The sequence below is a fragment of the Peromyscus leucopus genome, chromosome 6 (genome assembly GCF_004664715.2).
Source record: "Peromyscus leucopus breed LL Stock chromosome 6, UCI_PerLeu_2.1, whole genome shotgun sequence".
Lineage (NCBI taxonomy): Eukaryota > Metazoa > Chordata > Mammalia > Rodentia > Cricetidae > Peromyscus > Peromyscus leucopus.
Window position 1 is genome coordinate 60,732,612 of NC_051068.1, and position 288,358 is coordinate 61,020,969.

Genomic DNA, 288,358 nt, shown 5'->3' on the forward strand with positions numbered 1-288,358 from the left:
AGGTGTTTAGCTTTCATGAATTCTGCATCCGAGGCTGGTGTGTTGTCAGGAAGAAGCAGATCCTGACTGCAAAGAGAAGGTTGATCTGAAGAGGATGAAACCCGTATCCTTCTAGAAATGAACAAAATATTAGCTGAAATACATCTAGGGATGCACTGTGCCCTCTGAACTGCCATCATCTTTGTTTGGCTGTGGTAGAAAATGTTCGTTGTCTCTAACAACCTATTTCAACATGACTTTATGGATTTCCCATGCCCATGTTCCTATTCTGGCTAGGAAATTAAATATTCAAGACTATTCCACCTTTTATGGCTCATACTCTCCGTGTTAAGAGACTTAGTGGAAATGTGTTGGGCCAGTTCAAAAAATGGGCATAATATGAGGAAGAATAATGGAAATAATGAGTGGATGGGTAGGTAAGTAGTTGAGTTATAAGGGTTTGTGGGTAAATCATATATAAATTAAAATTGAAACTTTAAAAGCTCAAACTGTGAACTAGTGTGGAGAGAGATGTTTGGGGGCAAAACGAACTTTTATTTTTACCAGATATGATTAGATTTCTTCTTGTCTTGCATCTTAGCTTTTTTAAATTTTCTTGTTATGCCTAGTCTCTTTTTAGACTAAATTCTGGCAATAATGATATTGAAATGAAACAATGACCCACAGACCCAGGGAGCTCATGACAGCAACTAGGACTTTCAAAAGAAATGTATGTGTTTCAGTATTTGGCCTGCATGTATGTCTATGCAACAATTATATGCCTGGTGATTTCAGAGGCCATTGGATACCTTGGAAGTGGAGTTACAAGTAGTTGTAATTGCCAAGCGGGTGTTAGGACTTGAACTGGAATCCTCAGGAAGAGCAACCAGTGTCCTTAACCACTGAGCCATCTCTCCAGCCCCAGCAGCTAAGACTTTTATAGACACCAAGATGCCCAACAGAATAAGCACAAGTCCCATTAGGATCACAAGAGGGTAACAGCCCTCAACCAGAACTAACTAGAAAGACTTAGTCCTCCATATCTCTGTCCCAAGACCATAGTATGTTTCTTCTGAGGATTAAAGGGATTTGAGCACATTGCCTCTTACACAGAAGGGCACTGAAAAGGTGGCGTCGGCCTGCTAGACATCTTCTCGTGGGAGGCTGCCCTTCAGGACCTGCTGACAGTCGGTGACTTCATGATGCTGAGGAAGCAGCTTCCTCCCTCTCCACTCCTCTGTTCCTCACCAACCCAAAGCATGTGGCTTTGTGGTTGCTGTTGACAATGTCTCATCTCTGACTCCTCCAGACAGGGACTCTTTCATCTAGAACATCAGAAGAGGCTGCATCAGTGGGTCTCTGGATCTCAGGGCCAGGCTGTGGGTGAGACCACCTGCCCTGCCCAGAGGCTTGGCCCAGCTCAAGTCTGGAAATGTGCTGTGTGCATGGTGTCCCCTCTCCTTCTTATCTGAAGTCCCTGCAGTTCCTGAAGTCCCCTTCTAAGGTGAGATGATTGGGTTCGACAACTTTCAGTTAATAACTTACAAAACTGTGTTAAGTCCATCTGTTAGAAAACCAGTTATCAAGTTAAATAATAAATAACAAAGAGCGATCTGTTTCCTTGTATTGCCTAGAAAGAACAAACCACTGGGTGCAACATACGCTTTTAATGAGATTTATACAAGGGGGGGGGGCTGGAGAGATGGCTCAGCGATTAGGAGACTTATACAAGGAAAAGCTGTGTGAGAAATTCTGCTGGCCTTTGTAATATTGCAATCAGTGATACTGGGCATCAGTTAAGCTCCCTTGACACAATTTATTAGTGAAACTAGAAAAACAAACCCCGAAAGATGTGTCCTATGGAATAAACTGATGCCACTCTTCCTAGTGTGTCCGCTGTTGGGGAATCCAGAGCTCAGGTTCTGCTCCCATAAAGCACCTCCTGTGTCCCTGGGTTTTCCATAGATGGATTCCTCTTTTCCTTTGTTCGGCACAGACCCTTGCCTTTCTCACTGTTCGAACTTACCATGAGTGATCCTAATTTGTTTTCAGAAAATGAGTGTGGTGTAAATAGCAATATCCATAATGCTACAAATTTCCGGGAGATGCTTTACTTATGTATTTACTTTTTTTTTTTTTTTTTAACTTTTCAAGAGGCAGGCTCTCAGTATGTTGCTCAGACTAGCTCCAATCTCTCTGGCTCAAATGTTCCTTCTGCCTCAGTCTCTCTAGCAGCTGGGACCACACACATCATGGAACTCACCTGGCAAAATTCTTTTAGGAAAGCACATAGAATTTGCCAGAGGAATTGCCCCTTTAAGACACTGTTTGTTATATTTACACGTGACGTTGATGGGTATTGCTTCTGCCTGGCTCTGTAGAGAACGAGCCCTTAACTAAGCCTCAGCTGGGAGTGCACACACATGCTGTATGCAAAGGTCTTGGATTGACTTCATTCTTTGGTGGCCTGGCAGCCTAATTGGAATAGTTCAAGGCATTAACTATTTCCTGAAGCTGGAATAGCATCACAGACTTCCGCAATGCATTGCATGGTGGGAATATTTTCAAATCATTGGTCCTGCCTTTAATATAGGTATGCTGTTTGGAATTTGGAGATGATCCAAAGAGGTCAGGAAACAAAGTTTGATGTCACACTTAACACAGCTTATCTCTATAGAAAGAATTAAAAGCTAAACAATGGGATAAACAAAGTGTGCGTTTTCCTCTTTCCTGAAACACTTACTATTTCGCCCATGCTTGGAACACACTTGTTAGATCTCTTCCTGCCATGGGCATTGCGCCCCTGTTTGGCTGATTAATGATTAGATCTTCAAAGTGTTTGAGAGGCTTGTGACACACGTCACATACACAATGGTGACTGTCAATCCAAGATCATCCAAATGTCAGCAGAGGTGCTAAGTAATCAACAACTTAAGGAGCACATCTTCTCTGCTCTTTGTGTTTGCCAGCACATGCAGTTCTGATAATGTGAAGCCCCTGTGTACACAATTAGCTACCATTCTCAAAGGTCTATCAGCAAGGCCATGGCTTTTTTGGGGACCCTGGGTACTGCCAAATTCAACCTGCCCGAGGGCTGAACTAAAGGGTAAAGAATCACTTCTAGGTTCACACACACCAGCACACATGTACACACATGGATAGGCAACACAGTTCTGTTTTGGTACCTGATGGTACCTTCTCCAGAGAACTCATCAGTATCTAAAATCAAAGTCATAGCCTTGTGTTTGTCTCCCACTCCATGAAGCCGAATTTCATCTGTTTCATTCCCCACTACCTCCACAGCATCTCAAGCAGTGCCCAGCATGTAGAACCCTTCAGAAATAGTTGTTGAGAGAGTAAGTCCATGTGGCAAAAGACACTAAGTTAACAGAATACATAAGACCAGTTGGAAAGAATTGACGCAAGATATGCTGCATTCCTCTGGTTGTCTGAATGAGGATGCTCTCTCTGGGCTCAGGGTTTAAATGTTTGTTCCCCAGTTGATGGCACTGGTTGGGAGACTTAGGAAATGGGGTTTTCTTGGAGGAAGTCTGTCACTGGAAGCAGCTTTAAGAGTTTCAACACGCCGGGCGTGGTGGCGCACGCCTTTAATCCCAGCACTTGGGAGGCAGAGACAGGTGGATCTTTGTGAGTTCGAGGCCAGCCTGGGCTACCAAGTGAGCTCCAGGAAAAAGGCGCAAAGCTACACAGAGAAACCCTGTCTTGAAAAAACCAAAAAAAAAAAAAAAGAGTTTCAACACTTGCACCGTTTCGTGTTTGCCCTCTCCGCTTCATGCCTGTGGTTTAAGATATGAGCCCTCAGCTTGCTGCTCTAGTACCCATTCCTACCTGCTGCCATTCTGCCCCATCTTAACGATGATGGACTCTTAACCTCTGGAACCACAAGCCCAAATATACCCTTACTTCTATAAATTGCCTTAGTTGTGGTGATTTATCACAGCAATGGAAAAGGAACCAACACTTGCACAGTTAATGGATCTGACATTAGTGATCACATGTTAAACAGCCCACACTTTCTGCGCAGTGGTAGACAGCCAGTCTGCAGTTCCTGAGGCTGTGGCACTTTCATGAAGTTGAGGGAACTACACCCATTGCTTTTCTTGCCTTTTATATACCGGCAGTGTGCCATTCAGAGTTTCATCATCAGAGTAACTCACTTTGCTTCCTGTTCAAACTACACAACACCTCATATTATAATTGGTTCACTGCTCGAACTACTAGATTTAATTCTGGTGTTTCTTTACTTGGAAAAATATCATAATAATTAGACACTGGTAGTGTGCATTGTCTACTAGGCCTATGCAAGGACTAAGAAAAGAAAACGTTCTTCGTATTGTTTGAGCATGTCACACATATGTTTCGATCACATCTTCTCCCCACTCTCTCCCCTCCCTCTTCTCCCACCGTTTCTCCACGACTTTCCCCCTCCAACTTCATGTACTCCTCTTTTTTCTTTTTAACCCACTGAGTCCACTCAGTGCTTGACCGTATGTGCATGGGTGTGGGGCCATCTCCTAGAACATGGCCAACCTATCAGGGACTGAATCCAAAGTAAATGGATCTAGGGGTGGGACTTTGTGGTCCATTCCCATTCCATGCTGGGATCTCGGCTGGCTTGATTGTGTACAGGTCTTGTGTTTGCACTCATAGCCACTATGAGCTCATGTGTGCAACATCCTGGTGTGACTGGGAAGCACTCTTTCACAACAGTCTTCTTATCACCTCTGTAATAATGGTGGCTCCTCTTCCATGATGATCCCTGAGCCTTGGGGGGAAAGGGTGTAATACAGATGGTCCAGTTGACACATGAGCACTCTGCAGTACTTTGACCAGTTTTGAATCTTTGTATCCATCACTATCTACTGCAAAAAGAAGGTTCTCTGACAAAGGTTGAGAGCTGCACTAGTCTATGGGCATAAAGTTAAGTATTTAGAGTGCAGTCTAATACCACGTCCAGTCAGTTCAATAATAGTAGTTAGTTCTCCCCTAGAACCTAGAACCTATCGAGCCACAGATTCTTGGCCTAGTTAACAGTGCCAGGCATGGGCGTTCTTGTGGGACAGGCCTTAAATACCATCAGAGAGCAGCTTAAAAACATTCAGGCCATTCTTTCACCGATCAGCGCATGCTGTCAGGCTGGTTGTTACTGAGTTGGTTAGGTTCCCAGTCATGTAAGACTGCTGATAACTTTTCTCACCCAATAAAATGCACTGCCCCCTCTGGTACTGTGAAAGCTAGCCAGTGAAAAGGAGCCTTCAAGGTCAGTCCTAGCTTGAATTCTCCATGTCCTGTGATTTAGGTATACAGTGTCTTCAGCGACAGGATTCTACTCTATAAAGTTCTGGAGGGCAACCCAAAACAAAGGCAATTGCCTATGTTGTAAAAGAAGATTCCTAGGCTTATATCACAATTACAAAAGCTTTCACATTTGGAGAAGTGCTAAAAATTAGTTTTATTTTTGAAAAAAATATAGAGAGCCTGTAGGGCCCTGACCCTCCCATTATGAGTAAACTGTTGCCTGCTTGCCAACCTTGACCAGATGTCCTCCCTATGCTGATTCCCTGTCAGTTTCCTTCCTCCTGAACGCTCAAGGGAGGTTCTTTGTTTGTGTATCCTGCATTTGGTGTAAACAGCTTAGACGCAAGAATGTAGAACATCAGTAGCGAACTTCTGCCCTCTGAGATTCCTCCATTGTGCTGTAAGCCTGTGTTTAAGGTTTCCTCCCTCCTTCAATAAATGGCATTCAGCATTCTGCTGTGGCGAATGACCCGCTGTCTCTTGTCTCTATTTTTTAATCCACAGCCCCTCGCTCGGACATGGTGAACAGGTGGTGGTCGCGCGGGCGTTACCGCTACAAGAGCCCTGTTTACACTGATCTCTGGTGCGAATATGTCACTCAGCTTTTGTGGACAGTCACATGAAAAGTAGCTTCAGAAATGCTCTGGAACTCTGAGTGGGTAAAGCGATATTTATTTGGATGGAATCCAAAATTACCCTCACAGTGAAGAAATGTCATATAGTCAGAATATTAGCTTTCTGTCACTGTATTGAGAACTTGAGATAACCAACTTAAAAGGATGAAGAATGTTTTGGGCTCATAGTTGTTGTTTTGGTTTTGTTTGTTTTGTTTTTTTGTTTTTGGTTGTTTGGTTTGGTTTTTGAGACAGGGTTTCTTTGCATAGCTTTTGGAGCCTGTCCTGGAACTCACTTTGTAGACCAGGCTGGCCTCAGACTTATAGAGATTCACCTGACTCTGCCTCCCGAGTGCTGGGATTAAAGGCGTGTGCCACCGCCATCATCCAGCCAGGCTCACAGTTTTAAAGGTTTTAGTTTGTGGTTAGTGATCTCTGTTGTTTTGAAGTCTCTGGGAAAGCAGTAAACCATGGCAGGCAGTGCATAGGAAGGAAGAGGCTTTCTTCATGGTGACCAATAAGCAAAAAGCAAGAGAGGAAGGACGGGATCTAGCTACCAATACCCTTCCAAGGGTACACCCAGTGTGAATTAGCTTCCTTCCGCTAGGTCCTACCCACGTCCTAAGGATCCCACATCTCACTTTGTCTGGAGAGACCTTGTCCAAGATCTCTCCAGAGATTCAAGGCAAACTCATAATTATGAGCTCCTGAAAAATCTAAACACAAGCTACATACTTCTAATTTAAAGCCATTACCCATTCCCATTCCCAAAGAGGAAGCGTGGGGACATAGGAAGACAACACTGGACCAAATCCCAGCAGGGTCAGCACCAAACCATGCAGCTTCGTGGTATCTGAGGCACACTGTAGCATCCTCTGAGCTCCAACGGGCTTGGCAGCTCCGCCCTGTGGGCTCCCATTTTTCTTCGGGGCCACCAGCCTGCAAGGACAAAGGGGCAGAAGAGCCTTGGATGGTCCTTGAACATGACAGAAATAGCCTTCCAGGAGACTGCTTCAGTGAGACAGCTCAGTTTTATTCCAGAGTATAGGATATATATATATATATAGGATTGGGAATGGTAGCTGGGGAGTCACCAATTTGCATTAAACAGCACGCTCCTATTATAAAGCTCCTAGTACAATGCCTAATTACCATATAGGGAGAGGGGGAAAACTTCAGTCAGGTACTGTATGTCAAGGGTTACACTAGAAATAAGTCAGGCATCAGGCCTAGAAACTGTCCCCAAATAAGGTCAGGTAGAGAACAGAGCACCTTCTGTCGTGGGAGGGAGTCCTCCACGTTGCCGAGCTCAGGGAGAGCTGCCAGGCCATGGTCGACGAACCGAAACCTCTGACCAGCAGGGCCTCCCAGCACTGCCCCCCTGCCCCTGCCCCTTGAAGTACTTATGAATTCTGAGAGCAGCTCCACTTGATGCCTGCAAATTTTTCTGCCATTAATCTTAGGTTTTTATTGCAACTTATATCTAACCCTCAGGGCTTCACACATAGGCCTCTCGGGACTTTCCCTGCAAGGAATCCAACCCAGCTACACACTGCTTCCGCTCCTCTGTTTGTTTGGGTTTTTATTGTTTGGTTTCTTTGTGTTTGTTTCTGGAAACCTGGTGAAAGCTTTGATCACCAACTACTCTTGTATCCCACATGCCTACAAAACAAGCACCGTACAGATGATCCCAAGTCCTGCCGCCAGCTTAGCATAATCCAACCCCCCTTGGACTATGACTACTGCAGCCTCCATGGCTGAACCTCCTTAGGCTGCTGTTTCTCAGTAGCCCTCCAGATGAGCTCTCAGTACAAGTCCTTCATTTCTACATCAATGGATGCCTTCAATGGATGGAATCTTGCCCTCGAGTTACATTTCTTATTTGACCAGTTCAGGGTGTATGGTTTCCTCTTTATTGTACTAATCCCGTTAGCAGCTGCCATTTTCTTTCCTATAGCACTTGCTTTGTTCACAGCTGGAAACATGTTCACATTCTTTCCCTCGCCACATTACAGAGTTTTCAAATCTGCTCTACTTTTTCCTTCTCTTCCTCCCTATAAATGTGGCGCTAACACCAGCAAGCAAAAACCATTTCCCAGCCTCTAGGTTACACTGTCTTGGTATTTCTCCCACCAAATAAATTAACCCATTCCTTCTGAATTCAGCTACTCAAACTTTCGTAACAGAGGCAGACTCTAGACCAATTCTTTGCTGGACTGTAACATGAGTGGTACCTCTCCCCATTCCTGGTGAATCCTTCTTCCCATGAAACCTCACGGGCTGCTCTTTCCTGTCTGCATTTCTATTGCATTCTGGTCTTCCAAACTCCTAGTGGACGGCCAGTAATCTCTGAGTGTAGCATTCAAGGACTTGTCACACCTGCAGTTACCAATGCTTCAGCATTTCTCCTATAAACCAGTTTCCATGGCCTAAACAGTGCATGGTAGAAAAACCATTGCAAAGAACCCACTTCCTGGTACCTTTTCCTCTATCAGTTTCATAGTTTCTCATATTGAGGTCCTTGGTCCATTTGGAGTTGATTTTTGTGCAGAGTGAACAATAAAGTGTAGTTATATTCTTCTATGTGTAGATTCCCAGTTTTCCTAGCATCTTCTGCTGAAGATTTAGTCTTTTCTTCAGTGTGTATTATATCTGGAACCTCTACTTTATTCCATTGCTTGGCATATCTGTCTTGATGCTGGTATCATGCTATTATATGACTATGGTTCTCTAATATAATTCGAAATCAAGTGTAGTGATTCTTCTAGCAGTATTCTTTTTACTTAGGGTTGCTTTGGCCAAGTGGGGTCTTTTGTGCTTTCCTATGAATTTCAAGGGGGTTTTTTTTTTCTGTTTTTGTGAAGAATGTCATATAAACTTTCATTGATGTCACACTGAATCTGTGGACCACTTTTGGTAGGATGGCCATTTTCAGAATAGAAATTCTTTGGACTGCCCATTTTGAAGACAGGAAAATATCTTGAGTTAGGTCAAGTGACTTGCCCAAGATTGCATAGTTAACCCAAATGTCTCTGACTCCAAAACCCAATTAACAACACAAACCTAGCTCTGGCCAGGAATTTAACACAGGTCAAAGGAAGTTCAATCCCTTTTTGAAAGTGGTTCCCAACACAAGATAAATATTGCTGAGAATCAGTGAAGAACTCTTAACAAATAGCCCATTAAAATTGATGCACTCTCAAATTTTACTTAAAAGCATTAACAGCAGTGTTATTTGTCTTCAGATTACTGCATCTTGTAATAATCGTAAGAAACCTCTAGGTATATAATTATTTTAAAAATATTATGTTCACATGTATTTTTTTTTTCAGACAAAAAAAAAAAGAAAAGCTTTATAGAATTAGAAACAAGACTTTTCACCGGAGAAAAAGCAACAGATTGTCCGGAGGTGGGGGAGGGCAGGAGCCAGAGTAAGCAGACACTGGGAATGGACAGCTGAAATCCAGTTCTGCACCAGAACATGGGAGACTTTCTTCAGCTCCTTCCAAATCAATATTTTATTTATACTCACTAGTTATGCTCTCATGGCAAAAGAGGATTTACTGTATCTTGTGCTGCATACATTATTTCAAAGAATTATGTCTAGAGAAACTGATCAAATACTCAGAAAGACAAACCCAGTTTACATGAAAATGCAGCCCGTGTCATGTATACTGAGAGGTCCGATGAGGGGACAGAACCCTCTCTCTAGGAATAGAAACAAAATTGCTTGCTCTTGAGATGTTACACAGAGGGATGGCATGTGAATAGATTGGAAAATCCTCCCTACCCACCCCCTGTGCTTCTGTACAAAAAGCACACTGACCCAATGCAAATATTAAATCTCCAGTCTACGTGTGCCATTTCCAGATGTGCTAAGGGAACGGGTTATTCAGATATTAGTACTGGAGAGAGATCTTGGCTATCTATAAAATAACGAAAACAAAAAAAAATTATCCTAATATAAAATATTTATATAACAGCGTTCAAGATAAAGCTCACAGTTATTAGTCATACTTAAATCCTCAAGGGTACAATTCTATGGTACTTAAATAATTATGTCAGAATAAACTTCGTTACAGTTCATGTCACAAAGACCCATGGTTAGTGCAGGACAGGAACTGGGTGGAGAATCTAGGACTTGATTGCAGTTCTCAGATTTACCCAAAACACATCCTGCTGGGCTTCATCCCGGGGCCACTCCAGGTAGGTCTTGGTGTTCATTATCTTTCGAAGCTTGCAGAAGCGCTGGGGAATGGCTTTCTTCTCAATGGGCTCCAGCAGAACAAGGATGCCCGAGTCGTTGTTCTCGTCAAAGAGCCTGAAGTGGGAGAAGTCCAGTTCGTACTTGCACCACTCGCTACGCACGAAGTTCTCGGAAAGCACAAACACGGTCTTGCGGCTCCTTTCAATGGAGTCGATGATGTTGTCAATGATCCACTTGCCAGGCACGAAGTCCCGCTTATGGAGGCAGAGCTTGAAGCGCGGGTCGGCGTTCTCCAGCTGCCGGACCATGAGGTTCTCCACCCAGTGGGAATCCTGTTGGCTGTAGGAAACGAAGGCATCATAGCAAATGTCCCTGCATGGAGCTTTCTTGGGCTTCCTCTTGGCCTGGAGCCACGCCCACATCATTCTCAGGTACCACAGCCCGTGGAAATGGTGGCACAGGCCGACTATGAGCAGGATCAACAGGAGAAGGGCACAGCAGACGCCAGACACTAGTAGAGCCTGGTGGCACTCCAAGACTGAGGGCCGGGCGTCGCGGACCCTCTGGCCACGCAGGCGGGGCGGAGAGTCACACAGGTAACTGTCTGGCCAGTCAGCCAGGACCTGGAGCGGGGCCGACTGCTCCATTGTGAAGGACAAGAGTTCACAGGAGCAGATGAAGTGGTTGCCACCTGCTTCCAGAGTCTCCAGTTTGGGGAAAGAACCAAGCTGGTCTTTTGAGAAAGCACTTATGGCATTCTCTCTGATCTTCATGACCAGTAACACGGGGAACAAGGAGGCGTCCGGGAGAGTCTTCAGCTTGTTTCTGGAAATATAGAGCTCTTGAAGCCGAGGCAAAGACAAAGAAAACGAATTGAGGTTGTTGTTACTAACATCCAACACCTCCAGCGTCCGAGGGATGCACGTTTTTACAGCCTGTATCCCTGTACTGGACAAGTTCAGGAAGCGCATCTTTTCTGGCCACTGACAGGTGTCAGGCATAGGATGAAGGCTGTTCCTGCTGATGTCAAGGGCAGTCAGGTTTTTCAGAGTCAGTAAAATCTTTCCAGTCTTTTCTATTGACCTCAAATGATTCTGTCTCAAAATTAAAGTTTGTAGAGAAGGCCAGGCGCTCTCACAGGCTGAGTTTCTCAAATATTCTTCAACCATCAAATTTTCACTGAGGTCCAAGAATTCTAATGATTTTAAGTGCCGTGAAAACAGGCAAGGGACCAGAAAGACCTTGCTGTTCTCTACTGTGATTCGCTTAACTTTCTCCAGGAGGGGATATACGCTACTCAGATCATAAAATGAATAGAATTTGGGGATGTGCAACCTCCGTATCGTTAGTGTTTCTACTTTGCCTAGCTCTCTCACGATGTCTGACTCAGATGGCTTAAAATCGCCCACTCCATTGAGGGTGCAGTCATCAAATTCAACCTCCGACAGTTCCGGGACATACTGCAACAGCTTCAGAAGTTCATTAAAACTTGCGTCAGTGATATCTGCACTTCGGAATGCTAGCTTTTTCATCGGTGAATTTATTTCATCCGTGGACAGCTCTGAAAAGTGGAAGCTGGCCAAGCTAGCATCCCTCACTTCTAAATATCGTACAGAACTCAGAATATCTGCAAAAATCCTCAGCAGGAAAGCAGGCTGGCTCAGGTGAAGGGTCAGGTGGCGGATGTTTTGAATCGACTTCAGACTTTGGGGCTCATAATTCTGGAGACTTGGCACTTGGATTTCAAGTTCGTCCAGAGAATTCAGTCCAGCAAAATCTATTCTGCTAATCCCGCTAAAGGTGGCAACATTTCCTACCCTGAGGGTTTGTAAATTTGTGAGGCTGGAAAAGAGTGACGTTTCCCCCAGTATCCTGTAAGGATTTCCCAGTAAGTTTAAGTATCTCAAAGAGGACAGGGGCCTGAACCAGGAGGAAGATAAGCTGGATAAGTGGTTATCAGACAAGTCCAAATGTTCAAGACGACTCAGGGAAGAAAAGGCACCTTCCGCTATTGTGTTGATTCCACTGGACTGCAGCATCAGAACCTGGAGGTTCACACACCCCCGCAGGTCATCATGGCCAATGGAAGTGATCTTGTTGTGAGACAGGTCAAGGCTCCTCATGGCTGCTGTGAGTCCTGAGGGAATGGAGGTGAAAGACTTGGAGTGGCCATCACACACACCAGCAGCATCACATGACAGAGGTGCCTGAGCAGAACAGCCCTCCCTGGAGAGGCCTGTCACGGCCACCAAGATCCAGAAGGTCCACAGAGCACGTAGCATCCTCCAAGATTTGACCTTAAAATGAAGGACGCATATATGAGTGATCAGTTGTATGGTGATTCTCACTCTCGTGTGCATCTCCCCGCTCTCAAGTGCATGTGTACAAGCAATGCGTTAGAGGCAAATGCATGAATGAGGACTAAAACTTAATTTCCTGATATATACAATAGCACTCACAGATATTCGTCTGCCAGTGAAGGAACTTAAAAACACAGTCATCTGAGGAAAAAAAAAAAAAAAAGCAGGACTCAGTAAGCACGGGTCGAACAATAAACCAACGAATACATGGAGGAATGAACAAGCAAATAGTTAAAGACATGAACTAGACTTGGCCATATGGGCTTTTAGGTTTCTTTAATACCCCTGGCATGCCTCATCAAGCATGTCTCTTCCTTGATTCGTTGCGCCCTTGGCTCATGATCCCACAGGACTAAACCACCTCTCTTATTAGGCACGTGCACCAAATGAAGGTCCGGAAATAGCCCATTCTCTGACCAAAAGCAAAGTTTCAGGCCCGCTAAGTCTGCCTTGCATCTACTACTATCGGACAGGAGGATGGTTTGGAGCCCTAGGCAGAGGGAGTTTGCTGAGATGAGGGGCATTTAGATCTTCTCTTTCTGCAGAGGCAAGTCCAAAAGGCTATGTCCAAACCCACAGGGACTGCTTAGATGAATGTGAATGAAACATGGCAGTTTGTCTCGCTTCGCCAATACGCTTCCATGGGAGAATCCAACACTTTTCTCCCAGTGTACCTTCTGGGCCCGATACCCTGTAGCTATTCCGTGCGCCCATGTACCATAGCCATATCTGCTCAGTTAAATAACACCACGATTTTCCAAAATACTTTCTGCACTTATTTATTTTGAGGAGGAGGGGCATACATGTGCCACAACACATGTGTGGAGGTCAGAGGACAATCTGACAAAGCCTGTTCTTTCTTTCTACCTTGTGGATTCTGGAAATTGAACTCAGGTCATCAGGCCTGGTGGCAAGCACTTACTTTATTATATATATATGAATGTTTTACTTGAATATGTATACATGTGCACCGTGTGGACAGTGCCCTAGGAAGCCAAAAAAAAAGGCAGCAGATTGCCCATAACCATGTGGGCATTAGGAACCGAACCCAGGTCCTCTGGAAGAACAGCAAGTGTGTTTTATGGCTAATCTATTTCTCTAGCCCTTATAGCTTTCTCTTGATAACTAGTGGTGCATTTGCCCTTTTGATTTTTAGTGTCCTTAAGAAATGTGTCTCTTGGAATCAGCAGGTAACAGGCCTGGGATAGAGCTCATCAGCAGAGTGCTTTGCTAGTGCACACAGATGCCTTTATTTGATCCCCAGCACTGAATGACAGGGCACAGTGGTGCACACTGTGATCCCAGTACTCCGGAGGGGGAGGCAGGAGGAGCAGAAGTTCAAAGTCATCCACAGCCAAGTTCAAGGCCAGCCCATGATGGATCAGACCATCTCAAAAAGATAAACTAGCAGATGATTTCTAGGTTGTGCATGTTAAGTTGACATTTCTAGGTTGTAGATGTTAAGATGTTAAATGAACTCCCTCTTATTCAGTATAATTAATATTTTGAGGTTTCCAATCATTGCCTATGTACTTTTTATTCTCCCCCTACTTTGTGTGTTCTCTCTTAACTTGACTTCCTTAAACATGGGGGAGTGATTTTTACATTGGGCATTTACCCAGTTTAAATGTTAATTCACTTACAAATTTAGAAGTACAAAAAGGTTAACTGATAGCTTAGATACTTCCAAAACATACTGTCAACATCTGGCAATTTTCGTAAAAATTAAAAGTTTAAGGTGCAAATGTTCTTTTCTGTTCTTGGAACAGAAAGAAACTTGGAATATGGCGAAATAAGACACTTCCCAATAGTCATGATGTTCGCTATTTCCCGTTAGGGGAGAAAGAGGGTCACTCTGTCTAAGCCAAGCCTCCCCACCCATCTTTTGTTCTTTGCTAAAGATTCGGCAATACTCGGGAGGCAGAGCCAGGCGGATCTTTGTGAGTTCGAGGCCAGCCTGGTCTACAGAGCAAGATCCAGGAAAGGCGCAAAGCTACACAGAGAAACCCTGTCTCAAAAAACCAAAAAAAAAAAAAAAGATTCGGCAACACAGGCAAGACCTTCTGTCAGATCAGCAAGCTGAGCGTTTTACATCCGAAGTAATTTCTCTTTTTTGAAAACAGAAAAAAAAAAAAAAAAAAAAAAAAAAAAAAAAAACTTTTCCCAGCGTCTAAGATACAAGGTTCTCGTTTATGGAACCGAAGAAGCCTTAAGGTCCCCTTCAGAGAGTCCTTATGTGAAGAACTCCACACACTGTGTTTGCACGCGGTTTCGTTAAGCTGTTTTCTGACTAGAGATGCAAGGATGCTTCAGAGGTAAGGAACACAGAGAAGAGAAGCCCCGACACACAGAAGCAAGATCACAGTTAGAAAGGAGTAGTCTGTGCACCGCCTCGTGCGACATCTTTTTTCCACTTCTAGGTCGCAGTTACAACCTTCACTGCTTCCTAGTTCGAAAGGGTGATTGCAGACACACCTCCAGCAAAAGAATGTCCTTACCGACTCTGCACCAGGCTCCGAGCCAGGGGCCAAGAGAGGGCTGGGCTGGAGGACAGCCCTTTCCGGTAATGCTGGGACAGTGCCTCGGTCACCAGGGTTCAGGGGCACTGCAGAGGCTCCCCTCGGCGACCCTGGAGCTAGACAGAGGACAGGACACCTGTCACACTGCCCCGGGCTCCGGGCTCCGCAGGCGCCGCAGCTCTATCCTACTCCTCCCCTCTCTGGGTGTCCCTCTTCCCGCAGGGTTCACCACTAGAAACACGCCAGTCTCCAAAGCTGAACCGCCCGGCTGGGGGCGCATGTGCATCAACGTGGGAACCGGGTGCCCGCACCACGGAGCTCCCAGCGGCCGCCCCTTCGTCCCTGGCCCTGCCCCCGAAAGGGGTACGGAGCGACCGACCTACCTGGAGGACACCTGCCGCCTCTCGCCCGCGCCCTCTGGCTGTCTGGGCCTCGGTCCTCGAGGAAGTGAGGGAAGGGGGATGTCCCGAGCTTAGGGCCCGAACTTCCCGGTTGCCAGCACCGCCCTGTGCGGCTGGCGCCGCCTACAGGGGTCTGCACAGGGAGCTAAGTGTGGCACCAGAACTTGGCAAGAGCTGCAGGGCAGGAAACCCAGAACTGAGAGGCCAGTGGCTCCGTGTGGGATTTCCCCTAGGCTACCAAAAAGAAAGCTGCGTCCCAGCTGGCTTTTTAGCTGAGTCGAGCACCCTACTGCAAGGGTTCTGGCAGGAAGGAGATATTCCAAAGGGACACTTACACTCTCCTTTTGGTTAATAGATTATTTTAATAATGAGCCTCAAGAAATTGGAATTCCCCCCCCCCACCAGGTGTCTCCCGCTGCGAGAAGTTAAAGGTTGCAACCTCGTGCCAATCACAGGAAGTTTTTGTCAGCACACCATGGGGGAGAGACTGGAAGCCTGGACAACCATGGCTGAATGACTAGAGGTACCACGCCTTAATCAAGACTGTCTGCTTATGGATAGATACTTCTTGCCATACCTAAACTTAAATCTGTGACAGGCTGATGGACTTAGGATGGGGGTGTCGTGTGCCTCTTTATTTAGTCGTCTCACCGATGTGGCTACATTGAATAGATATTTCTCTGCTCTCAACGCTTATTCACTGAAGTAGCTTGTTGATGCCCAATACGAAAGGCTAGCTAGCCAGGGCTGCCAAGACCCAGGTTCTAACCCTAACTACTCCAGTCACAAAACCTCACCTTGCCCTCGAACACACCTCTTGAACTCTTTTTCTGATTTCTCTCCATTCTCAAAAGCTGCAACTTGGGCTCCCTCTTTTCAACACTGTCTCCCTGCCAGTATATCTCTAGTATTCATTTCTGCTCAGCATCTGTTAAAAGAGTCTACTATCCAGTCTACCATCCAGACCTGCACCGCAGCAGCATTTTGTCCAGGACACGACTGGATAAGGACAGCACAGATTTCTTTCTTTCCTCCACCCAGACCAGTCCCTGCTGGTGTGCTGAACGGCCACCCATCCTCCCTCCTAGCAGGAAGATTCCAGGCTCTCACTTCTACCTGTGTCTTTGAAGCTAAGTACTTCCCTTTCCCTGGCCCATGTTTGCATCTCAGGTGATTCTAAAAACTGCCTAGGTAGAAGACATGGCTCTATCTTCCTCAGCAAGGAATAATTGTAAGCGAAAAACCTCCTACATTTAAACAAGTTAATAAACCCCCTTTGTGCCTATGATTCCATTTGACCTTTGCAAAGGGAGATCAGACACAGAGCAGGTATCCTTATTCCTGTTTACCTAAAGAAATGTCCTGTAAATCTAAGCGAGATTTGAAGCCAGACGTTTTTCTTAAACCGAGGGTTTTCTTCTGTCCTCAGTTTCACATCTCATCCTTAAGGCTCTATAGAGAGTTACACACGCCTTCTCTCTGTATCTCTCTGTGTGTCTCTGTCTATCGTCTCTGTCTCTGCCTCTGTCTGTCTGTCTCTCTCTCTGAAAGCTACATCCTTGAACCTGCTGGAACAAACTGAAAGACCTCTTCACATACACACATGCCTAGGGGCCGTACAAGACAAGGAGACTCAAAGAAGGGCCAATGTGTTGGTGCCTTAAAACCTTTTCATGCTGAGCATGGTGGCACACACCTTTGATCCCAGCCCTAAAGGAGGCAGAGACAGGAGGATATCTGTGAGTTCGAGGCCAACCTGGTCTACAAAGCAAGTTCCAGGACAGCTAGGGCAGTTACACAGAGAAATCCTGTCTCAAAAAAAAAACAAAAACAAAAAGTCACTTCATGGGAGAGAGGATGTGTTTGAAAGGGATTTGCTTCTAGGACAAAGAATGCACCCAGAGAAGGTACCACTGGGCTCTAGTATGATTTGGTTTTCCAATCTCTTTCCCTATGGGTTTAGTCTTTGAAAGAGTCGGTGACAATCACGTTCCTCCTTGGCAGATCCAGACGCTGTGAAGATAAGAAGACTCAGAGAAGCCCCTCCTGCACTTGCTGCCATCCAAGCTGTGAGTTTGGTTTCAAAGTGACTTCTTACGGATTTCTAACTGACCCTTCCAAAATCAGTGAAACTCGATCAGTAAGCAGCAGTGCGAACTCGAGACAAAGCGAACTGTGTTCTGCAAAGTCGGGTTCTACAGGCATTCCGGCTCTGCAGCAGCTGCCTGCCTTCCTCAGGTTTCTGGGACACTTGAGCAAACGTCTTTCAGCCCCCTTCCCCTAACGCTGCGAACTGCTCTTCTTTGTGCTTCTCTCGTTGATCTTCCCAGGTCCGCTGAGTTTGCTCATTTGTAATCCTAAAAGCAAAGCTGAGGAAATGCCATTGATTTCTGCCTGGTGAGGTGGCTCACACCTATAATCTCAAGATTTGGGAGGCCAGGGAAGGAGGAGTGCAGGAGTATTGGGCCAGCCTGGGCTACATGAGATGCCATCTCAAAACAAACAAAACCATTCATTTATCCACAGATTCTTAGCAGCAACATCTACACACAGTGTAGGAGACCCTACAGTGATGGTTAGCCTTGACTATTAACTGCACTGGTAGGTGCCAGTCACCAACAAAACACACCTCAGGTATATCTCTAAGGCTGCTCCAGAAAGGATTGACATGTGGGAGAACTATTTGATGTAGCCATATCGGGAAGACGACCAAATAAAGAGGGGCATGGCACCCCCATCCTGTTGGGATTCTACCACCACTCCAACTCCAGCTGCATGACCGTACATGCACAGTTCAGGAACTAAGCAAAGGGTCTTGTGTCTTACATCATCAGTGTGCACTGGTGATTACATGCATGCAGTGTGGTCACGCAATCAGCGCATGCGTGGCGTAGCTCCATAAGCCCACATGTGCCTTAAAAGGCCGGACACAGACTCCTCCTCTCTCTCTGTTCTGTTCTCTTTCCCCATTATCTCTATCTTTCTCTCTCTCTGCACGTGCGTCTTCCCCACTCCTGGTTCTTTTGTCCCCCCACCCCCCAATAAAGCTCTGATCCTGGGTTTTTTCATGGCTCATGCCTTGTGACCTTTCTGCATGGAAACAAGCGCCGCTTATCATTTTTAACACATTCTAAGCCCACCAGCCTGTCACAGGTTTAAGTTTAGGTATGGCAAGAAGTACCCAAAAGTAGGCAATCTTGGTCAAGGTGTGGTACCCCTAGTCATTCAGTCATCATTGTCCAGGCTTCCAGTCTCTCCCCCATGGTGTGCTGACAAAAGCTTCCCGTGATTGGCACGAGGTTGCAACCTTTAACTTCTCCCAGCGGGGGGAATTCCAATTTCTTGGGACTTCATTGTGGCAATAACCCAATAACCAAAGGGAGAGTGTAAGTGTCTCTTTAGAGTATCTCCTTCCTGCCAGAACCCTTGCAGGAGGGTGCTCGACTCAGCTAAAATGCCAGCTGGGACTCAGCATAAACTTCCTTACCCAGATCTCTGCTGGACTTCCTCTTGGCCTGGAGCCAGACCTTCATCATTCTCTTGTGCCATCTGTAGAAATGGTGTCACAGCCCCACCCCACCCTTAGCCAGCTCCTTAGAGGATGTTTATTTTTTCAAAGCCTCTGAGAGACTCTTAAGCATGCATCTAAAAATGTATTGTTCAAGTCGTGACTGAAGGAAAGGTTATGGTGTGGCATCCGGAAGATCCTGAGTTAAATTTGGCTGCCTGATGCTCCACTTTGTACTAATGACCTTTCCCACTGCTATGACAAAGGGGACCTAATGAAGGGAAGCGTTCCTTTGGCTCACAGTTTGAGACTGTGCTCTAAAGGGTGAGGAAAGTATGGCAGCAGGCGTGTGAGGCTGCTGGTCATGCTGTGTCCATCGGCAGGAGGCAGAGAGGTGAATGCTGGTGCTCCACTCACTTCTCCTCGGTATTCAGTCTGGGATCCCATCACCTGGAACAGTGCTGCCCATGTTCAGGGTGGGTCTGCTCTCTTCAGTCAAGCCTCTCTGGAAATGTCCTCGGGGTGTGCCCAGAAGTGAGTTTCCTATATGCTTCTAAGTCAGTAGAGTTGACGATGAAGATTAACCAGCACACACTCCTTCTGGCCACTGGTATGGAGATGGAGGTGAGCCAGTGTTTCTAGACCAAGACGCATCTTCAGAGTGTAGCAATATTTTGCACTAAGTTCAAGGCATCTAGTGAGTGCCAGGCATCCCTTTGGTGTGAATGCTTCAGTTTTCAACCATCCAAGTTGCACCAAGACCCCAAGCCTAACTTTAAATATGTGTCAGAGATGAAGTCTCCAGTAGGTCTTGACGCTTTCAACTGTGAGGCTCCATAGTTCCCATAAGAGCAACTGCAATCCTCAGTTCAGCCACCTTGAAAAATCCTCCACGGCTAACCTCTGCTGCTGCTATGGCAGCCTCGGCAGCTTCTGTTAAGCCTGGGCTGGGCCTGCTGTCCTGTGTTCCACCACCCTGGTCTTCCTCCAGCAGCTGATTTACAGGTCCTGCTGTTCTACTGCTTCAGGCTCTCTCACTGTTGGCGTTCACTGAACCGATGATAAGGCTTTCTTCTGTTTCCTTTCATCTTGTGGGAGAATGGCCCTTTTCACTCTTGGAAGTTTGGAAGACTCAAAACTTCAGTGATTAAAACTGACTGTTTCCGGAAGCTAGCCCAAATGACAGGTCTACTTGCACTTCAGGCTTCAGGGTTCATCTCTGGTGTTCAGAAATATCTGTCTCGACCCAGACGCAGGGTGTGTAAAGAAATCCCATTGGGTTTTGGTTGTTGTTGTTGGCTTTGATTTGAATTCTGGTGCTGGGTTTGAATCAAGGACCTCACATGTGCTAAACACATGCTCTACCACTGAGTTCAAACCCCAGCATCAATATTTTTTATTTTACTTTTTTAGAGAACTTATATTTCAGGAATATAAAGTTTAGGAGAGTAGAGAAATACAGAGAAAGAGGGAAGGAATGAGAAGGGGAAGAGATGGGAGAGAGGGTGATGGAGAAAGATAGAGTAGAAGAGGGAGGGAATGGGGGGAGGAAAAGGGAGAGGGAGAGATAGAGAGACCTTGAGTTTCTTATACTAGAAGGGCCAGTCTGTAGGTGATAAATGAGGTGAGCTACTTTAAATCTAAATATAGAAGACTTCTAAAGACAAGGCAAACGGTTTTCATTCATTGCATGAGTTCTTTTAAACAATAAAAAGAAAGGAGCTTCCAGATCCACACCCTTCTGCTGAGTGTGACTAGATGGAAATACCCAAGGTGTGGGTTTTGCTCTTCTGAAAGGAAGTGTGCTAGCCTCTAGGATGCAACAGGTGCCCATTTAGCTCCCCTGAGTCATGCATCCCCCCACTTTTCAGAGTTTAAACTGGGCACTGAGGTGTGAAGTGGAGACACCTGAACCAGCTGCTGACAGACACAAGGACGACAAGGGAGAGAAGCTCAACAGCAATCTCTTGTCCTAACTGTCTCACTTGGTGACTCAGCATCTGTCCCCACTTCAAGAGGAAAATGAAAGAACACTGGGCACTGTTTTCACCCAGAGGACCAGGCAAAGCTGACCGACTGACATCATTTTGCACCTGTCATAATGCCAGGCAGAAAAGTATGAAAAGAAGGCAGAGGTTTACTGCATCCTAAGTTCTTTGGAACACCTTAGAATAAAGTATCTCAAGGGCCAATAACTGCTAAGCCCATGGTACCGTAATACAGCAAGGGTTGCCAATTTCCATGTAGATGGAAAAGATGAGTCATTAAAAAAACCAGACGCATGACCTGTGTGACTACTGTCTTGCTTAGATTTAGTTTCTAATTATTAAGTGTAACTGGAGTGCAGTGCATGACAGTCAGGGTCACAGACAGAGCATCACCAACTTCTTGACCAGCATTATTGAACAGCTAAAAAGGAATTCCCCAGTTATGTAAATGTAATAGTTTACTGCGTGTCTTTCTCAAAGCCTAGGAAGTGATTGTCCTCTTGACAATTTATACAGTTGTATGTGACCAAAAAATAAAAGTTTCCAGGTGACTTATAATTAGCATTTGCATTAATGTTTTATATAAAGGGATCCACGGATGCTTTTTCTTCCTTCTGTGCTAAGGATAGAATCCAGGGCTCATGCCCACTAGACAAAAGCTGTCGTACTTGCTCTAGATGTTTGTTTAATGTATTTCTTGTTTTATCATTTCATGCACACATATATAATATTTTTTTGAGACTTTTAAAAGTATTTGTCACATTTAAAGGAATTTTGGCTCATTGGAGTATAAAGTCAGACTTAAATTTCCAATTTGAAATATATATATATATATATCTGTAGAGTCTGCACCTATAGATATAACTAACTGCAGATCAAAAATGTATTTTTTACTTACAGAGGATTCCAAAAAGCAAAACTTGAATTGCCACACACCAACCACTGTGCCAGATGTCCATGAATGAAGGGGTATGTGGGCACACTCTGTGGTAGCCTACCACTGCTTCAGAAATTCTGAATCTCCTGCCTCTCCCCCGCCCCATTTGTTTCAGACCCCATTCATGTGTAGTCAACCCTCCATATCCTTGGATTCTACTTACACTAATTCAACCTACCTTGCATTTTAAAAAAATCAGAACAATGTATGGTGATATTTTATTTGTGCTGAAATGTGATTTTATTTGTATGTTAATAATAAAGTTGCCTGGAGATCAGAGGTAAAAGCAAGCCATTAAGCAGAAGTCCAGTGGTGATGGCACACACCCGTAATCCGATCACATGGCAGGCAGAGTCTCTGTGTGGTCAAGGACACAGCCAAACGTGATGACCCAAATCTTTAATCCCATTACCAACCACAGAGACCTGGAGGTCTGTATAGACAGGCAGTGATGAGGAAGTCATGTGGTTGGGTTTAGAGCCAATGAGAAGGCAGAACAGAAAGGCAATAAAAAGACAAGTCACACAGGAAGAAGGTCTCTCAGGGGAAGCGACAGCAGTGAGTGGTAAGCTAAAGGTAGTCTTGGCTCTTGGCTACTGCTCTGATCTCTTGGGCTTTTAACTCATTATTTGGCTCTGTGTTTTTTATTTAATAAGACCGTTTAGAATTTCATCCACAACAATGTGTCCACACTGAGCATGTATGGACTTTTCCCTTGTCATTAGTCCCTAAGTGGTGTACAAATCTTTACACAGTGTTTACACTGCATTGGGTATTGTATGTGACTAGAGGTGATCTGAAGCATTCCCAGGATATACATAGTTTATATGTGTGGGCCAGGTCATTTTAGAGAAGGAGTCCTGGAAACCATCCACTGTGGACTGTGAAGGACAACTGTATTTCATTATACTTTGTGATTTTTTTTTTCTGTTTGTAGAAGCATATGTTGAAATTTGTATTCTCTCGTAAAATGCTTACAAGAACTTAAATTTCACTGTATTTATAATTTTATTAATTAAATTTAAGAACTCAGAAAAAAATTTATTTCAAGTAACTGAAATATATTTAAAGTATGTCATACAGTATATATATAAATAAATTAAAAATACTTAAATGTTTAAACTCTTCGTGGTAGGACTGGCTGTAATCCAAGTACTCAGGAGGCAGGGGCAGGAAGATTTCAAATTTTGGGCTTACCTAGGCTACACAGCAAGATCTGTCTCAAAGAGAGGTAAGCAAACACTAGTCCATTCTGATAAGTTTATAAATAGAGATAAATGTATGTCACGGCCTCTTTTAAAATGTTACTTAAATTTTGGGATGTTTCTAAATACGTAATTAACACTGGAAAGCTTAAGGAAAACAAGTTCCTAACTGTATAACATTAACTCATAAATAAAGTCAAAGTCAAGTCCCGAGTTCTCTCTTCTACAGAGAACAATGTTCAAAGACTTTGGGAAAATAGGAAATAAACACAAGATTAAGTGTGGGTCCTTAAAGAAAACTGTTTCCGCCGAATCTTTCTTTCCTTTCTCCTCCTCACACTAGCCGATGTCCTTTCTCCTCTCTGGGAGCCCAATGCTGTTCTCTGGCCTGGATCAGTCAGGACCAGCTCCTCTTGTCTGCTCTGGCATGTTCCTTCCTGTCCTGGGCACCAGTACAGCAACCATGCATATGTTATCTGCTGTCCAGCAATCTGAGACTGCTTGGGTTACTGAGAGATAATTTGTACTAAACCAGCTTATATGGTGAGAGCAACTTTGTCTTTTCTATGAATTTCAGGCTATTCCGCACAAAGCAGTGTGAGTGGGAGAACTCACCTCCCTAGCCAGATGTTCCCACCTCGATTGGGTGCGAGAAAAACAGTTCCTCTGAGGCCTGGCCTCCTGTCACCTGCCCGCACTGTCCTGTGCCTCTTTGTCTTGGTCACCTCCTAGACATGAGTACCTGTTGGCAGTTCTCTTCCTGAGGCCTTCCAAGCGTGGGTAGCTTCTCTGCAAAGATCTTGGCCTCTGCACCCTGTCAGCTGCCCTGGACATGGCCAGTGCCTGCAGTTGAAAGTCCAACCTCCAAAACCACTCACTCAGCCCATTTGCTTCTTGGCCAGAACCCACTGATCCTGTCACCTGAATAGTAGAGTACCAGCCACCTGTCCCTCCAAATGCCAACGAGCAGCCCAAAGGCTGGAAACCCTAAGGGGAAACTCTCTCCCACTCACCTCCAGCCAACAGGTTTATAAGAAGGGAGCAAAGGCAGTCATTCACCCCAAAGCCCAGCCTCGTCCCTCTGCTTAGATGGCCAGCCACGTTCCTGAGGATTGTGACTTCTGTGCCTCTCTCATTATCTCTCCTTGTCCATCTTCATTGTCATGTCTGTGGACATTTGGGGTTAGGAGCCTCTTGGAATTCTTAGTTGACTTAGTTTCCCTGGGTATCAGCCCCACATTCCTCCCGGCACCTCCTGACCTAGAGAGCTGACTTGGAACAAGCAAGCTATTAACAGTGTGCACATGCTAAGCTACTGATAACACACACGCACACAGAGATTCCTTTCTACTGTGGAGTGCAGCGGTCCCCTATCCACATCCGTGCCCTCTATCACTCGCCACTGTCAGGAGCAACTCTTTGGAGATCTGTTTCACTCGGAGCGTGGCTCCGGCCACCATGCACAGTTGACTCTTGCACAACCTCTAGCAGTATGAGAATTCTCCAGTGCACACTTGTACACATTGGGGTATACACCACATGCAACAATGATAGCTGTGCAGAAAACAAGTAAAAAGTGAAAAGATCAGGAAGTCTTTCCTGACCCCGTTAGGCTCAGAAGCTAGAAGAGAAGAAAGGACATGCGGAAATGGAAGAGACCCTCCATCTTTTCACTGTCTTTAGTAGTTATTTTACTTGTGTTTATGTATATCTGTGTCTGTGTCTGGGTGCGCATATGTGCGGTAAGTGCAGTGTCTGTCGAGGCCACAAGAGGGCATCTTCCTGGCACTGGAGTTATCAGAAAGTTGTAAGCAGCCCAATCTGGGTACTAGGAACTGAACTCTGGCCCTCTGCAGCAACAAGAAATGGTCTTGATCACTGAGCCATCTCTCCAGCCCACACATCCATCTTTATGTTAGAGATAATTTCACAAGCTTATGCAACTTTCTGCTCAGTCAACTGGGCATTGTTTTCGTGTTCAGGCAACACATTCCTTCAGAATCTTACATCTGTGGCTATGGATTACTGAGAAGCAACCTATTGTAACACTAGTTTCTAGGAGCACTGCCCTGGCTTGCCCCAGCTCCTGTCCAGAAGCCCTGTGGGTGTGAGATGTTGTGTTTAAGGCTTTTCCATAGCACAGTCCAGATGCTCCAGATGGACATTTAAGAGTCCTATCACCACCGACATCACAGAGTTATAGTCACACATTCCACAGTGCTCCACGACACCCTTAGTCATCACAAGCTGATGGAGACACAAGCCCTTCTAGTGAATTTTGAGGTTGGGGGGAGCAAGCCCCAGTGCTGTTTGGAGGAACCCGCCCAGCAGTAGGTGGCCTATCAACATGACACAGAGACGGTATTGCTACATACAGGCTATGTTGTTTTGGTCTGCCAACTTGAAACAGTTTTTCATTTAAAACATCATATTGATTGATTGGTTGATTTTGTGTGTGTGCACATACGCATGCATGTGCATGCCACAGCACACTTGTGGAGATCAGAGAACAACTTGTGAGTATCAGTTGCTCCTTCTACCATGTGGATCTCAGGAATTGAACTCAGATCATCAGGCTTGGTGGCAAGCACCTGCTGGTGGAACCAACTCACCAGATCCAGACTGAAGCAGTTTTTAACACATGTGAACTACAACGCCTCCTTTAGCAGGAGAAACACTTGGGCACTGGAAGGTGAACATTCCCTTGCTTTTCCAGCCATAGCCCAGGTACAGGTATTGTAGGCATAGCTTTGTCAGGGTGCCCAAATCAAGTACAGTTTCACAGGCCTTGGAGGCATGTGAATGTCTGCTCAGCATGCACCTCACCCCCATAAGGCAAAAGTCAGAGATATTCAAAACATTTGTTTTTTTCCAAGTATACCCATATGTTTTCTTATCAGCTGAATGGCATGATGTCTCCCTGGAGGAACAGAAAGGCACCCCCATTAACAGACACACAAATGTTGTCTCAGCTGTAGTCTGCCAGCAAGGTGGCCCTTTAAGTTATAAGAAGTAAGGGGAATCTCTTCTGGGGAGACAATTGCCTCCTCTGGCTGGCACCAGGATTTCAGCCTTGCCTTCCCCACAGCCTGAGATTCCTGGGGAAATTTAATTATTTGGGGGTCTGTTGTTTCTGTAGTCTGATTGCTGTTGGGGGGTGGACAGGCTGATCACTGAGGCAGGAAGTGGACAGTCTGATCACTTGGGGCGGAGTGGACAGGCTGATCACTGAGTGGGGGTGGACAGGCTGATCATTACGGAGAGAAGGTGAACACAAGTGTATCTCTGTAGGGTACCCTGTCTCCTGCAAGGGTGATTACAGTCCCTGACTTTACTTTTAGACTTTACCCTTGAGAGGTTTGGGGGTGATCTTCTAGACTTGGTATGAAATTCCTGAAATATGCTCATGCCCGACACAAATACAATAGAGAACTCTGGTGAGAGTCAGTGTCAGGAAACAAGACTCGGCCAGTGTCAGGTGAGCACACAGGAGCGCACCTTCTCCACAGCCTCTCCCGTACCTGCTTTTGAGAAGTGACTCCCCTTGACGTTGGCTTAGAGACAGAGCTTCACCAAAAGGCCCAGGCTGGCCTCAAACTCACAGTCTGCTGCTAGCCTCCCAAGTGCAGGTATTACAGGTGCGTGCCACCATACCCAGAGCGATTTCATTTCCACTCTGACTTTTCCCTTTGCCCCTCAACAGTTTGCTCTGAAGACATTGCTAAGGAACCGCTGCTAAGAAATATTTGCTGCCAGTTCGGTCTTGACCGACCGTCGCTCATGAAAGGAATGAAATCAGTTCCAATTGATCTCATCTGTCCCCATGGTGGTGGTAAGTGGACAGACATAAGGAGCCAGGACCTACACCCTCCCTGCTTTTCCATCAAATTCAAGGAACAGGAGAGGCTCTTGGGCCACGCCCGCCTGGCACCCATTCCCATGTTTAGCTCTGTCTGTCCTGCTGTGGCTGATGTTCAAACATCTCAAAAAAGAAAAATGATTGTGTGGGTTCTTTGGTTAGATGCTGTATTTCTGTGTCAACAGGGAAGCGTCACAAAGCTTTGCAGAGGAAAGGCGTTCAGCAACCAGCGACAGCAGATATTCAGAGGAGGCTAGTTTGTAAAGCGGGTGCTTAGGGGGGTTTTTCAAGAGTTTCATAGTACACTCTTTAGAAAAGGACCAAAACTGTGCATGAAAAACAGCTTAGAACAACCAAGGTTAGGATTTTGTAGAAATCTTAGCAACTGGCCAAACCGTCTAGTTACCTTTGCCTCAGACAGTCAGGATACAATTAGCACAAGCCTGAAAAAGACTAGCATTGCTAACAGTTCTTGTTTGGAGAACCCAGCTTGGCAATATGTTCTAATCTTTTATATTCTTGGAGGGTTATATATTTGAGGAACATGAGCATATTAACATACAAAGACCCAGCAGCAAGCAGTTAGCACATAGTCAGCATGCATATTAATAAAGAGTTCACACACACACACACACACACACACACACCTGGTACTCTAAACCTGATCAAAAGCCCATGACTGGGGAGGACACCGTGCTTACTAGGAAAGCCACGTCTGTCGTATTACCGAATGGACTTTATGTGCCCACCAATTGCTTCCCAAACAGTTGTTTCTGCCCACAGATCAGTGGTGCTGTCGGACTTGCTCAGAGAAGCTTTTGTTTGCAGTAGGTAGAGGTAACTGCAAGACCTCCTGACTGGTCAAAATGCTGATAACGAGACATCTCTGTCACCCCCTCGAAGGCTCAGGGAACATTGTGGAAGAGGGGGCGGACAGAATGTAAGAGCTGAGGAAGGGGTGGAGGGGTGCGGAACAGATGTGGCCTGGTCATTACGCTTCTGAACTCTTAGTAGTTGTGATTACCTACATGAGACCTACAGAAGGTTGGACCCTTCAGCACTCCTTCACGGAAGGAGGCAGAGCCCACCCCCGGAGCCTCTATATGATTTATGTGTGGTAAAGGGATGCTGGGGTACGTGTGTCTCACTTCCCTGAAGACCCATAGGCGGTTCATGTTTGGAAACATTTTCTTCAGTGGTGTAGCTGCTGGAAAGTTGCCCATGTGTCTGTTAATAACCTCTGACCCATGCTGCTGTGAGAAAGCCTAGGGAGTTCTCTGGGTAGCAACAATAACAACACATCAAAGGCAGGAAAGCAGAGGGGGCCTAGTTGGGAAAAGGAAGAGATCAGTGAGAACAGAAGGAGACAAGAGAGGGTATTTGGGATGAATATGATCAAATGCATTATATACATTTGAAAATGCCACAATGAAATCCATTATTATATATTAGTATATAATCGTGTAAAGTATTTAAAAATCAGTTCCTTTTTCATAAACTAAAATCTAACAAAATCAGCAGAAAACAAGCAAATATGTTAATGAAATGCAAAATCATTTAATATTAGGTATTTTTAAATTTTACTAACAGTAGATTGATATTTAAGAACATCTAATTGCAGCTGGGCAGTAGTGGCACATGCCTTTAATCCCAGTACTTGGGAGGCAGAAGCAGGTGGACCTCTGAGCTCGAGGCCAGCCTGATCTACAGAGTGAGGATGTCCTGGGATGTCTTGAAAAATAAAACAAAAAAAAATTTAAATGCTTTAAAACAAGCATAAAACCTTTATAAACTTCATATAAATTTGTATTTGTTTTTCTGATAAATTACGAAAGTCATTTATAGCCACAAATAGAGTATATACATATGTGTGTATCTATATGTATGTATGTATGTATGTATGTATGTATGTATGTATGTTTGTATGTATCCCTGAAGCAGCCACACATTTGATAGTCTATTATTTTCAGAAGGTCCAGGAGCTTATCGAGTTTTGTTCCATGCTGTTTTAGACACAAAATGACACATAAAAACAGTGACATTAATTCAGAGTGAACTCTTAGTAGACATGAGGTAGGAAGTTTGCATCTCAGAACTTCCTTAAGTGGGAGCAGATCAAAGATGGGTTTGCCGTGCAGACTTAAAGTAATACCTGTCCTTATTCAGTCCTTGGCAAAACAACAACTTTGAGCTTCATCTAATGGCCATTTCCCTCAAGAAGCCAGTACGTAATCAAACTATATTATGATAGCACAACATTTTCTTCCTTTTCAATGGGTCATAACCACAGTCAGACCACATTTTCCACAACGCATTCCAAGAGGCTGTCACCAGGAATGGTCACCACCCTGAGTCAGACCACTGAAATAAACCAGACAGAACTCAATAGAAAGGCCCCTATAGACTAAACAGGCTTTATCCCAGGAAGGAAGTGGCGGGGGGAGTTTCCCAGATGGGGGAAGAAAAAACCGAAAGCACTTTCAGGCCAGAGGCCAGATGAGCTAAAACCCAGGAACAAACCCAGAAGGTGCATTGATTGAACTGACAAAGTGTTAGGAGCCGCAAAAGGGAGAGTGAAATTAGAGCGGCCGGACAGCTCAGCATCCTGGGACTCCTCATTAACTCAGTGACTGACAGGAGAGTTCTCCAGCCACTACAGTGGAGTCATCAAAACATCTGACCAGACTCGGGGGCTCACGCTGCCTGCCATTGCAAATGCCACCGAACAGAGACATGGCTGTTTGAGTTTGCTTCATTCAGCCAGCCAGCAGAAGGCAGCAGGTGAACACTTCAGGAAACAAAACACCTTAAACCCCACCTCCAGCCAGTAGGCTTTACAGGGAAGGGAAAGGTATCCAGCTGGAGCTCAGTCTTGCCCCTCTACTGGGGTGGTCAGCCATGTCCATGAGACTTGTGGTGTCAGTGCCGTGATCCTGACCACCCCCCTGCACTTTTCTATCTCTGGACACTTGGGCTCAGACATTCCTTTGGAATGTTAAGTCTGGTTAGTATCTGCCAGTATCAGCCATGCACTTCTCCAGTAGGCGCTGAGTTAGAACAAGCAAGCCATTTACAGTGTGTTCCTGATAAGCTATTAATAGCATGCAAATGCAGACTCCTTTCTACTGCATGGATACAAATGTGTACCAAGACTATGGTCTACTCCCCCTAGCACCTGTCAATCTTTCCTTCTTCCTCAACCCATTTGCTAACTCCTTTCTTCTCAGCAAGTCCTTGGTGTCAACTGAAGCTCCGAGGTGGATGGGTCTGCAGATTCTTTGGTTTCTGAGTCCCTCAGTGTTAGATGGAGAGCCATACCTACCCCCAACACTTCTGATTGGACTATAAGATGAATCCTGTCCACCTCTTAGAAGGGGAAAAAGCTCGGTTTGGTGTGGGGGACCTACCCGTTACTCTGTGGGAGGCCGGCTCCCACATTTTCCCCCGGGAACTCTTGAGGAGGTTGGAAGGAGAAATATTTAGATAGAAAAATCGAGAGGAGAGAAACAGATAGAAACACAGGATAGCCTCAGGAGGGTCTGGATCAATATCCACCGGCCCCTCCTGTATCTTCTAAAGGGCCTTTTATAGGAATGCCAAGGGGTGGAGCAAAGACCTCCCCCTAGCACAGCCAAGTACAGACCCTTCCAATCATCTGGTAACCACACACAAGGCCAAGCCATCCTCTAATGCAGCCCTGCTGGGTAAAGCAAGCTCAGATCTCACTAGGAAACCTGTGTGGGCCTCCGCAGCTTGGGTGCAGCTGTGAGCTATTCTGAACTCGAATGCCCAGTGAAGCTCGAACAGTGCACAGTCATCCTATTGCCACATCACTTCAAAAGCTGAACATTCCAGAGCCCTCACTCTCTTCCTTATGTCCCTGGAAGGACCCCGCTGTCTACCTTCTTTGAGTTGCCCAAGCGCTCCATTGTGTTTCTTAGACATCCCTGCCTTCTCCACAGTGGTATCTCAAGCTTGCTCCATGCCCCTTCGGCCACAGGCGGGCTCTACCTCCTGGTACCCTCTCTGGAATGTTTCCTTTGCATCTCAGAAAAGTGTTAAACCACTCAAAGAAATGATTTCAATTATCACTTCGGACCTGCCCACACCCATCCTTTCTTTCCTGGCTCAGTAAAAGACAGGGCCTCTACCGGGAGGATCAGCACACCCTATCCTGACCCGGGAGCTGTCTGCATCCTCTGCTCTTTACCCATGTGCACTTTCTCTCCCTGCCAGCCTCATATATTTTCTACCCCTCTGTCTCAGCCACGTCATCATTACATTGTATACCTTAAACCCCTCCCTACACACACATCCATACCACCGCCATCATCTCCACCCATTCTCCCCATCAGCAGCCATTCTACCATCCCCCACACCTCTAGGTGCCTCACTACTATCACCAATAAGTTCACCACCATAATTTCCATCAACTCCACTATTGCCATCACCTCTATCAACTCCACTACACTCTACTCCACCATCACCACCATCACCATTCCCTCCACTGCCCTCTCTCCACATCACATCCCAACCTTACCTCTACCACCATTAGTACCAGATCTACCATCATCAGCAACTCTCTGCTGTCATCACCACCACTGACACTACCCCCACCAGCTCCACTTGCCATAGACAGCTCTGGATCCTCCTATAGGTCCTCACTTTCCTTACTCTTCAACTTGGCATGTGGTTTTCTCCTCTATGACTAGCCTGATGCTTATGTAACTATGCACTATGCCACGAACAGCAATATATATATATCCTCAAGCTAACCCTAGTAACTTTGTGAACAACAGCTGTTCAGTAAATACATTGGGATATATATATATATATATATATATATATATATATATATATATATATATATCATGTAACACACACGTTATGTAAGTCAAGGCAAGTAGAAAAATAACAGTAAATGGCATCATACATAATGTGAGGGAAAGATGAGAAGGCAGCAGACACTTCAAGGTTTCATAAATAGACCCCAAAATGGGGATAGAGGAATAGAGAGTAAACTCGACTGACACCCTACCTTGAGCTAGAATCTATTTTTTTTCTTTTTCTCTTTATGCCATTCTTCAACAATTTCATAAAAGAGGTATTATCGCCGGGCGGTGGTGGTGCACGCCTTTTACCCCAGCACTTGGGAGGCAGAGCCAGGTGGATCTCTGTGAGTTCGAGGCCAGCCTGGGCTACCAAGTGAGTTCCAGGAAAGGCACAAAGCTACACAGAGAAACCCTGTCTCGAAAAACCAAAAAAAAAAAAAAGAGGTATTATCTTCTTTTCTGCCAAGGATGCTCAGAGAGTTTGGGAACTTGCCTGGGTTTGATTCTTCCATCTGATCACAAAGCCCACGCACTGTACCCTTCACGGGCTTCTCCCAAGGCCAGTGTCCCAGCCTTCATAACCTCCTCAGTCAGAGGAACATAGCCACACACTCAGGTAGTTCAAGAGGCTGAAGGTTTTTTGTTTTGTTTTGTTTTGTTTTTTATAGTGTGTGAGTATCTTCCCATTTTGCTATGAGTTCTCTTTACAGGAATGTTGCCCAATACATTTTTCACAATTCAACTTCGATTGCCACACAGGAACATTTTAAGTCATAAATCCTGCCTAAAACAATGTCATTTAGGTCTAAGATAGAAGTCAGTGATAATTGAATAATGGCTCAAGTATGAGTTATCACTTCAATAACAGGTGGGTTTCCTCCCTGCTTAAATCAAGTTATGCATACAATATGCTCAAAAATGCTGGGTATACAGAAGGAGCTCAATAATGGTAAACTATCATCATTATCCTCAGCCTGCAGATTGTAAGTCTTCATTGCAGATCTAAAATGCAAGCCCTCTACACTGGCTCTAAAGGATTTACAGCTGATCACTACTCTAAATCATATACTGGACTGACTCTAGGCGACCTTCAGCAGGAGCCATGTGCCTTTAATCCAGAGCTATATCAGCTGACTGCTGGGTACCAGAATAATGCCCGCTATGTTGTAGAATATTATTTTGAGGTGTGTTACTTTTGTTTATGTTGCATTTGTTTAACTCTGTGAAGCTGTGTTACACCTGATGGTCTAATAAAGAACTCAACAACTAATAGTGAGGCAGGAAAGAGAAATAGGCAGGGCTGTCAGGCAGAGAGGATAAATAGAAGAAATCATGGAAGGAGCAGAAGGAGTGAGAGAAGGAGGAGGACATCAAGGGCCAGCCACCCAGCTATACAACCAGCAACAGAGTAAGAAAGAAAAGTATACAAAAATAGAGAACAGGAAAAGCCTAGAGGCAAAAGATAGATGAAATAATTTAAAGTTAAGGAAAGCTGGTAAGAAACAAGGCAAGCTAAGGCCAGGCATTTATAATTAAGGAAAAGTCTCCATGTGTGATTTATTTGGGAGCTGGGTGGCAGGCCTCCCAAAAGAGTAAAAACAAACAAACAACAACACCCCTATAATCCAGCCTCCAAAGCATTGTGAGGGCCATGTACTGTGATTCATAAGGGTAAGTGCTTCTGTCGGGCAGACTTGAGTTTAAATCTTGATCATTCTACTTACTGGCTGTGTGACTGATAGATTACAAGACTCCGCTTGCACATCTGGAAAGTGGAAATATCCTTGTCCATAATAGGAGGCATGGAGAAGAACAATTGCTCAAGTTAGCCAGTGTTTTCAAGAAAGGCTTTATGATTTAAATTAGTTTCATCTCTAGGTTGCAGTTCATCCAGACTGGTCAAACTGTTGAAGGATTGGAATAAAAATGATGGGGACATTTGTCCTGGGAAAAGAAAGGTATCATGCAATCCCTTGCCTTGTTTACATTTAGCCTTCTGTTTTCAGATTCAACAGCTTCTGCTTTGAACAGATACCAGAATTTGCTAAATGTGGCAATCTCAACAATACCATTTCACCATTCCTGAGCATGTCCTGGGTGCAAAAGGGCTGAGTCCCACCCCCGGTTTGTTTGGTCCAGACTGGCTTTGTAAAGGTTAGAACACCATGACTCCGCTATAAAAGATAATAATCCAAAGGGGCTTGGAGATACATCTGGCCACTAAAAGGAAACTGAGAAGCAGTTCCTGATTATGAAAGGACTCTCTCGGCTATCCTGCTAGCTGTGAAATCTCAACCAAGTCCTCCTCACTGTGAAAAGTATGAAAGGAAGTATGTGCAGGGTACAAACGGTGCTTGGTGTTCGTAATTGCTGGGGATGAGTTGGATTGTTAAGAACAACCACATAACACATGTTTATTTTGTGGAAACAAAACTGCCCACCTATACTCATGCAAAAAACACCAGGCAGAAGAGTAACAATAATAATAATAATAATAATGATAATAATAATAATGCCAAAAGTATATAGTTATGGGAGGAATAGGCTAAGAAATGGAATTGTAAGTCAATTGGCAGAGGAACATTTAGACTCAGGAAACTGCAGTACTCCAAAGTTATGTTAGCAAAGGATAAAAAGTATAGACAAAATTATAACAGTGTAAATGGGTGGCAGCAGCTAGGTTAAATTTTGATCTACCTTTTCCTAAAAAGCATTTGTTTCTAAGAACATAAGCTAATGGTCAGGAAAATTACCACATCCACACCCCATGTCTATTCTACATGGCTCCTTCGCTGAGGGCATCTGTGGTGCAGACCAAACAGTGGGCCATGACTCTCCCACCCATCATTGGACTCTTAAGGAAACAGACTCATCAACAGCTATTACTTGAGAGACCTGGGAAGAACTAATGAGTCCAAAGGTCGCTTCTAGAATTACATCATTGAAAGTACTCACTTGACCATGTGTGGTGGCTCACACACGGAATCCCAGCACTTGGGAGAGGAAGGCAGGAAGAGCAGGCGTTTGAAACCAACCTAGGCTGCATGAGACTCTGTCTAAAAGAAAACAAAACAAAACCAACAAACCTCACACAAATTAACAACAAAAGGAATGTGATCGTCATCAGACTTTCAGTCTTTTATATTTAATTTGAATTAGATCAGGCTATTTTCTTCCATCAAGAACTGGCTCATTTCTCTCAGAAAAAGCCGGTGTTGGTGGCTTACATAGAACAGGGAGTGTCATTTCCCAGAGAAATGGCCAGAACAGCGCAGGAAAAATAACGTAGAAAGAGCAGAAATAGAGAGTCCAGGCAAATGGAGGGGGCCCCCAACAAGTGAGGCCTCCTGTTAATAGAAGCTTGTCTGTGGCAGTATTTTTGCCTCCCTTAAGGTAGGGCACCAGGCTGAAACTGCAAGCTCAACAGCAAATGAGACTTCCCTCTCAGAGAGGACCCAACACTTGGCTGGGGAGATGCAGGGGATTTCCACGGTTGTCCAAGGATAACAGACTGACCTGGACAAGTCAGCTAAGAATGCTCGCACCCCCTCAGAAACTTGCATAACTAAGAGAAGCCGGGCTGCATCTGGAGTTACCATAGGACCCGTAACCCCTGCTCAGGGAGCTCCAGTGAGTAACAGCTGAAATTCCCCTGTTGCATAAGTCGCTTCACACAGGTTGAATTTCTGGCCTGATTGAGCCCTCTCCCATGCCTGGCCTCAAGTCAGGCAGAGGAATGCTCGGAGAACCACAGCCCTCAGGCATCAGAGAGGTGCTGTTGTGAGTGCTTACTGCAGGGAAGGATGTGTATGTTACCCTCTCCGGAGCCAATGTCAGCAGGCCAGTGAGGGTGACAGTCGGGGACAGAGGGTGACAGGCAGGCTCTGCCCTGGCGAAGCTCACAGCATAGAGCATATATAGAGAGCTCATAACAGAGGGAGATTGAGAAATTTATACCAAAGAACACCCCACGTAATTGTGTGTGTGTGTGTGTGTGTGTGTGTGTGTGTGTGTGTGTGTGTGTTGTTTTAAAAGATTGAATTACATGGTAAAACATGGTGGGAGTGAAGTGGTCTATTCTAACGGTGAAGTGGTTTCTAAAGGAAAACCCATCATTCTTGGGCTTGTTACTCTGTTCGGCAGCTGGACACAGTCCAGAGTGCTGCAGAAACGGGGAAGCAGAGTGTCCATCCAATTGTCTGATGTCCAGTACCACCTTCCTTCCGCTGGATCCACTGAGTCCTGATGTCTTTGTTTCCTACCTAAGATCCCTTCAGTTTGCCCTGCAAAGCATTTTGAATGCGGTATGAAGGTGGATGCCTTAATCCCAGCAGAAAGTTGAAACCAGCCTGAGCTATGGAGAGATTTTCTCGCAAGCAAATAAAAAGGCATCGTGTTCTTCGCAGCAAAGAAAACAGTCAAACAGTGCAAGAATGAGTGGCAGATGGGAGAATATTTGCAAACCATATATCCAATAAAGGACAATGTGCAAAGATACCTCATATAATAAGTACAAAAAACTAGATTTTGAACATGAATGAAGGAGGGCTGGAAAATTGCTCAGAGGTCAAGGACACTTGCTGCTCTCTCAGAGATAATGGTTTGGTTCCCAGCACCTGTGCCAGACAGATTACAACTCCCCGCAACTCCAGCTGCAGGGGATCCAATGCCCTCTAACACCCCCTCTGGGCACCAACACTCACATGCACAAACCCACACATATGCACAGAATACAAAAAAAAAATCTAAAACAGAAAGATGAAGCAATTTGATTGACATTTCCCTAAAGAAGACAGAGACATCACACAGGTGTACAAAACCATGATTAGCATGACTAATCATGAAGGAAATGCAAATCAAACCACAAGGAGCATCAACTCCCCTCTGTTAGAGCGGCTGCTATCAAAAGGCCGGAAGATAGCACGTGTTGCCAGGGTGGAGAGAGAGGGAAGCCTTGCACGCTGTTCAGGAGAGAGTAAATCAGTGCAGAAAAATCATTACAGAAAACTCGGTGGGGATTTTCTCATAAAACTAAAAGTAGCTGCCAGCTGAGCCTCCAGTTCCACTATTGGGCACTTGGTCAAAGCAAATGAAAGCAGTGGATTGAAGAGACACACCTGCCCCCCTAGCGGATGGCAGCGTTGGCTCATAGTAGCCGAGATGTGGCATCAACCTGTCTCCAGTTGCTGCTGATGAAGAAAGAAAGAAAGTGGGTAGATATGCAAATTTATATTCCACAGCCTCAAAAAGAAATCCTGCCATTTGAAACAACATGGGTAAACCTAGAATATTTCACGTCCCATGAAATAAGCTGCCCTCGTAAGACATACTATAATATATGACCTCACTTATGAAACCTTAGGAAGAGACTCAGGGAAGGAATAGGGATGTCAGAGGCTGGGACATGTGGGGAGTGTGTGAGGAGGCTGAGAAGAGGGTACAGACTGACATTTACGAGGGACAAATTCTGGAGCATGTCATACTTCAGAGCAGCCTTAGTTAAAAGTGCCGTGTTAAACACTTAAGGCTTGATAAGAGAATAGATCATAAACATTCCCCACATGTATGATTCACTGTGGAGAGTAATAAATGTTCATTAGCTTAATTCTGGTCATCATTATACAAAATATATGAGTATCAAAGCTTCTCATTATACAATTAAATATACGTCATTTTCTCCAGCCATACTTTAGTGCGCTAAAAACAACAAAAAGAGGCCCTGGAGGCTGACTGACAGGTGAGTGGGCCAATCAGAGTTGACGGAATGCTGTTGAGAAGCTCTGTGAAGGCAGAGGTCTTGCTCTGGCACTCAGCTTTCCTTCTGTCCACATTAAAGCATTTGCATCTATTTGTAGTAGACTTTTTCTTTGGGCCACTAACTGGCACTCAAAACATGACAAGGAGACTTAGTATCAATTATGAATGCTCGGCCTTAGCTTAGGCTTGTCCCACTAGCTCTTATAACAACGTAACCTGTTTCTCTTCATCTAAGTTTTGCCTCAGGGCTTTTTACTTTTCTTTCATTCTGTATGCGCTACTTTGCTGCTTTCTCCGTCTGGCTGGCTGGCCTCTGGTGTTTCCCTCTCTTCCTGCCTCATTCTCTCTTCTCTCCTATTGAGCCTAGTTCATCCTTCTACTTATTCTTTCTGCCCACCAGCCCCACCCATCCCTCTACTGTCTGGCTATTGACCTTTCAACTTTTTATTAGACCAACCAGGTGCCTTAGGCAGGCAAAGCAACACATCTTTACATCATTAACCAAATACAACATACCTTTACATAGTTAAAGTAATATTCCACAACATCTATTCTGCATAACTGAGTCAGTTTCATATCTAAACACTATTCCACATAGGACTGTGTGTATGTGCATGTGTGTATATATATGAGTGTATGTGTGTATATGTGAGTGTGTGTGTACATGTCAGTGTGTATGTGTATCTCTATGTGTGTGTATGTGTATATGTAAGTGTATATGTATGTATATATGAGTGTGTGTGTGTATGTGTGTGTGTGTGTGTGTGTGTGTGTGAGAGAGAGAGTGAGAGTGTGTGTGTGAGAGAGAGAGAGAGAGAGAGAGAGAGAGAGAGAGAGAGAGCAGCCAATTCTTACATGGCTTCCAGTCATGGCCATGTTCGAGACTTTGCTGAGTTTGGTAGAAAGCACAATTGTGGCTATCATGACCTGGTTTAACTGTCTGTCTTACCATTTCTTTGAAGATACAGCCTAAATTCTCCCTTGAATGTGTGGATAAGCAAACTCTTTACACTATATACTGTTGGTTGGTTGGCTCCTAGGATTGCAGATGCTGAAAAATAAAACCTTGGCCAATGAGCCCAACTGAAAACAAAAATGGCATTCAACTCCCCTTGTGGTTAGATATTCCCATGTCCACACAATAATAGGCCCCATTTGTGACAGCTTCAGTGACACATTATTTGGGCTTCCTGCTTAACAGTGTTCATCTAGAATTGGCTTTGGGAGAGATGCCGTCTCCCGCCAGGGCAGAAGACAGACTCACAACAGTATTCCTTGATTGGCGACCAGGGTGTGCCCCAACATACCTGTCACAAGATGAAAATATCAAGTAAAAAATTCATCAATGCCCCTAACCTACTGAGTTCCGTGGCTCAGCCTGGTTAATCGTAACTGTGCTCAGAACACAAAACCATCCTCAAGTGTTGCCTGTCTCATGCAAACTATTGAAAATGGCACTGGAAAACGGGAATGTTTATGTTGGGACATTTCCACACCATCTAAAGTTGAAGGCTCATTAAGTCATTCAGTTAAACCACACAAGCCAGCTGTAGAATATCCCTTCAGGCATCCTTACTGTGCACTCTCAAAGATCTGCCTACCTCCGGATTCTTCTACTATGACATAATCTACTGTGAATGTAGATGTCACATGACTTATCCCCATTGCTCTGAGAGTGTCTGAGTTCAACGAACCTCTACAAAATGCTAATCCCTTGGCTTCTTCTATTGCTGTGGAGTAATACTTGCCCAGTGTCTTCTGCCAGCAACCAGGAAGCTGACAGGCAGACTGGTTAACGAGTGCGGAAGTTAGTAAGTCTCCAACATTGCTGTAGCCGCTTACCACAAACAAAGTGGCTTGAGACAGCACAGGTCATTATCTTACGGTTCTGGAGGGCAGACACCCAGAATCTGCCTCGTTGGCTAATATCAGGATACAGCAGGGCTGCTCTGCTATCTGGAGACTGTAGGCCTAAGCCCGTGTTGCCAACTTTCTGGACCATTAGAAGCTACCAGCATTCCTCCATTCTTGACTTGTTCCTTTGTTTTTAAAGCCAGCAGCACAATACATTCAAATTTTGCCCAACTCAGACCCTTTAGCCTCTTCCTTTTACCTGGGCCCACTCAGACGAACCAGAATAATCTCCCATCTCAAAGTCACCCGACGGCATCCTTCACCCCATCTGCAGCCTTCAGGCCTCTCCGCTACGTGCAATCTGTGTTAGTCTACAAAGGAGCAGAATTCTTAGGATGAATATATATTAAAAGGGAATTTATTACAATGGCATACATGATACGGTCTGGTCCAACCATGGCTGTCTTACACTGGAGCATCCAGGAATCCAGTAGTTGTCCAGTCCACCAGCCTACATGTCTCAGCAGTCCCAATCTAGTGCCGAAGGCCTAGAAGATTCCTGGAGCGTCTACATCGGAGGCTGGTCTAGCATCAGCGAAGTAACACAGCAACAGGGTAGATGATCTTGCCAGCAAGAGTGAAGGCAAACAGGCAGGAGTTCCCCCCAAATTCATATTCTGAAACTTAATTTCCAAGGTGATTTTAGTAAGACGGTAGTCTTTAGGAAGTGATTAAGGCATGAGGGTGGAGCCCCATGGGGATGGACTTCAAGGAATAGCTTCACTCTCTTCTGTAGTGTGAAGATACAGACTTATTCCCTCTGGAGCAGTGGTTCCCAACCTGTGGGTCATAATCCCTCTGGCAAACCTCTACCTCCAATAATATTTACGTTAAGATTCATAACGGCAGCAAAATTACAGTTACGAAGTAAGTAGCAATGAAAAAAATATTAGAGTTGGGGGTCCCCACAACATGAGGAACTGTATTAAAGGGGCACAGCTTTAGGAAGGTTGAGAGCCACTGGTCTAGAGAATGAATCATCAGGCACCATGGGAGACGCAGACAGCAGCCCTCGCTGGACACCAGGCTGCGGTACCTTGACCCCAAACTTCCCATCCTCCAGCGCTGCCGCATACCTTTCGATTTATAAGTCTCCCGGACTTTGCTGTTATGTTGTAGTGGCGCCAGAGGACTAAGACACCACTCAGTACAACTGGGATGAGTGCCAGGGACTGGGTGAGGATGTCTAAGGGAGACCATAATTGTGCCTACCCAAAAGTAGATGAAAGGTAACCAGCATGTAATAGCGGCCAGGAGGAAGCCACTCTGAAGTACAGCGTTCGCCATATGACACCCCAGATAGGAATCCAGCTCTGAGCTTCTGTGCTCAGAGGGAAGAATCCTAAGCATCAGTGTGCAGTGAGTCCCGATGGCATCTCTCTGACACTGCCCGGATCTTCCCTTGCTGCCATGGTTTCCACCTAGACTGTCCTCCAAGGCCCCCTGAGTCAAAGGCTTAAGCCCGAGTGTGGGGTTATCGGAGGTGAAAGAACAGGTAAGCGGTGGGGCCTGGTCGGAGGCCTTGGTTCACTGGGGGTGTGTTCTAGAAGGAATGGCCGGATCCCCGCCCCCTCCTCTTCTTTCTCCTTCACAGTCTGGCTTTTGCTGTTGCCCTTCAGCCACAGTGTGGGCTGTTCCTCTACAGCCAGAGGCTGTCACAGTGAAGGAAAACTCACCAACACTAATACACTAATGGCTTTCCCTTTGAGGCCATTTTACACACACACACACATACACACACACACACACACACACACACACACACACACACATACACACTCAATTGTTGTTTTTAGGGTTTTTTTTTTCTTTCATTTTTTTTTGAATCTCTTAACATAGTCTAGGCCTTAAGCTCATATCCTGTTATCTGAGGCCCCAAATACTTAGATTATAAGCATGCATCACTATACCCATTTGTAGTCTATATTGTAATTAAAAACTTCCAGACATACTCTACAAGTTTAGTGAAAAGACCAATAGTCTATTTCTTGTGATACATTAAGGCTAATGGAGTTTTTGTTTACTTATTTATATGGATTGAGAAATACCCATTTTATGTTAAAATTCTATTTCTTTCTTTAAATTTAGTTACTCTATGGATCAATACTTGTTTCTTAGATATGAGGAGAATGGGGACTCAGAAATAATCATGGTAGATTTTTATCTATTTTTACTTTAAATTTTTTATGGATATATATGTGTGTATGGTTGTGTGTATGCTGGAAAGTTTTGGGCTGGGATCCCAGGGCAACACTGTGGTGGATTGCTATTTAGGTTTGTGGTGGTTTGAATGATAATGGTCCCCACAGGTACATAGGTTTGAATGCTTGGTCCCAGTTAGTGGAACTATTTGGGAAGGATTAGGAGGTATGGCATTGATGGAGGAGGTGTGGCCTTGTTGAAGGAGGTGTGCCTCTGGGAGTGGGCTTTGAGGTCTCAGACCCACACCAAGCCCCTCACCTCTCTTTTTCTCTCCTTCCCCTGCTGCCTGTGGATCAGATTAAGCTCTTAGCTGCTGCTCCAGTGCCATGCCTGCCTGCTGCCAGGCTCCCCACCCTCAGAAACTCAGAAAGTGAGCTCCTAATTGAATGTTTTCTTTTGTAAGTTGTCTTGGTCATGGTGTCTCTTCACGGCAATAAAACAGTAACTAAGACAAGGTGGGAGATATATTAGAAGAGTTATTAACACCACAGACAGACAACAACACAGACAGACAGACAGACAGCATGAGGGGACGTCAGACACATGCAGTGGAGTGAAGGTCACTGATATGCTTTCACCAGAAGTAGGTGGGAAATAGATTGAAAGGTTTACAGTTAGCCATTGCTAGGCATCATCACTGAGTGCTCAGTTAAAGGATGTCAGGTAATCAGCAAACATCTTTCCTGGTCAGCCATTACCGGGGGTTGATGAAGCAGAGAAGACAAGAATCTAAAGAAATGAGTTACTTCATCTCTGAAAACCAAATTACTGTAGTTTGGGAATTGTTGTAGTTCAACCAAAAAGAGGAACTTTACAAAATGGTGTGGCCCTGGCTAAGATATGCATGTGTCTTAGTTTGGGTTTCTATTGCTGTGATGAAACACCATGATCAAAAACCAAGTTGGGGAGGAAACATCACTGTTTATTATCAAAGGAAGTCAGGACAGGAATCAAACAGGGCAGGAACCTGCAGACAGGAGCTGATGCAGAGGCCATGGAGGAGGGCTGCTTACCTGCTTGTTCATCATGGCTTGCTCAGCTTGCGTTCTTATAGAACCCAGGACCACCAGTCCAGGGATGGCACCACCCACAATGGCCTGGGCCCTCCTTCATCAACCACAAACTAAGGAAATGCCCTTCAGCTGGATTGTATGGGGGCATTTTCTCAGCTGAGGTTCCCTCCTTTCAGATAACTCTAGCTTGTGTCAAGTTGACATAGAACTAGCCAGGACAGCATTTTTCCACATTTGTGGGTACATGTGCACATGTGTGAACAGCATGTGGAAGGCCTAATGTTGATATGGAATCTCTTCCTTGATCACTCTCATCTTGTGTGTTGAGGCAGGGTCACATGCTGACTGAAGCTCACTATTTAGGTTTGTCTGGCAGCTCACCCTGGAAAGTCCCTGCCTCTGCCCCTTGCAGGACAGCGTGGTGAGTTGCCACTCCCACCTGACTTTTTGAGTTCTGGGGGTCCAAACTCTGGTCCTCATGCTTTTGCAGCAAGGGCTTTAAGCTGTCTCCCCAGTATCATTAAAAATGGTGTTTTTTTTTTTGAAGTTCTGGGAACCTAACACATAGCCTTTCATATGCTCACCATCCACTCTACCATTGTACCATACTCCCAGCCTCTGCATGACAGACTTTTCAATTACTATAGGCTTTTTTTTTTTTTTTTTTTTTTTTTTTTTTTTTTTTTTTTTCGAACAGGTTTCTCTGCGTAGCTTTGTGCCTTTCCTGAGCTCACTTGTAGCCCAGCTGCCTCGAACTCACAGAGATCCGCCTGCTCTGCCTCCGAGTGCTGGGATTAAAGGCGTGCGCCACCAACGCCGCACTATAGGCTTTTTAATAATTCCATAGTTATCCAGAGTATTATATGCATATATAATACAAATTATATTACACTAAATGAATTCATTAGGCACAATAATCCCACCCCTTCTCTTTCTCTGTTTCTCTCTGTCTGAGACAGAGTTTTACTATGTAGTCCTGGCTGTCTTGGAACTCACTATGTAGACCAGACTGGCCTCAAACTCACAGAGATCCGCCTGGCTCTGCCGGTCTCCCAAGTGTTGGGATTAAAGGAATGCACCATAATGCATGGCTACAGTAAACTACAATAATCTCTCTTAAGGAAAACAAAGCTTGCCCCCATTTGTCCATTCATCCAGTCAACATTTAGCAGGTATCAACATGTAAAGCACTGGGTGAGGTGCTGGGAATGCATGAGCAAGCAAAGTATTTTGTTCTTACTGGGCTCACTCTAGTCAGAGAAGTAGGAGGTTGCCATGGTGGCCATGACTCAGCTAGGTCCACTACTCAAGCCTCATCAGGCTGCTATCCCAGTACTGGCTGGGCTGTGTTCTCATCCAGGGCTGAAGAGAGACAGAGTACCCCCAGGAAGCCCTTAGTTCAGAGCATCACCCATTCCCTGAGGCCGTGGGCAAAGGGCTCAGTTCCTTGCTTGAGGTGATTTTAGCTCTCTGCAGTCTGCTTATCACTCAGATTCCTCCAAAATGACTGACTTGTTAGAGAGCTGCTTCTTCAAAGCCAGCAACAGAACCCGAGTCTGCTAATAAGGCAGCATCTTACATATCATAGGCGCGGGGATGACAGCCTACCACCTTGATGAAATTCCATTGGTTAAAGGCAGATTATAGTCACTTCCACTCTCAAGGGAAAGGGATTTTTACAAGGGACTACCCGCCAAGAGGCAGGGATCATGGAGACCACCGAAGTCACACTCAACACCCCATAATGATCCCCAGGGGCCAGCTGTACTGAGTGGAGACTCTAGGTTATGGACCCACCTAACCGCAGTCCTATGACATGTCCTTACCACAATCCGACTGTGTGTCCTGAGAGAGGAAATGTTTGGTAAGAGCAGTACTGGCCTCTACAAATAAACAAACACATACATGTTAGGTGATAGTAAGTACTAAGGAGTAAAGAGAGATGCTGGGGAAAGGAGGGACATCATGGGTGGTGGTGGCGGTGGTGGCGGCGGCGGCGGCGGCGGCGGTGACAGCCACAGAGCATATTGGGAATACAGCCAGGTCCCCAGTGGAATTTTCCTCCAGGTTTTCCCTCAGAATCCTGGCAGATGTCCTTGTACCTCCTACAGTTCAGCTACCTGAATCACATGACCTCAGGTGCGTGGGACAGGGCCATCCTAGTTCACTTTCCGTTACAGCCTTGCCGTGATAAAACACTGACCAAAACCAGCTTGGTGAGGACTGCGTTTATGACACCTTACAACCCAGATCACAGTCCACTGAGGGAAGTCAGGGCGGGAAAGAAACAGACGAGGCCATGGAGGAATGATACTTACTGGTTTGTTCCCCAGGGCTTCCTCAGCTTTTTTTCCTTATATCATCCAGGACTACCTGCCCAACACCACCCACAGTATGCTGAGCCTCCCCACATCAATCATTAATCAAGAAAATGTCTTACAGACTTGCTTGTAGACAATCTGATGGAAGAAAACTGTCAGTTAAGGGTTTCTCTTCCCAGATGACTCTAGCATGTATCAAGTTCACACACACACACACACACACACACACACACACACACACACACACACACACACTAACCAGCACACGGGCAATGATTGCTTTCATACATGCTTCAACCTAGAAGTGACAGATGCAAATTCTGTTCAAATTCATAGTCTAAAGCAATAATACTACACAGGGAAGTAGCATCTGCGCTGACCACGATCAGGAAAGTCCCCTGGTAAAGTAATAGGTAGCCGTCAGAGCATAGGATGTGTCGTGTGGATACACAGGAAATGAGTGCGTCAGAGAAAACAGAACTCACAAGGGCTGTGGGCAAGAGCATCCCTGGTGTATATAAGAGATGGCAAGGAGGCGGTATGGCCAACCGTGGGAAATAAGGATGTGGGAGGGGAAGCATGAGCCCCTCGGGGCTGCGGCACCTCAGCGTCACCGGAAAGCTGGGCGTTGAGGTGGAAGTAGGAAGTGCTTGCACATTTAGGAAAGGGCATTCGTGGTTGTTCGTTTGCTTTCGCCTCTTGGGGATACGTAGGCCGAGCTGCCCTGACACTTGCTGTGTAGACCATTCAATCCTCCTCGCTCTGTCTCCCAAGTTCTGGATTGCAGGTGGGAACCGATACGGCTACCAGAGCTTCTTTCAGGAATGGACTGTCCCGATAGCCTGTTTCTCACGCTAAATCTTCTTCACTCCATGGCTGAAACTTCGTTGGGTGTATCAGTTACTTTTTTCATTGTTGTGATCAAAATATTTGAGGGAAATAGAGAGGGCCGGTTTATTTTGGTTCACCATCCATCATGATGAAGAAAGCTTGGGCCATGGAGGCAGAAGGTCACAGTAGAAGCTTCTCTCAGGGCCACCCAGGAAGCAGAGGTCACTCCAGTAGAGACCAAATGTTCAAATACATGAGCCTATGGGAGACCATAACATTCCACCACTACCACCCCACATGGGCTCATGAGCATCTTGTAATACAAGACCCATTCATCCCACCCCTGCCCCATAGGCTCATAGGCATCCCATAATGCAAAACCCATTCATTCTAATTTTAAAAGTTACCATAGTCGTAACAATTTCAATGTTTTCAAAAGCCTTGTCCAAGACTCGAGATAAACTACAAGCCCCTGTAAAATGAAAATAAAAATAAAGTTGTCTCTTTCCATTATATAATGACCCGGAGTAATATTCTTATTCCAAAGAGGGCCAGGAATGGAGAAATGGAGGCATAGGACTAAATAGACTGGACCAAAGTGTGACAGACATCCAGCAGGGAAAGCTCCATATTTATCATCTAAGATATGTGGTGACATCATCTGAGCTCCCACAGACTTGGGTAGCCTGTTGTCCTCAGGACACATGGGCTCTCTCTCTGGCCAATTTCACTGGTGTCTACAGGTTCCCTTAGTAGATACCTCATGCTCCTGACCTCTCCAACATCCTGAATCCTCCATTACATCATGGACTTCATCCTCCCCACTCACACAGAAGCTCTTCAGGGTTTTTATTCAGGGAGTTTGCTCCAGTGGCACATTGTCTGGCCTCATCAGATGTAAGCCCCGAGACTCCATCTTTCTTACATTCCAAGTGCCTACAAAACTAGCTCTTGCAGGGACAATGAAATTCTGCTGTCATCTTGATATGGAGCCTGTCGACATTTGACTGTCCCAGGCGCAAACAGCAGCCTAGATCTGAACCTGCCACTCTGGGACAGACGGAAGGAGTCATAGATTAAAGGAGTTGGTTATACACGGCCCACTGAAGATGGGATTGGAAGCTGGTGTATTGTTACTCAGCCCCTCATTTCATGGTCAAAGCAAGAAACTGGGTTGGTCACTACACTGATATGCCAAGGACAAGAAGAGGGGTTCACCAGAAGCCACTTTAGAGGGTACCCACCATAGTCAACAAGAAAACACAGTGGATGGGAGTCTGTAGCCGAGTGACCCCTGGTGTCTGGGGTGTGTGTGTGTGTGTGTGTGTGTGTGTGTGTGTGTGTGTGTGTGTGTGTGTGTGTGTGCGTGCGCGCACATGTGTATTAATGATCTGGACACAGACAGGAATAAGAAGTTTTAGGTGTTGAAGCACAATACAGGCATGAGGGAACCCTTCCCAGTAACCTACTAAATATTTTATGGTAACTGGAAGGGGTGAGCCGGAAGACTCCAAGCACAAAGACAAGACAGAAATGCTATTATACTGATTTAATCAGAACACACTGAATTCATGCATGGAAACACCACGCTGTGCCCAATAAAAACTTATAATTATTAAATAGTAATCAAATGATTTTTAAATGTTGAAAGAGATGGAAACTACCCTGATTGGATCGTTGCATGCACCCAGTTGCTGTGCTCTGCTCCATAAGTTTGTACAATGAAGATGATAATTCATATTTTAAAGAGAAAAATAAACAAGTCCAGATTTTTTTTTTTCCAGAAATAAAATGGGAATGAGACAGAGCATGTGGGGGCATTGAGAGGACACTTTTCGAGGTATGCTGGGTAAGCAGAGAGGAGCGGTGAGGAAGGGCCCACCTGGGAAGGTCACCTCCACGGCAAGCCATGTGAGAGGTCTGGGAGGAAACAGATACTGAGGGCGCACGAGAAAGTGCGGAAGTGGGGGGCCTGGTGAGGGGAGGAGGTGCTGACAAGTGCATGTGGTGCGCACTGTGTTTTGAAATATTGAGCAACTTCCCTAAGACCACACAGCATGTCAGAGACAACGCGCACGAGGGTTTGAAACCTCAGTTTTCTCTCCTGCTCAATCCATGCAGACCACACTGGTGTCTGGAAAAGCTGATTGCAGAATCTACCAGAAAGGATGAGGCAACACTCGCTTGCAACCAGCCACTCACGTCTCAGGATATGACTTTCTGGCTAATACCAGGACAGGAGTGGGGATATGGGGACACTGAGTCGCCCTGCAGTGATAGTGTGACCGTGAGCTCTTCGCTGTGATGTCAAACCTGGCTGAGCGAGTGGCCTTCCATCAGCCTGACAGGAACGTAGCTGTGCCTTTTGTGGCCGGGAGAATAAACTGTGGCCAGCCACACGCTGTTCCAACACTTCTGTTTGGATGCTTCTTTTTTCTCTCGTTATGTTTCTCCTTGCACGGTGCCTGTGAGAAACACCAGTCCTGGGTGGGGAGGGATCTGGGCTAGTCCTTATGGATCTTAGTCACCAAAGGCTTAGGGGGGGGCACAAGGATAGGGTCCTCACTCACTTTTTTATAGGGCCCTGACTCAGCAGGAAGTCACCATTACCTCCCAGCATCTGTCCACACCGTGTTGACTGAGCTCCTTGAGTTCCTCCCCGACACGGAGCTGTGTACTCCCCACCTCACAAGGGCTGGCTGGTGGGAGGGTGTTCATAAAGTTCCAACAAGATGGCTCAGCAGGTAAAAGCCGGCGAGATGGGGGTGCGAGCGGGGGAGCACGTTTGCTGTGCAAATCTGCTGGCCCGATTTCAGTCCCCAGAACCCACCACGGAAGGAGAGAACCAGCTCTAGTACGCTGACCTCCATACAAACACTGTGGCGCGTGTGCACGCCCCACCCCCCGCCGAGATACATTCAAAACTGGTAATTTTAAGAACAAAGGTCGTGACAGGGCTGGACAGTTCTGTCCCCCAGTGACAGCACAAAATGGCTGTCCCATCCCAGCGCAGTGCGGCTGATCCCACAGTGGAGACCAATCCACTGCGGCACACGGTCGCGTGGGAGTCCAGCATGTGCATTTGCACACAGCACACGGCACTCGTGAGGATAAGAAACGACTTTGGAGCCGGGCGGTGGTGGCGCACGCCTTTAATCCCAGCACTCGGGAGGCAGAGGCAGGCGGATCTCTGTGAGTTCGAGGCCAGCCTGGACTACCAAGTGAGTTCCAGGAAAGGCGCAAAGCTACACAAGAGAAACCCTGTCTCGAAAAACCAAAAAAAAAAAAACGACTTTGCTGCAGTTAGTCAGAGTTCCTATCAACACAGTGTGCCGTGTCATCCGGGCAGCACCCTCAGGCATCTGGCGTTTACTGGGTCTCTTGATTGTGCCTCCGGATCTCTTGATTATTGCACACTCTCCCGCTGTGTGTAAGGGCCTCCCAGCAACAGCTTTCTCGGGTTACAACCCAGTTGTAGAGTGATTCATGGCTGTGCACCAAATGCTACGTCCTTTAGAGTGGTCGGCTGACAGAGGAGGTTAGCATTTTTCTGTTCCTTAACTGTATTTCCTACAACTAGTGGAACAAGCGATAACGATACTTGGACTTTTGCTTTCTTTTGGGGGGCAGTATGAGGACTGAACCTGGGGGGGCCATATAAACGCAAAGCAAGCACTTTACCACAGACACCCCAACCCCCATGTCTTAACTTATTCTTAAGAAGTAGATAAAGGTCCCCTGGTGGGCTTAGAAGTGAGTGTGACCGAGGAGTGAATGACGCAGTGTGGTGGGGGAGATAACCCTGAGGGAGAGGAGGCCAGAGGCCAGTGGTCACTGTAGGCAAGGCCTCAGCGTCATTTCTACGGCCGTGGACCTGGCTGAGAAGGAAAGATGGTGCCTTATCTTGACTACCAAAGGCATGGCTGCCTCAGAGGCTGCCGAGCTCACTAGGCCTCACCTTCAAAGTTTTCACCTAACTCTTACATTTTCCGGTCCCAACCTGTCTCTTTCACTCCTGTTGGTCACCCAGATTTTCCTACCCAGTGTGGTCTCCATATAAAAGTTACAGTGCTACACCACAGATGTTTCGAACATCCTCTCATCCAGCTGGGCATGAACTCACGAACTTCCCAGATGAGTCTGCCGTTACCGACTCTTCACTGAGATGGGGTTGAGACTGTCACTGTGCTACAGGGAGCCAGGGTTTTAGCTCCAAGACCACCACCAAGTTCTGCTCCGGAAGCAGCTCACCAGTGGCCACACAGCTGTCATACAGAGAGTCGCTTGGTGAGCTGTTAGTATGCTTGACTACTTGAACCCCGCTATCACATGAGATCGAAAACGCTCTTTTCCTGATTGAAAAGCCTACTGTATTTGTAGAGCCTGATTAGGTTCCCACTGAGGCTCTGAACCCCATTTGCAGTGGTGTGGCTTGGAAGAAGGCGCGGAGGGCTGGGCGCTCGGTGTCACAGGGGTTTAGTCCTTGGTTTAGGGAATGCCCAAAGCACAACCAAAAAGGCAGAGCTTCCGCTTCCGGGAATGTAGGGGCTCCTTCTGCAGGAGGCTGCCCCGAGGCTTAGAGGCCAAAACCTCTCCAGCTAAAGAAGGCGTAAAGAAATCATCTGCAAGACCATGCAAGCTAAACACTGCCGGTTCTTAAACAATGTCCGGTTCTCCTGTGTGGAGGACACTTGCATGCTTTCATCTTCCTGCCCATTTCTCCTTCGGGTAGAGCCATTTGGTCACTCCGACCTGTGGGCTGTGAACATAGGTGACAATGTGTCACTGCAAAGACAACACAGACGAGCAGGCCGAGCTTCAGGCCTTTCTCCTTCAGGGACAGACAGGAAGGCTCCTTGTGGAGATGCCAGTCCTAAGAGCCAAGTGCCCTGAAAGGCGGAGTCACGCCGGGCCCAGCTGATCTGGAGCATCGTCTAAGCTTCTTTGAGGATTTGTTTGTCATTGCACCATATGCTGGTGCTGTGACTTGAATGTGTCCTCAAGAGATTCACAAGATAATGGAATCCCCAGCGTAGAGGTGTGAGATACGACATGATAGGAGATGTTTAGAACCTGGAGTCTATCCTTGGAAATAGATCAATATGATTCTGAGGCAGGCAAGCACAGAAAATAATTTAGCCTGGGGTTATGGTTATGTTTGGCTTGGGGTTATGCACATCGCAACACCTCCCCTTGTGATAATGATGCACTTGGCAACCTAGTCCCTTCACCTGTACATACTAGGCTCACACACTCTTCTCCAAACGCCTCCGAACCCCTCTGAATGCCAACCTGGGTTGGACTACGTGTACATCCATCTCTGGACAATCGTGTAGGTTTCTCTGCCCCTAACAACAATCAGATTTAGATAATTTCTATCTAAATGTATTCCCCAATATATGGGATGAATGGGGGTAGGGAGTGACGTACAAAGAACAGAAGGGTCAATCCAGCCTGAACTGGTTTTAGGTACAGGCACAGCAAGGCAAACTATATGGTTCAAATGAATTTATAGGGAGAATCGCATCTCCTATGTATCATCTCATATGCATGCATAATTGGGTGTGCATATGGTTAAAGTCAGTTGTATTGTGGGAAGATACATATGTAACAGGAAAAAAGGATATGACGTAGTCTACCCATCAAAATAGAGAACCATCCCAATGGCAACCCCAGTAACCAATTCCTTCTTCCTGTAGACCTCATAGAGCCATCAGACTGCAACCTGGGGTGGCTGACTACTCCCACCCACGATGTCTGCAGTCAGTGTTGGCAATATATGCCTTCTAACCTTTACTCTTTGCTCTGAAAAGCTTTGCTCCGAAAGTAAGCAAAAGAAGATAAAGTCATCTTCCTTCCTTTGCAAACCCATGTGAGTCTTTCTTTTCAAGGCTTTGGATGTAGATGAGAGGCCAAGAACTGGAAACACCCACCCCAGACTCCAACAACAGGCAACAATGTACAGTGCTCCTCCAATGAGTTTCACTTCCCCAAAGTCATGTCCTTCCCCCCACCACCACGCGATGACCCAGCAGAAGACCCTCACCCAGCGCCAGCACCCTGATCCTGGACTTCCCGGCCTCCAGAAATGGGAAAATAAAATGCCAGTTATTACAAACAACACACTCTTTGGTATGTTTCATCAACAACACAAAGGCATGCTAACGACCTGGCTTATTCCAGCTACTGAAGAATCCATGTGCGGGCCTAATATTTGATTCAGTGGCTTTTTAAAATGTGAAATCAGAGAAGCAGAGGGGTGGCGGCTTCCATTCACCAGCCCCACGACTCTACGAGCTGGACTTGAACCTGGCTGGACCCAGCTCTGTGTGATGGTTTTGTGGAAGGAATTTGTTTCGATCCTGAGCTGTCAGCAGAAAGGTGCACTTCGCGCCACTGTTGTGGCCTGTTTAATCCCAGGATTGCAGTGGCGGGTCTGTTCCTTTTGTGAGGATTTTAAAATTGTCTTTAAAGCATTCGTGGGAGGAGTAATATGCGCGGCATGCATGCGGAGGTCAGAGGACAACTTGGTGGAGTCAGCTCTCTCTCCCACAATTCTGTGGGCTCTGAGGACAGAATTCCCTCCACCAGATGTGCATGTCAAGCATCTCTACCGACCGAGCCATCTGAGGAATGTGCCCAGATGAAGTGTCACAGGGCACAAAGATGTGTTTGCAGTTTTGTCATTTATTTATTTATTTATTTATTTATTTATTTATTTATTTATTTATTTATTTTTTAACTGCTAAAAGCAAAAGATTTCCTTTGTCGATAGTTGGTCCGTGGGGCTGGGGAAACAGCTCAGAGGGGAAACCGCTTGCTGCGCAAGTGTGAGGACCAGAACCCATGTCAATGCCAGGCAGGCGCGGCAGGCAGCCCACCTGTGATCTCAGGTCCCGGGAGGCAGGGATGAGGATCTCTACCAGCTGGCTAGACTAGCCAGATCAGTGAGCTCTGGGTTCAACTGAGAGACCTGCCTCAGCAAATAAACTGGAAAGCAGCTGACACTGAAGCAGTTACCCACTGCAACTTCTGATCTCCACACGCACGAGCTTGTACACTTGCATACACATGTAGCCACACTTAGGCGAATACGTATGCCTTTTATGTATATACGCAAGCACGCACACCATACCCATTTACACATGCAAGTTAGGTTAAGAAGTTAAAACACAAACACTTGGCTGAAATCCAAGTATATTTTATTAGCCTCTTATTCCAACAGGAACTTTGAACTGTTCCAGTGTCAGAAGCCTGGGGATAAAACTCACCAGGAGACCTTGCCCAGCATGCACAAGGCCTTGGGTTCAATTCCCAGCACTGCAAGGAAAATACTCAAATGTCTGGGTCACTCTGGATATAGAATTGGAGTTTGCACAAAAGTCACGGGAGATGCATTTGACAAAGCTGTATTATCCACGTGGCTTTTGGAATACTCGTCCGTCCTTTCGATTAGCTGTGATTAGATTGCACGGGTTCTGTATGCTGGCTGTACTCTGTTTAAGGACCTTGCTGTGTGCCTTTAATCCCAGCCAAGGCATTGCTCCATACCTAAGTTTATGGGACTTGGTTGGGTAACTGTGTACCAACGCTGCACCTTCCCTCGGCCTTTAAATCATGTGCTTTACAGCATGATGTAAACTTTAAGAGGACGTTAAAATTTGTTTTTAAGATGCTTTTCACCGTTGTTAAATAAAATTCCCCTAAGATTTAATTAAAACTTTCAGGGAACGGAGGGGGTAGTAGTCGTAAACATGCTTATAACAGAGATGCCTTTCCCATAAAAGGAAGGGGAAAAGTGGGAATCATTTGGAATCCTGTTCACAATGGCACTCCAACCTCCCCTGTACTGCGAGGAGCCCCTGTCCACCTCCAGCACTGCCTGTGACTTTCTCTCACAACTACTTGGCTGGTGGCGCTTTTTTGTTTTGTTTTTGTTTTCTGAGATACAGCTTTACTACTTAGTCCAGGCTGGCACTGAATTTGTAATTCTCCTACCTCAATCTCTTAAATGCTGGGATTACGTTACAGAGGAACACCAGCATGCCTAGCTTTCACAGTGAATTCTAGAGACTTCCTAATACGGTAGATTTCCACTTACTCTCATGAGGTATATTCTAAGAAAAAAACTCCTGTGTGCACGTGTGTGCGTGCGCACACATGCATGCACATGTGCGCACATACCATGACACACATGTGGAGGTCAGAGAACAACTTTGAGGACTCAGTTCTCTCCTTCTACACTGATGAGGCATCATCACCTTTGTTCTTTCTTTTGCTTCCCTGTTAGCTGGCCATGGTGAGCTTCCGGCTGATTGGTCCGTCTCCACCTTCCATCTTGCTGTAGGGATTACAGATGCACACCACTGCATCCCACTTAACATTTTTTATTTGTGTATGTGTGTGTGTGTTTGTGTGCTCATGGACATGTATACCATGGCACATGTGTGGAGGTCAGAAGAGAACCTTCAGGACTTGGTTCTCTTCCCAGAAATTGAACTCAAGGCATTGAGCTTGAAAGCATGTGGCCTTACTCACTGAGACATCTCAGTGGTCCATATCCTAATTTTTATGTGGCTTCTGGGGATCAAACGTGGGTCATCAGGCTTGCATGGCAAGTACTTTTACCCCTTCCCAGTCTCTCTCAAGAGATTCATAAATACCTGAAATGGCAGAGTACCAACACACACACACACACACACACACACACACACACACACACAACTTTCCTCTTTACCCTGCAGCAGCACCGCATCAGCACCAGAGCCACTGGCTCCTTCCACACTTCAGACCCTATGAACTCCTTTGCATCACAATGGCTCTGTGGTGGAATATTATTTTAAGGTGGGTTACTTTTGTTTACGTTGCATTTGTTTAACTCTGTGAAGCTGTGTTCCTGTGCCTGTCTAAAACACCTGATGGTCTAATAAAGAGCTGAACGGCCAATAGCAAGGCAGGAGAAAGAATAGGAGGGGCTGGCAGGCAGAGGGAACATATAGAGGGAGACATCTAGGAAGAGAAGTAGCCAGAGAAGGAGGAGGAGTCCAGGGGCCAGCCACCCAGTTACACAGCAAGCCACAGAGTACAAATAAGGTTTACAGAAGTAAGAGAACAGGAAAAGCCCAGAGGCAAAAGGTAGATGGGATAATTTAAAGTTAAGAAAAGCTAGCTAGAAACTAAGCCAGGCTAAGGCTGGGCATTCATAAGTAAGAATTTGTGATTTATTTGTGAGCTGAGTGGTACCCCCTCCCCCCCAAATAGAGCGAAACCAAACGCCACCACTCTTCTCGTGCTTTGTGGCCGCCATGAAGTAGAATCAGTGTTATCAGGGAGGATAGGCAAGTCCCACATGCGTACTGCCGAAGTAGCATGGCCTGGCTGAACATGGCCAGAGCTGGGGACTTTCTTGGTCACAGATGACCCAGCGTGATCTTGTTTTTCCATCTGCTGAACTGTTACGTCATGGGCGGAGTTGCACAATCGCCTGAAGGTTCCATTTTTGCCATTTAAAACAACAAAATAACCATGACCTTGTACTATAGACCTGCTGGTCTTTAACCCTTCTTCTGCCCAGAGTCAAACATCAGCTCATCAGAAGGACTGCCATGCTTCATCCGCTCATTTGCATAGCAAGAACCAAAAGGTGGGCAGATCCCGCCTAAAGCCAGCCGCACCCCACTGTCTAGAGGTAGGCGGTTCTTCTCCACCACCCTGCTCCTGTTCCTTTGCAGTGCAGCCAGCAGACTTGGCTTTTTCTACTGTTCTGACTGGAGGGAATCCATTCACCGCCCACTCGTGGACCTACCAGAGACTGACGTTGACGTAGTCAATCTGATAAGCAGGAATGGTGCTTGCTGACTAATGGTGGTGGCGGAGATGCCCTGAGCAACAGGATGATTCATCCTGTTGCCAGCAGGATGGAGGGGAAAGGCGTAAGAGTTCATTGTATTACTCAGAACAGTGTGCAGGATTCTGGAATTTTCCACCGGATATTTCCTGACCAGAGTTGACCACCAGTTTACAGAAAACACAAAAAGTGAGATTGTGAATAAGGGGAGACCAGTGTCCCTAGTATCTGTATGACTATCATTTAAAACAGTGTTTCTCAACCTGTGGGTCATGATCCCTCTGGGGGTCACATATCAGATATCCTGCATATCAGATATTTACATTATGATTCATAGCAGTAGCAAAATTACAGTGATGAAGTAACAACAAAATAATTTTATGGTTGGGGGTCCACACTACTATTTGTCATAGGCAGAATGATGACCCAGGGAGCCATCCCCTGTAGCTGGAGCCTATGACTTTGTAGAGAAAAGACAAGGTTAAACTAAGGACCTTGAGCTACGGATGACCCAGGAGACCCACTCCAGTACAGAGTCCTAAAGCAGGAGAACCCTGCCTGCCTGTGCTCAGAGTAAAAGATGCAGCCGTAGAAGCAGAGATAGACAGACGCTATCCCGAAGCTCTGAAGAAAGGTCCAGGGCAAGGGATTATGGTATCTTGGAAGCTGGAAGAGCCAGGCAAGGTAGCAGAGCCTCCCGAGTCCCCAGAGAGGGACACAGCCTGTGTGTTAGCTGCTCCACTCAAATGTCAGTGCTGGTAACACTGTCATATAAACAGGACTCTGAGTAAACAAAAGGATTGGTGTGGGGTGTCTCAGCCCCTGTTCTACTGCTGTGAAGTCACCGTGAGGTATCCAGCCCTGTGGACTGCAGTTCCCGGTTCTTAGCCTCTCCGGAGGGAGGCAGCCACTGTTGGACTGCTCAGCCTGTAATGTACAAGCAGCCAGCACAGCACTTTTGACTATATGTCCGTGCTATGAATCCTGTTCCTCCGGAGAACACTAAGGAATTCAAAGGTCAGGGTTTTTCTTACCCCTTTGGTGTTTCAGTTTGTTTCATGGGAAACTCTTATGAAAAAGGAAGCATTTAACTGGGAGCTGGCTTAAAGTTTCAGAGGTCTAGTCCATTATCATCATGGCAGGGAGTGTGGTGGCCTGCAGGCAGGTGCCCGAGCAGTAGCTGAGAGTTACATACTGATTCATAGGCAGAGAAAGAGTGCCTCGGCCTGGCATGGGCTTTTGAAACCTCAAATCCCGCCCCCAGTGACACACTTCCTCCTCCAAGGCCACAGCTACTCCAACAAGGTCACACGTCCTAATCCTTCTAATCCTTTCAAACAGTGCCATTCCCAGGTGACTGAGCCTTCAAATATGAGCCAATGGGGGCCATTCTTATTCAAGCCACCACATTGGATAAACACACGCCTAAATTCAACATTCCTTGGGAATCTCCTAAGGCCAGTTTCTGCTCACCAGGACCTCCGTTAATCAGACCCCAGAGTCAACAATCTCAGACAAGGGCATCCACCTCCTGTCAATCTGAACAGCCGGTATCAGCTCAAAGACTCCATCCTGCTGCCGGTCACATAAAATCCGCTGGCTTTTCTGCCATTTTGCTCCTCTCTGTCCCCCACCCTTGGCAATAGCTTTGGCAACTTCATCCCCAATAAGCCTGTCTCTCTGCCCATGGAGTGGTCCAGTTTGGTGGCTTCACAGCACCATCACTTTCACTGCCAAGGCTTTGATTTTAGTTCCTTTGCTGTAGTTCAGGTTTGAATTTGGGCCTGCAAAACTGCAAAGGAAACACAAAGTTTGTGAATTAGATGCCCAGCCCCTGCATCCACATAAAAAAGCCAGCTGCACTGGCACATGCCTGTCTGTAATCCTAGTGTCAAGGAGGCAGAGACAGAAGGGTCCCTGGGACTTGCCATCCATCCATCCATCCAGATCAGTGAGCTCCAGGTTCAATAGAGACCCTGCCTCAAAAAAGAGATGGAGGGTGACCGAAGACACCCAACATTGACCTCCACATGTACTTGAATATATCTGCACCTGCACCAACACATACCGGTGCACCAGTACACACATGTGCATCCCCCCCACACACACACACATACACACATAACCCACCTCTTACACAATCTCTCCTGAAGTCACAGAACCAATCAACCTCAAGACCTTCACTTGAAAGTGTTTAAATCAGGATTTACAAATTCACAAGTTCCTTCCCATGAAACAAACTGAAACACCAAAGGGGTAAGGAAAACCTTAACCTTCGCATTCCTTAGTGTTCTCCAGAGGAACAGAATTCCAGAATGGCCACGTAGTCAAAAGCGGTATGTTGGCTGCTTGTACAATACAGGCCGAGCAGTCCAACCATGGCTGCCTCCCTCGGAAGAGGCTAAGAACCTGTTCACAAGCTGGCTATCTCAGCAGTCCCAACCTGGAGCTGAAGGCCTGGAGGATATCTGGAGACCTGCTTGTCAGCATTCTATATTGGAAGTCCAAAGAACCAGCAAATAAGGAGCTAGACATGAAGGCAAACAGGAAGGTTGGTCTCTTAACCCTTCTTTCACCTAGCTGATACCAGAAGGTACCACCTACATTTTGGATTGGTTCCTCCTACTGCAAATAAACTTACTGTCTTACTTAGGATTTCTATTGCTGTGAAGAGGCACCATGACCACGGCAACTCTTATAAGGAAAACATTTAATTGAGGGGGATTGCTTCCAGTTTCAGAGGTTCAGCCCATTATTATCATGGTGAACAGCATGATGACATGCAGGCAGACATGGTGCTGGAGAAGCAGCTGAGAGTCCTACATCTTGCAGGCAATAGGAAATGGTCTGAAGGTCACACTGAGCAAAGCTTGAGCAAAGGAGACCTCAAACTTCGCCCCCACAGTGACAGACTTCCCCCTACAAGGCCACACCCATTCCAACAAGGCCACACTTCCTAATAGTGCCACTCCCTATGAGCTTATGGGGCCAATTACATTCAAACTACCACATTCCACTCCCTGGCCCCCATAAGCTTGTAACAATATCATAATGCAAAATGCATTTAGTCCAACTTCAAAAGTCCCCATAGTCTATAAGTCTCAAAGTTATTTAAAAATCTAAAGTTCAAAGACTCTTCTGAGATGCATGCAATCTCTTAACTGTAATCCCCTGTTAAAAAATAAAAAAGCAGATCACATACTTCCAACATATAATGGCACGGGTTATACATGACCATTCCAGAACGTAGGGAATGGAGCACAGTGAGGAAATACTGGATGAAAGCAAGACCGAAAACCAGCTGGGCAAACTCCAAACTCTGCATCTCCATGTCTGATGTCAAAGTGCTCTTCAGATCTCCAACTCCTTTCTGCTTTGTTGACTGCAACACACTTCTTTCTCTTGGGCTGGTTCCACTCCTGTTAGCAGCTCTCCTCGGCAGGTATCCCACGACTCTGGCATCTCCAACATTTTGGAGTCTCCAAGGCAATCCAGGCTTTAACTTCACAGCTTCAGGCAATGGCCTCTACTAGGCCTCCAATCAGGGACACCCCTGACACATGCCTGGCCTCAGCAGCTTTCCTTAGATGTGGAGGCAAATTCTATAACCCATTTTTTTCTATCTTTAACTCTAAAACCAGAAACACGTGGTTAAAGATGCCAAGTTCTGCTGCTTACTGGGGCTGGAACATGGCCCACTTGTTCAATTACATCTTTACCAGCCTTCTGTCCGTCACTAAGCTTGGATGTCCTGAAACTGGATCTCTAGACCAGGCTGCCCTCAAACTCAGAGATCTGCCAGCCTCTGCCTTCCAAGTACTGGGGTTAGAGGCCTGCACCACCCGACTCTAAGCTTTCCTTTAGTTCCTTTTCACAAGTTGGAAACTTAGCTGGGTGGGATCTTGCTCTGAGGTCACCTCTCCCTCTATTCCATTTCTTAATCCAATTATCTCCTTGCACACAGGACTTAGCTCCACTCCACTTCCTGGTGTTTTTTCTCCTCAAAATTTACGTTTTGTAGTTTATCCTGCTCAGCTTGCTCCTTTTCATTATAAATCTTCATTAGAGTTACCACTAATAACCACACGACAGAGTTTTGTTTTGAGATGTCCTCTGCCAACAGAATTAAACCAAAACACTTCACTTTTTACCTCAGGCAGACTCTTCAGACAAGGGCAAAATGCAGCCACGTTCACCAAAATATCACAAAAAATCTCTAGGCAACATACTAAAATTCTTCTCCTCTGAAACACCTTGAGTGAGCCTTCCCCCAGTTCAAATAACACTTAGGACCTCTGTCTTCCATGCTATCAGTATGGCCCATTAAGCAGTGCTTAAAGCATTCCACTGCTTTTCTAACCCAAAGTACCAGAGTCCAAATTCCTCAAACAAAAACAAGGTCTGGCCTATCACAGTAACACCCCACTCCTAGTACCAACTTCTGTCTCAGTTAGGGTTTCTATTGCTGTGAAGAGACACCATGGCCACAGCAACTCTTATAAGGAAAACATTTAATTGAGGGGGCTCGCTTACAGTTTCAGAGGTAAAGTCCTTTATCGTCATGGCAGGGAGCATGGCGGCATGCAGGCAGATGTGATGCTGGAGAAGCAGCTGAGAGTTCTACCTCTTACAGGCAACAGGAAATGATCTGAGGTTCACACTGAGCAAAAAAGACCTCAAAGCCCGCCCCCATAATGACACACTTCCTCCAAAAAGGCCATACCTCCTAATAGTGCCACTCCCTATGAGCATGTGGAGCCAATTACATTCAAACTACCATACTGATCAAGAAAATCGCTTACAGGTGTGCCTACCAGCTTATCCTTTAGTTAATTCCAGATTCCATCAGTTGATAACAAAGATTACCCCCTCCCTCACAGCCTTCTTGAAGGCCTGCCAACACTTAGAATTAACAAAATTCTGCTAGACACCATTGGTGTACATTACTTGGTATTTTTTCCCCCATCACATACTGGGTTTGTTGCTGTGGGATGGTGTGTATGTCAAATTGCTCTGATTGGTCAATAAATAAAACACTGATTGGCCAGTGGCCAGGCAGGAAGTAGGTGGGACAAGGAGAGAGAATTCTAGGAAGCGGAAGGCTGAGGCAGAGAGACACTGCCAGCCACCGCCATGACAAGCAGCATGTGAAGACGCCGGTAAGCCACAAGCCACGTGGCAAGGTATAGATTTATGGAAATGGATTAATTTAAGATATAAGAACAGTTAGCAAGAAGCCTGCCACGGCCATACAGTTTGTAAGCAGTATAAGTCTCTGTGCTTCCTTGGTTGGGTCTGAGCAGCTGTGGGACTGGCGGGTGAGAGAGATTTGTCCTGACTGTGGGCAAGGCAGGAAAACTCTAGCTACAGTTAGTCTTCATGTCTTACATTCAGGAAAACTAATTAGGAAAAGCCATTAGCGTTTAACAGATCATACTACTCTGGTTACATTAAAAAAAATACAGCTAGAAATAGCTGAAAAAAATTAGTTCTTTTTCATGTTTAAGAATATTTTTCATATAATATTTCCTTGATTGGTTTTTGCTTGCTCGCTTGCATCCTGTTTTTTTTTTTTTTTTTTTTGAACCAAGACTCTAGAACAGAGTTTGGCTTGGAAGTATTGACAGGCAGATGGACAATGAAAATGATGGAAATACCCAGAGGGACTCAGCAGGACACAGGCAGCCTCCATAACCAAGTTCTGAGCGGCTATTATCCCCATCCTACAGAGGAAGACATGGGTACAGAGAGGTCACAGGGAGCGGCAGGCAGGCCAGGCTTCCCCCTGGCAACCCTCCCACTGCTGTGGCTGGGTCTGCACCCACAGAGCCACCCAAGTGCGTCGGTACTGCCGGGTCTCAGTGACTTTTCCACGCCTTGGGCCTGTGTGGCTGTCGGCATGCCCTTCTCTTCGCGGCTCCACCACACGGACCCAGACCTCAAACCTACTCCACATCACCCCCTCCTGCCCATCCCACTAGTCCCCATCCCCCCATCACCCTTCACTTCGACCACAGCAGCCCACATCTGCATGATTTTCAAACACAGATTAACACTGGTTTCTTCTTGCACTTGGAGGGAAACCCGGCTTTCTTTTGGTTCCTAGGGCGTTTACGAAGGTGGCCGTCTCTGTCATTCTGCTGTGACCCTGAGACCAGTAAGCCCAGCTACATCAGTGGTTGGCCTCAGGGGTTCGGCTTCCATTCTGGCTCCACCGCAAACCTTCGCCCGCTGACTAGCATGCAGCAGCTCTCTTGTGGTGCAAGTTTTTACTCCAAAGGCACCCCAGAGACTTTCCGCGATCACGTCAAAGGACCCGCGGCCCAGTTCCCTCACCCCAGCACAACTCTTACCCCTCAGCGCAACGACTGTGTCAAATAATCTCTCAGGTTTTTGGCAGCAGTACACTAGGAAAGCATCTTATTCTTTGCTAGGTCTGCCTGTCTGTCCTGTCCACAGCCCCAGAGACAGCTCCCAGCCCTAAGAAGCTGCTTAGCGAATACTGAAGAAGTGAAAGCTAATTTCCAGTTTATTTTATAAGCCTATAGGACCTGTCCCCCCTCAGGGCTCCCCATAACCACAGTCAAGGGAATGAGCTCCAGGTGAAGGATGGCAGCGCTCCACCCAAAGGCCATCCCACCTGAATCTCCAACAAGGACGAAGTGGAATATAAAAATAAGGAACTTTTTATTCAAAGCTGGAAATGCTTCCAGAGTTTATATACTTAGCAACACATGCCGCCACCTCAGAGCTGGCTTCTACCACCAGTGACAAGCAGACACACCGATCTGCCACCAGCACTCAACTCCCTTAGGTACTAGTACTGAGGGGAGCCCACTTCCCAGCAGTCCAACACCGACTGGCTGAGCAGAGGGACAAGGACAACTGTCACCATAAGGACACAGAGAGCAGCACCTTTCCTGAAGCGTCTTCCCCCTAGGGGGGCTTTTTTCACCAGCCCTCATCTTACTGGCTTCAGGGACAGCCTACGAGGTCCTCTTCCAAGGCCCTGACTGCCAGAGACATGCTGGACTAAGTCACATTTTCTGCAGCATCCCCAGGGATCTGATGCTTGGGCAGAAGCTACATTCCCTTCCTGAATGGTGGAAGTTATGATCCTGGGATGCCGAATCTCCAACACTCATTTATGAAGGGCTCAAAAAACAGGCACCCAGATTTAAAAAAACAAAAACAAACAAACAAACATTTATTTTTATATAAAAGTGCCAAAATATCCACCAATGTTGTACTCTATCTCAACCACCAGTTTACGGGAGGAATCGACACACAAGGCCCTTTATTCACATTGCTCAAGACTCGAGCCCTCACACATTCCCGCAGTAGCTGGAGTCTCTGGCCAGGGGGAAGTTGGCGTTGCGGTTGGCTGTGCTAGTCCATATGTCCAGGTTCATGTAGGCACGAAACGGGTTGAAGCCCGGGTAGTACTCCTTGCACATGACCTGGTTTTCCATGTGGGTCGTTGTGGTCGTCGAATGTTCCGTGGTGGGACTGACAGGGCAGCAGTTTTCATACACGTCGCTTTGGGGGGCCCAGATGGAACCAAACAGTCCAGACATGGGAGACAAACTTCGGGTGCTGGTGAGGTAGGACTGGAGTGGAAATGAGGAAGAAAAAAGAGGAGAATGCTTAAAAACCGAGAAGGGGCTTTCAAGATGGGACACCGAGACTGACCAGACACCCCAGGGGATACAGCCATGTCGTGTCTACCCAGCTACCCGAGAGCTGGTAAACTGCCCTGGACACTCTGGGTTGTTTTAGGAGGTTATGGAATTTTCATGTAAGTCTACTTGCAAATCCAGAGGACTCGGCCAAATGTCCTTCATGTGACAAAAATGTGTGGCGTGGACATGAGAAGGAACCGTGTTGGGCAATCCCGACTGGCCAGCGGAACTTCCGCTTCACAGCCCAGCGGGAAGGCTGTGGAGGACACTTAAGGCCCGTGTCACAAACTTCCCACCCGTCTGCAGGTCCCCCCCATCTGTCCACACATGACATCCTTCAGGATGCTGCTGCCGCTGCTCTTGTGTAGCAAACCCCACTGGCCCGGCCTGATGGGAACTCACTGCTGCAGGGGGTAGCCAGCTGTTCCAGCTTTGGGAACAGGCGTTAGGAAGCGCTGAAGGAGAGAAGGGAGGGCAGCACTCACCGGAGAGCTGACGAAACCGGCATGCTCCCAGGCAGTGGGGGTGCTGGCTGGAGTGTTCCAGGTAGACTGAGCGCTGTGGCCAACCAAGTCGGTCTGAACTTTGGAGGGGCAGGGGAAGCCGTTGGTGTAGTTCACGTTTTCTATGAGGAATGGGAAGAGGAGCGTGTTCATGAAGGGCTGAGCTCTTGGATGAGACGCTTTCTGGGACCGACTGTACTGGGCAGTGGAGGTAGCCCTGCCATGAGAGTCCCTGCCAGTCTGCAGGTGAAGACACACCACCAGGCAGAGCGTGTGTGTCTGTACTTGTTCATCTCATGGGGATATTTCTAATGCACACAATTTACCGAGAGCATTGCTACAGAAGTGAAGAGTCCAAAATTCTTACCCACCCTGCACGCCCCCAACACACTCAGTGCTGGTGATGGAACCTAGCTATGTTTCTTTCCACTTTGTTAACTACCTGTCCCTCCAGCCTCGGTGACCTGCACACGTGCCGTATGGCCTGATAAAGTCATTGTAAACCAAGTACTTCTAGATATCACCAAGAAAATAAGAGACATAAAAACCTCACAATCCTGGGGAGAAAGTCGCCAACGCGCCCTCTTGTGGTAAGATGGCAGTAATGCACGTGTGAGAATCAAAAACACTGGACACAATTAAGCTAGTGGGAACTCATGAACTTCAGACCAGCAGCTGTGGAGCCTCCAGATTAGGCTCTCTGCATAAGCGAGACAGTTGTGTAGCTTGGTCTGTTTAAGGGGCCCTTGGCAGTGGGATCAGGATCTATCCCTGATGCAAGAGCAGGCTTTTTGGAGCCTGTTACCTATGATGGGACATCTTGCACAGCCTTGATGCAGCGAGGAAGGGCTTGGACCTGCCTCAACTGAATGTACCAGGCTCTGTTGACTCCCCATGGGAGGCCTCACCTTTTTGGAGGAGAGGCTAGGGTGTGGGCTGAGGTGGGATGCTGGTGAGGGGAGAAGAGGGATGAGAGGGGGATCTGTAGTTGGTAACATAAAATGAATAAAAAAACTTCTTTAAAAAACAAAAAGAACACTGGACACAGGACTTCCTTAGTCCTTGCTGGGCAAGGTAGCACCAGTATGAGAAATCCTGACCCAACTGTATCCTGCAGTTTCCAGGGGATCACGGACATTCATTGACTCTTAGGTTACTGAGTATGGCATATGACTTGAGGCTGAGCATCTGCTCCAGGCTCCTTTCCCTCCTCCTCCTGCAGGGCTCCCCACACCTCTGGGGTAGAGTCAGGGCATGCTGAAGAATGAGTCTGTATCCCATAGGAGACGCGCCTGCTGAAGATGAGTGCCCCACCTCCCAATAGAGAAGCTTCCCTGTCAAGGCTACAGAGACAGAAATGGCTCAGTTCTACCTGATCTACAGGACCAAGTGAGGGAAGGTTACACACAGAAGCCCCCAGATACCAGACTGAGGGCTGCCAAGGGGTCATTCAAAATTGCCCCTTTCAGCACGCACAGTGGATCCAAGCGGCAGCCTCCTGAAGGATCGCCTCGTCTGTCTGTTCACTATGAGTTGCTACATTAAGTGCACACATCCCTTGCTTTGGCTCTGAGAAGGAAAGAGTGCCACTGGCATTGGTCAAACGCTTTACCTTCTGGAAAGGCATTGTAATCATTCAGTTCCAGCGGGCAGTACACACTCGGAAACTGGCCTTCACAGGATGCACTCCAGTCAATGAAACTGCTACAAAACACAACCAAACAAAAACAAGGTCTGCTTTCAAAAACGGGATACCACGAGATCAAGTAAAGACAGAGGAAGTAGCTTTACTGCCCTACATTCTCATCTGTAAAGCCCCCAACTTAGGGAAAAAACAATGTGTTTTGTCAAGTCAGAGTCAAAGGCTTATTTCTTTTTGCCAATGACATTCCACCTGCAGGACAGTTGGCTGGATCAAGGGCAACCTGCCATCTAACCGCATATGTTAGCTAGACACAGAACCTGGCTGCAGCTTTATCAGCACCATGGAAAGACAAGGTCTCAGTGTCTCCGGATACACCCGAAGGGCTTCGCCATGTTAGGTGTTCTCAGAACACCAGCAGCATCCAACTTGGAAGTCAGCACTATAGCTGGGACCGGGACCCTGAGCACTACGGACCGGATGCTCATTACGGAAAGAAGGCAGGAATACCACTGAAAGGAGCTAAGCCACGTCTTCCAGTGCCTCCGGCGGCGGCGGCCACAGGTCCCCTGACTGAACAACGTAATAGTGTGTGGCAAAGGGAAGCCACGGCTGCTGTGCATCAATTCTCTGATGCCAGGCTCCTCCGGTCGATTTAATGTATAAATGTGTTCAGGAATGAGCCAGGGAAATGAAGCTCTGCCAGGGAGTAGGAAACAGGAGCATTCTCGAATGTGTTACATGGATGAAATCACCCTTTCGACCTACAGAGGAAAGTCTGATGGGGCTGCCAGCTTCCCTGCTTTGATTTCACGTTTCTCGCAGTGGCTGCTTTAACAGCACGGCGTAACCCCGGAAGGCAGAAAACACCCAGCTCCAAGGCACAGTGCTGGTACCCACGAAGAAGACACAACAGCTCCAGCTGCAGGGTCTTAGGCCAAGCCGAGCTATATCAGAGCAGTGGGGCCTACCTGTCAGGGATGGAGGCAGGCTCCTGGGACACATCCGGTGCACTGTTCTCCACGGGGCAGTTGAAGCTGCTGCTGCTGCTCAGACACACTGGCTGGGAAGGCCACAGGCCTCCGGGTGGATACAGACCTGAGGAGAACAGGGAGGTATGTTCAAGTGAGCAGAAACACAACATGGCAGATTCATGAGGCAATCTGAAGTCGGGTGGTCCAGGCCTCACTGAAGGAACATTCTGGTGAAGAGGTGACAGACGATGCGGGATGAGTCATCCATGTCTGGGAAGCTCCTGCTAGGAGCAGTCTGAGAAGGTCCCAGGGTGGGTGTGACTGGGTCTCCACCGAGGGAAGCCGGTGACTAAATGGTAAAAGGGATGGAGGGACTCGGGGCTGGCTGGGACTGGCCCTGTGCTTTGGCAGGAAAGCCCTGGATGGTGAGCATTGGGAGTGCTGGTCACAGGTGCCCACGGGCATGCCCGTTTATGCACATCTTGCCAGCAGAAGTCCTGGGGGTCAGTTCAGGACTATCTTTCCACAGACATGTGCTAAGCCAAGGCCATGGAGCACAGGGCCTCCAGCAGAGCAACAGGCAGACACGCCGGCCGCTGGAGAGAAAGAAGACTTGGGTCCCTTCTCCTGCCACGTCCACAGCCACCTTGTTCAGGTATCTCTCTGGAGCTGCTCAGGACACCTGGCACTAGGGGAAACAGATGCAATAAGGCTCCCGCTGGTGCAGCCGGCACTGCCCTACATCTAAGACACAATGGCAATCATCCCTCTGGGGAAGCGGGGCCCCAGTCTGTCACAAAGTCTTCACTGCCAGGCCATCCTGCACTGCACAGAACATGTCTAGCTTTCACGGCCAGCAGGAGGAAGGCATATACTCTGGGAGGGGGCCCCCACGCCTGCCGGAGAGTGTGCTGTGCCACACCACACGGGTCACGGCCGATGTCCACCTGTGGCTGCACCACTAACACAGGGCGGGCTCTGGAGGACAATGCTTCCACCCGTTATTAAGACTTGAGTTTCCTAAGACCAGGGGTCCATGGGGCTGTGCCTCCTCTGGGGCGACGGAGGAAGAACTGACAGAATGCTCCTGCCCCTGCTCTACTGAGTCCCGTCTCAGGGGCTTCCCAGCCCTGACAGTCATGTGATCCCATCTGGGACCATGGTGACAGGGGACAGCAGAGGCAGGATGCCTCTTAGGAAGTGACTGATACGCAAGTGTTACCTAAGGACCGGGACCGACGGCCGGGAGCAGGACAGTGAGGAAGGAGAGGAAGAAAGCTCCAGGCTACAGAGATTGAGAAGGTCAGGAGGGCTAGAGTAAGACTGTGGGTCACAGGTGAGACACAAGAAAGAAACGGTCCGGGATGACTCACGGGTCTGGGGCCTAGTTAGGAAGAGAGACTGGAAAACTGAGTACTTGGTGTTCAGAAGCTGCTAGAACTCCAGGAAAAGGGGTTAAAACAGAAGAAGGCTGTAAGATGTGTCCGAGGTTCAGGAGAGAGGCCCAGGCTGGAGACAGGAATCTGAGAGGTGTCAGAATCTAAGGCGAGACTGGAAGCTTTAAACGTGGAGGAGACTGGCAGAGGAGCCGGCAACAGGAGAGAGAGCTGAGCAGGCACCGAGGCTCAGGCTCGGAGAACCGGGTCACACTGGGTGATAACAACTGAATCAAGAACACAGAGTCTCTCAGGAGGCTTCTGGAACAGGAGTTGAGAAACCCAACAGTAGGCAGGAAGGGCGTCCAGAGGCGGCACACGGCTGCTGCTGGGGTCCAGAGATGGGAGGGGTCACCGCACACTTGTGTACTGATGGGAAGGACTCACTCTGACCGAAACTGCCGGTGGAGGAGGGTAGGGGATGAGCAAGAGCCTCCCTGGAGAAGAAGGTGGTAACAGGAGAGAGCGGAGGTCTTCCGTGATGGGCCGGTGTGGGTGGGGAACGTGTGAAGGTCTGGAATAGCTGTTCTCTTTTGTAGTGAGAAGGAAGCCAGATAACTAGGATGAGGCAGAAGGCAGCTGGGCCAGAAGGAAGAGCAGTGAGGAGAGAGTGGTCGGGGACGCCAGGCCTGGCCAGCAGGCGGTGTGTGCTGCTCCTCAGAGCCAGGGGCAGGCAGGACCAGCAACACCGCCATGAGCTTTGTAACGTGAAGGCAGCTCCATATGAAGTCCAGGACACTGTGCCCCAGGCCCAGGCATTTCTGCAGGGCAGGGACAAACGTGGAGGGGGAGACCAGCACAATGGGTCGGACGATGTCCACACACTAGACCAGGAGACAACGGATTTCTTTACCACTGTAGGACACGGCCAAGGCATGCAAGAGGAGATTTTTAAAAAAGTAACTGTATTCTTACTGTCTACCAGGTAAAGACAGCTGAAACCCACACACAGACCCAGCCTGGGACCCCAGGTTTCATGGAAACCCTAACAGACCAAACAAAAGCAGAGTCACACACACCCAGGGAGATCCAGCCTTTGGTGGTAGGGAGGGAACCCAGATCATCCTTGTGCATGCCAAGCTGTGCTCTTCTACTGAGCCATGACAGCCCTGGAGTTTGGAGTATTTGGAGTTTGTCGCTGTTTTTTAATTGTTCCCCAGCATTAATTAAATCCTTCCCTCTATTAGCTCACAGAAATAACAATAGAGCCAGCTTCCTCCCAATCTTGGCTTGGCAAAGTAGAAATGACGGGACTCTCTATTTTCTCCCACTGGAAACATCTGTGTTATATGGATTAATGACTAGGAACGATCTGTTGCCGTCAATTATCTGACCAGCGGAGAGCACATCTGTGAGACAGCAGCACCTTAAGTTTTCCTCCCAAGTCTCCAGTGGACAGAACAGCTTTTGCCTTGCTGTACAGCTCAGGCTGGCCTGGAACTCTCCACCTCCATCTGAACAGCGTTCTGGTTGTCAAGAATTTCTAGGCATAGCAACGACTATGCATGCCAGAGCTAATGCTGCCATGAAGAGTAAACACCAGGCATGTCCTGCCATGATTCTTGACCCTGATAGGAAGAAGTCCCGTAATAAACAGGTCACCAGAGAAAAGACATAGAGAGAGAAGACTAAGAAGAAGAGAATGGAAGAGTTGGGAACTGATAGTGAAGGGGTGTGGTGGTTTTAACAGGTATGGCCCCCTTGGACTCATGTGTTTGAATGCTGGGCCATAGGGAATGGCACTATTAGAAGGTGTGGCCTTGTTGAAGGAAGTGTGTCACTGTGGGGGTGGGCTTTGAGGTCGCATATATGCTCAAGCTATGCCCACTTGGCACACAGTCTCCTTGTGCTGCCCAAGGATCAAGATGAAGAACTCTCAGCTCCTCCAGCAACACGTCTGCCTGCCCTGCCACCATGAATAGGCTAAACCTCTGAACTGTAAGCCAGCCCTGATTAAATGTTTTCCTTTATAAGAGTCTCAGGGGTCAACTTGGTGTCTCCTCACAGCCATAGAAACCCTAACAAAACAAGAAGAGAGCGACTCCTCACGGGAGACCCCAGGCAGAAGCAGGGGCTCCTTCTGACCACCCAGTCTCCAGTCTGGGGCCAGTGTCTTCCCGCCTGGAGTGTGCTCAACGCTGCCTCAGTCCTGGTTCAGAAGCCAGGCTGCTGGGGCCAAGCTAATGGGCTCCCGCTTGGCGGCTTGGGGAGAAGAGGGCCAGGCGAGGACAGGAAGCCCACCGTCTGGGCTGGCTCCCCACCTCAGTTTGGCTTCTCTTGGGCCGCACCCCCGCCTGCTTTCTGTTATCTTATTGGGAAAGTGACCTCAGCTCAATGGAAGGCTCTGGCAAGTCTGTGTAACGTCTGTCTGAGTCTTGGCTAACCAGGGGGTTAACAAGGATGCAGAAGGGTTGGCTGGGGCAGCTGCTGGCTCTCCACAATGCAGGTGCCCTCCTAATGCCAGCGGATAAGGCTGGGGAGAGGCCCCCACCCAAGCTCCTTCTCCAGCTCCCAGTCAGGAAGCCATGCACAGCACTTGGCTGATGCCTGCCACAGAGAGCCTCACCTTTCTCTCCTCCAGCACCTGAGGGCACAGCAGGAAGACTGGGACAGGAAGACTCTGTGAACTGAGACAAGCCACTCACATCTCTGTGGGCAAAGGGAGGACAGGAAACCATGACTTTCCTGCACAAGGAAATCCAAAACCCGCGTAACTGGATCTCATGTGAGTCTCACAGAAGTCCCGCCGGAAACATCTAGATGCAGATTCACAAAGCCAGGCGAGAATTGAGGGTTACGCCTTTGGACTGCCGTAAGGTCGGCTGCAGCTTCCGATCTGCCTGTACAGACAGACAGCAGTGCTTTCTACCTCTGACAGACAGTTCAGACAGCTTTCTTCTGTGTCAGTCACTCTGCACACAAACACTGCCGTCTTCTGTCTCTGTGCTGACGCTGCATTCCTCTCACTGTGAAGGGTCCAGCGGGCCCTTGGTCATCCCAGGTTCCACAGGGGTGACCTGAAAATATCTGGAGGAAGGTCTGCATGGCAACTGCCATGGTACTGTGGAATCAGACCTATAAAGGCCAAGTCTGCACTGAAAACACACACGTTTTCCCTTGTCGTTATTCCCTAAACAAGGCCATCTGACCTCAATTTATAAGTCATTTCTATTGTATTACCCTACCAGTAATCTAGAGACGATGTAATCTAGTACATGGGAGGATCAACAGAAATAGTTCTACAAGAATATTGTCATTTTGAGACAGGGTTTCACCACGTAGTACTCGCTAGCCTTAGTCCTATGAAGCACAGGCAATCCTCCTGCCTCAGTCTTCCGAGTACCAGGATTACAGGCATATGCCATTATCCATGTTATATGAGAGACTTGAGTATTTGTAGAGTTGGGAGTATGTGTAAGTGCTGGATACCTAGGAGCAACTGTATCTTTTTTTTTTTTTTTTTTAATAAATCTAATGTTGTAGATTATACACAGAAGAACTGTAAATGTGTCTACCAGTTCCTTGGAGGCTTTCTGAGCCACTGGTGCTCAGAGTGAATTCAAGGCCTAGCCCTGGGGAGACGGTTCCTCTTTCTGCTTCACACAAGTCCCAGTGTGTCACAGCGCTGAGAAGACAGCAAAAGCAGAGGATCCCCACAGAAGCCCTGACCACGATCACAGTCAGATGTTGCTTTCCATTATCTTTAAAAAGGCTTCCATGGTTCAGCCTAGAGAGCAAAGCACCGAGATGCACCTCGCTAACAGAGAAAGCAGACTATCACCCCATGGCAGCGAGGATCCTCAGCACTTACGTGGGGCTGCAGATGTGGTGAGAGAGGTTCAAGGGGACGGAAGCTTCCTGTGGAAAGTCCTGAGGGGAAACCCCGTCTCCTGCATCAAAAGCAACACACCATCAATCCAACTGTGCAGACTCTGTGTTCAGATGCAGAAGGCGTTCCTATGGGCCCCTAACGAGGGACTTATTTCCACATCAAACTGACCGTCACGTTCACTGCCTCTTGATTGTGTATTTTGCATGTGTGTGTCATGTTCACATGCGTGTGGAGGCCAGAGGTCCATGTTGATTGTCTTCCCCTGTCATTTCTAGCTGGGTGTTTCAGGCTGGGCCTGGCCCTGAACACAGAACTAAGCCTAGGAGCTCCAAACGTCTCTCCTTGCCCTGCCCTCCAAGCCACCACCCCACCGGCCTTTATGTGGGTGCCGGGGCCCCAAGCTTAGGGATGGTGTCCTGCTGTGCTATGACCTCAGTCAGGACAGCAACAGGGGCCCGTGTCACTGGATAGTAACACCATTAGTAGTTTTATTAATGGTGTCTATTAACAGTTCTTCCAATGTCACCCCTTTTCCCGAGCAAAACTGCCTTCCTTGTCTTCTCAAAGTCAGGCTTTCGCTTCAAGCCCCCTGTGCGCGTTGCCTAACAAACTCTTGGTCCTTCGATAAACAGAGTACAAAACGAGTGTGTCAAAACCAAGCTGCCTCTAGCCATGAAGGAAGACCTTTCTACTCCAATAAAATGCCAAAAGGCTGTCCCTTATCTAGTCTGTTTCCTCGAGGCTGAAACTTCCTCCGAAGAAGGGGCTGGTCTGTTCATGGAGGCCGAGAAAACCCTACCTAAAGCACATTGCCAAATAGCCCCACAGCACTGATCTGTGGTGGTGAAACTTTGGGAGCACTGGAAAACACTGAAATGGGTGAGTGGGAACAAGAAGTCACAGATGGGCCTTCTCCAGGGCTGTCTCTCACAACCTCTTCTTCCTTCCTGGTGTTTGAAATTGGATTTGAACCCCAAGCCTCGCACATGCTAAGCCACTGAGCTGTACCACAGCCCTGCATGTTTTAGGTTCCTGAGGGTCTTGCCTTGTGTTCTCAAAGCCATGATCCCTGCTAACAGCTCCCTGAGTGCCAGTGTTGGGCTCCCAGGCCTGGCTCACCACACCTGTCTACCAGCTTCTGTTGTAGGCACCCCTAATGGGGAGGGCAGGAGACAGCAGACAGTGGCAAGTGCCCTGGGCTTCTGGGAAATCCCGAGCTCAAACACGAACGGCCACCGAGCATACTGCCTTGTGCGGGGCCGTCAAGGACGGCTTTGAGCCCTCATGCACACATCTAGACGGGGAGCAGGACTCGCCTGCATTTCTCAGGCCGCATGGGCCCAAGGTGAACGTTTCCACACACACAGGGCCACTCAGAGTGAGCTTCCCCGAGTCTCTGCGTGTCCCTTTCACCGTGTTGAGAACAACTCTAAAGCGAGCTGCCGACACAGGACCAGTAAAAACGTCAGCGAAAACCAGAATGCTGTATTGAGCTAGTGTTTCATTATACAAGCCAAGAACAAACAATTCCCCATCGTTCCGATGGAATTATGAGCATAAAACAACAACAACAAAAAATGGACTAAAAGCATGCAAAAAAGTTCATGATAGTCTCTTGGGGAGAGAAAAGTGGGTAGTTCGGAGTGAGCGAGAGAGAGAGAGAGTGTGTGTGTGTGTGTGTGTGTGTGTGTGTGTGTGTGTGTATGCACGAGTGTAACAAGGCACTTGATGTCACACCTGATGACCTCAGTCTAATCCTTAGAGCCCACAGGGTGGAAAGAGAGGGCCAACTTCCACAAGTTGTCCTCTGACCTCCACGTGTGACATGGTGGATGCTGAGTCTGGGGGTGTATGCATGCAAACACCCAAACACACATGTATGCAACAGCAAATAAATGTAACAACAACAAAACAGTTTACAACAGTAAACTCGGAAAAAAGTTATTAATTCCAGGAGACAGGAATACAATCATGACTCTGATCTCTCCTGTCACTAAATTCTCAAAAATACGGGAGGAGAAGTGCCAATAACAGCATTATTCTTATTCATAATAGTCAAAGGTAAAAGCAACCAACTACCCACTGATGATCATATCCAATAAACAAAGATATTATACATGCATAAAGGGATGTCATTAATCCTTGACAAGGAAGGGAACTGACATGTTCTGTAATATAGATGAGTCCCAAGGAGGTCAAGTGGGTGGAATAAACCATCCACCAAAAGATAATCATATCTGACCCACGTAAAATAATCATGCATGATCCAAAAATCATATCTGTTCCACATAAGGCAATCATACATGGGCCACAATCGTCCATGATCTCCACACAACAACCATACACAATCTACAATCACAGACTCCACAGAAGACAGCCAGGCATGTCTACAGTCATCCATGACTTACTCACTGGAGATAACCAAGCAGCCAAATGCTTAGGGTCAGAGAACAGAAGTTTCTTGGAGAGGAATTAGAGTTCCTATGTAACGGATACAGAGTCTCAGTACGGAGGATGGAAAGTTTTGGTGGTGGACGGCGGGGATGGCTGTGCAGCAATGGAAATGAACGGACTGTGCCACCCCTCTGTACATGTAAAAATGGTTTAAAAACAGTCAGTTCTGTGAAATATTTTAGCACAGTAAGAAGACATACAAATGTATAGGTCTTTGAAGTGTTTCAAAGATGGAAACGAAATAGAAATCAGTACCCGCGGTGACCAGGAGGAGAAAGGAAGAGAGTGAGGCCGACAGCCTGAGGCACACCAAGCCTCAAAGTCCCATCCCATCTGCTCTGCCCTCTGCAAGGGACCCCTGGCCCTTGTATGGGCTTCAGGCAGGAGGAGGGCCCCCGGACTCACCGGGCAGCAGGAAGTGCTGTGCATCCACCGCTGGCTTCCTGTCACAGTCGGAGCTGCTGCTGCTCCAGCTGCCCCAGCTGCCGCGGCTGGCCCGCACGCTGCCTGAGGAACTGCCACAGTCAGAGCTGGAGTCGGAGCAAAACTTGTCTGCACACTTCTTCTCCGACTTCTGGTAGTAACTGTCTGGAGAGGCAGAAGAGGGGCTGTGCTGCACCAGGGCAGTTCCCACCAGGGCCACTGGTAGCCAGGGGAGAAGGGGCACGGCAAGGGGAGGGCAGGTCCACGGCCGCCACCTCTGCTCAGCTAGGACTGGAGGAAACATCAGGGTACGGGGTAAGTGTGCTCCGCCTGCGGGCAGACAGTAGGACCGAGCAGAACCTTCATCTAAGAACTGGCTCCGGGGCTCTGTGGAACTCAGTAGAGGAGCCTTGCCTAGAATGCACGTGGGCCGTGAGCCTCACACTGCCAAACAATTGTATTACATGCAAATGGTTCTAGGAATAAGCGAAATGTCTATCACGCAAATCGAGACTACTGTACTGAATAGACTATTCTATTCTACACTGGTGCCCCTACAGAGCTCACTCATGTGGCATTGACCAACAGAGCCCTGGTGGACCAGCAGTCTGATCCAGAAACGACAGGGCTACATATGCAGAAACTACCAGTTTATAAGTGAGTCGGTTACACCCCGACTCACCTGGCTCGGCCCTTTCCCCCAGGGGCCCTGCCTAAGGACTTGTGCATACTGGCCCTGTTCCTTTAACTGTATGTACAATGATAGTTGGGACCTCAGGGGTCATCAGCCGTGCTCAGGTTCAAAAGAGCATGTGCTTTCTGAGGTAACCCTGACAACTTCCTGTTGGAGTTGCCAACAGCCACGTGGCCTGTAAAGACAGCTGACATAATATTTCTCGAAGCCTCAAGACTTTCAAAGAACAGATTACAAGGAAACCATTCACAGCTCTGTGCTACGTACCCTCCTCTCTCTGTGCAGGGGAGCTGCCCAAAATGTCCACTCCAGCTTTACACATCTCCCCAGGGCTGTCCCGGGCACACCAGCTTCTGGCGTCGCTGCTTGGCTCTGGCCTCTCAAAGTCACTGCACACAAGCTTCAGTTCACTCTGTTCAGAAGGCCTGGGAGAGCCATGAGAAAGATCACATCTCCAAGTCATGACATAATACAGTTTCTGCTTGAGATCTGTCACGTGAAAATTGCAATCTGGGACAAGTTGAGGCTTCCTCTCTGAGTGCCACAGGAGGATGATGAGCCACAAGGGCCCTTAAAAGATGTGGGAGATGGAAGTGTGGCTCAGTGGTAGAACTATTTTTAGCACACACAAGTCATAAGTTCAATTTACTGCACCCTTGCATCCCCAAGAGGTTGCTATTTTAAATTAGAATGCATTTAGGGATATTTAACCTATTTTCATGTTTTATAGTGAGAACAGATTCCAGTGTTGCTCTAGGCTGCCTGGCAGTTCAGGAGCAGAACCGGGACTCCTGGCCTGTTTTCCTGGATTTTCAGTAGGTGAGCTTGCCGCTGAGTGTCTGGTAGGAGGTCTGAGAGTTCATTTAAATATATTTTCTCATTTGCAAACATTGGCTTAACAATTACCATATTCTGCACACTGGAGTGAAAGCGCAGCAGCTACAATGAATAAGGTTCTTCTCCCAAAGTCTCTAACTTAAACCACACCTCTGCTACAGGGCCATGAAATCCTCAAGGAAACAATTACAGTACACTTTTCTAAGTAGAAATACAGAAATGCATGGGCGAGGAAGGTTGCTCACTTGCTAATGTGCCTGTGGAGCAGAGTTTGATCCCTAACACCCTTGCAAAAAGCCAGACAAAGCAGCCTGTAAATCCAGAGCTGGGGCAGCAGAGACAGGAGGATCCCTGGGGCTCACTGGCCAGGCAGATGAGCTAATCTACTATTCCAGGGTCAGTGAGAATGTTCTCAAAATATAAGGTGAAGTGATTGAGGAAGACACCCAACATAGGCCTCTGGACTCCACATGTGTGCTCACACCCCACATTAACACATACTTCCATGACCCCATATGTGCACACACACCAATAAATTTTTTCTTTAATTAAAGAAAGATGAATGATGAAATAGTTCTCTGCATGGGCCATGGCAGTGCTTTTGTGAGGTGTGTGGGGTGGCAAGAAAGCAGCCCAGACATGGGAGATGCAGAGCAGGAAGTCACTGGTTTCTGGTTGAGGCAGAAAGTATGTGGACAGAGAAGTAGGCACCCAGAAACAGTCCAGTGGCATCTGCCTCCCAGGTTCTCAATTATGGTGGCTACAGACTGCTTACAAGTTACTTGTAAGCAATTTAAACATTTGCTTGGATCTCAGAAATCTGCTTTAAGGAAAGTTTCCTAAGATGTAACTGGTGACATTGTACTCTTATCATATAATATATATATATATATATATACACACACACACACACTCATGAAAATACATAGAGAATGAAGAAAGCCCCGATGTTTCTGTACAGGACATTGCACTCCAACTCTCTATCAAATATCCATAAAGGATGTGGTATGTAACATGTTTATTTCCACTGTGCTGACTGCTTGTGTGAATTTGGTATAGATCAGAGCCAGAAAGCTACCCAGAGATTGCCACCTGACTGTCTTACAGGAATGCAGACTAGGAGCTGTGAGGAGCTATGACAATGATAAACCATGGGCTACGAGCTCGGTGGTAGCCTTCCTGGGTGCTCTGTGCCCTCAGAATGCATGACTGTAGCACAGTGGAACCTCATTCCCACGCAAATGTGCAAGAGCTGAAGGACCTCGACAACACCACACTGAAACATCTAACCAAGCTCACATGGTGGTGGTGTCTCTAGACGGCAGGATTCGAAAGAAAAGCCTGCCTGGGGAAGAGAGCCGGCCAGACATGGCTGTCACGCTATTCAGTGACTGCTGAGGACAGGTGCCGGGCTCTCGGAATGGAGTTTTCTACAGAAACTAGAGCACTGCAAGGGGACACGGTTCCGACGAGGGGGACTGGGGAACTGGAAAAGCCCGCTTGTAGCTAAGGAGAGGAAGGGACTATGTGTGTTAGAGGCTACAACACACGTGTGGTGTGCTGGGAGTCTGCGATGAAAACCCTGACCTCACAAGCCACCCCTGCTGGGTGTGGAGTCAGAACAAGCACACAGCGTGAAAGTAAGTTCAGGGCAATCAGGACTATACGATCTTACTACTTGGCTGGGTGGTGGGTGTGTGCGCATGCGTGTGCCTATGCCAGGGCTTTCTCCAGCCCCTGCTCCACAGAAGCGTAAGCAGAGTGAGGCCTTGTTAGGAGGGACAGCTCAGGTCTTTCCTCTAAAAATTTCCCATGGCTTTTAGCATTTTACAAGGGACAGATTAAAAATCAAAGTCTTAAAAGGTCACCTTACAGTATTTTTAAGGAGTAAAATAACAAGAAAATGTGTGTTAATTCCGCAAATACATTTCGGTCTGAATACAATGCACTATGCTATATCGCCTACCCAACCTCAGAGAAACGAAAGACTGAGCGAAATGGAAGTCTCGATTAAACTGGTTGGGAAGGGGCTACAGACATGACTTACCTGGAGGCCTGTGCAGTTCCCCTTTTCTTGTTTTTCCTACATGTTCGGTTTTTATTCCAGTTGAGAGCCTGCGTGCTTCCTTCTCTCTTCTCCTGAAGCTTCCTCCTCCTGTGAGGGTCTTCCTGCTGAAGAGGGAAAGGGAAACATTTGTGGCCTCAGGAGCCTCTGTCTGAAGACAAAACTCCTGACTGCCTGTCTCACTTTTGGGGACCAACTCTATCTGCATCCAGAACACCTCGGCGCTGGCGAGACCCGAGACCCGCCTTCCTCAGTCTCTGTTTTCATTTCCTTCCTTTCTCCACTCTCTCAGGCTCTGCAAACAGAGAGGAGAAAAAGAAGTGCTGCTCACGAAACTCCCAGGGGGCTGAGGGGACAGATCTGCCAGTGATATGGAGGTGGCCGCGGTAACCCCTCCAGCCCCCACCTGCTCACTGGTGCCTGTACCCCCAAGAATCAACTGCTGAAGCAAAATCAATTGCCCAGTAAGGCACCAGCTGTGTGGGACTGTTCTAATTTGTTTACAGATGAACTCTGTGTGAACAGCCAGACTGCCACAGGATGTTCCAAACTAGCTACAGCTTCTTGGGTAAATCAAGTCCGAGCACACTTCTTGTGTCAATGTGGTTATGAAGAACTTACTCCAGCGGGCGGCATACAGACAGTTATAGGTACACGTGCTGCACACACATACAGTTAAAACTCTGCCGGGCGCAGTCTATGCAGCCTGTGGCAATGGGGAGGCCCCTGGCCTTTTATACTGTAAAGCACCTTCCCGTCTTTTAGGGGTGTGCCTTCTCCCTTTCACTCTCTGCCCCTCGAAGCAGAGCTCAGACTTAACAACACTTCTGAAGCTTGGAGGACTTGCCTCCTCCACGGACTTCACAGGCACTTATTCCCAGAGAGTATCTGTAGCAAGTAAAAGTGTTCAAATAAGTAGGAAAGGGCAAACTAAGAAAATTTAATACATAATTATTTGAATGACATTAAAGTATATAGACATATAGAGTGTTCTTAAAAAATGAAGGAAAAAAATAACATCCAATACAAAAGTAGGCAAAGGATATAAAATACAAATTGAGAAACAAACAGAAAAGATGAAAAAAGATGAACTCATCCAGAATATTTCATAATAAAACAATGTGCTTGGGTAGATCAATGTAGGCAGGCTTATATCTTGTATCATTTGGTTTGTAAAAAAGCAAATGTGTTTATAAAGCATGTTGACATTCACAAATACCAGGCCATGGCTGGGTGGCAGGATATTGTAATAGTGCTTGCCTCTGGGTGAACACTGAATTTACAGAGCTTGTTTCCAGTGGTGGAGTTTTGGATGGGTGATTTAAAAAATTTTCCCTGAATTTTACATGCATATTAAATGGAGGAAAATGTTCATCTTTCCCTGGGTAAAATGAAAAGATAACTCAAAAGCAACTGTTTCGAGCTATAGGTAATCCTGGATTACCAAAACAACAACAACAACAAATACCCCTCCCAAACCAAACACTGCTGTTCATCCGTCACATGCCCAATATTCTGCTAACAATGCCTAGGGGTATAGCTCAGTGGTAGGGTACGAGCTTAGCATGTGGGGGGCCTTGAGGTGGTACAAATAAATGATGCTTTGGAGAGAGGAATGAAGCCGGCACACTCCACCACCACCCAAGTGAAAGTCGACTAGAAACAACTTCCTGGAAGGCAGTCTAACAGCAGTGAGAGGAACCGGAACTAACAGACTCCCGTCAGAACCATCAAGGGTGAATCAGGACTACAGTCAAGAGTTAGGAACAAAGTCATTCATCACAGAGTTATTGATGACATGAGGAGGAAATGCAGCCTTAATGTCCACCTGCAGGAGTATGCTGGAGTATCAGAGTTTCCACTCCATCTTCAATCACATCAGAAAAATCAGAATTATAACTGACGTATATAAGCAATGATAATAGTTACTCTCAGCTACATTACACTAAAGAGATCTTAAAATTTTATTTTAAAGACATTACATAAAAATATTAGTGGCTCATTTTGGATGGATCCCTTTCCCCCTTCTTTTCTATGTTTTTGTAATCATGAATTGCTTTTCTAAGAAAAAAAATGCTCTTAAGAGAAAATAAAAACCCAGAGCTAAGGTTAAAACTTAGTCTACGGCTTCCACACCTGGCCTTCATCCTTCCTTGCTGACAGAACTAGAAGAACATTCTCTGTGTACAACAGACAGGCTTATACCGTCTTCCAAGCTACAAAGTTGGGCCCCAAGAATGTGCTGGAAAAACAAACACTACAGACTGCACCCAGGAGTGTGTTCACTGAGAGTGATTTTCTCATAATCAGCAATGCAGTGGAGAGCGCTTTCCCAGACCTGAAGAAACAACTGCCGAAACATCAAGGAAATGACCAAGAACAGCCACATGGTGGCACCAGAATATCTACCTTCCACAAGCTGCCAGCCAGCACTGTGTGCCGATGGCTGGACAGCTACACAGACCTGCAGAGGGAGGGGAGGATATAACCACAGAAAGAGGAGTAGATATAACTGCAGAGGGAGGGGAGGACATAACCACAGAAAGAGGAGTAGATATAACTGCAGAGGAGGAGAGGATATAACCACAGAAAGAGGAGTAGATATAACTGCAGAGGGAGGGGAGGATATAACCACAGAAAGAGGAGTAGATATAACTGCAGAGGGAGGGGAGGATATAACCACAGAAAGAGGAGTAGATATAACTGCAGAGGGAGAGGTGGATATAACCAGTTGACCAGGGACTGGTGGAGCTCCAAGGACAGGGGCAATCAACCATTTGATGGTTAAGATGAATGGAAGAAAACAATAATAAGAACAAACCCCTCAGAATAAAGAACCCACATAGATAAGGCCCATCCCGCCCAAGGAGCAGGGAAGGCTTGGGGCTGGAGGCAGAACTAGGGGTTCTGGTACATGTGTGCGGCAGAGGGAGCCAGCAGCAGCACCTCTGCTTCTTAGGGCCACATGAGACCGAGGAGACCTTGGAGTCACTGGCTCCGCTACCTCCTAACATAATCTCAATGTGGACTCTTATGTCACTGCAGGCAACGGCCAAGTCTCCAAAGACCTGTCAAAACGACACCAGACTCAACTCCGATTTCACTACTTCCCTGTCCTCAATGTGGTGACTTGAATCTGCCCATGAGAGTGTCCCCTCCTGCATCTATGGGCCCAGCTCTCTGTTCCTCTGCTTCACATACACCCCGACACTGCCCAGCGTTCGGATTCCGGCCACATCTTCTCTTTGCTCATGCCGTAGAGAAAATGTGATGGCTAATCTCGACTGTCACCCTGACTATATCTGGAATCAACTTGAAACCCCAGGAGCTGGGCACACCTGTGAAGGATTTTCCTGATGGAATCATTTGAGGGAGGAAGACTCACCCTAAATCTGGACCATACCTTCTAGTGGCAGCCCACATAAGAGGACATTGAAAAAGGAAGCCTTTGCTTTTAACCTGCTTGCCCTCAATCTTGCTGGTGAGTTCATCTATCCTGTAGCTGCAGCCAGTATTAAATGCAACTCTTCAGGATTCTAACACAGACTGAAAACCAGCACCTCGCCAGGAATCCCCCAGGACTCCAGCCCCAGACTGGGACTGCAGAGACATCCAGTCTCATGGACGGAACCACTGCGTGGTTCTCAGCCTGTGCACTGTGAGACAGCCCTGCTGGACGGTCCAGACCACATTCGGCAAGTCAGCTTACCATACCCCCTTTTATTATAAATATTGACATAGATGACAGTGTGTGTGTGTGTGTGTGTGTGTGTGTGTGTGTGTGTGTGTGCGCGCGCGCGCGCGTGTGCGTGTGTTATTAGTTTAGTGACTTTAGAGAAGTGGTGCTCAACTTGTGAGTCGAGACCCCCACAGGGATTGCCTATCAGATGTTTGGTTACATTATGATTTATAATTGTAGCAAAGTCACAGTTATGGAATAGCAACAAAATAATTTTAAGGTTGGGGGTCACCACATCATGGAGAGCTGTATTAAAAGATTGCAGCATTCGGAGGGCTGAGAACCACTGCTTTAGAGAACCCTGAGAGTCAGGCTGCTTCAGGCCCAGCTCTACAGGGGTAACCTCCATCCCTAACTCCTGCGTGGCAGTCCCAATCTGGAGGGCCCAAGAGCCCTCTTCTCCTTGTTTCCCTGTGGGTGGCTGCCTTTCCGGCAGACAGGGTCCCAGCTGCTCCCAGGGGATGGCTCCTCTCTTTGCAGGTCCTGCAGTGCCTGGTGCCTGCCTGCTGCCAGCCTTGCGGCCACCTCCTCTGGGGCTTGCCAGCACCCTGGAGCCCAGCACGAGTCTTGATGCTTGACTGCATGCAAGCGCCCGTGCCTTTCTCAGCCCACTCTGGAATGTTTACGGCAAACCTACGTTGTAGCACTTCCATTTAATTTAAACAAGAGAGTCGTGCCTGTTATATCAAATTTAAAGAATGCAGAGCAACCACTCAGAAATAACTAGGTCACTCCCTATTTCACAAACCTTCCTTCTAAATATTCTCCATGAATCCACACATTCATAAGAGTAACAGAAAAGGCAATGGAAATAGATGTGACACTAAGACAAGAAATTACTTTTAAATTGAATGGTAAGGTCCAACTTTATAAGAATCTATTTTTTTTAAATATTTATTTATTTATTGCATATACAGTGTTCTGCCTGCATGTGTCCCTGCAGGCCAGAAGAGGGCATCAGACCTCATTACAGGTGGTTGTGAGACATCATGTGGCTTCTAGGAATTGAACTCAGGACCTTAGGAAGAGCAGCCAGTGCTTTTAACCGCTGAGCCATCTCTCTAGCCAAAAAATGTAATATTTTTTAAAGTAACCAAGGTAGAACCAAAGGAACTACCAACTTTTAAACATTTTTTTCTGTATAATATATATATATTTATTCATTAAATTATTATTAATTATATATATATTAATTCATTAAAGATCTCTTTAAAGGACAGATGTCATGGTACATGCCTTTAATCCCAGCACTTGAGACACAGAGGCAGGAGGAGGATCCCTTTTGAGTTCCAGGCCAGTCTGGTCTACATGGTGAGTTTCAGGACAGTTAGAGATATGCAGGAAGACCCTGTCTCCAAGAACTAAACAAAACAAAAGCAACAAACAAACAACAAAGATCTCTTTAAAGTTAAGAATAAGATGCCAGGTGGCAGTGGTGCACACCTTTAATCCCAGCACTCGGGAGGCAGAGGCAGGCAGATCTCTGTGAGTTAGAGGCCTGCCTGGTCTGAAGAACAAGATCTAGGATAGGCACCAAAACTACACAGAGAAACCCTGTCTCGAAAAAACAAAACAAAACAAAACAAACAAACAAACAAAAAAGACTATGAGCCGGCCAGTGGTGGCACATGCCATAGGCGGATCTCTGAGAGTTTTGAGGCCAGCCTAGTCTACCAAGAGAGTTGGACAGCCAAGGCTGCTATATAGAGAAACCTTGTCTCAAAAAAAAGCCAGGAAAAGAAGATTGTGGGGGTGGGAATGTGGCCAGTGGTACTTATCATCCATAGGTTCTGGGTTTGATCCCTGGTACCACAAGGACAGTCAGACAAGCAGACACCACACACAAGATTGCCCTCTACCAGAAATGATCACTGCTAAAATGTATTTCCCTGCCTCTCATCAACTCCACCTTCTATATATTTTTCTATATTAGTGTATTTTTAGGTTGTTAAGTTTTTAGTATTTGCAATCTGGCTTTGGTTTATTGTTGATGATTATTTAGTCTCAATTCTAGATATAATATAAGCTGATGTCACTAACAGACCTAATTTTTATGTAGCTTCTGCAACACTGAGTCTTTATTTTTACTTTTAGCTTGGTGGGTTTTTGTTACCTTGATTTTCATTTAAAAATTTCTGCTGTTACTTCTGTATTTGCAGCTCAACTTGACTGGATAAAATATTCTTTGTTCGTATTTTCATTCTCTCAATGACACTACACCAGTCATTTTCTGACATTACATGTCCCACTAACAAGTCCGAAGCAAGCTTTAGTTTGTGTTTCTCGTTTTCCTTGCTCTGGCCAATTCTTTATGCCTCAGGTTTCATGAATTAGGAAGAATGTGCCTATGTCTGTTATTAGGCACCACCTTTTCCAGACCTACATAGTGACCAATTCCATCTACAAAATGAACTCTTCTCTCACTGCAGACAATTGTCTTCTAGTACATTAATACTTTTCTCATCTTCTAGAGAAAAGATGGTAATAGATGCAGGACAGGGAAAGACAAGCAATTCATCAAGCCTGCTTTGAAAAGGAGATGTCAGTACTAACTAGATGGAACAGGTCTGGTCTGGTTCTACTCCACTGCTGCCGCTACGAATTAAGCCACGGCTGAAGATTAGGGTCTCCAGAGAACAAAAGCTCCCTGGGTTCACTAAAAGCCATTTTACTATCACCTATATAATCAGAAGATAAAACCTTCTGAACAAACATACTGATGTTTTACCACCATCCAAAGAGGAAGAAATATACCTATGGGAGATACCTGTACTCTTCGCCACTCTTTTCAATAGGAAAGAGAAAGGAATGCAAACCTCTGCTGAAAGTATGTCCTGCTTCTCAGAACACGCAGCCTCTGGAGATGCTCTCTGATTCTTCTTTATTGAAGACGGCTTTGTGTCAGACCCTTTCACAGTCTCACAGACGTCCACTTCATTCTTGATAGGCACTTGCTGGTTATTTCCTTGATAAGGAAAAAAAATTCAAATTCCAGAATTTTTCCATTCATATTCCTCTTAATTAAACGTTTTCCTTTGTCAATTTCATGTAATGAGATTTAGACACTTTTTTTTTTTATACTTTGTTCACTTTGTTTACAAGTGGGAATATAAAAGTCTACAGTCTTTAAAGAAGTCCAAGTAAGAGCAGGACACTAGCATCACTGTGTTGTCGTAATTCCCAGAGGCCCAGGGTGGAAACCACCTGCTGTCCACCAGTGGATGAGTGGACAACCGTATAAGGGGCTACATTTAACACTGCCAGAACCAACACGTCCTACACTAGTTAAGAGTTTTTTCAGTGGAATTAAAATCCTGGGTGAAAGACAGAGCCTGAGGAACCTTAAAGAGGGCATACTAAATGAAATGAGCCAGACAGAAAGGGACAAATGTTTTATGATTTCTGATTTCAGTTGGAAGGAGACCTAATGTAGTCACATTCAAACAGACAAGAGGATGTTTCCTGAGCTCTGGGGAAAGGAGTGGTAGTGTCTAGTTTACTACTTAGCAGACACTGTTTGGGTTGATGACAAAGTCCTGACCATAGACTGAGGTGATGCTAGCCCAACAACTCAAATTATAATAAACGTTCCTCTCAGAGAACCCAGCTATCTTCGACATCATAATATTCTTTAGGGAACAGTCAAATTTCCATTTGAGGATTGTGCCAAATGCATAAAGCCTCTTTAGAATTAATTCAGAGCTTTCCACACCTTCACTTCAGTATCAACAAGTGATCAGTAATGAGATTTCCATGGTTTGAATATGGGCCTTGGTTCCCAAGATGGAGCTATCAGGAGGTGCAGTGGACCTTTTAGGAGGCAGGCCTCTGGGAGCTTCTCAGGTTACTGGGAATGTGCCCTCAAAGTGAGTTGTGAGATCTTGGTCTCTTCCCCTTCACTTGCCCCCTTGTTTCCTAGCTCATGATATGGGTGTGTTCTTCTGATGCAGGCTTTTGACCTTGCCAGCCTAACTCCAATGTGAAGTTTAAGACAAGAGGCCTCCTGGCGTTGGACTAGAACCCCCGAACCTTCCCCACAGCACTGTTTAGGAGGCACTTTGTTGCAGTAATATGAAGCTGGCCAACAAGTGTTAGCAGCTGAATGTTAAGACCAAAGCTTGACTGGTATGGTGGCACACCTTTAATCCCAGCACTAAGAGGCTGAGCCAGGTGGACCTCTGTGAGTTTGTGGCCAGCCTGGTCTACAGAGCAAGATCCAGGCCAGCCAGTGCTCCTTCGTGAGATCCTCTTTTAAATAAATATACACATACATACTGCTGAGTTTTTCCAACAGTACAGGAGTGTGTTAACATATTGGTCAAGAGAGAAAGAGGAGCAGGGAAGGGAGGAGGTGGTGCAGGCCCTTCTGTGGAGGCTACAGGCTTCAGCTACCACACGCTACCCTTCTTCTGTCAATAGCATCTGTCACGAGAACAGTTGTCTTTCTTTAACCAAGAGATGCTATTAAAAAAGCAAGGCCAGGAAACAGGAGGTGCTGCAGCTATTAGAAAAGTTGGTGTAGCCAGGTGTGATGGCACATGCCTTTGATCCCAGCACTTGGGAGGCAGAGGCAGGTAGATCTCTGAGTTCAAGGCCAGCCTGATCTATAGAGTGAGTTCCAGGACAGCCAGAGCTACACAGAGAAACTGTCTTAAAAAAAACGAAAAAGAAAAGTTGGTACAGATCTGTTTAGTCAGAAACCCTGCAAGGGGTGACTACTTTTTTACAAAAAGCCTGAAGCTGAGAATAAATAATTAGCAATGCATCAATATCTTTCTATCAATGACATACAACATTAATACTCCCACCTTGTTCTAAAACTTGAAATTCTTAGTCATAGCATTCTAAAACAGGGTCCTTGTTGTTTTGAATATCAACATTTATGCCTTTGCTAAAACTGGGTACATAAAAGCACTCAGCTCCCACAATCAAAACCAAAGATCACAGCCGGGCATAGTAGCTTTCCCCTGTAATTCCCTGACTTGGGAGGCTGAGGGAAGAGTCAGATGAGACTGGACTGTACTCCAGTGTAAGAATCCAAAGGAGAGGGGCTGGGGGAAGCACAGTGCCTCTCTGAAGGCTACAGGCAAGACCAAATCTCACTGGGAACAGACAAGACACCAAAGGACAACAAAGAGGCGGCCAAGGTTACCATGTTTCCTGGAAACTTCTGGCAGGTCTGCCTGCTGGGACTGAGGCGGGCTTTTGGGCAAAGGACTTTCAGGTGGCTTCTTAGAAGTCTTCTGTAGGCAGGGCTCTTGTTCCTTGAGCTCAGCCATATTTTCTGAAGTTTTAATGTCAGTTTCCTTAGGAAACATACATGTCTGTATTCCCTCCTTCATACTACATTCTGAAGAAGTATTATTGACAACTGTGTTTTTCAGTGAGTTTTCCTCTTTGTTCAATACATTTTTGGGTAGGGTTAAATTCTTCTGCAGGTTGACATTCACACCACTGGCATACTTGAGGCTGACCCAGTTCTCACTAATGATATCAGCGCAGGCATCTTCCTTGGCAGCAGACAGGGAGCTTGCCAGGGTCAAAGTCTGCTTCTCTTCGGTGGTAATGTTGGCACTGCTGGCCACGGATGTACTTGGTTTCTGTTTGCTGTAGTAGAAGGAGCACTTATGCTTCTTCTGAGAATGACCATAGGTGGCTGGACTTCTCTTGGCAGCATTCTGGATCCTGCTCAGGGGTGGGCCCACTGGAAGGCAGCTCTTTCCTCTGCCTTTATCAGATGGGCTGTATGTGTCAAGAAAGTTTTTGCAATTGCTTCTGAATAGAAGAAGAAACGCATTTAGTATGAATGCAAAGCAAACCAAACTTCACTTCCCCACAAGTATGGGATCAATTGGCACAGTGCACTGAGGAGTTGCAGACTCCCCCTTCTTTCCAAGCCCCATATGTAGTAGAATATTATTTTAAGGTGTTACTTTTGTTTATGTTGCATTTATTTAACTCTGTGAAGCTGTGTTACTGTGCCTGTGTAAAACACCTGATGGTCTAGTAAAAATCTGAATGGCCAATAGAGAGGCAGGAGAAAGGATAGGAGGGGCTGACAGGCAGAGAGAACATATAGAGGGAGACATCTGGGGAGTGAAAAAGGACCTAGCAGCCAGAGAAGGAGGACACCTCCAGGGGCCAGCCACCCAGGTACACAGCAAGCCACAGAGCAAGAGTAAGATTTACAGAAGTAAGAGAACGGGAAAAGCCCAGAGGCAAAAGATAGATGGAATAATTTAAGTTAAGAAAAGCTGGCAAGAAACAAGCCAAGCTAAGGTCAAGCATTCATAAGTAAAAATAAGCCTCCATGTGTAAATTTACTTGGGAGCTGGATGGCAGGCCCCCCAAAAATAGTAAAAACCACTAAAAACAATTTGGCATTCCAATGTGGGCCCTTAAGTCCACACAGGGCTTAAGAAAGCTGAGTTAAAAAATATATACATATGGCTCCTTTAAGAGTTTCAGCCAGACAGTTTCTGCTGGTCACTGAACCCCTGGACAGCTAGTACGTTAAGTTGGAACAAAAAACTAAGTAAAAATGCCTGCCACAGTGCACGCATCAGCATTCCAGAGCTCTAGGAAGGTTGGATACAGTTCCTGTTCATGACACCAAGAGAGAATTGAAAAGAAGGAGCCAGAGAAGGAGGAGGGCATCGGGCCCAGCCACCCAGCTACACAACCAGCAAGCCCTAGAGTAAAAGTAAGATTTACAGAAGTAAGAGAACAGAAAAAGCCCAGAGGCAAAAGGTAGATGGGATAAGTTAAGAAAAGCTGGCTAGAAACTAAGCCAGGCTAAGGCCGGGCATTTACAAGTAAGAATAAGCCTCTGTATGTGATTTATTTGGGAGCTGGATGGCGGGCCCCCCAAAAAAGACCAAAACCCCACAACACCCATGAGTTTTCTACCGGGAGGCCATCAATGAGACAAGCCCTCACACAGAGCTTCTAAGAAAATAGTGCAGATGTTCACACAAGCTACCAAGAATTTGACAAAAATTAAATTTCTCTTACCTTGAAAGAAAATCAGAAATGAGCAGTATGAACCTCCCCCCAACCCCGCCCCGGGAGGGAGACATCTTACTTGTGAGAGTGGGAGCTGACCACGTCCACTGGACCACCGTTCGGCTGTGAAGACGAGCTGCCGTTCTGCCTCTGTCTCGTTTTCATGAATTCCATCAAAATGTACTGTGCTTGCTGGAAGGCTATTAAAATCACACCCAACAGGGACAGACTGGGGAGGAAACAGGGCCATCCGTTACTGTACGGCTCTGAACAGCATTAAGAAGACCCACTATGAGCCAGGCACAAGAGCTGCAGCTCCAGCTACTCAGAAGCTGAGGCAGGGGGGCGGCTTGAGTCCACTATGGGAAACGCAACGAAGACTACCTCAAAAAAAAAAAAAAAAAAAAAAAAAAAATTTCTCCCCTATTACAGTAGAGTGGTGAATGAACAACAGAAAACTGCTACAGAAATTGTATTACATTTCAGTGAACATATGAGATAATGTCTGATGTTTCTTAAAGGCTAAAAACACTCCATTTTTAAAAAATATGCATATTCATAAGGTTGACATGACAATTCAATTTGTAAACGTATGTTCTAAATGAAGTTACTGTTAAAGGATCACTGTGGTCTTGCTGAGTGGCGGTGTCCCACCCCTGTAACCCCAGCACTAGGGAGGCAGACAGGCACATCTCCCAGTTCAAGGCCAGCCTGGTCTACAGAATGAGTGCCAAGACAGTCAGGGCCAAAACAAAACCCCAAAACCCTGTCTCAAAAAACAAACAAATAAAACCAAACAAACAAACAAAACCAATAAACAAACAAAGGATCACTGTGGTCTTATACCAAACAGTCACTGCACTGAGCTAATACCAGTCCTCAGATCTGCTACTGTGACTGGCAATGAATGACCGTGGAGCAGAGCTGTGAGTTACACCTCTGGCCCCCCAGCCCTCTCAGGCAGTTTCCTCAAATCTTCCTGCAGTTCCCATTACCGCCTTGTCCCCTGATCACATGCCAGCAGACTCACTTGGGCAATCTGCATTTCCATGTAGATTCTGCAACATGACCTACTCCTCTGCCTGAGATGCGTGGGGAAGGGGGTAGTTTACCTGACAAAGAAGACAGTGAGCTTCCAAAAAGACTCCTCCCAGCTGGGACCCGGAACCACTTCTGCACACAAGGGCAGCATGTGATGAGGGAGAGTCACATTGAGTGTGAAATGGAATTCCAGGTCTGCTGCAGTTACCAGCATCAGTTCGCGGATGACCCAGGAAGAGGTAAAGTCCGGGGTAAACCTAGGGTAAGGGGATCCTCAGTATGATCGTTTGCTGGTTTTAATTCTCACCACAAAGCAAAAATAACAATAGAAGTAAAACTTAGGCCTACAAAACAATACTCAGGACTGGAGAGATGGCTCAGTGGTTAAGAGTACTGGCTACTCTTCCAGAGGACCTGAGTTCAATTCCCAGTATCCACATGGCAGCTTACAAATGTCTCTAACTCTAGTTCCAGGGGACCAGATACTTCTTCTAGCCTCCTTGGGTACCAAACATTCACATGGTGCATCACATACATGCAGCCAAAATACCCTTATAAATTTTTAAATTAAAACACAAATATTTATATAAAAGCAGCATAAGTTATCAGTTACCAATGGGCTGGGCACCTCCCGCAACACTACACCACGAACAGAAATGAACTTAAACCCCAGCACTTACACGATACTGATGTCCCGAGATGTGTTTGGGTTCAGTGAAAACGGATGGCAATCCAACACTTGGAATCCATAACCCTGGCAGTTATACCCATTGATTTTCAGGGATGTCACAGTTACAGGAAGAGGGCCGATATTCTCAACTTTGAAGTTCTTTGTTATAGATAAAATCTGCTTGCTGTCTTTCATTTCTAGAAAGGAACAAGTTGTTTTATTTAGTATACATAAACTTCAAAACTAACTTTAATATTTGACTGAATCAAAGCATTATTAAAATGTGAAGAAGTTGAACATAGCTCAAAGTCTGATTTCTACCTTGTTTGTAGAACAGTTTCTTATTCTAGCATCTTTAGATGTTGTTATATAATAAGGAAACAATAAAAATACTCAAGTCCACATTCTGCCTTACTCACTAGAGGCGAAACTTCAATGTTTTATTCTTCCTGCAGCCAAATAGTTTGGATTTACTACAGATATCATGTACCCCATATCCCTGGAATTTTCATTTACACTGAACCAGGGATAAGGTAAGAGACAGAATCTCATATATCCCAGGCTGGCCTCAAACTTGCTATGTAGTAGCCAGAGATGGCTTTAAACTAAATCCTGGTCCTCTTGCCTCTACCTCCCAAGTCCTGGGATTAGGGGTGTGTGCCACCATCCTAGGTTTTATTTACATTTTTGTTTTAACATCGTCACAGTTACTAGAAACAGTTCAGATACGATATCAAACCTTTGGACATAAATGAAAGCATATTTTACATTTCGAGTTTTTGGAAAGAGTCAATAACTTAAAATGTAATTATAAAGTTATTAATTTAGTCTAATCTATATAAGGAGTAATATTTAACCAGTTGTATTCTTTCTATATCAATCCTTAATTTAATAGCTCTAAGTTATAGAATGAAAGAAAAAGATGTTGCAGGGGTCAAGCCTGTGAACTCACGTCGACGACAGTCCATCAGAGTGGACTCAGGCACCTTAAACCGGAGTGAGCCTCCTGCACCAGGAAGTCTTCCACCCACTTTCAAGAGCTCTTGTGCTCCAAATCCTTCCACAACGACCGCGTCGATGACAGTCAAGTTATTCCTACAATGAAGGAAAGCATAGCAGCATCACCCAAGGCCTAAGTCAACACAGCCCTAACACACACATAATCCTGAGACACAGTGGAAAGCTCAGCTTAAATGTTACATGCTGCAAAGCTTGCCCGGCACTGTTCCTAGACAGCAAGAATACTGTGAGTTAAAAATACAGCAATCTCTTAAAAGTATGGCATCTCATGCATCTTATAGACTAAGGGGTCTCCAGGAAGTGAATACCAGTCCAGAGTGCTCAAGCTACCTGGCAGTAGAGGGAGGGATCATCATTCTCCAACCACCCTGTCACAAATGGAAGCTTTCTAACAACCAGGCATGGGTGGTGGCCACACCCCAAGACATCAGATAAAGTAGCAGACACAGATGCTAACAAAACTCGACAAAACAACAAAACTTATTTGTCAAGTGAATTAAGAGGTTTTCATAGTGATTACAATGAGAAGAAATACTGCCTTATGGATGGGATGACCCTAGAATGAGAACTATGTTTCTTTTTAATCAAACACTCAAAATATCATTCCACAAATTACATGTAACTAGTCAGATTCTTACTAATGCAGTGGTGCAGGCCAGTATTCATCCTTTTATTAACTGACATCATGCTTCCTAAGATAAAGATTTATGTGCAAAGTTGAAAGGATGCACACAAGACTGAATTCCCAGCACCATGATAACAATGCCACAGAAGTGCAGAAGGGATTTATCTATATTTCTAATTATGTTAAATGCACTGAAATATGCTTATATCTCTGAAGTTTAGTTAGCTATGTAAAAGTCTGTAAATGATAAATGAGGGATTTGTAGAAAACACTGTGTCAATCAATAAAGAAACCATCAAAAGTAGATGAACCATTATTAAAAACTTTATTTTTAAGTCTAGGGAAGCAAAGTTTATCTATATACTTTCCAAAACCTTTCTTCAAGAAGAATAGGTTTTAAATGAAGCACACAACTCAACAGAAAGTTGGGGAGTCTTGGGTCAAGGCCTATGAGGACAAATGCTCTGGATTTTTTTTTAGCACATTTTTTTTAGTCCCACTCAGCTGCAGAAGAACTAATGCTGGCATATTAAGGAAGCTTCCAATAAACTTTGTGCAATTGATCTGATAATAGAAAAGCTTTTGAAAAGTAACTAAAGTATTATGTATTCAAAGTTGCATTTGGGTTAGGCTCACTAATGCAAATAGCTTCGATTCATGTCTGTATTGTAACTTTTGCAGAAAGATTCTCATAAAGACTACCCACATAAAGTGAAGAATAAAATGCATTTTTCCTGCTTAAATCAACAAGCAGTAATTATCACTCAAGAAAGCAAAATGAGCCAATGGGCCTGCCCAGTAAGGCACTTTTCCCATTTTCCCTGGGGCTACAGAGCACGAGAGGTTGGAGGTCAAAATCTACTCATGGGAATGGCTACAGCAATGCTGCAATATCTTTATTGTAAGGACAAAGAAGTAAATGTGTGTGCACCTGTGGGTGGTATGTTCTGCCTTTCAGGACCATATCCAACTAGAGGCTGAGTGAAATATGCTCCCCTCCTGGAGACACCAGCTTACTAGGGAAGTGATGTGACTGAAGCATAGGGATTGAGTGAGGACCCCTCTCTTCAGCCCCTACCTCTTCCTATCCCACAACAGAGACCCACCACTATACTCTGAGAAGTGTCAACTCTCAGTGAAATAGATGAGTCAGTGAGAAAGAGACTGACTTGCTGTGGAACAATCCTTCTGTACATTGTAAAAATGTGTTGCTCTCATTGTTAATAAAAAGCTGATTGGCCAACAGTTAGGTGGAATTTTAGGAGCAGAGAGAATGCTGGGAAGAAGGGTAGAGTCAGAGGAGTAGCCAGCCGGATGGAAAGGAAGCAGGACATACAGGAGAGGTAAAAGCCACGAGCCTTGGGGCAGCACATAGATGAACAGAAATGGGTTAATTTAAGTTGTAAGAGCTAGTTAGTAATAAGCCTGAGCTATCAACCAAACATTTATAATTAACAATAAGTCTCTGAGTGGTTATTTGGGAAGCAACTGGTGGAATAGAGCGTATCTCAGCCCCAACAAAAAACTGCCTGCACTGACCCTGTGACAGGGACACACCTACCGGATTAGTATGAGAGAGGTGACTTTTCCATAGTCCACTGGTGTGAACACAACACCAACCCTTCTCATTTCCAGAGGCTGCAAGTGCAGATGGAGAGCATCAAAACTGGACTCCTCTGAAGGTTCACCCTGCAAGTCACAGAGGACATCATTAACCACTTCAAACCAGCAGAGTGGGCTTCCATAGTCACTGAGCACACCCAGTTAGAAGCTTGACCCTATGCATCCTTGCCAATCTATTTTCCTTTCTCTCCTTGTATCTGTGGTGCTGGGAACAGAATTCATTGCCTTATACATGCTAGGCAAGTGCTATACCACTGAGTGTCACCCCTTGTCTTGTCAATGTATCTGAACTTGTTTGTCCGGAACATTCAAGTGTTCAATATTTCCTATGCTTTATTTGAGAAACTTCAATGGTAACTGCAGGACAATCTAGCAGGATCCTGCAAAATGGATTTGCCCCCTGACTTGGGTGGGACTTGGGAGTTAGAAGCCAAAGTCAAACACTTTGACTATGAAACAGTAATCAGAAAACAGACTTTTTCTGCTTGATTCTATAGAAACTGATCAAGATCATCCACCCACATCAGATAAGCATAGATTGTCTTTAATAGTGAATTTAGGTTTTATAAAGATCATCTTTTTTTTTTTTAACAAGTTTCTCTCTTTTAGGAGAGAGACTGCTATTTATTTACATTTGCCTTTATTCCCTCCAGTATTCCTCTGAATAAATGTTGTTATTTTAACACTGATAGGCCAGATTTTTTATGAAAATATTTCTGTTGCTTGTCTAGCTCATAAAAAGTGATTGTTTTTTGACAGGCATGACATATAACCTGCACAGTAATATTTCTCTTTTCAGTTTTATCCTTCAAGCCTTGCTGTTATTTTCTGTGCTAACTAGAAAAACAACTGGCGATAAAACCAGGTTCATTTCCATTAAAATTATAAACTCTACAAGACAAAATTTTGCATTATAAATAAAATATAAACACCAAACCAAAATGATGCCAATCTTTAGTATTAAAGCTATAATAATATCAAATAGCAGCAGTCTATTAAATGTTTTTTTATATACCAGGCACTAGATTATTTAGCCCACATAAAACATTAAGCAGTCTATTTTATAAACCTTATTGAATCTTCAAATGTTGTTATGAAGGTCAGAGGTGAGCTGAAACAACTGCCCAAAATCATATAGGTAGATGGAGTCAAACCCACACCACCCAGTTCCATACATTCTTAACCCACCGAAAAAAACTACACTAATACAAGCAAGTCAACAAAATTACAATGTTCAAGTCTTTTTTATATGAAAAATAAGTTTTAAGCTTTTTTAAATATTATTTTTTATTTATGTGCACGTATATTTGCCATCCTGCCTGTACAAAGAGCATTTGTGTGCAGAACACCTTGGACTGTGGTTATAGGTAACTGTGAGCCATCATTTAGTCACTAGGAACCACGCCTGGGTTCTCCTCAAGAGGGGACAAGTGCTTTGAGCATATCTCTCTCTCTCTCTCTCTCTCTCGTCAATCTAGTAAATTAGCAAAGATTTCCCCATCACAAAGGTGTTATTTCTTAGAAGGAAATATCTCTAGATGCCTATATAAACATCATCTAATGAGTTACCCAATTTGTTCAAATCTGGATAAAATAGTTACACATAAAATAAATTGGCTTTTTTTCTGATTTCAAATTATAAATGACTTACTAAAAAGGCAAAGAATTTCTCAGTGTTTTGAACTAATCATCTCCATCACCCTGGATGCTAGTTAGGAAAGAGGAGCAGAAAGGGGCAGGGTCACCATGGAGAATGAGTGACCCCAAGGCACACGGCTCTACCCCTCCAGTGCTGCCCAAATGATCTCAGAGAAGGAACGATTTGTTCATTATTGCAAACAAGTCTCTATTACAAGTGCACTTAAGAACCTGCTCTGACTCCTCCTGTCCCAGGCTCTCTGTGGTCTCCTCCTGCTGTTCCATGCAGACTGAGGCTATCTGTGGTCTCCTCTTGCTCTTCTCTTCCACGAAGACTGAGGTTCTCTGTGGTCTCCTCCTGCTCTTCTCTTCCACGAAGACTGAGGCTCTCTGTGGTCTCCTCCTGCTGTTCCATGCAGACTGAGGCTATCTGTGGTCTCCTCCTGCTCTTCTCTTCCACATAGACTGAGGCTCTCTGTGGTCTCCTCCTGCTCTTCTCTTCCACATAGACTGAGGCTCTCTGTGGTCTCCTCCTGCTCTTCTCTTCCACATAGACTGAGGCTCTCTGTGGTCTCCTCCTGCTCTTCCACATAGACTGAGGTTCTCTGTGGTCTCCTCCTGCTCTTCCACATAGACTGAGGCTCTCTGTGATCTCCTCCTGCTCTTCCACGTAGACTGAGGTTCTCTGTGGTCTCCCTCCTGCTGTTCCACATAGACTGAGGTTCTCTGTGGTCTCCTCCTGCTCTTCCACATAGACTGAGGCTCTCTGTGGTCTCCTCTGCTCTTCCATGTAGACTGTACTGAGTACAGTTTTACATGGCGGAGACCACTGTATATGTCTGTGTACATTCTTTTTATACTTGTTTTAACTTTGATTCTGGACACACAAGACAAATCCTCTACTACTGAATGGAGACTAAGAAATGAGGGGGCTAAGGTCACTGGCAAACAACAACTTCATCATATGATATTTTAATTCTTGCTCCTAAGTGTTTAGATAAGGCATCACGGCTGCTCAGAGGTCTAAGAATCCTAAAGAAACCTTTTAAATAGATGATTGATAGTATCATAGGAATATAGTGACTATTCAAAACACTAAGACATGTGAGAACTTTTTATTTGTTTGCTTTTTTCAGATAGGACCTCTCCATAGAGTCCTGGCTGTCCTGGAACTCAATCTGTAGACCAGGCTGGTCTCAAACTCACAGAGATCTGCCTGCTAGGCCTCCCAAATGATGGGATTAAAGGCTTGCACCACCATGCCTGGTACATAGAACATTTTAAAAATGTATCTGCTTTTCCCTTATAACACACTAAAAAGGAATCTGAAGGGACCAAGGGATCCTAAGAGAATCATCAATTCATTCTTAGATCTCTAGCTACACTGTTTTTTACACAGCTCTGATTCAGTTGCTGTTTCTTCTCTTGCATGAACCTAATCCATCACATTAAAATGATGCACAGCCTAAACTAATCCTGCAGCACTATGTACTTGAAAAAGAAACAAACAAGCAAGCACTGCTATGTATGCTTCATGGCCAGAGAGAGAAAACAAGAGCCAACACAGGACATACAAACCCCAGAACATGAAGTGGTAAGGCCCACTGTTAACACAGCTAGCAAGTCAGTAGTTTCAATGTCTCAAGATGACCTACCTGGTAAGGGCATGCTTTGGTGAGCTGGAATTCACCAGTTGTGAAATTAATCATCTGCATATCTGTGCCAAACCTAAAAACAAAACAAAAAACTCCAATGTTCAAAATAGCATCGGGATCAGCCAATAAAGAATTAATAATACCTATGTGCTCACACACCCACTACCATACTTCATCTCATCAACGGCCATTCTACTTCAGCCCACACCCACCTACCACATCTGTAACTGTAAGTTCTAGGGAAGTATTACTCAATGAAACAAAGAAACGCAGCAACAGAGATCTACATAGGAAGCAATACTGAGTCCTCCAGGTGGCTTACTATGGAACTTGAGAGTAAGTTGTTCTCAACCAACAGCAGCTTTATGCCCATGGGAACTGGCAGTGTCTAGAGACACTGATTGACATGGCTAGGGAAGTCTTGCTGGCCTCAAGGGAGCAGAAAACGGCAAGAGAGCTGAGCGGCCTCTAGTCCTGGACCTTCCTTCCTCTAAAAGTCAGTGTCTGTTCTGACACGCTACAGTGCAAAAGCTGAGAAATCTGAGACCAAGTCTGCTATCCAGCTTCCTACTCAAGAGGAACAGTCTAAGTGAATCTACAACTTCATGACAGTGAGGTGCTGTAGGCACCTGGAGGCATCCTGTTTCACATTGTACTCAACTCATTTCTTGAGACAGGTGAACCACTACGTTGCCCAGGCTAGTCTCAAACTCATGATCTTCCCGTCTCAGCCTTCCAAGTGGTAGGATTACAGGTAGACACTACCGTACCTGTCTTTAGACACACTTCCCATGCCAGTCAAGATCATCACAATTTAAAAGATTCTCAACTTTAGAAGTTTCTATGAAAAATTATGATAGTTTAACTATCCAATGGACGATAGACCAGGCACAGTGATAATGAAGGTGCCACACAAAACAATGCCAAGATTTCCATCAAGCCACATGCATCCAGGGACCAGGCTCCCAGAGACAGGCTGATGGGCTCCCACGGTGTGCCAGCACACAAAGCCTGGGAGAAAGAGGTACAGGAGCTCCCGAAAGTCTGCCCAGAGATCTTCCTACCATTTGTGCAGCAGACGCACTGCGGCTTCAGGTTTTGGGTACAGGGAGAGAGGCAGGAGCTGCAGGGAGACTGGCCAAGGGGACGGGTTCCTCACCACAAAGTACTTCACCTGGATGTGAGGAGAGCAGGGTCAACACAGCAAAGAACATGGCATCCTCCCAAGGTACCCCTGCCCAAAGAGCAAGGCCCGAATCTCACCAGGAGAGCCTGAATCACACAGCTTAGAAAGTAAACAGCCTGAAGATTTCCACACAAACCCTCATGGAGTACACCACATGCTTAACATGGGTTAAATCCCTAGCACTAAGTGTCAGGGTGGGTAATACCGGGAACGATTTCCTGGCCAGGCCCAGGAAGATTAAAGCAGACCAAGAAGACAGTGCATTGAGCTCCTGGTTTACATCTGACGCCATGGGAAAGGAAGTCCCTGTAAGGTAAGATACTAGAAAGCCTCACCTACAGAATGTAGATTAGGTAACAGCATCATGATGTTTCATTTTATATTATATAAGCAAGTGCCCTTGTTCTTAAATAATTCAGTCAGTTAGAGGAAGGGCAGCCCAACATCTAACATTCAGTAGTTTGTAAAACTACACACATGTCAAGGGAGAGAGAGGACAGGAAAGTGTGCCACATTAAATACTGAGGACTCCTGGGTAAAGGTGCTAGTCACCAAGTCTCATAAACTGAGTTCAATTCCCAAACCCATGTGGTGAGAGAATCAAGAGTCCTCTGATGTCCACTGCACCCTACACACACCATTAAATAAACATTTAAAAAAAGTAATGAATCCTAGGAAGGGGCAGTTGGAAGTTCCTCATACTATTCCTGAAACTTGGAAGTGAAGCTAACAGCAGCCCAGGAGCCTCGGGCGCACAAGGTGCGGTGGCTCCTGGAACTCAGTATGCAGTGTCGTTGGTTTGTTCCTTTGCCCTCCCTGCCGCCCAGACGAGGTGGGAGACGTGCACACGGCGAAAAGCCACCGCACTAAAGATGAGTCAACAGACACAGTGCCCAGGTCACGGGTGGCACTGGTCAGACAGCAACCTGGCTCCCTCTCGAGTTCCAGGACACAGACACCCGCTTCAGCCGGTGTGGACCAAGCTTCTCTCCACTGCCGGCTGGTGAGTGCTCCATTACCTCTGACGCTGACTTAGGAAGTTCATATCCAGGTGGCATCTCTGTGTCCAAGGGCTTTGACCTTAGCATCTCTTCTGGTCCCGGGAACACATCCCCACTCAGTGTGTGTGTGTGAATTTCAATTCCTCTCTTCTAAAACCAGTCTCTAGGTATGAACACCCTAGCACTATGCGCACCCAGGCTCGGGTGCCCCTGACCCAGGCGGGAGCCACACCACCCTTACCACACTGTTCCTGAGGGCAGTGGCACTGAAGTTCAACACCAGGCCGGGCTCCACGAGCAGACGAGGCAAGAAGGAGACAAGGGGCTCCGAGTCCTTGGATTTCTTTGCAGAGGCAAACTGAGTCATTCCCAAAAGGTTCCTCCTGGAAAAATGACAAAGAAAAAAGCATAATAATAATACATGTATACAAAAAACAACCTTGACTTTAAAAAAAAATGGAAATACTAAATACCACTCCCTCTCAAAAAAAACAAGAGCTCTTTGGGGAAATGGCTTTTGGTAGAATTTGGAAAGACAAAGTGTATGACTGATTAGAGGTCTGGAGATATCTTCCTGGGGATGAGCACATGTTTTACATGTCAGAATCCCCAGTTCAATGTCTGACATTAAACACATACGCATGCACACAAAGCACACGCGCAAACAAAAAACCTGTGTTACTAGCAAGCAAGCAAGCGTCCAGAGAACGATCGCAATTTTGATGCCACATCAAAGAGACACACAAGCTACCCAGAAGGACACTTACAGTAAAATCTGAATTTGTCATCAAAACTACTGACTCCGGGGCTGGGGAGCGGGCTCAGTGAGTAAGAGTGCTTTGCTGAGTGTGAGGAACCGAGAGCAGATGCTCAGCAGCCACAAAAGCAGCGGGGCACGCATGGCTGCAAGCACACCTGGAGCCAGCCTCAGCCTAGCTGAAAATGGTGAGCTCCAACTTCAGTGAGAGACTGTCTTCAGGGAAAAGGTAGAGAGAGACAGAGGACACCTAATACATCCTGCTCAGGCTTCTGAACATGCAAGCATGTGTGTACACCCACACTCTCATGTATACACCCCCACACACACACACAAATTAACAAAACGATGACAGAAATAAAATACACACATGAATTGGAAACCATGGTGATGCTCAAAGGGGGCTTGAAAGGCACAGTATTGGTAATACACGGAGCCCACACAAAGTAACCCTCAGCCTTACCATTTCACAGCCATTAGTCTAACTGAAACATGAACCCTACAACCTTGTCAGTCTTAGGGATCAGCAAATTTATATGATCAGACTACTGAATTACCAAAGGAAAACGGTCTCCAAGGTGAGTATCTGTCACAAATCACCTACAACAAATGATTCAACATTACCATGCTAACCATGACATCTATGTGCTTCCTGATGTGACGTAGTCACAACAGCACAACCCCAGCAGGGAACCAGTAGTCTTACTAAAATGGATGTTAACTAGAAAAAACAGTTAAAAAAAAAAAACCCACAGTGTGGAATTTTCTATAAGACAACTGGTCTAGACTAAAAATACTGTCAACAGGATAAAACCTGAAGACAGATGGGGCTCTAGTCTACAGACTACAGAAACAAGACAAGAGGGTATAGCCCTGAATGACCCTGAATCAAAACAAAGGAAAAAGAAGGGGGAGAGGCTGTACCAGGTCCTATAGGCCAACTAGGGAACTTTTAGTATGAATATACATGATACATTATCTGTCAATTTGCTGGTTGGTTTAAGTTGCAATGTTACACATCAAAAATAACTTCCAATCATTGTCTAATAATGAGAGCCTCAGTATGATGGCTATCAAAGATTTTCCCAATAAAGTACTGAGGGCTCAAGGATGAAATTCTCTGCTTATTTTCAAACAAGTCAACAAAAAGTGGCCAGTGAACATGTGCATAAAGGCAGAAATAATACACAAGAAAGGCAAACAAAGTTTTAAGGCCTGATGAGCAAGCTCTAGTTGAGGAAGCTGAGAAGTATTTACTGTGCTACCCTGTCAACACTTCTGAGGCTGGGGGTTTGTACAATCACTAACAAGTCCAGTGCATAGTGCACCAGGAAACAGTTACTCCCCACTGCCCATCCAAGGCGCACACACCTGCAAACATCGCCATTTTTATATTTCTTCCATTTTTCATACAGTTTATTTGCAAGTTCAGAATCCACGTCCCAGGTAGACCGATCCAGAGAAAGGCTTCCATCCCATGTAGGAATTTCTAAAAGTTAGATCAGATTCAAAATTCAGATTTACAAAGAACAATTAAATTAGTAAATAATGCCAAGGGCTGACAGTTAAACTTCACAAACTAAGAGGGCTGTGGAGTGAATAACTTCTGTTGCTTTCCTCTGAAAGTCCCTCTAACTCAATGGCACATGATACATCAAATTAAACAAACATGTAGAAAACAAAACTAAAGCGAATCATGTGACGGTAATGACGTAAAAGACACATGGCTCATGACACAGCCTGAGACAAATGAAAACTATGCTCACAGCACTGTCTACAGCTTTGCATCTAAAGGGCAGAGCTGCTTCCACGGAGACACCCTTCGCCAGCTGCACCTTTTAGGGTACTGTGTAGGTCAGGGATGTGGAAGGACAAACAGCGGTTCTCAAGGAGGGCACAGACCAGATTGATCCTATACAATCCATATTCACGAATTGGTCAATGAGTACCTCACCTCTACACATCTGCCCTGTACTGTCTCCACTAATGGAGGTGCTGGGAAGAAAAGGTGGGGGGTCTCCCAAAGGTAAATCTGTACTTTAAAACTCTCTTTACATCAGAAATCTCAGTAAATCAAAGTACAAAGATAAAAATAAAAATAAAGCAAAACCTAGGCTCAACTTCCAAATCACTACCAAGGCCTTCAGTTTCACAAGACACTTAGCACCTCCTGACATACAGGGATAGATATATACATATATCTCACTATGATCTAAGTCTGCAGATAAAATTCCCAATGATGCTAACTTCTATCAGCTTTTATAGAGTCCCAATTTTCCAGTTTTTCCTAGAGATAAGGCTGCTAAGATCAAACAATATTATTTTGTAATCTCTCACAAAAGCACAAGCTACATAAGAAAAAGAGGACATTCTTATTTCTATAAGTACCTTGGCTAAGTCTGGAGGATTATCAACTATTCAGATCATTCTGACAATGATCATGCTCTCTAAGCATAGAGTGTGATGGAATTGCTTTAGCAGAATTATTAATTAATTCCATCTATTAATGCTAATTTCTCTCACTGCTTTCCATTCCCCCCAAACTGCGTGCTACAGAAATCCTAAAGCAAAATACTTACCTGTTTTTGATTTTCCCATGAAATAATGCATGCCACAATGTGCTATCACTTCAAAACCCAGACTCCCTTCCTAGATTGAAAAGTAATATATGAATAACTTAAAACACAACACTCAGCATAAAAATCCTAACACACTAAAACAGGAAGCAGACATTAGCCTCTACCTCAACAGACTCCCCTTTAACCAGAAGCCAGACAACTAAGAAGCGATTTCTTTGTTCCTTGTCATCTCAGAGGCATCTGGGCTGTGCCTCACAGGGTCGCTACAATGGCTTCTATACAATCATCAATGCCTACAATGACAACTTACAGTGGTGTCTATACAATCATCAATGGCCGGAACTACAAGGATTTGGAACATTTGTGGTGCTTTTGTGTTCTACTTGGTGGGAACTGTACGCTAGTCCTCGAGACAGAATGCTGATATCTACTAACTTGCAGCTACCCTCCTACAGGTCTGGAGAGTGTTTCTAAGTCCACATGCTGCTGAAGCCTGCCTCCTGCTTCCTTCATTTAATCAGTTTTTATATGTTTCTCTTGATTGGGGAAGGGTTTTATTAAGAAATCCCACCTGCTTAAAATATGACTAAATGGATGAACCTCACACTCTTACTGAGTTTGATGTGAAGAGTCTTATCTTCACATTCTCAGCTAAAGGCAAGGCATTTCTAACTATGAAACATCAATAATAAGAAGTGAGAAAAAAATCATAAAGATGGTTGCATGAATGTCTCATAGTGAAAAACCAGAACTCAGTGTTATACAGAATAGCTTGGCTCAAAAGGAAGCAATAATTAAATGAAAATAAACATTAAGAAAAAAATGAGACATGCTTAAAATAATCTTAGCTGAACACAATTTGCCCAGATTTTAGGAAGAATTCTCTCGTGAACTTTTTAGGCTTTACACCAGACCCATAAGAAAATTCAATAATTATCAGCAACTGAGAATCACTTAAAAGAAATCTATCTAAAACACTTAATAATCCGATTTACTTGAAGTCCCTGTATACATGTATTAAAAGTTCAACCAGGCTTTCTACAGTAAGCAAATGCTCCTTACTTCCCAGTCTTTGGGAATGGGAGCTAGGGACGTCGCTCAAGAGCAGAGCATCTGCTCAGGAAATACAGGACCCTGTGTTTGCTCCTCAGCAGCGAAGAGAAAAATGAAATCGATCAGTCTACTGGTGATGATTTAGTCTATTAAATAATCATTATTTCACGAAAAAAAGCCTTTCTAAGTCAAGATTTCCACATCTCAACAAGTCTAGCATCTAAGATTGGCGTGGTGATGTCCTCCACTGTCCTAGACAGCCTTAAAGAAGATGAACTTCACTGAGTTAATAAAAGCCAAACACAAGCGGATACTGCTAAACGACACTACAGCACACGGTGTTGTACACAATACCTTGGTTGGAGCCGAGAAAATCTGCAGAGGGATGGCAAAAATGGCACCTGTGCTCGTGGTAAGAAATACATTGGTGAGCATGTTTAGGAGAATGCCTTTAACAGCAAGTTTCAAAGAAAATATATTCCAGCAGCCTGGGGGTAGAAATAAAGGGCCAGGGAAACTCAGAACCTGAAAAGAAAAAAAGCGAGAGAGGTTACTTCCTGACACTCGTTAGGACTAAATCATTATAGGATAATGCTAAATTTGTTCTATCGTCTGGAAATTATAATTTTACTCCACTCATTCCAGATCAAAAGTCAAATATCTATGATTTCAAACCAAGTTTCAGTTTCAATGGACACTAGTGTAGATGTCACAGCAGAAACCTTGAAATACTTTGTGAAACCATGTATTTTAATCATCAACAGGACTATGAATTGAGCTCCTAAAAATAACTCTGAAAAAAAAAACTGTATTTGCTTTAAAAATTGTAAGTCAAATTAGGTGTTATAAGTATTGGTTTCATAGCACAATATTAAACAAAGCTTAAACTGGACTAAAAGTTGAAGAAAAGGGACTGTGTGTACCTTTAAAATGTGCTTGGCCTCCTTGGAAACAAACACATCTTTTAATACAATGCTATGGTCAAGATGGCTGCGGTACCATACTGACCACACTCCTGTTGCATTCTCCTGCCTCTCTATGTGAAACTGGGCTGTCGAGGCATCCACTCGGAAATACCTGTGAACAGAAGACATGAAGGGGCTAACCCTGAGTCAACACAGCTCTGTCCTCTACAGACCCTCCAAATGAGGAAACAGGAGCAGGAAACATTGTCTTTGCGCTAGTAACTATCAACAGCATCTCCCTCAGCCTTCTGGCTCACCCATAGAGAAATATAGGTAAGGCTGAAGTGACCCAGCCTTGACCAGGCCAAAACCAGGATCTAAATACAACTCAGAAAATACTGTAGAGGCAATATTTGCAGAGGCAAAATTTCTTGATTATCTGGTACAAAACTACACCCTAAACTGAATTGTTTAGCCCCATTTTTTCCATTTTGCATTAGTTTTGCTAATAAGGGGAAACCAATCTAGAAAGAATCATGCAGTAACAGTCATGATTTTAAAGCATCGCCAAATGATAAAACAACAACAAAACAAACAAAAATCTGTTAAAAAAAACAAAAAACAAAAAAACCTAACCAAAACCCAGACTTCAGGAAAAGCCAGAGTGAGCTCACCCCTGAACCACAGGAGAGGAGAGGCATGCTCTTAGTGCGGGGGCGTTTTTTCTTTTCCTCATATCCACAAGTCCACTGTCACATGAGGTACCTGCTATGGAGACAAAAAACAAATGGGAAGCATAAGTATCATCTTTCCTCTTGTTAAACCTGAACAGAAATGAGACAGGGTTTACCTAGACATCTGTAGTTGCCTGTGCTGCCTCCGTGAACAGTACAGAGGGAACACAGCTCCTTCAAGTTCCCATTTTACTCCTCACAGTCATCCGGAACACAGCATCTACACCCTTCCCTCCCCCTTTTAAACCAGCCTCCCAAGTCTTTCAGGGAAAACAGAAGTCAGGACTTGGAAGCCTTTCCTTTACAAAGATCTGTCTTCACTATAAATAAGCGGGAGGTCCTCAGCACAGCAGGACAAAGCAGCTCACTTGGCCGAGAAAGAAGAGCATGGCAGGAATGGGGAGGCATGAAATCAAGTGGCCCAGGGAAGAGCCCTGGCGAGCGCTGCAGAAGCAGCCGCTTACACAGACAATACTTTCAGGCTCCTTTTGATCCAGATCATGACTGTTGGTGAACTCTTAGCTCACGTACTGAAACTGCTTCTACTTAAAGAGCACATGGTTCCAAACCAAATTCAAACATTAACAAAAACCCATCGAAGTAGAGCCCACCCTTGTCCTACTTCCCAGTTATCTCCGACAGCAAAAACCAGTGCCTTCCTGAGCACCCCTGCAGGTGTGCTACGCATGTCCAGGGACACTCGGAGCCCTTGAAACACCTCATGTCCGCACTCTGCTTACAGGGTGTGCCCGGAGGCCTCCTAGAAGCTGCAGGTGTACCCTCTGTGCAGGAACAGGCTGAACCAGCATGTCAGGGGCTCTTAGGCCACTCGGCTGCTGTCAAATAGGTTTCTGCACACAGGCTTTGGTTTCTTTGAGAAGGAGGCCTCACAGCTGGCCTCCAGTTCCTTGGGCTCAAGCAATTCTCCTGTCTGCACGACCACAGTAACTGACTACAGACACATGCCACCATACCTGGCCTAGGTAGTTTTGAAAACCCAAATATCTGTAGGGTACATTGCTGAACTAGCACTGAGGATTGAAGCATTTTAAATTTTCATAAAGATTAATCCATTTCCCTCTCAACAGCCCGCGTCAAGTCTCAGCAAAAACACACATACATTTTTCCTTCCTCATTATAAAAACAGAATATGAGTACTCTTTTTTTAATCCTTATTGAGCTCTATAATAAATTATATCCTACTTGCTTTAAATTGAAGTTCTTTAAATATGAGTGAGCCAGGCGGTGGTGGCGCACACCTTTAATCCCAGCACTTGGGAGGCAGAGGCAGGTGGATCTCTGTGAGTTTGAGGCCAGCCTGGTCTACAAAGTGAGTTCCAGGAAAGGCGCAAAGCTACACAGAGAAACCCTGTCTCGAAAAACCAAAAAAAAATGAGTGAGTTTGGGCATGTTTTCCTGTGATTTAGATCCACAGGAATTCATTTACAGAATCCTTTTTAACTCTGAGTAGGAATCTGAACACAGGGCTGTATTTAAACTCACTATGGGCATCCACCATCACATTTTGTCAAGTAACTGAACAGGGGCCCTGCATTTCTGCTCCCTGTGAAAACAACAGAATGCACACACTCAACTGCAAGGTGCCAAGTTAAGCCTGAAACTCAGAATCCTACAGGTATGGCATAACACAGGCGGCATCCACAGCAGTCTTAATCACACCAAAAAGGCTGTGGTTTACACAACAAGACTCACGTGGTTTCTTTAAACTGTGCCTCACCTGTAGCTGGAACCACCCTGACTGAACTGCCCACGAGCCCACTGGAGAACAGGCAGCAGTTGAAAGGAGTACCTTTGCAAATGAATGAAGCAATTCTTGTGAAGTTTGTTGTGGAAGTGGGTAGCAGTACCGGTTCAAACTGCAGAGCCAGGGCATTTTTCTGGGAGAAATGATGTATATCCTACAACAACAAGAAATAAATCCAAGTTACTCCTCTCAGCCAGAAGAGTATCAGGAAACAGCATGGAGCAAGACTCCCAGAAACTGCTCAGCAGGTGTGTCTACAACAGCAGAAAGGGGGTGCTGACAACCTCCACATAAACAGGGGTTCAAGCAAGGAGAGTGGGTTCAAATGACAGCAAATGAGAATAGGACACAAAGGCCTCTGCATCTGCTCCTGGGAATCCCTAAGGACCTGCAGCAAAACGCACACTCGTAATTTCAAATTACTTATGTACAAGCTTCAGCAATTACCTGTATCCAAATAAGGCTGTTTCCTGAATGCAATACAAACATATTTACTGCAGATTCATCTGTCCAAAAGAATCAGAGCAATGAGGTTAAAACAAAGAACCATAGACTCTCCACAACTCAACCCAGTAAAATACATTATACATTTCTAAAGAGACAAAAATGTTTCTACAACACTGAAATTGAATGGAAGAGCCATTTTTCTCTGGCACCTTCTGGGGTGTATGCATGAGTGAGTCCAGTACTAGGGATCAAAGCCAGAGCTTCATGTACATGGGATGGGTCTTTTAAGTCACAGGAAGAGAGAGCCTTATGAAAACAAAAAAAAAAAAACCAAACAAACAAACAAACAGAGAAGCTGCCTGAACATATGGGTTCTCACACGCTAAAGAACATGCAGGACAGAAACTGACATACTTTGCTCTGTCTGAAGGACAGTAACCAACTAGAAAGCTTCAAGCAATGCTATGCTCTCCAGTTATCTGGATTGCCACGTGTTTCCTCATTTAAACCAACACACTGGGAAGGAATTAAACTCTAGCATCTCAGAAGGCAGGCTTCCCTTTATCCATCCCCCATGGGACAAGGGTCTTCTCAGCCTGGGTGCCTACCTGCCCATTACTAAAACCAACACACTATAAACTGAAGAACAGGGGAGTTCTGTCCACTGCTACTACATCCAACTCTAAAGACTGGAAGGTCGATGATGTTTGTTCAACAATTAAAGCTGTAGAGTTCAGTAATGCATGTGGGAAGCTACAGGCTCAGTCCCCAGCATGAGACTGGTGGCGGAGAAGGAGAAGGCACAACACACACTACACCGCTGACTGCTAATAAATAACTATGCTTTTCTCTATCATGTGTCGTTTCTCTGAATGAGTAACAGATACCAGCACAGCTGCTGTAACCAATATGTAACAGCAAATCCCACATTATCAATCTCATGCATCACACAGTATGTATCTCCTGCAAGTGTTCTTCAAAAGCTGAACTGCCAAAATAGGCTACTGTAGTAAGCAGGCCACGTTTCCAAAGAGGAATTCTCCTCCGAGTTGTCAAACATCCAGACACGACCAGCTATCAGCTACTAACCATGAAACAGCCTGGTCTGGGGAACTGAGCTTCTGCAGCCCAGTCCACTGGAGTAAGAGTCAAGACTTCAAACCCTTCGTGAAGATTTGGTTTTAGGCAGTCATACCCATTTCGTTTGCTTGCTATCTGCACACTGCCAAAAAAAAATTATTCGCAAGGAGACTCAAAACAGCTTGCGGTGGTCACCTACTTCCCTGAACTAACATGGCCTGAGTAGCTGCAGACAGAACTAGTTCCTGTTGCAATCTACCTGAAGCAGAGGCTCCTTGTCTTGATTCTTTGACAAGACTGAATAACGATGTAAGAAAACCTAGACATGCTGCAAGAAAAAGGGTCTACGCTTCAGTTTTTGGCCGCGCTAGATGGAGACGGGCCAGGAGCTGGGGCACATCCCACTGAACTACAGCCCCACAACAGAAACTGGAAAGATCCCCCCTTACCTGTGGTCTCAGACTCAGCAGTGGCTACATAAACAATAGAGAGGTGATCTAGCAGGGATTGAGTGTTCTCTTCAGGTTGCCTCGAGGAGTTTTCCACAGCTACAACTATGCTCATCTCCAAGGGGAAGGCATCACCAGGCCCCAGATAGCAACTCTGAAATGAGAGGTGTAGGGAAACAAGAAAAACTCAAAAACAAAAAGCCATCTGAACTTCGTGGTTGCGAAGTTTTGAAAAAGAGGAACACTTAAGGTAACAGCATGTTTATGGTGAGTGTGCACCACTGTTTTGATTTTGATTTTTAAGAAGCAGGAAAGAAAACAGGGAGATCTGCTAAATATTGTTTTACCTTTAATTGCTGACACACTTTATTATGTAAACTGCATTCCAGTTGCACCCGCAGGAGGGTAGTATTAGTGGTTTCTGCCTAAAAGAAGAAAGAGGCAAAAGAACTTAAGAGGAGGCTAAAAGCATAATCCAGCCTTAACAGTAACAACAAACACTGAGTAGCTTCTAGATGCTGCATGTTATTTTTTACTGGAAATATATTTTGCTATCACAAAGCTTTATACTCTAAAGGAAGTAATAACTGAAAGTTCCTAGTAAGACAGGAAGCACGTACGCTGTCCCAAGTATACACATGAATACTGTCTGGGATGTGTTTAACATTGGGTTTAAACAAAGAAATATACTTTTATTTAAAAGTGCATTTACCCAGTAATAACCAACTTACTGCTTTTTACTTATTTTAAGGTATGTGTGTGTGCGCGTGTGTGTTCTTTCCTTATGAGTATTGGTGCCTAAGGAGGCCAGAATCATTAGTTTCCTTGGAGCTGGAGTCATGGGGAGTTGTGAATCTCCCTATACAGTGCTAGGAACCAAACTGAGGTTCTCTGCAAGAATAACACATGTTCTTAGCCATCAAGCCATGCTTGTTTGGTTTTGAAACAAATTCTCACAGTATAGCCCTGGTTGTCCATGAACTTAGGATCTTCCTGCCTCAGTGTCTTGAATGCTGAGATTATGAGTATGTTCTACTATACCCAACCAGTCTGCTGGGTTTTGTTGTTTTTGTTTTGTTTTGTTTTCCAATGTGTGCCTTCTTTCAGCTCAATAAATACTAGAAGCCATGACCCTGGAGTGTGATAGAAACCTCAAAAACAGATGTCCAAATGTGAACTGCTTGTCATTTTTAACATGCGAATGAGCCATGAATGGAAGACAAAAGAATAAGAAAAGAATGCAGGAATCTGTCAAGTTCAAAGATCTCATCCATAGGGGATGAGTTCTTGATAGAACGTCACAAAAATGAAGTGAACACCCCAGTCGAGGAGACACAGCTGTCCAGATGGGGAGATGGGTCTGCAGACAGGAGAAGAGGAAAGGAAGTCAGTAGAGGATGCAAATGTCAGGAACTTGACCCATGAGAGCTTCTTTTGCATGAGGTCTCTATCATAGTCCTTATAAAAGGAACATATTCAGGCCAGGAGCCAGGGTCTGAGCATTGGAAAACCTCAGCAGAGAAAGGAAGCTTGCTTAATTATGTGTGAGCATCTGACTCCAGGCGGAGATACTGTTAAATAGAATCACAACCATCAAGTTTGATTTGCTAGTATAAGCCTTGCTCAAGTACATCACATAAGAACGCATTATAGGGGCCAGGGTGTAACTCAATGATAAAGCAAATGCTTTTTTGATATTTGTGAGGGCCTGGGTCCATTGGTTCATTCCTCAATACCAGAAAGAATTACTTTAGCTCATTCATACAATTAAAGCACAGAAAAATTTAATAAAGTATGTTACATTTTTAAGTACAGTACAACATATTTAAGACACTTTGAGCATGTAAGTGAAATCACACAGACTTACAAAATTACTGCTAGTAACTAATAATCTACAGAGTCTGAAACAGAAGAATAATATGAGGGTGTGAGGGCAGCCTCGTTGCTCCATCTGTCCCGCTGACCTCCAAGGGACACTGTGATCTGGCTGGCTAAGGAGTGTCTTCCCCCCCTCCACGTGTGCCCCTGTAGAGTGGGACTGCATAGATGCGGAACATTTCTCACTCAACATGTGGGCCACGGAGAGGAGGACCCCTCTTCAGTCACGGGCAGAGGGGTCTCCGTGCTCCCATTAGAACCTCCACACAACCTCCCAAAGTAAAAGTATGAACAAGTCCCTCAACCAAAGACAGGAACCAGAAAGGTCCACCCTTGGTCCAAACTAAAGGGCAGTCTCGAGTAACAGCCTGGTTCAACAGCATCCTCTTCTAACAGTGGTTCCTCCCTCTTGGTTTTCCCGCTTCTGTATCCTGACCATCAGGCACGGCTGATCTGGGGGCTGTGTTTCCTGTGCTCCCCTCCCCCACCTCCCAAGGAAGCTCTCCAACAAGCTGGGCCTTCAGCGCGTGCGTTTCTGCAGTGCAGGCCTTGCTGCACTGGCGGCGGCCCCGAGCTCACCCATCATCTCAGCACCCCTGTCTGCCAGTCCTGTCCTTATTCACATCAGTAAGACCTGAGAAACCAACTTCAGTTCACTGTTTCACCCTCCGTTAAATTAAGTCACACTGGCCTCCTCAATCCCCCTTACATCCTGTGCATGTGTCTCCATTCCTAACACAACGGAGGGCCAGGGTGGCAGACTGCGCCCCTAGCCTAACTCCAGTCTTCTGTCTGTTTCTGGAACACAGCTGTGCACCTTGCTGTCTGCACCCTGTCTGCTCTGCACACAGCAATGCCCAGTGCCTGCCACACAGAGTACCGAGCCATGATAACTACACTATCAGTCACCTAGAGAGAAATTCACGGTACAGTGACCTCCTCCCAGTCCCTTCCACTCCACTCTCCGTACTGCACAAAGAATGAGTTCCCATGGTGACCCAGGCATGGTGGTCACCACCTACCACCCAAGCATGTGCAGGCTGAGGCAAGAGGCCTGAAAGTTCAAGGCCAGCCTGGGCTACACTGTGTCTCGAAAACAAGCAGAACAGTCTGTTTTTTTAGTTGAGTTTCTTTAACCCAAACTCCATCACACAGTGACTTGCTGAAAACCCTTCAAGGGCTTTCCTAGTGTCAAATTCTTTCTTGAAATTACAAAGTGTAGTCGCATCTACTTTTCCCTCCATGTCCACACTCCGGCTTCACTGTTCTGGTTGGCGTCTTTGAAATTGCTGTTCCTTTGCAGTGAACCCAGCCTTCCTACCCTGCCACTTACTATCAAATTGACCCTTCATGCCTCAGCCATAATACCCCCAGAAGCCGTATCTCAATAACCAGCTATCACTTACACACGGACACATTACCTGACTTTTTCTAACGTTCCTGACTTACACCGTAACAATTTGGTCAATGTCTACCATCTCCAGTAGATCATAAGCACTCAATTCCATGCTTCTACCTAAGCAGGCACTTGATATACGGCTGGTGACCTAACAGAGGGTGTGTGCAGTCACAGACACCATGGAACTGAGAAAGCTTGAATAGGCAACCACCTAAAGGGAAGAAACACCAACATAAAAGAAAAGAATAAATCAAAATCTGATACTTGGTGTGTTCTTTTGACCTGAACATTCCAATTTTAATGGAAAAAAAAACATATCAATATATTTTCAAAGTACACATTTATAAAAAGGTGGGTTTAATTTTAAAAAGTTTTCTTTCCTCTAGCATTTCTCCAAATGGAGAAATAACATTAAGAGTTCAGAATGACAATTTAAACATGATTAAGGATTAAGAACACGGTGACCTGATATGATTTAAAAGCAAATGCTCTGTTATTCTAAGTAAATCTTTGCATGGGTGATTTTTATAATCTGCCAATTTAAGCAAGACTAACACACTCAGCAGACACCTAACAAATAGAAATCAATAGAGATTGAGTGGTTTTTGTTTGGGGGGCTTGAAAAGAGAAATCTGTTATTTTGGAGTATTTCCACATACATCACTAGCTCTTTTGAGTATGAGACTTATGTCTAAACACAAAATTCATTTACTTATGTTTCATATACTTTATACATATAACCTGGACATAATTTTACACAGTACTTTAAAAGTAATTTTGCCAGTGGGGGGAAAAAAAGTGTATACATTGAACTATCACATTTGTGGTGTCCTGCTGGGGCTCAAGATTTTTCAGGTTTTAGAGCACTCTGGATTTCAGATTCTCTGATTTAGGGAGACTCAAACTGTACTGTTTTATTTGTGATTGGGTATATTTCAGAACCCCACAAGGGGGAGCTCAAGTATGTCCATACTGCCTGTGACCTGAGTGGATTTGTCAAAAAGAAATTGAAAAGTTGACATTTCTTTTGCAAAAGAACAAAATCATTGCAATCTCAACCTTAACAGAGAAACCAAACAACCAAACAAACAAACAAACAAAACAATTCTCTATGTTTGAAACTTCTCATTTCACTTTAGTAAGTTAGTGCATAACAAATGCTAGGTCTTTTACTTAAAAAAGAATATGGCCGTATTCCTTTCAGACATGGGGGAAATACAGCTTGGAGGGGGTCAATACTTATCAAAGATCCCGGAGCCAGCTAATGGAAAATAGGGGGAAAGTTCTTTTTGTAAACCAGCACTTTGTTGAAGAAATTGGAATAGATTGAGTCTATTCTTCCTACATAAAAGACCAGACATAAGATTTTAAAAGCCATTCCAAGATACAGCACTCAAGAAAGCAGAAATGCTAAAACCACCTTGTACAGAGCCTCGAGGTTTCATAGTAAAGGAGTGGAAGGGACTAAGGAACTGAGATCTGATGTCATCTCAGTTCTCTTGCTGAGACATTTAGGGAAAAAAGAGTATGAAGTTCTGAGACTGTGAAATAAGATAAGAAAGAGAGTGGTAAAGCCTTAAGTCCTTTCGACAACTTCTCCCAACAGCAGCGAGCCACAAGATGACCAAGTACAATCATCCGCAGCACATGAACAAGGCACTTGAAACAAGGTTTCCAAATGAAAGCTGCCCTGAAAAGCCCCAGCTTCACAACCTATCTTTCTCAGACACCTTCCGTAGCTTCTTTTCTGCCAACATGCCTATCAGTATGAACGCAAGCTCTGTACGGCCGTGGGACATTCCAGTTGGCAGCCCAAACACATGGGGTACTACAACTGAGTCTGCTGAGGAGTGGGCCTTGTACAAAGTGAGAGCTATCCCGGGCCCTGCCCCTTACATACAACTCTCGGATCCTATGACCAACTCTCATTCAGTGTACGACAGACAGACAGGCGCGGCTGTTTCTCCCCGATATTAAACAGTCACTCTGTTTCGTCCCCACCACTAGTTTTTATCCTCAGATTGGGGATGACTAGGCCCAGAGAAGAGAGAGGTGGTTTACTTCTATTTGTTCATTCATAATTAATGTACTTCCTTCATTTAATTCCACAACAAATAATTTAGATGTTTGTGGAAAGTGGCTTTTCCCCCATTAAAGCTGAGGAGGAAACGCCTTTCCTTCACTCCTTCAGTTTCTAAGAGAAGTATTTTGTTTCTAAAATACTTCAAATTCTTTTCATCTAATGTAACAATTAGTTCAGAACCCAAAGTCTGGGAGGGGAGGGGGGACAACGTACAATTTACTACCCCTCCCTCAAATTTTCCAGAAATCTTGAAGGACGGATGCAGGCAGTCTAGAGTGAGGTAACCTTTAGACAAGGAGATGGATCAACCCAAATGCAAGCGGGCTACGTTATGCAAACAATTTGGCTGTCCCATTCCGTCCCCCCCCCCCCCCCGTACCCCCTCTCCTCTTCCTGACCACCATGAGGTGAACAGCTTTGTTTTGTTTCACCACTTACACAGGGGCCATGGCACACCTTCTTGCCTTGCTCAACATGTTGTTCATAGGTTGAAAACGCCAGTCAAAGTCAGTCTTTCCTCCTCTTTTCAATTTATTAAAAAATGGGGGGAGAGCGCATGTGTGGGAGCCAGAGGTAGACAGCAGGTCACCTGCTCTAGCACTCTCCACCTAATGCCTTTCAGACAGTCACACATTGAATCTGGAACGGGGCTGGCTGCCACAAGTGACCTGCCCGTCTCCACCCCTACAGCAGGAGCATTACAGGCATCTGGACTGCTGGGGATTTGACCCCAGAGCCTCAGGCTTGTGCAGCAAGCATGTTTACCTGCTAGTTAAAGTAACAGACACTTGCTCATAATGGGCATGGTAGAGAGCCAGAGCACTAGAGGCAAATCACTTCCCACACAATGTAAGAAGTTTGCTCAAATCTGCTGAGAAGGAACAGAGAACATGAGGCTGAGGACTCCCCATCTGGGACACACAGACACACATACTCCAACTGACCCAGGAATCTGCTGAGAGCAACATGCAACACACAGACAGACAGACAGACAGACAGACAGACAGACAGACAGACAGACACACACACACACACACACACACACACACACACACACCTACCCCTGACTGGCTGGCTGCAGAGTCTAGACACCATTCAGTTGAGCATTGCAAACAGGACACAAGGAATAAACAAACCCTTGAAGCAGTGGAGCAGAAACCAAACCTAGGAACCAAGATGCTGTTCCTAGCTACTGCCAAGCTCTGAAGGAGGGGCCAGTGACTCGGGTGCCACCTCCTTGATAGGCGGCTCCTCTCAACTCCACAGTACCCAATTAGCCTTTTGACCAACAGTCATACCCACCCACCAAGCAGTATGTGCAAAGGTCTTGGACTTGAAACCATCAGCTGAACCAAGACGCTGTCTCCATCCTCCTTCTGTCTTTGACAGGTCAAAAACACTGGGAAAAAATGATGCTTAGGACTGGGGTCTACAGAGTGGGGAGGAGCATGTTTTCCAGTTTCAGTGGCTTAAGGTTGATGCTGTGATACTCTTGGGGATCCTACTAGGACTTTAGATGTTAAGACAGGCTCAGAGGAACCTTAGGGTTCATCCTGGGATCCGCACACAGTCTAGGAAGAGGGAGCCCTGGAAGTAGCCGCCAAAGGCTCCCCAGCTGCACACACAGGCATGGAGAAGCTCTCTGGCCAAGACAAAGAAAACAAGGAAGGACTTCAAATTCTTTGTCTGTGAACTCATGGGCCAAGATAATTTGATATGGGTCTATAGCCTTCAACTTTCACATCCTGCCAGAAGACTAATTCGGAATTTGAAAATTTTCCCTGAGAGTTTCGTAAAAGAAGGTTTAGATTCAAACTCTGCATGTAAAGTTGTGATGAATGAATTCTAGCTGTGTGTCAAGAACTAGTTCTAAGCTCGATCTAATCATTAGCTATTCGGGAAGGACTATTACCATTTTGTGGATAAACTGAGGCACAAGAAGGTCAGTTGACCTTCCTAGAACCCAGAACCACGATTACTGTGCAGGTGGTCCTTACCACTAGTGCCACACGTCACTGGACGGGCAAGGCTGAGGATCTGGGAATGGGAGACAAGGAAACAAGTTTGGTTCAAGCTTGGGCACCGCGTCACCTTCAGCATACCCAGTGGGTTTTTCTAACCCAAAGACAGGGAAGGGCTGCTTCTGAGGCTGGAGGCAGGCACAGTAGGCGAAAGCCCACGGGCTGGTCTCCTCCTCCACGTCCACAGCATGTCAACTGGCCCCCGACTCTAAAACTGGAGGACTATCACAAGAACCGCTTCCCCAGCCTATGTTCTCTCGGCCCAGCTGCCTTCCCAGGAGGCAGAGTGGTTCCTAGTCATGAGCAACAGATTAGGATTCTGTGCTGTAGGGAAGACCAGTGGCTTTTTTCTGTGTCAGGGTGAGGGAATCTGTTCTTCAGCTGCAAAATGCCCTCCACCGGCCCAGGTGGTCTAACCTGGGGACAGGGATACAGTACCTCATCTCAGATATTAAAGGAGAACATGCCTCAGTCATATAAACATGCTAAGATGTTTCTATTTCTCTAATTCTTCTTTGCTCAACTTTCTTCTTTTGGTTTGATGTTGTTTGTGACTACGTAGCCCAGGTTGGCCTCAAACTCTTAACCCAGGCTGTCCAGGACTGCACTGCTGGCCTTCTTCTCTCCACCCCTCTATTTTGAGGTAGGGTCTTGGCCGGAATTCAGAGTTCTGCCTTCTGAGCGCTGGGATAAAGGAGTCCTCCACCATGCCCAGGCCCCCTGTGCCCAGTTTTCTAACTCCTGATTCTTCACATGCAGCAAGTTCAGAACTGGTCAGAAAAAACCAGACAGTGTTGTTGAGGCAGCTTTACACCTTCTAACAGAAGCTTCTATAATACTCCAATACAATGAATATTTGAAAACAGTTAAAAACAACTGTAGGCCAGAATTTCATAAACAGCTTATCATTTCCTTTGAAGATTATTTATTTAATTCTCTATTAATGAACTCAATTATTATTCCATCAATACATTACACATAATACTGCCAGAGTGTATCACTTATTAGTTAGGACATAAAGCCTGATACAGCTTATAACCTTGTAGAGAAAAACATAAACATCCCTTACCTAAACTGCTCATTCCATTCTATTAATCACATAGGATAGTCAGGAGATCAAGACCACTATGGGCCCTTGACCTTTCCCTATTATGTACAATAGTCAGGAGATCAAGACCACTATGGGGCCCTTGACCTTTCCCCATTTTCTGTGTTCCCCTCCATATCATAGATTAGGTTTGTGCAGCACATTTCTAAAGGAAAAGGTGCCCTTTCCATTTCTCCCTTGTCTAGTTGTGAGTGGAAAAGTCTCTCATGCCTCCTTCCCCACACTGGTTTTACCACTTCCCCTACTCGGCTGTCATACTGAGCTGACAGAGATCAGCACCCATGAAGGTAGCAAGCAGTCCAACAGCAACATCTTGGACACCCTCCCATGAGGCTCCAGCACCTGTTCCTGGCAGGCCTGAGGCTTGACATCATGCACCAATATCAAAGGCTGAGTCAATTCTAAAAGGATAATGACTCCTGGCCAGAGGCGTATGAGGAGTAACTCATCTGGAGAAAGTTTCTTCATCACACAGTCCAGCAACAAGATCACTGATGGAGAACCATCCCTCATCCATACACAAAATAGAAAATTACAGAAGACAACAGGTACTAATAACGGTGACCTTTGCCATATGTCTGGCTGTCCTTTCTAATTTTTTTTTAGTAACCCATATTGATTGTATTTATCAGTGGCGTTCAGTGTGATTTTTTTCACACACACATACAACAAACATTGCTGAAACCCACCCCCCAACTCAGTTCCACCCTCCACTTTTCACTTCTCTGGTTTGTTTCCTTACAAATTCATAATCTTAACAATCACAGCATATCTTGAAAACATACTCTCTTTAGACAAAAGTGTGGTACCATGCACAGGTGTATACATATACACACATGTAGTACAACTATATGCCACGAATTCCCGTTAATTGTAACTTCTCCAGATTTCCCAAATAATCTTATAATTGGGTTTTAGACAATACAAGTGGTGGGTACTGGGACAACACATGCTTCAAAAATTGTTTTAACCAAATAAATCAATACAACATTCTCCATGTTCGAGCAGCTTAGATCCAAGAAGGCAACGAAGAAAATGATTTTTTTTTTAAATGTGTTTCATGGGGTGCAACCCTTAAACAAAGAGCTACAGGCAATCAGTGACTGCTGAGAGAAGGAGAACTGGTCTTCCCCAGGGATGAGCCCCCTAAATGGTTATTCAACACCAGGTAGTCAACTCTGAAAACAAACACACAAGCAAAACGAAACAGGCTCAGCATGCTCTATGTATATATGTATATTTATGTGTATATTTTTATGTTTATAAGCATAATAACTAGAGAAAAAGAGGCCATAGGTTTGAAAGGGGCTGGAAGGAGGAAAGGAAGAGTCCATAATGTAATCTTATTTTTATTATGAAGAACTGCAGATAAACTGTGCTGGTTAGTATTTTTGCTAACTTGGCACACGCTAGGGTTATCTGGGGAAAGGGAACTTCAAGCGAGAAAATGCCTCCATCAGACTGGCCTGTAGGCAGGTCTGTAAGTCACAGTTTGATTCATAATTGATACAGACGAGGTCAATTCACGGGGGTAATGCCATGCCTCTGAGCAGGTGGTCCTGGATGGTGAAGAAAAAAAAAAAAAAAAAAACAGGCCGGGCAAGCCATGAGAAATAAGGCAGTAAACAGCACCCCTCCACGGCCTCTGCATCAGTTCCTGCCTCCAGGTTCCTGCCTTGGTTTCCTGCAGTGGACTCGGGGATATGTATGCCATATAAGCCTTTTTCTCCTCAACTTGCTTTTGATTGTGCTGCTTATCACAGCAATAAAAACTAAACTAAGACATAAACAAAAGTGTTGCCTTCTTGTGAGCTACCACACAATTCACACACTCTACAACAAAGCCACATCACAAGAGCACACAGTCAACCCTGGACATTACACAACTGTGAACCGTTTCCATGTGGACCTCCTAGTCATAGTCTGGAAGAAGCTCTAATATGCTGCTAAGCTGACAATTCAATTGGTCAAATCCTTTTTCCACTGTGGAGCTTTAAACTGTCTCTATTTTGTTACCATAATAAAAATGCTGCAAAAAAAAAAAATTATTGGCACTTTTCTTTCCTGTATCATGAATAATTCAATAGAGGAAAATCATTATGACATTTACTACATTTGGGGAAAAGTTTAAATCATATTCAGTTGTCATTTGCAATCCTAGCTCTAATCTTGACCTCCAACCAAGTAATTTAAACTCTAAGTCCTTCAACAATTTCTAAAATAAGAATACTGTCACCTGCTGTGGTGGTAAGGCTGCTGAAGGTCACCCAGTCAGTGTGGTGAAAAGGTGAAGTCCTGCCACCCCTGGATGGAATGACTGGTAAATGTGCTATTTGGGGATCTCGGCTCAAATTCCCATTGACTCACCTCTCTATTTAAAACTCTGCGGCCTTCAATGCACTACACAGTGAGCTGATAGGGACATTCTAAAAAAGACAACATGGGCCCTGTCCGCGAGACCCCCTGGAAAAGCAGGAGGGAGGGTATTACAACAGGGTATGGACCCAGGGCTGTGGAGAGCAGCCGCAGGGCTGACTGAGGACCCAGGGAAGTTCACAAGGAGCTTACATTTGAACTGGGTCTTGAAATCTGGAATCGGAACACTTAGAACAGGGCAAAACCTCATTAGGAGGAGCTGGTAGAAAGGAATGGTGTGTTCTGGGAAGGATGAGGAGCTCCGAGGAAAGAGGCAGGAGCTCCAAGGATGGAAAGGACTGCTGGGCCCTAGGCAGGGATGGCCTTGCGTTGTGACAAAGCGAAGGAGCTTGTGCTTCCCACTGTGTGCAACCGATCACACTACCATAGTGACACATTTCACACACACACCCCACACACACACACACACACACAAATTCTGAATCTTTTTTTTTTTTTTTTTTTTTTCCGAGACAGGGTTTCTCTGTGTAGCTTTGCGCCTTTTCCTGGAACTCACTCTGTAGCCCAGGCTGGCCTCGAACTCACAGAGATCCGCCTGCCTCTGCCTCCCGAGTGCTGGGATTAAAGGTGTGCACCACCACCGCCTGGCTCTGAATCTCTTATGACACTGAAAATATTTTTAAATCACTCTATCATCTTGGTCTCAGTTTTTATATAACAACTTAATTGATACATAAAATAATTTTATTTCTTAACTTCACATTTCTCCTTAAAATAATAAAGTTACCTCTCTTCCAATGGAACTAAAGAAACAATTTTTTTTAAGTTGACAATGTACTTATTTCTGTCTAGACATCTCACTCTTTATTTGTGCATGAGGAACTTTTAGGTCTAATACCAGAAAAACAAAACAGTAACAACAAAACACAATTCTGTCGTGAGCAGTGCACACCCAGAGCCCCGTGGAGGAATGACGACCTCCCACGCACAACCCTCCACCCTAGGCGAGCACCATCAGCAGAAGTTAAATCCCAAGACAGTATTTTCATACTGAAACTAAGGACTATCCTCTGCCAGGGGAGCTGGCGGCGGCAGCCCCACAAACATGAGGCGCGCACACACGAGCCAACAGCTTGACTGTAGACGTACTACAGTAGGGACAGGTCTTCAGGAATTCCAGCTCCTTCTTAGGTTGAAGCTTTGTAGGATTTTACTGTCGGGTATCTATATAGAATAAGCCCTGAAAAACACTGTGCACACTTTCTTTTCCGAATCATGACTAAGATAAGGGACAGTGAAATTGCTGGCTTATGGAGAACACCTTCCGGTGTCTCAACAGCACGTGAGTGCCGCTTCCCGTCAAGGTTTTGCCTACAGACTTCAAAAGCCACTCAGCACCAGAGTGGGGGCAGTGCACTTCGTTCGCAGCCCAGTTATCTACTGGGACACTATTTGTTGACTGACGGACAAACTGACTTTGGAGAGGGCTACGTCCAACAGGGGCCGACTTAAGCAAAACCACAAATCCCCGCCTAAACAAAAAGCAAAGGAGAAAACCTGCATCTGCATAGAGACACGAGAGAGGGCTGACAAGGCCGTGGAGGTAACAGTGTGGGAGCACACCGCCTTTCCACAGGTGGGGCTGGGGCTCCCGGAGTACGGAAATCTTCCTCACACCACACACGAAACTGAAATCAAACTGGCCACACACAAAAATAAACTACAAGAGCCTTAAAACATAGGAGTACATTTTCATAATATTGGATCTTTTAGGTGGGATCCTAAAAATATAACTAACCAAAGGGGGGGGGGAAAAACAGATAAACTGAACTTTATCAAAATCTGTATCTTTTGTGCTTCAAAGGATACTACCAAAAGATTCCATCCGGGCTGGAGAGATGGCTCAGAGGTTAAGAGCACTGGCTGCTCTTCCAGAGGTCCTGAGTTCAATTCCCAGCAACCACATGGTGGCTCACAACCATCTGTAATGAGATCTGGTGCCCTCTTCTGGCCTGCAGGCATACATGCAGACAGAACACCGTATACATAATAAATAAATAAATCTTTAAAAAAAAAAAAGATTCCATCCACAGACTGGGAGAAACTACAAATCATGAACTTGAATAAAAGTCAACCCTCTAGGACAGAAAGCTTCTACTTCTCACAAACAAGAAGACAACATAAAAATGAGGAAAAGGCAGAGGGATAGAACCGTTATATCGGGGCTTGTCTAGCTTACGGAAAGCCTTTGGTGTGCTCCCAGCACCATGTACCTGGGCCGTGGAGCACACACCATTCCAAAGTTCAGGAGGGAATGGTAGGACAAGAGGTTCGGGGTCATCTTTGGCTACAGAGGGAGTTTCAAAGCCAGCCTAGTCTACATAAAACTCTGGTATTTTGGGGGTTTTTTCTTTAAAAAAAAAAAAAGGAGGGGGCATTGAGATAGATCGATACTTGAAGGTACAAGGAGAGAACACTTAATGAAGCTGACCTCTGACCTCCACCATGGCATGCATGCATCCCTATCCTACCCCACACTATGCAAAATAACTCAGTTTTTAAAGGGAGAGCAAGCTATAGACACTTCTTCAAAAACGATACACAAATTTCAATCTATGATTTAGTCATTATGGAAATGCAAGTCAAAGGACTTCACGGCCACCAGGATGGCTGTCTTTAAAAGAAACCAGACGACAGCTAAGAAGTGTTGGCAAAGTTGATGAGGAACATTGCTGGTGGTGCTGTACCATGGCGTTGAGCTTTTTAAAAGTTTTGACAGTTCCTAAAAATACGTGACTTAACAAAATTGCACTTTTAGATATGCACCTGTGTTGGCTAGTGGTTTTGTTTGTTTTGTTTGTTTTTGTCAACTTGACATAAGCTCGAGTCATCTGGGAAGAGGGAGCCTCAATTAAGAAGGTGCCCTAGTCAGGCTGGCATGTAGGCATGTCTGTGGGGGAATTTGCTTGATTAATGACTGATGTGGGAAAGCTCAGGCCCCTTACTCAGTGCTGCCCCTGGGCTGGTCCAGGGTGTGCACCAGCCTTGGAGAACAGGCCAGTAAGCAGCACTCCTCCATGGTCTCTGCTTCAGTTCCTGCCTCTAGTTTCCTGCTTTCTGTTCCTGCCCTTTCCTCCCCAAGTTGCTTTTGGTCTGTGCTTATCACAGTAGTAGAAAGCAAGCTAAGACAAGATCCAAGAGAAGAAAAAAGATATTTCCACACAAACTTACAAACAAATGCCTACAGCAGCAACATTCATAGCAGCCAAAAACAACTCAAATGTCTATGATTTGATGAAGTCACACACAGTATGATGCAGCCCATACGCACATACTATTTGGCAATTTTTTTTTAAAGATTTGTTTATTATGTATACGGTGTTCTGTCTGCACGTATGACCGCAGGCCAGAAGAGGGCGCCAGATCTCATTATAGATGGTGGTGAGTCACCATGTGGTTGCTGGGAATTGAACTCAGGACCTCTGGAAGAGCAGCAGTTAGTGCTCTTAACCTCTGAGCCATCTCTCCAGCCCCCAACTATTTGGCAATTTAAAGGAAGGAAGATGTGGATGAAATTTAGGAAGTGTTAAGGGACAGATGCCAATCATAAAAGACCACATTTCCTTTCTGTAAGTGTGGAGAACAGACAAATCCAGAGACAAGACAAGGATAGTAGCTACTGCTAGGTCTCAGGCAGTTCACATATCCAGAAATAAGCTCAATCTGGACTATACAAGAATTGCTCATCGTTTAGAGAAAAGCCAGCATCCTTCAGGAATTTGTGAACCAGGTTCCCAGTCCCCCAAAGGAGTCATTTCCCTCTACTCTGGCAGAAGGGACATACATCTCTCTATTGACATATGATGGCTATCATATTGACCTGTGATGGCTATCAGCATATCACAGTCCATGCTAGCTTCCAAGCTCCCTCAGGCCCTATTCACAAGTGTCTGTCATACATTTCAAAGCCACCACACCAGCTTCCACTATTCTGTTTCTTCTATCTCCACTATTCTGTCTGTCTGTCTGTCTCCACTATTCGGTTTCTCTCTATCTCTATCTCTATCTCCATTATTCTTTATCTCTTGCTATCTCCACTATTCTATTTTTCTGTCTGTCTGTCTGTCTCCACTATTCAGTTCCTCTCTATCTCTATCTCCATTATTCTCTATCTCTCTCTATCTCCACTATTCCGTCTTTTTTTATCTCCACTATTCTCTTTCTCTAACTCCACTATTCTTTCTCTTATATAGTAAGCCCCTGTTCTCAAAAAACCAAACCAAACCAAAACCAAGTGTTTCCTCCCATAAACCATAACCAGCTAGGGCAAGAATCAGAGAGAGAGGATCGTAAACATCTCTGGAGGCTTGTCACTGCTGGTGGCTCTAGTGGTTATGGTGGTATTCTATTTGTACTGAAATGTGATTTTAATTGTATGTTAATAAATAAAGTTGCCCGGGGGGTCAGAGCTATTAGAGCCATAGAAAGAGCATGGCGGTGGTGGTGCACGCCTTTAATCCCATAGATCTCTGTGTGTTCAGGGATACAGCCAGCATTGGAGACATACGCCTTTAAGACCTAGAGGGCTGTGACGAGGCAGTCATGTGTTTGGGTTTACAACCAATGAGAAGGCAGAACAGAAAGACTATTTATTTAAAGACATACACACAGGAAATAGGTCTCTTTCGGGAAGCTAGGAGCACTGCAGGAAGAAGGGTAAGATTTTAGCTCTGAGCTCTGACCTCTCGGCTTTCTCTTTTACATTGGTTCTGTGTTTCTTATTTAATAAGATGGTTGGTTACATCTACAAGTGGTTCTTTCTGTCCTCCTGAAAATCAGCTGGTAAGATTTAATAAGCCCTGTAAAACAGCTCATGGTCTATGACTATAGCCTCATCGTGAAATTATACCCCAAGGAAATGGATGAGCAAAAGGAAAATAATGAAACATAAGCATATAGTCCAATGGTTAACAATAAAGAGACATAGAGCCATTTTACAGAGCAGCAACAGGGCTAGATAAACTGTGAAGTAGCAGCTCTAGGTTGTTGAAAGTATGCAGGGCCGGCTCCAGCTCAGAGGAAGAGCACTTGCCTAGCAACACACACACACACACACACACACACACACACACACACACACACGAGAGAGAGAGAGAGAGAGAGAGAGAGAGAGAGAGAGAGAGAGAGAGAGAGGCATAGATTTCATTCACTGACACTTTGAATATATCTATTATTTCCATATTTCAAGACTTTTCAAAATCAAGAGAGGCATGCCCTAATTTGACAATGTTAAACAGAACAGGTTGTGCAGACTCTACAAGTTAGTTCAAAGTAGCTCTATTAAAATGACCTGTGTCTGTGAAAGCTGAATACTTTGGACCTGCGGAAGCAGAAAGTATGTGTTCGGCAGTTGCTCCGCAGACCCTTCTGTAGAGACTCTGCGAGTGCCCACTCCAGATACCTGCAGGGAAGCAAGAGAAGCATGCCTCTGTCAGTGTCAGAACGCCGTGTCTGCACGCACCTGATGACCATCCACCCTCATCTACAGAAAACTAAATGTTCCTCATGACACCTAACCCTCACAGGGACACCTCTTCTGATGTGTTCAATGGAATCTGGTGAGAATTAGGCACAACTAACCAAATCTGATGCTTAGATTCCCCGGCGCCACATCTTCAGGATGCCCCGAATACCATACTTGGGTTAAGATCCCTGTTCTTAACCAAGTTAACACCAGCAGCAAAATGATCTTTCACACACCCTTCCCACTATCTTGATTTGAGTAGTGATATGAACGGGGAGCTCCCTAGGAACAGACTGCCATAGAAATACTCCTGAGCAAGAGTAGACAGGCAAAGTGTCAGAGTGGCTCTCAGTGCAGCCCTCTCACCTGTCTGAGAGAGAAGAGCCTGCAAGGTTTTGTTCTAGAAAACTGTATGGTAGATAGTTTGGGCTTCATTCTAAGACACTTCAAAGACCCAGGCTTTATCAGGCTGCAGGGGAGGGTTCTGGGGCACACAAAGCAGACGGGTGGAAGTTGATAGATTTAGCATCCCTCTAGGTTATAGTTTAATGACATGAAATGATAGGAAAGCTCTCCAAGAGTCCTTTAAAAAAATAGTCAAGTTCTCTAAATCAGCAGGCAAATGATATGGCCAAAGGCCAAGTTACTTACATGATAGGAGAGGACTCCATGTGAGGAGGTATTAATAAATAAGGAGCTCTCGGTGCTTCCTTCTTCAGTAGGTAAGAAGATAATTCTGAAGGAAGTTCTCCCCATTGCTGGGATCACCTGAAAGGAAAGTTCCTAGTCAGTCATCGGCCGGCAGACTCGCGTTCTGACTGCTTCTGCAAACATCCCCTGCACATCCTGGATCCTTTCTCAGTCAGCACCACGGAGCCCTGAGCCTCCCTAAACTGACCATCTCCCGGCAGACTGCCGACTCCTGGCAGATAACTGCCCAGTGCTCGCACTCCAGAGTGAGTCGTGTGCCCTGCCTGTCTACTCTCTCCTCTTCACACCCGCATGTTCACACCTGTCTTTAGCTAACCCAGGTCTGTTTCTAGTTAAGTACAGAGGATAATGTGCATGTGAAGACTTATTACTAAATATGTTGACATATTACTAAACCCAGGGACAGTGTTTATCCACATAAACCAAACCAAACCAACCATGAACCAAATGTGGAAGGGCTTCTCTGTTAACACTTCCTTGGTCTCAGTAGTTGGTGAACATTGTAACATCAAGCAGATATAGTAACCAAAATAAGTAAAAACTTAAAGAAGTTCAAGGTCATTGGAAAACTACAGAAGACTATGGTTGGTAGCTCTGCCTCGATAGGAGTTAACCACAGAAGCCCTGCTCACAAGGAGTCCTGGCTTTGTGAGAAGGTCTGAGAGGACACAACTATAAACCAAGCACTAGTTACTGAAGCCTCAGCATCCGTGGCAATCTTAAGAACGATAATATAAACTTTCTCTAGCCATGATAAAGCCATACTAAATATACATACATTACTACAGTTTCTTTAAACATGTTTCCCCATTAGGTATGCAGAGCCACTAAAGCTCTGAAAGAAAACGAAAGAAAAAGTACACATAAAGCAAACAAAAATCTAGAAAATGGAAACACAGGTATCAGGAAAAAGGGATATCAACACTCACCCTGCAATGGACAGGCGGCACATGGAAATGTCTAGCAGCTGTGAACACTGAGTTCACCACAACCTCGCTATCTCTGCTGGGGTTGTATGCATAGAGAAGCTTCGCTGCAGGATGCCCCAGGAACCTGGTTGGGGAAACAGAAAGGCAAGACTCTTGTGATTATCAGTATCACTCACATACACATGCATACACTTACACGCTATAATTTATGCTCAAGACTGAGCCCAGGGTGCCATGCATACCACTGAGCTACATCTCTAGCCCATGTATTTTTTTTTTTAACTCCAGAGAGCTATCAACATTCACTAAAAAGTTTAAGGAGGAGGAGGAGGAGATTGTACAGCACTATCCTCAAGGCCAAAAGCCTCCATCATCGTGTGCTCAGCTGTGGCTGGTTGCAGATCACAGCTGGGTGTGCTGACAGCAGACAGTCCCTCACAGGAGGGGCTGGGGAAATAAGTCTTCATAATTGTGTGTGGCCCTGGAGAGGGGCTAGCTGTGGAGACCTGAAGGAAAGAGGCACCATCGACACAGTCATGGCGCGTTATCATCCATGGTGGGTAAGGACTTCCCAGAGTAGCTGGGGTTAACCGTGCTCGGCAGTAACCCCTCATCCATGGTCTGTAAGGAAGCGCAGTCAACCCACTGGTTCCCCTTTGGTGAGATCCAGCTTTATTTTTATAAGCCGAATGGCAGTCTCCACTAGCACTCTGTTCCTCTCTGTGTTGTGACAATTCCACACATCTGGGTTATTGAGTTCTTTCATGTCTGTCTGTTTATAGAACCAAACATGCTCTGGCATGTACTAGCATTATCTAGGGTTCTCGTTCAAATCAAGATATATTTAGATAAGAAACTGCAGTCACCACGAAAGCTTCTCTGAGCCCACCACGAAAACATGAGGATCAAGGCCCAGCCTCCTAAGCTGAAGAAATGTGTGCACAAAAGGTTATCATGGAAATTAAATGGTGGCAGACATATGCAAGGAATATCGGAAGGATTTTTTCCCTTTCTCACAGGACTGATGGATGATGTACGGAGATGGCAAAAGAACAATACAAAGAAACCAAACCATAGCATCCAAGTCTTAGAAGAAGCTTATGGGACCACTGGTCAGCACAGAAATCCGCATCTCTCCTCCAAATAGTCTATGCTAATTTACTCCCAATACTGGGGTAAAGTACATTTTCACACTGAACTGTTGGGCAAATACATTTTTGTGATAGTTCAAAGAGGGAAGGAGAGGGAGTTTTCATGGAACTCAGCACCGTGGGAGAGCACTCAGGAGGCTGAGGTGGGGGAATTGCAAGTTCTAGGCCCGAGGAACAGAGAGAAATCCTGTCTCAAAAGCAAAACAACAAACAAAAACCTGTACAGGCAGAAAGCTTTACACACCATCTGCAAACTTCCCGCCAACCTCCCAGTAATGGTCTAATGGAGAGCTCATCGTGCCAGGGCTTTGGCTGGCAGCCTAACAGGAGGACCACACGGCACAGGAGGGGTCCTCCAGCCCAGCCATCTGCAACGGGCCTGGGTCATTTCATCTGACCCCTACTGTCTAGCACTGAATTCACTAGTTCAATTAGCGTGCGGCAGAGCCTGCAAGTCATTCTTCCAGCTACCCAAATCCACGGTTCTTATTAGTATGGCCCCAAAATAAACCTATCCAGTTTAAGCAAAATCCTCATGTGTTATACTTGTATTCCTTTAATTTTGTTCCAATTTTTCTAATAATAGAAATGTGCCATTTATCCTAGCAGGATCAGAAGACTGAGGACAGGACTACCTACACAGCAAGTCCAGAGCAGCCTGGGTTACTCCTCATCCAAAAGGGAAAAGTTCACCTTAGTAAGAACAATATGCATGCTGTTTCTCTCTGTTCAATGTTTGGACATTTTGTCCCAGCTTTCATGGGTACTTTTCTAAGTGCTCATCTTAATGGAAAATTTTAATACATCTGATGTGTATTTTAAATCATAAATAATTTAGAACCTCTACTTATAAATAAAACACACATCAGTGTGATTAAAGCTTTGGTTCTTTTAGTGTTTAAATTTTATTTACTTTTTTTTTTAATTTATGTGTATGTGCTTGCATCAACTGAGTGAGTGCATGCCAGAAGGGTATATATTGGGGCGAGGGACATCCACGGAGTTCACACAAGGGCGTCAGATCTCCTGGAGCTGGAGTTACAGGTAGCTGTGAGATGCCCAATACGGGGCCTCTGAAAAAGGAACAAACACTCTGAACTACCACTCCAGCCCCAAATATAATTCAATTTTTTTTTTTTTTTTTTTTTTTTTTTTTTTTTTTTTTTTTTTTACTGCTAGGTATTGTGGTACACATCTTTAATCCTAGCACTTAGGAGCAGAGGCCAGCAGATCTCTGAATTTAAACCCAGCCGGGTCTACAGAGCAAGTTCCAAGACAGCCAGGGCTACACAGAGAAACTTTTTCTTGAAAAAAACAACAAAAAACCCTATTATAACAAAAAACAGGGCCGGGCGGTGGTGGCGCACGCCTTTAATCCCAGCACTCGGGAGGCAGAGGCAGGCGGATGATCTTTGTGAGTTTGAGGCCAGCCTGGGCTACCAAGTGAGTTCCAGGAAAGGCGCAAAGCTACACAGAGAAACCTGTCTCGAAAAACCAAAAAAAAAAAAAAAAAAAAAAAAAAAAAAAAACCCTATTATAAACATAAGGGTCACTTAATAAACCAGTCAGAGAGCTGGGCTCATATCTGCCTTCTTTGCCATAAATGAGTACAGACTTCAGTGGCTTTAAGAAAAAGGCACCAAGCAATCAACAAAGCTATTTAAACTTAGCACTTAAACTTATTCCCCAATGCTTTACATACTATGCACATAACTGCGCACAAGTGTTCTGGTTTCCAAGAACTGCATTAAGAGGAGATGGTAGTGCCCTCCACAGCAGGGTGACTGCAGCTACCGTCCCGGCTGAGACAGAAGCCTCCTTAACTAGCTATTTTTAGCCTCCTTTTCAGTATTCTATTTTTACATGTGTTAAAAGGGTATGAATTTCCTTTGGTAGTGACAACTGGAAGATAATCTATTAATTTAATATGACAAAAGAATGATGAAAATGTATGAATGATTAGCACTTGCAGTCTTGGGACCAGCAAAATGTTAACCCTTAGAATAAGCTCCCAGGGAACGGAAGGAAGAGAAAGCAGCAACAAGATCCTGATTCTGCATCTGAAACGGAAACCAAACTAGGAGAAAGTAGTTGTCTGCCTGAGGTGTCAAAATAATGGGGGCAAACGCTGGACCAGGAAAGTGAGGGAACCCAGGTATGGCAGCTACTCACAGTTGTGAGCTGTCATGTGAGGGCTGAGAACTGAGCCCAAGTCCTCTGAAAAAGTAGCAAGTGCTTTTAACCACTGAGCCATCTCTCCTGCACCCAAATCACAGAATTTTATGTTCTGAAAGAGTAATTGACAGCCAGAATCCTATAAATTCCATTTTTTTCCTCCTCTAGCTACATTCATCATGATCCATTTCATCATACCAACCAATCTATAGATTTTAAGATAGACCTGCATACACAACATACACACACACACACACACACACACACACACACACACACACACAATTCCCTTAAGGAAAAAAAAAATAACTTTGTGTGAACTACTCACTCAGATTTAAAGTCAGTGAGATTATAAGTTATCTTATTGACATTATCAGTTAAATGATTATAAATTTAGCTTTTAACAAGTTTCTTTATCTAAAAATAAAAATATAGTAATTCAGTACAAAATACTCTGGGCATGGTAGTGCACGCCTTTAATCCCAGCACTCAGGAGGCAGAGCCAGGCGGATCTCTAACTTTCAAGCCAACACGGCCGCAGTGTGAGACCTTGTCATTAATTAATGATGCAGTAATTAAATCAGCACCTAGAATCTTGTAAAGTCAGTAAAATACCTTAACAATTTTATCTCTTCCTCCTTTTAGAAAAATTTCTTTTAAAAAATATCAGCAAGACATTTCATTTCCAAGTCCGTCTGTCCGTTTGTTCTAGCTTCAGAAACTTAGAAGGAAATGACAAAAATGGTAGATGAATGCACAAAGCCACCGACCCGCTGGCCCTGGTGGGCACTCATCACCACGTGACTCCATCAGCTTTGCCTGAACTCCTAGAGTGTGCGGAGAGGCCCTGCGAGCCTCCGCAGAGCTTCAAGGAGGCTAATTGGAGGATGTATCTTTTTAACACCACCGCCCTCTGCACACAAGAGCTTAGTACAGATGTTAAGTTTGAACTGCATCACAGACAAGAGTTCTAAGCTGCCTCCTCTCCAGCCTCCGCCTCCTCTTCCTCATGGGATCCCAAAGCCCGCATTTCTTCATTCATGGTTCTTAACACCGAGTCTCCTCACAGCTGATCTCACCTTCTCTACCTAAATGTCCACAACTGACTCCAGATACTGTCGCTAGAGTACAACTTCCAGGCTGAAGGCACAGCAGGAAAGGTCAACATCTACATCTGGCCTCAAAGAATTCAGAAACCATCAGGACTCAGTTTTCCTATTATAAAAGAATCCAATTTATTCCAGAAAAACAAAGGCCTGACACTGACTCCCTACTGAAGTCTAGCCACTATCAAACAGTATAAAGCATCATTAAATAACTAAAGCGGGGGAGCCAATGGTACGTCTCAGCAGTAAAGCATATGCCTGGCATGGACAAGGTCCTAACTTCGATCCTTAGCACTGCAAAGCAAACAACCACAAAATTAAGGAAGGACTTAAAACAACTTTTACACTCTCCCTTTCATGAAAATATTCCTTTAACAAGTCGCAGGATGGATATCCTTTCATGTTATTAATATGCTTAAAATATAGGCCGGGCGGTGGGGGCGGGGGGGGGGGGGGGGGGGCGGCGGCGGCGCACGCCTTTAATCCCAGCACTCGGGAGGCAGAGCCAGGCGGATCTCTGTGAGTTCGAGGCCAGCCTGGGCTACAGAGTTAGTCCCAGGAAAGGTGCAAAGCTACACAGAGAAACCCTGTCTCGAAAAACAAAATATATATATATATATATATATATATATATATATATATATATATATATATTAAAATATAACTGTGTATATATCATCATATAAAAGATACATTGAGAATAGGGGCTGGAGAGAGGGCTGGGTGGGTATCAGCTCACACTGCTCTTGCAGAGGACTGGGGCTCAGTTCCCAGCACCCACACAGGGTAGCTCACAACTGCCTGTAACTCCAGCTCCAGGATGCAATGCCCTCTTCTGGCCTCTGTGGGCAATCTGCACATAACCACACCTCCCAACACATACATATATAATTAAAAATAAAAAATCTAGGAAGATATACTGGAGATAAATACAAATATGATGAATTACAATAAAAAGATACTTACTGTATTCCAAAATCTAGAACGGATGGCTGAAAATGTAAGCCTTTTCCAATAAACAGTTTCTCTGAGAAGCTAAAAGACAAGAAAAAAGAAGAGACATTAATTGCTGTAATTTTAAAATCTGGACGTTGCAGTCATTTACGTAGGCCATTGACTTTAAATTCAAGAGATATAATTTTACTCCCTTACAAATAAATATGAACTAGAGTTGCAAAAACTTTTGACATTCTTAGTTTATAGTTAATACAACATTTATCAAGTGTACAGATCTTGTCAGCATGGTGATAACATAAATGGGGCCCCACTTAATGATTAGTAGGTTTCTTTCTATATGATATCAGGTAATGGGCCTATCTTCATATACCCAGAAAAAGAAAACCTCCCAGGTAAAGGAGGTGTAAGGACACCTTAGCCTCTAAATTTGTTAGTCAACAGAGAAGGGTCCATTCTAGGCCAGCTCCTGAAGGCAGGCATAATCTCCAAACAGGTCTGCATTTTAGTCCTATAAATGATGAGTTACTCTGTAGCCCAGGCTAGGCTGCTAACTCACTATGCAGCTCAGGCTGATCTGCAAATCTCCTCTCAGCTCCTGAGTGCTGGGAATATAGATATGAACCATTGTTCACGGTATCTATTTTTAAGAATAAGAATCACATAAAATCTCACATAGTGAGTCACACTTTTAGCACTTGTTATTCATTATTGTGACCTCATTTCCTTTTAAAGGTCACAGGGCTGAAGAGATGGTTTGAAAGTTAAGGGCACTTGCTGCTTGCTCTTTAGAGGATCCAGGTTCAGTTCCCAGCATCTACATAGTGAGTCACAACCATCTTTAATTCCAGTTCCAAGGGACCTGACTGCCCTTTTGACTGACTCCTTTGGGCACCAGGCACATACATTCTACACATATATGCATACATACAAGCAAAACATTATACACATAAAATAAAATAAATATTATTTGAAAGTCACTGGCCATAGATCAATTCAGTAGAAAAACATACCAAACACATATAAATGAAAAATATAATAAAGATATAACAAAATATATAAACATCTAAATAGATTAGTTAGATAGATAGACAGACATAGGACAGTTTGAAAGTTACATAATCCAGAGATGTTTAACTGGAGAAGCTCCTTAAGTAAGCATGTTTTATGTGGAGACTCAAAATAGCCTTCCATAATAGAATTCTGCTATCTTTTCCTCCTCCCCAAAAGCTCCCAGGAAGCTGGTCCAGCCTCGGTCATCTGGACCTTAAATCTTCCAGCTAGTAAGTTTTGTGACCGTTAGCAGATCTTCCCTGAAAGCACCATCTACAGAGCGGTTGAGACCCAGCCCCAAGGTCCTCACTCACAACTCCAGCTGCAGTCTTCTCTTCTGTCCCTCCGCATCCATCAAATGCCCTTGCCCTCTAGTCCTCTCCCTGTCCTTTCTTGGTTAGAGGTACCTAGTCTTCATCCCATCTCCAATACCAGCTGTGTTAATAATAAATGCAGCTCTTTGGTCTCATCTACCTAGCTGTCGTCAACTATTCCCCCCTACAGAGAGTGGACACAGAGGAGGTGTGCCGCTTATTGGACTCCTCCAAACCCCAAAGCCCAGCATTAATGTTTTGATTTGCTTGTAAAGAAGACCACCAGCTGCATCCAGAACAGAAGTGAAAAAAATCTCATCGGTCCACCATGGGTTCCCACTCTCTATACCAAGCTGGTCAAGGATTAGCATTCCAGGAAAAACGTAAGCAGCCTTAGAGAGGCTACAGAAATGTGCTGTGTTAATAATGAGCAACAACATTAATAGCAGTCTTCCTGTCTGGTGCAGTGAGAAGTGAGTTGATCATCAGGTTTTGTACATGGTTTCCAAGTGGACAGATGAAGTCTGGAGGATTTCCTCAACTCTCCAGGCTCACAAAGCACAAAGAGGCAGAGCCAGAATCCTAACTCAGATCTGTGGCAGCTGGACTGGAGAATGCTATCAAGTTTAGGCATCAAACGACCTTCAGGGAACCAACTAGGCCTAGCCCACTGGAAAACAGCCTGGACTGCAGCGGTCTCATAAGCCTGGTTCCACACTCAGGGCCATGGCCTTCCTGTCCTGAGTGGGTCAGTAACTTAATTTGTCAGTGCCTGCCTTATTATCTAAAGAGTCAGGGGACCGCAGTATTTAGCTTACAACTGTTCAGAGGACAAGGCCTTTGCTTCAAGCCTGAACATGGTTTATGTAATAACCACAGGATCATGTTACAAAGAGGATGACATTCATCTAACCAAAAAAGCAAGAAAGACAAATGGAAGGGCCACTGGGGCTCAATGTCCATGCTGGCCTCTGGAGCGAGAGGTCCCAATGAAGTGACAGTGACTGTCTGTGAATAGAATAAATTAAACACAGGCCTGGACTACATCCCACATAACAGATTTCAAAGTCCACAGTCAGAAATTTCATGTACTCAACAAAAACCAGGCAACTGGGGATCAATGTAAATAATGCAGCAGAAATGTCCCCAAATTTCTCTAACTTTAAATAGAAAAACAAAATCCCATCAATGATTTTTTTCCCCTAGACTCATTTTCCTCATTAGTAGATTTTACCTCACCTGCTTTGAAAATTTGGAAAACACACAAAATTTAGAAAATATATCAAGGCATATGGAAGTTTAACATTAAGCTAAAATAATTAATAATAATAATAATAATAATAATAATAATAATAATAATAATAATAATGGTAAAAGCCCGTTAGGAGACAGTATTGATCTAGAGAGTCCTCACACACATGCTACCAGACAGGAAGGCTGCTGGTTAAGATTACAATTCCCTCTCCAAGGCAGGCCCCACAAACTACAATTTCTCTTTTCACAATCAATCTTTGAAACTAATCCTGCCCAACCTTTGTCTTAGGCATTCTCAGAGCCTCAGAGCCGTCCTTATTTACTAAAAGACCTTCCTCATCCTGATCCTTCCTCAACCTTCCTGCCTGGCCCCCCCTTACGCCTTGACTCATGTGGGTCCTCTGTCATACCCTTTATAATAAAACAGGGAACAAATGTTTCCCTGACATCTGTGAGCTGCTCTATCCAATGTATCAAAAACCTGGGGGTTGTGGGAACCTTATCTACAGCCTGTGGGTCAGAAGCTTGGGTGAAACAATGTGGGCCTGTGGCTTGGCCCTCAAATGGGGAAGAGGCTTGCGGGCTGGTCTTGGTCTGTAGGCTCTGACAAGACAGAAAATGTCAGGACTGAGCTCGACTAAAGGTCTACTGCAGCACTGATCCCCGCTGGCTGATGGGGAAAGTCCCGCACTTCCAGGAGTCACAGAAATCCTTTGTGTTCATTATTGTGGAGCAAAAGTTAAGGAGAAGGGGTGGCTGGCTTTCCAACAGTGAGTAAGTAGCTAGTAGCCATAATTTAGTCACATACAGATGTCAAAACATATCCTCAAATTATCAGCGCTAAGAACTTAATGCTGTGTTTGAAATGCCAAAGTCATTTCCAAACCAACACCTTCAAAGAAATAATCCTTAGAGGCCCCAGCAAATGAACAATGAGCCACCTTCTCACCTCCATTCTTCCAGAAGCCAACATTCACTCTGAACATTTCACAACCCATTATACAGGAATGGCAAACCTCACCTGGCCTCTTTTACTCTAGGGAGTCCTATATGGCACAAAGGAAACACATGCATCTTGTCCAAGCCAAACGTACGCTATGTATTTTAAATTCTCACCCTGTATCCCTTAAAAGAGGACAGTACAGGAGGAGCTGTCCCGCTTCTGGGCAGGGACAGGGATGGACCACAGAGGTCCTTTCGCTCTTATCTGTGTACCCACTCTTCCTCACACGCAGTCCTACTGGCAGATGGTGATTGAGACTGAGCCCAGAACCTTGTGCGGGCCAACAGCAAACTTTACTTCTGATCTACAGCTTACTTAAAGTCCTTATTTTAAAGATGCCCACCTTCTGCAGAGAACAGAACCCTTTCAGCAGCCAGACACAGCTAGAAGGCAAGGTCTATTTTTGTCTAAATGACCCAAAACAAGTCATTCTATACTTTTTAAAGGTTTATCTCTGTCTAAATGACCCAAATCAAGGCATGCCATACTTTTTTTAAAGGCGTGTCTCTGTCTAAATAATCCAAATTCTTTTGTCTTTCTCTTTTTCCTAAACTTTGGCCACATTTTTCTCTATACTTATAAAATAAAGCCAAATACAACAAAATTAAATGAAAGATAAGCTTGAAAAGGTAGCTAGTCCAAGAGAAAAGCCGTTTGATCAGAAATGAGACTTTGAGTCAGATGCAGCTGTAACAGGATCCCATGGTGCGGGACTCAGTTCCCTCTTGTGCAGAATGGGTGTGCGGTGCTGGATGTAACTGACATTCTCAGAACTATGTGGACACCTAGACTCCTTACTCCACGTCGATCTAGGTGCTGAGGTCATATGTACCCTTTTAGAAACAAGAGCTTAGACAAGGAAATGAATTAACTATAAAGCAGCTGTTCTGGCTGTTCAGGGGGCTTGCCATCTGTTCAAAGACAATGCTCCACTTTTCTAGAGCGAACACCTTTCCCAACCCTGGCAGCACTAGGCCAAGAAATATGGCCTCCTAAGGCCACAACCTGGGTGTGTGGGTGAGCGAACAGGCAAACCACAAGGCTCTCCTACCAAGAAGTACAAGGACCTTCCTAGAAAAAAAAAAAAAAATTGGAAAAAACAGCAAAGGTTTCTCTTCCTTATTAACCATGGGGGAACCCTGGACCTCGGGTAGCTAGGCTGGCACCCCTCTGTCCTGAGTTCCAGCCCCAGCTCCAACGGAGTGCAGAGAATGGAGCTGTATGACAAGAACCTCAGCGAACAGCTGCCGCAGTTGAACACTAGATGGAGGCCACATCCAGATGTGCTGAGAACAGAAGCAGGAAGAGGGAGTGGGTGAGAGCAGAGCACGGGCAGCCCGGGGCCTGGAGTGGCTCCCAGGAAAGGTTCTGTTGGGCCACCGGGAGTGCTGGTCAGGTCCACGGGTACTCAGCCATGCTCCAGCGGACAGAGACATCTATGCTTCAGAAGATGGCCTGCTCTTTCCACACAACTGAATGAGACACAGTGACCGCCACGGAAGAAGCAGGGAAGGTCCCCAACTCTTCTCTATGCTTCTCAGTGGTCTTTTCCAACAGCGGCGCTCAGAGCCTTACCATCTATCAAGATGGCTGCCTTTTAATAAACTGTTCCAACGCCTAGAAAGCACAGCAGGTTTTCTTCAAAATTCAAATTTTAAAAACAATTTAAAGCCAAGACAATGGCTTTGGCCAATGAATAAGAACAAAAAGGAGAAATAAACAAAAGAAATGGCCCATACTCCTATCACAAAGCCTCTGTATCAAAAAGGAGGCACAAATTACTCCATGAAAAAATAATGTTCATGTCTACATTCTGTTGTCCAGAGAAGACGTTTTACATTAAGGACCTACTCACTAGACTGTTCTCATTGCTCGCAACAACACACTATGGCAGTTACAGAAATGTTTCCAGACCTGTGGCTGGCCTCTGAAGGTAAGGTTTCCTGCATCAATACCTTTGCATCCATTCTTCTCAGTGGTATGGACCCCAATGAGATACCCATTCCCCTGAACAAAAAACAGACATTTCTAGGACTCAGTCCCAGTTCTCAGAGGCCTTCGAGAATTTAGTTCTTGCACAGTGTGCAGCTGTGCCATAAATCAATCCCTGCAGAGACAGGAAATGCCCATCTTGGGGCAGGCCTTACTGACTTGTCTTCTGTGGATCCAGACCATGAAGTGAACAGTTTGCTTTATATGTGTTCCCCGCCACTGACATCCAGCACGTCCACCACAGACATATGAGCTATCATCCCACCTGGTCACTGGCAGGACACTCTAAAACCACCAGCCAACAGGAACTTACTGAAGTGTTGGTTACCTCAGGTAACAGGAAGTCGACTAGCATACACTCCAATTTCATCCATGAGGAAATGACCAAATTTGTCAAACCGTTTGCCAAAGCCCTCCTGCTCCAGGGTAGAGATGGGATGTGAACACACTGGGAACCCCTGGCTTCATGGCCTGCCCCCTCCTTGTTATCCTGTAGCCCTCCCACTCTCCTGGTAAAGGAACTAGCGATCCATAGCCGCCACCATGGAGTCCTGGTGAGCTTCCCTAATCTCTCTGCTGGCTGCCATCTCTGGAGCAGCCCTCGCTGGGTTTCTAGGAAACTGTTCCTGTATGCCCTCCTCCTCGACAGCTGCACCATCCTCTGTCTACCCCTCTCTGGCTCCTCGTTCGCTGTGCATCTCTGCACAAGACTGTTTCTGCTCTTCCTCCTGGCTCTCTTCCTCTGACCAATGGTTCCTGCCCCCCACTAGGTCTGCCATCTCTAAGCCTTTGCTGATTCATCACAAAGACATTTGTTATTTGGTGGCTATTCAGGACCTACCTGACAACAGTTGTAGATTTTCCACACTATGGCTTCTGAACTTGGAACTGGCCTCTTACCAGTTTTACTAACTGTCCTTGCAGCTAGGGTCCTGTCACATGACCAAGATGTGGAAGGGAGGGAGGGAGGGATGGAGGGAGGGGGGGGGGGGGGGGGGGGGGGGGGGGGGAGGAGGGAGGAAGGAGGAGGAGGAAGGGAGGAAGGGAGGAGGCAGGAAGAGTTCCTCATGTGGGCAGCAGTGTTAGTGGCAAGGGTGGCAGCGTCCCCGGTTTCTTTGGACAGTCATTCTAGCTGTGAAGTGCCCATAGCTGTGTTCTCCAAGCCTATTCCTAATTCTTCCTAGAGATCCTGTCAGCTTCCAGTATCTTCAAGAAATTCTTCTCCCCCGCCCCCCCCAAAAAAAAGCTGGCAATGGTTACTGTGGTTTAACTGATTCATTCCCCAAGCTTGTGTATCTGTGGCCTAGACTCCTCTGTGAAGCTCCTGGCTTGGCATTCCATCTGTACCAGACCCGCCTCCTGGAGAGACAGTTGCCAGCACCTCCAGGAGGAATCCAAGATGGCAGTGGGCTTGGTGTGTGAGCTTCGCGCCTCGCAGAGTGGCTTGCCTGTGTGCCCACGGGGAAGCCATGTGGGCACCCCACTCTGTAGCCGTCCTCAACTCCACAAGCAAGTGGTTCTGAGGAGTCCCCAGGGATTTCAATACTTTCACACCACTTCAGTTTCTTGTTCTCCATACCCACTCTCAGGACTTTATTTTCAAAAAGCACTGTATTTGCAATTCAAAAAACTTCAAAATATGCCATTGCATTCACACATTAGTCACAGTGCATTCTGCATGCTGCAAAGAACTCTTGTAGCCACATGGACTGTAAAAATCTGTCAAAGAACAGACCAGCAATTAAGTGCCTATTTCCTGGGTTCCTGCTCCAACTTTTTCTTCTTTCTTCAATTCTTCAAACTCCTTTGCGGTTTAAAGACTGACATCTTTCCTAGACTTACTCTAGAGGTAAGTCATACTATCATGTTAAAATAATTTGAATATGATTTCATAATGTACAAAATAAAAAATCCATTTTGCCTTTCTTCCAGCTCTGGGACACCAAGATAGCACAAAGCATAATTTAGTAATAGATGTCTGCAGCAGTAATCTTACACACAGCAAGGGAGACAATGCAGAACTTCACACAGAGAACAAAGGTAATAATAGGCAGACTAGGGATAGGGTTTTTTTCTCCCTTCAGTATAGACAAGCAGTTCAGCTCAGTTCCCAAAGCGTCCTTCTAAGTTTTAGTATCTACAGTCCCTGAAGGTGTGTGCTGTGGTTTGGAGAGTCCCCAGAGACCCAGGTATTAAGGACAAGGTCTGCAGTCTGTGGCTCTACTGGGAGGTGGCAGAACTTTAAAGGTTCAGGTAAGGCCCAATAGGATTTAGAAACTGGAGGCATGGCCCTGAAGGAGACACTGAGACTCTAGATCCTTCTTTTCCTATCTCTAGAGCCTTCTCTTCCTCCCTTCCCCATCCCCCACCCCCACCCCACCCCCAGGAAGAATGACCAGAGGTAAAAGGTTTTATAGCTCTGTCATCACCCTGTGCTGACTTCCCAGACTCCAAATGAGGGAGGCCAACCCACCATGGAACGAAACCTCTAAAACAGCAAGGCAAGATAAACCTTTTCTCCCTACAGGCTGATTCGTGCAGGCATTTATCCCTGTGATGAAAAGCCAGTAGTGAGCCTGCCTCTTTAAAGGATTATCTGAAAGCTCTTGGATCAATCTGATAGCTGGACTTGTTTTTATGATAATACAGGAATAGCAGGCTATGGACATTCCTTTCTTCTACTGCATCCGGATCTCACCACAGCCAAGGCGGAGAGTTTCAAGAGTCAAAGACAAAGACCACAGGCTGCCTCACTATCGTGGACATCCTACACCCCTGTGATGGGCATCACACACATCCAGGCCGAAGTACAGGCCCTCATCATTCAGGGAGTTCACAGGAGGAAATGATCACCTGCTGGGAAGAACCTTAGAAAACTACTCTGGAAGGAGAGCCATCTGAGAGGGGTCTGGAGATCTTAATATACTGTCTTCAGTTCAGAAAAGAGGTTTCAAACAAAGGGGAAAACTCAAGACAAATTATTGAAAAAGGTTAATGTCAAAAACTGAAGCAAATGAAATGTCTGTTTCCCAACAGGATGAGAAAAGGATCCTGTAACTGTATTTTCCACAGCAGCATCTCAATTGAAATGCATTTCATTGACTTACCTTTATCTCAACCCAGGGGGCCGGCGGGATGGTTTGGCCTAAAGGTGCTTCCCAGCCAGCCTACAACCCCAGTCTGAGCCCCAGAACCCACAGTATGGAAGGGGAGAACTGACCACTGTATGCCATCCTCTGACGTCAACATCCATTGCATAAATATGTGTGTGTGTGTGTGTGTGTGTGTGTACATACACACATATATGCGCTTCACACATACTACACATACCATAAGTGTGAAATAAAACAAAATAAAAATAAACTTTTAAAAAGTCCCAACATGAGAAAATTATCAAAATAATGTTTATACAAAACACAGAATGTTAGTAACATTGCCTGAGAAATCTAGTGAATTTTTCCAAGCTTTTAACTGCTTCGTGAAGGGCAGGTTCATGGTCTGCTTGGCCATAATGAATGAAGCAGCATCCTGGCTTTACAGCAAATATGAGAATCTAGCACAATACTAGCATACGCCTCAATGCTTCACTCTGCCTATTCTTATTTCTATGAATATTTGCATAATACGGCAATATTCAAAAAGTTCAACTCCTTTCTGTTGAAAGAAATACATATCTTTTTCTCTGAAAGTAATGTTTGAAAAAGTAATGGAGTGTAGTTCCACAGGCCTTGTATGCACAGGCCTTGAGATTAAATCTCAGAACCAACAAATAAATAAATAAACAAACAAAGTAGCAGAGCCCTTCCAAACATCAATTGCAAGCTGTCTACTGAACACCCATCACATGCTTGGCCACAGAGCATGACTTACTGCCAAGCTCAGTTCTATGCAGTAAGCCTACTGTTAGGGTGGTTCAAAGGCAAATTTCTCCCATATAAACTCCGAAGAATACAAAAAAAAAAAAAAAAAAAAATCAGTCTATAATGTGCCCAGAAGAGAAGTATTCCTTAATAGAAGACAGAGAAGAAAGAGGTCAATTCAGAAATGTGTTGTGTCAAAGCAATGTTCTCTTGACCATACAATGGTAACGCCATTTCTGTTTCAACGCCAGGCTCTGTGGCAGATTGTTCTCTGAGCCCCTAACACCACCCAGGCCCTCCTTCCTCCACATAATGGGGTCTTAGCTGGGCACACATCCAAGGCTCCTCTGAATGTGGGCCTAGCCAGTGATGTAAGTTCTAGCAAACAGGCTGGAAGCTGAAGCTTCCAGGAAAGCTGTGGCCTCTTCTTAGGCCCTCTCCACCTCTGCAATGGATGGCACACCATGAATGTCCAAGAAGGGAAGGGACCACAGTGTCTGCATGCACTGGGGTCCTGGAGACCTCCTGGAGCAGCAGCTGCATGGCTCTGCCTCCCATGGGAGATGTGACCAAGATGGTTTTTCACTGCAGTTGAGGCCGCTTCTTACCTTTTTCTAATGACAGAAACTGCCAGCAGCCACTACTCAGAGGCACCAGTCCTATGCAAACGCCTGTTACGGTGTCTGCCTGCTATTAGAAAGATGGGCCCGTGCCAGATTTTCATAGTGCCCAGGCCCTGAGCTTCCCAGTTCCAGTAACGCAAACACAACTCAGACCTGTAAGAGGAAAAAAGGTAGTTTCCTGCCTTTCACTGGGAAAAGGGCACTGACTCTGACTGTGGTCCTCAGTCAAGTGCTTTAGTCAAGTGCTGATATCAATGAGAAATGCCTACATACGGCTGGTCGAGAATCAGTGCCCTGTCTCGCTATCAGCCACAGAGAACTGCAAGAACCTCTGCGAGACACTGTAGGGAGCCAAAGGTAGAGCTACTCCTGAGTGACACGTTACAACAGAGGCAAAGTGGCGAAAGGAACACAGTGTCCCCATCTGACTCTCGAGAATCAAAGTCCTGGAAGGGAACCTTGTGGTGGGTTGGATGTGAGTGGCCCTAGAGACACATGTATTTGAATGTCTGGTTCTTGGATGGTGGAACTGTTGGGGAAAAATTAGGAAGTGTGGCCTTGTTGGGGGAGGTGTGTCACTGGGGGTGGGCCAGTGTCTGTCTCTCTGTCTCTGTCTCTCTGTCTCCCTCCCTCCCTTCCTCCCTCCCTCCGCCTCTCTGCCTGTCTCCCCGACTCCCAGCTTCCTGTTTGTGGATCACATACAAGCTCTCAGTTACTGCTCCAGTGCCACGCCTGCTGCCTCCTGTCTGGCTTCCTGGCGTGATGGCCATAGACTCATCGTCTAAACTCTTTCTTCTATAAGCCTTGGCCATGATGATTCTTCACAACAGTAGAAAAGTAACTAAAATAGTTTCATCAATAGGAACCCAAATGAACCTACTTTTTCAAGACTGCTCATAACCTCTGTCATTATTGGTATACAGGACTTCCTTCACCTGGGGCAGCTGGTAGGGAACAGTTGACTTCCTGTTCTACTTCAATTGTTCCACATAGGGACCCCACAAGTGTTGAAGCCCATTTGGTTTTCCTGGTCGCTTTGCCCAGCAGGCCTGCATAAAGAGGATGATTGGACCACGGGCCTGAGTGCAGGTGTTTGGAAGGGTCTACACTTGGCTGTATCTATCAGGGAGGTGGGGGTGGGGGATGCCGCTCCTCCCCTTGGCATTGTTATAAAAAACCCTTTGGAATAAGGTTCTGGGCTGGTGGGTTGAGACCCAGGACCTCCTGAGGCTATCCTGTGTTTCTGTCTTTCCTCTCCTCGTCATCTAGGTTTCTCTTTCTAGTTAATTAATTTCTCACTTCTCCCTACTCAAGGGTAACCTGGGCCATAAAAGTGGTGGCTGGTCTGTCACACACAAGCTCTTATAAAACCAGAAAAGGAGTAATGTGGAAAACTGTGTCTTGCTTCCTTGGCAATACTGGGAGGAAGGTGTCTGTGGGACACACCACAGTGGGACAAGAAAGAACTAAATTTCCAGGGTCAACAATATCACTGGATTCTAAGCAGAGACCATGGGGCTAATTAGAAAGCTATGCGCAGAGAGTAAGGGTCTTGTGACCAGCCCTTCAGTAGCCTCTATTAGCACAGAAGACCTGTGAACCCAAGGAAGGACTGAATGAAAGAGGTCCTGTAGAGAGCTCCGCCCATGGTCAGGTGGAGTGCAGCCCCTTACCCGGAAGGAAGGGAAGAAGACAGGCAAACCAGGGACAGCGACAAAGGTCTGCTCCAGAGCTCCATTTATTACAAGCAGTCAGGGAAGATGGCAATATTCTGCCAACTGGAGCCCAGAGAACTGACAGCCACAGGCTGCACTCCACAGGGACCCAGCAACAGTAGCTGGGGCCTCCCTTTCCATTGAGCCAGGGGATTTAATTGTTCTTAATTATACAGATGCCACTCATATGCAAATCATGCACCCAGCGCTTTCCTTTTAAATTGTAATTTTTCTTTCAAACCCTTGAGTGCTGAAGTGTAATTGCTGAAGAGGTTGTAAAAGAAAGAAGGGCCTGCTGGTCCCCAAGCCGAGGAGCCAGGGCCTGTTTGCTCGGGCCCCTTCTGGGTCTGCTCCCCTCTCCCAGCAGGTCAGCCCCCTTCCTGCTCCAGGGACTCCTTTTCAGCCCACCTCGGCCTTCTAACCACTTCCCCCTCTCCCCCCAGCACTCTAGACCCTAGACAAAGAGCAGCAAGCATCCTGTGCAGATCCACAAAGGCGGGCGGCCAGGCAGCTGGAGAAAGCGGGCAGCAGCAGGAAGTGATGTGAGCCCTCCAATGCTCAGTCAATGGCCATCAAGTCCCAAGTAAAGCTCTCCATCACAGTAGAAGATTACGATAGCAATAACAATGGGGAAGAGGGAGGAGCTATTGTAAGGAAGGGAAAAACTGGGTACAGCTTGATTACGATTCAAAAATGAGTAAAAAACCAGAAGGGAATACGAGAAGGCAGCTGCCAGAACGCTGAGCACTGCTGGGATGCATGGGGTGTTTGTAACATTTCCCTTTCCCTGGATTTCCTGAAAACGGTGAAGTGCTTCTGGGTCCAGAACTTTACAAATATTCCGAATGGCATGTTTTTTAAAAGTCCAAGGGCAATAGAAAAGTACAAACCTCCTGAGCACAGCCTGTAGTTGCTCCTGTGTGGACCAAGCAGCACATTTTCACCTTCAGATCCTCTAAATCCCAACAGTCTCTATTCCAGAGTACTCGGCTCTGTCACCTTACTGCACCTGGCCTAATTCCTGCCCTCAGTGTTCTCTTCTCTGGCTCCTGTCTGTGCCCTTCCCCACTCATGTGACCCAGGCCACTCCTCTCCATCTTACCACGGTGAGTCACTGCGAGTCGCTATCACACTAATCAGTCTTCAGGCTTTCCCTACTTAACATTCCAGCCTACTCATCTCGTAGACAACGACTAGGACCATTCTACTTCAATCACCTCTTCACTACACTGTCGTGACCTTTGACCTCTGTCTCAAACTCCACATCCTTTCCACCAGACCTGTATCTGCGTTTAAACCCTAGGCAGAACCTTGCCAGGCCCAGGCCCATGCCACAGCTCAGCAGATCCCACGAGCAAGCTGGATCCCTTGTAGCGGCTGCTGCTTTCCCTGTGGACCATGTTCAACTCTGAAGGTACAGCCCTTTAAAACCCAATTTAGAGCTGCTCAGTGCTTTACTCGGCATCTCCAAGATAACTCCTGTGTTCAAAGGCCTTACATGAAGTCCACGCCACAGTGCCCCAGGGTCCCCACCCAGCTCAATTCCCTCATCTCCTTGGTCCACATCTGCTCCAGCTGCAGAGGTCTTCCAAGCTGCCCTGAGAACACTCCAGGTACACACCAGGTCCAGCTCAGGGGCTTTTGCTGTAGCAGTCTCTCTCCCAAGCATTCTTCACTCAGATAATCTCTTGGCAAATGTCTTCCCTTCTTTCAACTCGTTGAAAAGATTCCCTGCTTAGACCCACAGATGTGGCCCACAATCCACACTCCTGCCTTTGTCTGTCTTTTTCAGCCTCTTCCAGTCCTCACTGCTCCTCTTACATCCATGAGGAGGCTCAGAGAGTCTGCTCAGGGTCACTGCTGCTCTGCTTCCCACTGTAAGGCTGCAAAGGTCCACCCAGACAGGGATGTTGGTCGACTTCGCAAGCTAGCATGTCCTCAGTGTTCACAGTCTCTTAGTAAGCAATGTTAGCTGAGAAAAAGCAAATTTTTTCACTTGTGCCACGGGCTTATAAAATCACAGTTCAGGCCTCAAATAAGAAAAGCAGACAAGGAGTATTCACCACAAATGTAGATTATGTAGCTTAAAGAAAAGTAAAAATCACCTGAGTGGTAAGATGGTCCCACAACAGGAAACTCCAGTGGCCTTTTATGAGACTTATGATCAGAACTGGATGGAGACTGAGATAATTTTTGTTGGGTTTGGTCACTCACTGAATACAACGCAGGCTGAACCAGGAGTGGCCTACACACCCCTTTGCAAGCCTCCTTGGTCCAACTGGAGAGGTGATCATGTATTTCATCCATTTGGGGAATGGGCACACATCATAGTCATCACTGTACACCCTCTTCCTCAACTCACTCTGCAGTCTACTGAATTTTGAAGGCTAAGAATCACCTCCCTCTTTTGTTCTTGGAGTACATGAATGTGACTAGTTCACAATCAACAGATTCTTTAGGAATCAAAAACTGACCACCAACCCAATCAGCAACACAGGTTAACTGCACAACTCCTGCGAGTTCTTCTGATCTCATTGTGTGAACGATTCATTCATAACTTACAATCCCAGAATGAGAGAAATACATAGTAGTTATAAGCCAGTCGTACAAAAACATAGGTGAGCTGAGTGGAGGCCCAGTACATTAGTCCACAGCTCATTCTGTGCATTTCATTCCCGTACCAAATCCCCTCAGAAGTAACAGGGCTGACTGTGGCAATGTGGGGGCAAGAGATGAGCAACAGAGCCAGAACAACTGAACTCCCATGCTTAAGCAAATGAGAAGATCCCAACTTGAAGTTAGGTCTATGAGCCCAGAAGCCACAATGTAAGCTGTGAAGCTGGGTCCAAAAGTCAGTAAAAATTGGGACTCTATCATATTAAAATCATCAGTGACTTCACTGAAAACAAATGCTTCGTGAGAAATGTGTTTCTTCAAAAGCCCCAAGATGATCTGTGTTTTCACTAAAAAGAAAAAGGAAAGAAAGAGCACTTAAAAGTTATAAACGGGCTGGAGAGATAGGTCAGTGGTTAAGGGTGCTTACCACTCTTCCAGGGCACCAGAGCCCAGTTCTCAGAACCCACACAGGGCAGTTCCCAGCAGTGTGAAACCCAGCCCAGGAGATCTGATACCCTCTTCTGAGCTCTTGGGAACCAGCACATGCCCAGTACACACACACACACACACACAACACATACATACATACATACACACACATACACACACACACACACACACACACGCACACACACGCACACACATGCACGCGCGCACACACGCACACACATACACATACACACGCACACACACACGCGCGCACACACACACACGTTAAAATTGGGGGGTAGATTAAGTAGAAACGGAGCTGAAGGGTAGCTCAGTGACAAAGCACTTTCACAGCATGCACAAGAGCCTGGGTTCGATTTCCAGCCTGGCAAAAGATTATGTTTTAAGTACAAACTGTAAGACACACACACACACACACACACACATACACACACACACCAGAATGTTCTTTTAGGAGGGGCAAAACTTTATAAAAGACTGTAGTAGTGCCTACGCACCCTAAAAACATACTTAAAAATCAAATGCAAAACACTGGATCGCACCATCTATGCCATGTGAACTACCTCAATAAAGTGTGAAGACAAAAGAGGAAAAGAGAGCCGACGGTTAAGTGTGCACACCAGCCTCCCAACGCAATCACTCTGTGTCTGGTGTGGGAAAGAACAGCCATTCTGGCAGATGCAACTTCTCCCATGTTCAGCCAGCCTCGCCCTGCAAACCCGGCATCTGTGTATGTGTATAAGCACAGTCCCCCTCCTCTTGTGCATAATGAAAATGTCCTATGCAGATGCATTTGATTAACACCCTTCACATTTCTCATGATTATGCAGCCCTCTGTAAGCTGCAGTTAATTCCTGCCTATTATCCCAGTGCAAAACGACCCTACTCCATCTCAAGCGCCTGGCAGCTGCAGAGAACAGCCTTGCCCTTCAGTAGAGACCCATTTGACATACAACCCCTGCTGCTTAAGGACCCCATCACGAAGGGCTCATCAGTTTCAATCAAGCAGGTGCGATTAAAACAGGACACAGGTGATGCCTTTTGTAATTTGTTAGCAAGTACTGTTAATCCTGAGGTTTGTTTGGAAACAAAACAAACAAACAAAAAAAAGTCCAATAATTTTGAGCCAAAATTTTTGAAGCAAGCTTAACTAAACTATTAAGCGCTGACCAGCATGGACTTTGGTCAGGACCACTGTCTGGAATTTCCCGGTTGAGCAGCCCGGAGACACATGTTGTAGGGGCTTTTATGGACAAAACCATTCGGCCACTGTACTTTCCCATGAGGCTTTGTTGTTATTTTTCAAGAACTGCAACTCTCAGAATCCCAGGAAGTTACTTGGTCCCTAGGTGGGTGGAGCTTACAGGATAATTCTGGATATTACAGTACCTTTAAAAAGCCAGCAGAGAACATGAAGAGGGGAAAGCTGGGGAAATTGGGGAAATCAAAGGACAGAACCAGAGCTCACACCAAGGCTTGGGATCTGGCAACTAACTGTAGCCTCCAGAGCTCAGCCAACCCTACTCAATTACTCTGGTTTCATTAGTTTCCAGATAATCCCTGAATTTCTCAAGAAGCAGTTCCTTGTCCTCCAGAACCCCCACTGTATTTCTCCCTTAGCTAAAAGAGATAAGGAAATACACTACTATAGCCTTAAATACTAAAATAGTACGGTTATATAATGAAATACACGACAAATATTGGACTTCTGAATGATTGATTGTAATGGAGGAAGCACACATATGGCACGGAGTATGTGTGGAGGTCAAAGGTGGCTTTCTGGAGTTGGTTCTCTCCTTCCACCGTCACCGGCTCCAGGGACTGAACTTGAGGGGCCAGGCCTGCATGGCACGCACCTTTACACAGTCACCTCCTTAGTCTTCAGCCAGATTTTTAACTCTCACTGCAGACAATTCTATTTTCATTCAGTGTGCAGTAACACATGTTCTTCCTCTAGGAATAAGAAGACACAAATCCTGTGCACTCTAGACTAGAAATCCTTCTACCTATTGGCAGTGGAGACAGAATTAACTACTTCAACCTAAGTGATATAAATTCTCTGTGGCAGAATCTTGGAAAGCACGTAGCTACTAATACATTCCCTCCTTTCTAAAAAAGAATCCCCACAAGCCCCAGATTACAGAACCAAGGGAGAACTTAGATCACTGCGTCCAATCTGGCCATCCCTCAGAATAACCGGTGAAACCTGTTTTAAGTATGAATTCTATTCCATAATGGCTCTTGTGTCAAAAGCCTGATACTGGCTAATGGGCTTTTGGGAAGTGATCGAATCATATTATAAGCTGGATGCTAGCTAACGGGCTTTGGGGAGGTGAACGTATCATCGGGGCACTGTATTCATCAAGGGATTAATTCCTTCATGAGTTTATAGCTGAATGAACTGTTAGGAAGTGGGTCCCTGGGTTCAAAGGAGCATCTATGTCCATACCCTTCCCTCTTTCTGCTTCCCAGCTGCCAGCGAAGTGAGTGGCTTTGCTCCACCATGTTCTTCCCTACCGCAGGACTAAGTCTTTGGGGCTCAAGGCATAGACTGAAATCACTGAGGCCATGAGCCGAAATTAATCTTTCCTCCCTTAGCCAGCTTTCTCGGGCATTTTGTCACAGTCAGAAAGGCAATTAACACTAGTTCTCACAAATCCGAACCCCCGGGGATAAAGCCAGAACTCTGTGTTCGAGGAACAGTTTCTCACTAAGTAATTGCACTATGCCCATTAAGAAGGCCAGAGTAAGAATGTGCACATTTGTGTACATTTGGGAGCTGCGGACAGATCCATTTATCAAAGCATCCAGCTTCTCCGGTCTGCCAACCAACCATCTGTTCACTGTTCACTGAAGACGCTTCAGGACCCTCTGCTTCCAACGAAGCTCTTTCTCACTTCAATATTCTTCCGTCTCAAAGAGGCTGCATGGAACAAGCCAGCTATTTGGAACAGTACGGGATTTAATCCAGAGAGTTCAATTACGCATGAGGTCGCTGAAGTGTTCACAAAAGCAGATTCTATGTTGAGCTTTGAAGACTCACAGAATCACAGGAACTGGTCCAGGAGAGGTGCTGGTGCCTTTGAAAGGTTGGGAAGGTCAGCTGTACCCCAGTTCTGAGGGGGCTGTCATCCCAAGACTCCTACATCCCAGAGAAACTTAGAGCAACCCTGTGGTGCCTCTTCAACATATCAAAGTGGATGGTGGCCTCCAGGCTCTCCCAGCATCACAAGTACCTATTCCAGAGTCCTGGCTACCCCCCCGCCAGCACTTCTCACTCCTGCCCAAGAGCGTAATCTCTCTCCTTTGCCACCCTCCTGACCCCCAGCTTCTGACCCCCCAGCTTCTGACTCCTATAACACAGCCATTTTGGCCAAGCACTCTCTTCCTCCTCACTCTCTTGGTTCTCCATCTTCTTGGTCCTTGTCTCCTTTCCTGGTCTTCTTTCTTGCCACTCTCTCTTTTCCTCTCTCTCTCTCTCCTCTCATTGCCTGGTCTATTCTGCTGGCCATGTTCAGTCTGGACTCTTCCAGATGATTCTGGCTGTCATATCTACAACAAAAATCTTCTCCTCAACCAGACCTAGGAGCAGTCATATCCTCATTTTCATTTTCATTCAAAGACCAGCTACCTCTACAGCTGGTACTGTGCCAGCCATCCAAAGTCAACCGGGAGGAAGTCACTCTCTGCACCAGGTTCAGAGGTTGACCCTGTATAAATCAGAGCGCACTCTATTAAATTCCTTTTAAAGTGGTCACCAGAACCCAGGTTCAGCCAGCCAGCCAGCCTCACCCTAATGCAGACACCCTTACACATTTGCTTTTTTAAGTAGTTCCTCTCACTTCTATTACCTCCTCTGGGCTTTCCTCTACTTCCTTTTCCTATAAAGAAACTGCTAACTCATATTCAAGCTCTATGCCTGATGGCATCGTATCAATTTCTTCTCCAATTCAGCTTAGAATGCAATGTGTGTCTGGATCTTTAAAAACTTCCAATGAACTGGCGCTTTCTAATTCCTGTCATTCCCCCACTAAAAACTGTGGTGATATTGTGTTCCCCAAAATATTGTGCACCCTAATAAACTTATCTGGAGTCAGAGAACAGAACAGCCACTAGATACAGAGGCCAGAAAATGGTGGCACACACACCTTTAATCCTAGCATTCCAAAGACAGAGATCCATATCTGTGATTCAAGCCACACTGGAAACAGACAGGCATGGTGACTCACGCCTTTAATCCCAGGAAGTGATGGCAGAAAGTAGAAAGGTATATATAAGATGTGAAAACAGGAACTAGGGCTGGTTAAGCTTTTAGGCTTTTGAGCAGCAGTTCAACTGAGATTCATTTGCATGAGGACTCAGAGGCTTCCAATCTGAGGAAACAGGATCAGCTGAGGAATTGGCAAGGTGAGGAAGCTGTGGCTTGTTCTGCTTCTCTGATCTTCCAGCTTTAACCCAATACCTGGCTCCGTGTTTGATTTTATTAATAAGACCTTTTAAGATTTGTGCTACAAAAAAACAGTTGAACTGGTATAACTAACATCATCCTACACTGGAAATTTAAAAAAAAAAAAAAAATCATATTATTAGAATCTGTCAACATCCATCCAGCATGTTCCTGGCAGTGAATGGATAAATTTAGACAGAGTTCCTAAACCACAAGGAATGTGTTTTCTCAGGGGGGGTAGCAAAGATCTAAGGAAAATGATAAGGAGACAGCAGGATTTTAGATTCATTTGACACAAATGTTGACGGGAACCAGTTAGATTTGAAATACTGATGCTATGGATGAAGCAGGAGTGAGGTCTCCTGCATGGAACGTATGCAGCCCCTTGTGAAACAGCCCACTGAGTCTGCACTTGCAATCAGATGTTACTGAGGGCAACACACAAGAGTGATTTCAAAGCAAGGGCACACATTGCTGAGAGCCTCCCACAGGTGCTGCGGAAGGGGCGGGGAGTAGGGGGTGGCTTTGAAGCAAAGGATGCAAGGATTCGGGCTAGAGGAGCCAAGCACAGATGCGCACGAGGCTGCCCTTAAATTCCTTAGCTTACTTTCTCCTGGAAGGAGCTATCACTCAGATCTGCTTTTATATTCATGTTTGACTTAAGAATTCCCACTGGGGATTCAGTTTTCGTTCCTTTTTGGTTTTTTCATGTCTTTCAACCCACTCCCTTCCATGACCTCAGTATCTGTTTCTCAGTCAGCTGTCCGCACACACAGGTTCCCTTACTTTACACATTCGCTCTCAGTAAGTGGAAATGTACACAGTGAGTTAAGTTCCTCTCCGAGTCGTGCTGAAGGTGAAAGGGGTACACCCACAAGCCGTACCAACTGACATGGAAAGTGTACCTTCACTTCTTCTGTACAAGAATTCCATCCCACCTACCACATTTCAAAAGCATGATATGTACAAGTTCCTTAAACAGGAAATTCAGCGTAACCAATCATCACATCTTTTACTGCGGCAAGGACAGGGGCTCTACGTGGAAAAGCACATTTCCATTTTCTAGATAAAAGTCCAAGTTCACAGACACTGGGTTAAGTGTCATTGCTCCTAAGAACCAAGACAAAATTCAACATAAAAATGATTCCCCGAGAATCAGCTGCTGAGTGTTCTTTGGATCCTGTGGACAGCAGACTGTATGTCCTTCCTAGGCAGACTCTGGGGCACGGCGGGCTTCCGGGACGCTGCAGAACTCTGAAGCCTGCTGTGACCCACAGCGTATACGGGTGGACGGGACACCACTGTGAGTGGCCCTTTCCTGACTCCGAGTCTCATTCTCCAGCCCATACTGGGGGAGGGGAGCAGGGGGCTGCTCCCCCACTCCATTTCCATCTGTCTTGGGAACTCGGACACTGAGCTGCATCGTAACTCCTGTGCTTGTCAGGCTGAGACACACATGTGACAGATCGGGCGGAGAAGCTGTAATGGCAAGACCATGACTTTAAAGAAAGCAAACGTGAGAAAGCTGTTTCCTCAAGTTCAGAAGTCAGTCTTCCTTCTTTACTGTCTTTCAAACTTAACAACTTCACTCACCTATTACTAACCGTTTTTTGCTGTGTTAACAGCCCTAATTGCCCACAGTGAAATGGTTTATGGGCATTACGAAGACCAGATTGCTCACTCTGTTTTAAAACACACCACACAGTTTTTCTAGTAACTGAAAAATGACACATCAAACATCAAACGTATGTTTGCAGCCCACAGAGTCCACCAGTGCCAACTGCTGGATGCTCACACACAGGCCTGCTCTGTTCTGTCTTCCTAAGCTGGGTCTTCCTTCTCGGCTTTGTTCCCATTCTACTGCTAAGTCACCTGCAGAGGCGAGCTGCAACCTAGCATAAACAATCTGATGCCAAAATCTGGAGGGGAGCAGAGGCCACAGTAGTTCATTCCCAGCTGAAAACTCTAGCAAAATCTGTACATCTCACTGTGGATGCAGGTCAAGGGCTGGATGGACGGTGTCCTTCACCACAGCAAAAAAAAAAAACAAACCTAAGATGAGAGAGTCAGAGAAACAGCAGCTCTCAAACTAACAGAACCAAGATTAAAAAAGCCCCTCAAAACTGAGAAAAATCCAGATTCAAAAGGAAGAGGCTGAAGAAAATCAGAGGCAAGGTGGTCCGAGGAGGTGTGTGAACAGAGATCACAACCAGACCCCAGTATTGCAGAGTAAGCCTCATCCTTGGGGCCGAGAGCCCAAGATGGCCAGGCTGGCCAGACACTGCTTAGCTGCATGTGTCCATCACTTTCCCTGAAGCACTCAGCTCAGTTTCCTCAAACAGAAGGGGCCTCCCGGATTCTGACTGGACAGAAGCTGTGAAACTATTCAGAAAAGTCATGACAAGAGGCAGGCATGAAGGTGAAGAGGCTTCTAAGGGTGGACCACGCCCCTGGTCTCTAAGCGGCCCAGCCCAGCTTTGGTCAGCCCATTTTCAAAGGATGACAGAAGCAGAACTGGCAGTGTGTCCTCAGATAATCACAACAACATTTCCTTTTACTTACGAAGTGAGGTGAATTCCTCCTGTCAGTCACAAGCACCGTCTAGAATAACCCCAGGTCCTGTCTAAGCTCTTTCTGTCAGAGGTGTAACCTGGAAGTATGTGACCTGACCCGACAAAAGAGACCTTTGACCTTTCCACAAGAGGTAGATAACCTCACTCATCCGACACTAGCTGAGCACTACAGTGTCTAGGGTCCTGTCCCAACAAAAAGGACACAAAGACAGAAATACACAATATATTAAACACTGGCCTTCTCTTAGAGCCCAGAGTCTGGTGATAAACTGTAATTACCATAAATCACCTCTGCCACCAAAGCCATGCCACCCTCCATGTTTCCTGAGCCTCTTCCACAAGCTTTGATTACAGTGCACGTCACAGTATGATAGCTCTCTACAAGCCTCACGAGCCTCGGCAGGAGGTAGTAAGCTTTGGGAGAGGGGAATCCCTCACCTTGCACCTGTTGGAACCACGAGCTCACCTCATTCCTGTCTCTGTCTCTCTGTCTCTCTGTGTTTCTGTCTCTCTCTATCTCGGTCCCCCCAAATCCCACCCACTCAAAGTCTCCGAACAAAGGAAAGGCACACAAAAAGCCCAGTTCTGCATTCTTGGCCGCTACGAGCTTCCTCTCCTGAAGCTGCCAGGCACCCAAGTCCCCGTCGAAGCCCTTAACTTTTGATCATACTTGGGCACAAACCCAGCTTGAGGCAGGCCCATCATCACCCCTTGCCTACACACTATAAAGTCTCCCTGCCTTCGTTTGGGGGTGCGATTCCTCTGGCCCCAATCTCTGGGACCAGAGGACCCGCCTGGGAGTTGCATTGTTCAAATACACCTTTGTTATACTTTTTGGGGGGGGGCGGGGCGGGGTTGGTTTTTTGAGACAGGGTTTCTCTGTGTAGTTTTGGTGCCTGTCCTAGATCTTGCTCTATAGACGAAGCTGGCCTCGAACTCACAGAGATCCACACCTGGCTCTGCCTCCCAAGTGCTGGCATTAAAGGCATGCACCACCACCGCCCAGCTTTGTTATGCTTTTTCAGTGTAGCTTGATCTGCCTGTGTCAGTGGAGAAACTTATTATAGGCGGAAGGGAGAAGAAAACCTGTTAGTACCCTCTGCCTAACACAGTGGCTGTAGGAATGAATTCTCAGACTCAGGCTGAGCATCTGAAGCTAGCGCTAGGTAAACGACTCTCTGTGAAGATGCCAGACAGTGAGCCACAGAAAGTACCCGAGCCTGGAGAGCAGCAGTAGAGCCAGGGCTGGCCTGCATGCACTCTCTGCCCTCCCTCCCAGAACACAGTCCCTTCTAGCAGCACCCACCACCTGGGAGTCAGGTCACAAATGCAGTCTCAGAGCCACGCCATCCCTAAGTCAGAAGCCCCGGGTTGACCAGGTCATACCTGGTGTTTCAGAGCCACAGCCTCAGAGAAGAGCGGAGTGGGAAACCAACGACCACGTGAGAACAAGACGCAGGCAGCCGCTGTAGAAGAGAGCCTAAGAACTGGAGGGCAGAGCGTTTGCTCAGGGAGCTGTTCCACTGATGGAAGAACAAGTGCCGGTATAATGATACGATGAGAAAAATTACTTCAGATGTAGGAAGAAGGGGAAAACTTTCGTCGTCGTTATCACCATCACTCTGTGTCTGTGTATGTGCGCATGTGCTGATGTGCCATGCTGTGCAGGAAGACTGTGGAAATTGAACTCGTGCTACCAGGCTCACACCACAGACGCTTTCACCTGCTGGTTTTCTGTCAACTTGGCATAAGCTCAAGTCACTTTGGAAGAGGGACTTTCAACTAAGAAAGTGCTTCCATAAAACTGGCTTGGCGGCAAGTCCGTCTGGCATTTTCTTGATTAATGATTAATGTGGGAGGGCCCCGCCCACTAAGGATGATGCACCCCTGGGCAGGTAGTCCTGGTGTAAGAAAGCGGATAGAGCAAGCCACGAGGAGCAAGCCAGTGAGCAGCAGGCCTCCATGGCCTCTGCATCAGCTCCTGCCCTCACTTCCTCTGATGATGGACTGTGATGTGGAAGAATAAACTGAAAAAAAGAAGCCTTTCCTCCCCAAGTTACTTTTGGTCATGATGTTTTATCACAGTAACTGAGACACCTGCCGAGTCATCTCAATGACCTGAAAATCCTTTTTTAAAAAACAAGACTAAATGAGACCCTTGAGACGCAGACAGTAGCACCGTAGACGCCCAGGACATGCTCTCTTGCAGTGCACTCAGTAACTACCCTCAAAAGGAAGAAGAGAGCCAAGTTCCATGGCTCACATCTGTAACCCAGCCCTGGGAAGGCAGAGGTAGGAGGATCACCTCAAGTTTGAGGCCACTCTGAGTCTGCGTAGTGACTTCCACACCAGCCAGGGATACAAAGGGAAATCGTATCTCAAAACGAAACAAAACAAAATAAAAATTGATTAGGTAAAATTTTAAAAACGTAATGACCTTCAAACTTTTGAAATCACACCTACAGGATCTGGCTGTGTCGCTCCCACACTCTAGAGAATCGTCGCTCTATCAAGCCACTCTGCCTACGAAGGAGGGGATTCCTGTGGGAGATTTGTACACTGTGTGAATATGTGTTGCTGTGACGGGTGTAACAAAAAGCCGAATAGGCAGGAGAGGATAGGAGGGATTTCGGGGAGGAAAAGGAAGAGGAGAAGGAATCTAGGCACACAACAAACACCAGGGAGACCCTGAATAGGTCAGGCATACAGTACAGAGTAGAAGTAACTGAGCCACACAGCAGAACGTAAATTAATACAAACAGGTTAACAAGTTATAAGTTAGTGGGATAAGCCTAAGCTAACGGCCAAGCTTTCATAATTAATAAGAAGTCTCCATGCCGTTATTTATGGGCTGGTGGTCCTGAACAGGAAGTTGGCTACAGGGGACACCTGTCAAACTCCTGCACAGTGCACCATTAACACACAGCACCGTGAAGTTTGCTGTGGCAATGTAGACTTTAACACAGGGGCTATCTGTTTAAAGTTACTACTGCTGTGATGAACACCATGACCAAAAGCAACTTGGGGAGAAAGGGGCTTATTTGGCTTATACTTCCACATCATTGTTCATCACTGAAGGAAGTCAGGGCAGGAACCTGGAGGCAGGAACTGAGGCAGAGGCCATAGAGAGGGAGCTGCTTACTGGCTTGTTCTTCGGGGCTTGTTCTGCCTGTCTTCTTATAGAACCCGGGACCACCAGCCCAGGGGTGGCACCACCCACAATAGGCTGGGCCCTCCGTATTGATCACTAGTTTAAAAAAATGCTCTACAGACGTATTTGCTTACAGCCCAATCTTCTGGAAGCATCTTCTCAATTGCGGTTCCCTCCTCTCAGATGACTCCAGTGTGTGTCAAGTTGACACAGAACTAGCCAGCACACCTTCCAGTCCTCACTCACACAGAGGCAACCCTCACTTTTCCTCCACAGCACACTCCTGGGGTCATAGCATAAAGCCAACCATTTCTTCCAATGGCAGCCAAGCTATAACGGGAGACTGATGCGCTAGCCAATGGCAACAAATAAATAATAGCAATGACTATGGTGCATGAAGGCTGTGACAGCTGACAATCCTCCCAATAGCACAGCCATAAAATCAGACCCCAACCCATAGGCCTGGAGTTTTATCGCAGAAGCAACCTTAGGAGATCACAGGACTCAATCTTTCTCCTGGCCAGGAAATGCAAACCCAGAGAAGCTCTGGCCCGACGTCAGGAATCTAGCCAACAGGCAGAGCTGAAAACCAAGCCCCTGCCTTCTACCCAGCAACCCAATCCAAGGCACTAGTGGAAAGCTGAACCTCTTCACAAAATCTCCACAGACAAGACAGGATATGCTGGGTCAATACCCCTGAGCTCCACGCCCAAGCCCTTTAACTTTCTCTTATACCTGCCCACACACTTTCCTCTATAAACCTATCAATCAAAATTAGTGATCATCTGAAAATTCAATTCCAACACTCGAAGCCAGTTAGAGGCAAGAGGCTTCCTTTTCTGAATGATTCTCAGAAGTGCACCCTTTAAAACAGCGGCCAACAGACTGCAAATGTCAGTGTGAACATGTGCTAACACTTCAGTTCCTCCTCGGAGACTTCCCTTTCTTCTTACCTCAGATCTGACCTTCAGACCTCCATCACGGAGTTGGTTTCCTCTAGCAGCCAAGTCCACTTTTGACACTGCACTAGGACTTTCCTGGACACAAAGCCCATGCTCAAAGGCTACAATCAAGTTACAAAAATAAAATACAATTGCAGAAGAGAATCCTACCATGTTTTAAGGAAGTTTACAATTGTGTGGCCGGGCTGCATGCATAGCTATTCTTGGTCGTACGTAGCCTGCAAGCCTCAGGTTGCACACACACCCAAAGGAAGAACTATTTTCCGTCAAAATTTTTCGTTTGTTACGCTTCAACTGTTCCCTTCTCCAGCTTTCAGAAAACTGAGAATAAGTCTTATGGCTTTTTTGTTTGTTTTGTTTTTTGAGACAGGGTTTCTCTGTGTAGCCCTGGCTGTGCTGGAGCTCGCTCTGTAGCCCAGGCTGGCCTCGAACTCACAGAGATCCGCCTGCCTCTGCCTCCTGAGTGCTGGGATTAAAGGCGTGCACCACCACACTGGGCAAGTCTTATGTCTTACAGAAAATACTTCATGTAACAGACTGTAAGGAGTCAGGTATTAGGAAACTCCTCAATTTGTCCATCACTCCTAGCTCACACATCACCGTAAGCCAGGCAGTTGGTAGCTATAGTTTGCCAGTGCCTGGCAGAACATCTGGTAATTCACAGCCATACTTCAGGTCACACTTTAATATAAAATGCTAAGGCACAAAGTTTAAACTAGAGGCAGTCCTGTGATCTAAATTGTTTTAGTATTGAAAAGCAGTACCACAGAGATGCCACGGGATGAATAGAGCCACAAAACCTACTTGTTCCTTAATGCCCGGCTACATGACAGATCAGAGGGGGTGGGAGTGGGGACCCACATGCTGGTGGGAAGAGGCATTATATTTCCCCTACCTCCACTAGTAAGGTAAATCAAGGCAGGGCCTGGAGCACACCCAGTGTTCAAAGTGGAGGTGGGTGGGGACTATGGAGCCACACGCATGGCCACCTTCTGGGCAGACTGTCATTTACTCACTCAACCTAAGAAACATCTGTTAGGACACCAGGATGCAAAATAATAGGTCCCAGAAGGCCTTGCTCTCGCTGAGCTCCCTCTGACCAGAGGCAAACAAGAAGAGCACTGGGCAGAAGCAACAGGAAACTGGGGAGGGCAGACTTCCCGGAAGAGGCCCCTGAGCAGGCTGTCTGAGGTGCAGAGGCTGGCCTTGGCCTCCTTGGATGGCACTTACCTTACTTCCACCCTGGGTGTGGTGCCGCGACCCAAAACTCTCCCAACACACTCCCGTTGGCAGAGAGAAATGGCACTTCTGAGGCCTCCTAACATTCATACACAATGAAAGTGAATTCCCTGTAAACCACACTTAGGAACTTACCAAGTCTGAATTACACAAGCATAAAACAGGAACTCAAAACCCACACAGCAGGCTTCAAAGATGGCAACGGACCATTTCCTGAAGGCAGCTGAGGGTCCCCACTTCAAGCGTCTCCCTAGCTCTTCCACCTCAGCCCCACAGACCCAGATATCACCTGAACTTACGTTCAATGGTCCTCTTTGTGCCTGAAGAAAGCAGATGTCCCACTGTATGTGGGACTTCCTCTCCGTTATACTACCCTAAAATGAAATCTCTGGAGAAGCACACACTCCAAACAGTAAGAGGTACGGTGGGGTAGTGGGCTACGGAACTCCTTTATTCTTCTTCACAGTATTGAAAGACCACAAATCAAACAAGTTTCTTCCGCAATAACAGAATACTTTCAAATGATCGACAAAAACAAAAACACAATCAATGAAACTTAAAGACATGCTAAGTTTAACAAAACACTAGCCCCAAAGGGACACATCTGTGTGATTCTACTCCCATGAGGTACTGAGAACAGTCAGATCACAGAGACGGGAAGAATGGTGGGTGCCAGGGGCAGACAGTACAGACTAATGGGGGAGTTACTAAGTTGCTTATTTGCTTTTAATTGCAGTTTTGAGACGGTCTCCCTAAGTATCTCAGGCTGGCTAGCTTGGCCCTGAACAGGTCTTAAACTCTGAGGTGCCAGGATTACAGATGTGTGTTACCATACTCTGCAGTCATTATTATTTAATGGGCACAGAATTTTAGTTTTGCAGGATAAAAAAAAAATTTCTAGAAATGGGTGGTAATGGTGGTCACTTGGTAATGTGGATGTCTAAGAAACTGTCCAGTCATCATGTATGATATACTGTATGATATACTGAACTATACACTTGAAGTGGTCCAAATAGTAAATCTGATATTCTATATATTTTCCCACTACGGTAAAAATAAGTCTTATGAGGTGTATTTTCTCTAAACCAGAAGCTAACCATACTCAGGAGTACTGTCTCCAGCACTGTACAATCACAACAGAGACTAGCCAGGGGCTGGGAGTGTGGCTCAGTGGTGGAACACTTACTTGCCTAGCATGTGTGAAGCATAAGTTAAAGAAAAAGGAAAACTGCAAGGAGCTGGTAAAGGCACTTGGGACAGAGCCTGGTGTCCTGTGTTTGATCCCTGGACCCCAAATAGTGGAAGGAAAGAAGGGACACCTGAAAGTGGTCCCAGGACCTCCGCACATGTGCAGGGCCACCCACCAGACAAAACAAACAGGCAAACAAACTTTAAAGACACAGGAAGACAGACTGATTTTCACACATAAGGTAACACTGAAAGTGCCCTGCCTGTCAGTCCAATGCCTAGAACATTCCCTGGGGAAAGAGTTACAATTCAGGGTCCTCAGCACACACTCGTCTGACAGACGCTGTTATCACTGCACTCCTCCAGAGACAAGACAAGACAAGCCCTCAAGGGAAGGAACTGTCCTCTTCACAGACACACAGGCAGTGAGGCCCAAGATCCCACATCTACAAAGTGGCTAGAGCTGACGCACTGCCAACCTGTGGGTAGCACTGCTCTCCAGCATGGACACCCCACGACTACTCCCTCCCTAAACTCCAGACACAAAAGCCTGGGAGCCCAGGGTGGGCTGCAAGCCTCCTACCCCTTCCCGAAAATGGACATGCTGAGCACCTGCTTTGTGAACCTGGAGAACTGTTTTAACAGCTGGATCCAGAGGTCCCAAATGAAAAGCAGAAGACAGAAGGACCTGTGACAGGGTCCCAGTTCTTCCTATTAACTCACCCAAGGCAAAAATACTCCTCAGCTTTCACTGTTACCCCACTTCAACCAAGAGTCCCTGGCACACACTTACATGCCTGTCCCTTAACAGACCGGCTCCTAGCTGAATCTGTCAGGAGGGGAAAAGGGGCCTAATGAGCTCACAGGTGGTCTGTCCTTGTCTCCCAAGGGTGCTATTCAAATTTCCCCTCAGGTCCCCTGGGCCTTCCCAATTTACTGCTCACTGTATAAAACAAATATTTAAAGGTTAGTCACCTACTTATTTTTAAGAGCGTGAAAACTGAGCATTCAACTTGAGTTTATTTTAATGCAAATTTAAGTCAATCTTAAAGCAAACCTCAAATTGTAAAACTGGCCAGAGAAAGGTGGTATTTATTCAAAGGCCCCAGGGCCCCTCCCCCCGCCCCCAAAGCCAGCCCAGAGGAGGAAGCAGACTGCTTTTCTGAGCTCACACAGGTCCTGGCTGCAGGCTCTCACATGCGAATTTCTGCCAAGTGTTTCCCCTGACCTGTGTGCAGCAGCTGGCAGCATGAAGGTCACCCAGCATGAAGGTCGGGGCTTCTCCCTGGTAGTTTTGTTTTCAAGTGTGGAAATGTGTAAATCCCCTGAGGTCAGGGAACTGCAAGCTTCCTTGTTTCTTTAAAGCATCTACTAAGTTTCTGGCCCACCCACAACACATACTTGGTATGTGCAGGCACTTGGAATGTTTGAAAGGACAGCATGCGTTTGCCATCAGAACCCATTGTCCATGCCTTTCTCCAAGCCTGACATGCAGCTCAATTCTAAAGTGACTGGCAGCCATGTACCCTCTCCTGCCTACAGGACCCAGCTTTCATTCATCCCTGTCTCTAAAATTAGCCAAATTCACAGGTGCTAACTGCCTGCACCTGCTTTCAGATTACATTGGCTGGGTGCTTCCCTCTTATGTCAACCCACGAGGTAATGCTTAAAGCTGCTCAGCTACGCCCCATTCTCTGAACGGGTAGGCTAGTAGTTACGGATGCACGAAGCTCTCCCATGGCAATTTACAGCAACTCCATCACTTAGTCAGCACTTCTCTTCTACATTAATGTTACCCAAGGCCAGAGTAAGGCCTTACAGTATCTGCACACGGGTAAGGGAGAGAACTGCCTATTTGGATTGGAGCAGTCTTTAGCATAAAAAAAATAAGCAGCTATGCCACTAAGTACTTTTTGGCAGCTTCTGCTGAAGGCTGAGCTCCAGTAAGCAACCCAGAGAATATTTGCACATGACATCAGAACACTTGCTGCCCAGTCGTCAAAAGCTCAGAGAGCCGGGCAGTGGTGGCACTCGCCTTTAATCCCAGCACTCGGGCGGCAGAGGTAAGAGAATCTCTGTGAGTTCGAGAGTGAGTTCCAGGAAAGGTGCAAAGCTACACAGAGAAACCCTGTCTCGAAAAAACAAAACAAAACAAAAAAAAATTTAAAAAAAAGCTCAGAGTGTCTCCTTCAAACCTCTCCCATTCCTCTCCCATTCCTCTCCCATTCCCAGTGACCCTCCAGCTCCCCAGGACAGTGTACTCAGTCAACCATTTGCAGAACAAGTCATCTGCACGTGCAGTCTGCCCCAGCCCCAGAAGGATGGGGAGGAGAAGACTACAGGCAAAGACCACAGGCTGTTCATGAGAAATAAGGAACTGGCTGTGCATGGTGGTGCGTGCCTGTAACCTCAGGACTTCAGAGGCTGAAGCAGGAGGATCACTCCCAGTTTGAGGGCTGCCATTATAAATTCCAGGCCAGCCTGAGGTACAGAGAAAAACTTGTATCGAAACAATCCAAACCAAAGAAAAAGATAAAGCATGTTCTTAAATGCAGAAAGAGTGCTCATTTTTTAAAGACATAAGCAAGTAAACCAGAGTAAGGTCCCCCACTGTCCTCAAGGTTCCCCAGACTCTGAGAGAAAGCTGACATCTGGTTGTGATACACCCCAGGGATCCCGGACAGGGGTCCTGAGACCAGGACAGAGCCACTGACTACTTACAGGAAACACGAGAACCAGCATGTCTAAGAGCCTGCCATGGTCTTTTCTGAAACTGTCATACAGGCTTCTAATTCTGAATAACTTGGCTATTGTTTCCCAGTCACATGCCAGTCCCTCCCCGACACCCCTAAGCCCGCATCATCACTCAGGTTCCACCCTTTTATCCATTTGCTCTCTGGGATGACAGAGCAGAAACAAAATGGCAATCATGAGATGGTGTTTGCTATGCTTTCAAACTCTGGCATCCCATTAACAGTTTCTCAGCTAATGATGTCTGCTTATTTCCCCAGAGCCCAACACTGGGCTCGGCCCTCTTCTGGCTGTATTTTCTCCTCCTCCTCCGGTCTACCCTTCCTGTGCCCTATCACCTGTGGCTCCCAGCATTCTGTTATACCCAAACACTGTCTGCTGAAACACTCACCAGCCTCCCACGGTGCTATTCAGAGGTGCTCAGAAAAGGAGACCTTTTGAAAAAGTGTTCAGTGCTGCAGTCACGGGGCTGGCATCTGTGGTGCTGAGGAAGGCTTGTGAATGCCAACATCTGCTAGCCTTGACCTCATCTGTATGCTGGAATCAATGAAAAACCCTGCCTATGCACACCTCCATTCTCCAGGTCTCCACTCTCACAAAAAGCAAGTCAGAAATTGTCTGCTCAACAAAAGTGCTTTGGATTTATGCCCACTGGGTTATAAAATGTGTGTCCATAATAAATTCTGAAAACTAGAAAACAAATCACATGGAGGGGCATACCACTCAAGCTAGACAAATTTTCAAGCAACAGAAAACACAATGCCAGAGACTTATAAACTTAAAGATTTTAAAAGGTCAGTAGTCTGAGAACATAGGAGGGCTGCACCAACACACCGCACACATGGCTGATCATAACTTGATCATCTTCAGAGGATTTCTTCCACAGCTATTGTACTTTTTATGAGCCTTGGAGGAACTAAGCCGCAGATTAGACAACGGGACCTAGCCTAAACGCTAAAAATGCTAAGTACAGTGGCTTCCATCCAACTCAATACTGTAATCAACACTGTGTCCTACGCACAGGCAGACACAGGCTGAGTAAACTTATAGAGGCAGGGAATGGAGAGTAGAGCATTTTATGGGGAAAAAAAATGTGTGTGTGTGTGTGTGTGTGTGTGTGTGTGTGTGTGTGTGTAAAGAGAGAGTAATATTTATACATAATCTGACTTTCAAAAATTTAACAAGAAGTATAACCATGCAAAAAAATGTTCCTAGGACCCTTCCCAGTGCCTTGGAAAGAACCCTTGTGAACAGATGCCAAAAGAAGGTGCTTGTGCCTACGTGTGGGAGGAGGTAGGAAAGCCTCCACACTGAGCACAGGGAATAATCTCTCAGCACAGGAAACATCCTCTAGGCATAGGAAGTAATCTCCCAACACAGGAACAAGTTCAACAGAGAAAATAAACACAACTTCACCAGCTTTATTTTAATAAGCAAATGCAAATTAAAGGAAACATACAATGCTTACCTGAACCTCTTGGATTGAATGTTTAAGAATAAGCAACAAAATACTACTACCCAGTGCTGGGAGGACAGTGGAGAATCTAATGACCACGGCACAGGCAGAGGAGTATACATGGGAACAGCCTCTGTGGGAGCATTTGACAACATGCTACCTTGTTGGTCTAGGGACTGCATTCCAACACAGCACCCAGAGAAAGGAATGGCCCAGACATTGAAGTAGAGATGCAGTGTGGCCGAGGTCTCTTTCGCCTTTTCAATCAATCTCTGTACAGTCGGGGATGTGGCTTAGTGGTAGAGCATTTGTGCGGCATGAATAATGCTCCGGCACCAAAACATAAAATTTAACAAAAGGAAGAAAAATCAATCAAATCTCATATGTAAAGAATTAGATTTTAAGCTATACTGTATTCATATAAGAACTACAAAGTAGTTGTAAAAGGTGATATAATTATGGAAAGATGGCCACAGCATATTAACTTTAAAAAGCAGCTTACAAAATTCTATGTGTCTATTATATAATCCATTTAAAAACATAAAGTAGGTGCATGGGATCATGGCTCTGTGGTAGACGGTACGTTTAACATGCTTGAAGTTCTGGGTTTAGTCCACAACACTGAAAACATACCACAGGGAGAAAGAAAAAAAATAGTAACATATTGCATTAATACAAAGCAATTCTGGCAGGAAACATTAAAAAACTTACAGTATACATGCCAACAAAAAAGTACTTAACCAAGTTAAAAAGTTGCCAAAGGATTTGACCATCCATTTCTCCAAGGAACATGCATGCACAAATGGCCAGCAATCACATGAAAAGAAGCTCAGAAGGGTTCGTCAGCAAGGAAACATGACTCAAAGCTGGGTGAGCTGTCTCACGCCTCAGAGTCCCAACACTTGAAAGATGAAAGCAGAAGAATCTGGAATTCAAGGCCAGACTCAGCTTCATGGAAAGTCTGAGGCCAGCCTGGGCTATACCAGATTCCCCTTGAAAAGGAAAGGGAGGGGGAAAAGAAAAAGGGAAATCAAACCATAATACGACACTATTTCTAATCCACTAGTACTGACAAGTCAGAGTCAGGTAGTAGAGAGTGCCTGGAATCTCAGCTCTTGGAAGGTAGAGTAGAGAGGAGTCTAGAGTCAGCCTGGGATACTTGAGATCCTGCCTCCAGACAGGCCCCTCAAGCAAGAAAGATTTCCGATAGTAGAGGATGCTTAAGAAAAAAAAAAAAAAAACACTACACTTTGCTAGTGGAAAAGTAAAATGCTACCCCTACTTTGGAAAACAGTTTGGCAGTTACTCAAAATGTCATATACAGAGTTACCACACAAACTTTTGTCTATATCCTCAATAAAAGGAAAAACATATCTCCACAAAAAAATGCACTCAAGTGTTTTCATAACAACACTATAATAACCTCAAATGGGAAATAATTGATACGTGTATCAACCAACAATGAACAAAATGTGGCAAATCCATACGATGGATAGTGACATAAACCACGATGTGGATAAACTCCAAAAGCCTTAAATGAAAGCTAGATCAAGAGGACATAGATCACATGACTCCATTTGTATGAAATGCTTAGAACAGGCAAATCTAAGACAGAAGCTGGTTTAATGGTTGCCAGGGATGGCAGGGAGGAAGAGTAGTGGTAAGTGACTGCTAATGGTGTGGGGTCGTTTTTTTTTTTTTTTCAATGAAGTAATAAAAATTTCATTTTTTCAATAGTCTCTCATCCAGGCTGGTCTTGAACTCCCAACATAATGAATGACGAATTTCTAATCCTTCTGCTTCAATTTCCTGAGTATTGGGATTACAGGCTTATGCTAGAGATTAAGCCCAGGGCCTCATGTATGCTAGGCAAACACTGTACCAACTGAGCCACACCCCCAATCCCAAGGGGTGAAACTTTTCTAAAATAAGATAATTGTAGTGACTGTGCAACTGTGACTATCTGTAAAAATTATCAGGGGTTGGAAGGAGAGCTCAGAGATTAAGAGCACTTGCTGCTCTTGCAGAGGACCTGGGTTCTGAGCACCCACATCAAGTGACTCAAGACTACCTGTAACTCCAGTTCCAGGGGACTGGAGACCCTCTTCCGGCCTCTGAGGATACCCACACACGGGGCACACACACTCACTCAGGCCCACACATACACAGAAATTAATGAAATAAATATTTAAACAATGAAGGCCGGGCGGTGGTGGCACATGCCTTTAATCCCAGCACTCGGGAGGCAGAGGCAGGCAGATCTCTGTGAGTTTGAGGCCAGCCTGGGCTACCAAGTGAGTCCCAGGAAAGGCACAAAGCTACACAGAGAAACCCTGTCTCAAAAAAAAAAAAAAAAAAAAAAAAAAAAAAAAAATTAAACAATGAAAGAAACCCCCAGGCCTATGGATACAGCTCAGCTGTGGAGGCCTGCACAGAATGCACAAAGTCCTGGCTTTCATACCAAACACTGCAAAAATAAACACATAAAAGCCATGAAATGGAAAGGTGGCTCAGCGGGTAAAGGTACCTGCTACCGAGTCTGACAGCCTGGATGGAGTCAGGCCTCAGAACCCACATGGTGGGATGGGAAAATTGACTCCGCAAAGTTGTCCTCTGACCTTCACGTGGGTGCTATGGCACACGTGCCCCTACACCTACACACACACACACACACACACACACACACACACACACACACACACACAGAGTCAGTACGAGTTTTTTTAAACTTCAGTGATTATCTGTGTATTTTATGATAGCTTTGATTTTATTTGCATTTTACAATGCTCACTAAAACTTAACTGCTAAGCATGCTTGAGTAAGCACTAACTTCAGTATCTCACTATAAATTAAGGACAAGCCAGGGTCAAGGGGCTGAGGTAAGAAGACTGCAAGGTCAAGGCCAACTTGAACTATACAACAAAACCCTGTCTCCAAAGAAAAAACCCAGAGTAAGAGCAACAGAATGCTACCCACCTCGATAGTGCCTAGCTCCTGGTTTTAGTGGGATGGTAAACAAGAGAACACTTGTTGAGTTCTAAAGACTCAGAAAAAAACAAGGACTCAATAATACTGCTACATACTATGGAGCCAGGCAAGATGGCACATGTCCATAATCCCAGCAGCTTGGGAGTCAGAGGCAAAGAAGGTAGTCTAAAAATTTGGGTCCATCCAGGGATACATAACAAGACCCGTGTCTCAGGAAAACAAAACAAAACAAAAACAAACAAATAACAACAAAACTACTATGACTGTAACCTTTATAATAAAAGAAAAAAACAACCTATTTCTACTTTGGAAGTCCAAACAGGGCCTTCCACTTACACCACCACACATTCTTGACTGGTTTGTCATCACTTGAAAAGCGATCCTCTTCAGCTGAGACACATTCACACACACACAAATGCAAGGCAGCTGAGGCCCCAGAGGAGCGCCGCAAGTAATTCATGAAAGCCTCTGCAACTCTCCGGGCGGGCGCACTCAGCTCCGGTAAGCCTTCCCGACAGGCTCTAGACAAGGAACCATAAACCTCAATTTGCAGGAGGAGATCAAAGCTTGCAGATACTCGGCCAAGGGCATCCAGGGTAAGAGGCGAAGTGAGAATTCAAACCAGAGTGAATGACTTCAAGCCCATGCAGTGCAGTATCCGGGGAAAACAGTCTATCAAAAGCTGGCTGCTCACAGAAACCAACTTAAAGGCCACGCAGGTGGGGAGAGGGGAGTGAGGTCTGGAGTGCAGCTGTCTGCCTAGCATGCACAAGGACCTGAGTTCAATCTCCACCATGCTGCAGGCAGGGCCCAAGCAGAGCCCACTACAGAGACAACAGACTGATCTTAAAAACAAGTTATGAGAATAAACACTTCAAACCCAATAAACCGCTATAATCCCTATGCTGCTGCAAGCTGTCACAAAAACAAAGCATGAACAGAAACTTAAGAATTTCTAACGTAGCTCTTGTCAAAACTGTTAGCTGATGGGGTGTGACAGTCAGGTGTGGAGGTAACGTTTTGCTAACATTCCTAAGGTCACATCAGTTTTCACGAGGGTGTCCCTGAATTCTTTTTGATGTTTAGACCATCTTCTCTTGAAGCATCATATCACCACTGTCAAGTTTTTCTCCTGGAGTCTGACCACAGTCCAGGTAGGGGCAGAGGAACAGTCGCTAAGGGTAAGCGGAAGGACATCTGCGCATGGAGAACAAGAGTTACAGCTACCATTAAATATCTTCACGCTATGACAGTGTCTGCAATGCAAAACATCCAAACCTGCCTGAAACAGAAACTAGGAGACTCAGCAGGGGAATGAGAACACTAAACCTGCTTCCTGAACGTAGTCTGCCCCAGGGCTGAGCAGTCAACTAACCCCTACACCCTAGTTCAACCCCTACTCATTTGATAAAAATCTTCGGATTGTCTTTTCAAAACTACCAAGGACAAAATCATAAAAGGAAGCTACTATCCTACTCAGGAGAGGCCCTGAGCCAGCACAAACATGCTTATCACAGGTCAGGTCTTCAGCCTTCTCTAGGCAATATGCAAAGGTACTCTGAAAATGCAAACATCAGTTTCTTCCCCCTTAGGCAAACACTAACACCAGCCTGGAAAACATGCAGCCTGCTAGCCATGATGGAGCCAGCATGGAGCCAGCATGGACCACAATACCCTAGCCACTACTAGCCCAGCCCTGGAATCCAGTCCTTCCCTTTGTCCACCACCACTCTCTCTGTAGACTGTGACACTCCGGACCAATAAATGAAACAGAGAATCAGGAAAAGATGAAGAACAACACAGGTGAGTTACAACCAATCAATATCTCTGACAGTGCCAATAGCCTGCCTACTAAAATAACTATGTAGACCAGACTGTCCCTGAACTCGGAGATCAGCATGCCTTTGTCTCCCTCCCAGGTGCTGGGATTAAAGATGCCTGGCCTAAAAGAATGCCTTTTTTAAAAGATGAAGGCCAAGGCAGAAGACTTCCAGATGTCAAGAATGGGGTGGAGAAAAGCCCAAAGATGAGGACTGGGTCAGTTTAAAAAAAAAAATCTTAGAAAGAGCAGACCTTTCAGATCCAATCAAAGTTAGGCAATTATCCCTTATTTGTTTAAAAAAAAAAAAAAAAAAAAAAAAAAAAAACAGCTGTTAGAGGCCAAGCATTGGTGGTGTATGACTTTAATCCCAGCACTCAGGAGGCAGAGGCAGAGGCAGGCGGATCTCCGTGAGTTCAAGGCCAGCCTGGTCTACAGAATGAGTTCTAAGACAGCCAAGGCTACCCAGAGAAACCCTGTCTTGAAAAATAAAACAAAACAAAAAAACTGTTAGAGTCTTTTAACCAAGGAAAATACACAGACATGCTCACCATCTTCCTCCTCCCCGACCCTCATGATAGCCTTCACCAAGGCTCCTCAAAAACAATGGGGGAGGATGGGTAAGGATTCAGTCCTTAATTACATCATCAGCCTTCGATGGCATCCCAGCCTAAAAAAGAGGGTGAGCCCTCTGTGCACTCTCTGTTCCCTCTCCTTTCCCGCTCCTTCCTCCTGTCGGTCCCCCTCTCTCCTCCCTCCCTCTCCCCGGCCCCTCCCTCCCCCCAATAAAGCTCTAAAAAGGTAACCATGGCTATGATTCTTTTAATCAGCACACTCCTCCGCTGGCATGGCCGCCGCAGGCTGCGACCAGCCACGAGGGGCAGCGCCGTGGCATAACCAACAGGATGGACCTATCACTCCTTCATACATCTTTAAGTTAACATTCTACATTCCACGTGGTCCTTGTCTTTACTGTTGCAAAGAATATACTTCCTGGTGTACTGTGAACTCTGAGTTAAAATCAAACTCTTCATTTGTTCAATGCATCCACTCTGGTGGGAATGCCACGGCCATTTCCCACACGGCATCTATTCAGAGAAATAAACTAAAGAGCTCGTAAGAGCTGGGATCGGTACCTCAGGCCCTCGCCTTGACTTCATCTTTCCCTTTACCTTCCACACAGTCCTCCATACTATGACTTCTATGCTAAAAGTCTACCCTACCCTATTTCTCTGCAATAAAGATCTGCACATGTTTGAAATTTGAGCATAGTACCATCAAAATCAGTCAAGAGTTTGTCAGAAAAGTACACTGTGGTGAAACGGATGGTACTTTCTAGTTTGGTCCTTCTCAGTAGAAACTGATTAATGGAGGAATGAGATCAGACCCAGAACTCTACTGTTCTCACAGATGTGAGCCTAGGCAGATGAAAATGAGAGCGGATTTTTTTTTTTTTTTTTTTTTTTTTGGTTTTCCGAGACAGGGTTTCTCTGTGTAGCTTTGCGCCTTTCCTGGAACTCACTTGGTAGCCCAGGCTGGCCTCGAACTCACAGAGATCCACCTGGCTCTGCCTCCCGAGTGCTGGGATTAAAGGCATGCGCCACCACCGCCCGGCCAGATTTTTTTTTTTCAAGTAAAATGCATCCGCAGGTGTTTAAAAATCATTTGACCGTTCAATCAAGTCAATGAGTGAAAAACGTCTTTGAAAAAGTGCTCCTTTCCCCTGTCATCAGTCACTCACTTTCTTGGCAGCTGCCGAATAGTGCCAGTATCCCTCTGCTTCTGCCCTGGCGATTAGTGGCAAACTAGAAGTGTGCCCCCTTTAAAGAGGGCCATCCTGAAAGAGGAGGTGGGGAACAACCAGTAGGCCCCTGGGCCATGGACATCTTCTCAGCAAGACCATTTGGGACTATGAACACCCAAGGTGTCAGCATGGGTTCCCTTCAAGGATGGAGCCCGAGTGTCCCCTGAAGAGTCTTCAAATATCTCCTTATGCGTCCCAGCTTGAAAGTCATAGCTCTCAGTCACCAGAATGGATGACAGACCTTGAGTTCAAAGGCACATAGAGATGACAGAGAAGAAGACAAAGCCTTTTGAATTTATCCAAACTCTAATACAGATTGTTTCACGCACATATCATCTGGGGGTGACACACATGATTAGCACAGAAGCCCTGGGTCCCATCACCCGCACCATGAAAATGAATGAGTAAGCAGGTGAAAACTGTTTTCATACTATTTCATTTCAGAGGATGAGCTTTCAAATGAAACAAAATCAACACTGCAGTCCCTCTCCCGACAGATCATATTCCAGTTAGCAAGATCAAAATAAGGGCACTAGAAACAGCTGCCATTCCACTACAAAAGCTACTCTCAAAGCAGTGGGTTCCCAACTGTGACAGCCCAAATATTCGATTCAGTTACTACAGGGTGGGGCTGGCTGCATCAGCAATTCTTCAGAGCTTCCTAGGGGAGTCTGAGGAGTCGGTCACATTTGGGAACCACCAAACTAATTAATATCCAAGCATAAAATTCTCTCTTTTTGTGGCAGGGTGATGTATTATTCTGGCAGGGTGTGTTATTCTAATTTGTAGGTTCATCCAAATTAGATGTTGTACTCCCCCCCACCACCACTAAGTTGCACACCAAGCTCAGGATATTTTAAAAAACATCAGGCGTTGTATCAAATGTTGCAGGAGTCTATACACATAAAAACACACCATCTTTTTAAACTTATTTAAAAAAAAAAAAACAAAGCAAACCATTATTCACACATCACAATTTGATAATTAATAATCTGCCCTGGTAATCTTATGAGTGTACAAAGCATGAATGGGAAGCATTGAATGGGAGGACACATAAAAGACATCTCATTGCATGCACACCAACATTTCAGATTAACCGGCAGAACCGAAGTCACAGGCTACGTCTTCACACTAGGCGACATGGCTTTGATGGCTCTTACGCTTTTGTTTTTGTTTCCTGTTTTCTTTTAGGAAGTCAAGATTCACAATGCAGAAAACAGTCCAGACACAGCAAGCATGTGCAGTGCAAGCTTCTTAGAAGCCCCGGGTAATGAATGAGGTAAAACCCATCTTCAATTGTCTACTCATCCTCTGCTACTGAAGAACACTGGGGCCCGGCCCTTGCTCTCTTGGTGCCTTCAGTCGCCATGAGGTGAGCAGCCTCCTCCTCTATGCGCTCGAGCATGATATGACACCTTGTCACGCTGACACTTCCAGAACTGTGACTGTCAGAGCTCTCTCAGGTATGTTCCAGAAATGGGATACTGACACATCCACCCTCTTACTCACTTCTCAACAAGGACTCAAAGACCCTGACTCCCCACACTGCACAAGCTGTTTTCTGGTCTTGACAACTGAGGGACACTTTGGATGAATGTAAAATCCTTGTACCTCGCCCTGTATGTCATTTTGAGAAATATGATGACGGGCCAATTCTCTTGCCCTTCAAAAGTATTCAGTTTCTTCCACGAGTCTTTGAGAAGGCATTTTTTTTCATCTTTGAAATCTCCTATTTTACAGAACTGTATCTTAGAGGTGATAACCTTCCCGGGACACTGGTGGGCTCTTTGAACAGGAGACTGCCTTGACTTCCAGAACACGTGCTTGGCATTAGCGCCACACTTTCCCTTCTCTCCTCCGGGCCTTCCAATATGTAAACTGCTCTTCTCTGTCTGTCTTCTACTTCAAAAACACTTTCTGATCTTTTCTGACGTCATGGAAAGGTTTTCATTTCACAGGAAAGAAGTCAAGCTATCAGAAGCTAGAACAGCACACCCATGCTGGGCTCTCTGTTCTGCCCAAGCACTCTTCACCCAATGAGCTCTGGGTACTTCCCATACCTTTCCATACTTCCAGCAAGTCCCCAGCACTGCTCAAGTCCTGTTCTGCGTTTAATGAGCACTTCCCTCTATTCAGACATCACATTACCTCCTGTTTTCTGATTCTGCTCATTTTTCTGCAGAAGATATTTTAGATGGGAAAATAAAATTTTAGTTCTGTCGTATACAATGTGTGCCAAAGACCCAGAATGAACCTCTACAGAAAATAAGAATACAAACAGAATCACAGAACCACAACAATTTTCTTCACCCCTTCAGTCTCTGTTATGGGGTAAACTGCTTTCTCTTAAAAGGTGTATCTAGGCCAGGCGGCGGTGATGGCGCGTGCCTTTAATCCCAGCACTCAGGAGACAGAGCCAGGTGGATCTCCGTGAGTTCGAGGCCAGCCTGGTCTAACAGAGTGAGATCCAGGACAGGCACCAAAACTACACAGAGAAACCCTGTCTCAAAAAGAAAAAAAAAAAAAGGCATATCTACATATCTAAATCCTGAGGCCCAGTATTTCAGATTCTGACTACTTCAAGATAGGCTCTTGAAGGCTGGTCACTCAGGCGCAGGCCCCCATCCTTGACAATGGCATGTCGTCTGCTGCAAATGAGATTGCATGAAAAAGACGATTCTGCCCTTTATGTAGTCTCCACATTACTAGAAATGAGGAAGGCTCTTGGTGAAGCAGGTTTCAAAGCCTACTTAAGAGAAATACAGTATTGTGCTGGTTCTGCAGATAAATGGGGGGGGGGGATCATTTATAAGAAACTCTACTGGAGGCCAGCCTGGGCTGTTACAGAGAGAAACCCTGTCTCAGAAAAAAAAAAAAAAAAGGAAGAAAAAAATGTAAATTACAACCCAGCCTAGCCAATGAGCAAATAAATTACCATCTGAACAGGTTGAGATTTCTTTTGTTGAGGAAAAAAGGCATTTAGTGTTTTATGTTTTACTACGATTCAAAACAGGAGTTTCACTATATGTTGGAAAAATCAGAATAGTGAGTTTTAAATTGTCTCAACTATCATTTTTTATGTATCATAAGCGTATTTTTCCTATCCTTAGTCATTTTCAAAGCAAATTCACAACCAGAATGTCAGTACATTCTTGCAAAAAGGCTACTAAGAAAGACAAAGCCTTGTTTTGCTTGAAGTGAAACTACTTGCCTGAAATCACATTTCTAGAGCACTGCAGGGCTCCATCCTGTGTCTGGAGCTAGTGAAGAAGACAAAAGAGAACTAGAGAATTAACTTTATACCTATTGCTTTCTCTTCACCACTGGTAGGTCTTTATATCCAACTGTATTTCTATCCCACAGGTTTTCCAAAGCTGTTGGTGCTTTACATGGAACTCATTATAAATAATTATTAACTGGAAAGTGATGTAACTCATAGGCAACCTACTCATTTTGCTTAATTTTTTCTTTCATTGTATGTATGTGTGATGAGCTGCATGTGAGTACCTATATGGGCATATACACATGTGTGTGCATGTATATGGAGGCCCCAAGGTTTACTCTGAGAATCTTCCCCTGTCACTCAACACATAATTCCTGAGGTGGTCTGAACTGAGAGCTCACCAACTGCAGCTAGTTTAGCTGGCTTGCTTGCACAGGTATTCCTTCCAGGCAGCCACCACACCCACCAGCTTTCATGTGGGGTTCTGGAGATACAAATCTAGTCCTTAGGCTCCCATGGCAAGTGCTTTATCCACTGAGGCATCTTCCCAGGCCCTTGCTTTATTTTAATACTCACGTTATGCAAATTAACTTTAGCCTGTTCTACTCTAACACTGTTAATCCCGACCTGGTTTACAGGCAATTTTAAAACTCTGTTAGGACCCAGAGACAAGAAAGAATAAAAACAAACAAACAAACAAACAAATCTCTAAAATGAGAAAACTTCCGTTCTAAAAATGAGTAAGAGAAAAAGTGAATGAAGCGAGAAGTTACAGCAATGAGGAACAGTACATATGCACCTGCTAAATGTTAAGGTTCTTAAGAAATTTCCTAAATGAGCAAAGCTCTCCCAGCTACAAGTGAGAAACTGCAATTCTGTTTCTCTGTTTTCCTGCACATTTTATATTAAGATTAGCCTCCAGGCATCTTGACTTTTGCATCTAAAAATAGTTCTCAAGTATTTAGATCAACAAAAATAAACATGGTCAGGAAAAGCAGGAATCAAGAAAGAAAAAAAAAATTACCCAGCGAAAAGAGGCATTGCTTTCTAGAAAGCCCATATCTAGGAATAGAGTCACAGACCTTCAGTTATCCTCTTAACGGGCGAGGATGATGTAAAAACTGAAGATGTATTTTCCAGAAGTGACAATCAGATTCACAGCCCTTCTGGAGTGGGCTTCAGACAAACTATAACACCAGGAGTTGGTGGAACCGCCAAAGCCATATGAATGACCGACCACCACCCCAGATGCTGTCAAACTCAGTCACTTCCAGTCTCCTCCGTATCCACAAGTCTCTTTGACAGTGATACTTAGCTCAACCTTTTCAAAAGAACCCTTTTAAAGGTATAGTAAGCTATATTAAAAAGTTTTGGTGGTTTAAGGCCAAATTAATGCATAGTAATTCTTTTGTCAACAAAAATGTAAAAAGCCAATGGTCCTTTGTTTCCGGACCTAAAGAATTAGCATTCTAGAAGTGTAAATCAGGTATGTGAATGAGTAAGGGCTCACTCCTGACAAAGAACCTGGGGCCAAACACAGCTGTTTTCCCTTTCACGTCTCTGTCACAAAGAGATGCTGGCTTGCTTTTGTTTTTGTTTTCTTTTGTTTTTTGAGACAGTCTCAAACCTCAGTAGCACAGGCTAGCCTGGAACTTATTATGTACCTAGGCTGGCCTTCAAAACAAAGGTCTGCCTGCATCAGCCTTCTGAGTGCTGCCCACCTTTTATTTTTAGGTAGATCTTATTCTGTTGTCACAGCTGGCCTCAAAACTTGCAGCAATCCTCCTGCCTCAGCCTCTTGAGCACTGGGATTACAGGCATGAGCCAGTATGTCCAAGTTTAAGAAGAGATTTAGAACTAGACACATAGCAGAAAGATAGCTCCTCTTCTAGCCTACCGTGGAAGTGAGGTACAAACATAGGACTGTTAGGAAATCATGCATGAATAAACACATTCATATGTGCACCCCACCCCACCCCACCCGCCTCTGTCTCTCTCCCACCCACTCTCTTTGGGGCTACTCTCTGGAAAGGATACAGGGCAAATCCTACTTCCGTTCTTTCCCTTCCTGGAGGGGGATCCGAACATAATCCATACGCTAGATGCTACCTTAGACTTCAAGACAGAGTAAGCGGCAACCTTGATGGCATTATTCCATCCCATGATTCCTGCCTGCCTGCCTGCTGCGCTCAGGACAAGCAATGAGTGCAGCAGTAAACTCCTACACTGCTTACACCACTGGGTTCTCTGTCTCGTGAAGCTGATCCCAAACCTCAATGACACGCTTCACTAACACCAAAGCAGTAACAGTGGCAGCAAAAGCAGCAACTGTAATTCCACTAGCACACACGCACACACGCACACACGACTGCTAGCCCTTACCACAGGCCAGAAAATACAATAAGGGATTGGTAGCCTTTTTTTTAAAAAAAAAAAAAAAAAAAAAAAACTTTAGTAGTTGCAAAACCCGTGAGGTGGACACTGTAAGTCTCATGGCCTCAAGGATAGTCAATCTGAAGTCCTGGAGTGTATCTTCATTGGTAATCCTCCCCATTTAACACACACACACACACACACACACACACACACACACACACACACACACACACACACACACTGAGAACTCTCTCTCCATCCTTGCCTGGGATCACCACATACTGAATGAGTCTTTCACTCCACTGTGCAGACAGCTAGAGAGCCCTCAACTAATACGCAAGTGCTGCAGCCTTCCTTCTGCTTCCCTCGCCAGCTTCTGTCTCCACACAAACATTTTTGGGGAGGTGGGGCGGGATGGGGGCACAAGAGGAGGGAGTCTGGTCCTTAAGCATGATAGGAAACTTCTCTACCACCGAGTTGTATCTCTAACCCTCTGCGTCCATTTTCTGTTACCCAGAGTTCTCTGAAAATTTCCCATCAACCGTTTCTCCCATGTTATTTGTTTCCTCCGTGAAGGGGTCTTCTCTTTTGGTCATTCTGTATCAACTTTTCCAAGACATAAAACCATAAAACAAACAAAAAATGTGTGTGTGTGTGTGTGTGTGTGTGTGTGTGTGTGTGTGTGTGTGTGTATGTGTGTGTGTGTGTGTGTTTGTGTTTCTTTGGTCTCAACAGGTTAAGACAGTTCCCAGCCAACAATATAAAGCTTTAATAAGAGCAAATGCAAATGCTTTTTTGTTGTTGTTTTCTTGAGACAGGATCTCGTTATGTAGCTTTGACTGTCCTGGAACTCAGATCTCATGGAGATTTGCCTGTCTCTGCCTCTGCCTCTGCCTCCCAAGTGCTGGGATAAAAGTGTGCACCACCACACCTGGTGCCAATATTTATTTTTTAATGCATTCACTTACCTAAGAAGATATTATAAAGAGAACTTATTCTGTTAAGAAGAAAAAAAGAATTGAAAAAAAAAAAAGGAGGCCTATGGTTATTCTGTCTGCTTGGTGCTTTTTAGTTTGTTCTTGCCATAAAGACTAACATGAGACAGGGACAATGGCCCATGTGGTAAAGGTGCTTGTCACCAACCCTGAGGAACCGAGTGTAATCCCAGTAACCACATGGTGGAGAAGAGACTTGACTCCTACAAGCTGTCCATGGGTGCACCATGGCGCAGTTACACCCACATACTTACACATCCATGCAAAATAATAAATGTAATTTTCATTTTAAAAAATCAGGACAAGGAAGAGACAGCTAGAGGCGCCAAAGAAGTTTCGGGTTTCAATATAAAATAACACCCAAACCAAAAAAATAAAGGCACTGTCCACACCACAGTCCTAACTCTAACACTAACACTTCTGGCAAAATTTCAACTGAAAAAACAGAGTTTTCACCAAACAAACATTAGGAGGAAAAGGAGAGGAAAGATTTAGTGTGGAAAAGTTAAAAATAACAATAAAACCAACCAATATAAGGGATTCGGTAACTGTCCAAATTAGCACAGCATGGTAAGTCTTCTGGCAGAGAGGAGAATGCCCTTTGGCAGAGCCTGCGGCCAGCCGTGGAAACCCGAGACACCAAATGTGAGGTCTGACTCACAGGACATGTTGGCAATCAGAGAGGCTCGGCAGGAAAAGCCATCTCGGAGGCTGGATTAGTTACTTTTCTACTACTGCAAGAAAACACCGTGGTCAAAGCAACTAAGAGAGGGAAGCGTTTATTCGGTCTTCAGGCTGCCCAGGATCCGAACCCAGGACGTCAGAGTCAAGGCTTGGCTGCAGGAGCAGGAAGTGGAGGGCTGCCATCCAGAACTGCAAGCTGGAAGCACAGAGCAAACTGGAAATGGCTGAGTCGTTAAGCTCTCAAAGCCTGCCTCCAGAGACGGACATATTTCCTCCTGCAAGGCCACACCTCTTAAGCCTCCCCAAAGAGTGCCATCACGTGGGACCGAACACTTAAATGCCAGAGACTATGGGGGACATATCTCACCCAAACCATCACAGTGGCAGTAACTTTCCCATCCTATAAAAGGGTCCACAGAAGCTGATAATCTGTCAATTTAGAAGGACGTCATAGGGAGACTCCCATCTTCACTGGCAGGTCTGAGAAGACTAATGACAAGGCGGACACACTGCAGAGAATGTGCCAAAGCCTTGCTACAGCTGCATCTGCTGCTACTGCAGGTCGGAGCCACAGGCAGAGATGCTGGGCACTATCCAAATCCCCCAGAGTGTGAGCTCTAGAAGTTGACAGCTGAGCAAGACTCCCAGCAAAGAGTTCAATGTCTACGGCACTGCTCTTAAGACACACGTGCTGCCTTGGAATCCTTGACTAGCGGGTTCAGGCCTAGCCCGCACTGAAAGTCTAACAGACGAGAGACAAATGAGCTGTGTGTCAGGATCAGCCAGAAAGGTTCTGCAAAAGAAGGGGCTGTCCACGTTCTGCATGTCAGACTACACTCAGGAAAGCACAACAGAAGCTGTGTTAACACTGGAGCTCTGCTGTGGAGTGCCTGCTGCCTCTGCTGGCCTCTGGGCTTCCAGGCTGCAAATGCACACCTCTTATACTGCACAGGGCTTCTCTTCACTTGAGGGCCTTTGAGATGATAAACACCTGCAACAAGGTGGGCCTGAACAAGGTAGGCCTTCTGCAAAGGACGCATAACTTCTGTTTTCCATCCCTCAGGCCTAGGTTCCAAGCCTAGTAGGGTAGAAAAGGCGGAAGACAAAGAGGAAGCAAGTCCAGCTTTGCTCAGAGTGAGGACACCCTGGGGTCCCAAGGACCACAGGAGCTCATCTTCACTTTTCACACTAGAGAACACCAATGGAGGACATAATTGCTCAGCCCTCCTTCCCGACATCCCCATGCAGCAAAATCAGCCATAAATGTGTGCAAAAGAATGGGTAACCTCCTTTCCATCACCTTGCAGAAGGAACAGCCTTTTTGTAAACCAGTCCATGAAAACACAGACTGCAGGGTCATAGGAAACAGTGAGATGCGCGTGAATGGGAGGGTAGCAGAGCTTGGGAAGCTAGCCTGTCAGCCTCCTGGCCACTGAACTGCAGGGGCCGCCTTCGGCCAAAGCTCACTGTGAGTAGAATCTAATGGCCAGCAGAGAGGACCCCTTAGCCTCTTTGCCCCAGAGGGGCAGATGAGGGGCTGCAGGCAATGGGGCATCAGGCATAGGACGCCTCCAAAGCAGCCCAGGCTGCCCAAGGCCTTCAGTGAGGTGCGTGTGAGTAAAGCAGAAAGAGCTGCTCCTCTCCACTGTCCACTGTCTCCCTGCCCACCCACCTCCTCCAGACTAGCAGCAGATAGGCAACAAACCGAAGGAGAGCTGTGCTGAGCACCTGACGGATCAAAATGTCAAGCTGCTCACACAATGGCTTCTGCTCTCGAAAGTTTTAAGGACACACCCCTAAGAGCTGAACCAGGGGACATAAACCTATTTGGATGTTCAATATACAAGCCTTTCAACCTTATTTTTATTTTTATTTATTTATTTATTTATTTATTTATTTATTTATTTATTGGTTTTTCAAGACAGTTTCTCTGTGTAGCTTTATGCTTTTCCTAGAACTCACTCTATAGCCCAGGCTGGCCTCGAACTCACAGAGATCCGCCTGCCTCTGCCTCCTGAGTGCTGGGATGAAAGGCGTGCGCCACCAGCGCCCAGCTTCAACCTTATTTTTTTAATGCTCACTGACTTAAAAAGGAGGGGAGACACGTAAGTATTTCTGCATTTTGAAATACATTTACAAACAGAGACAGAATAATGCAGAACGGGGGTGGATTGCAGCATGGAAGGAGGCTGGCACCAACGCGCCATCCTGTTCTATCTGCGAGTTCCACTGAGAGCCTCTCCTCCCAGAACATGAGAAAGCAGCGCCAGCAGACACAACCTACCAGACTCAAACGCCCGTGGGGGAAAGAAATGCCTGGCCAGAAATGCAGACTGCAACAACACCTCTGAGAAGATGAACACAAAACACACAGCCTAACCTGACCAAACTCACTCTCTCCATATAGGGCACTGTGGGCAGAGTACTTCAAACTGGGTTAGTCATAGGTTTCTGAGAGCTCTGCCTCTAGGGCCAGGAGAAGTACCTAAAACACAGATGTAATCAGTGTTTGTGGCCTGAAGCCACAGGAGGCCTAACCTGGAACAAGTTAACTAAGGGGAGGTTCAGGGCAGCCAGTTTCAAATCCATCCGTGCTCCCTGCCTACCCTTAGCACCACACTTTCCCTGCTGTCTTTCAGAGGCAAGGGGGACCTTCCCCAGGGCCCCACTCCAAGATAATCCCTTCAAAAATGTCTTCAGGAACACCAACTGACTATCAAAACTAAAAGGACAGAGTTCACGAATATTTGTTGGTGACTAGAGGGGGCTAGCTTAGGCTACGTGAGGGCCAGCTGTGTGGTTGGGGAGGGGGATGTGCACTACCCAACCACTGAATAATACGGAGATAAGAGTTAATGACTGAAAGACAAGCACCCTTTTGCCTCAATGTGCCGCCCTACCCTACTGCGACAGAACAGCCCTTAGTCATCTGCTAGCTTCTGGATACAATTTAGTTTAAATATTCAAGGACTTAAAATGTTTGGACTTGTTTTCCCATACTACTTTAGGGCAAGTTTCTCAGGGAACACTTGTGGGCAAGTATAATGTGAGACATTTCTAAAGAATTCTTATCCTCTAATTCTAGTCTAATCTAGTTTGTTACCTGATTAAGAATGGGACTGTCTTAAACCTCCTGATTTGGTTACACGCCTGAAGTGGGGCTAGCATGGCGTTTTACAGCTTGGCTGGCACTCCAGGAATTACCTCCAGATTTCTCTGCTGTCTAGGAATGATGTGCACTCCCAATGCAGGGGCACAGCCACATCCTCGTTAGCCCCTAAAATAGCTCCATGTTTCTCTTGTAGACAGCCCCCTCACACCTCCGCAGACTGAACCATGAAGCACCTGACAAGCCTGGTGGGCGGTTCAGCGCACCCTGGACGGTAAGAACACGCCTCCCTGGCCCCACGGCTGCTGTCAGCTCTTGGACTCCTCCCAATCAACAGCCCCAAAGGCCTGCCACTAAGGACCTTCCTGCATTTCTTTCCTGAAGCCCCAGAACCACCTGTTTGCTGGAAGACACCTTCCCATTCTTGAGACAAGGCAGCCTTCACCAAGACCACAGCTGGGAAAGGACAGCCCGGCACAAGGGACTCTCACTGGGTCACAGACTCAGGACAAAGGGGACTGGCGTGAAGAAGGTCAAAGGCAGTTATCTCTCTATGCGTTCCCTCTAACCATGGGCTTCCCTAAGTCAAGACATCTTTGTGGGGGCCCGTGAGATGGCTGTGGGTATAGGCACCCCCCACCAAGCCTGATGATGCCCACAGTGGGAGGAGAGAACGCCTACGAGTTCTCCACTGACCTCCACAAGCACACCATGGCTTGCCTACACACATGCACAGACACAAGAATAAAGAAATTTAAATATGTATTACTGTAAAGCACAGTAAGCAAAAATAAACAGCGAAATAATGAAGTAACAACTCATTACCAAAGGCAAATACTGAACATTTCAGAATGGAGTCTTCCAGGTGCATAGATAACATTTTTCTGAAAGGAACTCAACACTACAAGCATCCTTCCTGGTTTGAGTATTTTACTGTAACATTGTCTATACAGATGCGCTATTGGATGTTTATCGTTTTTTTCCTAGTCTTTGGCCCATATAATGTTGTAGAATATTAGTTCAAGGTGTGTTACTTTTGTTTATGTTCTGGAACATTGGTTGAATGATGCAAAGATGTGTTTGATTAAATAAAATTCACCTGCAGTCAGGAGGCTGCGTCAGCAGTAACTGGCAGGAAGTGGTAGGGAGGAGCCAGGTGGAGAAGGGTTTTTAAGGAGGGCGAGAGCAAGGCGAGGAGGCGAGCTACTTGCTCTTCAGCCTCTGAAGAGCAGAATTCCACCTTAACCTTTGACTCTTGAGTTCTTTAGAGGGAGAGAGGTTTAGTTAAGTTCCCTTGGTAGCTTTGCAAGAGTTGGAGCCAGAGAGAACAGATTTCCCTCCGGCTGTGGCCCTTGCGGCCTCACCGCTGCTGCTGGTGGTGGAGTTGCCGTTGCTGATGCGGACAGCTGTGGCTCAAAAGACAGCAGCCATTTTTAAAAAGGACAACAATATATTAAGCGGATGGCTCCCATTCTAAGTACAGTGTTACAAACTCATCCTACTTCCACGAAGTTCTCACAAGTGGACTCCCTCTAAAGCACACACACTTGGCTAGTCACTGCCAACCACAAGCTCCTGCAGACACAGTTCTTGTATGTATTAAGCCCCATACTCCACAGAAGCACTAGAGTACCCCTGTTTTAGGGAAAGGGAAGAAATGGCATGAGAGCCTTTAGCGAGCTGTCCCTAGCTGATAAGCAGGTGTCCGTTAGTCTGGTAGTCGAAGGCACAAGCAAACCTCAGGCATTGTGCTACAGCCCTCCCTTGAGGTGGGAAAACAATAGCCTGCTTCAGGTGGTCACTGTCACATCTACCTGTACCACACGACCTTATTTCACGGGCCAGTCCACAAACACATGACTCCTGGGAGAAAGCAGCCTGGCCCTGACTCAGTTTCTGCTCACGGTTTCTCCTTGCCAACCGTCAGGTTAGCTCAGCCCGTGGCTCTCACCAACTCGCTCACTACTTCACAACTCACCAGCCTTGGTCCTCGTTCCCATCCTATGCCCAGAGCCAAATATTACAAAGTCAAACATTTCAGGTAAAAAAACTAAATAGAAGCTCAACTCACAACCATATCTTACTTTATAGTAGCTGATGTCCTATGTTCTCCCAAAACCACATTCCTTTCTTGAGCACAGGGAATGTTTATAACTTACTAATTTGACCAATATGCTTCAGGGCCTTTCTAGCAACTACGAAATGCCAGTTTATTATCACCAACAGACTTCGTTGTTTTGTTTTTGCAGTGTGGGAGACCAAAAGGGCCTCACACATGCTAGCAAGTTCACTACTACTGAGTTAGACTCTCTTCCCAAACTTTTTTTTTTGTTGTTAACGCAATTTCTTTATTGATTCTTTGGGAATTTCACATCATGCACCCTAATTCCACTCCCTTCCCAGCTCCCCATATCCTGTCCCTCACCCTTGAAGTGCCCCCCCAATTTTTTTTAAAAAATCAAAACAAAGCCAAGCAAAACAAGAACAGAGCAAGCAAAACCCTCTTTAGAGTTTCCCGCCTCTCCAACACCTCTTCCAGGTGGCACTGGAAGCAGCGTGTCACACAGTAGACCCTTTCGTTCAATCAGCCTTACTAGCAAATGGTCATTGCAATGAGTCAGTGGTCTGGTTCAAGGCCTCTGAGTTCTGGTACACCATCATCACTGGATCCTCACCGGAACTCCTCTAGGATATTCGATGGTCACCCTGATTCATGGAGATCCCGTGGGTCTTGTTCCACAGGACCAGTCCCTTCATGAGCGCCAGCAAGTCCTAGATGGGGGAGATGTCAGGGTGGGCCAACCCAAAGCCAGGCTGTAGGCCTGGATGGTAGCTGAGCTGGTTATTCCTGGCCACTTGGGCCACCTGCCTCAGGTGAGGAAGGAAAGTCAGCTCCCCTAGGACCCTGGGTTCCACTCCTGTGGTGAGGGGTGGGGCCATCTCTCTCAAGAGCTCTCCTGTGAGGGTTGGGGTCAGCTCAACTGCTGCAGTGTCCATCAAAAGGCAGGGTCTGCTTTCCCTGGGCCAGCAAAGCACGGAGCAGGCTCAGGATGGCCCTCTGATTTCATCAGGCATGATTCCTATGGCCCCCTGAGGTGACACGGGCCACAGACATCAACACAGACCCCAGCTACAGCTGGACCATGGACCCAGACATGGCCCTCAGCAGCAGCTTGGGCCTGGGCAACATCCTGACACCAGGTGGAAGCACTGGCCACCCATATTGGGAAGGGCCTGGCAGCATCATGGCCCCCAGACACCACCAAGGCCTCAGGTTGCAGCCCCAAACCCAGGGTTCTGTGTGACCCTTGGTGGGACTTAAGACTTCAGCAGATCCCAGCTGTGGTAGGATCACAGACCCAGGCATGGCCCCTAGCTGCAGCCCTGGCCAGATATCACCATGACCCTAGGTGGCAAGCAGACCTCCCACATCAGACGACTCCTCACCACCTTCATTTCTTCCTTTCTGCCTCTTTCCACAGCACACGAACCACTCTGCTTCTCTTTCTCTCCCATTTCTCCACCACATATTTGCTCATCGTGATGGGACCCACCTCGGGTGAGCCATGGATGTCTTCCTGCCAGCTCGGGTCTTGAGGGCCCCAGCTGCCTGTGGCTGACTACTCCTTGCCTGAGCAGAACTGCATCAAGGCTGCCTTGGATGTCTTCAGACAGGCTGCTATCCCCCACCTGAGCTGAACCCCCATACTATCTTCTAATGGCTGTTTTCTTCTGGCCTGATTTGACAGATTTGAGATATTTAAAGCACCACCTTGAGATACTTGTTAACCTAAGGATTCAAAGTACTTGTTACAAATCTAATTTAAAATTCATGAATGGAAAGTGTAATAATTTGAAATAAAGGTTAACTAAAATTCAAATTCTCAACAATTTTTTTAAAAAATTATTACATTTATTGTGTTGTGAGATGGGGTGGGGGGTGGCATACAGGACAGAGGGCATGTGAATGTAAGGTCAGAGGACAACTTTCAGGGGTGAGTCCTCTCCTTTTTACCATGTGGGACCTGGGGACCAATTCAGTTGGTTAGGCTTGGTGGCAAATGCCTTCACCTGCTGAGTCATCTCAAGACCCAAACTTCTGTTTTTAAACTGAAAATGAACTAAAGAGAAATAAAACAACTTAATGCATTTAATCGTGGTGCAGCATCTACAGACAAACTAAATGTAAGTCACCACCACCATCGTGGACATTTTAATGCACATCCTAGAGCTAGTTGTTTAAAAATAGAAAGAAAGAAAGAAAGAAAGAAAGAAAGAAAGAAAGAAAGAAAGAAAGAAAGAAAGAAAGAAAGAAAGAAAGAAAGAAAGAAAGAAAGAAAGAAAATAAACTAACCCCACCTTTCCCAGTGAGTCAAAGTTTCTGCAACCTAACACTACATTTTCCCAGTTTATGTCATTAGCAACGCTGTGATACATGCAAACAAGTGATAACACGTTCACACCACTTGCACACACAATGCTTGCACACGTGAGACACTCTGATGGCCTCCTAACTGCACTGTAGTCTCAGCCCTAAACCTGTGCATCTGCGGGAAGCCCTGAAGCCCTGAGAGGAGAGCAATTACTTCATGTCTGAGGCTCAACCACCAGCATGAAATGGAGTGAAGGCAATCTCATCTCTTGAAAGGTTTTATGAATTCAGTAAGATACTACTTATACAAACAACCAGAAATGACATCTAATGCTAATCTTCTACAACCAGAATCCCCACCTCATTATCCCTGTTTTCGGTTAAGATGTGCTTTCTTATGCTATTTATTATTAGTGCGTTGGTCAGGGTGGCGTGGCACAGTGTACATGTGGAGGTCAGGACAACTTTCAGCGGCAGGTGTCTTTCCTGCTTTTTCCCCCTGTGTTTCAGGGATGCAAGTTGAGTTCAGACTTGAAGAGTATTCAGGCTTGAATGTGCAGCATCCCCATAGGTTTGTGTGTGCCCCCAGTTGGTGGTGCCTTTTGGGGAGGCTTTAGAACCTTTAGAGATGCACTGTTGCTGGACAATCTAAGTCACGGGATGGGCTTTTGAGGGTTTCTAGGGTCACCCCACTTCCTGCTCTCCCTGCTTCCTGAGTGCAGGATGTGATCTCTCGGCTTCCTGTTCCAGCCACCTGCTGACATGCTACTCCTACCATTATGGACTCTCCCTCTGGCACCGTAAGCCACAATAAACTCCTTTCTGTAAGTGGCTTTTGTTCATAGTATTGTATCACAGCAACAGAAAATAACACACACACACACACACACACACACACACACACACACAGGGCAAGCATTTTTCACTCTGAGTCATCTGCCTTCTGAGGCTATGAGAATCACATAAGGAGACGCACACAGAGAACCGGGATGCAAGAGCAGGTAGGTATACAGTTTTTATATTTTAAGTTCAAAATAAATGTTGGTGAGTTACAAAAATGTGCCCATGCCTGTAATCCCAACATTCCAGAGGTAGAGGCAGGAGGATCAGAAGCTCTGGATCATCGTTAACTACACAGTGAGTTCAACCCCAGTCTAGACTACCTTTTTCCTCAAGAAATACAAAATATAAACTCAATGCAAACCATGGAAAGGGAACAGACTCAGCCCACTTTTGCCCAGGAGGCCTTTGCACAAGTACTGAGAAGAGCCCTCTGGCGGGACACATGTGCAGCTTGGCCAGAGACTCCACACCGAGGACATAGCATCATTGAGCTGAGGGTCCACTCCTCCCAGTGAGAAATAAGCTATGGTTGCCTACTCCAGCAGGGTGACCCCCTGTTTCCAAAGGAAATGATAAATGCTAAAGTCCTGCCAGAAATATCTCACACGAACTTCCCCCAAAATGTCTACAAGAAAAAGGCCCGCCAATGCTGTGTACTGTTTTGCACAGTGTCTAAAACACAGTGCTCGGTAAGTGCTTGTTATTACTACTATTATCATTCTATCTCTTTTTAAAGATCCCCAAAACAGGTTAGAAAAGTACAGAGTCTATGTAACTTTCTGTTACTAAAGGTCTATCTACCAAAACCTAAAGAAAACTTAAGAAAAATGATAACAGTAACCAGGCTGGACCTATAGCTGAGCAACACAGCAGTGTTAGTGCACGCAAGTTCAATCCTCAGCATCAAAAAACAATAAAGTCAAATCATACTCTACAAAGGTGCCACTAAGTTAACAGAGACGACATCAAGTGTGTTGAGGGCCTTCATTACACAACTGTGCTAAAAATAAATGCACAAACCAGAATGGAACGACTAATACAGCAACACACTTCAAGCTGTCCATAAACGTGTTTACATGAATAAAAGTTATTGTTACTGACCACATGAATAATTAGAGGGGAAGAAACGATATAAATCACTGAGAAAACAATGCAGAAGACTGGGGATTTCACATCACTGGACTAACAGCAGGATCGCCACCTGTCTGGTCAGAATCCCTAAAGGGCGTGGGCGTGGCGTGGCGTGTGTGTGTGTGTGTGTGTGTGTGTGTGTGTGTGTGTGAGAGAGAGAGAGAGAGAGAGAGAGAGAGAGAGAGAGAGAGAGAGAGAGAGAGAGAGATCGCCACCTGTCTGGTCAGAATCCCTAAAGGGCGCGCGCGCGCGCGCAGTGTGTGTGTGTGTGTGTGTGTGTGTGCGCGCGCGCATCATCTTGCCCCTTCTCTTCTAGTGACTGTCACAGATGCCGAGTCTCTCACAACACTTTTTTTCCTTGTCCAGTCTCCCCTTTGATTCCCAGTTCCAAAGACGAAATAAAAAGTAAATGTAAATAGTATTTAAGTGAGGCAGGCCTTAAACTCCCAAGAGTCCAAGCTACTGACACCCAATCAGCCACAAACCCTAATCCACAAGCTGGCATCATAGTTCCTAAGTCTTCGAAGACAAGATCCAGGTCACATCCCTGAACTTAACTCACTTTGCCATGCTTCTGCCTGGGCTTTAGGCTCGTTTCTTAACCTAGAATTTTGGTTGGCAATGAGACTCAAAGTTAACCTGGGCTCTAAGCATCCATACCTAGGATACCTTCAACTGCACCTAAGCAGGCAATTCAGGATAGGCTCCCCACTAAATAGAACCCAAATGTGGTGAATTAATGAAACGCCTTCCAAGCCACCTAAATATACTTTCTAATTAAAACGAAGCCTCATTTTACAAGCCAGGTTAAATGGATTAAAAGATTAAGGACGAGAGACCAAGTGCTTTCTCTATCCCTCACAATTCTGCCTCTAATGACTAGAGAGGTGTTGTGCAGGCACTTAATTACCCAGGAATTACACCACCCCACCCGGAACCAATTTCAGGATCACAGATCAGCTTCTCCCCAAACACAAAGCTGCTAATTAAGTTACATGAAAGTCCAACTAACAGGCAATTTGGATATGGCATTTATCCACCTGAAGACAGACTTCCAGACTACGTATTTAAACTCCTAATACAGCTGTTCTGTGGACAGCCCTGTAACACCCTTGAGTAATAGTCATTAAAATGCATGGAAGCAGAGACTCACATCTAGGATTCAAGCATTGCCAGAAAACAACAAAAGAATTCTCTGCCAGACCAAGGAATGGTCCTTAGGATCCACCGTGGCCCCACGGCCCTGACACACCTCAGCATACACAACCCACAGCCTCTTCTGTGGTCATGTTTTTCTGAATTCTCATCAAAGAAGCATGGTTTGAATTCATGAACTTGCCTACTTATTCTTTACCTACATAGTCCTAAATCTTCTCACACACACACACACACACACACACACACACACACACACACACACAGCTTCTCAGAGCTCACAATTTGTCATTTTCTTTGCATGGGCACTTACAAATACACAAAGAAATAATTCAGAAAGAAGATCCATTCAGTTTTTGCCAATACTCAGGTTGGCAAAGATCCTTAGGAATGCCGGTGCAGATGATATGGAGCTATACAACCTGGTGTGCACCAGCCAGGACCAAACCATTATTTCCTGTGAGCGCCAGAGTTGGGAGTAGGAGGTAGGGGGTGGGGGGTGGGGCAGCAGAAGAGAAGGTGAGTGGCTACTCACAAGGTCTCATAAGTAGTTATATCTGGCTACGAGTTAAAATGTATGGTCATCCTGCCAAAGCCCAAGACACACAGGGACAAAGGCAGAGAGCACAGTGACTCAGCTCCAAGTGAAAGGACAGCAACAGCTGCCAGCCAGCTGGTGCAAAGAAGGACCCCTGCACGTTTCGGAAGGAACCAGCCAGCTGGTGCAAAGAAGGACCCCTGCACGTTTCGGAAGGGACCAGCCAGCTGGTGCAAAGAAGGACCCTGTCAGCACCCAGACCAAGACGCTGATCTCCAGACCTGGAGAGAACTCATTTCTATTGCCCTGAGCACCAGCAGTTTGTGGTTCTCGGTTACATCAGCCCTAGAACACCAACACACCGCACTGGAACTTGCTTCTCTTCTTCTCACCCTTCCTCTACCCACCCCCTCAGCTGGCAAATGTTCCCACAGTACCACAGAAGGACCTCAGGGAATCCCCAGTCTATGGCTGAGCTGGGGAGTTCCCTCTCCCACATAACTCCACGTGACAAACCTTGTCCCAATTTTACTGCTTCTCTATAGCTCGCAGCTGCCTTCTCTGGGCCTCGGCCTGCCCCAGCACCATCCAAGTTCCTGACACCCTGAGTCATTGGGTGGGGCTGGGGGAGGAGGGACTTGCAGATGGGGGAATACAGAAGTCCCCTTTGGTGAGGGTGGTTCCTGTATTGACTGGGCCCACCCCCGTTTCTCAGAGTTCTTCAAACACTTCCAACTTGTACCTAATTAATGTCCTTTTACACCCCAACGTTCTCCCCACCCCGTCCCCTTTCCTACACACACAGCCCCAACCTTGGCACATGTCACAGCAGACAGCCTGGGCATACACATTGCCCTGTATTATGAGGAGCCACTCCCACCCAATAACTGAGCCTTCTTGTTATCGGGCCAATGTTTTCTGCCAGACACACGTCCTTTATAATAAGCGGCTGGAGAAAGGTCCTCAGTTCTCTGCTGGAAGCTAGCATGCCATAGCCTAACCCACCTGTCCCCCAGTGGGCCAAGGCATGCTGGAGACCACTCTCACACTGGCACAAGTGGATACCATGTGAAGAGAATGTGTATTGCATGCGTAGTCTGCTAAAAACGCTGAGCCAGAGATGACAGGACAGACTACCAACTTTCACCTCCCAATGTCTACCTACTGTTTGACCCTACGAGATCACCTCTGCCTCTCATTACTCAGTTGTCAACAAAAGTAATTTTGAAATGTGATCCCTCAGATGTCTCACCCTGGACCAACACTCTCAAGCTGCAGCCTGCATCAGAATCACCCAGAGGGCTCCTGAACACAGCCTGCTGGGCCTCTCCCCGGAGCTTCTGACTCAGTAGACCTGGGTGGGGTCTGAGAACTCAGCTGTCTAACAAGTTCCCAGGTAATGCTGACTCTGCGGGGAGGTCTGCACCGGAGAAGCCTGACTCGGGCGGCTCACTCCAGACTTGGCCCCAGTCACTCACTTGCTGCTGGCTTCCCACCGTCCAGGCCTCTGCACCCACTTGAGCAAAGCCCTGGTTGTGGTCAATGACCACAACTCCCTTGTGACTAAACCCTGCTTTATCGAGGATAATCACGAAGCTTTCCCACTCCCTAGGCCAGTAAGGGGTCATGACAGGCACAGATCCATGTGTGACTTGGGAGATTCAAAAACGGGTGCTTGAGGATGCGACTGAGAAAGAAGCCCCTGAGAGGGGTTATTTCAATCTGCCCTTCCGGAAGAGGTCTGTAGATGTGCAAATGTGAGCCTGCTGAGCACAGCAAAACAAGCAGGTAGAAAGAAACCTGCTGAGCCAACCAATGCAGAGCCACCCAGCCCCTGGCTTCCGGTTAGGTGACATGATGCTTTCTTCATTGTTGGAGCTGGTGGAGTCAGGGCTTTCTGCTCCTTGATGTTGAAAAAGAATCACAAAGCAAAGCAAGCCAACAGGACAACTCATCGGCACACACCACAGTGGCATGTGGTTTACAAAGTTCTGGTGTACTACAATACCATGTTTAAAAATCCAGATTATTTCAAAAGGTCATCCCAGAATGTTCATGAAGGATTAAAACTTAGCAAGAGTGTAAAAACTAAAGTTCTGATCCAGCACGTGGTAAAAGATATGAAGAGCCAGGCTCCTATTTTCCAGGGTTTTGCAAGGAACTATAAGCAATAAAGAACTGAATGGCTTTCACAACTCCATCCTGGCCATGGTTTCATCCCACAGGAGCATGCTGTCATTATATCCAAGTGGGAAAACGGCCCCCAACCGATTTCCCTTTGCATTCAACACCAGGGTAGACTAGTGTACACAGAAAGAGGACATTTATGTAATACATCTGTTCTGTGCTTTTACAGATCTGCAACCTTTATTTATGATCGTGAACATCTTTCCTCATTCTCATAGGAGAATATTACCACATATCCACCTGACTATCTAAGGGTAACACATCGGGCAATTACTTAAATCCAATTTTAATGGATTAACTGGATTTTGCTTGGCTTGATTTGAAAAAAAAAAAAAATTAATCCTGAGCCCAGAAGACATCACCAAAAATTCCTATTGGACACACCTATCTTAGTATCACCTGGATGGCTCTGTGTAGACAGCAGTATAAACTGAATTTCAAAGCGAAGTTGATTGTAGGAGGGTGACCTGAGTTATCTACTATGCATACTACATCTGGTCTGTCTAGAGACCACACAGGATGGCTGAGTTCTCACGTAAGCCGCACTCTGCCAACCACCAGCAAATGCAGTGGTGGGTATCTCCAAGCATCTATCTGGGGGGGGGGGGGGGGCGCGGCGCAGACCTGCTCCCTGTAGGAGAATAGTTCGGCAGTACTATGTCACTCAGAGAGCCCTTCTCTCTGAACAAAATACAGAGATGGAGATGGAGTCGGAATGGCTCTCTAAACCTGTTTCTCAAGCTCAAGAGGACACCAGGAAGTAGATAAGGCCATCTTCTAGAGAATAGGAGTAATCTTTAAATAATTGAAAATTCTCAACAAGTTTTTCTTAATTTTATGTGCACGTGTGTTTTGTCTGCATGTCTGGCACATGTGTGTGCTTGAAACCTGCAGAGGCAAGAAGACGGCCTGGGATCCACCGATGTTTATAAGCCACCCAGTGGGTGCTGAGAACCAAACCCAGGTCCTGAGGAAGAGCAGCCAGAGCTCTTAACCACAGCATCTGTGAAATACTGTCTAGACGACCACAGGAATTATTTGTGACCACATTCTTTTCCTTGTGTGAGACACTATTACTCTAGAGTCAGATTTCACATGTGCAAAACTCTTCACAGCAAACTAATTATTCGATGACAATTCATTTAAAGGGGTAACGAGCTCCCAGGAGACCCCATACTCCTAATGCTGGTGTTCCTAGACAGAGAACGTTGCCTTGGGAAATGAAGTATTGAAATCCCAAGCGTGCTGCTATCTTCGGCAACAGGCGGCCTAGAACGCCTTCGCAGAATTAACCAACACTGCTGCTGGATGTTGGGACACCTCTACCATTGGGACCTTCATTTCTCAGGGGCCCACTGTAACATGATGGAGAGCAGTTCAAATCACAGAGCCCACCATGTAACTGCAACCTAACACCCTTCTAGAGCCGGGATTTCCCTAAGAAATTCATATTTGGGTTCCCAAGGCTTAAACACCAGTGTCTCCCTTCCTTGGTTCCTGCCTCAGACTGACTTCTCCCCGTCTTTCCTGTGTGTGCTTTGCTTCCGTGGCGGGCATGTCTTCCCAAGCTGTGCCTCTGCCTGGCTCTCTCTGCAGAATACCCATCTACGAAATGGGCTCCCTGAAGTGATTCTGCAGCTGAACACTGTGTCCTCTGGCAATAAATAATCAGCCAGCCACAGAGGTGCAAGTGGAAGGCCTTTGGGTCTGAGATAAGTGACTTCTCTAAAAGCAACTCTATCTGGAGGAAGGAGCAGTGTGATCCCGCCTGGCCCTAGACAGCTCACCACATTGGCACAAGCACAGCCTCTCATGCTGCAAGTCCACTTGCTTATTCCAGGGTCACTGACATTAGTCAAGGGGCTTGCCTATTTTTTATTGTAGACAAACACTCAACGATTCTTGAAGGATTAAAAAATTATTTGACAGGGCACTAATGAAGGTTCACATACTCAGTATAAACCTACAAATGCACACAAAACTAGCCACCGCAAGAGTCTGTGGAAAGATGTATTTAAACATCTAAAAAAAACATCAAATCAAAGTCGGCTAGTCCCAGGATACTGTTTTTCTAACTTATTTCAATTGAAGCTAAATAAATATATAAATGACTACAGCTTTGCTAAAATCTTCATGACATGAATTTAAAGAATATTTTTAAAGTTTCTGTGGTTAGAGAACAGCTGTAATACATACCATGAGCCCTGTTAGAAAGCCTGTACTTGTCTGAAGAGAACCTAAATGACAAGACGGATTACAGTCGAAGACAATGCTCTAATAACGTTAAAGCCATGAAGACCGTGACTCCATTCGTTCATTGTGCACCTGCCCCGGTGCCCCAGCCCTGTGTAAGGCACCAAGGAACTTGACATTGACAGAGATCTGATCAACGGTCTCCTGAAACACGTGAAACTACAGGAGCTCAATGTAAAAGCACAACCCAGTCCCAGGGCTGCGGCTCTCCCAGCACTGACTGACTGCAGGCCTGGTTATGGAGAAGAGGTAACTGAGTTAAAAGGCTAATACTCAAAAGCATACTTGCAGTGCAGCTTCAAGCCGCCTCTCAACTCGGGTGTCAGGTACTGAGTCCGGAACTAGGGAATCAATAGAGGGGGTATCGAGTTGGGCCTTGGGTACCACAAAAGGTAATTTCCACAAAGAGGCAAGCACCCTGTGCTCATACTAATGTCAGCAAGGTTCAGGGAGGTAGTCAGGGTGAAGGGAGAAGGAAGGGAGAAGGAAGGGAGGGACAGAGAGGACTTACAGCCATATGGCTGAAGGGAAGTGAGAATGTGAGGGGAAGACTGAAGAGGTGGACAAGACCCTCAGTCACAAAACGACCTTCTGTATCTGTGCCACGCTTGGGAGTCTGCACTCTATCCAGCAGGAATGTGGCTCCAAATGGGCAGAACTCAAGATGAAGGACTCAATACATCACTGGGATGGGAGTAAGAAGACCTGGCTGGATCGAGGCAAACGACTCACTGAAGATGAGCAGCACATCCAAGACTCCTGGTCTCAGAGGGCATGAAAGGAGCAAAGGAACCCTTCCTTCCGTCCTCCCTCCCTGCCCCCCATACCTTGCTGTATACAGCATGTTGACTTAGTATTAGCACAGGTGCTTGCTCTTTTCATCCTGGGCCTGAAGCTGGAGAAGAGCCCAAGGAAGAGGCCAGGAGCTCAGTTCAGGACCCACTAGCTTTGAAGCACTTAAAGACTACAGGAAGATACTGGTGGACCCTAGATGAGACTTCTGGGCAGAAGGTACAATCTGTTTGCCATACTATATAAGTGTGTGTGTGTGTTGTGTGTGTGTGTGTGTGTGTGTGTGTGTGTGTGTGTGTCACACACACATATATATAGAGAGAGATTATGTAAAATCTCTATATAATAATCTCTCATATGTATATAATATCTCAAACAGAACAAACAAAGGTTAAGCGGCTGGGGTATAACTTGGTAATAAAGTAAGCATTTAACTTATCCTGGCAGATGGGGGAAAGAGAGAAAAGAAAGATTGGAAATTGTCTTCTCTCACAGAGAAGAAATACAAAGGGGCAGAGGAGGTCACCTCACGAGATGTCAGAGCAGAATGAAAGGAATGTCCACAACGGAACCCGAGGTACCAAGCAAGACCCTATCAAAAGGTGGGTTTTTTCCAGCTCTCTGGAGGCGAGCAGAGTAGTGGAAAGTAGCTCCCTTCCCAGCAGAGCCTGGTGCTGAGGGATCTCCTCCAGGTTCAAAGAGAACTTCCCTCAAGATCAGTTGCTTCACTTGGGCCATCAGGAGTCTTCTGGTGTCCCCACTTTCAGGATCCATCTTTAACTGACTGAGCTTAAACTGCTTTTGCTGCTCTTCCTAAGCAGATGAAAATACATTCTGGGCCCAATGGTGGTGGTACACGTCTTTAATCCCAACACTCAGGAGGCAGAGGCAGGCGGATCTCTGTGAGTCTACAGCCTGCTCTACAGAGAAAGTTCCAGGACAGCTAGGGCCACTAGAAACCCTGCCTCAAACACCGCCTAAAAAATAAATAAATAAAATAAAAAATAAATTCTGAAATTCAAAAAGGACTGGAGTATAGCTCTGTGGTAGAGTACTGGCCTATAGTATGCAGAAGCCTGGTTTCTATCCTCAGCATGGCACAAATTAACACTAACAGAGCATTTCACAGACACTGTACCTAACCAGGCAGTGTTTGTGATTTCTATAATCATTTTTAAAGCTGAAATAACAACCTTATTCATTCCTTAGCAATTCTTAAACTTTTCCAAGCCTATCACATACTACTGTGCTCCAAAAAGGCTTATCCAAGAGATGTGTACTTAGGGAGCCAGCCCAGCTTCCTGGAGTGCATTTACTCCAGGAGAGCTGGAGCACTCTGGTTTGCTCACCATTTACTCCAGGAGAGCAGGAGCACTCTGGTTTGCCCATCATTTACTCCAGGAGAGATAGAGCGCTCTGGTTTGCTCATCATTTACTCCAGGAGCTGGATCACTCTGGTTTGCCCATCATTTACCCCAGGAAAGCTGGAGCACTCTGGTTTGCCCATCATTTACTCCAGGAGAGCTGGAGCACTCTGGTTTGCTCACACTCAGCATGAATCTCCCAAAGCAATCTCTCTTTCTCAGCAAAGTAGTAGATTGCTGCTGATATCTGAGAACACCCAGGAGGGATGGGGAGGCGAGAAGGAAGAACATCTTCAAATAGTGCTTTCTTGGCTTGCAACCAAACACAATTACAGAGCATCCACAGAAGATGAAGTCAAGATAACACAAACAAAATCTTGACCAAGGCCAATTACACTGATAGCTCCTCAACTGGAGTGAGAGGTAACAGGCAAGCCGCTCCAGAGGCCTCATGCTCAGAATCAGCAATGGTCCTGGCCAGGCCCCACCTCAGGCAGTCTTGGTGGTGAAGCACTGACTTCTGACGATCTAGATGTTCTCTAGTGATAGATACACAGCATGCTTTCTCAAATCATGCTTTCTCAAAAATACAGAGTGTTTTATAGTCAAGTTTATTTCTCTAGTCTCAAGTTGGTACAGTAGTAGCCACTCTAGAATATCTTGATAGAAATGCATGATTTTGTGACTTCATGTCTGTCTGTCATTAAAAGTTAATATTGTGGTATCATTCTTAAAATTATAAAAAAACTATTAAAAGGTGTAAAACGATACTAATGACTTTATAATTAAGATTAAATATGAATGGTATTAAGACAGAAGGGAGACCTGGTGCTGGGCTGAACCCAAGAGCATACTCACATAATTACTAAACAAATAAGTGAGAGGGGGCAAATCTCCACAGAAAATTCTAAGCAACCTGTGTTGATGTAGCTTCATCCTATGTAATCAATTTGCCTCCTAAGAATATGGTGTTAAAAGAGGTGGTGAGGTGAGCTCAGGCAGGGAGACCTGACGAGACAGAACGGTGACCTGGTGACCCAGGTCAGAATCCAAAGACAGCTGGGTGGTGGCGCACACCTTTAACCCTGAAACTCACAGGAGGATCTCTGGGAGTTCGAGGCCAGCCTGGTCTAAAGAGTGAGTTCCAGGTCAGCCAGGGCTACACAGAGAAACCCTGTCTCAAAAAAACAATAAAAGAAAAGAAAAAAGAAAGGGTTCAGAATCAAGGGAGAAAGTGATCCAAGCATATAACCCTTCCCTGACTTGATAGGATGGCAGGGCAGCCTGTCTTTGTGGCCTTCCTCCCCCGGACCCCGGCCCATTCAACCTCGAGAAAAATGATCAAATAAGCTGAAATTCAAGGGCATCATACAAAAACACCTGACCTCCTCAAAAGGCCATCAAAACTTAGGAAACTGACAAATTGAGAACCAACGATGCCCAAGGAAATATGGCAACTAAAACTTCACATGGGATCCTGGGACCTAAAGCTGAGGGACCCATGATCATATTCAAAAGCAGAGGGGCCCCTTAACAGGTGAGGGACTTTGGGAATTTGCCTATAAAAAAAAGCATATAGGATTAAACTCAGGGTATAAATATCCATGCGCTCTCACTGATGTAAGTGGCTGAATAACAGAAGAGGAAATGCCCACAGAGAAGAACTGCAGACAATCTGCAGAGATGAAGCTGAACTCCACTGATGACTCAGCCCTGAAAAGGAGATTAGGAAAACACTAATGATATCCAAACAAAAAGAACAGGACTGGGTTCATAGTAAGACTCCAGTGTTGGCGTCACAGCAATAAATGTACCAGAGTATTAGAAGATGTTCACATGACAACAGAGTGTCCTGGGAGACAGTTATGCGAGACCTGTCTTTGGACCTCCGTAATTTCCTTGTAAATCTTTATTCTAAAGCAAGTCTCGATGAAATTGGGCTTCGCCTTTGTTTTTATAAGACATGGTCCTATCTAGATCTGGAGGGCCTCACTCAAACTGACAGTGTGGCCAAGGATGACCTTCAACTCCTAATCCTTCTGCCTCGACCTCCCAAAGGCAAATCTACCATGCCCAATTCAAACGTTTATTTTTAAAGTCACAGGATACTGAACTGGTGTGAGGAAGTTTTGAAAATCAACTGAACAATGACAATTCTGCAGTAGATAAGTCAATGAATAGTTCAGACATGGGTCAGTGACTAATTTACCCATCACATAGCATTGCACTGAGCTAATTCTTAGAACTCCGAATCTGCATTTCTAGAAACAGACACAGAGACGGCCTCTAACAGGAGCCTTCCGTCTGTGTCATGATATGATCTTCACACATCAGGAACAATCTCAATCCCAAAGAGCCGAACAGACAAAATAAACAAAAGGACACTACGGAGTGAGAAATCAGGTTAGAGGCAAAGCGGCTGGGAGCAGAATGCTGGACTAACTGGCGCCAGCACGATGAAGCCCACAGTCCAGGCTAATCCAACTGTGAGCCTCGGCTGCTGGGGCTGACCCGAAGGGAAGGCGTTTCTTGGGGAACAGGGAAGTCCCAGAGCTGGGATGTCTGTCCAACCGGGAACATGCTAAAACAGCAGGGAAGAGAACCTGATTCAGCGTTCTCCTCACTGGCCCGCACGCTACATACAGTGCAAGGCCATGCAGGGCTTGTCTGGTGTGTTACGTTCACCGCCGGGCAGAGTCTGACCTCAATAGATGTCTCTCAAGAAGAGGGGTGGCATAAATACACCACGGGAAAAGTAAGGGAGTTCTGCAACAGTTTTCTGTACCATTTTAAAACAAAATCAGATTAATGACTAGAGAGCGTAGACTCCACCGAGGTCAGAGAGAAAGCGGTATGTTTTAGGTAATATTAAACACACACACAGAGACGTGGAGAGCAGACGCAGCCAGTGAGGGCCGGGATGCCTGGCAGGCAGTGATCTGCCCCCACTTTCCTTACCTCTGTTCTTGAGAAGGCTCCTCCAAGTCCTCTTCAGAATCACCCTGTCAGAAAAGAACATCCATTAACAACTCCCTCAAACAGACACAATCAGCAGCGGTAGGTTGAAGGGCTGCATGGATACCTACAGTGACCAGCACAGCGGTCAACAGAGATTTATACCGCATTACCCTGGGGCTGTTGAGAGGGGTCGGTGGCTCCAAGTGCTTCCTGATCTTCCAGAGGGCCCAAGTTTGGGTCCCAACAGGGACATCAGGCAACCAACAAGCACCTCTAACTCCACCTCCTGGGGAGCAAATGCCCTCTTCTGGCCTCTAGGGGCACCACACATACCTGTATATACTCAATGACAGACACACAGACACAAATGATGTTACAATGGCAATATAAAGCCATAAACTGCCAAGTGGTCCCTTAGACATTCATGCTAAGAAAATAACCTACTAGTTTAAAAAACACAGCCTAAACATAATTTCAAAACAAGTTAGGTATCACTTCAAGAGCTTTTTTTTTTTTAACATTTTAAGTTTAATCACATAAGACACTAATTAAAAATCCCTAAGTATAGAAAACATACTATTTAGCTGGGCATGGTGGCCAAGTCCCAGCACTAGAGAGGCAGAAGCAGGTGGAGCTAGAGACCAGCATGGTCTACATAATGAGGTTAAAGGCCAGCCAGACTGTATAGTGAGATCTTGTCTCCAATAATAATAATAATAATAATAATAATAATAATAATAATAATTTAAAAGCAGAAAAGACATTGTATAGCTCAGAATTCTATTAATGTGATATACTTTGACATCAATAAAAAGGCCACTAATTTTGTAAACTAAGTAAACACCACCCTCACACGCTCTTCCATGTCCGTCAGGAAGAAAAGGCAACAGACACAGGAACAGAGCCAAGCCCAGCTACGCACCCGCAGTGCCCATGTTACCGCTGTGGCACTCCGCTTCCCTGAAGCTGGGGATACCCTGACTCACCGGCTCCCCCCCCCCCCCACCCCGCGCAGCAGACCCCCACCCCCTCCCCCCGCCTCTTGCCCTCTTAGCCCAGGGTCCTTTGCACACTACAACTTCAGCATGATGCTGGGTTTGGAGAGGCGGCTCAGTGGTTAAGAGCCAGTACTGTTCTTCCAGAGGGTTTAGTTCCCACACCAGGCAGCTTAACCACCTGTCACTTCCGGCCTCCCTGAGCACCAGGCACCCACATATACACATAAATAAAAATAAACTTTTTAGAACAAAAAAAACCTTCAGCATCTTAGCCCAAACTAAAACTCCAAGGCCAAAACTGCTGTCTTCCCTCCCTCTTCCGCTCCATCTCTCACTCAATCCCACTGCAGACTTTCCACCAATGCCCATCATTCTCCAAGGCCAAGTCTCAAGCCTCCAAGGCAAGCTTTGCTCTGCACACCACCAAGCCTGGCAGGCAGTCACGGCCGTGACTCTGCAGACATGGCACACTGCTTACAACTTGGTCTTCTTTCCAAAGGCCAGGACGTGCACCACCTCGTGCTCCACTCCCAGGTGAACACACACACCCCCCCCCCCCCTCCCCACCAGTGTCAGCAGTACCTGTACAGAAGCTGGATGTGTTGAAAACCAGCCTCTCCCGCCCCGCTCCGCTTCTGCTGAGAGTACCCTCCCTCCACCGCCAACAGAAAATTCAGATCTGCCCACTCTCCTCTGTCCTGTCCACCGGCCCACCACCAATACCCCCAAAGGCCTGTCCTACCTTTCGGCTATGCTGACAGACCTGCCTCCATTCCATCCTGCAAGCATCACTGCCATAGCAACCTTCCTCCACATCACTCCTTACTGGCCACTGTATGCCCAGCTTCCAGTGTCCCTGCTCAGGATGACCCAAAGGCTGAGGCAAGAAGGTGGAGAGTTTCCAGGCCAGCCTGGACTAACAGTAAGACTCTGTCTCAAACACCAGAAAGTGCTCCAAAAGCTCCCAGTGTCCATGAGAGTACTCCACGCTCTTTCAGGAAGGGTCTGCCCAGCACAACCCTGACACACCCATCCCCTCCTTCCAGACCAGCAGGCTCTGGTTATAATTTAAAATGTCAGAGTAGAAACTGGACTACATTGTCCACCATTTAATACTACTCAGGGTTGGGCCCCTTCTGGCCTTAGGCCTTAAGTGACCCCTCTGGGAGACACTGGCCTCTTCTCTCCGTTCTTAAGTTCTTCAGTACTTGAAGGCTGTCCCAGGCATTATCAGCTTTATCTACTCAACAAAAGCAAGCTCTCAAAGAACAAGCTCAAATCCTCTTTAGTCCCACCCACTCCAGTGCCCCAGGGCCCTTGCACTGGCTATTTCAATCCCATGCTGCTTTCAAGGGCTGGCTCAAGTATCTTTTCAAAGTGGCCCACACGGATGGCTTAAACTAGAACAAACATTCCCATCACTGCCTCTTCCGGTCTGCATACAACACGTGTGCCCTTCCAGCAGACGGCAGCGCTTCGACTTCTGGGTCTCTATCATCCACCTGGCTCTACTGAAATGGCAGAGTCTGCATGGGCAGGTGTTCCGGTTTACTCTACCACCATCTGCACCTGAAACAGCGCATGGCCAGCAGGCTGAGTACAGCCCAGCTGTCTCAGAGTCGAACAGCTCTCGGGATTTCCGAAAACTTCTAAGCAACTTTCTCGAGATGAAAACAGAACTTGAAGCTATTTCCCTCCAACACAGGCACTTTTACCACCGCCACAGGGCTGCTCAGACGGTACTGAAATGCAACACAGTCAAGAAAAAGCTTGGGCTCTGGAGCTAAAACTTCCTAGGTCCAAATCTTCCTGTGATATTTTTGTTTTGTTTTGTTTTTTTCGAGACAGGGTTTCTCTGTGTAGCCTTGGCTGTCCTGGAGTTTGCTCTGTAGGCTGACCTGCAACTCAGAGAGCCACCTGTCTCTGCCTCCTGGGATTAAAGGCGTGCGCCACCAATACCCAGCAGCTTTTCTTTCTTTTGGTCTTCTGTTACTTTCTTATTGCAGTGAGTGACTTATTAGCTGCTCTGTCCCTCACGTCTGCAGCTGTAAAATGAAGCAATAACACTTCGCCCTCTATAGAGGACCGCACCGTGCTTAAATGACGTGACAGTTCTCAACCCATGTTAGCTATTATTTTTCCAATGTTGACAGAAGGAGATCAAGCCAAAAATAAACCTCTATGACAAAAAGACTTCCAAACACTAGTTAATGATTGACTGACCAGAGTTGTGTGCTATTACATAATACTGTACCTGAGATTAAAACAACAAACAGATGTTCACTGTACTGTCTCTGGTTTTACTTTCTACCAATTTCTATTATCCACACCCTCAGACTTGGGGGCGGGGGGTGTCAACAAGACATGGTATTTTTAAAGACCAGATTTTCTTCTTTATCCCTAAGTCAGGGAGGTTCAACTGTGCTGTGCCAATGCCTGGTGTTTGCTCAATGACTACACAGGCATCAGAGCCCCAAGCTGGGCTGGCCCACCCATCCCACCAAGGCCCCACGCTCGGTCCAGCATCTCCATGTCCACTCTCTGGTGTTCATGAATGAGTCCATGAAGACTGGGACGCCTGAGTAAGTCAACACCAAAGGTGGTTCTCACAATAACAGGACCATGGACAGGTAGGCATTTCATCTATAATCTACAGGACTGAGTGACCTGAACCATCAATAAGTAAGTGGGGCCAGACAGGACAACTGCCTCTCCTCCAAAGGCATCAGGGGTGACTTCTGAATGCCCACGACGTAGGGAATACTGTGGCCACAAGCAGAGCTCTCAAACCTCAGCAGCCCAGACTCATGGTATGGGAGCCCAGTTGAGACAACATGGCACACACAAGCAAAGAAAAGCAAAACAGGACGAGAAATGCAGACAGCAGGGGACGATGGTGACAGCATGAAATACAAGCCTCACAAAGGACCCAGCCGTCAGGTGCCTTCGTGCCGGGGGTCATCAACATCCATGGTTCGCACCACAGACAACACACTGGGCTCCGCAGGCCCAGCGCCAGTCTAGACAGTCCCGAGGAGTGGCAGGAGAAAGAGACGAGGTGAGACTGCTGGACCCCAAAGGCCAGAGCGGACCCAGGGAGCATCGGCCTCCACACATGTGGACCACTAAGGCACGCGGCTCGTTATCTGACACAAATGCTGCTGCCACGAGACAGCCAATGAGAAGCCGGGCGGTTTCTGTGCCGTCACTACTTTGGAGTCAGGTGCTGGATAATCAGAGGTCGGGGGTGGGGGTGGGGAGGGATGTGTAACTCTAACAATAAAGCCAAGTGGGCTTTTCTTTCCTCTCATCATGACTGATCTTTTTTTTTTCTGTCACTATACCAAATAATCTCCTAACAGAAGACTACACAGCAAAAACATATAAATAGGGAGAGCAGATGTAATTCATTGCTACCACTTGCCTAGCATGCACACGGCTCTGGGTCCCATCCTCTCAGGCCACGCACACAGCCCATGAATAACAGCATCACCTTAGGCACAGAGCCCATCATACTGAGTTATCTGCCCCGGTACAGCCCCTACAGCGAGGGAAAGTGTTTATGTTTTTCAGTAATGGAGCTTATGAGCTGGCTAAGAAACCACCAAGACAACGAGCAACCTGGATCCACTAAGTTCAAAGAAGGTCATCCTCAGGAACTCCTCTGAAATTAGTATGAAAAACACCCCACTCTGTGGGTGAGAGAGCTGGTAACAAAGATACCGTATGCTGGGCCCGGATACAGCCCAGTGACTAGAACACGTGTTTAGCACATGCAAGGTCCTGGGTTCAATCTCTAGCAACAAGAACAACAAAGTGAATTAACAAGCTAAGTAGTGGGAGGATTCATACCTAGACACTTAAGAGACAAGAGGGTCTGGCAGCTTGTAACCATTAATGAATGATGAGTAACAAGTTCATCACTTAGAGTCCCATAAGAAAAAGTTAAGAGAAAAAAAAAAAAACACTTCTGTATAAATAATCAATATTGAGCAAATCTATTGTTCCTTGAGCACATCTTGATGGTCACCTCTCTGACAACTTTTAGGTTCCAAAGCCACTTTTCAGTCTTCCTGAATGGAAGGCATAAAATTTACATAACACTTATAAAGATTCTCCAGACTCCTATGACATACACAAGGAACTCTTCTGAAAATAATTCTAAATTCCTTGAAAAGAATTCCTTCCAAATGACCTTCTTCAGAACACTGTATCTAAGACACACACACACATCCTTCATCCCTGCCCAGGCATATCCACACTGGTACAGTATCTCACGGGCACACACATGGAGATGATATATGCAGAAAATTATTGTGCACACTAGTTTCACTTTCACCACAGCATTGATTAAAATACCTTAGCTATCAATGCCTCTGTGGTGAGTATTCCGGAATGGCACCTTCTCAACCTTAACCATTTTTAGAACAAACTACACCAAGCACATGAAGTAAAATCAAGCCAGAAACTGGGCATTTCATAAAATTACTTTTGGGCCTATAAATGAAGTAATGTTATCATAGGCCTTGACATTTCCAATTCTGGGCACAAAGAATATATCTTTCACGAAGGCAGAAACAAATAATGTCTATAATTTATTCTCTTTCTCCGTTAGCTTCCACCCCTACCCAGTTAAGACATGGAGACTCCAATTGAGCCAAAATACAAAGGCGCATCAGTGCATTTTAACCTGGGAAACTCTGCTTCCCAGGAATACTTGGAGCCATGCTCATTTGGTAAAACTGGTGGTTGGAGCCAGGTCCAATGGAAGACATCCGTTACTGTAGCTCCAGCTAACTCAGGGATGAAACAGGAGGATGGCTTGAGTGGAGGAACCTGAGGCAACACGGCAAGACCTTATTTTTAAATAAATAAATAAACAGAATAAAAACACCCACAGTGGCAGTGACCCAGTGGCAGTCAAAGTGTCACGGACATCCAAGGGGTAGAGAGAGACCAGGAATGATATTCAGCACACTGCAGTAAACAGGGCAGGCCCCCACCATGAAAAATACTCTGGCCCAAAGGTCACTCATGCCACTGTTAAGCATCTGACACTCACAAATAGGACTATTTAAAATAAACACAACAAGTGCTAAGTGTGGGTCTCAGCTAAGGTCATGAATGATTCTGACTTTGGGTTTTGGTGGTGGTGGTGGTCCCCCCCCCCTTATCAAAAACAGATGTATTATTTAGAATCAAGGGTAAAAAATCCATTTGGTAATACACTTTTAGGAGAAAGACTACTTGCTGGTGATGCTCCTTCTCAAAAGGTGGGGCTCCTGCAGCCTGCTGGCCTTTCAGAAAAAGGAAATTATTTTCTAAAAAAAAAAAAAAAATCACCTCTGCCTGTCAGCTGTTATTCATTAGCCCTGGTCAAATGAATATTCCAAGTATCTCAAAGCCAGTGCTGCCAATGCTTCACATAAGAAGAGAGGGATAGATACCTGGAGACTTAAAGAAGTTATAGCGATGTGGATGCTGCCACCAACACGGAAAGTAACGAACACTTTGAAATTACCACATGCAAGTTAATAATCTCTTAGCATTCAACAAACACCCCCCCCCAATGCATTTTGGGTCTCTCCTGCACTGCTGGTGAAAACATCAAAATTTTGTTTAAACGGGTACCTTTTGGAAGTCAATGTGAATTTCTTGCATAATTGAAACATTCTACTCAAGACAAAAGCTTTGCAACATCCGTTGCAGCCTGAAGCCCTCTATGCTACAGATTCCCCAATAAAACGACAGCAATTATTTTTCCACATGTAATCATTCTATCATCGTTGGGGGGTGGGGGTGAAAAAACCTGAAATTCAGGTTCTTAAGTGGGTGTATCCTAACAGGAATTAAAGGCACTTGGAGAAAATCCAAGATTATACTCCTTTATAAAGTCACTTCTTCATCCCAAAGCTACTCAGGCTAATGGCAACTACCACTCACTAACATTTATGAAATCAATATTCCCATTGTGTTCAGCCCTCCAGCCACTTGCCATCCACACCACACCCGCTTACTTAGAGACAGCAGAACCAAGTCCTCCGCCCACCCTGGACCACTAGCAGGCCAAGGAATCCGCCCCGAGCCAGGCGCAAGGCAGTGCGACACACAACCCTGCTGAGGTGGCCTGGGCACCCACCTTCTGAACTTGGGGCGGGCCTGACTCACACCCTGTCACATGGCGCGGGAGGAGGCCGGAGGGCCACCGTTGCCAGGTGTTCAGGCTCGGCACGACCGTTTATTTGCCTTGCAAAGTGACCCGAACGCTCCTGTGCCGGTAGGGGAAGGCCGGGCTGCCTCCAGGCCTCTCCTCCCTCGCACGCCTACCCCCGCCCTGTCACCTGGTCCTCCTCACCTGAGTGGGCAGCAGGAGTTCCCCTTCTTCTGCCTGCCACAGCTCCACCACGTTCGGCAAGGGCTCAATCGCTGCACGGACACCAAAAGACACACCGCGTTTGTAATGCACGGAAAAGAAACGCTTCCTGTTTCCTCACCCGTCCCCCCGTGCCACCCGCCTGCCCCAAACAAGTCTCCTTCTCCTCCCGCAGCGGAGGCCACCCGAGGGGTGAGCCGAGGATGCAAATACAATGCCCCGCCGGCGCCCCCCTGGATCGAGGAGGTGAGAGCATGCGGGCTCGGTCCGGACCAGGGGGCGAGGCCGCCTCACCAGGCACGGTGATCCCCGGGGCACCGGGCTGGGGAAACAAAGCTGCAGGAAGCCGGGCGCGGCGAGGCACCCGCGCGCCACACAAAGCGGGGGATGCGCCCGGGGCGCAGGGGCCCGCGCACAAAGGCTCCGGGGCGCGCGCGGCTAGCGGTCCCTTAAGCCCCGCGTTGCCCGCCCCTGACCCGGGGCCTAGGGCCTCCGAGGGGACGCTGCGGTCGCAGGGCTGCAGCAGCCCGTCTTCCCCAGCCGCCCGGGTCCCCTTCCTCCGCGATCCCTCACAGATTTCAACAGTTCCCCAAAAGAAAAGGGGGGGCGGGGCGGCGAGGACAGCGAGCCCCGACGACGGGCTGACCTTGTCCCTGAGCCCCTCCCGGACGGCAGCAGGACAGCAGGACCTGGAAGACGCCCAGCAGAAGGTTCACGGCAGCGGCCGTGCGGCGGTAGGCGCTGGACGGCGGGCGCCGGAGCCCCGCCATGCTGGTGCTCGCCGCGCTCGCAGCGATCTCGTTCTCTCGCTTGCTGGCGCCGCGGCCGCCTAGCCGCGCCCCGGGCCCGCCCCCGCGCCCTGGCCCGCCCCGCCTCCGGCCCCGCCCCCGCGGCTGGGCCCGCCCCCGCAGCTGTTGGACTGCTGCTCAGCGCCCGCGCTCCGCTTGCTCCGGAGCGTGTGTGCTCGGCAGATAGGAGGGGGTGGAGGGGGCGGGGAGGGGGGGGGATGGAACGCGGCGGGGAGCGGAGGGACGAGGACAATGCGAACGCTCGTGGCGCGCAGCACGTGCCCGAGGGCCCCCAGCAGCTCGACTCTGGGGGCTGGGACTCGCGGCCCACGGGGGAGAGGGTGTCCTCGTGAACTCTCAGGGGGTGGTGCTCTTTGTTGGTGACACCCGCGTCGCGGCGGGGACAGGAACCCCGGAGGGAGGAGGGACGGGGCCGCGCGGGGGGGGGGGGTCCTGGGAATGAATCGTAGCCCGGCGCGAGGCCTTGAACAGGATATTAAGTGGAAATAATGCTGTGGTTGTCAGGAAACGCCGAGTGCAGCCGCATAGCTCCTGCCAGTTGTGCAGCGAGGATATCCGGTGGCTGCGAGGTCTGTAATTTAGAATAAAAAGCTCTCCCAACACCCAAGAGGCTGACCTCAGCGCCGCGTGGCGGTAATGCGCGCGGCACCCACGGTGGAGACCGTCCAAGTGGTGACAGGTGGGCGAGCTTCGTCGTAGCTTAGACCTTCAGAGACCCTGCAAATGTGCCCACCTTCGGAATCAAACTGCAAAAGTGAGCCAGTCAACTAAATTGTAGTTGAAGTGTGTGGTCGCCTGCCCATTTCCAACGTTCATAAGCAGTGTAACATAGCTTGGATGAAATTCAGCGTGGGAGCTATGCAGTTTAAAGGAGGGACGGGATGGTGCACACCTGTCTGCTAACATTGATCTAATCTTTAATTGCTTCTGGTGCCTTCCAGTCTAGACTACGGGAAAAACGTGGTCACATAGCAGCAGGTCAGATGCTGGAGAAGGACAAACTGAACGACGGACACTCTCTTCCTAACACGAGACTCTGAACCTAATCTCGCTGTCTGGATGTAACTCTAAATGTAGTTAAACCATCTGATTTCTTTGCCAGGCTTAACATTTGACAAAAGCAGACGTCCGCATGAAAAAGTCACTTTGCTTTGCCTAACTTGAACAACTCCATTTCTTTTTTCCTAGATTGCCTAGCAAGGACCTCCTATCGCATCCCATTGTGACCTTTTTCCTCTTCATTTCACTTCTCTGGGTTTATATTTGCCCCTTGGACACTGAAATTCCCTCACTGTGTTAAAGGGCCTCAGAAAAACAAAGGAATATGCGCTGGGCTGAGGGTGTAGCCTGGCTAGCACGTGGGCTCTGGGCTCAATTCAGAGCACTTCAAGCCCAACACTTGCATAGTTCACATTAGGTGTTTTCAGTTGGTTTCTAATGAAAAGTTCCCTCGCAGGCCTATTTCTTTACTGCATGTTAATTTTAAATCTCCTATACTAAGAAAGCAAGCAAACATTGACAGCAGGTTTAGTTTGAGCCACAATGTAAAACTCCACCGACTCTTAAATTAGTTTATCTTTTTACTATTAAAGTCCCACGCTAAAAGTACCACACTATCCAGGAGAATTACTGAAGACTGAGGAATATTGCTGTAGGCCACATGAGTGTGCTCTCCTTTACTCTCCTACCGAAGGTTTCCCAGAATAGCCTGGTACTTTCAGGCTGAGGTCTTTACAAAGTGGGAATTGCTAGTTGACCGTTGTTCACCTAGCCTGAAGCATGTATCTGCAGTCCCAGGAGGCTGGAGAAGGATCCAGGACCACACAGCTGTCGTCTTAGATAAATCTGACCCACTCAGCTTTCTCTGGAGGTATGGTTCTTGCTGACTCACGAACAACAGGAAAGCGAGGGCCCATGAAGCAGCTCCCATGTTTTAAAGTTAAGTTGTTCTCCAAAGATGGCGCTTGTGTATTTGTGCTGTGTTTCTGGAATCCCTGCTGTCAACGGTAGAGAGTCACAGGCTATTAGAGCTGAGAACTTGAGAAAAATCTTTATTCTTTTTATTTAACTTTGAGGATTTTTTAAAGTTAAATCTACATCATAAGCTAAAAACAAAACAAAGCAAAAAACAATAACAACAAAAAACCCATCCTTAACTCTGCCTGATGGCCCAGGCCTATAAATTCTGGCTACCAGAAATGCTGAGGCAGGAGGATAGAGAGCACTCAAGGCCACCTTGGGGGCAAGAGAGTTCATGCAAAGACCACCTAGGCGATTTTGTGAGACTTGGTCTCAGAATTAAAAAGGAAAAGCGGGCTGGGGTTGTAGTTCAGTGGTAGAACCCTTGCCCCATCCACAAGACCCTGGCTTTAGTCCTCAGCACCATGAAACTACAATAACAATCGATTCCTATTTTAACAATGTTTTTAAACCTTTTTTTAATTGAGTGCAGATGAAAAGTGAGTCTACACACAAATTTTATCTCAACAGATCCTGCATAAATTTGACTCACATGGTAAGCCCCAATCACCTTAACCTCTAATCTAGAGAAGATTAGACACGCCAAGTCAGAGAGTCACTGTGAAGACGAAATGAGATAAGGCATGGTAAACACCTGGCATTGGGTGCTCAATAAATGCTAGGAATCATGTTACTATTTATTCCCATTGTGGAGGCATGCCACACCTATAAAGTGTTACACTTGAAACTAATGCTTCTAATGCATGAATCACCTACTTACTATCATATCATTTATCACTCAAACATTGGGATAATTCATGTACATGAAGCAGCCTTCTGCTGACCCATTTGTCCGTCAGTTTTAGGTCCTACCCCAATGAAACAAGACCAAGAGTTCCACTAAAGCCACCACCACCACTGAGATCTAGGCGTCTACTCTGGCTAGAAGGAAATGTCCACAGCAGGGTAGAAACCTATAGTCCTATATTCCTGCGATGCAACTGCCCCCTTGACTCAAAGGCACTCGTTTTGCTATGACTTTTTTTAGAATTATTATTATCATTATTTTTTGTTTTTTGTTTTTTGTTTTTTTTTCAAGACAGGGTTTCTCTGTGTAGCCCTGGCTGTCCTGGACCTCGCTCTGTAGACCAGGCTGGAACTCACAGAGATCCACCTCTGCCTCCTGAGTGCTGGGGTTAAAGGCGTGTGCCATGTCTGGTTAGAATTATTTTTACATGTATTTATTTGTGTGAGTGTATGTGTGCATAGAGCATACATGGAGGGCAAAAGACAACCCACAGACAGAGTCATTCTTTCCACCGTGTGGATTCTAGGACTTGAACTGCGGCCGTCAGGCTTAGAGGCGATGTCTTTACCTGCTGAGGCACCTCGTGAGCCCACTTACTATAACTTTAGCCCATCTTACCTCCTGAAGCCTCCAGGCTGCCCTGCAGGAAGGTCCTCACTGGATGCACAAACTAGGTATATGGGATTTCCCGGGTTTCTAAATTGTTAGGAATAAGTTTCTTTCTTTATAAATTACCCAGTCTGCAATATTAGGTGGTAAGAGTGAAAAACAAAAGACATTATGCAATTTTCTTGGCAGCCTCTTCCTCCCATGCCCAACCTTTAAAGCTTTTATACCCTTCATACCCTCTCTGAATGGACTTATATAGCCCTGGGTCACTATTGTCTCTAAGGAGATGAGTCTCAAAATTTTAACCCAACTGGAAGTTCCACACTCTTAATGCAACCAGCCACCTGCTTTTCATCAATAGTTCACTGTATTATAAGCGTCTCAAACCTAACTCGTCTCAAATTCTTAATTCCATCTATCTAAATTTATTACTCCCTAGCCGTTTTAAGCTCAAGTTAGGTACCACCATCTACCTAGTTCCTTGAACCAAAAGCCAGGAACCATATTTAATTCTTTTCCTTTACATCCTGTAAATTTTTCGAGAAAAATTGTAATGTGTCCACTTCCAGAATATTCCCCATACCCTGCCTTTCCACCATCCCTATCACCCCAGTACATGCTCCCCACTATCTCACGCAGGTGCCTATGAGTCCTTTCACTGTTCTCTCTGCATCCGTCCATGCTCTCTACATCTCCATTGTCCAGATGTGGAATGGCCAATTAAAAACAGAGCTCAGGTTATGCGCAACGCTCTCTCCAGTAGTTTCCTGTAGTAGAAATAGAATTTACATCAGAGTAAAATCGTCCTGTAAGAACTCTGAGAGCTCACCTTCTGGCCTGCCCACCTTCTGGCCACTTCTGGCTTTTCCAGTAACCTGTGCTCATCAGCTCAGTGGTCTTCATGTCCCAAAGCCCACCAATACTGAGTTCATCTTTGAGCCGCTGTACTTTCTGTCTTCTGTAAACTTTTTTATTATACTTTATTTTACCCCTGGCCAGCCTGGAACTCACTGTTTGGACCAGCCTGACCTCAAATTCCCAGAGACCCAGGAGTCAGTTCTTTTTCCATCATGTGGGTGCCCGGGGAGCAAACACAGGTTATCTATCTATCATTCTTGGAAACAAGCGCCTTTACCCAAGGCGCCATCTCCGCAGTCCTCTCTTTCCTTCTGCACTGAAACCCCTTTGTCCTGATTGTCTCAGCTGACGCTTGCCATCCATCACTGTGACCAAGGAAGAGGGGCTGAAGTTAACCACGCTGAGCCCTAGTTCAAGGATGCCTGAAGCAAGGAGAGCATCTCATTCTACAGACTCACTGACCAGTGGCCAAACCATGTGGCCAGGAACTATGTCCTTCGAGAGGAGTGCCTCTTTCTAATCTGTCATTAGAAACTTGTGGTACCTGTATGTCTTGTAGACTTCAGAAGAACCTGTCGGAACTAGCGCTGTGAGCCTTATTTTATTTAGAAACTAAGGCTGGGAGGGGAAATGACCTTTTCCATACCCTGCCTCTTGCTCATCTCACCATCCTGTCTTCTGGGGACAAAGAGACAAAGAGCATAAATTAGAAACCTCCTTTTTTTTTTTTTTTTTTTTTTAGATCAGGTTTTAATTCTCCTTGATATAGGATATTTACGGTAAATTTAGAAATCCCTATGAAAAACCCAGTTATAGTTGTTAAGCTTATGGAACATGCTGCAACTAGCTACAAAATGGCCCACCCACATGCCATTCCAGTGAGAAATTACCGGCAAGGTAAACTCAGTAAAAATCTGCCCTATCTTTGAGTCTCCATACATCTGAACATACAGACCTTGTCCCTCTATGGACCTTTGTGCATGCTGGTTCATGGTTTACTGAGATAGTTATCTGTATAAACAGCTAAGACAGAAAATACATTAACTTAATTAGTTTCCCCTTGTGATTGAAATTATCTACTTGGGGAATTGAAATGTATAACTATAGCACACTGCCATCCCTGCTGGTTTTTCTCCCTTATTCTTGGAAAAGATAAACTGTCCAAGAGCAGCAAGAAAATTGAGGCAGTGTCTTGGTAAGATGGTCTTAGGGAAACTATTCCTCAAGATCCTACGTAAACTACAGTGTGAGACCTAACCCTACTCTGGGAAGCAGAAATGCTACCTACTTTTTCAACTCCATCACCATTTAAATCTTCAAGTACAGTAACTCAGCCGCTGCTTTAAGAAAGGATGTTAGAAGTGCTTATATAGCATTTATGATGAGCCAAACCCTGTAAGTAATTCCATCCTCTCAATAACCCCCATAGGATATAGGTTCTCATTACCATTTTACACACGGGGGAATACAGATACAGTGTCTTAATCCATTCCGGCTGCTATATCAAAATACTCGACTGGGTGGTTTAAAAACAGCATAGATTACTGGTTCCCCACAATTCTGGAGGGAGGAGTCAACATAGATCCAGTGTCTGGTGAAGGCCCAGCTCCTAGTTCATAGATCCTACCTATTTGATGTCTTCTCATCATGGAAGCAGCAAGGACGTTCTCTGAGGTCTCGCCTACGAGGCACTAATCCCATTCCGTAGGATTCTTCCTTTATTTTAGTGATTTTTCTCACCACTGAGACAGAATATCTGACAGAAACAACTTGAGAGACTCGGCTCCACCTCCTAAAGATTCTACAACCTCCCAAAAGAGCAGCCCTGGCCGGGGTGCTACACAGGAGCCTGTGAGGCACTTCCTATTCAAATCGTAACAACTCTCAGGACCTAATCACTTCCCAACACTGCCACAAGTGAATTAGAGGAGGCACTACCATTTGGTTCACAGCACACAGATAAGAAAGGTGCAATCGCTCAGTCCTAAGTCAGTAAGAGCAAAACTAAAATCCAAAACACGTTCTTAATCTCTCCTTTTGGACATTGGGGCCATACTCCCTAACGTCCTCAAGTGAACAGATGGTTGATGCTGACCACTGTTGTAACAGTGATCATTTGAATATATGTAACCAGATGGCGCTGGGTGAATAGCTCAGTGGTTGAGCACTTGCCTTGGCATCCTTGAGACTCTGGGTTCAAATTTAAGAGCAACAAAAAGCATGTAATTGGAAATACTAAACAAAAGACACCATGGCACCAGAAATGTAGCACACTTTTTAACAGATTGTCAAAACCACAGAGGCAGTTTCTGGTTATTGAATGTTCCATGGTTCCAGAAGCAACATTATATTGAGCAACAGAGATGGAGGGTATCTTCTTTCCAGTTAACTGAGTAACCATGTTGTACTATATGAATTAAGTCCTATCAATCCAACTGTCCCAGGAGCTCTCCAGACTCACTATATACCAGCTTCCAGAGCTAAATGACCATTTATCTGACTTAGCCATCTGAATAATCTCCCTGTAACGTGCTTTACAGCCTTTAAGGCCCTTTATGACTCATAAACTGATACAACCTCTAAAGGTCCTTTCCAGTCTGTCCTTGAGTAGTTTTCTGCCTAACCTGATAGCTTGAAAGCAGAAACCTGAACTCTGAGAATTCATCAATTTTTACTGCTTCAAAATGTACCATGTAGAGCAACTTCACGGCTTCCTGGATCTGCGTGCTTTCAAATTACAGTCATGTTAGGTTTGGCACATAAAGTTCAAATAACCACCTGCTGGGTCAGCACTGGGGAGCCAGATATTATGAAGGAGGAGCGATAAAGGGAACCTGCTTTTTTTTTTTTTTTTTCTTCCTTAGTACACCTGGCCAGCCAAGCTAGGGTCACTTGGCAAAGTTAATAAAAATAAATCTAAAAGGGAAGGGCGTCTGAAGAAGCATGTAGATGGGCACTGCAGGAGAAGAGCTCATAAGAGGTGTCACCAAGTCAACGTCAATGCCAGGCCAACAGAAACTGTGGCCTTCGCAGGTGCCCCCCTCCACTTCTTCCATTTGACACGGGTTTAAGTCACGGTCACCCTAGCCAGGATAAGGCTTCCTGACTCTGCCTCCAAAATCTATCTAACAACAGACCACCAACCGAAAAAGGAACGCAACGCGTAGGTAAGCTTTGATCTACCCCCTTCCGGTGATCGTCCTCTCTTTTCAAAAACTAACAAGGACAGGAAGAGCCAGCCACAGTGGCACGTGCCTGTAGTTCCAGCTCCAGCAGGCTGTGGGGGAATCCTTTCAGCCCAGAGGTTTGAGATCAATGTAGACACCAGAGCAGCCTCCCCATCTCTAAATGAATACATACATAAATAATAAATCGATAACAGCTTGGGTATGCGGTATATGCCTGTATAAAATAAAACAACAAAATGTCCTGTCAGTGAAAGGAACAAATGCTCACCTATGCAGAGATTAAGAGAACCTCGCTCTGTCATGGAACTAAAAAGCAGGGGCAGAATTCAGACCCAGGCAATCTAACCCCGGACTCTACTAATATGCCAGGGCATACTGCTACAACAGGCTAAATTCAGTGTCTATGCATCCTTCTGTCTCTCTCTTTGTCTCTGTGTGTGTGTCTCTCTCATCTTTCTTTCCTTTCTCTCCTCTCTCCTCCCCCTTTCTCTCTATCTTTCTCTTCTCTCTCCCTGCTCTCCTCTTTCTCACCCCCCCCGTGTGTGTGTGTGTGTGTGTGTGTGTGTGTGTGTGTGTGTGTGTGTGTAAAAATAAAAGTATGCCCTATGGATGTAACAGGATTGACCACTGGGTTGCTGAGAAGAACACCCTCACAGGACGACAGACTATGACATCTTACTCCACATCCTTTTAACACACCCACTCCAGGCTCCCATCAGAACAGAAGCTTCAGATCATGATTAGTGATCATGATTAGTGAGGGCCTTCACCTGCACAGAAAATTCATTCCCCTTGCCTGGAGCCTCACACCCTGGCTGGCCACTGCCAGTGCATAGAGAAACCGCCTGTCCGCTTAGGGAGAACGCGGCAGCCAAACAGGGCACGCACGGACACAACCTGAGGCGGCCCCACTGCCAACAGTAGCTTGGAGGAACAGCAGGAAGCATCAGAAACTGGAGCCAGCTCCTGAAGGGAGTCCTCCTCGGGACAGTGTGTCAGAGCCAAGGGGCAGAATCACAAACAGCGGGTGTGGGGACAGCAGCCAGCCGTGGCTGCTGGGCCGCTGAAGGAGCGCTGTGAGGGAAGGCTCCAGCATCACACAGCTGCATTCCTGGCACATCTGCATTTCCAGAAAGCAGTGGCAAGTACAGGATGTGGGAGAAAGAACGCTGTCCAGGGCTCGTGACACTTTCGGTCCCATTCTAGCTGGCCTCTTGCCCCCTTCTCCTCCCTAGGGCCCTCACTTTGTGTGAGCACTTTAAGCTCAAAGTGGGGTGCTCAGATTGAAGCTTGAAGGGGGGGGTTAATTAGCCAGGAAACATTGGCAAGTATCAGTGGATGAGGAAATAGGTAACGAGACTACCGCAGTAACAATATTGCCCAACAGCAGTTAAAGGTCCACCTGCCCCCGCCCCCTTAACCCCCCTCCCCGCCCCCCACCTCCACCCCATCAATTCTTCTGTGCCAGTCCTTCTGAGTGTTCCCAATAGATGTGATGGAATGGTTTACCCCACCCATCCTGAAAGTTTGACTAGATACTAAAGATCATCTGAGCCCTGAATTCTTATTAAAGATTTGTGTGTGTGTGTGTGTGTGTGTGTGTGTGTGTGTGTGCGTGTGTGTTGGCAGGTGCTCATGTGGAGATCACAGGACAGCTTTTGGGGGTGTCAGTTCTCTCCTACATTATTATTATTATTGTTTTATCATTATTACTACTATTTTGAGGCAGTCTCTCTTTTGGCTTCTGCCTCTGTACTCCACTCGGGCTGAACCTCCAGTCCATCATAGCAGTGCTGGGGTTACAGACGTGTGCCACCCAGATCCAGCTCTTTCTGGGGGCTCTAGGGGTGGAACCCAGGCCACCACAGCTGAAGGGCAAGCGCTTTCGCCCGCTGACCATGAATATTTTTCTGTCGACAGATCGCCTGACTCAGAAGTGCAAATCACGACAGCTGGGTGGCATTTTATTTTATCGTAATTAGTCTTGGTGTTGGGGTTGAACAACCCCGAAGCTTAACTCATGCCAACCCTCCATAGCTCCAGACCCTACAGTGTCACTTTATGGTGATTAAGTGCGTAAGAGCAGAACAGAGGTGAATTATTGTAAAATTCGGTATTGGGGAAAACGTGAAGAACTCCATTCCTACAGTACCACAGGCAGTTGGAGATGGCGCCTTTCCTGGAAGATAAGCTGAACACGGGATAAGACTCCTAAAAATGGCCACACCCTTGACACAGTACTAGTTATTAGAAATTTAGAGAAAATCATTTTAAAATATTTTTTACAAGAGATTTATGGCAATGTTACTTGCCAGAGCTCAAACTGGAAACACCCCAGGGAAAGCCACTAAGCAGGAAAAGCAAAGAACACATTGACAGCCTCTGTGAGAAAGTACCCAATGACTGACATATATGACACACTAGTATATATTTTAATACTATAAACAGGAAGAAGTAGAAGGAAGTGCTAATAAAAGGAACTTGCAAGCAATGAACTTGGGAAAATGCGGAGGAGGAAGAGGTCTGACTTTGGGCAGAGTGTGGGGGTTTGTGATGGAGGAAAGGAGACGGCTCCATCTGGGAGGGTGTCGAGTGGCAGGATCAACATGGGTGAGGGTGTGATTTCAACACAAACCATTACTCAAAAGTCTGGGGAAGCCTAGGCAATTTTCCATTCATTTTTCTATCAAATGGTCTAAAGATTTTCCTTTGCAGGAGGTCCAGTGAGACACCTCAAGGTACAGGCACTTGCTGCCAAGTCTGAGGGCCTGAGTTTAATGCTAGGATTCACACAGTACAAGAAAAGAAGGGACCTCTGCCAAAGTCATTGTCCTCTGACTTCCACTGGTGTGCTGTGACACACATACACATGTGCACAGGTACACACACACACATACCATGTAATTTTTTTCCGTTGCAAAGGGATAAATCTTGCATGCTTGAGGGAGATAAACTGGAAGGCTGGGGAATGGGGTCATCAGGAAGAGAGTGAGCAAGGTGTGGCAGACTTACAAGGCAGAGGAGAATGATTGAATTTCCCTGCCCTTCTAATGAGCAGGGCAGCACAGACATCTCTACAGCAGGAAATTGGTGCACAGGCCAGCAGCTCGAAAGGAGCAGGTTCTGGACAGGGAATGGCCAGGATGGTCCTAGTTGTCAGGGGAAGTTGATGAAGTCAGGTCTCAGGAAAAATGATGCTCATATATTAAGACAGATACTTCTGACACCTCTGAAGAATCAGCCCGTATGTTAGAGTAAAGGGGGAATAGATAGGTAGAGTCTAATAGAATAAGGTATGTGCACTTCACTGATTGGAAAATGCTTTATAAAGCTTGCCCTGAAGATGAAGAAGGTGTAATGGTATGGTTTTGAATGTCCCCACAAAGGCTCATAAGTTCAAGGCTTGGTCCGGTGTAGCCGTGTCCAAAGGTGGGGCTCTTGGGAAATGATTGGATCATGATGTCTCTGACCTCATGCATGGATTAATTCATTGATGGATTCATAATTTGATAGACTATAGTGGAAACTTAGGAGATGGGACCTAGTTGAAAGGATTAGGTCCTTGGTGACTAGACCCTGTTCTCAGTCCCTCATTCTCTCTCTCTGCTTTCCAGAAACCCAGAGGTGATCTCTGCTCTGCCATGCCCTCTCCATGGCAGACTAACAGAGTCTCAAACAACAGAGCTCAGGGGCAATGGACCCAAACCTCCAAAACCATTTACCAAAATAATTATGCCTTCCTTTAAGTCATTTTCTCGGCCATTTTGTCACAGCATGAAAAAGTGGCTAACACATTACAGTGTCGCTCTGTACAAGACTGCAAAGCTTAGCCAAAGTGCCCTTTGACTATACTCTTAAATCAAGAGGTGGCTCTATAAACTCCTTTTTGTGGGGTGAGGGGGAGACAGGGTCTCATGTACTCCAGGTTTTCTCCAAACTCACTATGTAGCCAAGGATAACCTTGAATTCCTGATCTTCTGTCTCCACCTTCTAAGCTATACCTGCTTTATGTGGTGCTGGGATCAAACCCAGGGCCTTGAACATGTTACTCAGGCAAGCCTTCTTTCTGTTCAGTACCACAGATCTAAAGCTTTGCCACTGTGCTAGAGACACATATATTCTTTCATTTTTTTTTTTAGACCAAGTTTGCTGTGCTGCCCATGTTGACCTCAAATTCCTAGGTTCAAGTACCCTTCTTGACTCAGCAGAAGCCTGACTCATTTCACAAATTCTTAAAGTTCTAAATTCCAATAAGCAACGATACAATAATCTTTCTTCTAACTGAAACTATGCCTTTTTTCTTTATAATTTATTATCAGGTTGATTCTTTTTGAAAAATTTTAGTGATATATAATTCAGACATACTTGAATAAATCATGTTGTGGATTAGTAAAATATTTTAAAAACGCCAAGTCAGCTATGATTGGTGCAATGATTTTGTAGTCTGGCTATTAAAAATCACATGACCAGGGATTCATTCATTCACTCAGGACAATCATTAGAGAAGGCCTATGTGTATACAGGTAAAGTAAAAGCAGCAAGGTGTTCATTACAGGGGGCCAGAACACTAGAGGTTTTAAAGATTTAAGTAATTCTGATTATTTTAATGTGAAAATCACATCTTTTGAAGAACAGCATTTCATCTTTTTTGCTGAGCCTTGGCATTTGGTTTCCCAAAGGCTGCCGAATGACGCCAGCTTCGTGCTTGCGCTCACAAGCATTTACATGTTGCTTGAATGTTTAGCTTCTAGAGCTCAGAGTCAGCTTCCACCTCATGCCTCAGGGGTATCGGGTTTCAGCTTACATTGTCTGGATCTTGTACACATACGTTTGTGCCTCATTAAGATGGACCTTTCCATTGAGTTTCTTCTTGCCCCCCCCCCCCCGGGTCTCAGATGTGTTCTCCAGCTGTTGTTTAGACAACACTAACACCAAGCACTGATGAAAATGGGCATACTGCTGTGTTTCTAGTTCCCAAAAAGGGCATCCATATTAGACACCAGGTGACCTGTTCAGTAAAGGTGGTTATTCATTTTTTTTTCTTTTTTAATGACCTCAATTTACAGTATTTATCCTGGGTCCATGTTTTGTGTTACATTTATAAACACACGCATGCACACTGAGCCCAGTGTTTCTAGGCACTTCTCCAGCTTCAAGTTTGCAAGACTTTGTGCTAATGGGGAGACAGAGTTACGGCTCTGAACATTCCCTGCCCCTGATCCAGAACATGTGTTATCATCTCACATACTGTAAATTGATTCCAAATCCCTGCCAACAGGGCATAGGCTGCATTCCAAACATCCAAAGCTCTGGGACAATGCATTGTAAAAGAGAAATATAGCATGCCTCCCCTTTAATTTGGTATAAGACTGAGTATGTTCATTCTACATTTTTCCCCTGCAAATATAAATCAGCCTCTATCTTGAAATCTCTCTATCTTGAAAGATAAGGGACTAACTTAAAAATCTGTCTTTTGCTAAAAATGTCTAATTGCTGATTTCTGGTCCAGTCTCTTGGTGAAAGTTGGTTATCAGGAAATGGGGCAAGATGGAGGGACCATTTAAAATAATAAAGTGACTCTCATTCAACTGATGAGAGACATAAACAGTCTGACCGTGATCTCCTGGGAGTAGAAGTCTAGGATTTCAAATGCTGTATAAACAGTTGCAAAATCTCTGCAATTACTCTACAAACGAATTCCTAGCACAGATGACAGATAAAAGAGTCATGTGTTACCAGTTCTGTGCTAGTCCAGATTCTCAACCTGAGTTTCTAGTTAATTTACTCCTTGCCTAAAGTAAGTCTGTAGATCAACAAACACTGGGAAACTTGACTTCCTTTTTGTGACTATTGAGAAATGGAAGTGGAAAAGGAGAAGCGTCATTAGCCACTGGTGTTGAGAGTATCTTAGGGATAACAGGGAGGGACACTGAGTCTCTTCAGAAGTCTCTGGCCTCGCAGTGTCTGAGCAGCCCCGATTCGGCTACTGTGGTTACAATTCTGCATCCCAACAAAAACAGTTCCACCTGACAAGGTCTACATTGTTCCTTCGTTCCTTCGTGTACATTCGCTGAACATTTAGTCCCTTCATTCTTTAAAAAACAAAAACAAAAACAAAACATTTTAACTAGTCAAATAAAAATTACATGTGTTTAGCCGGGCGTTGGTGGCGCACGCCTTTAATCCCAGCACTCGGGAGGCAGAGCCAGGCGGATCTCTGTGAGTTCGAGGCCAGCCTGGACTACCAAGTGAGCTCCAGGAAAGGCGCAAAGCTACACAGAGAAACCCTGTCTTGAAAAAACCAAAAAAAAAAAAAAAATTACATGTGTTTATGGTATACAACATGTTTCAAAATATGTAGACATTATGGAATGGCTACACCGAGCTAATTAACATATTCCCATGCTCATTTCTTATGGTTAGAACACTTTAAAAGCTACTCTTGACATTTTTCAAGAGTATAAAATCCATGCATTTGCTCCAACGCTTCCTCATTAGAGCCTAAGAAAGCTGCCTGTGCACACACGGAACAGGAGCGGTAGTTAATAATTTCCAATAATTGGCTAACGCCAGAGGGTGAATTGCCAAAGCTTTCTAGAAACAGGTTCTGCATATTTTCAAATGAAATCTCATTCCATATGGAAGAGAGCTAGAGTGATGGTGGCTTGATCTTGTTTCCCCCAACTGTATTAGCTAGTGCCAGCTATTAAAGAAATACAGCCCGGCTAACTGCACACTGACCCAAACCCATTTTGAAGATGGTCTTAACTAACAGACCATTGATCCACTGGCCTTCAGGAGGCCTGGCAACCAGGACTGCCTCATGGCCCACCAAGAGAATGACTTCAGACAGACCCCAAGCCTCAAGAGGCTCAGCCGCAAAACAGAAAAGCTCAGATTGTAGTGGACCTTTCTAGGCTTTGATCTTTGCTCATTTCAGTCCTTTAGGGAATGAAAACAATGTCTGAAGGAAGAATATATATGATCATAATAAAGAAAATGTAGCCTTCTGTAGTTTTCAAAAGGTGTCATTATGTTGAAATGGAGGAGGCACCTACAGATTATAAAATAGGGAAGAACAATTAATCTGTTTAATAGACGTCTTCATTTCCTAAAAAGTCAAATTTGTACAACACTTAAGTGGATTCTCCTTAAAAGGCAAGACATGAGTCTAGGTGAAGAAAGTCTCTCTTGCGAAATGGCCTCTTCCATTCAGACACGATACTAGCATTTGCTGTGAGAGCTACCGCCGAGAAGCAGGTATATTTCTGGACCCGAGTAAGTCCCAAGCCAAGATGTTGAGTTCTCCGGAAGGAAGGGGGTCTGATGTAGCTGTGAAATGAGCGCATTTGAACAGTCTTCCACAGAAAGTAGAGATGATCTTCTTTGTAGGAGAGGGTGACTGGCATGGTGTGAGCGGCAAGTAGGGACAGACACAAGCTCAGGCAGGAAGGCAAAGGCAGGCTTCATTAAAAAGATGGCATATGAGCAAAATTTACCCCACAGCTCTCTGGGGAAAGAGCATTCTTGGCAGAGCACAGCTGAGGCCTTGAAACAGGAGGCTGCTATGTGAGGCCAGGGTGACTGGAGCGGTGTAAGGGGAGAGAACTGGAGATGAGGTCAGAGAGGGACAGGTGGAGGGGTGTCAGCACCTCAGAGGCCACAGCAGACGCTCTGACCTTTACTCTAATAATTTAAGGAGTCACAGCAGGGTTTTACCAGAGTGACATGATCTGACGCACATTCTATGAGGATCCATCTGGCTATTGTGCTGCTATTGAAGGCGGATGGCAATAGCAAGGATGAAGTAGCCACACAGTAGCAAGCCAGGCCAGACCCTGTAATGGCTCGTACCAGGCATTAGCAGTGCAGGGGCTGAGGGACAATCAGGCTCCAAATATGTTCTGAAAGGAGCAACAAAAGACTCCCCAATATATATGCCCAGTGAGATGGCTAGGAGCATGAAAGTACTTGCCACAGAAGCCTGATGAACTGAGTTTGATACCGGAACTCACGTCAAGGTGGAAACAGAATGGATTCCGGAGTTGTGCTCTGACTCCTGCTGAGCGCTGTGGCAACCTACACCCACACCCCCCATACATATTATCCACAGAAACACACATCATACACACACAATAGGAAGCAGCAAAAAAAAAAAAAAATTTAAAAACTGACAACAGAACAAAAAGATACAGCATATGAAGGATGGGGGTGCCGAGACCGACTCTAAGGTTTGTGGCCTGAGCAGCCAAAGGACGGAGTCACCATCAACTACGATGCTGATAAAATTAAACATGCAACTATAGCTTTTTAAAAAATGGCCCACTTGGTAACATGCTCACTCTGCCATTCCAGTGATCTTTCCACTTCACAGACAAGCTTGCTCTCACGTCCCCGAGTCTCCCCGCCTTGGCTCACCCTTCTCCCCTTCTTCTTCTGCCCATTTGAAGTTTGTCCATTGCTTCTCTTCTACCCCTTCCAGAAAGCCCATCCTGATCAGACCCACAGGAACATAATTTTGATATTATCTTTATAGAATTGTCCATAATGATTTATTTGTTTTATTTCAAGATAGGATTTCTCTGGGTAGTCTTGGCTGTCCAGGAATTCACTCTGTAGGCCAGAGATCCACCTGTCTCTGCTTCCTGAGGTGCTGGGATTAAAGGCGTGCACCACCACTGCCCAGTGACTTATTTATTTTAATAAAATGATATTCAATGTTGAGTCTGTTTTCTCACTCACCATTTTTCCATTAGGATTTTATAGTCCTCAACTTTTTTTTTTTTTTTTGAGACAGGTTTTTCTATATAACCTTAGCTGTCTTAGAAATTGCTTGTTGTAACAACAACAAAAAAACAAAACAAAACAAAACAAAACTGTGAGCTGTAGACCAGGCTGACCTCAAACTCAGAGATCCACCTGCCTCTGCCTCCCAAGTGCTGTGACTAAAGGTGTGTGCCATCACTTCCTGGCTTATTCTCAACTTTCAGTTCTTGAGAGACAAAGAGAGAGTGAGAGAGAGAAAGAAAAGTGTTTATGTTCACGTGTGTGTGTACTCGTACATGCTGGTGTACCTGAAGGTGTGTGTGTCTGCTATGTGTTCACATGTGTGTGCTATGTATTCATGTGTGTGTGTACTTGTCCATGCAGGTGTACCTTCAGGGATGTGTGTGTGTGCTATATGTTCGTGTGTGTGTGTGTGTGTGTGTGTGTGTGTGTGTGTGTGTGTACTTGTATATGCAGGTGTCCTAAGACTCTGTCTGTGTATGTATGTGTGTGTGTACTTATGCACGTATGTACCTGCAGGGGTGTGAGTGTACGCACATGTGGAAGCCAGAGGTTGATACTGGATGTCTTCCTCTATTACTCTGCACCTTATTTTTTCTTTATTTTGAAACAGGGTCCCTCACTGAACCTAGAGCTCACTGATTCAGCCAGGCTGACTGGCCAGCAAACTCCAGGCATCTGCCTGTCTCTGCCTCTCCAAGGTTACAGATGCATACAGACATTCCTGGCTTTCGCATGGGTGCTGGGGATCCAAACTCAGATCCTTATTTTACATGGCCAGTACTCTACTGACGAAACCAACTCCTCAACTCCCAGCTCCTAATTCTTCACCTCTTCCACCTCTCCAAGAACTTCACAGATGGCTACTCCAGTCTGAATTAACACAGACTTTACCAGCGTCACACTCCAGGCTGTACTGTCTTCAAACCTTACTTCACTCACCCTGTCTGTGGTCCCCTCCTGTTACCACTAGAAACTACCTAGCTCTCAGGCATCACAGCATCCTCGTTAACAATGATGGGATTTTGCAATCCTCATTGTTGGTCACTGAGGCAAGCATTTCCTTTGTTCTGTGTTGTGCTAGCTGCTTTGCCTGGGAATCCTGCAGACATTTCAAGGCCTGCTGATGAATGCCCAGGTGAGCAGATTCCACACAAGTGTTAGTATTACCCTCAGCTATAAATCTGTCAACTCCCAGAGAAACACTCCTGAACTCACAAGTGCCAGCTTACCCCTTACAGTGCCAGAAGCTACAGGCCTTCTGAAATTGTGTCATCTCCACTTACGACAACTTGCTAGGTTTAGATAATTTTTGTAAGAGGGGAAAAAGGCATTGAACACTTAAAAGAGGTGGGGGAACCTGTCTTAGTTACTGCTCTATTGAGGAGACTCCATGACCAAGGCAACTTATAAAAGGAAACATTTAATTGGGCCTTGCATATAGTTCAGAGGGTGAGTTTATAAGCATCATGGCAGGAGCATGGCATCAGGCAAGCAGGATGGTGCTGGAGAAGTAGTTGAGAGCTTACATCTGATCTACAAGTTTCAGGTAGAGAGACAGAAATGGACTGGCCTGGCATGGGCTTTTGAAACCTTAAAGTCCACCCCCTAGTGACACACCTCCTCCAACAAGGCCCACTTCCAAAGCCTTCCCAAACAGTCCCACCACCTGGGGGCCATTCTCATTCAAACTACCATAGAACCCCGATTTCCATCCTTGCTTCCCTTCTCTGTGATGCCATCTCTGTCTCTTAGCTGATCCAATGGCCCCAAGGAGCTCACCTCAAACTCTTCTCTGACTCCCAAGTTCCCTCCTGGGCTCTCCCTGGGAAGGGTGGGATCCTTGTACTCACAATGCTCAGAACTGTTTTAATGACCCTCCTCCCTCACTCCCTGTTTCTCTTATTTCTCCTATCTCGGTTTCTGGCACAATGTTCAAGCCCAAAGTCAAACCTGATGATGTTCAACTCTTTCCATTGTCTTAACCCTTATAACAAGACTGGGTTTTCTCTTAAGCATCTGGCCTTCCTCTTTCCTCTCACAAAACATCTGATAGGAACCTCTAATATCCCTGTCTGCAGTCTGCCCTGATGCTGGTACCACAGAGCCTCTGAAACACAGATTGCTCTTCCCTGCCTTTGAATGTATCCCTGGCACCCCAGAAGAAAGTCCAAGTTCTCAGCAGAGCCTAACAGGCTTTCTACACTGATTGTTGGCCACAGTTCTAGCTTTGCTCTGTTCTTAGCCCTCTTCCCAGCCATCTCAGACACCAGGGATGAACTGTGTTCCCTGGAAACCCACGAAACTTCCCAACTCCGTGTTTTTACTGTGCTGATCTGCCGACGTGCAGTAACTTGCCTATTTCTTTCCAACATACTGTTACCATAATACAATCACAATTAAGATAAACACAGTCATGTGCTACATTAAGCTTCCCTAAACACCATAGCCAAGAACAGCACAGGGATATAAAACTAGGCATGTAGGTGTAGATTTCATAACGACACAGGAGGTGAGTGCTATGAGGCCCGGGCTTTCCTGCCTGGTGAAGCGTTCCATAGCTCTCACAGTAGTCAATATTTTCCTCAGGCAGGCGTGATTGTTCATTGTCTGAATTTACCTAGGCAGAGCTCACCCGCCTCTCACTTATGTGTCCTCCAAGTAGACATGATTGCTTTTTTCACGTCCTTCCCTTCTTTGTCTTTTCTCATTTTAATTTTTCAGTGCTGGAGATGGAACCTAGGGCTTTGCTTATGCTAGGCGAATGCTCTCCTCCTGAGCTGTAAAGACCCCCATGTGAGGGATCACATAGGGAGAGGGCATGAGCACCAGGAGATGGTCCTGATGTTAACCGTATACCTGAGATGCCTGGGTGCCCTTGCTTCCATCTAGTTTTCATTCATGTTTTGAGCAACATTTCTGAACAAATGGGCAAAACAATCACCTACCAGGATATGCAATGATCACTCGGAATGTGAAATTGAATTTGCTCTGGAAAATGCAGCTTCACAGACTCCCACCCCTAACCATAGCACCAGACTGTCTGAACCAGGAAGTACCAGGGGAAGAATGGTTTGCCTTCATCTGGGCTGATTTCAGGTGAGAGTAGCTATAGCTAAGGTGACAGAGAGACAGATGCTAAGAGTCAGAAGTCAGGGAGGGCGAGAGTGAGGCTGGCAGCTCCATTACAACCTATGTTCTTCTCACGCTGATGACTCGAATCCAGGGCCTCTTCTGGGAAACCCTGGGTGAGTTTTGTTTTAAGTAGTTTACAGACACAACCATTAGATCTCAAAGCTAAAGAGATATAAATAACTTTGGGTGGGTTGAGAGAAACCCCGTGAGAACAACCCTGGCAACTGTGTAGGTGGAGGTGGCTGTTCACAGCAGAACTGAAATCACTTGGCTGAACGGAAGTGCAGGATCAACCTAATCATGACCCTGAGAGGGTAAGAAATCACAGAAGAGCAGAGGTGCTCATTTTAGACTCTCCAAGTAAAGTTGATGAGTAAAGGGTTCCTAAGTACTATCCTTTGAATAAGACATATTAAAAATATGTCATAGAAAATAATCTCTATGAATATTAAAATATTTTGAAATACCAAAAAAAAAATGTGCTTTATACCACCAGCAGTCTACCTACAAATGATGTGTTTTTATATTGTATCTTCATACTGAAGACCTAAGATAGGATCTATTCCATGTTAAATATATGTTCTACCAATAAGCTATACTTTCAGATACATAGATCTATGGACTATATATACATATCATACGCATAAATATATTACATATACATTAGAAATGTTGGTGTGTATATGTGTGTAGATGACTGCATATGCCCAAAGAGGCCAAAAGAGGGTGTTGGATCCCCTGGAACTAGAGTCACAGCTGGTTGTAAGCCACTCTTGGTGGGTGCTGGGAACCCAACTCAGGTCCTCTTGTAAGAGCAGTACTCAATCTTAGCTACTGAGCCATCTCTGCAGCCATAAACAATTTTTTTTGAGGCACTGTGTTATGCTCACTTCAAACTCACAAGCCACCTGCCTCAGCCTTCCAAGTAGCTAGGATTACAAAAAGTTACACACACACACACACACACACACACACACACACACACACACACACACTCCCATGAAAGAAAGCTACAGGTAACACATTTCCAAATGTCATATAGTAGAAAAGTTCTTACTTCACACCACCTACAATACTACCAACTGCTTTTCTAAGTCTCTGGCAATATTCTTAGTTTCCCTGAAAAGCAAAGGGCTACTAACAGAGAAGTAGAAACTGGGGGTCCCCCCAGGACTGAGTACTGGCGATGGAACCCAGGGCCTTGGATGTCTTAGGCAGCCATTCTATAACAGAGTGACACACTGGGCCCTAGAAAACAGGTGTGAGACCAGAAGTCAAGAGCAGAGTCACAGACACTTATTGATGATCAATAACTATCTCTTGATTACCTTCATTCAAGGTTGGATAGGCAAGACTGAAGTACCCTGTCACATTTACCAGCAAAGAAAAGGGTCTTGTCACTGAGATAAAAAGACCCTGTCCTTAGCCAGGTACAGTCACACATACCTGTAGTTCCAGGTACTTAGAAGACTGACCCATGCAGACAGTTTGAGCCCAGGAAGCTCAAAACTAGCTTGAGCAATTCCTTGAAGCTTCATCTCAAACAACAATAAAACAAAAATGAAGATGAAAACCAAGAAAACAACCCAATTGAGATAGCAAAGAGAGCCTGGACAATGATACCCTGAAGTCACCTCCTGCTTCCTTTGGAACCTAGTGAATCCCAATAGACCTGCTCACTGCTCTGGCAATTTCAAATATGCCATGGATATGTGTGTACACACACACACACACACACACACACACACACACACACACACATATAGTGGTAGTCCACAGAAGTTTTGGATCAGGACAAAAGGATGAAATCAATACAATATACTCATGAATACAGAGCAAAACAGCACCACTACTTCTTCGTTCACCAGGGAGAGATGGGGAAATTCCGGACAAGGTGACTAAGCTGTGGCATCAGGAAGCCTTCCACAGTCCCAAAAGTGGCATACGACCCTCCTCCTCCAATTCTTAAAGGGGTCTGTATCTTAGAGAAAACCATGCCCATTGGGCCAACCTGCTCCATTCCATTGGTCATTAGAATGAATGGTGGAATTCCCACAACATTTTCCCCTTTTTGTCTAAAATGAAAAGGAAGGTTCATAATAAAAACTATATACAATAAGAACAATTATCAAGTATTGTCCAGAGAAAGGAAAAAGCAATAATCTTAACAAGGAATGAAACTATATACAACAAGAACAACTATCAAGAAAGGAATACATCTTAGACATCCAGACCATAATAGGCAATTTTTTAATAGAAATTACTCCAATAGTTGTCCTTTCCTGAAGAATCTGAGTTTTGTATCTAATCTGTCCATAGTTAAGATTCAGGAGGATTGTAATTGTATCTATGGAATCTTCCTTTTAAAAAGGGGGAAATGATGTAGATTATGCTCATTGTTAATATTTAAGCTGATTGGCTGGTAGCCAGGCAGGAGGTATGGGTGGCACAATGAAACTAGGAAGGAAAGAGAGGAGTGGAGCCAGGCAGATGCCAGCCAGCTGCTGAGGAAGCAAGATGTAGAGAAAATGAGGTAACAAGCCACAAACCACATGGCAAAGCATAGATAAGAAATATGGGCTAATTTAAATGTAAGAGCTAACTAGTAATAAGCCTGAGCCATCAGCCAAACATTTATAGTTAATGTAAGCCTCTGAGTGATTATTTGAGAAGCAGCTGCTTGGTATTTGGGAGTTGCTAGTGGGACAGAAGCTTCCACTTTACATATATATATTTTTGATTTTTTTTAATTGAGATAGAGCCTCACACCATAGATCAGGCTGTCCTTGAACTCACAATAATCACCTGAGAGCTTGGATACAGCTATGAACCATCATACAGAGACATACATTTTTAATTAATTCTTTGAAAATTTTGTACAACGTATTTAGATCATATTCACTACCAGATCCATCTCTGACCCTATCTATCCAACTCTGTATCTCCCTCCTTTAAAAAAAAAAAAAAAAAAAAAAAAAAAAAAACCCTCATCAACTCCAATTTGTGCTGTCCATAGGGTGTGGCCATCTACACTGGAGCATGACCTACCAAGGGTCACAGTTTTAAAGAAAAATGACTCTTTCACAGCAGCTATCAATTGCCAATCGCTCCTCAGCAGGGGTGAGACTTGTGCCCGCCTCCCCTCGCTGTGCTGGAATTTTGTCTGGCTTGAGTTTGTAGCAGTCTGGTGCATGCTGCCACAGCCACTGTGAGTGCACATGTGGAACTGCCCTGCTATGTCTGGAAAACCCTGCTTCCTCATAATCCCCCTGTCTCTGCCTCTCCTGCCTCTCCACCCCTCTTCTGCAATGATCTCCAAGCCTTGGGAGGAGTGAGTGTGAGGAAACTTTTAAAGAAAAGGTTTTTTTTACATCATCCGTTCCCCTCAAGAAGAACAGTCTCGTTCTGCCTTACAGAGGAAATGCTGACCCATGGTACAGCATAGGTGACCCGTATGCTAAATTAACCAGTTCCAAAGAACAAATATCATGTGATTCCATTTATGGAAGGAACTTAGTTAATTTATAGATACAGAAAGTAGAAAGGTCACTGGAAAGGGAATGGCTATCTTTTCTTTCTTTCTTTTTTTTTTTTTTTTGGTTTTTCGAGACAGGGTTTCTCTGCGTAGTTTTGGAGAGCCTGTCCTGGATCTCACTCTGTAGACCAGGCTGGCCTCGAACTCACAGAGATCCACCTGGCTCTGCTTTTCTTAATTTTTTTTTTTTTTTTTTTTTTTTTTTCGAGACAGGGTTTCTCTGTGTAGCTTTGTGCCTTTCCTGGGACTCACTTGGTAGCCCAGGCTGGCCTCGAACTCACAGAGATCCGCCTGCCTCTGCCTCCCAAGTGCTGGGATTAAAGGCGTGCGCCACCACCGCCCGGCTGCTTTTCTTAATTTTAATGTTTATATTTTATTTTGTGTGAATGTTTTGCTTACACACACACACACACACACACACACACACACACACACACACACACACACTACATGTGTGTCAGGTGCCCACACAGGTCAGAAAAGGTCACTGGATCCCACGAAACTAGAGTTAAGAATGGTTGTGAAATGCCATGTGGGTGCTGGGAACCGAACCCTTGTCCTCTGAGAGGGCAACAAGGGCTCTTAACCGCGAAGCTACCACTCCAGGCCCTGGGAGCTGTTTTTAATGAGCACGAAGTTTCGGATGGAGCAGATGAAAACGTTTCTGGAGATTAGATGGGGGCAGTGGCTGCGCAGCACGGTGAACGTACTGGATGCCCCTGAGCTGAGCCCTGGAGAAGAGTCGAGGCGAGACATTTTCGTGTTACACATATTTCCTACAACTTGACATTTTAAAAGGCGTCCACTCTTGCCTGGTGACAGTGCTCCTGATGGCTCAGGCTAGACATTTTAATGTGGTGGTAATCAATGCCTGGCTCTCTAAAGGGAGCGCAGCCCGTTTGTACACTTGTACACGATGTGCACTTGCATTGGTTCTTCGTGAATATCTTTGAAACAGCAGCTGGGAATGTGAGAGGGGCTTCCTCACGGGCTACCTTCAGTTCGCAAGCTGCCTGCGACAGGCACAGGCACACCATGTATTTTTATGACTCGCCTTGAGCACGAATTAAGTTCTTAATAAGATAACTTCCTGGAAGGCTCAGTTTCCATGTCGCTTTCCTCCTTTTCCACTCCTCTCCCTTCCTCACGAACATGACATGAAAGGTTGTCAACAACCCTACCCCACCCTTGCTTTTTAGTTGGTGAGGGGGGAAGCTTCAGAAGCCTCAAAGTCAGGTCTAAGGTACAAACAGGACATTTCCTTCCATTCTTTCTCCTAATATGGTTGCTTCTTGGGGGAGGGGACCTGAAGAGGACTCTGGGAAATACAGCCTTCTGAAGCCCCATTTCCTCTTTCTGCTTCTGTGGCTTTTACTTCCGCTGGCCTCAGAAATCCCCAGAGTGCTGTGAATGCTTTCTCCCCTGCCTCTCCTCAGCCCCCTTCCGTTTTCCCCTGACACTTCTGGGTTCTTCCCCATCTTCTGCTCATTCTGATTTCTCTCTGAGTCCTGTTTCCCACACAGCAGGCTGTCTCTGTACCAGACAACTCTGCTCTCAGTTTTGTGTTTAACCCTCACAGCCCTGGGTGGCTAGCCCTGGTACACCTGCACGATGCAGGCCTTGAGCGGGGGTGGGGGGGGGGGGGGGGGGGGGGGGGGGGGTGTCAGCTCTGCTCTCTGGCTCATGTCACTTGTTCTCGGACACCTCTGGCTTCCCAAGGAAGAGTTCACAGGGACAACTTTAGCTCCTGCTAATGCTCTGAGCCACAGCCCATGCCCCCCAGTCACTCAGCTGTGTTTTGGAAAAGTAGAAGTGATACAGAGCTTAACTGGATAAGCTACCTCTAAATTCTAGAATCTCAGCAGGGCCATCAACATGGCAATCATGCAGGGTATGGAGGTGCAGACTTGTAATCTCTGTACCCCAGAACTGAAAGGAAGCAGGATGGCTGTAGGTTCCAGGCTAGCCTGGGCTACAGAGCAAGTATTCAGCCAGGGATACATAACAAGACCTGATGTGCAAAACCAAAGAAGCAACCATGCTGAAGAAGTGACTCATCCTTTAAGAGGGCTTCTGCTCTTGCAGAGGGCCAGAGTTCGGTTCCCAGCACCTGTGCTAGGTGGTTCACAACCACCTGGAACCTCCAGGACATCTAATGCCCTCTTCCGGCATCCCAGTGCTCCTTCATGTTCACATAACCCCCCCCCCATACACATAATTAAAAAGAAATAAAAATCATTTTAAAAACAAGCCCACTATCAATAGCAAATCCAGTCAATGGATAGGGGTGGAAGTCCTGCCTAACATGCACCATGCCCTGGGTTCCATATCTAAAACCAAAACAAAACCATCTTTGAAAACCAAGAGCACACCCTACCTTCTCCCGGCTTCAAATCCCATCTCAGGTGACTCTGGCCTTGGCACTTAGAATCATTCTTCAGCTTTTCCTTCTGGAGCTCTGCAAACCCTCATCACACATACCCATGTTCCAAAGTGTGCACAATGGCCTAGCCATGGTAAACTGAAGTTTATTACCACACTTCCTACAAAAAAGTCAGCTTGTAATCTTTGTAATCTTCAGTCTACAAAGTTACTTTTTTACTTTTACTACAAAGAACATAATTGTTTTCTATATGGGAGACTTCACCTCTGCTGCTGCTTCTTCTTCTTCTTCTTCTTCTTCTTCTTCTTCTTCTTCTTCTTCTTCTTCTTCTTCTTCTTCTTCTCCTTCTCCTTCTCCTTCTCCTTCTCCTTCTTCTCCTTCTCCTCCTCCTCCTCCTTCTCCTCCTCCTCCTCCTCCTTCTTCCTTCTCCTCCTCCTTTTTAATTTCAGCTATTTTTGAGGGTCTCTCTCCCATTTTCAAAAGATAATGGTACAGCTCTGGGGACTTAGGCAGTATTGAGGATCTTTGTATAATCATCTGCTACAAAGATGTCCACCCGGTCTAGTAGTTCTTGGCAGCTTTAGGGTCAATTCTGGTACATGAGAATCCTTGTCATCAACACACTCTAGAGTCCCCTGTCCAGGCACTCCTGCCTTGTAGCCACTTCTCTTGGGGACGGGAAAGTGCCTTGCCTTCTCCTGAGGAGCAGTGCACAGCAGGTCACTTTAAACTCTTAGGACTCCCAATTTCCCTTTCTTTCCTCATCTAGCCCCAGGGTTTCAGAGAGCAAGGAAACTGTCCCTTCTTGTCAGGGATTAGTGTTTTGACTAGGATGATCTTGGTTGTCAACTGGACCCACCTGGGAAGAAGGAAACTCCACTGAATCACTGCCTCCATCAGATTGGCCTATGGGCACGTCTGAGGGCACTGTCTTGATTTATGATTGATGTAAGAGTGGGCCCACTATGAGCCGTCCCATCCCCAGGCAGGTGGTCCTGGGCTGTGTAACAAAGCTGGCTGAGCACAAGCAGGGGGAGCAAGGGACTAAGAAGCCTTCCTCCTCCTGTGGTTTCTGCCTCAGTTCCTGCCTGGGCCTCCCTTGACAGACCGTACATTTGGTTTTAGTCATGGCATTCATCCCAGCAGCAGCAATCTAACTAAGAAAACGATGCTGAGTGAACTCTCTCCTTGCCTTGATTTTTCAAATAGATTCGTTTGTTTTTATTTCACGTGTATAGGTGTGGGCCTGCACGTCTGCATGTGCACCATCTGCATGGGGTACCCACAGAGGTCAGAAGGGAATGCTGGATCCTCTGGAGTTAGTTACAGATGGTATGAGTTGCCATCTGGGTGCTGGGAACCCAACCCAGGTCCTCTGCAAGAGCAGCAAGTGCTCTTAAGACCTGAGCATTTCTTCAGCCCCTCCCCACTGGCCTTAAATGAGCACCCGAGCTGGCTCTGGTGAACATCAACTGCCCTCTTGGGAGCTCAGACTTGAGAAAAGTCCAGGGACTTGTGCTTTCCTACAGCACTGAGCACAAGGCTGCATGGGAACAGTGAGACAGAGGGTCCCAACTGCAGGCCCCACAGTCAGCAGCCGCTTCTGAACACAAACAATAAATGCGATATTACAAATGATCTTCAGACATCTGATTAAGGAAAACCCCTTTCTCACCAAAGCAATTACCAAGTCTTTATAGAGATCTGTATATATAGACAACTAACTATATTCCTCTAAAACTAGCTCAAGAGTTACAAAAACCATTGTCTAGGAAAAAAATAGCATTTAACTTTATGGATTACAGTCCTCCAGCTGGGCATGGTGGCAGAGGCACCATGGCACCAGGTGATATCTGTGAGTTCAGGGTCAGTCTAGTCAACATAGTGACCCTGTCTCAAAAAAAAAAAAAAAAAAGAAAAAAAAGAAAAAGAAAAAAATCCTCACATGGTCTTGGATCACCAACCAGGCTCTAATGTGGGGCCTGCTTTCCAATTTTTATAACCAAGAGAGGGAGACAGAAGTAATTACCCACATTAACAGGGTACACAAAACTGTGTGTTTGTCTTTTGCTGAGTGAGTCTACAATCACCTGTTTCCATTCTATTTCTCCAGACTGTCTTTCTGGCCAGCTTTGACTGGTGGTACAGGACTGTGGCTGCGACAGCTCTTGGCCTTTCACTTCCTGATTGACCCCCAGTTCTCTTATAAGCTGTCACTCCAGCAGCCCTGAAGGAGTTTGCTTTGAAGATATCCGTCAGGCATGGACTTAGTTCACAGAAGCTTTGCACCCACTATGATTGGAACCATCACAGCACCAAAAGCGGCAGTTTTTTTTTGTTTTGTTTTTAAATAAAAAGGATTTCAAAAATAGTAGCAACAACTGACATTTTCCTAGTAATAAGCACTGTGCCGGAGCCTTACTTCATGAGAAACTCCAGGTAGTTCTCTGGAAATGTGCAAAAGATGCTTGAGATAGGCAGGTTAGCTAACACCTCCTATTTGCATGCACATGTGTGCACATCTGTACCCAACATAACTTTCCGTGCTGCCTGCAGAGAAATAGACTCAAATGGTTGCACAAATCAACTAAAGAAAGGACCATCAAATGTATCTGTGGGGAAAGGGGGGAGTCCTGAGTATTGGACATGTATCACAGTCAAATTTCGGGTGATAAAAGCTGATTGTAACCTTTAGAATCCAAAGGCTGCTCTGTCCTGGAAAGAGAAAGTGGGGCCTTGGAGATGCTGGCTTTCAGCAGGAATCCTCAGGGAGGAGAGAAAAGACAAGAATGGGTTGGGGTGCACATCAGTAGTGGGACACCTTCCTAGCAGGCACCAGGCTAAATCTGGCACCGAAAGGATTGAAGCCTCAAAGCACTAGAGATAAGGACAGAACAATCATAAAACACTGGGAAAAATGACTTTTAGAATTTTTCCTATTGTTTTTCTTCCAAAATTTAACTGAAACTTTTATCCAACTGTACTAAATAAAAGTTAACACCATCATCGAAATTACTCCAAGCTAGAACTATGTGCTCTTTAACTGTCAGCCAGCTAGCTCCTCACTAACCCAACCTCCATCCCACAATACCTTTTTGCCATTGTGTGTGGCTTGGTCTTTCTGCATCTCTTTTATGCCCTGCTCTAAGCTCTCACCACCTCTTACTCAGATTATTACAGTAAACGTACCCACTACCCTCTCCAAACTTGTCCCCACCAACTCCATGCAAGAAACTTCCTACAGTTTTTATCTTACGTGCCCCTCAAAGGTCCACGTGTTAAAGGGCTGGTACCAAGGCAGATACTATTGGTAAATGGAGCAACTTGGAAGGGGTGGGAGCCGGTAGGAGCTTCTGTAGATCATCAGAAGTGTACTCTCTTAAATGGGATTGCTCTGACATGTGCTTCGACCACAACATGCTGCCCTCCCACAGGAACAAAGGCAATGGAGTCACACAGTCACAGACTTAAACCTCCAACACCGTGACTTGGCTTGGACTTCACTCTACAGCTGAGGGTGACCTTGAGCTTCTGATCCTCCTGTGTCAACCTCCTAAGTCAGGTGTATGGCACCACACCCGGTTCCTGGGCTGCTTGACATCAAATCCAGAGCATCATGGGTGGCAGAAAAGCACTGAGCTATATGCCTATCCCCTAAAATATTTGGTTAATAAAGGCACATGGTTTACAAAGTTTACTGACTACTATTCTATATGATAGAGTGACTTTTAAAAATAGAGATATGAAAATGCTAATTGTTTTACTTAAATGCCCCCCATGTCTGTCTCTGCCCCGGCCCCTCAGTCTCAGACAGGTGTCATGTAGCACAGAGTTATCTCCCGGAAGTAGCTATGCATCTAAAGATGATCTTGAATTCCTGTGTCCATGTCCCTGGTGCTGGGATTCCAGGCATGTGACATGATGCCCAGCTCTTCTGTGACAGAGACTGAACCCAGAGCTTCATGTGTGCACAGGAGACAAGCACTCTGCTGACAAAATGCCCAGCCCCATATCATGGACTTTGTCCTATCTCCAACGTCTCAAACCTATTAAAGTTCCTACAAATTTGGACGATCTACCTATCTAGGCCTACATACAACCTATTTCCTTCCATGGACATGGGGCTCTGACTTTTTCATCCTTTCATGGCCAGGTTTTTTTTCTCCATGGGAAATCATCACACATGCTCATCCCACTGCCTGTATTAGGATTCAGGTCCCCCTAAAAAACTACCCCAAATGCCACTCCAATCCAGTCCTCAATTAAACATTTCCAGTACCCTGTATTTGCCGCCATGGAACCTGCTACTTCAGGTTCAATGTCTCTCATTTTATGAGACTTGATTGTCATCCATACTCACTGAATGAAAGAACGAATGGAATGGCTAGCTCTCTCTCCACACCTGCATCCTAAATTAGGAGACCTGAGAGGTTCTCGGACTACCTTCTCATCTTCATATCTGGCTCGTCCAGTGCTGTCAGCCCTGATCCAGGGAGCCACCTCAGACTTTACTCTCGATTTTATTTGAAGCTAATGAACAATAATTTGTAATTACAAAGAATAACGTGGTATTGTGTGAGCACTGTGTCTTTAAGAATCAACCCTGATTTCATTCAAGTCTGTGAGACAGTTTGAAATGCCCCAGCCAGTGACTGCCTTCCTTTCTCCTGGATTTCCCAGCACTAGCTGCAAATCTTTATTACAGTATGTACTGATTGATAACTGCCATTTCAGTTTCTGTCTTTGCACAAAGATCATCTTTAGGAATCTGTTGCTCATTTTGTGAATGGTGTAAAGTAGGCATTTCATAAATGACTAGATGTGTGTGTGTGTGTGTGTGTGTGTGTGTGTGTGTGTGCGCGTGCGCGCGTGTGCACCAAGAATTTCTTTTGTAGAATACGTTTCAGCTTGCTCAGTTTCCACAGTTCTCAGAAAACTGCAGTTGTCCCTTCAAGAAAGGCAAGTGTTCTGGGTTAGGTGGTCTTTTCTTATGCTTTATTGTAAGCTATTAAATAATACTGAAAGTGGGCTTGGACCCAGCCACGGCGGTGGAAAGGGAATTCATGCCTGCTACCTACTTCTGCAGTTTATCTTCTCTGTCCTAGAGACTAATTTAAAGCACAGCTCAGCTGAATACAAGCCTAGAATAAACAACAAAGAGGACCTGGAAGTCTCTGTGGTCATAACTGCAAGGATTTAAGAAAGGGAAGAGTGAGGAAAGAAAGGAAGGTGTGCCTGATGCTTTTCACAGTAATCACACAAAATAAAAAAAGAGAGTTAGGAAAACACACTCTTGGGACTTATGGCAGAGAAACATAAAACAAGGAAATCAATGGGGTTTTTGGTAGCCCATCAACCTCATCTAGAACATGAACTCTTCCTCAACAACCTATCCCAACCCCACTTGTGTTGATCTAGGTAGCATCCACAGATTCACTTCACAGGAGAAATTGTTTGCTCTTCTTGCCAATCTGGGGATCAAGCCCAGGACTTTGCACATGCTGGAAGCATCGCACTACTGAGCTACATCCCCTGCCCACACACAGGAGATTCTTCAATCTGAGGTCTTGGAGCAGCTCAGCTTTTAACCCGTCCGAATAAGGATTCTTCTGGCTTGCTTCAGTATCAGAATCTGCTGTGGAACAGTTACCAAACATGGGCAGAGAAGCCTCCAAGCAGGGGAAGGGGAGGGAGGGCAGGGTTTCAGCAGTTATATAACCACAGAGGAGCCTGCAAAAGCACAGTGCTCTGCCTTCCTTAAAAATAGTAAATCCTGAAGATGTCTAAAGAGCACATAAGTGCATCTTAGTTGCTGGGTTAATAGCTGGAATGTAAGATTCCAGATATCAACATAATGTGATAGGTTTACATGGTTACTGTTTTAAATAACTTTAAATCCTTGATGACCTCAGAGAAATTTAAGTGCCTCGGTTTCAGAAACGGTGGAATAAATGCCATTTCCCTTTCACTGGCAGTGAGTCACAAATGCTGACCTACAGACTGTCCCCAAACAAGATGCATTCCAACAGCTCATTTCTACGTCTGTTGTTAGGAGCTGGGAACATAGTTTCCCATAGAAACAATTTTAGACGTGGTGGTTTCGTTGGCCAGATATGGCCAAGAGCCCATAAGTAATTTTATGAAGGTGAGCAGCATGTAGAAGAACACTTTTCTGTAAGGAAACCGTTGACAACTTCCAAGCTACAATTTCTGGACCCCCTCTTCGCTTGCCCTGAATCCCCAGTGAAGGAGTGCTGAGGGAGGCAGGGGTGTAAGGAGGGACCCGAGGGAGTTCCGCCCCAAGGGCAGCACACCCACACAGAAGCTTCTGTCGTGGTATTGTTCACTAATGGGGATTTATTTTCTGGCAAGAACATGACTGCTCTCTGCTGATCACAGCCTCTGTGCTAGAGAACAGTGTCAGCTGTTGGGTCCACATTTTTTGCTTAACTCTCCAAACATTCTCAACATCTCTGAAACCATTTTTTTTTTAAATGCACTTAAAAAGGGAGGGGGCATGAAGCCTTGGGGTGTTAAGTAATTTACCCAAACTCCTATTTAGAGCCGGGACTTAGCCCAATCCTACTTTTACTTAACTCCACTATTTTGCAGACTTGAGGAACATTTTCCAGGAAGTGGGGGAGCATTCCAACAGCTCACTGTGTAGTTTTCCATGATAGCTCTCATCACGTCAGCAATCACCCTCCTAAGCAGCTGACTCAGGACCACGGAGGCCTTCCATGCAGACAAAACAAGGATGAAGGCTCTGGAAACCTAATGGCTCCAAGACATCCCAACAGGAACACGCAGAGCCCATTAAAGTCTGACTGCTGCCAGACGACAGCCTCGGGCAGGTCGCTGTGAGCGGGCACTACCACAGAGGGCCCCTCAGAGGGGACTGGACTGCAGCGGACCTTAAAGGGGTGAGTTTCAACAGAAGGGCTGCCCGCAAAGGGCACAGAAAACAAACTGGCATACTGATGATTTCCTAGGAAGGGACGGAGCTAATGGAACTGCTCAACACTGCGGAGGATGGGGACATGGGAGAGCTGGGGTCAGAAGATGCAAGTATCCCTAGAATTTCTGCATTATAATTTAGCTTTCAAACAGTGTCAACCCCCCACACACACACATACCCTGTCGGTAATTTTCTTGTGCAACCTACTAGCTTTTTCTTGCCAGCAGACTAGTAATTATAACCATGCATATATTTGTTTTCCCTTTATTAAAAATATAGCATATGGCTTGTAGAAATTTTGAGCAATAATAAACTTAGTTTATGTGGGTCTGTTTTACTATTTTAAAGTTGTTATACTTGTTTAAAAGGAGTGGTTTATACAATAAATTCTAGTGAGGATGTGGGGAAATGGGAACTCTCATTCCCTCTGGTGGGACTGCAAACTGGTGGAGCCACTCTGGAAATCAGTGTGGAGAATTCTCAAAAAGCTGAATTAAGTCTTCCATATGGCCCAGCTGTACCACTCCTTGGCATATGCCCAAAGGACTCAACATCCGACTCCACAGACACTTGCTCAGCTGTGTCCATTGCGGTTCCATTCACAACATCTAGGAAAGAGAAACAACTGGTAATGAAAGTGTGGCACATACACACCACGAATACTATTCAGTTGTAAAGGAAAAGTTGTGAAAATCTCAGAGAAATCAATGGATCCAGTAAATACGAGGAAACCCAGACCCAGAAGGACAAACATCCCATGTTTTCTTATCCGTGGCTCCTCACTCTGAATCCTCAGACGTGAGTACACTACATAGAGAACCACAGAATCCAGGAGAGACTAAAGGATGTGATGATGGTGGGCTTGGGAGGGAAAGGTGGGGCAGAGGTGATACCAGGGGGAAACTGGGAAAAATGGAGGGACTCTCACCAGGGGAGGGGGTGGACTAGGACAATACAGAGGAAGAGAGAGGGAAGAAGACTAAGTGGCACTAAGGGTGTTTGAAAAACCCCAGGGAATCATATTATTTTGTATTTGCCTGAGTTACATATAATATATACATATATGTGTGTGTGTATGGATATGTATGTGTGTGTATACATGAACACACAATTTTAAAAAATAGGACATAAATTTGAGGAGAGGGGACATGGGAGAGGGTGAAGAAAGGGGGAAATGATATACAGCATACACATGAAATTTAAAAAGAAAGGTTACGGATTTTCTAAGTAAGTCCCAAGTACTAGGAGCAGAACAGGCAGTAACTTCGGAAGGTGGTCTTACTCAGGGTTAATGCTGTCTCTGGAGACCCAGACCCTTACAGATGGGTCTAGCTTTATGAGTGTTGCTCACTCAACAATGCCACAACAAGCTCTCCCTGGCTTCCTTCATCCTTTAAACTTTGGAAAGACATCTATTTGTTGTGTATACACATATGTGGGTACATGCATGCCACAGTACACATAGGGAGGTCAGAGGACAACTTTCAGGAGTTGGTTCTCTTCCTTAGCCACGTGGGTCCTAGGGGTCAAAGTCAGGTCATCGGGCTTGGCCTAGGTGCCTCTACCCACTGAGCCATCTCAGCAGATCCCTTTACACTTCAGACTGCCGTTGTACCTGCTCATTTACCTTTGTCATCAGCATCTAGTGAAATGTTTAACAAAGACGAGCCATTACATGAATGTCAAACATTTCCAATAGTGGAGAAAAAGCATCAAATGCACGTGGATAATGATAATGTGTACAAGGAATGTCCTGAATAACTTCACCGATCATTAGGGTAACAGGGCACACGGGAAGGGGTTGCACTTTCCCTATCTGGAAAAGAAAGTTGAGTGCAACACTGTGGAGATGTGTCAGGAAAAACCAGGCAACCCGGGAGTCAGGCAGTGGGAAGGGGACCGACGTGAAGCATCACCCCCGGCACACAGTGGGTATGTCACCGGCAACTGCGGCGTTTGCCTGAATAGGAAAATGACTGTGGCAAGGACAGTTGGGACGTTCAGGTGTGCAGGAAGGGCTCCCATTAAAGCAACAGCAAAAATCCTAACCGAGAGCCGGGCGGTGGTGGCGCACGCCTTTAATCCCAGCACTCGGGAGGCAGAGCCAGGAGGATCTCTGTGAGTTCGAGGCCAGCCTGGGCTACCAAGTGAGCTCCAGGAAAGGCGCAAAGCTACGCAGAGAAACCCTGTCTCGAAAAACCAAAAAATAAAAACAAAAACAAAAAAATCCTAACAGAGAAAAATCAAGGCAAGTGTGGGTGAGTAAGGAGGAGGACAGAGGGGTAAACATTTGACATAGTTGTGGGGACTGAGGGAGAAGCGGCCTGAAAAGTAACAGCTGCCTTCCAGTCTCCTGGAATCAGGCCAATTATAATCTACAATAAAAGCGCTGATAGGCAATGGTGAGGCCATTTGAGGCTGGAGATTATCACGTAGTTCTTTCATGTCAAATACTGGGGGAGGTGTTCTGGGCCTCCAAGGATGAAGAGGTGGAAACGAACATGCCCTCGGGGAGCTTCTGTTGAATACTGAGAAAGCCATCTTTCTCTTCAGATTATATGTGGTGCCAACATTCCAGCCTTATTCCGAGAATGATCTCATCATACAGTTAACACTGCAGTGGACTGTAGCCGTCACTGCGGATGGCCATCTGTTGTAAAAGCTGAAGTACCTCTTTGGACACTTGGTCATGGTTAAGCAAAAAAACTGTGATATCTAGATACTGCATTCCCTGAAGTCGTACTACACGAAATGTTGACACAGTTCCAAAAAGGAAGCTACTCTTCTAGATCCATTAAAGAAAACACTGCTATAAAATATGCTTTTTTTTTTTTGTCTGCTAAAAGAAACAAATGAACATGAGCCATTTCAATCCATGTAGATGACTTTACTGGAGTATTTGTAAAGGGGAAATATTTGTTCCAGTTGACCTAAGAATTAAATAAAGCAAATAGTTTTAATGGAAACTCACCAAGCTAGGGGGAAACAGGCAGATGTGGGTCTCTAGAGTTCGCCCAGCATGGGAAACAAACACAGGCAAAAGGCAGGTTACCTGAACACGCTAACAACCACAACTACACTGAAAAATGTACATCTGTGCAATTTAAATGACTTAAAAGTTCCCATAGTTCCTTTTCAAAATGTTATGAGAAACACGATGCCTTCCAAGTCCAGGCTTGCAAACCAACTCAGCCTCTCTGCATGAGTCTCAGTTTCCACGTGGGTAGAGGTATAGTTTAGAGTCCTCAGCCTGTCTGCATGAGCCACAGACTCTGCTGTGGGAAGAGGTGTGTTTTAGAGTGTGTTCAGAAAAGACTTAGGATGTGACCCTGAGTGCCAATCTTCAGCCTAATGGCCAAGGAATGTTACAAATTTACTTCTCAACTAATGAAATCTAACTAAAGCACAATATTGTTCACAAGTCTGTTTTGATAAAAGATTCCCAGCTGATTTTAAACAAACCTTTTAAACAAAAAAGTTATTTAAACTACTTGGAGATGGTTTTTCTGTGGAGATGTTCAAGCCTCAAAGTCATAGCCTTTCCACTTCTATTCTATAAAATTCAGCTCTGCCTTGTCCTTCCCATGCTCTTTTTAGAAGATTAATTCTTCATGAATAGGAACTTTTTTTGGTCAAGGAATTCATCCTCAGAACTCTCACAAATGTGCCAAGAGATATGTTTAGAAAGGTTCTTTCAATGTAGTCTGAAATACCATGAAATCCAAATGTCCACTAATCTTGACTCAGCAAATCACAGTACATCTTCATAATGACACACTAGGGAGCAAGTAAATAAGTAAATTAAACTGTGGGCTCACATTTGAAGATGTCTAGCATGTTCTAAATGGAAGACAAACAGTATTAGCAATACACATGGGGTGACCTAACTTTTGTTTTTGTTATTTTGGAATTACAGTTGACTATTTCAAAGACAAAATGTTCCCAGTATTGTATAAACTGTCTGGGAACACATCAGATGATAAAATGTCCAAATATCTTTTAGGAAGTAAGTATAACATGGTACTAAATTTATAAAAGATATTTCATAAGAACACTGTAAATGTGCCCAGCATCATATTGAGAAAACAGCTCTCTGCAACCAAGAAGACTTCGTGTGAAATACGGATGGCTGCACAGTAAGAAACATATTAATATCGCTTTACCTCAGGGGATTTAACAAGATCATATTTTTTGAACAGAGATGCAGGAGAAAAAAAAAACCTTTGACAAATTCAATAACCATTCTGTCTAAAAATACTCAAAACATAAATAAACAAGAAACACTGAGAAATGTTCTTCTCTGGTTATAGGACATGAAGAAGTCAAGCTGATACTGACCAGGAAGCTTCTCCCTGCTGGCTAGGCTTCACGGCCCTGGATAGACAGTCCTGGATGGAAGGTGCTATGCAGGCTGCCGAGGAAGGAAAGCCACTGACAGTCTTACCCAGCTGTGAATCCTGTGAGCTGACAACCTTGGTAACTCTGCGTCCATCGGTGCAATCGTGGCGCAGACGCCATGGGAGAGGCCATCGCTTTCCGTTTGGATTTAAGGCCCATTCCACAGGAAGAAGTGCACGTCCGGTACAGCAAAACTGGCCAAGAACCCATTGTTGGGAGCTCATCGCAGTTTACTCAATGGACGTAGCATCAAACTGTCATCTGAATTCCCTCCTCTCTCTCTACGGAGCAAGAAGGCCTCACCAGATGCCAAGAAGATGCTGGCACTGTGCTTCTTCCCAGCCTCTAGATCCAGGAGCTAAATAAAACTCTCTGCTTTACAAATTACCCAGAGTGTTGCTGAGATACAACACTAGATAGCAGACTAGCACAGCAGGCACAAACTTCCACACAGGGGCTTGAGGTGGAGCTTGGTGCCAGAGCACTGCCTAGCCCTCAGGTTCAATCCTTACCACCACACAAATTAACAAAATTAGATTAATATGCAAAAACAGTCACCTTTAGGTATGTGAGTAATGCCAGATAAAAGATAAAATGCAAGAGAAAACTCCTTGTAGAAGGAAACAGAAAATTAAAATTGTGGTGATATTTTGTGTATGATCTAACAAATAAAGCTTGCCTGATGATCAGAGGGCAAAGCCAGGCACTAGTTAGCCATAGAGGCCAGGCAGTGGTGGCACACACCTTTAATCCCAGCACTAGGGAGGTTGAGATGATAAGGCTGGATGGAGAAAGGAATATAAGGCAGGAAGAGATAGGAGCTCTCATTCAGGCTGGCTGCTCTGCTTCTCTGATTTTCAGCTTTCACCCTGATATCTGGCTCTGGGTTTTTATTTTTAAGACCAATTAGGATTTGTGCTACATAAAATACCCCAAGTACATTTAAGTAACATAAAATACACAGGGAAAATGACAAAATTACTGGTAGAACACGGACTACTTGAAGAAATAGAAAAACATCCTTTTCTCTTGGGTAAGTTGCTCTCTTTCGAGCTAATTTACAAATTTAATGCAGACTATCAACAAGAGTTCTTTCTGGTCTTGAAACTAACGCTCAATTTCAAGTCAGTTTGTCACTTAGACTTAGGGGAGAATGAACTATGGTCAGGGGAGTGTTCCATGTTGGTGCTCCTCTGGAGAACGCACTCACTACTTTACAGTCTTGGAGTTAGTTCCATTCGCCTCTCCTGATTTGTTGCCAATAGCCTTGTTAAATCATTTGATTTCCAAAGAAGCTGACAATCTCAATTTTAATGAGATACTATATAGCCTGAATATGTTAGTGACTAATTTAAATTTAAAATAGGGCTGAGGTTAGGGTACTTTCTCTGCATGCCTTTGGACCTGAGTTCAGATCCCCAGCAGGCATCTGTAACCTCAGCACTATGAGGCAGAGACAGGTGGATATGGGGGCTGCAGAGGGGGGTGTTATGAGCCAACAATAGCTGAAACAGTGAGCTCCAAGTTCAGTGAAGAAACCCTGTCTCAAAAAACAAGGCGGATAGGGAGATAGGGATAGAGAAATATACCCGGTATTGACTTCTGGTGCTAAACACACACACACACACACACACACACACACACACACACACACACACACACAGAGTACTGTTGGATAAAATAAAAAACATTTTGTAGATCACATTTCGTCTACATGCTGCCAGGTTTTAACTTTTTTGGAAATAAGCAAACTTTTTCTGCAAGGGGTCAAACAGCAGCAAATATTTTGGCTTTATAAGCTGCTTAAAGTCTCCATTTCACATTCTTACTCATAACTGAAAAGTAAATAAAAGACAGTAAAAAAAAGGACTTTGAATTTACCTTTCAGGGCGACAGTTTACTAAGTGAGTTAATCCTGAAATTCTACCTCTAGTGCCTTGGAAGAACACAGCACCTCACCTGACCTCCGTCTCTCACACCTTTCTCTTTTTTTTTTTTTAGAAGCTGTTCTTGGGTAAGCATATTATGCACCAGCCCACTCAGTAGATCATTTCCTCCTGGCATAGAAATGTCTAGAAGTGGATCTCCGAAGGGTGTCTGCATCGTTCTGGGCAGGGCTCTACCGTTTGTCATACTTCAACAGATTTCACACATGATACCATACCAGCTCACATTAGACACTTAGCTCAGCCATCGCTCCCACAATTGTGGTAAGAAGCAACCATGTGCGGCTTGCTGGGGCTGCCAGTTGTATTCATTTTCTAGTTTCTTAAAGATATATTTGATAAGAGTTAAGGGAACAGCATCTACCTGAGGCAGACCAAGAACTTACACTTCTTTCAGACCACAGCATGGCAAGCATCAGAGAACTCAGATACGCTTCATTTAGCACAGAGTGCCTTGACCCTTGTCCAGTCTCAGAAGGCCCTTTCAGTGATGCGATCTGAGCGGCGACAATGATGAGGACTGGTCAGGATAATGTACAATTCTTTTCCTTTCAGAACCTCTTAAAATTGGAGCAGCTATGACTTGAGAGATGTAAAAGGTAACACATGAAGGAGAATGGTCAGGTGGATATCAGCTCCCTTAACACTTCAGGCCTCATTGAAGATACCGAGATTCCCTAATGTTGCATGATTGGGCTAGGTCCTAGATCACTTGTAATATTATTCCAGATCAACTCAACTTGTGCCTCATAGATCTTCAGCTCAACAACAAAAGTAGCCTAAGACTATCAAATTACCTGGAGACTGCCTGAACCAATGGTCCCATTTTCATACCAGTATTTCCAGTTCTACACAACAGTGAAGTCAAAAGCATTCTTCCACCTGAACAATGCAGTGAACGGAACTGTGGCAGACAAGCCAGCTGTTCTCACAGAGCAGCCATCATGAAGACCAGGTATAAAATCTGTAACAGACTTCACTGTGTTTATGAAAGAAAGGGTAATCAAAACTAAAAATCAATCACTTCCTAAATAGTTTCCTACATTGTATTACTCCTTCTGCTCTTTAGATTATGTGTATCTATTGCATCTGAAGGGTGGAAATATCACATGAGTCGGAAATGAGGCACATGCCTGTGGTCTCAGCATTTATGAGGCTGAGGCAAGAGGACCAACTGTTCAAGGTCATCTTCAGCTACATAAACTGAGGCCAGCTGGGCTGTGTAAGAATCTGTCTCAGAAAAATAAAACAAATAAACAAATAAAACCACACACACACACACACACACACACACACACACACACACACACACAAAACCCACCCTCAAAATGGCTGGTGAGATGGTTTAGCAGGCAGAACCACTTGCCCAGAATTCACCTTAAACACACACACAAAGGAGCTGGCTACGTCGGCATGCAGCTGGAACCCAGCAGTCCATGGCAAGATGGGAGGCAGACACCGGAGAGTCACCTCGAGTTTCTGGAAAATTTTAAAACTTCCAAAAAGGAAAAGACTACTACATGAGAGCATGCTCTTCGGTAGGGACCTTACCTCTTCCCGTACTATCATCACGTTGGCAGGAGGAACTTACCCACACTACGTGTCAGCAGCCTGCTCTCCTTCTAGAGTCATCTATTAAATATCTGCCAGCACACTGTTGACTCAGGAGAGTGCTGTGATTCCAGGTTAGTCCAGGAACACACCCAGCCCACTCATTCTCTACCATCCTCCTGAAGATCCAAATCCAGAGTTACCTGCTTACACAGCAGCACCTCAAGGATTAGGGGGAAAGGCATCTTTTTTTCACACACACACACACACTTTTTCTAAACAAGGAAGCAATAAATAGTAAGTTATGTCTGAAAACTCTTAAGAATTGGGCTGGAGAGATGGCTCAGAGGTTAAGAGCACTGACTGCTCTTCCAGAGGCCCTGAGTTCAATTCCCAGCAACCACATGGTGGCTCACAACCATCTGTAATGAGATCTGGTGCCCTCTTCTGGCCTGCAGTCATACATGCTGTATACATAATAAAAAAATAAATCTTAAAAAAAAAAAAAAGACTTTCCACATTTGTGTTATCAGGTGTTTCTTAGCTTTTTTCCCCTTTTCCTTTGCAGCACAGGCTGGTCTCAAACTCACAGCAATCTTTCTGCCTCAGTATCCCAAGTGCTGTGACTAAATGCATGAGGGACCATGCTAAGCTCTGTGCTTCTATTTCATACATCAAATTCTTCATCCAGGGAGAATATCTGTTGCCCTGGCAACATAAACTGACCCCAAGAACAAACAAAGATGGACCAATTTGCACTGCCCACAGCCAGGAAGGGATTAAGCAGGCCCAGAGCAACCCCTAAAAATACAAAGGCCTGATTCACTAGCAAATGGCCTGGATGCCACTGGGTCATTTCAGACATATGGAGCACTTTACTCAAGTTACTTAAAAGAATACCAAAGTTGGATAGTGTGAAGATATTAAGGTATGTGTAGTGAGCCTTGCCGTACCAGCTTTTGTCTTTAATTTTGTAGTGTCTGCAAATACTCCAAACGGCTAAGCTGAGCGCTCTCTCTCTCTCTCTCTCTCTCTCTCTCAACCTCCCTCCCTCTCTCCCTCCCTCCTTCCTTCCTTTCTAGCTAGGGTGGGGGCAGGCACTCACATGATTATGTGTGTGCTCTAAGGAACATACATATTTCATGTTCTGAAAGGACATAAATCAAGACAGTTGGTCATGGGCTTGTTCTTTCCAGTAGAAAGGTACCAAACATTAGAACAACGCAGTCTCCATGTCGGAGGAATTGTAATATAATTCTAGATTGAAGATTGAAGGACAATTTGCTGTACTTTCTGGTTTGCAGTTTGCAAAGATGATACAGCAGACTGAATGTCAATCACATACATTTCCACCGAGTACTGAGATTTGGACTTGTGTGTTTGTAACAGGGCATTCAAATTCATTCAGTATTTAATATCTGAATACAACTTAAAAACTCCATCATGCCATGGCTTTGCTAAGAAAGCTGCCCAGCGACTTGACCGGGTGGTGGCTTTGCTTGCACTGCCTGTTTTAACGACACTTTAACGAGCACAATGTGGAATAAGGTTACCAAAAAGGGGCGAAGAACATTCTTATTTTATACTTTATTTAAAATTGTAAAACGATAAACGGTTAACAGACAGATGAAAATTTGGTACCAATAGAGAATGTTTAAGATTTGACGATTCATAAGCACACAAATCCTTTCTCCCAAACATTTTAATCTATGTAGTCAAAGTCTTCTGGAATTCCAAAGTTCTTATCAATTTTATTTTCTTCAAATCCAAATTTTCTTTTGGCCCAGGATTTTATTGCAAATATGTTATCTATAAAAAAAGATTAAAGATGTTTTTGAGAATTAAAAACACAATCATAAAGCATCTTAATCTAATTATTATCACAGTGCTTCCATCACTCTCGGCTCTATTAAAATAAGAAGCGGTTTGCTACTTAAGGATGCCAAAAGGGAGTAACGCAGACAGCAGTTTCCTTGAGTCTTGCCACATTCCTACCAGAGGCCAGGCTCCACTCCTCAGCAATCCCAGCTGCTCTTGCTCCCAGAGGGAGCACTTTCTCACCAGACCTTTGTCCTTCCCCTCCAGTAATGGCTTCCAGATAATCAGGACAGCCTGAGGGACTGGGCAAGAGGGCGGGAAAATGGTCTCTTTAAACTGACACAGAAACAGATGTGTCTTTGGTGTCCCGACGGGAAATCTGTATTCTACCACTGAAGAGAATGTACCTCCTTAAAGGAATTTATCCCAAAAAGGAACCCCAAATTGTATACGAAGATTTCCAGAGAAGGCTTTTCATCCCAGTGTAGTAACAACAAGGAGGTCAAGGCCCACTCAAGCATCAGTGAGAAGGCAGGACAATACCACATGGAGAAGCAGAGCTGCCCCTGGGTTAAGAATAATGGTCTATATAAGTCTCATCTATTATATAATTTATAATTAAAATGCTTTCCACAAACACAAGAACAATGGCCTGAGATGTCCAAGTCTGTTAAGAGGACACTGCACTCGTGGTAAAAATGAGTAAAAGATTAAAACAAGTTCCTCCTAAGTGCCAGGGCTGTATCATGTCATTACCCTTTCTAACCACCAGCCACACTACCTTAGAATGTTCTGGAGACAGAAACTTTAAAGATGATTGAGTTAAAATGAGGTCATTAAGGTAGACTATAATCAAATTTGATGGTTATCTTTATAATTTAGATATAATGAGAGAGGTCAGCAGCTGGTGAAGAAAGATGACAGGAAGTAAGAGGCAGCCATGTGCAAGGCAGGCAGTGGCCTTGAGGCAAACTGGACCCAGGCCTTCAGATTATCAACAATAGTCCTATCTCTTGTTGAAACTACTCTGTAATATATATACACACATATATTCTGCCTTCCTTCAAATCAATACATGAATTTAGTTTCCCTTAATAGACTATTTCTGTGGAAGGATGATTCTAAGTATTAAATAAATAAAAATTTTGGAATTCAACTTTCTTTCTAGAGTGACTACTACTAACTCAAGAGGCAGACAGTACTGGACCCCAGCTGGAGAAAAGGACATTGTTGGATGAGCTTTGAGTCTGGTTAATATATATATATATATATATATATATATATATACATATATATATATATGTATATGTATATATATGCTTTAATATGTTTTAATATTTATATTTTTTTTAAAAAAAGAACAGTGTTAACAAATGTCACTGTTTTTCTATGAATGAGTTCTAGAATGCCAACAGATATTTATTTATTTATTTATTTAAGATCCATTTATTTATTATGTATACAGTGTTCTGGCTGCATATACACCTGCATGTCAGAAGAGGGCACCAGATCTCATTATGGATGGTTGTGAGCCACCATGTGGTTGCTGGGAACTGAACTCAGGACCTCTGGAAGAGGAGCCAGTACTCTTAACCTCTGAGTCATCTCTCCAGCCCCCGCCAACAGATATTTAAATAAAATTATTCTTTATAACAATCTAAAATGAATCTTCACTTTTCTTTTTCTTTTCTTTTTTTTTTTTTTTTTTTTTTTTTTGGTTTTTCGAGACAGGGTTTCTCTGTGTAGCTTTGCACCTGGAATTCACTCTGTAGACCAGGCTGGCCTTGAACTCACAAAGATCCGCCTACCTCTGTCTCCCAAGTGCTGGGATTAAAGGTGTTCGCCACCGCCCGGCGAATCTTTACTTTTCATAATATGAGAACATTAAAACACCAGCATGAGGCAGTCCAGGATCTGCTGGACTTGTGTTTAGTTTTACAGTGTATGCAGTCAGGAAAGCCTGGCCAATTATAGCCCAGTACTTAGAGAGGTGAGACAGAAGACCAGTACTAGTGTACTATAGATACTGCAGAATGTGCAGAATATGTGCCTTCAAGATGACACAGGAAGAAGCATCATTAATGCATTTTCAAACAATTATAAAGTCATGTGTGTATCAGAGAAAAAAGACCTTCCAAGACAGGCTCCATGAATGTGGAAAGACTTCCAGGAAACAAGGACACACACAACAGAGGTGGCTTGTGAGAAGATACTGTGAACCTGGGTCAGAAAGAAGATGGGCACCAAGGAGGCTTTCAGCTGCTCTGAAGAAAGGAGTTTCCTGTTCACATCAAGGAGAAGAAAACATCCAAAGACTGAAAACAAAAAAACCAACAAAACCGTACTGTGATATCTAAGGGTCAATTTAAAGATGTTGACCAAGCTTTCCTCAGGCCATTGGAGATCTGCCTTATTAAGACAGTGCCATATATAATCCTGACAACACATTCCCTATCAAATAATTTTCCTATTGTACATAATTTTATAAGTCAACCAAGACTAGTCTTTTAAAAGAAACAACCTTAAGACTTATCTATCAGTATTAATTCCTGGTGGTTCATATGCTTTCATACTAAACAGCAACAGAAGAGTTTTTGCAGTGAAGTCTCCACCTCATGCACTAAGATGCCTTTTGGTTCCTAGCACAGAAACTAAGTCACTAAGTCCCTACTACCTGAATGTATTAGGATGTAATTTGTTAAGTAAGATGTAAAGTATCACAAAACATTAATAAGATAGAGTTCATCTATATTTAAAACTCTTTTTTTTTTCTTCTTGTTGCTGTTGCCTTTTTCAAGACTCTGTGTAGCCCTGGCTGTCCCGGAACTTACTTTGTAGGCCTTGAACTCAAAGATCATCCTGCCTCTGCCTCCTGAGTGCTGGGATTAAAGGTGTGAGCCACCACCATGTGGCTGCAATCTCTCATTCTATAAACTAAAATGTTGACCTATTAAACAACAGCTATTCTTTTTAAAAATGTTACATATTTTGGTTTCAGGTTTTGTTTTTGTGGGATTTCTGTGTGTGCAAATGTGTCTGTCTTTGTGTTTGAACGTTTTCTTTGGCTCTTCTACTGCTTGTCTGTTTTGTCCTATTCTGATTTATTTTACTTAATTTTATTTTATTATTATTTTCTAGATACCTCTATGTATCCTAATGACAGAGAGAAAGAAAGAGTGGATTTGGGTGGGTGGGGAAATAGGGAGGACCTGAGAGGAGTTGTTGGGGAGAGCATAATCAGATTATATTGTAATTTTGAAAAATCATTTTCAGCCAGGTGGTGGTGGTGGTGGTGGTGGAGGAGGACATCTTTAATCCCAGCACTCAGGAGGTAGAGACAGGCAGATCTCTGAGTTCAAGGCCAGCCTGGTCTACAGAGTGAGTTCTAGGACAGCCAGGGCTACACAGAGAAACTGTCTCAAAAACAAAATTAAAAACAAAATGTATTTATTTTTATGTGTATGTGCATGTGCCCGCATGAATTTATTTAGACCACATGCATGCAGGAGCCTTTGGAGGCAGGCAAGTGTGCTGGACACTTTGGAACTGGCATCACAGGGGTCCTGAGCCTCCACGCAAGTGCTGGGAACTAAACCTGGGTCTTCTACAAGAGCAGTACTCTTAACTACTGAGCCATCTCTCCAATCTGGAGATTCATGGTTCTAGAAACATTTCAAGGACATTGTTAGGTAAAAATAAACCAGACTTTAGCTGACATCTAATTTTTTTTTTTTTTTGCTATAAATAACCCTGGTCTTTTTTATTGTTTTGAACCCAGGGAGGTTTTCTGAGGTGTAACTCACTTTATCTATCTTCATTTTTTTTAAACACATGCTTATGTGAAAAGAGCTAGCTGGAGCCTTAAGTGGGAATATTTTCCAAGTAGAGTCTCATTAGCCCAGGCTGACTGGGAAGGGATGTATGATATAAGATGGCCTTGAATTTCTGTCCCTTCTGCCTCTATCTCAGAGTTCTGAGGTTAGACTGTTCTCTGCCATGCACAGTTTGATTTGGTGCTGAGAATCAACCCTACTTTGTGCATGCTAAGCAGTCTGCCAACTGAGCTACATGCCGAGTCCAGGAAAGACAGTTCTGAACAGCTAATTCTGTTATCATAAAAACAACCCTTCCACGGGCTTTTCGCTCTCTCAGGATTTTTTGTTTTGTTTTGTTTTGTTTTGCAGCTAACCACAAAGGGAGAAAAATTTCTTATAACAGTTTTTCTAATGATAATTTTGGAAGTTTATGATGAATTGGAAAACAATTTATAGTTGCTTACTTAACAACCAGAATTTACAGGGAACTGGGGAGCCAGAGAAGGGGGTGTAAATGTCTAAAACACCATGCTGAAGAGCTTTCAGACTCCTATTTAGTCCCCTCAAAACGTGAGGCAGGCATTATTCCCAGAGACAGAGGAGGAACAAGCTCAGAGAGGGTCAAAGGGTCACGGAGCAGACTCAGAGGCACTCCGAGCGGCTTCCTTCTGCCCCACATCCTGTTGTTCCTACAGCTGGGCGTGTTGCTTCCCTGCCACTGACTGGAGGGAAATCATGAAGTTTTCTTTACGTCGCGTTGTGGTAGCGGGAGGCCGAGCAGGTGTGTGTCAGGGAGCATGGGCGGAGGTCAGAGTCAGGCCTCACCTCCACCACCTGCATCTAACTTAGGTCCTCAGGTTTGGAGGCTTTACTCCCCGACCCATCTCGGCCCCCGACCACCTTATCTTCAATCCATACGGACACTTGCTTCATTTTCACACTCAGAATCTTGTATTTCTCAAACCTATATAATATCACATTTGTTGTCATTGTTATTGTTAGCACTTGGGGGAGATAAGGTCTTATGTGGCCTAGGTTAGTCTTAAACTCACTACCTCGCCAAGACTGGCCTTGAACTCTTTTCCTGTCTCCAGCTCCTGAGTGATGGGACTCCAGACATGTGTTACCACACCTCCCCTGTATTTCTCACTTTCTTATACTCCACTGACACAGTGTCTGCTCTTTTCTCTCGTTTTCTTTATTAAAGCAGTATTTTGTTTAGGAAACAAATTATAATAAATGAAATAAATAAATAACAGTTTTATAGGAGCCCAAGGGGAATTTCATTAATATTTTCTACTTATTTTATTGTAAAATAGATTAGGGGGAAATGAGGTTTAAGTTTTCTGTGAAATGTAGGCCTGGACCGGCGGCAGGAACCTGACACACATGCCTGCTCTCCCAGAGGCTAACCCGAGACTCCACAGTCCCCTAAGTCTTCCCCACTCGGCTTCAGCCCTACACATACCTCCTCCCAGGGGAGCAGACGATAACGACAAACACCGGGACGGGTCAGCCTCTCACGAGATGGAGAAACTCAGTCACCACCATTTTATTACTAACGACTGGGAAACATCAGAGCTACTCTCTGGCAGGTTTAGTATTATTAATCATACTTGCATATAAATCACAACAACCATTACTAGCTTGCTCCTAAACTTAGGACATACATAATGCATTGTGAGAGAGAGCTGGCTTGACACAGGATGCAATCTCACAAAGCACCCCAAGCTGACCTCACGCATGGTCCCCTGCCGCAGCCTCCCAAGTGCTAAGCTTGTAGGCCTGTGCCAGCACACCTGGTGCCACAGTGTCCCACTAACTCACACTTCTTAGACTATCTTTGTGGTGTAGATCGGAAAAAGAAAACAGGCTCACGGAGAAGAAGCTGGGCCTCTAATTGCGGTAGCGCAATGCGCTTGGCTCCGCTTCAACCTGAGGAACAAGGATCATCACATCTACCTTGAACTCCCACAGGGTAAGGGGAGAACACACCACCCTCACTACAGGAGAGCAGCAGACAGCCCTCAAAGCACCTTAGCTGTTCTTGTCTCGAGAAGACATCCTGCAGGAGTCCGTGGACGCCCAAAGGGATTATAAACCCGAATACAGGAAACTGCAGGCTGCAGACACTTATCACCGGGAGGGCACTCTCCTGGCATGTGTGAAGCCCTGTTTTCAATCCCCAGTACCAAAGAGAAGCACAACTACTTGGAGCTTCAAGCACACCCTTAGATATGTGAGTTCAGTGATCAGAACCTGGCTTAGGAAAAGTTAGACTGGGAGCTACTGCTGGCTTCGGAGAAATGCACTTTCGTAAAGATGATTCGGAAGCTGTGTGAGGCACTGAACTGCCCATCACCGTGGAGCCTTGGCTACCGCCCACTGGTGCCACTGCAGAACCTACCAGTCCATCGGTTGGCGGCTTCTTTGGCTACTTTATTTGCTTGACCTGAAAAAAAAAAGGAAACCGGATAAAATGATATGCAATTATTTATACGTATAAAACTACCTCCAACCCTCTACAGATATTTACCAACATATTACAAATTACACATATACTAGAAATTACCATGAAAAAGCTAAAATAGTAGTACACCATTGTATTTTAAAAACCTATTCCAATGCTCAAGACAATTTTTGGTATCTGCAATTATATTAAGTAAACAGAAAATCGGTATGAACAACTTCCCTTTCTAAATGTCCATCACCACTGTACTTCTTCTTTGAAGTACAGGTGTATTTTATAGCTTCACTTATTTATTTGTGTGTGTAGGGGGGCACAGGACAGGTGTGAAGGCCAGAGGACACCTGACAGCTGTCGGCTGTCTCTTCCCACCAGGGAGTCAAGTCTGTGTCAAGCATTTTTAACCTCTGAGATACCTTGCCATTCCCTAAAGTACAGGTTTAAATGAGATTGATAAAACAATTTACTGGTAAAATAATTTACTCTATATATTCTTAGGTTACAATAAATCTAACTTTTAAAAATTTTAGAAAAAAAGCCGGGCACGGTGGTTCATATCTTTAATCCCAGCACTTGTAAGGCAGAGGCAGGAAGATGTCTGTTAAGTTCAGGCCAGACTGGTCTACGTAGTGTGTTCTAGGGCAGCCAGAGCTACACAGTGAGAGCCTGCCTCAAAAAAAAAAAAAAAAAAAAAAAAAAAAACAAAACCTATTAGAAGCAAGAAAGCAATCCCACATGAGAAAATAAGTTATTTTAATTTATATGTTAAATATATAGTTTTATACAGGTGTGCCAATGCATGGCTGAACTTCAGCACACTAGAAGCTGAAGCAGGAGGATCTCAAGTTTGAGGGTAGCATGGACTACATGGTGATAATTTATCTCAAAACCAAACCAAGAAATTTAAAATAATGAATATACACTCCTACTAAATGTATCTGTACAAGTATCTTTCAAGTTACTCTAGATAGACTGTTCATAGCAATGCCATGACCATAAACATCCTTATACTGATGACATTTTTGTTTGGTTTGGTTTTGTGTTTCGAGACAGGGTTTCTCTGTGTAACAGTCCTGGCTGCCCTGGAACTCACTTTGTAGACCAAGTTTGCTTCAAAGTCATGGAGATCTGTCTGCCTCTGCCTCCTGAATCCTGGGATTAAAGGAATGTACCACCAAGTCCAGCTGACAGTTATTTCTTTTAATTATTTATTTTTATTTTATGTGCATTGATGTTCTGCCTACATGTATTATCTGTGTGAGGGTGTCAGATCCCCTGCAATTGGAATGACAAACAGTTGTGAGCTGCCATGTGGGTGCTGGGAATTGAACCTGGGTCCTCCAGAAGAGCAGCCAGTACTTTTAACCACTGAGCCATCTTTTCCAGCCCTGATAACATTTTTTTTTATGAAAACATACATTATATATGACGGATTTCACCCTATTAACTTGGTAGATTCATTAAACGGTTGTACAATCATCACCACTATCTTAATTCTAGAACATTCTTATCAACAATAGAAAATCATGTATGCCAAGCAGACATCCACAATCCCCATTCAGAAGCTCCTAACAACCACCATTTGCTTTCTATCTAACGGCTTTCTCTTGTGGGGATACTTCATATGAAGGAAACATGTTCTCTTGTGTGTGGCTTCTCTCCACACACCAGTATTTTCAGGGTTCATCACAAATCAATACCTACTATTTTATATAATAAACTACATTTTACAACTTGCTTGCCCATTTGTCTGCTGACAGACATTGGGCCATTTCTACTAATCCAAACAATAATTACATTGAACATATTTTCAATTCTCTTGAGTGTAAGTCTAGAAATAGAACTGATGACTCACGTGGTGTGCACTATTTTGAGGAATGGATAATTTTGGGGGTTGATTTCTTGAAACAGGTTCTTACCTTAAGCTCCTAGCTCACTTGCCAATCTTCTTGCCTCTGCTTCCTAAGTGATAGGATTCTAAGTATATGTCACCATGCCTGGCCTTTCATTTTCTTTTTTTTTTTTTTTTTTTCCGAGACAGGGTTTCTCTGTGTAATTTTGGTACCTGTCCTGGACCTCACTCTGTAGCCCAGGCTGGCCTTGAACTCACAGAGAACAACTTGGCTCTGTCTCCTGAGTGATGGGATTAAAGGCATGCGCTACCACTGCCCGGCCTGGCCTTTACTTTTCAAAGTAGCTGTACCATTTTGTAATCCTACCAGCTACACAAGGGTTCCAATTTCTCCACATGCTCAGCAACACTTGTCTTTAAACACAAAACAAAACTGTAGTCATTTGGGGCTGGAGAGATGGCTCAAGAGTTAAGAGCATTGACTGCTTTCTCAGAAGACCTGGGTTCAATTCCCAGCATTTGCATGGCAGCTCACAACCAATTATAACTCTAATCCAGGGAATCCAATGCCTTCTTCTGAAAGAAGGCACTGCATTTACATGATGCACAGAGATCACACAAGCTGAACACCCATACACATAAAAATTAGAGAAAAATGTCATCCTAAGGAATGTGAAAAGACATCTCACTATAGCTCTAATGAGGAATGCTGTTTCCTTAGAAAAATGTTTAATCTGTTGACCATTTTAAGTTGAAATTTTGATCATTTAATTACCAAATTATAAGTTCTTTTTATATTTTGGATATAGCTTATCTGTCAAATAGAAGGTTATAAACATTTTTCTCATTATATAAGTATCATTTTATAATCCTGATAGTTGAAAAAAGTTTTCAGTTTTGATGAAACTCAAGTTATGTTTTCTTTTGTTTTAATGGCACACTAAAGTAAATGATGCCTAATGCAAGGAGAGAAAAATACACATCTATGTTTTGTTTTTTTTTTTGAGAGATGTAGCTTGAGCTCTCACATTTCGGTCTTTGGACATTCAATTTCTGCTCCAGTAAGCAGAGGAGTGCAGGCTAATTTATTACATGTGTAGATCTAACTGTGCCCAACAGCATTAAAAGATTTCTTTCTCAGCTGAATGATCTGAGAATTCTTAATCCTGATTACAATCAACCATGCTGACTTCTGGACTCTCACGTCCATTTCATTAATCTATGTCTCTCCTGACCCAATATCACACCCCTCCAACGGCTAGATATTTGCATTAAATTTTGGAATTAAAAAAATTAGTCTTCAATATTTAAAAAAAATTGTTTATTTTGGGTCTCTTCTATTTCTATATGAACTTAAAGAATTTCTGAAAAATCAGCAGGTAGAACTGTGATGGATTCTTCACTGAATATGTAAATTAGTGTCTGGAGTATTTCCACCTTAACAGTTTAAGTCTTTCACCCACTAACCTGGCATGTCTTTCCACTTATTGGAATCTTTATTTTGTTTCAACAATGTTTCAGTTTTCAGGACACATCTTTCCCTTCGTTTGATATTTTTATTCATAGATCATTTGATCCGCATTGACGCTATGGAAAAACATGGATTTTCTTTCCTTAACTTCAGTTTCAATTTGTTCATTGTTAGCAATACAGAAATACAAATATACTTGGGCATGACGATGTAATCCCAGCATTTGGCAAGGCTGAGGCAGGAGGATCAATCGTTCAAGGTCAGCCTGCACTACATAGCAAAACCCTATGCTCTAAGCAAACAAACAAAGAGAACGTGATTTTTAAAATAATGACATTCTGGTATGCAAACCTTCTGAAATTATTAGTCATAATAATTTTGGTGGGATGTTTACTTCCATTAATATAATTATTGTTGAAGATTTTTCAATTTGGGGAGTATTTATTTCCATGCATATAAATATTGCTGAAGATTTTCTATATAAATATAAAAATATATAATCTAAAGTCAACTAGCTTTACTTCATTGTTTTGTTTGTCGATTGGATGGTTGGTTTTTCTAGACAGGGTTTCACTGTGTAGCCCTGGCTGTCCTGGCACTCACTCTGTAGACCAGGCTGGCCTCAATTTCTGAAAAATCAGCAAGTATTTCCACTGCCTCTGCCTCCTAAGTGCCAAGACTAAAGGAGTGCACCACCACCACTTAGTTTTTCTTTCCAAGTGAGTATTTTGTTATTTCTTTTTCTTGACTGGCTAGAATTTCAAGTAAAATGTTGAACCTGTAATGAAAGTAGACCTCCATCCAGGAAGATGACCTCTTAGGTGGAGGAAGTTCATTTCCCAGTTCATTGAATACTTTTAATTAGGAAAGACTACTGAATTTTGTCCAAAAAAATGGCTTTTAACTGGGTGTGGTGGTACACACCTTTAGTCTATCATCCAGGAAGCAGAGACAGGGGAAATCTTTGTCAACCAGAGGCCAGTCTCATCTACATAACAAGTTCTAGACCACCCAAAGATACACAGTGAGACCTTGTCTCAAAAATATACAACTTTTTTTTTTCCATTTCTTTAGACAAATACTTGGTTACCCTTGTCCCACCAAGTTTTATTTTATAAATATCTTGTTACTGGATTTTTTTTATAGGTTATGTTGTTTCCTTGGATGAACAAACCTTGCATCCTTAAGATAATCCTTTTCGCATGCTGATGGACTTTGTTTACTAATATTTCGTTGAGATTTTAACTCTATTCCTAAGTAATATGAATCTTAAATTTTCCTTTCTTGTTATCTTTGTCTAGCAGTGATATCAGAATGATGCTGGGGTCAAGTGACACAAGAAGTCTTTTCTACTTCTCAGCTGAAAAGAATGATTTAAAGGTTGGACAGAGTTCCATCACTGAAGACTAGGCTGTATCTATGCATGTCTGCTTAGTTCAAAGTGTTAAATCTTCTACAACTTGATGTTCTAGTTCATTTGACCTTTGGGGAGGGGGTGTTCAGGATTTAACCCAGGGCCACAGGCATGCTAAGCAGACAAGCCAACTACCCCCATTCCTCCTTCAACTGTTTATTCAAAGTATTGTCCTGTTTTTAAATACTAGAGTTTTCATTATTCAAATAATTACTGTTGATATATCTATTTGTCTCTTTAATTCTTTAAGCTTTTGCTTTATGTATTTTATCATTCTCATATTAGTTGCATATATTAGTTACTTTTCTGTTGCTAGGATGAACCCCATGACCAAAGGTGACCTAAGGAGGAAGGGATTTTGGTTTACAGTTCAGGAAGAACCATTATGGTGGGGAGGCATGGCAGCACGCAGCAGGCATGGGAGAGGCATGGTGGCAGCAACTGGAAGCTGAGAACTCCCCTCTTCAAATACAAGCAGGAAGCAAAGAGCAATCAGAAAGGATGAAAAGCTTAACCTCTCAAAATGTGCCTCTGTGCAAACCTCCTCCAGCCAGGCTGCAACTCCTAAACCTCCCCAAACAGGAGCATCAGCTAGGAAACTTCAAATGCGGGAGCCTGTGGGAAACACTGCTCATTCCCAGCTCCACAGCTATGTATGTACAGAACTTGTATCTTCTGACCCTTCATCGTCATCATAAACTGCACTTTCCACACTAGTAATAACTCATCTCAGAGTCTATTTTCTTTGCTCTTAGTTTAGCTGCCATGACCCCTTTCAATTACTGTTTGCAAGTCTTCCTCCAGCCTTTTACTTTCGACATATTTTAGTCTTTAAATATGAGTCTCTTGTAGGTGGTGTATAATTAGTTTACTTGCTTCCTTCAATTTTGGCCTTCCTAGCCTTTTCATTGGAAAACAAGCCATTTTCACTTAGTAAAATTATGATATGATTTGCATGACATTTTGTCATTTCCCATGTGTGGTGGTTTGGGAGAGAAACGTCCCTCATAATCGCTCATATTTGAACACTTGGTCCCCAGCTGGCGGCGCTGTTACGGGAGGTTGTGGAACCTTTAGAAGGTGGAGCCTTGCTGGAGGAAGTACATCACTGTGGGTGGGAAGGGGACTTTGGGAGTTTATAGCCTCACCCCACTTCCAGTTCATCGCTTTGTTTCTGTGTGTAGTGACGTGCACTTGGCCAGGCTGCTGCCATGCCTCCCTTGCTATTATGGACTCTCCCTCTGGAACCACAAGCCAAGGTAAACTCTTTCACTCATAAGCTGTCTTTGGTCATGGTGTTCATCGTAGCAACAGAAAGGAACTAATGCACTATGTCAAATGTCCCTTTTGTCCTTCAATTTTTCCAAAAATAATGTTTGTGTTAAGAAGAGTTATTTAAAGTTTCTCTGTCTTTCTCCCTCCCTTCCTCAAATTTCTGCACTCTAAAATAGCAAGGAAAACTGAGAATGAAACTCAGGTTTTTGCATGCCAGGAAAATATGAAAGAAATGTCACCCCTCCCCTCCCCTGCTGTTTCTTGTACCATGTATTTTGGGAGTGGTTTTGTTATCTTTTGGTGACTATCCTGAGGACTGCCACTAATGTCTGAATTTATAACATTCTATTCAGATAAATACAGAAAATTCAGATAAATATCAACTTAATTTCCATAGAAAGTTCTCTCTGCTACAGAACACCATTTCCACCCTCCAAATAATGCTAGTACCGCCACTGTATCTTCTATACACGTGGTTGTTTACAGACACTGCTGCTTTATACAACTGTCTCCTAAATCAGAAAAGTAAATAGACAAAAACTATGTCTATTGTCTATTTACTTAACCAATAGCCTTCACTGCTGATTTAGTTCTTCATATTGACCAAACTATGTTCCAGTGTCAAGTGTAAGCTTGACACTTGACTTGAGGATCTTTTATTTTGCCTGTTATTATCCCTGGATATAGAAATCTTGATTGACAGTTTTCCTTCAGTATTTTGAATATGTCCTCCTCCGTTGCTTTTGGCTTCTATATTTTCTAAATAGAAACAAGCAGTTAATTTTTGTGAAGATCCCTGATTGTGATGACTTGTTTCTTTCTTGCTACTTTCCAAATTGTCCTTAATTAGGACAATTTGATCATAATGTTCTACAGGTCTCAGGATCTGGACACATTTCCTCACTGGTTCTTCCTAGACTCAGGACATGTCTACTGAACTACCTTCCATCCTGTTGGTTCTTTCTTCAGCTGGCTCCAACCTCTGCTTAACCACTCTGACTTCACTTCTGTTGTTGCGGTTTTAAACTCCAGATTCCTACTTGGCTCTTCTGGCCTGATTTCTATTTCTTCATTAACATTATCTACTCTGTGAACTATCCTTAGGCCTGCCTTTATTTTTTTGGACATGACTCCTTTGGTGACAATGTTTTTTTAAAACAGTTCACTAAAATTTTTGTCTAATAAGCCCAACAGTGCTTTTTCAGAACAGTGTCTACTGAGCACTTTAGTCGTGGCTTGTAGGGTACATTTTCTTGTTTCTTTGCATGTCTTACAATTTTTTAATACAAAACTGCACATTTAAAATATAATGTGGCAGCCAGGCAGTGGTGGTAGTGGCACATGCCTTTAATTCTAGAACTCAGGAGGCAGAGGCAAGTGAATCTCTGAGTTCAAGGACAGACTGATCTACAGAGCGAGTTCCAGGACAGCCAGGGCTACACAGAGAAACCCTGCTTCAACCCACCCTACCCCACCAAAAGAAGAAAAACAAAAAAAACCAAACAAACAAACAAAAAAAAAACCCAGGGTTTAAGTTGCCTAGGCTGGTCTTGAACTTTCAATCTTTATGCCTCTGCCTCCTAAATAACTGAGATTATAGGCATGTGCCACCAAGCCTGACTTACTTTCAAGTATTTTTGTGAGAATTCAGTTTCTACCACTAGTTTTATCTAGTCTTGTTCAAATAATAAAGTGGCTAAAAATAGTATTATATAAAACGATTGCTTTGACTTCTCACTTCCCCGGCTATTTACAATTAAACTTGTTAATAAATCAATCATCACATTGAAATGATGAACTACAAATATTTCCTGCAGGAACTATTTTAAGAAAGAAAATATATAAGCATGTCTATGTGAACTATTATCAGGAAAGTGTGTTCTACACGGATCATGGACAGCCAGGATAAGCCCAAGTATTGTAATGTGGCTATGAGAGCTTGCTATTAAGAGCTAAATCCTATTAAAATCAATTTCTAAAACACATAATCCTTTAATCCAATTCTTCCTACCCTAACTTGATAGCTGAAATCCTATGAAAATCTTCATTATAAAAAAGCACATTAGTATTTGGGGTTAGAGGTTAGAACCTAGTAAAGTTATTTAAATTTAATGATAAGAAGATTTCTGACATCAGCTACTAACAATGTTAAATTCTTAGATCTGTGGAATTTGTAGTTTTCACTGAAATTTTCAGGACTGATTTACTGCACCTGCTGCATGGGAGGAGGAAGGGCTGGGCAGTAGTCAGAGTTCAATCTGCTCCATAAAAATTAAAAAACAATTGTTTTTTTTACAGATATTTTCCTGGTCCAGCAAGCACCCCGCTCCTTTCTGAGTCCAGTCACACATATGTTAGGCTAGGGTGCCCTCAGATCATGGGTGCCAGTTTAATATTTAACTTTTTCTCTTTGCTATGTCTTCAAATACACTAATTTGTTCTTTGGCAAAAAGTAATCTGCTATTAATCCAGTGTAATTCTCATGTCAAATACGGCTTTCCTGTCAAAAAGAACTGATGTAGGTCTCTTTGATATCTTTCATACTGCCTCTTCAGTTTCCAGCTTATGGACAACTCTAAGCATTTTAATGCTCTGCCCTGCTGGTTCTGCTCTGGTCCAGCACTGACAGACAGATTACTCTGTTTGCTCTGTGTGACATTTTCCTAGTCTCTGCACAACTGGCATATCGGCCTACATTCCAAACACACACACACACACACACACACACACACACACACACACACACACACACACACACACTCTTTCTCTCTCTCTCATTTATATTTAGGGTTCACAGACTTTATTAGTTCAACAATAAACAGGGAAGGGAACATGCCAACTATCATGCCTAGAGCATCATTCACAGACAGGAAAACCACCCTTCGAAAGCAAAACATACATTTTTTTGCTAGGTGATTTTGGATTTTTGTAAGTATTCCTAAACTTGTTGCAGGACATGCTAAGTTACCTGGCAATAGTTTGATGTTTTCAATCGTGAGTCTCCTGGTGTGTAAGTGATAGCTAGAAGTAATGTCAGTAAAGGTCACTTGCCCAAGGAACCACCTGGAGCAGTACCAGGAGAATTACAAAGTAGAAAATCTTAACTCCTCGCTGAGGAGGGCTAACACTTACAGCTCCTGAATAGAGAAAAGACTGGAAGAGGAGCAAACGTGGGCCACAGAGGCTATCTCGCGAGACCTTACCCAGGAGCAGAGAACCTGAGCTTGCTGTACCCAGCAGGGCTGCACAAGTAGATGATCTGGCCATAGGCGGGTTTACCAGGTGTTTGGAAGGGTCTACACTTGGCTGTATGGTGTACTTTGATCTTGCAAGGGGGAGGTTTTTTGCCTCTCCCCGGGGCATATTATAAAAAGTCCTTTTGAATAAAGGACGAGGCTGGTGGGTACTGACCCAGGCCCTCCTGAGACTCTCCTGTGTTTCTGTCTTTCTTCTCATTGTCTACATCTATCTTTCTATCATTTCTTATCCTTCTCTCCTCCACCTAAGAACTCTTCAAAAGGTGGGTGCTGGACTCCTACAAGCAAAGAAGTGCTGTTCCAAGGAAAAGCGGCAGAATTACTGCACACTGGCTTGCTAGTGCTGTTCTCTAGAATCTAAAAATTTTACAAAGACTTTCACGAAGAGATGGAAGTAGAACTCTCTGAGACAGTCATTCTCTGCAAATTCAGTGTTTGGGAGACATGTTTGGCCACAGATTTTTTTTTATCACCATCCTGTGGAACAAAGTGCTTAGCTACATCTGGCACTACAATAGCTACTTCACCATCAGAGAACAGGAGAAAAAGGAGGCAGCATCTACCAGCAAGCTAGGCCTGCTTATTATCCGGTCTCAGAAGTGAAAGGCTGCTTGTTCAAGATGTCAGCTGTGTGGTGAGCCTAATGGTCTCAAGAGCTTCACAGACATGCTTCTTCCCTAGGCTCAACACTCAGGTGACTTGCTTTCAGGACCATCATGCATGTACCTTCCAGCAGTTCCTGAAAAGCTTTTGTTTTCCCAGAAAGAAAATCTGACCCTCACGTTCTCTGACCAGGTCTGCTCCTATCTGACTGCAGTTTTCTGATCTAACAACTTCCCCTATGGCAGCACTTTTTTGCTTAGCTGATGTATTTCCTTTGTATTTACAATCTATACCTCTTAGTCATAGTCAATAAAGATCTTCCACGTTGTGGACACCACTGTATGTTCATAGGTGTTTCCTTGGGCAGGTGACCCAGACTGTGCTGAAATCCCAGCATTCCGGAGGCAGAGGCAAGGGGATTTCTAGCTTACAGCCAGCCTGGGCTACAAAGAGAGATCTTTTTCTCAAAAGACAACAACACACATGGAGATGCTAGGCCACCTTAATTGTAATCCAACTATGCTCAGGCTACTTCTAAAGTACCAAGTAGTCCCAGGTTTGTCACAGTCTCAGTCGTGTACTATGTCATACCTTTAAAAAGATACACTTGGTAAAGTTTGCCCTAAACAAAAGTAAGCTAAAATAGAAAAAATATGGAAAAAGTTATACATATTTTCCCAAACAGTTAAATGCTGTGTCTTTATAATATGCTTTTTAAAATTCTATAAGTGTTCTAATTTTAGGTTTCTATAAATACATAAATAATACCAAGTTCTGAAGATTCTGTGTTAAAACTGACGGAAGGCAGGCAAGGGGGCTTGGTGGGTAAAGGGTCTTGCCGCCGAGCTCGACCGCCTGAATCAGATCCCCGGAATCCACATGGTGAAAGGAGAGAGCCAGCTGCTGTAAGCTGTCCTCTGCCCTCCACACACGAGGGAGAAAATCACTGGTACACTCATAAGGCAAGCGCTGGTATTTACAATATCCTTTTCTTAGAAGGTAATGGTTGATTTCTTCACAGACTGGAGGTGGCTAAGACCAAACTGCTTTCTCTGGCCTCTCAGTTTCCTGACTATCTTAGGCCTCGACTGTCCCATCCCCTTAACTGCCTTCCTTCTGAAAGGCTTTCTGTGCCAAGCTGTGAGCACTCAAGGCTGGACTGTGAGCCTCCTTAGTAGCAACTGTGAGCAGTGTCTTTGTTAGACCACAGACACAGAGTGAGCAGCCGCACCAAAGCCGTCTTAAAGGAGAGTGTACGTGTGTAAACACACACTCACACCACATACACACACAGGGGGGGAGATATGATGTTTTCCAGGCAACTAGACACGCCCAGTCTCTTGTTTCAAAATTAAGATGTTCAGTGGTTGCCGGGCGTTGGTGGCGCACGCCTTTAATCCCAGCACTCGGGAAGCAGAGGCAGGCGGATCTCTGTGAGTTCGAGCAGCCTGGCTACAATGAGCTCCAGGAAAGCGCAAAGCTACACAGAGAAACCCTGTCTCGAAAAAAAAAAAAAAAAAAAAAAAAAAAAAGATGTTCAGTGGTGATAAGAACTTACGTATCTCTTCCACAACTTGTGGGTCACATTCTCTGTATTTTTCGACTTCTGCCTTAAGTTGATCCCTTTGGTTCCGAAATGAAGAAAGTTCTTTTACAAGCATGGCTCGTTCTTCCTGGACATAAAGGATTTTTTGTACAATTAGGCCAAATAATGTAGCAGGCTTTCTTGGACCACCAGCCCCCAAATCATGACACAGAAACTTACTATTAATTATAAATGCTCGACCTCAGCTTAGGTTGTCTCTAGCCAGCTTTTTACTTAAATTAACTTATTTCTATTCATCTATGTGCTACCTGAGGCTCATTTACCTCTTCTACGTACATACTGTCCATCCTGTTTTCCTGCTTCCCCCATGTCTGTCTGTCTGCCAGCTAGCTGGCTCCCCTTTTCTCTCTGCCCACCAGCCCTGCCTATTCATCCTCTGCCTAGCTATTGACTGTTCAGCTTTTTATCAGACCAATCAGGTGCCTTAGGCAAGCAAGGTAAAACAGCAACACATCTTTACAAATGCAGTATAAACAGTGCAACACATCTTTACATAGTTAAACAAATATTCTATTCCACAACAAATCTCATGTGTAATAAAGTAATAAGTTCTGTAAAGCACTTATGTATTTGACATGATATATTTATATGGTCAGCTTCCAGTACCCATGGGTTCTGCATCTGCAGATCAATCATCTACATATCAAAAAATACTAAAAAAGAAAAACATATACACACCTGTACTAAACATGTACAAAAATTTCCCTCAGTGTCAGTCTCTGAAATTTACAACAGAAAAAAATGTTTACAGAGCATTTCTGTTATAGTAGGAATTATATGTAATCTAGAGATTGTTTAAAATTATGAGGATTATATAAGCTATACGCAACTATTATGCCATTTTATAGACATATTACAATTATATGTAAGTATATATTTTACATATCTATTATATATAGACATATATAATTGGCAATTTTCATTCATGTACTGTATGTGTGGAGCTTCCATCCTGAGGGTCCTAGGAGGTGAACTCAGGCTGCCAGGTTTGGCAACAAGCACCTTTACCTGGTGAGCCCTCATGGGTCCAACTTAAAGAAGGGACTTGAGCATCCAGATTTTAGTACCTCACAAGGTCTTGGTGCCAATTCCTCAGTGAACACACCTCAGTATACACGCAAATATGCACAATGTAAGAAGAAGCCTAATTCCCATCCTTCTCTGAAATCTCAAATGCCTTTCCTGTATACTGAATAACGAAATAAGAATAAATATGTAGAATGCAACAGTCATACAGGCAAGAACAGATGGTTACACCTGGATGAACTCAAGGATGATGATGTCACCACAGATCAGAGGAAAGCGTGCACTGCTTTTGGGGTAACTTCATGGCTTGTGCTTGTGCATGGGAGCTACAGTTTCTGGCAACATTAATCATTGAACAATTATGCTTCAAAAGGTGTGTGAAGAAATGTTCTAGATTTTTTTCAACTTTAAATGATTAACCTTTATAAATATTTAAAGGGATCAGAAATGCCTCCTGCCATTTTTCTTTCAAGGTGAATCAAATAAGGCTTTTAAATAGCATAAGCCAACAGGCACTCTTTGACATTTTAGACAGAGCGCTCATCAACACAGAGATGTCACAGTGCTATGACTGTGACTGACATTTGTGAAACCTAGAAAATGACTCACACAAAATCAAATGCTGGTAAAGACTCTCAGATAAATACAAGGCAAAAATCAAAGTTCAAGAAGCCTGAATGGGGCTGGCCTAGGGCTTCCCTGCAACCCTGTACTTTCTATTTGTACTCTGGTTTTGGTTTTGTTGAAAACTAAAAACTATATATGATTTAAATGTAAATGGGTGCATATATTTAGTAAATGCCATATTGACACAGCTCAGAGAAATTTGAGGCTAACTAGAATGTGCCAGAATGGTTACTACTTGTAGTGATCTATCGTGTACACTAATAAAATGTGCCTGAAGATCAGAGAGACAAAGGAACAAGCCATTGCCATGTCTTACTTGGCCAACTCCACAAATCCTCTGTATGTCTCTGAGTTCTCAGCTGAAAGGCTTCAGCCAAAAGAGCTTCTAGCTGAAAGGGACGCTTCTGCTGAAAAGCCTTAGTTCCTGTATACTCACGCCTTACATACCTTTCTCCGCCCACCATATCACTTCCTTCTTAGTGCTGTGATTAAAGGCATGTGACTTCCCAAGCAAAGGCATGAAATCTCAAATGCTGGGATTAAAGGCATGTGATTCCTAAGTACTGGGATTAAAGGTGTGTGTCACCATTGCCTGGCTCTGTTTCTCTCCTAGACTGAATCAATCTTATGTAGTCCAGGGTGGCTTTGAACTCACAGAGATCCAGACAGATCTCTGCCTCCTGAGTGCTAGGATTAAAGGTGTGTGCCACCACTGCCTGGCTTCTATGTATAATCTAGTGACTTGCTCTGTTCTCTGATCTTCAGACAAATTTTATTAGGGTACACAATATATTACCACAACTACTTGCTGTCTACACCCAGATTAAACATGCTTCAGTGGAAGAAAGAGGAGGAGAAAAAGCTAGGGAAGACAGAAGAAGCAAAGGGGTGAAGGTGTGTGTGAGCGCAGCGGTAAAATCTCTACCATGGTATTTAATGTCTTCATGCTGCTTGTTCCTCAAGTACAAAACTGCAGTCACTTCTCATACTGCTGGCATGCAAAATGCACTTAAAAAGTTCCTGACAATGTCCTGGTGATAGGACTTCCTCAGCAGCTTTTCCATAGCTGATCCCTGACAGACAGGGGGTGGGTACTTTTGAAAACTGCTGCTAAGACTTCCTTAGGAGTCTTTCTGATTACTACACCTTCTGCTGGCTGAAAGCTCCATCGTGGCGTGATGGTAGGCTCCTCTCCACCCACAGCTACACTGGCTAAGTGGATTGACTCATACTCAGTTTCTAGACATGCTAATGCCACTCTTCATTATGGTGCTTCTATCAACTATAGAAAAAGTTAGAACAGGTTTGGGTGATACCTGGAGCTTCCCTTCTCTTAAATGGTTTACAGAAATTACCATCTTCTAATTCCTATCTGTGACTGTGCTGGAAACTAACATAAAAGAATAAATTTGAAGTAAACGTGGAAGCACAAACTCCCTGTAAACCTGTGACACGGTCCTTCTGCAGTGTAACATTCTCAGATTGCTTCCTTTCACAGTCAAGTGACAGGAATCGAGGCCGAGCTTGAGTGTCTAAGAGTTCGTGCTGATCTTTAATGTTAAAATCAAGAGGTTTTGCTCAGTTGTCTGTCGTCCTTTTCTTCCCAGTGGTCGAGTGCTTGCTTAGCATGCACAAAGCCCTGACTCCCAAATCTAGTATCACAAGAAGGAAAGAAATAGACCCTGCCTCTCTGCCCCCATCTCCAGCAGATCAAGCAGATCTCCTACAGCCTCCCCAAGCCTTACCCCCAACGCCATCCCTTTGTCATAGCAACCAACTTCTGTAGGCACTTCTGGGAACCTGCCTGCCACATCAGCTAGGAAAGCAGGTAGGCAATCTTCAGAACTTGACTCTCTCTCCTCTCTCCAAATCCAATCCCCCAGTGGGGTATCCCCAGCTCTGGAGCAGACCACCTGCTGTAGCCTCCTCTTCCTCTCTGGCCCATCTCTAGATCACACAAACCTTCTCCTACAGGCGGACACACTGCCCACCTCCCCACATCCTTTTGTCTGAGCCCCCAACTCTAGCAGGCAATTTCTGGAAACCCAGCAGACTACCAGCTTTGACCTCTCCTCCCTCTCTGCACCCATTCCCAAGGAACTAAGCAGATCCTGGAGGCACAGCCTGTATTCCTCCCTCAGTGACCCCCATCAGCGACCTCCTAGCCTTCAATCCCACTTCTAGCCCAGCTCCACCCTAAGTGTCAGGTTCCAATATCAAGAAACACATTCTAAAGGGAATCCCCAATACCTGTCAAGCTCTCAAGCATTCCCTACAAGGCAACACACAGCCACCACACTCTCCTAAGAACCACAGAGGGTAATAGAAACCAGGAAACAAAATATTCACCCAACAAAGACAAGACCAGATATCAGCACCTAGAATTACAACTTTCCCAATCCCAGATGCCAAAATGCCGGTGTAAAAAACACAATCAACAACAGCCAGGACAACTAGAGCCCAGTAACCCTACCATAACAGCCATGAGAAATGCAGTGTAGCTGAAGCATAAGATAAGGACTTCAAAATAGCCTTGATGAATATGTTAGAGGTTCTCAAAGAGGAAAATAATAATCCATTAAAGAAATCGATGGAAACACAAACAGTGGGATGAAAGAAGAAAGCAGTTCAAGAACTGTAGGTGGAAACAGAATCAATAAAGAAAACCCAGTTTTCTGAGGGAAAACTGGAAATGAAAAATTTAGAAATTCAGACAGGATCCTCAGAGGCAAACATCACCAAAAGAATACAAGAGATGGAAGAGAAAATCTCAGGCATTGAAGACAAGATAGAAGAAATGGATAGACCAGTCAAGGAAAATGTTAAATCTAAAAAATCCAGGCACAAAAGATCCAGGACATCTGGGACACTGTGAAAAGACCTAATCTATGAATAACAGGAATACAGGGAAAAGAAGAAACCCAAAGCAAAGGTACAGTAAATATTTTCAACAAACTCATAGAAGAAAACGTTCCCAATCTAAAGAAGGTGGTACCTATCAAGGTGTAAGAAGCATATAAAACTCCAAACAGATTGGACCAGAAAAGAAATTCTTCACATCACATAATAATCAAAACACTAACCACATAGAGCAAAGAAGAAGCATTAAAAGGCCAAATAACATATAAAGGCAGACCTATTAGATTAACACCTCACTTCTCAAGGGAGACTAAAAGCCAGAAGGGCTAGAGAGACTCTGAGACTCTCAGATGCCACTCAAAACTTTCCATCACAATAAGTGGAGAAAAAAAGTGATTCCATGACAAGATCAAATTTAAGCAGTTATTTATCTATAAACCTAGCCCTACAGAAGGCACTAGACAGTGGTTCTCAACCTTCCTAATACTGCGACCCTTTAAAACAGTTCCTCATGTTGTGGGGACCCCAACCATAAAATTATTTTCATTGTTACTGCATAACTGTAATTTTGCTACTGTTATGAATCATAATGTAAATATCTGTGCTTTCTGATGGTCTTAGGTGACCCTGTGAAAGGGTTGTTCGACTCCCCCAAAGGGGTTGCAGCCCACAGGCTAAGAACCACTGTGCTGGAGGGAAAACTTCAACCTGAAGAGGCTAATGACACCCAAGAAAACACAAGGAGTAAATAATATCAGACCAGCAAATCAAAAGAAGGGAAAGAAAAAACAACCAACAATAAAATAACAGGAATCACCAAACACTGCTCATTGATAAGTCTCAACATCAATGGTCTCAATTCCCCAGGAAAAAAGACACACTAACAAAATGGATGCGAAAACAGGATCCATGCTTTGGTTGCATCCAAGAAACACCCATTAACATCACGGACAGAATTCATCTCTGGGTAAATGATGGAAAAAGATATCCCAAGAAAATGGATCTAAGAAGCAAGCCAGTATAGCCACTATATCTGACAAAACAGACCTCAAACCAAAACTAATCAGAAGAGATAGGGAAGGACACACATACTCAAAAGAAAAATCAACACAGAGGATACTGCAGTTCTTAACATCTATGCACCAAACACATGAGCACCCAAATTCATAAAAGAAACACAACTACAGCTTAAATCACATATTGGCCTCACATAGTGATAGTGTACACAGCCCCTTGGATTTTAGTTAATTCCAGATATAGTCAAGTTCACAACCAAGAACAGCTATCGTAAGTCTACCCCTTGTCAGCTTGACACACAATCATATCTCTTTATGTATGCTTAATTTCCAAATGCAAACAATAACCAAGCCATAATTATACCCAACATGATATAACTATCCCACATACAATCGCAAATGCATTGTATATTTCATCAGATAACATACAACCACAAACACATCATAAATTTAGAATGGGTGGCAATGGACATCATTTCAGTATCTCAGACTTAAATATGATAATCACTGATATTCTCTTAATTGATGTTATATCACATGATAAAGAAATCGAGGAAAGAAAACACAAATATCTGTACAAACACATTCTTAACAATTACAACAGAAACACTTATGTCAATTATAATCCTCATTTCTGCAACTGGTCATGTGGCCTTAGCTGGTATTTATAACTACCTTCCTCTGCTACCACTGTCCTTCCTCCACCCTCAGCAAGCACCTCAGCAGGTCTTGGCTCTTTTCCTGGAGGAGTGACTCACATCCTCATTCCTCAAGAGTCTGTGCCCTTGGTCATCCTGCCTGGATTAAGATGTTGTACTATAATCACCAGACATAATTAACACCAAGAGATGATCCAAGGATCCCTGCACTCCAAACATAATCTTTCTCACCTCCATTGTGAAGCAATCCAATTTCCCCTCTTAACTGTTATTCCTTTCTTAGCCTGGTGACTTAAGGGCAGCAGAAGCCCAGAGTGTCCAGGTGGACGTCTGAACTTCCACTTCAATGGATGTTTGTTGTGGCTCTCTGCAAGAGCACTCCCCACTCTGGAACCAAAACGTCCTGGCCAGCAGAACTAAAGGTCATGGGAATAGGACACAAAAATTGTCCTAGTGGGTCACTAGGGGTGATAATGAATGGAACTATTCCCCTTTCCACCCCTTGATTCCTGGACCCATGGATCCTGTACCATATACTGGACAGCGATTCAAAGCATATACTACTGCCTTCTGGAGAACCTGCCCCAGCCCTCCAGGCTGCTGCCACCTAACTGGCGCTGTGACTGTGTCTTTGAAAGGCCATTCCATCTTTCTCTAAGGCCAGCTGCATGGTGAGAACATGGTAAAACCAGTGGACCCCACGATCACGGGCCCACTGTTGCCCTTCTCTGACTGTGAACTGAGTTCCCTGGTCAGAAGCAACACTGTGTGAAATAATACCATGTCGGTGGATCAGGCATTCTGTAAGGTACAGGCGGTAGTTTTAGTAGAAGCATTACATGTGGGAAAGGCAAATCTATAGAGTAAGGACAAACTGTTGTCCTTTTCATAGAGAAAGTGGTCCAATGTAGTCAATCTGCCACTAGATCACGGGCTGATCACCCCAGGGAATGGTGCCACATCTGGGGCTCAGTGGTGGTCTCTGCTGTTGGCTGATCTGGCACCCAGCAGCAGCTGTAGCCCTGTGGGCCTGAGAGAGTGAAGTTCACATCATGGAGCCCATGCATAACCTCCATCTCTACTTCCATGGCCACTTTGTTCAAGGGCCCACTCAGCAGTGACTGGGGCGGCTGGGGAAATATGCAGTCTATAAAACAGGTCATCCAATCTACTTGCTTATTGAACTCCTCCTCTGCTGAAGTCACCTGATAAGCATTTACGTGGGATACAAGTATCTTCACATCCTTCACCCATTTGAAGAGATCTATCCATGTACTTCTTTCCTAGATGTCTTTCTCACCAATTTTTCTAATCATGCTCTCTCCAAGTCCTTGACCATCCAGCCAATCCACTGAATTCAGTCCATGAATCAGTGAACAGTTGCACATCTGGACATTTCTACTTCCAAACAAAATGTATGACCATATGCAATGCCTGAAGTTCTACCTACTATGACAATTTTCCTTCACTAATGTCTTTCAGGGTTGTCTCAGGAAGGGGTTGTAATGTTGTAGCTGTCCACTTCTGGGAGATGCCTGTACAACATAAAGAACCAGGACCTAGTGTTCTCTTCCTCGGTTATACGGCACATCCCATGAGGCTGTAGATGCATTCTTGGCAGTTGATGGCATTGTAATGGGAATAGAAACCATAGGCATTTAGGTAACTTGCTTGTGCTTTCAGGACCTGCTTGGGCCTGATCACATGTATGCCACTTCCATTTGATAATGGATTGTTACTGTGTACATCCTACTTTATGGATCTCATGGTAACTTGGTAGCCCATTGCCACACATTCAGTTTCCACTAAGGCCCAACAGCAGGCCAAGAGCTGTCTCTCAAAGGGAGAATAGTTGTCTGTAGATGATGGTAGAACTCTGTTCCAAAATCCCAAAGTATCTTATCTTCTATGATTCCCCTAGAGGGGCCTGTCAAAGGCTCCGAAGAGCATCCTGATCTGCCACTGGTACCATAGGGCCTGCTGGATCATATGGTAGAGCAGCCTGCACTGCAGCCTGGACCTGTTGAAGAGCCTTCTTCTCTGTTCCAGGACCCACACAAAGCTAGCAGCTTTCTGAGTCACTTGGTGCATGGGCCAGAGTAACACGCCCACGTGAGGAATGTGCCATCCCCAGAATCCAAACAGGCCCACTAAACATGGTGCTTCTTTCTTGGTGGTGGGATATCATCATGCCCCACACCACTGGACTCCTAAAAATTTCACTAAAAATTTCAAGGTAGAAGGCTCTTGAATTTTGGTTGGATTTATTTCCTATTCTCTGAGGCACATATATGTTACGAATAAGTCCAAATGGTTGCTACCTCCTGCTCACTTGATCCAATCATCATAATGTTGTCAATCTAGTACACCAATGTGATATTTTGTGGAAGAGAAAGATGATCAAGATCCCTTCTAAGTTATGACACAGAGCTGGAGAGTTTATGTATCCTTGAGGTAAAACTGTAAAGGTATACTGCTGGCCTTTCCAACTGAAAACAAATTTCTTCTGGTGGTCTTTATCAACAGGTACCAAGGAAAAGGCATTTGCTAGATCAATAAATGCATACCATGTGTGAAGAGATGTGCTAATCTGCTCAAGAAAGGACACCATTTCTGGTATAGCAGCGGCAATTGGAGTCACTACTTGATTAAGTTTTCGACAGTCAACTGTCATTCTCTATGATCTATCTGTCTTCTGCACTGCCCAGATAGGATGGCTAAAGGGAGATGTGATGGGAACCATGACCCCAACATCTTTCAAGTCTTTGATGGTGGCACTAATTTCTGCAACTCCTCCTGGGATGCGATATTGTCTTTTATTCACTATTTTCCTAGGCACAAGCAACTCTGAAGGCTTCCATTTGGCCTTTCCAACCATAATAGCCCTCACACCACAGGCCAAGGAACCAATGTGGGAATTTTAAGTATATCTTTCCCCATTACACATTCTGGGACTGGGGAAATAACCACAGGATGAGTTCAGGGACCTAACAGACCTGTGAGTTGGACTTCAGCACAAACTCCATTAATCAACTGACCTCTATGAGCCCTTATTTTAACCAGAGGGCCACAATACTTCTTGGGGTCTTCCCCAAGAATCAGTGCAATTCAGATCCATTATCCAATAGACCCCAGGAAGTCTGATTGTTTCCTTTTCCCCAATGTACAGTTACCCTTGTAAAAGGCCGCAGGTCCCTCTGGGGAGGACTGGGGAAAGGCTAACAGTAAAACTCAGGTATTTTATCAACGTCTTTCCTCAGGGGAGCCTGGCCACCCCTTCATTCAAGGGATTCTGGGTCTGCAAACTGGTTTATGTCTGGAAATTGATTCACAGGCTGGGATTCCCTTTTGCCACAATGCAATGTAGCCTTGTTTTTTGTTGCTTTTTTTTTTTTTTTCATTTGTTGGAGAATTTTTCTGCTTATATAGATCAAACAAAAATGCAATATACTTTTTATCTAGATCATGCCTGAAAACACCATGATTGATTATCCAGTACCAAAGGTCTATTTGAGTCATGCAACCATAAAAATCACTTTGCTCATGCTGCCCATTATGGGTCAGGCCATTATGGACATTGCTTTGCCTGGGCTGCCCACTATAAGAACTACGATCACCGTGCCTTTGGCAATTCAGTGCTGCTACCTGGCCCCTGCTACTTCGGGGCCCAATTAAACCCACTGAATTTAATTCACCCAACTGAGCAACGGCATTTCCAACCCTAAGGTCTGACACAAGGAAGAGGGTGACAACAAAGCTCGTCAGATGTGCTGGTGCCCCTCACCATTTTGTGTCGTACAGGATTCATGAAGGGCATGTCCTCTTGGTCTTCCCATAGTGGAGGATAGGTCTGACACAGTGCGCTCATTCTTGCATTGCAATTTCCCTGAGTCTTAAAATCCCATCATCGACTCTAAGCCAAGGGATATCAGGCACCTCCAACTTCCTTTTCAGCAGGCCATCTTTTGACAAACGTTTCAGCCAACCACTCAAACAAACGACACATTTTTTTTTTTGACAGAGAATGTACCCTAAACCTAGACTCTCCACTCAGTGAGCCCATGGCAATACACTCAGCCAGATCCAGTTTTATGCTCCTTCTACCATTATCCCACACCCTTAAAAGCCATCCCACACATATTCCCAGACTTCTGTGTGAATGAATGAGCAAACTCATTAAGCTCTTTAGTACTGTAGTGCACTTCCTCATGGACTACACTTCCTACCTCCCCTCTAGGAGCCTGCTTAACCTTTAGTCTGGTTATAGGTCTAGAGGCAACTATTGGTGGGCCCTGGAGGACATCAGTGTTATTGCCTAGCATCTCCTGAAGGGAAAAATCACTGCTGATTCAGCAGACAATAAAGGACTCATTTCCTCAGTCAAGGGCAGAAAAGGCAGTGTTTCAGGGGGTGGGGGTGGGAGTACATTTTCTGTTGAGAATGGGAGCGACTACCTCCTCAGGTGAGATAAACCCTTGAGAATCTGAAGGTTCAAAGTTCTTACCTCAATAGGGTCCTCCCATTCCAAGATACAGGATCCCATTCTTTACCAAGAAATGCGCTTACTTTAATGCCCTCAGAGGCTGGGACTTGAATTTTTCTGTGTAATTCAGCCAGTCTTTTTTTTTTTAAGCTGAGGATCGAACCCAGGGCCTTGTGCTTGCTAGGCAAGTGCTCTACCACTGAGCTAAATCCCCAACCCTTCAGCCAGTCTTATAAAGAAGACTTTGGTTTGATTTCCTGCAACTTGAGTCTTTGTCCTTCACTGTGTTCTGAGATGCTAGAAGCTAGTTAGTTTTATCACAGAGTGCATTCTTTTCCTTTGTCAGTTTATCCAGAGATGCTCGGAGCAACCAACTAGCATCATTTTCCTTATTTTTCTAGAAGCTGTCAAAATTTTTATATAGAGTTATCAAATCTGTTGCCTCTCACAATTGATGAATCAGGATAATCAGATGCATTTGTTTCCTTAAGTTTGAAAAACAGTTCATACCATGGGCTTTTAATACTGTCCAAGTGTCTAGGAGAGGCTTCATAACTGGAGAGGCTTCAGAGTAATGGTAGGTGTCAGCAAATTGGAAAACCTATTCTAGATACTAAAAAAAATTCATCCTTATACTTCTATTGCTCTGGAATCACTTCTGGCTATAGATAGACAGACAAACAGCTCTCTAGAGACAGATAGACAGAAGATGATAGATGATAGATGGGAAGGAAGGAAGGAAGGAGGGAGGGAGGGAGGGAGGGAAGAAGGGACAGAGGAGGGAAGGAGGGAAGAAGGGACAGAGGGAGGGAAGGAGGGAGAGAGAGGAGGAGGGGGGGTTGTTAGAGTGGCTTACAAGCTACAGTCCAGCTAGTCCAACACTGGCTGTCTACCACGGGAAAGTCCAAGAACCAGTAGTTGTTCAGTCCGTGAGGCTGGATGTCTCCGCTGGTCTTCAGTCTACACTGGAATTCCAAAGTAGGCTCTACTGCCATGAAGGAATGGACTTGCCAATTAGAGTGAGGGCAGGCAGGCAAGGAGAGCAAGCTTCCTTCTTCCCTGTCCTTCATGTAGGCTGCCAGCAGAAGGTGTGGCCTGGATGAATGTGAATCTTCCCACCTCAAAAGATTGGGATTAAAAGTGTATCTTCCCACTTCAAATGATTTAATTAAAAAAACAATACCTCACGGATACGTAATCACTTGTGTTTTTGTTAATTTCAGATATAGCCAAGTTGACAACCAAGAATAACCATCACAAGAATATCATATTGATCATTTTCTATTACGTGCCAAAGCTTTTACAATTCTTAAAATATGTACATGAGCATTTAATAGGGCTTTCCATGTACCATTAAACCTTTGCAAATATCGACTAGCTTAATCACATACCAACTGAATGAACTGTATTTTATTTTTCCCCATGTCACAACTGAGAAAATTAAGAACAAACTTTAGAAGATTTTCAGACTCAGGCAGTCTGGCTCCAGGGTTTGTGCTGCTACACAATTATTAAAGAATCTAGAGACACAAACTTACCGTCTCCTGCCGGCCAATTCTAGCTTTCTCGATGCTCTTCTGTAGGTTTGCGTGCTTCTGGCTTCCCTCGGACAGCTAGAGAGAATCAAGCAGATAAAATGGTTTGCTAAGAAGACAAAATGAAACAGACTTGGTTCAGCTCTACGTTAGAAAAATCATTAAAGGCCACACTGAAAACCAATTTTTCTAATTTGAAGAAAATTATTAATCATCAGAGTAGAATGAAAGAAAAGTGTCTGGTTGCTGTTGATTGCTATGATGAAACAACCACGCCCAAAGGAGTTTGGGGAGGAAAGGTTTTAGTCAGCTTACACTTCCACATCCATAATGCATCTCTGAAGGAAGTCAGGACAGGAACTCCAACAGGGCAGGAACCTAGAGGCGGGAGCAGATGCAGAGGCCATGGAGGGGTGCTGTTGAAAGGCTTGCTCCTCATGGCTTGCTTGCTCAGCCTGCTTTCTTATGGAACCCAAGACTACCAGCCCAGAGATGGCACCACTCCAACCCCTTAGCTTTTTTCAAGACAGGGTTTCTCTGTGTAGCTTTGCGTCTTTCCTGGAACTCACTCTGTACACCATGCTGACCTCGAACTCACAGATATCCACCTCGCTCTGTCTCCTGAGTGCTGGGATTAAAGGCATGGGCCACCACCACCCAGCGTAATTTTTTAAATGGGCAAGGCATGGTGGTTCATGTCTTTAATCCAAGCACTTGGGAGGCAGAGGCAGGCAGATTTCTTTGAGTTTGAGGCTAGCCCACTAGTTTACAAAGTGAGTTCCAGAATAATCATGACTGTTACACAGAGAAACCCTGCCTTGAAAAACAAAAACAAAAAGCAAACAAAAATAGTCTGTCAAGTTGACATAAAATTAGCCTGCACAAAAAGTAAATGTTTTCTTATTTCATCCAAAAAAATAATGTCTTCAATTTTTCCCCCAATTTTTGTTGTTCTGAGACAAGCTCTTACTACATAGGTCTTACTAGCCTGGAGCTCAAAGAGAATAGCCTGCCTCTGCCTCTCCAGGTGCTGGGATTAAAGGCATGTGGCACTACATCCAGCCATGAGTAATATGTCTTCAACATCTTTATGTAATCTTTAGGGGCTTTTCCATCTCTACCTCCAAATAACTTCTACCTTGTTACTTTAGTTAGAAATTGAATTTGAAAATTCAAAAATATCTCCTTTAAAAATCTGTATTCAAATTTCACTTCCCTTTTGACTAAGGTCTCTTAAGAACACCTCAGGCTGTTTCGTGTAGACTCGCACTGTGCCTCTCCAGTCAGTCAGGACTATCCCATTTGTCCCCGTAAAGCATCTAGAGGAATCGCACACTTCACACATCTGTTACCTGCTGCCAATTCTAGTCAATTCACTAATGTATTCATCTTACTCAGCTTAGAAAGCAGGTAAGTTCCATGTGGAAGTCATCCAGACAGTAAATATGGAAAATCCACAAGCATACCACTAGAAAAGACCGACAAATTTCAGGGCACACCTGACCCTCACAACTATTACTCACCTGAGTCTGTGAGTAAATAAATAACCACGGACAATTCCCAACCCCCAGCTTCTACCACATCTTTTAGTATAAATTAAGACATTTCAGACTGGTTTGGGTGGAGATAAGCCTTCTTAAAGTATCTTCCATGCCTCTGTCTCTCTGGAGTCATACACTTCTAGAAAGTAATTAATTTAATTTGTTAGCTGAGAAGCAACTGACTTTTCACAGTATAAATCTAGCTGTAGAGAGGGAGGTTAGTGTGGAAATACCAGTCTTGCTTAAAATTCAGAAAGTATCTTTAGAAAGTCGGTGGCTTTACTGGGCAAGCAGAAGCGCCGCCCACTTCCTTTACAGCTTCTCCAGCAGCAGCTCTGAAGGAGTACAAGCGAGTCAAGGCCAGCAGACGTCATCACCTGGACAGCGGGGCCTCTTCTACAGACATTATTTTCCCAAGTTCAAACAGAACACATTCGGCGGGTTTCCGAGCCAAAACAAGCTTCAAGACTTTACATTTAGCAACAAAATTGAGTTCTTCATAACAAAGATTGCAATGTATTTAAAACAAAAACAAAAACAAAAAAACCTCCATGCTTAAAAACACCCTGAAGGACCTACCTGAAATAATCTTTAAATAAATACATACATACATACACACACACACACACACACACACACACACACACACATATATCTATATATCTATATCTATATATATATATATCACTTCTATTCAGGAACAGGGACATTCTCCAATTAAAATAATACACATACATCTTTAAAAACATGGAAAATGTTTATAAAATAACTAGACACATTAGCCTTAAAGTTATTAATTACACAAAACAATTAACAGATAAGGAATACACACACACACACACACACACACACACACACACACACACATGAATAAAGCACTCCAGGTACATGTCTACTTACAATCATTTACAACTTAAAAGCATCTGAAAGATAACTCATTCAATACTTCCCCAATTCTGATAATAATCTTATGTACACACATATATCTTAGTATCTTAGATGTATTTTACTTTTGTCTCTCACTTGTGTGCAGATACCCACAGAGGCCAGAGGAGGGCGTCATATCCCCTGAACCAGAGTCACATCCAGTTATGAGCCTCCATATGAAGTGTGTGCTAGGAAAGGAACCCAGTCCTCTGGAAGAGCAGCAAATGCTCTTAACCACTGAGCCCGCGGCTCTCCAGCCCCCATCTCAGTACTTTAAACATGAAGCACTGCATCCACAAGTTGTCACTCATGTTAAGTATCTTGGTAATACAGGATGCAAACGATAGGATGCGACACTGGCTGAGGGCTGCTTGGTCCCTGTTAGTTTTCAGACACTCACCCCAAACACCCCGGGAGCCACAGCTCTGGGTAGGTTGTTTGCCTCCAGGCTTTGGATTCTGCTTTGTTGTCAGGTTTTGCTTGTTTTGATCTGTACAGCTATTAGAAGTATATGGCTATGGTTCCTAATATGCCCTGTGGAATTACATGCAACCAGGGCTTTGAGGGGAGCAAGCTGAGGTGTGTGGGTCACGTGAGCCAGCAGTTCTCAAGCAGCGGCACACAGCAGAATACGGTACTGTATGTTTAGTAGGCTGCTGCTCCCACCTCCTGAGCGTCTAAATAGAACAGTGGTGTGGTTCTGATCCCCGACTCCTTGAGCACTAGGCGATCACTTTGCCACTGAGCTATAGTCCAAAGAATCTGCATTTATAAATTTCTCAGGTGATTCTGATCCTACTGTTTACGGGTCAACAATTTTGAGAAATAATGATGCAAATAAAATTTTGTTTTCTCCAAGTAACAAACCCAACTGAAGCAATAAGGTATTAATATATGGGAAAATATAACCTACCTCCTAAGAGAAAGCAAATTACTACTATATATTATAGTTTGAACTAGAAAATGTCTCAGTATCTCTGTATTTAAAATCAAAAGCCCACACTTATAAAAAAATTAAACAGATGATATTTTATATTTTCAAAAGGTATTCACCACAAGATTCCGTTAAAGACCAAACTATTTTGTATATGTCTATAAAGTGAAACCAGAATCAATTATATACTATACTAAATCCATTTCCATATTTCACTAAAGCTAATGATAATTTTTAAAACTAGTATGCCAGAACAAATGGCAGCAGCTGGAACAGTAAAAACTACTTACAATTAGAAAAAAACAGGTTTCATCTTTAGATTTGAGACTCTAACACAATACTCCTCTCATTGGAATAGTGAATACATTGGAAGCCACCTAGTAAAGACACAGGGTAGAAAAATACAGTGGCCCTACTGCACATACACCTTCTCAGAAGTGCTATCCATTGCTTTACACTCAGACACAGACCAGTACAGGTAACATTCAAAATGTAAACCAGATTACCCTTGTATGATGCTTTGTAATTCACTGTTTTCAGATAAATTTCGAATGTGTGTGTATATATATCATAAAGAACACACACACACACACACACACACACACACACACACACACACACACACACACATTCTTTATGTTAGACAAGGTTTCACTATGAAGTCCTGGCTGTCCTGGAACTCACTATGTAGATCAGGCTGGCCTCAAACTCAGAAATGCACCTGCCTCTGCCTCCTGGGTGCTGGGATTAAAGATGTGTGCAACCAAGTCCAACAGGTCTATATTATTTTAAAAACAAGTTTGTTTTTCAGAGCAGTTTAAGTCCACAGAGAGTTGAGCAAAAGATACAGATTTTCTCATGTACCTTAATCCTACATATACATAGCCCCTCACTATCAAAATCTCACACCAAATGGTACATTGGTCACAGTTTATGAGCCTACACTGACATCACCATCACCGAAGTCCATGGTACGTTAGGGCCCACTGGTGCTGTGCACTCTGGGGACTTCAGGGAATGTACCCACCATTAAAGTCTCATACAGAACAGTTTCACTGGTCACAATTCTCTATGCCCCATCTAGTTATCCTTCCTCTCCTAGAATGGCTTTTCTCAATTTGCACTGAATTCCCACTGAACCCCCAATCATCTTACAGCTTACAATAACCAATTTATTTTCACCAGTGCATAATATTCTAGTATCTGGGTAACTTTCAGTTTGTTCAGCCATTAAGCTAGTAAATACCCTATTTGCTCCCAAACGTAGGTAATTATGAATAAATCTACTATAAACACCTGTACAGATTTTTTACAAAACACCCTTGGTAAATGCCAAGGAGCACAACTGTTGGGTCACAGGATAAAAAGTATGTTTACTTTAATAAGAAACTGCCCAAATGCCTTCAAACAGTGGCTGCACAATTTCTATTCCCAACAGCCACAAATGGACAATTCCTTTCCTCTGCACCCTCCCAGCATCTGGGTCACCATGGCCATGTCTATGTGTAAGTGCCTGCATGTATGTATGTGTATCATGTTATGTACCTGATGCCCACGGAGGTCAGAAGAGGGTTTTGGATCTCATGGAAATGGAATAAACAGACAGTTGTGAACCACCAGGTGGGTGCTGGGAACCAGAGCTGGATCTTCTGCAAGAGCAGCATACCTTAACCACTAAGCCACCTCTCCAACTTCTTTTAAAGATTTTTAATTATGGAAAAGATATGCAAAATGCATCACTTAGCATATTTTATTCAATAACATTAAATACATTCAGGCTGCTGCACAACCTTTGCCACTATCCATCTGCAGAACATCTTCATCGTTCCAAACAAAAAAGATTCATTAACACCACCTATCCATTCTCCTACTCTTCCACCCATGGAACATTATTTTACTACTTGTCTGCTTTTGCCTAATCTAAATACCTGACATGAATGGAACCACAAATATCTTTTTGTATTTATTTTACTTAGCATACTTCAAGGATCACCTGTGCCGAAGCACATACCCCAATTCCATTCCTTTTAAAGACTGAACAAAATTGTATTCTGCGTACATCACATATTATACAGTCACTGATAGCCATCTGTATCATCTCTTCATTGTGAAGAACACTGGCATACAAGTGCCTGTTTGAGTCCCTACTTCTTATTCTTTGTTTTTGGGGGGTAAGGAGTACTGCAAGGATTGAACCCAGGGTCTTCATACCTTACTTACACTTATTTTCTTTTATTGTGATAATGTCTATCCCACTGGTTGTAACATGTTAACTTACATTTTTGGAATTTTGCGATTTATCAGCAGTATAGAATAGGTTAATCTTTGCAAGTTCTCCCAAAGTGGATACTGGCAAACATTTAAAAGTTTGCTAATCTTATGGTTGAAAAGTGACAATCATCATTGTTTTCATTTTATTTAATGTTTCTAATCTTTGTGTATATATGATGTATGTATTGCACAAGTCTGCACTTTCCACTTTGAAACAAGGTGTCACTGTTTACTTTTGCCTCTGCCAGGCTAGATGCCCATGAGCTTCCAGGGATGGCATGTCTCTGCCTATCTCTGTGTAGTAGGTACTTGAGAATCACAAATGTGTGCTATCTCATCCAGCTTTTCATGGGTTCTGGAGATTTGAACTCAGGTCCTTATGAAAGTATGGAAATGCTTTACACACTTGAGTCACCCACCCCCTTAGACTGATTTCAATTACTGATATTTAGTCAATCAATCTTCACATTTTTATGGATCAAGTTTCTTTTCTTGTAGTGCTGAGAATTGAACCTAGAGCCTTGAATATGCCAAATATGCACTCCACAGCTAAGTTATATTCTCAGTCCCATACTATTTCTTTTCATTATTAAAAAAAAAAATTATATTGCGCATGCTGTGTATGAGTGAGTGGTCATGCATGTTACAGCTGTGTATGGAGGTCAGCCAACAACAGTGTGGCATTAGCTCTCACACACATGGGTTCATGTAGGCTTCTCCTCACAGCCTTACTATCTTGTCTAGTCCTAGCAACACCAATGTTCAACGATAGCAACACTGTATTTGTTTAGTTTTCTGCCAGGCACAAATCTCACCTCATGATCCTCATCTTTTAATAAAGAAAGCTTGATGATTGTGCTGCAAGAACAGTGAGCCAGGCAGTAAGCCGAGCACTGCCTATTGCTGGTTCCTCCTCTCCAGTACATTCCTGGTCCTCTGTGAGTCCTTTAGTGCATGAATTAAAAATTACCTATAAAAACCTAGTGGATGTTGGTCATCATGCATTAGCCAGACAGACAGGCACTGATGTCTTTATAATGACTTTCCTCACTCAAGTGTATGCCGCCCCGTTGAGTTAGGAGTTCTGGGCCCTGGAAAGTCCACGGTACTTCTTTATTTGTTTCTTGTTAAGATTTAAAGTTGGTTTTGGTGCTACTAGGAGATAGGCAATGACCCCAACCAAACTAACATTTGTAGTGAATTGAAGTGTTAGATAATAGTCAAAATGTCAATGTGTAGCCTTGTAAATACGAAAAATCAACAAATTTCAAAGTTGAAATTGTTTTGTATCCAATCTAAAGTTAAGTGGGTTTAAAAAATAATTAGAGCCAGGCGGTGGTGGTGCACACCTTTAATCCTAGCACTTGGGAGGCAGAGCCAGGCGGATCTCTGTGAGTTCGAGGCCAGCCTGGTCTACAGAGCAAGATCCAGGACAGGCACCAAAACTACACTGAGAAAGCTTGTCTCGAAAACCAAAAAAATAAAAATAAAAAATAACAATTATAATGTAGGACAATCATGGTTATAAATAAATATAAATACTGGGGAAATGATAAGATCCTATATCTGAATTTGATTTAGTGCAATCATGTAAGTTTGAACCACCCCCTTGGGTCAAAAAGTAGCTCAATTTAAACATAAATGCAACTAACAGGTTTAATTTTTATGAAACGTCTATAAAACACAGAGCAGCTTGACACAGTATTAGGATGGAAATACTAAAATTTATAAAATACTGATAATCTTTTGGGGGCAAAATAGGGCAAACAAATTGAAATGAGGGTTATCTGGGGAAATTAACGGCAGGCACGATTCTGACACTCTGCCACCACCTGGTGGCATGGCATCAACGGTCCAGGTCTTGTGGAGTGGATCTTTCCAGATCAGATGATTTATAGTGGGGAATATAACTCGGGAGAATGACTCTCACAAGCCTGGATCTCCTAGGAAACAGGGAACAGTGTCTGGGGGATGGCCTATGGAATTTCATAGCTAGTCCAGGGTCATCCTTTTCAATCTCATTATGAAGCATCTAGAGCAAAGGAGAGTCATTTTTAGGAAGTCTGGAAGCCTAGCCTGAAGCTACCTACCACAAGAGCAAACAAATAGTCAACATTTTCTTAAATCTCTGATAACCTTAAAAGTGGTACCAAATTCAAGCATTCCAACTGCTTTAATCATTGACTATTTTTAAACTATTTCAAATCGTTTACCAATAAAATACTTGCATACTTCTTTCTTCCATCTCCAATATTCGAGTCACCCTATCTCTGCAAACAGTATTTAATTCTTAGTTATCTGGGACAATAAGAGAAATAATAGTAATATTGAACTTAAAAGCCTAGCTTCGTTTGCTGTGTTGTCCAGCTGACATCTAAGGATCCTCCTAGCTCAGCCTCCTGAGCAGCTGGGACACCCAGCTTAAAAGGTTTTACTTTTAAATGCATATGGATTTCATTCTGCTGACCCTCTCAGTTACTCCTCCACAGCCTTTCTTTCTTTTTGTTTCGTTTTGTTTTTTTGAGACAAGGTTTCTCTGTGTAGCTCTGGCAGCCCTGGAACTCTGTAGACCAGGCTGGCCTTGAATTCACAGAGATTCACCTGCCTCTGCCTCCTGGTGCTGGAATTAAAGGCTTGTGCCATGACAGCCCAGCAGTCTTTCTTTCTTAACAGAGCTTCAATTTCTGTTCAGGCTACAGTGGTAACGTGCTCTGAAAGAATGGATGCTCCCAGAACATCCCTTTAGTATAAGGCTGTTAACTCAGACTTAGCCAAGGAGATATAAACAGAAGCCTGCTTGGGGAAGGGGGCATGCTGACATTTCTTC

The 288,358-nt window shown here is 45.0% G+C and overlaps 3 protein-coding genes and 1 long non-coding RNA gene across 12 annotated transcripts in view; 1 reads left to right on the plus strand and 3 right to left on the minus strand.

Moving 5' to 3' along the window:
* Nucleotides 1-7,477: 7,477 nt before the first annotated feature.
* On the minus strand, nt 7,478-32,008 carry Tlr2 (toll like receptor 2). Of its 2 annotated transcripts, none has more exons than XM_037206686.1 (2): nt 31,935-32,008; nt 7,478-12,416 (listed from the first exon to the last, which is right to left on the minus strand). In XM_037206686.1, the coding sequence occupies exon 2, from the start codon at nt 12,399-12,401 to the stop codon at nt 10,047-10,049; it is 2,355 nt and encodes a 784-aa protein (XP_037062581.1). In that variant the 5' UTR covers nt 12,402-12,416; nt 31,935-32,008; the 3' UTR covers nt 7,478-10,046. The 2 variants fall into 2 exon arrangements, with proteins under 2 accessions (XP_037062581.1, XP_028750117.1); XM_028894284.2 differs by lacking the exon at nt 31,935-32,008 and adding an exon at nt 15,382-15,465.
* A 30,781-nt stretch (nt 32,009-62,789) lies between these two features.
* On the minus strand, nt 62,790-207,972 carry Tmem131l (transmembrane 131 like). 4 transcript variants are annotated; one of them, XM_028894287.2, is made up of 35 exons: nt 207,798-207,972; nt 207,134-207,204; nt 199,781-199,824; nt 132,555-132,623; nt 127,157-127,280; nt 126,168-126,284; nt 125,343-125,453; nt 109,475-109,552; nt 109,128-109,281; nt 107,599-107,657; nt 107,197-107,305; nt 105,327-105,420; nt 104,671-104,824; nt 104,102-104,272; nt 102,695-102,764; nt 101,487-101,604; nt 99,600-99,741; nt 98,236-98,345; nt 97,172-97,244; nt 93,817-93,944; nt 91,563-91,705; nt 90,621-90,807; nt 90,012-90,197; nt 88,979-89,128; nt 87,047-87,669; nt 84,711-84,859; nt 78,138-78,262; nt 75,521-75,678; nt 74,542-74,724; nt 71,662-71,740; nt 70,417-70,499; nt 66,412-66,538; nt 65,411-65,502; nt 63,781-63,920; nt 62,790-63,223 (listed from the first exon to the last, which is right to left on the minus strand). In XM_028894287.2, exons 1-35 carry the CDS (start codon nt 207,919-207,921, stop codon nt 62,939-62,941), a joined length of 4,830 nt encoding a protein of 1,609 aa, XP_028750120.1. In that variant the 5' UTR covers nt 207,922-207,972; the 3' UTR covers nt 62,790-62,938. The 4 variants fall into 4 exon arrangements, with proteins under 4 accessions (XP_028750120.1, XP_037062582.1, XP_028750121.1 ...); XM_037206687.1 differs by lacking the exon at nt 125,343-125,453; XM_028894288.2 differs by lacking the exons at nt 70,417-70,499; nt 71,662-71,740 and having other exon boundaries at nt 207,798-207,921.
* Nucleotides 207,973-239,709: 31,737 nt separating this feature from the next.
* LOC119088273 lies at nt 239,710-244,965 on the plus strand. Its single transcript, XR_005091897.1, has 2 exons — nt 239,710-240,145; nt 244,491-244,965. It is a non-coding gene; the product is annotated as an uncharacterized LOC119088273 (long non-coding RNA).
* A 4,682-nt stretch (nt 244,966-249,647) lies between these two features.
* The window catches only part of Mnd1 (meiotic nuclear divisions 1), a 68,368-nt gene continuing 29,657 nt past the window's right edge, over nt 249,648-288,358 (minus strand). For all 5 annotated transcript variants that reach the window (XM_028894281.2, XM_037206690.1, XM_037206689.1 and 2 more), the window contains 4 exons: nt 279,862-279,936; nt 267,606-267,720; nt 256,116-256,160; nt 249,648-249,884 (listed from right to left, as the gene is read on the minus strand). In XM_028894281.2, the coding sequence (XP_028750114.1) occupies nt 249,778-249,884; nt 256,116-256,160; nt 267,606-267,720; nt 279,862-279,936 (342 nt within the window). In that variant the 3' untranslated portion in view covers nt 249,648-249,777. The remainder of the gene's footprint in view (nt 249,885-256,115; nt 256,161-267,605; nt 267,721-279,861; nt 279,937-288,358) is intronic.

Coding starts and splice junctions, on each gene's coding strand:
- Tlr2 (XM_037206686.1), bottom strand. CDS start 12,401: ATGCTACGTGCTCTGTGGACCTTCTGGATCTTGGTGGCCGTGACAGGC.
- Tmem131l (XM_028894287.2), bottom strand. CDS start 207,921: ATGGCGGGGCTCCGGCGCCCGCCGTCCAGCGCCTACCGCCGCACGGCC. Junction 109,282..109,474: donor AAGTGTGTCAGCAATTAAAG/GTAAAACAATAT, acceptor CTCTCATTTCAG/AGTTGCTATCTGGGGCCTGG. Junction 104,273..104,670: donor AGGCCAAGCACATTTTAAAG/GTACACACAGTC, acceptor TTTTCTTTTCAG/GTTCTGAGTTTCCCTGGCCC.